We start from the raw sequence: 288,358 nt of genomic DNA on the forward strand, positions 1-288,358 counted from the left end.
GGGAACCTCTTTTTAGGAGTCTGAATTACATTCTCAAAATGGTATCTGAAGTAAGTCATTTTGCTATGACATGGCATCCACAGACACTCAGGGAAACATGAGAGTCACAGGGTGTGCAGTGATGTTTGATCATGGAACAATCCCAGTTGTCAGCAAAGCCATCATCATCCTCTAGGAGGACAGCAGCAGAAATGTGAAAACTGAAGATTCAGGCCCCAAGCTACTGGTATACCTAACCATTTTCAGCAGACTCGGTTTTCCAGTGTTTGTGACACTGCCTGGCATATAGAAAGTGCTCAACAGATATCTGCTGCATGGATGCCTTTGTGAACGGCTAGCTGGGGCAGAGCCAGGGAGGATTCTGTACATCGGGGGCTGTGATACTGCTGCCTGTGACAGCAGACACCCCAGCAACTGTCAAAACAGATGCTGCTCCAACAGAAAGTGAGAGTAGCTAGATGTAGGGAAGAAGGGCTTTGTGGTTACAATGACCTAACTTTTGAATAAGGACTTTCAGAGCTTTGGCTTACTATAAAATGGGATACAAAGTCATGCAAGACCAAAGGAAGTACTAAATAGGGTCACTATAATTGTGAAAGCATCTAGTATACTGCTTAATACTGCCCTGTGGATGTTCCATATACAATTTTGGACACTTGGACAAAGATCAATGTATCTTCATCATTTGGTGGTGAAAGATTCCAAGGAAAGAAAATAAACATTTACTGAGTACTTAATATGTATGTTAGGAGAGTCAAATGTTATCTCATCTTCTGTTTATAGGAACTGTGAGATAATAGTCGGTGACATATAGATTAGTTGAGCCTTAAAATACTTAAATAACATATCCAGCTAGGAAATGATGAAGCTGTGATTTAAATCTATGTCTGTCTGATTCCCCAGTTTATACTCTGTTCTCTGCATGATGCTGCCTCCCTATGGTTAGTGCAAATTGGGTGAAGAGAGTTCAGAACTGTTGAGTTTTTCTACTTTTAGCATTCAGTTGATGTAACATAATTCTCTGCTTATTTTCAAGAACCTCATATGTAAAAAGGGATTGGGTGAGCCTTGTACCTAATGTCTAGTAGACTACACAAATTAATTTAAAATCAATTCTTGTCTTCAAGAAGTTAAGTAACCACTAACATTTATAATTCACTAACACAATTTTTCTCTGGTTTTAGTAAATTTCTACTTTAGCATTTCTTTGAAGTATTGATGCAATTGAATTTCATTTTCTTCTTTTTTGCACTATTTTAAGTTTTCAGGTCTCTCTTTTTCCAGAGGCAGCCCCTCTTCATGTTTTAGGAATGAATGTACCATCTATGAATAAGTACACTATAATACACACATACATGTTATGTGTGCATATATGGAGGTTAAGGAGCTTATTTATATGACTCTCTTCTTCTTGTAGATGAAATGATGAAGTGTATGTGTTTATATGTATGATATACATATATATTTATGTATTAGGGTTCTTCAAAGAAACAGAACCAGTAGGATATAAACACACACACACACACACACACACACACACACACACACATGGAAAGAGAAAGAGAGAGACAGAGAGAATAAGAAATTGGCTCACTCACATGATTATGAAGGCCAAGAAGTCCCACAATCTTCCATTTGAAGCTGGAGAACCAGGAAAGGCAGAGGCATTTCAGTCTGAGTTCAAATAAAATCAGGGATACTGATGATGCGACTTCTAGTACTAGTCTGAGTGCCTGAAAACCAGAAGCTCTGATGGTCAAGGGCAGGAGAAGACAGATGTCCCAGCTCAGACAGGGTAAGTGAGTTCTCCCTTCCTCTCCCTTTTTGTCCTATTCAAGTCCTCAATGGATTGGAGGTTGCCCACCCACACTGGTGAGGGCAGATAGTCTTCATTCAGTCTACCAATTCAAATACTTACCCTTCTAGAAGCACCCTCAAAGACACACATTATTTCAAAGAAATAATGGAGTTTTTTTGCTTTTATTATATTTTTAGATTGAGACATAATAGCTGTACATATTTATGGGGGTACATGTGATATTTTGATACATGTATAAAATGTGTAATGATCAAATCAGGATAATTAGCATATCTATCACCTCAAACACATCATTTCTTTGTGTTGGGAACATTACAGATCTGCTCAGAAGAGGTATTTGAAAATATACAATAAATTGATATTGGTCAATGTTACCCTACAGTGCCATGGAACACTAGAACTTACTCCTCCTATCTTTCTATAGTGTTGTATCCGTTAACCAACCTGTGGCTATCCCCGCTCATCCACCTTTCTCAGCCTCCAGTAACCACTATTCTACTCTCTGCTGCTATGAGATCAACTTTTTTAGATTCCACATATGAGTGAGAACACATGGTGTATTTGCCTTTCCGTGCCTGGCTTATTTCATTTAACATAATGTCCTCTAGAGTCATCCATGATACCACAATGATAGGATTTCATTCTTTTTATGGCTGAATAGTATTCTGTTGTGCATATATACCATATTTTCTGTGTACATTCACCTGCTGATGGGCATTTAAGTTGATTACATATATTGTCTATTGTGAATAATGTTGCAATAAACATGGGAATACAGATCTCTTTGAAACAATGATTTCCTTTACTTTGGATATATAACCAGTAGTGAGATTGCTATTTTATATAGTAGTTCTGTTTTTAGTTTTTTGAGGAACTTCCATATTGTTTTGTATAATAGCTGTGCTGATTTATCTTCCTACCAACAGTGTGTAAGAATTCCTCTTTCTCTGCATCCTCACCAGCATTTGTTATTTTTTGTCTTTTTGATAATAGCCATTTTGACTGATATGAAGTGATTATCTCATTGTGGTTTTAATTTGCATTTCCTTGATGATTAGTGATGCTGAGTATTTTTTTTTCATATACCTGTTGACTATTTGTATGTCTTCTCTTGAGAAATGTCTATTCATGTCCTTTACCCATTTTAATGGAATTCTTCTTCTTCTTCTTTATTTGCCATTGAGTTGTTTGAGTTCCTTATTAATCCCTTGTTGGATGAATAGTTTGCAAATATTTTCTAACATTCTGCTCATTGTCTCTTCACTGTGTTGCTTGTTTCCTTTGCTGTGCAGAAGCTTTGTAGTTTGATATAATCCCATTTGGCTATTTTTGCTTATGTTGCCTATGCTTTTGAGGTCTTCTTCATAAAAATCTTGGCACAACACAATGTCCTGAAATGTTTCCTCTATATTTTCTTCTAGTAGCTTCATAGATTCAGATCTTACATTTAAGTATGTAACCCATTTTGAGCTGATTTTTGTGTATGGTGAGAGACAGGCATCTAGTTCCATTCTTCTGCATATGATCTCCAGTTCTCCCAGCACCATTTATTAAAGAGATTTTCTTTTCCCCAAGGAATGTTTGTGGCAGATATCTTTGTCAAAAATCAGTTGGCTATAAATATATGGATTTCTGGGTTCCCAGAAATAATGTTTTACCAGCTTTCTGAGCATCTCTTAGCCCAGTTGAGATGACACATAAAATTAACCATCACAGTGTATATGTGCCCATATAATATGTATATATGTCAAGTATATGTATATATACATATATCATGTATATGATATATACGTAGATTATTTTCATATGTCATACATATGCACATTCTATATGCATTGTGAACAGGATCAATGTGAAGCAAAGCATCATTTTTAAAACTTTGATTTGCCTCCTGAAGTTTCCACCACTCTTGTAACTACCCAACATAGTGTTTTTCTTTTCATTCTCTTTCAAAATGTACACCAGTGTTACTCAGAACAAATATTCATGAATACTTCCTGAGAAATTGCTTTTAAGTATCAACTGTCATCTCAAAACATGGGTCATCTAGGCTTAAACCTCAGAAAAATTCCTATATGTTGTTACCTTTAAAGACCTAGGAAAATATCCTCCTTAACTCTAGATATTTATAGTGTACAAATCTTTATCTTTTAAAATAACATGGGTTCATCCATTTGTTAACACCACATCTTTCTCCAGGCAATATGCAGGCAAATTGCCCAGCCAGTGTTCCTGGTTGCAGGTCTCTTGGGTGACTCTTTGCATCCTGCGTCAGTGACCCTTGATTTCAGAGGCAGGGCAGTCTCTGCTAAACAAGTTGAGGAAGAGAACTGCAAGTTCCGATCTGTTTGGGTGCAACTCCTCAATCTGAAATGAAGAACACATGTGGGTAGAGATTGGCATAAAATGGCTAAGCTGAGGTAACTTCTCTGTGCCCACTCACCCACTGTTCCTTATACCTGTGGCCTCCATAGCAAACAATGCCACTTGTCCAGAGCTTCAGTGTGAGGGAGGGAGGTGACAAGCGTGACATGCCAGCAGTGTCATCTTTTGGGTTTGACTGTTCAGTGGGGTCCTTCTATTCTCTGTCAAGGGCTCTAGAGACTGCCACAGGGCCATGATCACCACCGCTAACATGTGACTGCACTGAATGGTACCGCTGTTTTTCCTCACTGGCCTTCATTCACTGTCATCTCTAGAAAGATTTTGACAACTGATTTTCCCATTGGATCATTAAGCCTGAGCTTTGACACTACATCAGCCTCAAGCTTATATGAACATTATTTCTTAACACATTGTATATTTTTCTAAATTGTTTTATCTGATTATTCATGAGTCAAAATAAATCTAATTGTCTACTTATGGCAGGGTTTTTTTTTTTTCAGTTGCTTCTGCTAGAAATAGAGCAAGTTGGGATGGTTTGGGGGCACATGGAACAGTAGGGAGTGGACTGAGGCTCCTCTGTCCAGATGAGTCTGTGGGTCTCAGTGTGAAGTCCAGACATCGTCACCATCATCATCAAACACAATTTGTCAGCACTGTTTGCATATGGATGGGAATGAATAGCCATAAGGCCCAGCTCAGTGCTTCTGAGAGCTATTTAGGCCATGGGGGTTGGCATGCATCTTGCCTTAGGTCCAGCACTATGCAAGGTCAAGGATAGATTGGTCAGGAGTATTAATAAGCTTATAGTACACAGTGAGGCTTCCTAAACTTTTTCAAGTCATGCAAACTTAGAAAATAATATCTTAGAGCATTTGGATAAATGGATAAGATGCTGTCAGCATGAGGCCCCTGGCCCAGGAACGACTGCAACTCCGCGTCCCACATGACTGCCAGAAGGGCTGAAGAAAACACATCTATGGCACACTCATGGCACAGCATTGCACCGTTGCCTGCCAGTTGAGAAACACTAATCCAAATTCCTTACATTGATGAACTATTAATACAAATATACCTGCTGAAAAACTCTTATGTCTATACAATGTTTGTAACAGTCCCTAAATTAATGAGTGATTTAAATATTCAACAAATGCTAAATTCCATTGCTTATTCCTCTGTGAGTTCTAGCAGCTCAGCTGAACTTAAAGACACATAGACACTACAGGGAAGTGGGGAATCTGTCACAGAACATGTCGACGTTTTTTGAGTACCAGATGTTTCAAAACCATGGACCTACTTTTTTCAGAGTAACCAGAAATTTGGTAAGACTAGTTCTACTTACTTACTTCCAATGAGGTAAATCCTAGGTAAAATCAAAAAGGAAATCAAATGGTCCACTGGACATGGTTAGGATACAAGCGTGGTTGGGTTCTGCTGAGGGCCCCCTTTTGGGTTGTAGAGTGCCAAATTCTCACTGTGTCCTCACATGGCAGAAGGGGTCAAGTAAGTTCTCTTGGGCCTTGTTTCTAAGAGCACTAATCCCATTCATAAGGGCTCTGCCCTTGGGACCTAATTATCTCCCAAAGACCCCACCTCTTGATACCATCATCTTGAGGAGGGGTAAAATATCAACCTAGGGATTTTTGGAGGACATAAACATTCACACCATATCACCTAACATACTTGTCCTTTAAGATACAAATCTGGAGCCATTTTCTCCCCCAATTTTTCTATTATGCTTCCCCAAGATCCCCCTTTGCAAGGAAATGTCTTGCTCTTCCTTTTATCTCAGCCCTTCATTCATCAGATGGCAATTGCTTTCTTAGAATATGCACTCCTCAAGAGCTGCTGTCATGGAACACTAGGCATTTGTCCATGAGGCTGAATCAGAAAGAACAAGGACAAGTGGTTTGGGGAGGAGGAAACAGAAGTTTTATTACTTTGCTGGCAAAGGGGAAAAAATGGTAGACTTTCTCCTCTCAAAATTCAAATTTCCTGAACATAGGCAGAAATATAGAGCTTTTAAAGGGAGGGTCCCTCAGTTCTAGGCTATTATGGTTAACTATCCTAATTGTCCCATCTTTGCCAAAGATAAAGCCTGTGAACTCCACCAGCCACCCATCTTGGGGGCTGGCACCTCCTGGGGTCTTTCAACAAAGGACTTAACCTGCCTCAGGGATGCAGGCCAGGTTGCAGTTCCCCAAAAGAGTGGGTGAAGTTTTAAAGAGACAGAAAATATAAATAATAGTTCATATTTTTTTCTCAGGCCCTTTCCTCTGTTATACTAGGACCATGTCTTATGCACTTCTGAATCCACAGCATCTCACAAGTACTCAATAAACTCATCAAGTATAATAAACAAGTGATAGATCATGTTGAATGTGAAATTTAGGGAATGTCTCTGCTTGATTATCTGTATCTTATTCACTGCAGGTAATAAGCCAGTATGTTACAGACTAGATATAGGCTGTCCCAAATTTATAAACAATGCTTCCCCAAAGTTTATTTTATTAAGTCACTTGAAGAAAACTTGGAAAGGGTTTCTTGGAGAAACATTCTTATATATGGTCAGTAGGTTCCCACCCAAGCTATAAAAGTCAGTGTAACTGAGAATGCCACCAAATCATAAGACTCACATAACAAGCCTAAAATCCAGACCTGGGGAGTCAGAGTCTCAGAATGCAGAAATAAGGCAAAGGATCTGGTTGCTCCCACTGTCTGGGGTTGGCCCTTGGAGGTATCTTGGCAAAAGGAGTATTTGAAACTCTTCCATTTATCTTAGAACATTATTTTGCCTCATCCTATATCCGTCCCATTTCCTAAATGCTGGGCTTTAAAAAAAAATATCCCCTGTAACCTCAATCATAAGACAGATTTTCTTACTGAACAAGATCTAAAGTATGCACAAGACAAGCTGATCAAAACGAATCCCACAAAAGTGATGACTTATTCATGAGATGCTTGCTTTAAGTGGCGATTGAGGTTAATCCTCTAAACTGGTCTTCATTTCCACAGATTTTGCCTGGCTTTGAGTGCCTGCAGACTCTCTCCATGTTCTGTTATTTCATTCTGACTTTCCTGGAAACAGAAACACGAGTGCTGCCTTCAGCCTGGCAGGAGGGACCCTCTGTGTCACTCCTGGATCATTTATTTATACATTGGGAATGGGCTAGTCTGGTACTGCCTGTGCTCCGGAAGGCTGACTAACGTTCCCTGCCCCCAAGGCAGCACTGGAATGTAGATTCTCTAAACCTCCAGAAAAAAGCAGCTCCTGCCACGCCTGTGAACAGCCCTGGGGACCTGGGAGCCGCCCTGGGGTTTGGAGGCTTGAGTTAATGACACACAACCGCCTGGCTGCAGTTACTGGCTGCTTTGCCAAGGTTGTACAGCTGGTTGCCTGTGTGTTGGAAGATGCTGATGTCTCCTGCTGTACCCCGGGTTGCCAGGGGGAGCAGTTCCAATGGGTTTTAAAAAAGAGCACAATTTATCTTTTCTCTGAGACACCCTTGTTGCTTTGCTTCTGGCAGGTCCTGCTCAGCTCAGGTTGTGGTTATGTATTACATACTGAGCCGTCTGTCCTCCCGAGGGGCAGGGCTGATTTATAAGGGAGGCTATAGAAAGCGGTTGGCCCAGTCATACATAGCTCGGATTTTGCTTTAGACTTGAACCTCCAGAATATTCTGGACTGTGTTTACTTCCTTGCATGGGGCAAGCATTCCGTGTGTTTCTTTTTTTCTTTCCTTATTCCCTGGAGTGTTTGTTTACCATAGAGTTGTGTAGTACCATAGGCATTTCCTTAACTCTCTTAATCTCCTCAAATTAAGATTGTTTTTGCCTTCTATTCAGCTTTTCTCTCTACAGCTGCCAGAAGTTCTTCAAATTTATGCTTTTATTAAATATTTAAGCATGTATTTTCAGGGATGGAACATATTCGCTACTCAGAGCTGTGCCAGCAGATGCATCTCTTCCACCAGTGGGGAGCTGAGTTTATGACAGGCTTGCGCAGCGACCTCACATTGTCGCAGGAGAGAGATGCGCAAGGCTTTATTTTATGTGAAGCTTCAGACCAGCCCGCATTGCTGGAAGACACTTGGTATGCAGCAGCGTTGCAGGGTTATGAAATGCCAGGGTCAGCACCGCAGAATTAAAGTGAAATGAATAATGCATGGTGATTTAAAGTAAAATGTGTACCTCCTGAAAGAAAATGGGAACATTTAAATTCTTGCAACCCAGGCAAAAATCTTTTATTCAGTGAACAGGCTCCTTCAAGTAGAGTTTGCAAATGAGAACACCTTTAACATTTGTGTGGAATGGTCTGACCCCTCCTAAGTGTTGGTGAACACCTGTTATATGCTCAGCCTGGTAGGGGGTGCAGGGGTTCTGGTGGTTTCAGAAATAGCATGGAGAATGGCCTCTGTGATTTGGCCAGAACATTGAGTGCTGAATCCAAGCCTGTTAGGGCATTGTTGCTTTTCTTCTGAACCCTGCCCCTTCTCCATCCACAACTTCCAGAGTAAGTGGTGCTATCTTTTAAAAAGGAAAGTACAGCGCAGAAGGTGTATTTGTCAGGGTTTTCCAGAGAAATAGAATCAAAAGGAGATCATACACAGAGCACACACACACACACACACACACACACACACACACACACACACACACAAAAGAGTTGACTCTTGAATAACATGGGTTTGAACTGAATGGGTCTGTTTATATGTGAATTTTTTTCAATAAATATATTGGAGATTTTTTTGGACATTTGTGACAATTTGAAAAAACTTGCAGATATACTGTGTAGCCTCAAAATGCCCAAAAAATTAAGAAAAAGTTAGGTATGTCATGAATGCATAAAATACCTGTTTGTGCTAGTCTGTTTATGTGCTAATAGACTGTGTATGTTATCAGTCAGCCTTTCAGTCCACAGTAGGTTGTTAGTACTTCAGTTTTGGAGGAGTCAAAAGTTATAAGCACTACAAAGCTTCTGCACAGCCAAAGAAATAGTCATGAAAGTAAACAGACAACCTACAGAATGGGAGAAAATTTTTGCATCCTATGCATCCGATAAGGGACTGATAACTAGAATATACTTAGAACTCACGAAAATTAGGAAGAAAAAAACAAATAACCCCATTAAAAAGTGGGCAAAGGACTTGAACAGAAATTTTTCTAAAGAAGACAGAAGAATGGCCAACAAACATATGAAAAAATGCTCAACATCTCTAATCATCAGGGAAATGCAAATCAAAACCACAATGAGATATCACTTAACCCCAGTGAGAATGGCCTTTATCAAAAAATCTCCAAACAATAAATGCTGGCATGGTTGCGGAGAGAGAGGAACACTCCTACACTGCTGGTGGGACTGCAAACTAGTTCAACCTCTGTGGAAAGCAATATGGAGATACCTTAAAGCGATACAAGTGAATCTACCATTTGATCCAGCAATCCCATTGCTGGGCATCTACCCAAATGATCCAGTGACACTCTACAAAAAAGACACCTGCACTCGAATGTTTATAGCAGCACAATTCATAATTGCAAGGCTGTGGAAACAGCCCAAGTGCCCATCAATCCAAGAATGGATTAATAAAATGTGGTATATGTATACCATGGAGTACTATTCAGCTCTAAGAAACAATGGTGATATAGCACATCTTATATTTTCCTGGTTAGAGCTGGAACCCATACTACTAAGTGAAGTATCCCAAGAATGGAAAAACAAGCACCAGATATATTCTCCAGCAAACTGGTATTAACTGAGTAGCACCTAAGTGGACACATAGGTGCTACAGTAATAGGGTATTGGGCAGGTGGGAGGGGAGAGGGGGGCGAGTATATACATACATAATGAGTGAGATGTGCACCATCTGGGGGATGGTCATGATGGAGACTCAGACTTTTGGGGGGAGGGGAGGAAATGGGCATTTATTGAAACCTTAAAATCTGTACCCCCATAATATGCCAAAATAAAAAAAATTAAAAAATTAAAATAAATAAATAAATAAATAAAAGTGGTCGTGGAAAGTAAAAAAAAAAAAGTTATAAGCAGATTTTCAACTGTGCAGGGGATTGGCATCCCTAACTCATGGGTCATTCAAGGATCAACTGCATGTGTGTGTTTATTAAGGTATTTATCATATATTGAGCCATCTCACGATCAAGTATTAGCTCGCATGATTATGGAGGCTGAAAAGTCCCATGATCTTCTACCTCCAAGCAGGAGACCCAGAAAAGCTGGTGATGTAGTTGGAAGGCCTGGGAACCACAGCCAGATGGTGTAGGTTCCAACCCAAGTCTGAAGTCCTCAGGACCAGGAGTGGTGAGGGCAGGAGAAGATCTATGCCCCAACTCAACTGGCAGGCTGAAAGCAAACTCACCCCGCCTCTTTTTGTTCTACTCAGGCCTTCCACAGACTGGATGATGCCCACCCACATTGGGGACACCACCTGCTTTATTCCATCCACCAATCCACATGCTAACCTCTTCTGGAAAGATCCTCACAGGTACACACAGGATTAATGTTTAACCAGCTATCTGGGCATCCTGTGGTCCAGTTGAATTTGACACATAAAATTACCCAGCACAGAAGGAAAGATAGATGCTTTGCTGCCAAATGAGTAAGAACCCCTGAGGAAATGCCAGGTTACACATAGCAAGAAAAAGAGATATTAAATATGATTTACTTAATCAATCTTAAATGTGTTGTGCATTAATACTATCTAAAGGTAAATCAAAAGAGGTGGTCATGCTAATTGTCTTTGTAGCCTTCCTGCCCCTGTGCTGGTCTACTTTCTCATCACCTGAAGGTTTCCCCTTCTTGGTCTGAGCATCATAAGGGCCTTTAGCTAATCATTTAGTCTTCCAGTTATAGCTCCAAGCCTGACCTTGTGCTCCAAAAAAGAGTAAGCAGACACCTGCCTTGATCCTTATATCCAATTTCTCTGAAACCAGCCTGCTGCATGCCCCTTCCAGACCCTTGAAAGAATGAGTCTTGCCTCTTAGCTCCCCTCCCGTAAATAGGTACCTGGGACTTGCCCCCACTCCTTCCTCAAGTTGCCTCTCAGCCAACCCATCTGCCACCTCCACCAGTCATTGCACTTCTTGGTACCTCTCTGCCTCCCTGACTTTATTGTCTCCTATTTTCCACCACTGGATTTTCATCCTCAGGCCTCTCACCAGCCCCCCACACCCCGACAAACCAAGCTGGGCCTGCCATATATTGTCTGTCTTTAAGCTATGCGATAACTTACCTTTGACCTAATTCCCTCTTTGACCCTGACTATTATGTTATCTTTCTAGTTTTTCAGTCTTCTATTCTAAATGATTAAAATCTCTGTGAAAATTACAAATTAATATTGCTTAGAATCCAAACACCTTCTAACTCACTGTTTTGCCTGTTTTTCATGTTTCAAAGCAGTCAGTTGCCTCTCCTTCGAAGAATCTAAAAAAATCTTTCTAGACCAAAACTGCTACTCTCAAGCTATGGTTTCTCCTCCTGGAGCAGCCTCCCGTGCTGTAAGCTTCTTGCTCTTGCATGTGGCCACCCCCTCCAAAATTCTGAGAGAGTTTTATGTACCCCATGCCTGTGCTGACGACCAGCTTCTTATGAGTTCAGGCTTACGGATCTTCAGGTTTGTTACTATGTGAATGATTTAATCACTTAGCATCTTTCTAAAAGAGCAGAATTAGTTTTATACACAACATATGTTGAAACAAATTTAATCTCACACGTAGCTATATATATTAAAAAAAAAAAAAAACAACCTTTCCTCAAAGTCCCTGATGACAGTCTACTTGAGGAGACAAGACTAGCACATGTATATTCATTCTGGAACAATATAAGGGTGCTAAGCTATGTGCTAATTCACATGGTATTGTCAGTAAGAAACCAAGGACTTCAGGGAAATATTAGAGGAATAAAAGAGATTGGTTGAAGCCATCGGAAGCTGATCCGCTTAGGCATGGGGCACGTAAGACTACCCTAGAATTTTCTAAGTCCTTTGGGGGGCTGTGAAGGGATGATCTTTGAGGACTAGAAGCATTTAATTAGGAGAAGGAAAGAATAGATGGCAGGTGGGGAGAGAGAACAACCAAATAGAGGCAAAACCCAGAAAGCAGGGATGTGCCTTGTTTAGGGGGAGAGGGACATGTAGGAGATTGGCAGGAAGTGATGGAAAATAGGTTTGAATAAGCAGGGTGAGTTCCGGTTATGAAGGGCCTTAACAACCGCACAGCAGGACATGAACTTTAGATGCTAGGGCATAGGCAATGTGTGCTGAAATTGTTTATGAAAAACTGAGTCTGAAGAACCTTAATTCAGGAGTTGGGACAGCTGGGAGGTTATTTTAATTGCAGATATACAAGACAATGAGGTTCTTTTCCAATGACTTATTTTTCTTTAATAAAAGATTTTACAATATTTTTTTACTCCTATAATTCCTCTTGATTGATATTAAATGTAGGGTATAGATACAATTGGAATAAGCTTTTTTTTAAAAAAAAGAGACCAATAAGGGGTCATTTTGCATAGGCACAAAGGAATCATGTTTAACTCTATCCTCTGCAATTATTCAAGTACGCCAGAGGCAGGGTGGTTAGGGTAATGACAGGTTAGAGTTGCCATTTAGCTATCTAGAACCACAAAGCGATGAATATTAAAATTCTGCTTCCTCTGCTTGTTCCTTCTTCCTACATTTCCCCAGTAGTATGGACCATAGAGTGAGCTGACCTCACAAAAAAGCTGAAAGAAGTGAAATGAAGTTGTAGAATGGCTTAAGAGAAATCATTGTCAAACATAACAATTCTTTAGAATATGTAAGGAGATATAAAACCTTAATAAATATTCATTTGAAATTATTTTATTTTATCAATATGTCACATGCATATATTATTATTCTGGCAGCTGGTATTTATTTTGAAAAGCTTCTGGAATGCTGTTCTTGACAGTTTTCAGAGTGGCATTCTACCTCACTGCTGCTTAAAAAATGGCAGTCTTCTCGTAACTTTTGTTAGCAATAATATGGTAGATATTTTGAAGAATGTTTCATAATTAGAATATAAGAACCGGTAAATTATTAGATATATAGATGAAAGGCAAGAATATGAAAGAGGCAACACATCTTGGATGATGACAACAATGAAGATTTCTATGAGAATAAGGAAATTGGGGAGAGAAATGGTATTGTGAATAATGGATTTGGTCTTGGTTCCACAGAGTCAGCAACAATGTCAGGAAACCCAACCAAGTATTCAAGAGGCATGCTCAGGACCCTAGAGAGACCAATTTTGATTTGTACCCTGCTATTCCTGTGTGCGAAAGGGTCTTTCTTTCCATGCTGGATTGTTCTTATGAAGTAAGTTGTGAACTCTATTTACTTGAGTGATAAATGTCATGAGATATTTGGACTAGCCATTAGCACATATATCTATATTTGTTTATTTATTTGTTTGTAAAGGAATATACTCATATTAAAAATAACTGGCAAACGTACTAGCTCTACTGTGTATATTTGTCAATAGTAAATATATGTACAATCAACACATTCAGTACTACTTCAGTGAGCCAGCAACAGTTTTCTATTATCTTTTTTCTTTTTTTTTTAAGTTTTCTACTATCTTATCTACAAATCTTGATTCAGTGGGAATGGAACTACTATCAAGTAGAAAATTTCATTCCTGGAATCCTTCATGGAGCATGTAGGTAATGTCAAGGAGAAGGCCAGTAAGCAGTGACAGGCTGCCAGAGTCTCCTCCTGCCCTCAAGGCTCCCCAGTTGGATTTAACTGTCATTAATGAAGGAAACCAATGACCAGGTCATTGCAGAGGTTATTGCACAGAATATTGGAGCTTCTGAGAATTTTATCGGAGTGCAATGTGGAAATGCAGAAGGAATCAAGGATAAGAAGTTTGGGGATCCATATTTTCAAGCAGTAAGGGGAATGAGTAATGAGGAGGGGTTAGGTTTAACCTTCACTAATAGAGTCCCTTTCATTGTATCTGTGTAGGGAGAAGTGAATACCAAAAATGTGAAGATTGAAGGACACTTGATCTGGTGGAAAGGATCAAGTGTTTAATATTAGATTAAATCCCAAAATGGGAAGATTGGGGTTTAGGCATCTTTAAAATAAGAAATGCTGAATTTATATTTAGAGCTATATTTAGGTGGATTTGGGGCTTATAATGTGGAGGCAATTCCTGTCCATTCAAGAAATAATGTAAAGAATAAGAATTTAGCCTATCTATTCTAGAAAAATAAGCACAAGTTTATTATCTATTTAAAAATTTTAAATTATAGGGATCAAAACATGTGTTTTAGTAGCTATGAGGTAAAGTAGGGAACCCAATGATTAGGAAACTAGTCTTTGAATGAAGGGAAGTAAGTGAATTTTTAGCAGAATATAGGACAACAGCATTATATCATAGAAACCTACCTTCTAATCTCCTCTCTCTAAAACTAATTTGCTCAAAGTGGCATAGCTATTAAGAATGGAACCTAAACCCAAATTTTCTGATTCTGATCAGATTCAATATTAATTTTGGGGCTCTTGCTTGCACTTTGCTTCCATCTGTAGATCACATTGAAACAATCTGCTTCTGAACTATTCTATCATTGCTTGATCATCTTTCAAAGCAGAACTTGAAGTGTTTAATATTCCCTGCATGTGTCTGTTTACGTCATTCAGAACAGCTATACTTGCTCAAATGTGTAACTTCAAATTCAGTGATGTGTACCTGCCTTAAATTAATAATTATCTTTTTAATCTTCTTATAAGGGATGCTAATGCAGACAGACAAATAAATAAGCTTTATTCTCAGTGCCTAGGCTAAGAGAAAATGAGGAAATAGCATTATAGGAAGTGCAGCAGCTAGCCTGGGGGACCTCAGGCAGGTTAAATGAAATGCCATATGGTTGGCCCCACCGTTTTCTTACACCTGAGTGGGTTCCTAACATGTTCCGTATTTATTAAATGACTAATGAATTAAGTTTCCAGTGAGTGGTTTATCCTCCATTCTAGATTCTGGGAAGGTATATGTAAAGAATCCAGGCCTTAGATTATGCTAATGTCCCAGATGGGCACAGATAGTTCATTCAAAGAGGGAATTAAAGTGAGTTTCGTAAAGGAATTGGCAGGATTAATGAAAAACAAAACGGTGTGAAGCATGCTGACATGATCTCACCAACTCTAGGCCTAAGGGGCAAAGGGCTTAGGAGAATAGCTCACTAAAGAAGATGCGATACTTGTAACTGAGGTTTGCCTGGCAGGAGCTGCAGCCTTCAGTAAACAAACAAATGGAAAAAAGAAAAGAAAAAAACTCAAGCAACACGAGTGATGGCCCAGTAGTGACAGATCCAGGAAAACATATTCTGAACTTACTCTCCTTCCTTTCTCTAATCTCCTGCCAGCGCCTCCTGTAGCTGAACCCAACCAGAAGCCGGGTGACAAAGGAGCCTTTGATGTAGACATGGAGGGGGTCAGACTCTCAGGGAACCTGGGGCAGTCGAGGAAAGTGGGTCTGAGAGGCAAACAGAAGGGGCCCGGAGCAGAGGATGATTGCGAGTGGGTTAAGACAAAGTAATCTTTTTGTGGACCAAGGCTGGTTATATATCTGATTGACAAATATTTGATAAGTATTCCCTAAAGTGAAGGTTCTTGGGAGGAGAGATCTGCTGTAAATAACACACTCAAAACCTGAACAGTAAACATCAACACCTTGAATCTGGAGTTCCAGTTGGGACCTTTCTCATCATGGCTTACACACAAAGCCCTGGGCCCAAACTGGTAGGGCACTCAGAGGGGAGACCAACAGGGGGTCCATAGATTTTGCTTTCCTAGAGAAATAACCGAGGAGGGTGAAATAGATGAAATCATCCAAGAATGAGAGGTTCTTTCGCTTTCACATTCAAGCTTCTTCTGGGGTATTGGAAACAAGAGTGAGCTCAAGAGTTCCTTTGGTCTTTTTTTTTTGCAAATGAACTGGCAAAGTTTCTTTAAAGCCAATTAAACATACCTCAGATTGAAAGTGATTGTGAACAGTGGTTTTCTCATTTCAAATCAGTGGTTTAAGGTTCATTTGTGAGAAATCAATGTAACCACATTTATCCTTGGCCTAGTATTGAAAAAAATATAGTTACAGTAAAATGATTTTAGCCTTTTGAAACTGTGGGTAACATGAGTGATTCTGACAGAATGGAAATTTCAGGCTAAGTGTATGAAATTGCAATTCAATAATGATGTGGAATTTTTTTTTTTGGAAGGTGTGTTTTAATCTAAGGACATGTAGGTAATTTATGTGCAAAAAAAATGCAAATGTATTCCAGTAAATGATGTGACCCTGAAATTTTCATGGGGTGGGCTTGATCACGTTCTCACAACCCAGCACATTTTCAGCGCTAGTTAAATCCACACAGAGGGCTAAGTACCGTGCTGTTGACAGCAAGCCCTGCAGAAACAAGCCCCGGCCCAGCATTCCCCTTCTGTTTTCCTCCTTTCGAGAAAGGGTGTCAAGTGTTCATTTGAAATTTGTCTCTTAATCTGTTTTCCATTGATGGCAGCAACTGAGAAAAGTTTTCAGCCGGGAAAAGTCAAGTTAAGTCAAACCAGTTTTGTGTGCAACAAGCATACAAATTGGCTATTTTTTAAAAATCAGAACTTAAACATATGCTTTGAATTTAGAAGTGGGATCACGTACTAAAAGGCTACATTATCCTTAAGTCACCCTGTGAGAGTGTGTGTGTGTGTGTGTGTGTGTGTGTGTGTGTGTGTGTGTAGGACTGTTCTGTCAGCACCCTGCCTCGCGGATGACCCTCAAACAGGGACAGTGTGACAATTACCACATACTCCTCTACAAATTTCCCACAGATACTGTCTCTTAAGGACACACGAACAGGCTCACTCTAATTATGCTCCGAGAGACGTCCTATAAAGCACATTGACTTCAATAAAGCATCCTTAATAAGTAGCACTTTAATAAATATGTTCTTTTAAAATAAAAATATGAGGTTAGAATAGTATATCTTGAAGCTTAATAGATTCACCATCAACTACTGACTGTGTTTGAGAAAAATGCTCTACAGACTAGAAATGAATGCAAGAAAAAGAATAAAGGGAAGTCTCCCCAGACACTCTCAACCTGGTGGTAAGAATGGCTGAATTCAAAATAGCTCTAGAGGTGACTGTTTGGCAATCTCAACCCCAGGAAGACTTATACACAAGCTGAAGTTTTACTTCTCCCCACCCGCCCTTTAGCAGTGTGTGTGTATGGTGATACATGGCACCAGCCCCGGTGTCCTTCCTGGAGGTAGAGCCCAGAAGCGTATGGCTGGCCTTTACACCCTGGTGAGCCCTGACTCCAGCAAGAAGCAAGCATGTTGCTGCCCCTTCCGTGTACTTTTTCCACATGCCAGAAGAGACGCAGATAGAGGACACACCCACTGGGATGTTGAAGGTGCCAGTCAACCTGTGATGTTACCCTATTGTGTAACCTGGACCTCGGTGAGGAAAAGTGGCATGCCATCTGACACCCCTTCCCCAATTCTACCTTGTTTTATGGAGGCCACTTACTTCTCAGTGCTCACAGGCCCTGGGAACCATCACATATTATCCTTAAAAGGCAATTATGCCCTTTGCTCCATTTTGTACCCGTGTTATAGGTAAGTGAATTACCTCCAACTTGTCCTGAACCTGTTGTTTAACCATGAGGCAACAACATGTGCACCAAAGTTTCTGGTTTGGGTTTGCCTTTCCTGTCTGTGGGGTCTCAGCTGGCATTGCTGTCTGAAGGCTTAGAGAATGACTGATCCATCAACATGGCATCTCACAGAACATTCCAGCAACCCAAGTGACCCACTTTATAGGAACGGAGGTGCAAGAGTGGACAAGTGAACTTATGCTCCCCTGGTCTTGTCACATACTGCACCATCCAGAAGCTGCCACACAAGCAGAGTGATGGAAAGGCCTGTTGAAGGCACAGAGCTGAGGGTTCAGCTTAGTGACATTACTTTGCAAGGATGGAACGCCACCCTCCTAGATGTAATATACACACTAAATAAACAACCATTATATGATGCTGCATTCTCAAGACGTAAAAGATAGGGTATCTAAGTGGTGGAAGCAGTAATAGCCTTGCTTACCATCAACACTGTTGACCCACTTGAGGAATTCGTGCCCAGGCTCTGTGGGTTTAGAGGTGCTGGTGCCCAAAGGAGATGTGCTTCCACCAGGGAATACAACACGCATCCAGTTAAATAGGAGGCTAAAGCTGCCATCTGGAAGCATCGGGCTCCTCATGCCAAGAGACCAGCAGGCAAGAAAGGGAATCTCCATCCCATGAGGGGTAATCAACCCTGATCGTCAGAAGGAGCGGGGACTGCTCTACCACACTGGCAGTAAAGAGGAATAGGTTTGGCACCCAGCTAATGTGCTTAGAATTCCCTTGCCCAATTTTGATGATGAATGGACAAGTTCAACAGCCTCTGCCTAATAAAGTCATGATGATGAGAGGCTTAGACTCCTCACAAGTGAGAATCTACATCACCCCATCAACCCACTAGACCAGCAGAAGTGCCAAGAAGGATAAGGGAATTCTAGAGCATAAAGGGAAGGTGGAAGATGATAAGTAACAGTTGTGACCCTAAGACCAGCTGAGTTGGAGGCGTATACCCACTGGCTTTCTTCTTAAAAGTTTTTCCTGGGCAGAAAGGACAACAGGAACCCTGGAGAAGCTGCTCCCTAACTTACAGGAAGACGTGGATCCCAGCAGCACCAGAGGGAGGCTGTCGTGGAAGCTGCACTCACTGCCCACACGCCTCGTCAGGACCACAGGACCCAGTTCCCAGTCCCCATGGGCTGAAGACAGTTGCCTCCCCCAATTTCACCCTCTCTTCCTGGAGCATCCTGCATCCAACAACTTGTCTGCATAGGGGATAAAGGCCTCACCCCCTTGCCTCAACAAGGCGGCTCTGAAGGTGCAGCCCAGTTTCAGAGCTCCCAGGCAATTCAGGTTGATGCAGCCTCTTCCTCTGCCCTATCTTGCTTCCTTCCCTTGCTTCCCTGCAGGCTTTGACCCCAAGAGCACTCCCTGATGAACTTCTTGCCCACCTATCTCCATGCTGGAGTCTGCTTCCTGGGATCCTAGCGTGGGACAGGTCAATTTACAAAGACAGAGGAAACGTTTAGGACAGCAAAAGGGTTTCTGTTACCACTTCTAGGCTTGAAGGGACAAGGAGAGGAACTTGGAACAAGAGCTATATAGGGAAAACATCCCCAAAATTTATAGGAATTCTGGAAGAAGCACAAGGCCAAGCCCTGGCAAGCCTCACATTGTATCATTTCTACACTTTTCTTAAAAATTTAATTAATTTTCATTTATTTGTTTCAGTATATTACAGGGTTAAAAATGTTTTGGTTACATAAATTGCTTTTGTACCATTTGAATCAAAGTTATAAGTGTGCCCATCTACCAGATAGTGTGCATTGTACCCATCAGGTGTGAATTTACTCATCCCTTCCCCCCACCTGCTTGATTTCCGATGAATGTTATTTCCATATGTGCACATAAGTGTTAACTGTTTAGTTCCAATTTAACGATGAGTACATGTGCTGCTTGTTTTTCCATTCTTATGATACTTCACTTAGAAGAATGGTCTCCAATTCCACCAAGGTTAACACAAAAAGTATTAGTTCACGAATTGTTTTTTATGGCTGAGTAGAATTCCATGGTATACATATACCACATTTTATTAATCCACTCATGAATTGATGGGCACTTGGGTTGTTTCCACATCTTTGCAATTGTGAGTTGTGCTGCTACAAACATTTGATCACAGATGTCTTTTTCATAAAATGTCTTTTTTTCCTTTGGCAGGATACCCAGAAGTGGGATTGCTGGATCAAATGGTAGTTCTACTTGTAGCTCTCTGAGGTATCTCCATATTACTTTCCCTAAGGGTTGTACTAGTTTGTAGTCTCACCAGCAATGTATGAGTGTTCCTGTCTTTCCGCATCCACGCCAACATTTGTTGTTTAGGGACTTTTTGATAAAAGCCATTCTCACTGGAGTTAGATGATATCTCATTGTGGTTTGGATTTGTATTTCCCTGATGATTAGAGATGCTGAGCATTTTTTCATATGTTTGTTGGCCATTAGTCTATCTTTAGAAAATTTTCTGTTCATGTCTTTTGCCCACTTTTTCATGTGGTTATTTGATTTTTTTTTCCCTCTACCCTTTGATCTCCCATCAGTGCCTCCCATGGGTGGAACCAAACTGGAATCCAGAGGTCAGTGGGTTCCTCTACTCATTCCGTAAGGCCCTCCACCCCAAGGTGGAGAGCATGATAGAATGTGGATTTGGAGGGGCAAATAAAAGTTAGCTATGTAGAGCTATGTAGACAATTTCTTGTTTCCTTTCTAGGAAACAAATTAAAGTATAATTCTTCCTTAGAGATAGGGTGCAATTTCTTTTTTTTTTATTTTTTGAGACAGAGTATTGCTCTGTCTCCCAGGCTGGCAGGATCATAGCTCACTGCAGCCTCGAACTCCTGGCCTCAAGTGATGCTCCTGTCTCTTCCTCCCAAAGTGCTGGGATTATAGACATCCGCCATCACACCTGGAAGACAGTGTGACCTCTGATGTAAGTTATCAGTGTCATTTAATTAATATACAAATATAATGAGATAAAAGGAAATAATTATTTGAATGCAAAGAACAAATACTTAAATCTTAGAACTCTAAAGATTTTAAGCATTTGCATTTATAAGGAAAAGCAATATAAGAAATTGCTGTCCAAGAATGGGCAATGGTGCTCCTATTGAACTCCTGGAAGGGAGCTGGTATCTGCTACTACAGCATTTCCAGGCTCCTCCCAGTGCATATTCCAAATGGCCTTGCCATGGCTCTTCTCTTCTGAAGACTTGATCTTTCTCCAGGCAAGGACTGATCCACATGTAAGACATTTAAACAGCCCAGGTGCCACATTTAGTAGAGTTTAGGATTAAATTACATTCCAGAACCTAGGATCGGAAGGGTCCAGTGTTGACCCCCAGGATTCTGAACTCATCCCAGGGTCTCCTTGTGAAGCAAGCAGAATGTGTATTCAACAGCTGTATGACCCCAAGTCACAGCTCTCCCTGGCCCTTAGTGATCCAGTTCCCTTTGTCATTAAGGGTTGTCTTATTTCCCAGGGGGTGGGATCCTCCCTCACAACCCATTCCTATCACAGAAGCTCTGTGTCCACAAGGCAGATCTCTGAGTCCTGCTGTGCCATTGTTGCTGAGCTTGGAACCCCATTGTGAAGGGTAGCCTATATCACAATTGTTCTTCTTGCCAGAATCCTCGACTACTGCTGAACACAACTTGGTCCTGATCCTCTCCAGGTGGTGTGTCTCTGTGCCATTTTTTAAGTTCTTCTATCCTATTTTCTTGCTTTGAGTTTTCATGGACAGGGTAGTTAGGAAAAAGAAAGGGAAAAGGAAATATATAGAAAAAATGCATTAAGAAATGATAGTTGCATGATTAAATTTTGTATTTCATTGTATACTTGAGAGGTTAGTATATAATAGGTAGAGAGATATAACCTTTATTTTAACAACTATTTATTAAGCATTTCTATGGCTTGGGCTACTATTAAGATGTGCTAGCACTGGGTAATGGGATAAAGAGATAAATAAGATAATATCCTTAGTTTCACAAAAATTTACTCTCTTAAAAGATGCTGATCTAGAAGAAGGTAAGCTAAGAGTTATAGGTGCTAAGAAAAAGCTCTGAATACATAGAATGACAAAATTTATCATCTGAAATTTAATACATTTATCATTATCTTAAGTGAAATAAGCTAGGCACGAAAGGACAAATATCACATGTTCTCACTCATATGTGGGAGCTAAAAATTTGAACACATGGAGGTAGAGAGTGGAAAAATAGGTAATAGAGACTAGAAGGGTGAGCAGGGGCAGGGAGAGGCTAAAGAGAAGTGCGTTGAGGGGTACAAGCATACAGTAAGACAAAATAAATAAATTCAATGTTTGGTAGCAGAGTGGGATGACTATACTTAGCAAAAATATATTGTACTTGGGTGATGAATATCCTGAATATCCTGACTTGATCACTATGCATCAAATACATGTAACAAATTTTCTCACATACCCCATGAATTTGAACAAATAAAAGTCAATCGGTAAATAAAAATGTAACACCATTGACAATGAAAGGGGGAGCTAAGTGGTAGGGGGTATTGAGACAACAACATGAAACAGGACTATCGAAGAAGACCAGGACGTAGGTTCACTCTATGAATAAGGCACATGCAGTGCCCAGAGAAAAGAACAGTCAGTTTTATAGGCTGATGCCATGAATGACTTTACTGAAGATATTTGAGCTGTAACATAATAGATGGGTGGGTATTGCAGGTAGACAGTGAAGAAACCATGAAAGGCAAGTGGAGAAAAACATCAAAGGTATGGAAGTGAAACAAATAGCAAGTGAGTGGCTCTGCCTGGCTGAAGCAGAGGCTCTGAAGAGAGGAGGGAGGGAATGGCCTTGGAGAGTAAGGCAGGGATAAGACCATGGAGGAAGGAACTTGGATGCCACACTCAGAGACTGGCCTTCCTCCAGCAGGAACATAGGGCCACAGAAGGAATGTAAGCAGGAGAATAACATGATTACTTTTGAATTTTAGATGGCTTGGAGTGGGGTGAAACAGAAGGCTATAACTATATTTCAGATTTACGGATTGATTTTGGGAGCCATTTCAGGTGGATATCATACAAAGGTGATATTTGTTAGCTATCTGCCATGTTCCAGATTTTTAATGGCTATCTTTTCATTCATTTTGAGAGCAAGTTTTGGAGGTAAGTATAAACCATCATGGGTTGAATTGTGCTCCTCCAAAATTCATATGTTGAAGTCCTAACTCCCAGTATTTCTGAATGTGAACCTTTTTTTAAAAAAAAAAAAATAGGGTAGCTGCAGATATAATTAGTTAAGATGGGCTCAAACTAGAATAGGGCAAACTCCTAATTCAATCTGACTCGTACCCCTATAAAAAGGGGAAATATGGACAAAGACATGTGAGATAACCATGTGAAGATGAAGGCAGAGATCAGGGTGATGTAGCAGAAGCCAAGGAATGCCAAAGATTACCATCAAATCCCCCAGAAGCTCTGAGACAGGTGTGGAACATATCTTTCCTCACGGTTCCCAGAAGGAATCAAACCTACCAACACCTTGAACTTGGACTTCTAGCCTCCAGAACTGTGAGACAATAAATTCCTGTTGTTTAAAGCCACCGTGTTTGTGGTACTTCTTTATGGCAGCCCTAGCAAACTAATACAATTACTTTCTCCACCTTATAGATGAAGAAATTTAAGTTCAGACAGATTAAGTAACATGCTCATCAGATAGTAAGCAGAATCAAGATTTGAACTTACATCAATCTTATCCACAGCCAAGGTTCTTTCCACCAACCACACATCATTAATTCTTCACTGTTGCACCACTGGATAACGTATTTGCATCTCAGGCAAGTCCTTGCTTCTTGGAATGTTGTCTTTGGAGCTCAAATAGGAACTCTGGGCTATGGATTCTGATTTCCTATTAAGCAGCTGCAGTGTTGTTAGGATATACTTTTTTCTCTTTAGTATAGAAAATAATTCTGTATTTCTCAGGGGAGTATTTGTAACATGAGAGTTTATTCCAGCCAAGGAAGTAAAGAAAATCCCTTATTTTGGTTGATATGTCAGCATCAGAATATATACAAGCTGTAAAGACAAACAGATGTTGCTGCAAACACAAGATTGGCATCAAAATATCTCATCCAATTTTCCAAAGGAATGGCCTTTCTGGCTGTAAATTTGAAAATGCCCAGAAATTCTTCAACCCTTTGACCCAGAAGAGAGGTTGTAAATTGAAAGCTATAGACATTGCAGACGGGTCTTTCTTGGTCTTTATGGTGTCTTCTAAAATATTTTTACTTATTTGACAGCTTTTAAAAATCATGGCTTTGGGATGCAAATTGGGCTCTACACTTTGCCTTAGTCCTTACCATTCCCCAGTGATTTACACTGGCCTTGCAACACTCATTCAAGATTTGTAGACATTTGATTTTATGACTCCTGGTCTACATCTTTCCTATAATAATTTCTTACAATATTCTGAGTTTCATGATTTCATAGCTCGAGTGCTTAATGTCCAAATGATTCCAAAGCAAAAGCCCTTTCATTTTCTTCTCCTATTTAAAAACATTAACTCAAATGGGTCAATAATATTGCAGATGTAGAATATATCTGGAAAAAAAATAGTTTTGTGATTAACTAGAATGCAAATTTTACCTAGTAAAAGGTTTTAGATATTTGTCCTCAGAGAACACCTACTTCTCTGCCTTGAGTGGTGCTATATGCCATTCAAACGGAAGGAAGTAGATGTGAGGATAATATTTAATTTATTCTTCTCATTTCCATGTCTTTGGGGCTTTTGTGCTAACACTTAGCTGTGATGCCAACAAACACCAACTTTGAAGATTCCAAAGGTTTTTTTTTTTTTTCTCTCTCTCTTTCTCTCTTCAAAACATCCCTCTTCCTTTTGCACATTTAAAAAGTAAACCTGAAGCTAGCACTTCAAACTTCCTTTAGCAAGAGCTCTGTTTCTTTTCTAATAATGTGGCTTGTTTTAACTAAGCCTCCAGAGCTTGCCAGCTGTCTTCCTTCACTGGATTTGAGGTGGGAGGGAAGGGGATTCAGCAAGTCGGTAATTGATGCGATCTTATGGGGATGGCAGAAAATATTTCCAATTTTAATTTATTAGGTTCATATTGACAAAGAAACCATAACCTCTTAAAGGCTTACTTCATTCACATATTTTTTTGGCCAATAAAAAGTTTCACTGTTGCCAAGTAAAAATGCTTCCTTTATTTCTCTCACTTCTGCTGACATATGAATTTTTTTGGAAAGACTTAATTAGAATCAGCAAGCAGCTGATGCAGCCAGAGCTGTTGATGGAGACAAGGTGTTTGGTAGCTGGATCTTGCTTATTATTATTATTGTTATTATTTTCCCTGGTTTTGCTATAGATAGGAGTGAGGAGGCATAGTCTTTGGCACCAAAGAGCTCCCCTCACACTGGAGTCTTTCACTATTGGGGAAAAAGGAAAACTAGAGCTGTATGTGCTGTTCCTGCCAATATGGATATTGCTGACCTTGGAGGTTTCAAAAGAATAAATCTTGTTTTATGATTTCTGGAATAGCTGCTGCAATGAAAAAAAGATTTGAATTACTGATTAATCCTTTAGAAAAATGATTTTTGCAATCTGCTCAGCTCTGTATTTGTATCCAGAAGTGAAATAGTTAAAGATGCTGAGGAAATAAATACCTCCTATAATCATGAGTTTGGGGAAGAAGTGGGTCTATCTATTTGACGCTTGCCAACTCTTGCCTTTCTGTTTACTTCCTTCTTGTGTAATCGTTGTTCATGATGCTCTTGTTGATGTTAACATTTAATGAGTGCCAAAAATATGCTAAGCCCTCCATGGTACACAGAATGAGCAAGCCCCTTTCTCTGAGGACTCACATTAAAACACAAAAGGGGTAGAAAAACAATAGATTAAAATAGAATACCTAACAACAGAGTTATAAACTGAATTCCACCAACCATTATCAACACAAATACCAGCCTTCCCCAAATATAAAACAAAACACCACCCTTAATGAGGCTTATTAATTGACATTCAGACCACATACACTTAAAGATATAGAAAATGTATTTTTAAGGGCTATATATTCATTAATTTATTCCTTTATCCCTTCACTTAACAAATAATTAGGCTTTATTGTTAAGTCCTAGGATAGGCCTTGTGTGGGATGTTTTCATAATGTTACTGATCTCAAGGAATTTCTGATACAGTAAGGAAAATAAAGACAAAAATATACACAAGATGTCTGTTGACTAGATAGCCCTCCCAAACTCAGCAGTAGGATCTCAGTGACTCCTCCTACCCAGGTGCATCTATTTCTCTTCATCCCCAAACCTTAGTCTGGTTTCATGTCCTTATCATGTCCTTTATCATGTCCTTACTGGTCTTCAGCTTTCAGTCTTGCTTTCTCTCACTCATTGTTTATTTAGTCACTGGTGGGGCTTTTCTCATCCAGATAAGATATGAAGAACATGTAGGACTTAGATGCCAGAAAGGAACTAGGAATGTTCTGGAAATTCACACATGAAGCAAGAAAGTGAAGGAAATAACAGTATATTTGAGGGAAGGAAACATGTTTCTGGGCCTGGATGATGGGTTATGAAAAGGAGGGAGTGGAGAGAGGTGGGAGGGGAAGTAGGCAGGGACTTATAGGTTACGTGAAAGAGCTTCTGTTTTCTCTAATATAAAAATAATTGAAGGCATGGAAGAGTTTGGAGAGGTACAGGGCACATTTCCACAATTCCTACTTTCCACATTTCTCTGCCTTTTTGTGCCCATTGCACTCTCTCTTCATAGCAGGCTATTGTGATTTCCTTTCTGTGGCTGTAAATGAGATTTCAGGGTCTAGAAATATGGCAGATAGAATCAAGGCAGACATCTTTCCTCTTAGATACCCTGGTCTGTGTTGGATAAAATATTTAAAAAAAAATTACAAATTATACTGTAAAAAGTCAGCCTTAGGGAAAAAGGAAGCCCTCAAGGACTGAGAATAAACCGGGATTTCAAAATCAAAGCGGTGAGTGTCTAAACCAATGCCAAGGGCTATCTAACCCAGATAAAAGCTCTAAAGGCTAACAAATGAAATTTTAATGTCCTTACAGGAAATCCCAAGCCAGGACTTTCTTAGTTTCCTGGGGTGTCATAACAAAGCACCACAAACTGAGTAGCTTAAAACAACGGAAATTTATTCTGTCATAGTTCTGGAGGCCAAAAGTCTGAAATCAAAGTGTTGGCAGGATTTGTTTCTTCTGGAGGCTCTGAGGGAAAAGTCTCTCTCCTGGCTTCTGGTGGTGGTGGGCGATCCTTGGTGTTCCTTGGCTTGTAGCTGCATCACTCCGATCCCCACCTCCATTGTCACAGGCCTTCTTCAGTCTGTCTCTCTGTATCTCCTTATTAAAATCTCCCTCTCCTTCCTCTTGTAAAGATACCAGCCACTGGAATGAGAACCGCCACAATCTTACATAACCTTATTTTAACTTCATTTTATCTGTGAAGACCCTATTTCCAAATAAGGTCACATTCACAAGTGCTAGGAGTTATGAATTGAACATACCATTTTGGAGGACACAATTCAACCCACAACAAGGACATGAATATAAAATTTGGTCCCAGAGTAGTAAAATACCTAAATTGTCACATAAAATTTCTCACTAGAAAAATCTTCACCAATCAAGGCACATGGAACTTCAACAAAAATATACATACAAACACACACACAGCCCTAAAGACAAGCTCACAGTAAAAATTTACAGAGCATATGGGGAAATGATCTATCATGAGAAAGAAGTAACAAGTTTAACAATAAGGAACAATAATTTGGAATAATACAAAATATCCCAAGGGTAGCCCTATAATATAGTAATTAAAGTGTTTAAGACATAAAAGAAGAAACAGAAAATAAAATGAAATATGAGAGAAGAAGAATGTGGACTTGGAAAAGAGAAAATAGATATTCTATAAATTAAGAATGTAGTTATTAAAGCTGACACACTTAGTAAATTGGTTAAGCAATAGATTAGACACAGTTAAAGAACAGAATCAGTATGTTGGAAGATGAATCTTGTGCAAGTACTCACAAAGCAGCATAAATCAATAAAGAGATAAAAAATATGTAAAAGACATCATAAGGGGCATGGAAGATGGAAGAAGAAAATCCAATATATATCCAAAATAATTTCAGAGAACAAGAAGATAATTAATCTAAGCAAGGAAATATTTCAAAAGATAATGGCTAATTTTCTAAAATTAAGAAATATCATGATTCTCAAGTTGGTCCCTGTCCATCCCAGATGCATTATAAGGAGACTACAGAACATCAAAGACAAAGAAGAAATCTTAAAAAACAGCAACTTGAGAAAAGGAACAGATTACCTATAAAGGAATAACAATTAGACTAGTAGCAAAATTTCTCACCAGTAAAAGTAAAGGCCAGAAGGCAATAGTACTTTAAAATGTTGAAGTCTTAGTAGGGGAAATAAAGTCAACTTGAAGTACACATAGGGGATTCATCATTCAATAGTGAGAGTGAAAGACAAATTTCAACAAAGGTAAGAGAATGAGTCACTAGCAATAGAAAAGCCATAATTTAGGAAGTAAAGTGAAACCCAGAAAAAAAGAGAATAGGAATGCAAAGCAGTAAAAATTATAGAAAGGAAAAATCACTAGCAATGTCATCTGATGAACATAAATACTAAAAAATGAATTAAACATTAGCACACCAAATTTAGTAATGTACCTTAAAAATATATATGACGAAGGAGGGTTTATCTGAGAACTATTAAGGATTGCTTAGAATTAGAAAAGGTAGTAATTTGACACATTTACAAATTAAAAGGGAAATGCAAAGTACTGTATTTGAATATCTCAGTTGATATAGAAACAGTACTGGATCAAATTCAACATCCAGATGTGCTTACCCCACCTCCCCCAACACACACATAGACATACACACACACACACTTAGCCAACTATGAATAAAATGGGAACCCCTTAAACAGGTGAAGCATATCCACCTAAGACTTAGAGCAAAAACATACTCTATGAGCGAAATGTTAAGAGTACTTCTGCAAAATCTCAAATAACAAAAGGATGCCAATTTACAAACTTATATTTTTAACTGTTTATGTTCAGCCCATTTTAAACTTACAGAAAAGTTGAAAAAATAGCACATAAAGTTTTTTATATCCTTTCCCCAGATGTTAACATCTTATGGCCAACTATGATCATCAAAGTCAGGATATTAACATCTGTACAATATTATCAACTAAAGACCTTATTAGATTTTCTCCAGTTTTTCCCCTGATGTCCTTTTCCTGTTCTAGTTTCCTACAGAAAATTATATATCATATTTTGTTGTTTAGACATAACTGTCTCCAGTGGTTTGTGAACATTCCCCAGTTTTCTTGTTTCTCATGATAGTGACACTTCTGTAAGTGTCGATCAGTTATTTTGTTGAATGTCCCTCAGTTTGGGTTTGTTTGATGTCTTCTTATGAGTGTATTGATGATATGCATTTTTAGTGAGACTAACTCAGAAATAAGGTTATGTGCTTGTCAGTGCTTCACACCTTGGGGTTCAGTATGTGAATATGTACAAGCTATATTATTAATATTTAGCCTCTAAGGTATTCCTACCTGATATAGAAAAGGTAGTCTTCTACATTTTTTTCTGAAAATTCTGCAATTTTGATATTTTTAGCTTTAGACCTTTAATCCATCTCAGATTGATACTTTTGTTATGGTGTGAGGTAGGGATTAACGGGAATCCTCAATTATCTTTTGAGTGGTCCATTCTTTCCACTGGGCTTTTAATGCCATCTCTGTCCTATATCAAGACCCCAAAATATGTGAGTTTGTTTCTGGGAATTCCGTTTTATCCAGTTGATCTATTTTTTTTTTATCCCTGAATCAACATCAATAGTAGTGTTATTTACTAAAATTATATTTTAAAAATATGCTATGAAACTGTGTTGGTTTATCTTGACAACCTATTTTCTCATAGTTTTTAAGAATCAGCTTGTCTAATTCCATGAATTTGATTGAAATTACATTGAATTTATAGATCAATTTAGGGAGAATGTCATATTTTAACCATTTATTCTTTCAAGTCATGAATGTAGTATATCTACTTATGTATTTAGTTTTAATTTATCCATAAGTCTTATGTGTCTTTGTTAGATTTCCCACTAGGTACTTTGGATGTTTTTTCTTTTCTTTTTTTTTTTTTTTTTTTTTTTGAGACAGAGTCTTGCTTTGTTGCCCAGGCTAGAGTGAGTGCTGTGGCATCAAGATAGCTCACAGCACCTCAATCTCCTGGGCTCAAGCCATCCTACTGCCTCAGCCTCCTGAGTAGCTGGGACTACAGTCACACGCCACCATGCCTGGCTAATTTTTGTATATATATCAGTTGGCCAATTAATTTCTTTCTATTTATAGTAGAGATGGGGTCTCGCTTTTGCTCAGGCTGATTTCGAACTCCTGACCTTGAGCAATCCGCCTCAGCCTCCCAGAGAGCTAGGCTTATAGGTGTGAGCTACCGCGCCCAGCTGTTTTTTCATTTTTTAATGATATTTTATTATTATTACACTTCAAATTGATTCAGGTAAATAAAAATATTATGGATCTTTATATTTTGTCCAGCAAACTTGCTGAATTATATTATTGGTTTAATAATTGACCTGTGTATTATCTTGAATTTTCTATATAGACAAGCATTACCTGTGAAAAAAAGACAATTAACTGAATTCACTTTCATTCTTAAACCTTAATTTTTGGCTTACAGTTGTTTTGTTTGTCTGACTAGGCCTCTATAACAAATACACATTTTTATATTTTAATATCTCTAAAATGGATATATATATATTACTATCAAAAGAGAGCAATTTGGCAATACATAATGAAGTTGTAGATGTTTAGACCCTCTGACTCAGCAATTCTTTTTCCAGATATATACATTAAGTCAGTGTTTTTCAAACTCTAGGTCCTGACTCATTGTTGGGTTGTGGAATAAACTTAGTATGTCACTCCTAGAATTTAAAAAAGAGTAGAAGAGAAGATAATAGACAGAAAATAAAATAGAATAGAGACTAGAGAATAAAATAGAATAAATATGAGAATGTGTCTAGTGTTTGCTTCAGTTAAATGAGCATGTGTTTATATGTGTTTGCACCCGGGCTTGTGATAGTGCTATAAATTCTAACTATATTCTAACTATAGATCCTTGTCAAAACAAAGTGACAAAACACTGCCCTAGAGAAATTCTCATATACTTGAGCAAGGAGAGATACACAAGAATGTTCATTGCAGAACAATATTTAATAGCAAAAAATTAAAAATATGTACACATATTCATCAAAATCTGAAAACATAAGTTATGGCAAACTCATATAACAGAACAGCATCCAACTGGTAGACTTGTTTGAACTAGTTCTACATGTATTGACTTGGATAAATGATGAAAACATTATTTTGAGTGAAACATACAACACACACGAAGATGTATCAAGTATGATACCATTTTGGTATATTTAAAAAAACCCAAATGATACTTTTTATGAATACATGACCACTAGGTAACTGGGCTACTAGTTACCTTTGGGAAAGAACAGAGGGAAGGAGAGAGAGGAGGAGAGGAGGAGAGAGGGAGAAAGAGAAATTCAAAGGTTGACAGAGAGGTATTCAACTCTGTTGATAACATTTTCTTTTTTACCAATGTGAGGTCTTCCAAAACTTAGCAAAATATTGATATTTATAGCTCCCTAGTGTTATATCAATTGCTGTACTTTTTGACTATGTAAATTATTTTATAATGAAACATTTTAACATGAATTTCTTGAGAGCAAAACAAAGTGATGTGAGTTTTATGTCTGCTCTTAGCATCTAGGATATGTTTGGGTATAGTAGATGTTTAAGTCAGTGGTTAGACAATCAAGGGACTTGGGGACATTTGATACCATTAGAGAACATGCTGGAATCAGATCTCATGCATAAAACGACCTGGTAGAGAGTTCAGGCAAATAGGGAGTAAGGGGGTGGGCAGGGTTAGCAGGTGACAGGCTTACCACCAGCAGCTCAATTCATTCCAAGGTGCCCTACAGGAAAGCAACAGGACAGTTCAGACATCCCAGACAATGTATTCCTGATGATGATGACAAGTGGAGAAAAAAATGATGCCACCTTTCCTTAAGAATGAGAGGTCAGAACTAGAAAGGCATTCAGTTGCCAGAAACTTTTCATCATTGTCAAGAATTTCCAGAAGATTATCTTGATCCCAAGAATCTAGGGGAGAGGAGAGCCTTAGGGCCTCAGGGACACCACCCAGGGTGCCTCAGACTGCTATGGAGCTGAGATTCAGAGAAAGGGAGCTGTGGGGTGGTAATAGGGAGGCAAAAAGGGTCTTTGGGGCTCAGGGAAATAGCTAAATCCCTTCCCTGACCAAAAATGGCTTTATAAATTCCTCTGCTTTTCTCCTGGTGCTAGCAGAGGAGGCAGCTGTTTGTACTCAGGACACTTCCCTCTCTAGGCTGCAGCTGTGATGGATTCTTGCTTTGGGGGATAGGACAGAAATAGGTTCAGGAAGGCATACAATTCCCTGATTTAGAGAGAGAGAGAGAGAGTTGACAGGGAGAGGAAAGATTGTCAACACCCATTCCTCCCTGTCTGAGATGCTGGATTGGAGAATATGCAGGTCTAAGAAGCTCGAGGTTGATCAGAAGTGAAAATGCCTGTAGCAGCTGATAATGGCTGTGAAATCAATTTGCTCCAAATTATTTTTTAGAGCATGTTGCTAAAAAATGGCCATTGTGACTGATTAGGGGAGGTAGAGGAGTAGAGGGCAGTTTACTAGGTATAATTTTATAATCTTCCTGGGTTGTCATCTTTTAAGAGAGAAATCTAATTTATTTTGACAAGGAAGAAGAGGAATTTTCCATTCTCCTCTCCCTAGCAGATTTGTGGGGTTGGAGGGTGGAGAGAGGGGCTCATTTGGAGAAGGAAGATCATGGTGGTCTAGATAAGGTGCAGGCTGGATAGAGCAAGTCAAGTGCTGAACAGGAGGTGCTGGAGGAGAAAGGACTTAAGGAAGAGGGACAGAAAACACAATAATGCCTAAGAATAATTTAGAGTTTACTATAGATCAATCACTGTTTGCAGCATCCTATACATATTAGTTCATTTAACCCTCTAACAACCCTAAGAGATGAGTGCAGTAGAATCGTTACAAATGAGGAAAATGAGGTAGTGGACGTGAAATCACTTGCCTGTGGTCTGACAGTTCCCCTGCTTCTGAGCACATTGTAGGACAGCAAGCCCCAGCTTCCTGTAGTTAGGTGTCGCCAACTGACTTGCTTTGTCTAATAAAATATGAGAGGAGGTGATATACGCCACTTCTGGACAGAAGCTTTAGGAAACAGTGCTTGTTCTGTCTTTGTTCCCTTCCCCTTGCCATGGCAAACCAGAGACATTCCAGGTGGTGGAGTTGCCAACAGCCTGGATCCTAAGGTGAGGAGATATGCCACACTTCTGCATTGATCAAAAAGCCCAGTCTAGAACCTACTAACAATTTGTAAGCAGCTCATTCAGTGAATTCAATCTCTTTTTTCTTAAAACACCTGCAGTGGTTTCTGTTTCCTTCCCTAATAGACATACTTCAGTAAGGACTCCAGAGAATCTGATACTGAACCTCTTCCTCCTTCTTGACCCTCTCCCATTGCCTTTGATGGCACCATTCTTTTATAAGTTCTCTTGTTCCTTCCCAGTGCCCTTTACAGGTTCAGCACCCTCTGCTCATCCCTAAAATATTGGTGTGGTTCAGATTTGATATTTGGCAGTCTTCTCATATTGCACATTTTGCTTATGAAGTCATAAACACATATTTTTTTCATTGATTACCTATATTGATGCCTCTCATATCGATGGTTATCTTCAGACTAGACTTCTCTTTTGAGCTCTGGATCTATATTTCAACTTATTCACCAAACATCTCTATCCAAGCATTACAAAGTACTTAAAACAGGACATATCCTCCTCACCAGACAAACCTGCTTCTCCTCTGGTGTTTCACATCTGCGTTCATGGCATCACAATTCATTTCATAGCCTCTACTAGAAAACAACCTTCAACTTCTTCCTTTAACTATCCGTCAACCCCTTATCTCACAAATGTCAACTGTACTTCTTAATAGTTCCTTTTGTCCTCCTCTCAGTCACCTTTTCATTTGTTCAGAAAATATTTATTAAACCCCTAAATGTATCAGGCACATCATGCCAGATGATGGTGACCAAGCTGTGGTCCTCACTCTCAAAGAGTTTTAGTTCATACTGTCATTATTTGTCATCCAGCCTATTGCAATAGCCTCCTAACTGGTGCATTTCTTCAACACATCACGTTTTTGCCAGAGTGATTTTTCAGGATTCAACACTGAGTTTAGGGTATGTCTTCTGTACTAAGAGAGATCTGGTTTTGAATGTATAATCTACTGCTTATTAATTATGAACCCTGGAAAAATAAATTTAAAAAAATTCTGTGTTAAAGTCCTTCTCTGTGGAATAGGCAGAGAGTAGCTCAACAAATGTTAGTAAGCAGTATTATAATTTGATCAGTTACAATCTAGCTTATATTTCTTTTGTGAATATTTATTGGGAACAAGGTAAAGTTTAGTCTCTCTGACATAAGGTATAAGAATCTTAATGACCCAGGTTTAAATTTTGCTTTATTTCCCTTTATCCTCTCACACACACCCTGTGTTACTACTACACTAGATGACTTGAACTGAATGTACATGTTATATTCTTTCTAGATTCTGTGTTCTTACACATTCTGTTTCTTATACCTAGAATATACTTCTCTTGGCTCCTAATAGACTCCTGCCTATCTCTTAAGAGTCAATTCATTCAGCAACATTTATCCATCATTTACAATTTTCAAGACACTGCTTTAGGTGCTCAAGACTCAGTATTTTAAAAGATCGCATTTGTTCATGAAATCCTTGTAGTTTAACAAAAGACCAGTCGGTAAGTCATCACTATAGAAAGTCATGAGAACCATGAATGCACAGAGTAAGAGGAAGAGGAAGACAGGGGAAGGAATCTACCTTAGACTCTGAGAGTCCTAGAAAATTCCTGGGTTGAGGAGATGTCTGAGCTGAGTTTTAAAAGTTGAGATGAGGAGAGGAATTAGAAAATATAGTCAATGCCTTTGAAGAATTTTGCTGTATAGGAGAACAGAAAAATAGGGTGTGAGCTCTTGGGTCAAGAGAAGGTTTTTATCTTTAAGATAGGACACAAAAAAATATGTTTGTACACCAGTAGAAATGACCCAATAGAGAAGTAGTCACTGATGGTGAAGTGAGAGAGAATTACTAACGTGTTATCCGACTATAGACTGTACTATCATGTGCAAACCTAAAACACAAAACATGTTGTCCAAAGGAAAGAATAACTGAATTAAAAATTATTTTTGGAATAAGGTGAAAACCACTTTTATGCATAGGATTGCTTTTAATATTTGGTATCTTTTGCAATTCCATATAAATGTTAGGATTGTTTTTTCTATACCTGTGAAAAATGTCCTTGAAATTTTGATAGGGATTGCATTGAACCTGTAGAATGCTTGGGTAGTATGGACTTTTTAACATTGATTTTTCTAATCCTTTCCATTAATTTGTGTTTTCTTTAATTTCTTTCAGCAATGATTTGTAGTTTTTGGTATACAGATCTTTCAGCTTCTGGGCTAAATTTATTCCTAAGTATTTATTATTATTTTTTTGTAGACAACAAAGCTGACGGCATCATACTACCTGATTTCAAAATATACAACAAAGCTATAGTAATCAAAACAACATGGTACTGACATATAAACATATACAGACTGATAGAACAGAATAAAGAGCCAAGAAATAAACCCACACATTTATGGTCCATTGATTTTTGACAAAAATGCCAAGAACCCACGAGGGGGGGAGGACAATATCTTCAATAAATGGTGCTGGAAATACTGGACATTTGCATGGAGAAGAAAGAAATTAGACCCTTATCTCACACTATATATGAAAATCAAAATAGATTAAAAAATCAAAACACATTCAAGACTTAATTATAAGGCCTGAAACAGGGTACTAGAAGAAAACATAAGAGAAAAGCTCCATGACATTGGTATGGGCAATGATTTTTTGGATGACTCCAAAAGCACAGGCAACATAAGCGAAAATAGACAAATGGAAAACTAAAAAGTTTCTGCACTGCAAAGGAAACAATAGCAGAGGGAAGAGATAACCCACAGAATGGGAGAAAAGATTACAAACCATATAACTGGTAAGTGGTTATTATCTAAGATATTTGAGGATCTCAATTCAATAGCAAGAAAACCAAACAAACCCAATTAAAAAAATGAGCAAAGAGTTGAACAGACATTTCTGGAAAAAAAAAGAGAGAGAAGACATACAAATGGCCAACAAGTATATGAAAAAATAATTGACATCACTAATCATCATGGAAATACAAATTAAAGCCACAGTGAAAAATCACCTCATGCCTTTTAGAATGGCTATTATCAAAAAGACAAAAAATATCAACAGTTGGTGAGGATGTGGGAAAAAGAGAACCCTTGTAGACTGTTGGTGGGGATGTAATTAGTACAGCCATTTTGGAAAAAGACTAGGGAGGTTCCTTAAAAAATTAAAAATGGAAGTACCATATGACCCAGCAGTCCCACTACTGGATACATATCAAATTAAAGGAAATTAGTATGTCAAAGAGATGTCTGCATTCCCATGTTTATTGCAGCACTATTCACAATAGCCAAAATAATGGAATCAACCTAAGTATCCATCAGTGGATGAATGGATAAAGTAAATATGGTATATATATAATACAATATGATACAATCTGCCTTTTTTAAAAAAAGGAAAGCCTGTTATCTGCAACAACATGGATTAAATACAAGGACATTATGTTAAGTGAAATAAGCCAGGCACAGAAAGACCATACTTATCATGTGATGTCACTATATGTAGAATCTAAAAGAGTTAAATTTACAGAAGCAGAGAGTAGAATGGTGGTTACCAGGGCCCGGTGGGGCTCAGGGAAGAAGGAAGAGATGTTGGCCAAAGGATACAAGTTTTAGTTAGGAGGAATAAGTTTAAGAGATCTATTGTATAACATAGTGATTATAGATAACAAAGACATATTGTATACTTGAAAATTGCTAAGGGAGTAAATTTTATGTGTTGTTACCAAAAAATAAAAAGGTACATATATGAAGTAATGCATATGTTACTTTGCTTGATTTAGCCATTCCACAATGTATACATACTTCAAATCATGTTGTATACCATAGATACATACAATTTTTGTCAATTAAAAACTTTTTTAAAAAAGAAATTACCTGAACTGAAAAGAAAGAAAACTTTCTTTACATTTCTTTCTTGCAAACAGTTAAAGATTTAAATAATTTTGTCACTTTTGGTGGAGAGGATTGCAAATGATGTTTGTAGAATTATCCACTTCAAACAGATAATTTCACATTAGATAGAAAAGCCCTCAAACTTTGATGTTTTGAACCTTTTTTATGAAAAAGTCCATTAAAAATATTTTTTAAATAAAAAGATTAAATTATATTATTGTTCATCACAGCACTGTGAATAAACTAGAAACAAAATAACCTATAAGAATAAATTAGATTTTAAGATTTTTTTTTTTTTTTTTTTTTTTTGAGACAGAGTCTCGCTTTGTTGCCCAGGCTAGAGTGAGTGCCGTGGCGTCAGCCTAGCTCACAGCAACCTCAAACTCCTGGGCTTGAGCGATCCTTCTGCCTCAGCCTCCCGAGTAGCTGGGACTACAGGCATGCGCCACCATGCCCGGCTAATTTTTTATATATATATCAGTTGGCCAATTAATTTCTTTCTATTTATAGTAGAGACGGGGTCTCGCTCTTGCTCAGGCTGGTTTTGAACTCCTGACCTTGAGCAATCCGCCCGCCTCGGCCTCCCAAGAGCTAGGATTACAGACGTGAGCCACAGCGCCCGGCCAAGATATTTTTTAAATATTAAATATTTATTAAATATCCATTGAAATTAATGAGTAAAAGTATATGCATATTTACTTATATGTTGTATATTCGTGACATATATTTAAGTTAAAGAAGTTGTTTACCAATTACACGTTCAATATTTATTTTAGGAAAAATATAAATTTATGCATTGAAAAAATTCCTGGAAGGATATATATCAAAGTATCACATAGTTTTTTTCTACATGTTGGAATCATGGGTGGTTTCTAGTTTGTTATTTTTTTTTCTTTTCGTTTTTTGCTTATGTAAATTTTCTAGTTTTCTGCAACAAAAATGTTACTTTTGACTTTAAAATTGTTATTTTTAATTGATTTGATGTGTATTCCAAAAATTCCTACAGCAAACATTCTATCTATATGGCTCACATTGGCTTCCACCTCTCATGGACAAAAAGCAGTTAACTACAGTGTTAAATCTCTTCTAAAGTAAAACACTGTTCATATAGTGTTAGCAGTCATGTGGAAGGAGTGGAATAGTGCGGCAAACATTTTTTTATGTTCCATCCCAGAGCAGGAAATTTACAGGTGGTCTGGGCATGTCAAGAGTAAAGATGCATGATCAATGGATGTCCTGCCCATCCTGAAAAATACTCTGGCAGCGTGGCTTGTTTCTTCAGGTGGTAAATTATTGTTCATTTATCATCTCAGAAAATTTCATTTTCTCCAAAGCAAGCATGATGTTTAAAATGTAGGCTTCAGTTTCTCAATCAAGGGAAGGAAAAGTTTAAAATGGTGAGTGCAATGTGTGTTTAATACAGAATCTACAGCATCTTCAAAAGGCCCTTGAAGAATTATTACATAACCGCTGTTAGTATTTCCCAGTGTGGCCACTGATCAATAAGAGTGACATTTTCAATTTTGTGTCCTTAATGCCCTCCATCTTAGTTATTCCTAATTTCCACTGTAATCTTCTCCTAAATTAGCCACCAATAGAACACAAGCTTCCTCTCCAAATATAGCCTCCACCAGCACCAAAATAGCTAGCTTTTTTTTTTCTTTTCCTATTTCTTCTTGGTTACAATCAGAGAAGGAGAGAATTCAGTAAAATTCTTCCCCGTGAGGAGCATGTTAAGCATAATTTGAATCTTTTTGGGAAAATAACAACTCATGCTAGATGTGTAGCAGACAGAGGGTTGAATTACTAATAATTTTATATGGCCAGAGTTCCTTCAGCCCTAGAATGGATTTTGGTCAAGGTGTGTGGATGTCTGTACAGGCCAGGTGACGGGAAGGAGGCCACCAGTCCGTTTCATGCTATATGTTTTGATCGGTATTGGTGCTGAGGAGAATGCCAATGTTTGTGAAATAAACATGCAATCAGGAAAAAATCAGCAGAAAAATTAGCTTTAAAAATAGAACAAGAGAATGAGGAGGATCTGTACATCATTGGGGGGGGGGGTGGCACAGAATTATAAATATTTGTATGTGCCAGAGAGAAAAAGATGCAGTAGAATAAGATTACTAGATTAATGCAGGTGTTGAATGCCCACCTAACGCAGAAACATCATCCCTGCTGAAACGGAGGTAGATGCAAACTAAAGATTTACAGAACTTCTTCAACATAAACAATTGAAAATAGCGCAGCAGAGCTGTGAGACCTCATGCATAATAAATGTTCAGATGTGGCGCCTTTTTCCATATCGAAGGGAGGACTTTAGATCGGAGGCAGCAGAGAACATAAGCCAGAGGAAATGCAGTTTATTGAAGGGAACAAGGCTTTAAAGGAAGAAAGATTTGAGAGTTGCTTCCTAATTGCGCCATTTGGGGTAAGAAATCTACCATCCCTCACCCTGAATCTTTGTTTTCTTTTATTTAAAATGGGCATATTAGCCCCTATCTCTTCGGAGTTTGATTATCCCTGAAGGTAGGTAGTATGAGGCCTGACATATATGATTGACGTGCAACAAATAACACTTATAATTATTTTAGAGAATGTTCGAAGCTTTAAATACAGCTTCCTTTGAAATGCTTGGTTACTATAACTTTGGGATATAACATCATGATGTCTGTACATGTTTGACTATTGTAGCCGATCTTCCTCACTTTTTTAATTTCAGAATCTTATGGGGATACAGATGCTTTGGTTACACATATTGCCTTTGCACCACCTGAGTCACAGCTACAGCATGCCCATACCCCAAACAGAGCACATCGTGCCAGTTAGGTGTGAATTTACCCATCCCTTCCTCACCCCTCCCACCTGCCTGATACCTGATGAATGTTACTTCCATATGTGCACGTAAGTGTTGATCGATTAGTTCCAATTTAATGGTGAGAACACGTGGTGTTTGTTTTTCCATTCTTGTGATACTTCACTTGGAAGAATGGGCTCCAGCTCTATCCAGATAATACAATAGGTAGTTCATCATTTTTTATGGCTGAGTAGTACTCCATGGTATACATATACCACATTTTATTAATCCATTCATGTATTCATGGGCACTTGGGTTGTTACCACATCTTTACAATTGTGAATTGTGCTGCTATAAACATTCTAGTGCAGGTGTCTTTTTTATAGAATGTCTGTTTTTCAGTAGTGGGATTGCCGGATCAAATGTCAGGTCTACTTTCAGGTCTTTGAGGTATTTCCATATTACTTTCCACAGAGGTTGTACTAATTTCCTCATTCTTTATAGGAATACATCAGTGTAACGCAGAAGTTGATTGGTAAATAATATATGTTCTCACCAAGCATTATGATTTGATATTCAATATTTTAAATATATAAGTACATTGTAAATGCTTTGCTTTTGTTATACAAATTTAGGCACTTGACAGAGACCAGAATGGAGAAATGAACAAGTGTCAACAATGGACGGCAGATAAACACAGTCACTGTCTGAGGCTCTCCTGTCAAACAGACCTAGTTAGGAAGACTGGCTTTTCCCATTTTAGGCTCTGTGACTCTGAGTGACATATTTAAATTCTATGAGCATCAGTTTCTTCAACTATGTAAATGAACATAGTAAATATTAATTGTTAGTAGTAGTCATTAAGGCATTAATCAGTGACTGAGAGTGGAAGGTACTGGGCCCAAGTCCTTGCCTTGGCTGGTGCAGAGTTGCAGGCTCATAAGAACTCCAAGGGTCCAAAATGGGACCTAAAAGCAGGCATTATATTTATAGGCATTAACTTGCTTTTCTTTGACTCTTGATGAGGTATTGGGAGTTCATTTAACATTAAATACATATCTTTGAGACTTACTTTTTTTTGAGACAGAGTCTCACTTTGTTGCCTGGGCTAGAGTGAGTGCCGTGGCATCAGCCTAGCTCACAGCAACCTCAAACTCCTGGGCTCAAGCAATCCTCCTGCCTCAGCCTCCCGAGTGGCTGGGACTACAGGCATGCACCACCATGCCCAGCTAATTATATATATATATTAGTTGGCCAATTACTTTCTTTCTATTTATAGTAGAGACGGGATCTTACTCTTGCTCAGACTGGTTTCGAACTCCTGACCTTGAGCAATCCACCCGCCTCGCCTCTGAGAGTGCTGGGATTACAGGCATGAGCCACCCCGCCCGGCCAAGACTTATTTTTTAAGTTACTATCAGGCAAGGTGGGGTGATGAATAGAGCCTCATGTTGCCTCCATAAAGCACAGATCAGCACAGGGATCTATTCAGGGACATGTGTCCCTGATATTGATACGAGTGAGACAGTGACAGTGCTACAATAGAGTCATAGATAAAATGTTATGGGAGTTTGGCCGGGCGCTGTGGCTCACGCCTGTAATCCTAGCTCTTGGGAGGCCGAGGCGGGCGGATTGCTCAAGGTCAGGAGTTCAAAACCAGCCTGAGCAAGAGCGAGACCCCGTCTCTACTATAAATAGAAAGAAATTAATTGGCCAACTGATATATAGAGAAAAAATTAGCCGGGCATGGTGGCACATGCCTGTAGTCCCAGCTACTCGGGAGGCTGAGGCAGAAGGATCACTCAAGCCCAGGAGTTTGAGGTTGCTGTGAGCTAGGCTGACGCCACGGCACTCACTCTAGCCTGGACAACAAAGCGAGACTCTGTCTCAAAAAAAAAAAAAAAAAAAAAAAATGTTATGGGAGTTTAGAAGAAGATCATTTCCAATTGGAAGGAATGGAAATGTGATTGTTAAAAAAAACATTCTCTGCATCTTTTTTTTTTTTTTTGAACAAAAGCTATATTTATAGATGAGGACTCTAAAACACAAAGAAGCTCTATGTTCCAATTCAATTAAGGCACATTTGGGTATAAATTGGAACAGAGTCATAGCACCATAAACCAATACCTGGTTTCTTTTCAACTTAAGGTGAAAGGTTAATTTGTACCACTAAGTGGAAGTTCCTATATGTAATGAAATGTACTGATGGAACAGGTCGATCAGAAATTTTGGTTCTATTTCAGTTATCGCATGATAATTAGTCTTAAAGAAGAATGACCTAATGGTACCAGAACTTCCAGAATGTGATAAGGACTATAAACTAACAATCATTACAGCGAAGTGTTCATCAGGCATTTCTGTTTGTCTATATTCATCTGCCTAGAAAGTAAGTTGCCCCAAAGAGTCAAAAACCACTTTCCTATATCATATGGCATATAGTCTGAGGAAGAAAAGTATAACCTTAATTGTAAATGAGGTTACTAGTCTCAGAGAAAGTATTTATTATTTTGAATGGAGATCAAAATAGCAAGTTTTCTTCTACTTGGCAAAACTAACAAAACAATGATAGGAAGCCTTTTTCACAGATTCTGTATTGTTTGTGACCTACAGATTCTGTAACAGACTAATTTTACATATCTGTCATCTCTATGATACCTTAGGATTTCATAAAATACATAAAATTTTGTTTTGACTATTTGTAGTCTCCTTTTTTATATAATAGATTAATCGTTTTTAAACTTTAGTGATGGAAATAATCAGCTTATTACAGATTCCCTATCCCCTTTTCCAGATATTTAGATTCAGTGAGTCTTGGGTGAGATCCAGGAGTCAGTTTATATAAATATTAGAACCTTCCCCAAGTCTAATGCAAGTGGTCCATAGATTACACTTGAGAAACTCTGCTATAGATTTACTAAGCTTGATTTAGTCAAAGGTCCAATAAGCATTTTCTTCCTTCAGTTTCTAGAATACATTCTGCTTCCATTTTCACTCTAAGAAAATATCACTCATATGTGGGCCAAATCTAGGCCATGCTGTGAGGGAGAGAAAATATTCTATCACGAATATCTTTCTAAATGCTCAAAGCTAGTGGTCTTTCAAGCAGTGTGTGCCCCTGAAGAGTTACGCAAGGTGATCCACTAGGGTGTGGAAAAAATACTAGGTTTTCTATCTATTTATAAGAGCTTTTACATAAAAAGAAAAATTAAACTTTCTAATTTTACTGTATTGAGATGATAGCATATGTGCATTGTTTCTAAGCAAATACATATATTTAGGCATGTATACTCAAATACTTTTTACTGGTAGAATAAGTAATGAAGAGGTTGGAAAACAACTGCCCTAATCCATAAAGCCCTCATTTTCCTCAACCCAGCAGCATTTATTATTGCCTTGTGTCACTACTTACATTTAAGGTACTTTTGCTTCCTTTTAGTAATTAGAATGTAAACGGGATGGCAGGAACTGTTTAGGGGGGGCCCTCTTCCCACGCTCAGCACTTAGCCCAGAGTTATTCAATTAGTGGCCATTAAATAACTGTTTTAAGATTATCTGACTTGTTTCATGTCTCTCAGCCTATGAATTCTCTAATGTCAAAGTGATTGGCAGGACCATGGGCTTTCCTTCCTCTCCTCTTTGTTTCACAAGTTCTATCAGCCAGAACTACTCTTTATTCACCTTCTCTTCTGATAAATATTGGAGCTCAACTCCAATGTTACCCACTCTGTTATGACTTTCTGTTTCCTCAGCCTCTGTCAGTTGCAGCTGTATTCTGGCATTACAGAGTAACTCATACGTGGTATTTGCTATGCTATGTATAAGCCTGAGCTCTCTTCTGGATTCTGAGTTTGACAAGGGCAAGATGTATGGTAGGAGACACTCGATAAATTGGTTGAATGATTGAATAATGAACAAAGGAGCCCAAAAAGCTGCCTTTATCCTTTGTCTATGGAGGTGTACAAAATTTTAGAAATACGTTTACAAGTCTAGAAGGGTAGTTAGCATCATCTAATTAACTTTTAAAGGAGTATTTCACAGCATCTTTTCATTTCAATGTGATAATACAAAATTGCTCTGCTGGAGCTAAAAATTTTAGGCAATGCATTAGTTCAGTTTCCTTTCAAAGGTAACAATTTATAAACAAGTACAAATAAGGAATTCTCTCAAGAATGGACAAGCATCCCAGAGCGCTGGTGAGGTTATCTGGTAATTTTTAGCAAATAAATGAATGAAATCTATTATAAATGAAAGAATAAGGAATAATCTTAAAGAGCTTCTTTTTTGGAACAAATATTTTAAGTGGCCCTCCCTCTACTTTATTTAAATGAACATGTGAACACAGGTTTGGGAAATTTTCTAAAAACTTTATAAATATGTTAAAAATTCTATAAATTTTCTAGTTATTAAATTCAAATATATTTTTAAACCTCATATTTCCTACCTGCTGAGAATAGGCCCATCACATTAAGTGAATATTTCCAAAAAGATTCCAACTTAGATGTTTCCTAATGTACTCAGGTTGCTATTCCACATTGTGTGCCTAAATCTCTGAAGATATTATCAGAGAACTTTTGGGCCTGGAAGTAATTAGAAAACCTGATTTTATCCTAAAAAGAGGGACAAAGTTAGTTTTCTGGTCTTTAAATTCCATTTTTACACTCATGTTTATACTCATTATGGGGAAAATACTTTCTGTTTTGGCAAATCTATTAATAATAATTGAGGTAATTAATGGGGCTGTAAAAACTAACTGCTATTCAAAACTATTTGTAATGAAATTGGCACTGGATAAGAAAATGACCCTCTTATTTCCATGGCTGAGTGCCCATTTCCTATGGCACAGAATAATGAAAAGTAGGTCTAGGCCATTTATCTTACTCAGGAACATTTAGAAGAGCAAAAATTGCATGGAAATATAAATTTGGTCACATCTACAGCTTTGATGTCTTGCTTCATGCTTTAAACATAAGGCATCTAAATCTAAATCAGTACACTTCAGTACTGGTGCCCATCCTCATTTCATATTTGAAGTTAAAATGGCAACACAGTGCAGGAGGAGGAGAAATACGAAGTCACACTATTTTTTTTCTCCATCCCAGATGCTGGAAACTTAGTAGTTAATAAAACAGAAGATTCCCTGTCCCCAGGGAATTTCTTATCCAGGAAAATAGGAAATTAACAAGTAAACAAATGAATAAACACACTCATTTCAAACATGAGAAATGCCAGGAAAAAAACTGGTTGAAGAAGGTAACTGTTGGGCTTGGGGGTGGGACAAGAAGGTACTTGTCCCACTTTGGGACATAGCTTTGGTACTATGGGCGGTATATATAGATCTGAGAGAACATTCAGGTGGAGACCTGAAGGAGCCAGCCCTACTGGAGCTAGGTGGAGAGAAGATCCTTTTACCAAAGGTCTATGGCTGGAAGGAGCTAGGTAGGGTTGGATAGGAGGGGAAGTCAGATAACGTGGGGTCACTATATGTATGTTTACAGTGATGTCATATTCTGCCAACAACATACAACCTGAATCAAATAATATGGAAAGAAATAATACCAAATTCCACAAAACAACTAGATGTGTAATCTTTAAAAATGTCAATGTTATAAAAAACAAAGAAAGACTGAAGAACTGTTTCAGAGTAAAAGAGATTAAGAGACTAAGACAAAAAACAACTAAATGCAATGTATGATTCCAAGATTGGATGCTGCTTTGAGGGAGTTGAGATTGCTATGAAGGACATTTTTGGGAAAATTGACAAATTTAAAATACAGACTATTAAATAATATTAGTATATCAATGCTATCAAAAGTCTCCAATATAAGGGAATATCATTGGTTTTGGGAAACTAACACTGGAGTACTTAAAGAGACATGAGGGAAAGTCAATGTGGTAAATATTAGCAATTAATAAATTGGACTAAATTTAAATGAGAGCTTATTGACCTATTGCAACTCTTCCCTAGGTTTGGAATTAGTTCAAAATAAAAAGTTTAAAAAAATGTACCACTCTGTCAGCTATGTAGAGAATCCATTTAAGACAAAAGTGGGCAGGGGGAGAGAGATGAGAAATGACCTAATGGGTGCTACATACACTAATTGTGTGATGGTGACACAAAAAGCCCAGATTTCACCACTACACAATATATCCATGTAATAAAATTGCACGTGTACCCCCTCAATCTATAAAAATAATGTTATAAAAAGAAGACAAAAGTGGAAGCAGCGAGGCAGCTATGGGGTTGCCGTAGCCCTCCACAGGAAAGGTAGCAGAGGCTTCGGCTAGGGTGAACGCAGCAGGAATGAAGAGAAGAGGGCAGATCTAAGATGTATTTTAGAGGTAGAACCAACAAAACTTGCTGCTGAATAAGATGTGCAGGACACAGGAAAGGGGAAAGTGTTTTTTAAATGTCTTGAGTTAGTAATGGTACCGTTTACTACTGCAAGAAGACAGCTGAGCATGACTGTAACGAATGCGATTGATCTCAGAGAGCACACGTTGACAACACTGGAAAGAAGGGATAATTATAGTGGCCAAGTTCTCAGGGAGGGAGAGAAAATGGGATTGAGGATATATGTGGAGGGATTGTCCCTCTATGGGGGCGAGGGCTCTCCTTCTGCTGTGTTAGGGGCTGAATCATGTCCCCAAAAACTCATATGTTGAAGTCCTCACTCCCAGCACTCAGAATGTGACTGTATTTGGAGACAGTTTCTTTTAAGAGTTGATTAAGATAAAGTGAAGTCAGATGGGAAGGCCCCGATGTGGTATGACGGGGGATGAGGACGCAGACACACACAGATGGAGGGACGACGACATGAGGACACAGTGGGAAGGCACCATCTGCAAGCCGAGCAGAGAGGCTTCCAAAGAAATCACACCTGCCGACGCCTTGACCTTGGACTTCTAGACTCCAGAACTGCAAGAAAATTAATTTGTGTGGTTTAAGCCACCGAGGCTGTGGTATTTTGTTACGGCAGCCCTAGCAGACTAATACGCGCTGTCACAGAGAATATGGGTGCAGAGCTGGGCTGGCCGGTGGGATTTAGTTCCTGCCTCATTGCTTCTATTTTTTAATGAAGTATGAGGTCAGGTCATCGGGTGAGAATAAGGAAGGAAAGAGGTTGTAGAAAGTTTAAGGATGTTCTAATGAGGTGAGATGTAACTGTCCATCTCTGAAAAAGTGAATGAACAGATGAGTTAGACACAATATATGTACCACATTTGTGAACATTTGCCCCCTTTTTGTCTGTATGCATAATAAAAGTGTACCTTTGGACTCAGAACAAACCTAGGTTCAACCTTGGCCTAACCACTTTCCAGCTGTGTGATTCTGATCTGAAATTCTAAAACAGAAGAATGGGAAAAACCTACATGATAGTGTTGTCTTGTAAGGAATGCACAAGTTAATATATGTAAAATGCTTACCACTCTTTCCTTTATTTAGCAAATGACTCATGCATGGTAGTTTAAAAATGAGCACCCGATATTTGAGAGCAAGTTGAATGGCACACAGAGATTGTGAAATTATGAGAAATCCAATACCATTAAGAGAAACAGATCTGATCATTTGTCCTGCAGTCTTTCTCTCAACAATTTATTTCATTTATTTTAATTGAGATGTAATAATCCTAAAGATATTTGTGGGCACATACATACTTCTGATTTGTGGACCATTTCCTAGCACTGTGATTTTTTTTCATAGAACTCGTAATGTGATCATTTTACATTTATGTCATTGTTTTGCTAACTTCAATCTTGTCCTGAAGACTTAATGCCACACTCACAGAGTCTATTTTTGTTTTCTCACTATCATAATCTCGCACTGAGCATGGGGCTTTGAACATAACAGATGATTCTCATTATATAGAATGGATGGATACACAAATAAAAATTGGTGACAATGTCAGAATAGATAAATTCAGGGTTAAAAGTCATAATAGTTTTGTGTCCACTGAAATTCTACCATTATACAACATCTCTTCTTTATAATAATCTTATAATTGCCTATTATTGTCAAGGGAACAAAATGTTTTCCAATATTTTCATTCTGCTATTGTGTATGGCTTAATAGTCCTCATATGCACTCAAACCAACTAATAAGGACTTGAATGTGAGTCATCATTAAAATTATGTAAACTTTCACTGTATTCATTCCTTGTTTCTTTTATATCTGGTAGCTGAAGCCAGTGCTTGTTTATATAATTACATTTATTCCAAGAATTTATTTGTCTAATTTTTTTTTTTTTTTTTTGAGACAGGGTCTGGCTCTGTCACCCAGACTGGAGGGCAGTGGTATGATCACAGCTCACTGCAACCTCCAACTCCCAGGCTCAGGTGATCCTGGCCTCAGCCTCTCGAGTAGCTGGGACTATAGGCACGTGCCACCACACCCAGCTAATTTTTTTAAATGTAGAGATAGGGTCTTGCTATGCTGCCCAGACTGGTCTTGAATTCCTGGCTTCAAGCGATCCTCCAAATTCTCCATGAAATGTTCTATTACCAGTATTTGATTAACAAATATTTCAAAAATGCTAACTTAAATTTTACATGATCCAGTTAACAAGGTGTTTTCATAAACATGATCTCATTTGATCCTTACAACAATCAATTCCTTAAATAAGACAAAGAGTTTTTGTCATGTAGTTTATATGAGAAAATAAAGGCAATAAGAAGTAGAATGTTGCCTAAATATACACAGTTGGGCAGTGGCAGAACTGGACTTACCCTGGTCTTCTCATTTCTTAGTGAGTGCTCTTGATACTGTTCTTTTACATGTATTAAAGAGTGATGAGTACAGGTAAATTAATTATAAGGTCTCTCCCTTATATTGTATGTATCAGGCAGAGGAGAAATTAGAAACCTATATCTGATAAGACTGCCATAATGTCAACACAGCAGACAAATACAAAATAAAACAGAATAATGAAGCAGAGTATGCAATGCCTCTCCTTTCAGTGGAATGGGTACATGGATTCATGAAAGAGGTGAAGGATACATCAGGCAAGAAGAGAATAATATGTGTAAATACACAAAGGTAGCCAAGCAGAATTTTAGAGTGATGAATTGATTACTTTGGCTGTAGATGGAATTTCTCTTGTTAGGAAGTAGTTGAGAAATAAGGTGGTAAAATTATGTTGGGGTCAGAATATGGATATCTTTGAAGAGAAAGGTTAATCTTGTGACTATTTTCCAATAGTCTGTGGGGATTCATGAAGGATTACAGAACTCTTGGATTCATAATACCAGTCATCCATATGTGTTAAGTGTTTTATGGTCCATAGATTCTTCGCACACACATGATTTTTATGTGATTCTCACAAAAACTCTAGGAGGTAGGAAGAATAGAGGATGTTGTTATCAATTGGTAGATAAGAAAGGATCAGATTAGTACAACCTCTGTGGAAAATAATTTGGAGATAGCCCAAAGAGCTAACAATAGAAATACCATTTGATCCAGTAATGGCACTACTAGGCATCTACCCAAAGGAACAAAAGACATTCTATAATAAAGACATCTGCACTTAAATATTTATGGAAGCATGATTCACTATTGCAAGGATGTGGAAATAACCCAAGTGCCCATGAATCTATGAGTGAATTAATAAAATATGATATATGTATACAATGGAATACTACTCAATTATAAAAAAAACAATGGTGAGGTAACACCTCTTATATTATCCTGGATAGAGCTTGAGCCCATCCAGCAAAGTAAGGTATCACAGAATGGAAGAATAAGCACCACATGTACTCGCCATCAAATTAATACTAACTGATCAACACTAAGGTGCTGTCATGGTAGTAATATTCATTGGGGGTTGGGAGAATGGGGATGGGTAAACTCACAACTAATGAATGTGGTGAGCATTGTATGGGGGAAGGGCACGCCTTTAATCCTGGCTTGAGTGAGGCAAAGTCATGTAACCAAAATGTTTGTACCCCCCATAATATCCTGAAATAAATAAATAAATAAATAAAAACTATGATCTTAGGAAAAAAAATTTAAGAATTCACACATTGATTATAAATAAATTGCTGGGTTGATTTTGCAACTAGAGGTTTTATAACATCTCTATCTTTCTGATTGAGATCTTCACAAATAAAATGAAAATTGTAAAACCCACCTTTTTCTGACTACACATGGTTTTCAATAAAATTATTGTGCCACTTAAAAAAATAAAATAAAAGCAAGACATTGAAGGGTCAAACTGTTTCTGAGTAACTTATCTGGATCCCAGAATAGACCTCCAGAATATTTATAAGAATATAAAATATTCAGCACCCAACAAGGTAAAATTTGCAATATCTGTCATTCAACCAAAGATACCAGGCATGCACAAAAGTAGAAAAGTAAGGGCTCATGTTGAAGAGAAAAATCCATCAAAACTGACCTAGAATTGATACAGAGCTCAGAATTATCAGATTAGGACATGAAAACAGTCACTATAACTGTTTTCATCAAGATGTAAAATTTTTGCCCTTTCAAAAATGCAGTTAAGAGACTAAAAAGAGATTAAAGAAAATTTTGAAAGATATGTATAATAAAGGACTTGTGTCTTAGGTATCCCTGTAGCTCTCTCTCCCCCACTCCCCCACCAATCTATTCCTTGAAACTCAATAATAAAAAAAAAAAAACAACTTTTTAATAATGGCCAAAATATTTGACCAGACATTTCACCAAAAAAGACATAGGGGTGGTAAATAAACATATGAAAGATGCTCAGCATCTTTTGTCATTAGAGAAATGCAAATTGAACAATAATTAGATATCTTTGGATACCTATATGAATGGCTAAAATTAAAAAGACTGACTGTATCAAGCACTGGTGAGGATATGGAAAGATGGGAACTCACAATCCCTATTGGTGGGAATGTAAAAAGGCATGACCATTTTGGAAAATTATGTTAGTTTCTTAAAAAGTTAAACGTACACCTTCTGTATGATCCAGCCATACCCTCTTTTACCCATGAGAGAAGAAAGCATTTGCCCTGAGAATGAGTTATACACAAATATTCACAGCAGCCCTATTTGTAATAGCTAAAATCTAGAAATGACCCAAATGTATATCTACAGATAAATGAATAAATACACTGTGATTTATCCCTAAAATACAAAATTACTCAGCAATAAAAATAAATGAACTACTGACACATTCAATGACATTGATGAATCACAAAATAATTATGCTATAAAAGAAGTAAGACTATAAATGTTAGACTATAAAAGAATACATACTGTTGATGCCATTTACAGAAAATTCTAGAAAGTGCAAACCTATAGTGACAGAAAGCAAATCAGTGGCTGCTTGGGGATGGATGTAGAGCATGGAGTTCAAGGAGAAAGTACAAAAGAAAAATTCGAAGACTTTTGGAGATGAGGGACATGTTCACTGTCTTGTCTGTGATGATAATTTCATGGTTGTATACATATGTCAAGACTTTTGAATTGTGTGCAATGTTACAAAATTTTACAAACAGTTTGAATATGTGGAACTGATGGCATGTTGATTTTACCTCAAATTATGAGGTAGGTACACCTGTTAGAGAATATTAAAAACTATACTCAAGCATTTTAGAGTTCTTAAACACAGAAATGACTACAAAAATTTGTCTTATAATTGTCTTCATTTCATTTTTCTTAAAAATGAATAAGACAAAAAAGTATATTCTCAAAAGAAAATTCCAAGAGGAGCCGGTCATCTAACTCATTCTTAGGTAGGTGTTTTACTTTCTGGGGCAGTTGGATACAGGCATATACCTCCACAGTTTGTTCAAAGTTAACTGCCTCTAGACTAATTTCTCATATACACCTACCTATTGTTAAATGCTTTATTGTTTCTTCACCTCTGATTCTTGTTAAGATTTTTTTGCTTTCTACAACTATGATCAGAGAGAAGTTCAGCCAAGTGACATGAAGTCATGCTATGTGTCAGCCACTGTTTCAGTAAAAGTCCTCCCTTTGTTACTAATGGTCCAAAGATATCCCTTTAAATTTAACTGTAGCTTCTTTGTGGTTGGATCATCTTTAATCATTCATGAGATAGAAACTACAGAGGAAAGTCAAATCCCTTTAGCCTCAGCATTGTATCAAAATGAAAAATGGCACATAAAATGTACTTAGCAAATTGCCAAGCATCATGCAACCAGTGGTTTTTATAGTTATCTCTTTGTGTGTCCCAGTGAGTTCCCATCCGTCTGTCTGTCTATAAACAGCACTCTCCTTGATGTATGTTCCCAGGTGATGTTTGCACTATAATTCCTGTCAGTCTAGGAGCTTCGCAAGCCCATGGACTATATTTAATTAGTATTATTTTTTCACCCAGTGATATAAAATAACAACATTGCCAGACATAACGATAATATGTGTTGAATCTTTTATGTGCCAGACCCTAAGCTAAGCACTTTATACATATTACCTCCTTTAATTCTCACAACAGCCACAAGAGAATATATTATTATTGACCCTGTTTTACAGATGATGAACTGAGGCAGAGAGAACAAACTAACCTGCTCAACAAAAGGTTTCCCCTGCAAAAAAGAAACATTCAAGTCCAATCACCCAAGAAATGAAATGAAAACAAGTTACCACTGCCTACCCAGTAGAATGAACAAAATCAAAGAGGATGAAAATGTCCAGTGTTAACAAGGATGTGGACAATCAGAGCTCTTACAGTTTGCTAAAGGCTAACTGTATGCTAGTTTCTAGTAAATTTAAACATATGCCTATGCTTTATGACCCAGCCATTCCAGCCTTAGGTACATACCCAAGAGAAATGAGTGCCAATATTGACAGAAACTCTTCTATTCATTATGTCAGCAGTTTCCAACCTTTTTGGCACCAGGAACTGGTTTCATAGAAGACAATTTTTCCATGGACCAGGGTGGAGGTGGGGATGTTTGGGGGATGATTCGAGCACGTTATATTTATTGTGCAGTCAAACCTCTCCGCTAATGACTATCTGTATTTGCAGCTACTCCCCCAGCACTAGCATCACCACCTCAGCTCCACCTCCCATCGTCAGGCGTTAGATTCTCATAAGGAGCATGAAACCTGGATCCCTGGCATGCGCAGTTTACAACAGGGCTTGTGCTCCTATGAGAATCTAATGCCACCATGATCTGACAGGAGGCGGAGCTTATGTGGTGATGTGACCAATGGGGAGTGGCTATAAATACAGATGAAACTTCACTCCCTCAGGGGCCACTTACTCACTTCCTGCTATGCAGCTGGGTTCTTAACAGGCCAGGGACCAGTACTGGAACATGTATAAACAATATATTTATACAATGGAAAGCTACAAAGTAACAACATTAAAAACAACAAATACATGGCAGCATAGGTGAACCTCAGAAAAATTATGAAGGACAAAATCCAGATACTAAAAAAGAAGACATAGAATCATTCCATTTATATAAAGTTCAAGAATAGGCAAAACTGACCCATATTGGCAGAAAGTAGACTTGCATTTATTTATTTTTAGAATAGTATTTTCTTCTGATAGGGATGGGATTGGAAAGTATTGATTGGGAAGGAACACAAGGGAACTCTCTGAGATGATGCAAATGTTATATATATTGATCTGGTATATAATCAGGTAAAATATCATTGAGCTTGCTTAATAAATGACATGTAAGTTATATCTCAAAAGGAAGGAAGGAAAGAAGGAAAGAAAAAGAAAGAAGGAAGGACAGGGTGGGGGTAGGAAGAGAAAGAGAGAGAAACTATCAAACTTCCTCATGGTAAAACAAAGAAACTAGTAAGTGATGGAGCTGGTTTTCAAACTCTCTCTACTTGACACCAAAGTCTGTGCTTGTCACCCTTCTGGTGTACTGCCACCCACAAATGCCAACCAATATGCTTGACAAGTGTCAATAAATATTTTTAGAATTGAATAGAATTGTAGCTAGTATTAGCAGGAGGGGACGGTTGCATTCTGATACTTTTCTGTGTGTGATAATGTGACCATGAACGTTGCTTCCTTAGAAAAGGGCAAAGAAGCTTGATTACTCTGCAGTTTCCTGAACAATTTCCCACTGCATTTGACTGTGCATCCTCCCATTGCCAAAAAGCCAGATGCTCTTTCTTTAACCTATATTTTCTCAATAGTTGTATTGTACATGCTATTAATTAGACAATTGGGACCCATAATATTTATTCCTTCATGATCCAAACAATACTAACTTTATTGGGGGCAAGGAGCAGTTGACACATATTTTGGCCTGAAGACCTTATTCTGTAAAACATCAGCTTGTGCTTCTGTTTGTACTTCGAAAACATTACAAGTCAAAATTCCTATCTCTTTTTCTCATTTGCATTGCATTCTGCCGACCCACTGCTATCCAAGAGAAACCATGAAAAAATTCAAAAAGTAAACATTCTTATATTTTACATAATAATAGCTTGTGAGTGGTAAATGCATGCTGTGTGATTTGTGCTTGTTATAAAAATATTATTTAGTTCATATAAAAGCATATTGATTTTAAAAGATCCAATTCTCCAAAAATATTTTTGGAAAAAACAGCCAAGATAAAATGAGTGCCTATCTTTGTGAGGTCCTCTGTTAGGGTTTTACATAGTATGGGTACTACTCTGAGAAATGATAAGAAAGTTAAAGTTCAGAGAAATTAAGAAATTTGTCACATTGTAAATGGCACAATCTGGGTCATTCCGTTTTAACTGTCCCTGTTTTAATATTCCACATTAGAGTTATAGGGGTTTAAAACAATTCCTATCCTGGGAAAACTGCTGCTTTCTGGTAGTCCTAACACCCCTCCTGTCGTCAAGCCTTCTGCTCTCCTCAGAGTTAGGAGAGCTCAAAGATAGTTTTAAACTATCAAATTTGATTCTGATGCCATGTCGACCCTAACAAGGAAGCAGAGTCTGCTACTTTCTTCCGTTCTTTTTGGAGTAGACCAAGGTGCAGGTACCTTGGGAGGGCCCCTCACAAGCTCCCTGGGGGTTATATATAACTTGGTGGCCAAATGGAGAGGTAAAAAGGTAGCCAGTAGAGAAGAGACTCATTAAAAATAGAACGTGTTATAGTAATTTAAAAAAATAGCAAAATGCAGTGAACACAAGTTTTCGAAGTCAATGGTGTGTTTCACTAACTTCTCAGGGCTTCCATTGGAATCTGGATTAGTTTGCTCTATAAAGGATGGTTACAGCCTAAGTCAGTGGTAGTGTTCTCCTTGCAGAATACATCATAAAACTTGTTCCCCCACCATAGCTGATGCATCTTCATTTTATAGCAAGGTAGCAAAAGTGACACAGTAAATGTTTTAAGAAGATGCTTATGAAATCAAATTAATAGAACAACACGAGGGAAATGCGATAGATGAGTTTACGTACTTGTCTATTCTATTTCCGGTTTCTGGATAAGAAAATTTAGACAACATAACCAAGTGATTTGGCCAAAGCCTTATGTAGGTTTGTGGTGGACACACAGGTTTCTCAACCCCATTCATGTCAGTTACTGGTTGGACTTGGTATGTTTCCCTCCCTGCCAGGAAATGCCATGTGGTTTACTGTGGTTTCTAGTGCTTTGCTGCTCTGGAGTCAAATTTTGTCATTGTTTTGAATTATCACCATCATCAAAAAGTAAGCAATCCCTAAGAGGAACAGTGAGGAAAGGAAAGAAAAGAAAGGAAGAGAGTATTTCCAAATAGTCTCTGAATATTTAAGAATTAGATGACTTTGAAGGAGGAACTAAATGTCCTCAATTGTTTTCTTTGCTAGAAAAGAATTTTTACATTGAGAGTTCCATGTCTGTCCCATTGGAAAGGGGGGAAATATATTATTTTTACTGTTCAGGTCATTTATTAATAAATGAGAAATAGACTTTTGGATGAACCTACCTGACCCATAACGCTTGCTCGAGTCTCTCAGAAGATGTGCTGATTACAACGATTTTGAATTTAAATGAACAGAAATTGGTGTGAGCAGACTGCCCCAGGGTCTGGCGATGTCATATTGCCTAGTGGACATATTGAAAGAGGACCTGACACCTTGAGCAAGAGAAGATTTTTTTTCCCCTCTAAATTCCTCATTTCTTGAATTTCAAAACTACAAACGAATGTTAATTATTCCAGCTTTCCCTCCCTAAGAGAAGAGAAAATATTTTAATCATTATAGAATATGATTTAACAATCCCTCAGATCCAGGTAACTTTTACTCGTTTGCCTTTTGAAACCTAGATGAAATGTTTCTATAGTGATCAATTTTTTAACCTGACCCAGTTTCTTGAGCTGAAGTAGAACAGTTTGTCAAGCCCCTGAGAGATGTGTGTGTGAAGTGGTTTGCACTGGAGTCGGATGGAGTTGGATTCAGTCTCCATCTCTGCCCTATACTGACTTGTGCACACTGGACAACTATGCACTTCCTCCAGGCACAATTCCTGATCAGTGAAATTGATGTAATCATGGGAAATAGGCCATATTTATTTTTCCTTAAGATTATCTGATATAATGCCTGGAAGTTTGCAGCAAATGGTACACTCACTATACGTGTTAGCTATTATTACGACTGTTGCTTATGTTGGGAGAAGTGATAAGGTTGCTAAACCAGTCTTCTAAGGATGGATGGAAAGAACCATCCACCTGTAAAGAGCTATAATGTGTCTTGACTAATGTAATAGGAACTGGATTGGACAAAGGTATAAGAAAGGTCAAGATAACAGCTGGAAGGATTTGGGAGTAAGCCAGCCAAACCAGGGGTTGGATATGTGAACTAGGCAGGTTACCTGGTTACCAGGAGCAAGTGCCAGAAAAGACTGGTGGATATAGCCCATGGAGTTGATGGAGACAGACTTGGGAGCAGGCGGAGACATGGGCAGTCTAGGTGGGAGGATCCAAAATCACTCCCCAGAACTCCCTGGTGATGCCACCAAGCACTGGGCACAAGACATGACTAGGAAGAATCCCTGCCTCTCCTGACCCTTGGAAATGTCTGGTGTTGTTGCTGCTGCTCCAGGATTGGATAAATTCTCACTCTGCCTTTTTTGCTTCACCATCTCCAAATGCAGAAGTCTGGAAGGTGGGTCTGATTGGTAAAGAGCCCAAGCACACCTCTTCACTTTCTAAATGGGAGTCAGTTCCTCCCACCATGACATGTTGGCTGGAAGACTCCTAAATGTAGGAAGGATAATAGGATGCTGACCAGCCAAAAGCTTTGATTACTGTCTGGCCCCTGTAAGAGAATTAGACTGATGTGAGATATATAAGGTACCAAAGGTAGCTGTGTGGGTCATTCTACCATATGATTCATTTTTATGACATGGAATGGGAAGGGCCATTGTTAGACCAAATGAGTTATCTAGTGCCTGGGCCCCCTACTGGTCATTTTGATCTAGGAGGCAACTGGCCTGTCCCCATGGCAGTCCCTCAGCTAACTCTGTGTGCTCTCAGATTGCTTATGTAAAGGGTTAAAGGTTTGACTTGTTTGGGAATTAAAGCTGTTTCCTTGATCTTAACAGTCCCTACAATGCTTCCCAGGCTTGAATAGGAGAAAATAGTACAGAGTGTTGAAATTTGAAAAAAAGTTTGCCTATAAGCATAGATATTACTACTCTTGGGCTACCACCTCCAGCCTCAGCCCAGGCCCTTGAGTTCTCATGTTTGGGGGAAGTATTTGAATCTCTTCCTTAAAGATGAAACAGTGTACCCAGATTTAGTCCAAATATAGAACATAAAAATAATTCTACCAATTACTGATGATTTTAAAAAAACAAACATATGATTTTATACACAATAATATACTTTTATAATGGAATTTGTAAAATAGAGAAAAGGAAAAAAAAAATTCATTATGCCACCATTCTAACAAAACCACTTTGGGCCTTTTGGTGTATTTTCTGCCATAGATCCTTTGTTGTTCAAAACCCTCTGGTTACTCCCTTAGAATCTTCTTTGTAAGATAGAATTTGAGGATCAACTCTAGGTGTATGGATATGTACTTTGGGGGTTGGGAAAAGTGGAAAGGGAGTGAGTGCTGGGTGTTAGTAACAGGGACATGAATCCCAACTCTAAATCCCTGGCATTGTGACCTCAGCTATCAGTTGACCTTTGTGAGTCTCCCTGTCAACTAATAAACAATATAAACCACACATGAATGGTGGATACACACACATGTACACATACATGCACACACAGAGAAAGAAGATGAATAACAAAGATCTCCACTTATTTTCATTATCCTCCATGACATAGGTAATCCATGAGATATAGCCACATTCTAATGGGGTTAGAGATAGTGGCTTTTACCTAACCAATATTTAAATATAGAGCTTTTTATGTGCCAGACACCGTTCTGAATGTTTTACAAATTTTAACTCATTTATCCTTTTAACAGCCTATGGGGTAGCATTATTTTGAATATAAGGCCATTAAGTACAGAAAGTTTACATCTCACATACACACCTCAGGTTGCTAGCTGGTAAGTGTCAGGGCCAGAATACAGCAGCTTAGTCCCCAAATTCATGCCCGTAACCCTCATGCCATGTTGCTATTCACTCAGTTTTTGAATATTGAAAATGGACAGCAATTGTCCTATTCCTGCCTAGCGCTCTTTGGAGTTGGCATAGTCACCCTTCCTAGGCGGTAGCGTGGGCTGCTGTTTTCCTGAAGTCACCTGAAAACCAATTCTAAACTTGGCGTCTTCCCTAAGGGCTTAACAAAGGCAGGTGTCACAGTGCTGCTTTGCATTTTCCGTATATCCTGAAGCACGCACTGTCCTCAGAATTGTTCATTCCCTGCAGCCATTTCCTAGACCCCAGCTAAAAGCAGATGGGCAATGAAATAATCTAAACATTTCCCAATGAGGAAGATGAGATTAAAGAGTAAAATTTCACCAGTCAAAACAAAATTTCAGTGGTAACAAACTACCACAAGTTCCTTTGAGTAAAATTTTAAAAATCTAACAGCAAAGGAATAAGTATGGAGTTGAATCAGGCTCAATGCAGGAAGTGCTTCTTATCACGACTTGGGTGAGGGGTTCTGGTGGGTAGAATTCTTGGTTGGAATTTCTCTGTGTGTGATGGTTAATCTTATATGTCAACTCGACTGGATTAAGGTATGCCTAGATAGCTGGTAAAACACTATATCTGGTTGTGTTTGTAAGGGTTTCCAGAAGAGATTAGCATTTGAATTGGTGGACTGAATAGAAAAGATTGCCTTCACCAATTCAGGTGAACATCATCTAACTTGTTGAGGGTCTGAATAGAACAAAAAGTCTAAGGGCAAATTTGTTCTCTCTGAATAAATTGGGATGTCCATCTTCTCCTGCTTTCAGAAATCAGCACTCCTGGTTTTGGGTCCTTTGGACTCAGATCAGGACTTTGGGTTTGGACTGGGACCACACCACCAGCTCTCCTGGACCTCCAGCTTGTAGATGGCAGATCATGGGACTCCTTGGCCTCCATAACTGCATGAGTCAATCCATCATAATGCATCTCTTTCTGTTCATCTCTATAGGACCTATCAGTTTTGTTTCTCTGCAGAGCCACTGCAGGAGAAATGTAAACCTGAGAAACGAGTGCCTTCAGGTGAAATGTGCACAGTTTCCACTGGGGATGGGGAGAGAAGGGTACTAGTCATTTAGCCCATAGAAACAATATGCTCTTTTTCTTGAGTAGGCACCCAGGAATGGCTACTTCCAAACACCATCCTTAGACAAAGGATGCTTTCATTTTGTGGATTTAAAAAAATTAAGATCTTGAGAGGCTATGTCTAAATTTCCACCGGGAACAGAACTCATGTCTCCAGAATCCTAATAGGCTAGTCTATAAATCTCTCCCTCCCCTCCCCTTCCCCTTCCCTCCCTTCCTTCCTTCCTTCCTTCCTTCCTTCCTTCCTTCCTTCCTTCCTTCCTTCCTTCCTTCCTTCCTTCCTTCCTTCCTTCCTTCCTTCCTTCCTTCCTTTTTAAATCTTTCAACATTTTCTCTCAACCCTTTTTGTCAATTGGATTGGAGAAATTTTTAATTCTCTTCTCAGAAATTATCAAAGGGTAGGTCACGTTCTCATGTAATAATAATCATAATAATTACCCTTGTAAAGCATCTAGTTTGTACAAGATACTCGATGTGCACTGTTTCTAATCCTAATAAAAATAGTCTAACAAGTAGTTGGTATTCATCCTATTTCACACAGTGAGAGTGAGACTCTCCAGGGTAAGGAACTTGCTCAGGCTCACACAGTGACCGTCTATCGGAGCTGGGATTGGAAGTGAGGTGCACAGGGAGGCACAATCCATGCTCTTGCCCCAACACCATGCAGCCTTCCCTGGAAACTTAGAAGACATTCAGGCTTGGTGCAAATTTGGTGTTTAAACGGGGTGCACTTAGATAGGACTATTTAACTCAAGACCACATGGTTATTTCCCCTAATGCATTTGGCTTAACTGAATCTAAGAAGGAGTTGCACACTGAATGATCTATCTGTGAGCCTTGATGTGATAAATAATTTTTATAATCCGTGTGTTCCTGAAGCCATAGCTCCAAATGGCCAATGAATGAATGAGTGAAATGCAGTTTGAAGGAAAGTAGAAACAGAAAGCAGGATGACCTCTCAGTGATGATGTAATCCCCCCTCCAGTCTATTATAAACATCTTCAGAGCAGGTGTCTTACAGAATGGCAAGACTTGGAGAGCTCTGCACTTAATGAGTCGAGACATTTCTCAACCATACATTATGAAGATCCCTTTAGAACAGAGTTATTCCCCTTTACTAAATAATTAAACCATGTGACATTCCCACTGCCACCCTCACACATGGTTTTGTTAATGGGAACATGAGGCACTGTAATTTTCTAAGCAGCCCCAGGTGTGGGGTGTAAATCTATAGGCTTTGGAGACAAGGTGTGGAGGAAAGAACCTCTCTATGTGCTTTTGAGTAACTCTTTCAAGAAGAGGGAAGTCAAATAGCTAACGGACAAAAGGCTTTATTTTAGCTTGTCATCGGTGCTACTGAATAGAGAAAATGCCCCTAGAAAAGGAAATTGTGCAGTTTATGGTACTTGGTACCCTTCCAGAGTTTTAACACGTGGCTAAATCATTACAGGAGTTCGCACAAATTCGTTTGTCACTTGTGCAGCATTATGCCAATATTAATTCTGCACACAGATTTCATTGTCTTGTGCTCCAGTTGAGAGTGGCATCATTCTGTCCTTGTGTGTTGGTCTTCCTGCTTCATGCCTCCGGAGTTGAGGTTATCTCTTTGTGATGGCATGAACAGAATTAGAGTCTACCCACTGGGCTAGGTCCCAGTGATCTCCAAATTGTCAAGCCTGGAGTGTTGAACAGCTGTATTCCCTTTGAGGCAGGCAGATAGTGATAGGCCTTGAGGTAACACTTTGTAAACAGCAGCTGACATTATGTAACCTTAGGAACTTCCCCATCCAGTTATCTTCAATGGCTCACAGACACCATGGATTGTGTTAGGGTCAGTGTCTCTCTCTCTCTCTCTCTCTCTCTCTCTCTCTCTCTCTCTCTCTCTCTCTCTCTCTCTCTCTCTCTCTCTCTCCCCCTCCCTCCCTCCCTTTTTCCCTTCCCTTTCTTTCCCTCTTTCTTTTCTAGGACTGTGAAAAAAAAAAAGAAATCTAGGGATTCAATAATAAAAATAGTAACCACTCATTATAGAAACTTAGAAAGGTGGAAACGTTTAAAGAAGAAAATTCATGACACCAGGAACTATATAGCTTAGAGATAAGTACTGTTAATATGTTTCTATAGAGACTTCCAGGTCTTTTCTACTATATGTATGTGGGGGTGGGGTACAGAACTTTAAAGCCTTTCTAAGAATTTATTGTGCTTCATTCTGCAAAGTAGATATAATTTACTATATAATAATATTGATGTGTGAGCACAGAATTATGGTATTTTCTACTGGTCACTCCAAAACCTATGTTCTTCATGTTTTGGCATATTTGATAATAATTTTGGTTTTATAGACAAGTTGCAAAACTAGAATAAAGTACTTCAGTACACCCTGAATCCAGATTCCCAAATGTCAACATCTTATCACAGTTTTTTGTCATTTAGCTTGTCTTCCTTTCTTCTCTACAGATGACAGATAGATAAAAATGGAGATTAAAAGGTAAAGCATGTTTTCCTCTATGCTCACAACACTTGTGACACCAAATGTGTGGATTTTCCACACCAAACAATTCTCCAGTTCCCTGTGGACACCAGCTGAGTGACCTACAAATCAATTCGATTCTGATACCATCTACCTGGAGTTAGTGTAAGATCCCACAAGTTAAAGGTCTCAGTCCCACAAGACTGCTGCCACTTCAGACGCCGATTGCAAGTCCCAGGTTTCCACCTGTACTTCTGATCCTCCGGGGAATTTCGTGACCCACTCCTCACGTTCAACAATTTGCTACAACAGCTCACAGAACCCAAGGAAACACTTTATGTTTATTGGTTTCTTGTAAGTGATACAAATGAACATACATGAAGAGGTGCGTGGGGCAGGGTGTAGGGCGATGAGCACGGAGCTTCCATGCCCAGCACCTGCATGTGTTCAGCAACTCAGAAGTTCTCCAAACCCCTTCATTTGGGATTTTTACGGAGATTCCACTACATAGGCAATGATTCATTAAATCATGGCCAATGGTGATTGCACTCACTCCCCAGCCTCTCTCTCCTCCCCAGAGGTTGGGGTGGGTGTGGAGCTGAAAGTTCTAATCCTCTAATCACATAGTTGGTTCCGCTGGTGACCAGCCCCTTTCCTGAAGCTATTTAGGGGCTTTTAGACACCAGTCAGATTATTCATATAGAAAAATACATTCTTATCATTCCAGAGATTCCAAGGTCTTAGAAGCTTTTATGTTAGGAACCAACCAGGGACTAAGACCAGATATAGTGTGTCCCAAAAGTCGTCATACATAAGGAAATTGTAGCTAAATGTACCTTTGCTTACAATTTCCCATTTTCCCTATGTATGGCAACTTTGGGGTCACCTGGTATTATAACAAAAAATGCTGCTAGCATCCCTTGTAGTACCTGAGCCAGGAACCTGGGATGAAGACAAAATATATATTTCTGGTTATGAACAATATCACAGAGATAGAATTTTTTTTTTCGAAATCATTTGAGAGTAAGTTGTAAGTTGCAGACATCATGCCCATTTATTCATGAATACTTTAGTGTACTTTAATTTCCTAAATGCAAGGGAATTCTTTTACGTAACTGCAATATAATAATAAAAATCAGGAAATTAACAGACAGAAATATTATCCAATCCACAGACCTTATTCAAATATGGCCAACTGTGTCACTAATATCCTTTATAACAAAAATAAATTTTTTATATGTGTGTGTATATATGTATATGTTTGTTTGTATATATTTCATGTTTCTGGCCTGGAGTCCAACCCAGGATTATACTTTGCATTTAATTGTCATGATTTTTTTACTTTAATATGGAAAGCTCCACGGTCTTACATTTTTGGCCATGACAGTTTTGAAGAGCACAGGCCATTTATTTTGTAAAATGTCCTTCAATTTAGGTTAGTCGGATGCTTCCTTATAATTAGATTCAGGCTTTACATTTTTGGCAGGAATAAGACAATATTTCATCCTCAGTACATTGAGTTAGGAGGCACATGATAACTTTTTATCCCGTTACTGGTGATATTAACCATAAATACTTGATGAAGGTAGTGTCTTCCAGATTTCTTCATTGTAAAGCTACTATTTTAACCTTTGTAATTAATTAACTTTGTAATTAGGTTCCTTGTGGGGATATATATATATATATATATACACATATATGTATATGTGTATATGTATATATGTATTATGTATACACATATACATAATTAGGTTCCTTGTAGAGATATATATAAGTGTGTGTGTATATATTTATATTTATATGTACACACACACTTATATATATCCCAACAAAATTAAATATATACTATATGTACAATTTTATTTTTTATACTTATTATATTATCATAATCATGGTAGAGACAATCAATATTCTTGATTCTAGGATTTTAATATTTGCATATTTCTTCACATGAATGGATCTAAATTTATTAAAAATACTCTCCTACTATTGTTCATCTAGGTTGTCTTTATTATTTGATATTCTAAATAATAGTGTAGTGTCTTGGTGGGAATGTAAATTAGTATGGTCATTATGGCAAATAGTATGAAAGTTCCTCAAAAAGTTAAAAATAGAACTACCATGTGATCCAACAATCCTACCATTGGGTATATATCCAAAAGAAATGAAATCAGTATATGGAAGAGATATCTGCACTGTACTCTCATGTTCATTGCAACATTATTTATAATAAATCAAGCTGTCTCCATCAACAGAGGAATGGATTAAAAAAATGTGGTACATATACACAACAAAATACTATTCAGTCTTAAAAAATAAGGAAATCCTATCATTTGAGACGATATAAACAAACCCGGAGATCACTAGGTTACGTCAAATAAGCCAGGCACAGAAAGACAAATACTCCTTTTCATCTCTGTCTATTTGAGAGTAGGGTAAGAACAACAACAACAACAGCAGCATTGTAGAATGTGGATTTCTGAGTTCTGCTTTTGTTTAGAAAACTGCATTAGAAGGTCACTCTCACTCTAATAAGGAGGAGAACCAGATAATCTATAAATGTATAACTTTTCTTGATTCTATCAGAGAGCTGAGGTTGTAAGCCAAACAACAAACAAACACAGAGATTTCAAAGGGAGACAGGACCCTTTGAGGAGAGATGGGGCACCTTTAATAAAACATGGCCAGACAGGGGCTGCCATAAAAGAAGGTAAAAGAAAGTCAGCTAAAACTTTAAAAACATATTAAAAGCTGAGTGTGTGCCAGCATATCAAGTTAGAATAACACAAGCCCATGCAAGTGAGCTCACACTCATGTGCAAGAAAAAGCTTGTTTCCACAGGTCTCCACTGGAGGCAACAGAAACATACTGTTCAGGATTTTGAAGACTGTAGTGCACAGAAGGTTATAATGGCAACATAAAACACCAAACTCAGCACAGCCACTGGGTACACTGACTCAACCAACTATACTATTGCCAAGACAGAAATGTGGTAATTGTTGTTACCACAGTAACAACTGGTAATGAGTAACTTGTGCCCATTACCAGGTGTAAATACTGTTTACCTCAGTTTTCATCATTTTACACACAATGTTAGACAACAAAATAATTATGAGATATATAAAATTAAAATTAGGGGAAAATGACCCATAATCAAGAGATAAATCAACTATAGAACAAGACTTAGAGATGATTCAGATGTTGGAACTGTAAGACAGAATCTTTAAAATAACCAGGATTGGCTTTGGGGTATAATGGAGTAAAATCCCATAGGATGGCCTGCCCTGGAGATAACAACTATAAAACTTAGGCATAATTTTAAAAAACAAATATCTGAGGATTACTGGAAAATGAATAGAAGCAAAGAGACTCTGGTGGGAGTGCATGTTTGTTTGAAGTAAAGGATATGAAAACTTTCACAAGGGAATTCATTTTATCTTGGGCTTGGTGACATTCAAACTATGAACCCAGTGAAGACTGGGAAGCATGTGGAAAAACCTGAGGTCTTTCAGGCATGGACAACCAGAAACATGAAGCCAGGACAGCATGAATGCTAAAAAGAGTAATGGAGGTTTAGAAGAAAGGGAGTCAGAAATGGCACCCATATCTCTGACTGACCCCTGAACAGCACATGTGGGAATAAACTCAATACAACTGAGTAAGAGCAAAAGATTTGGATTGAAACCAGAGCAGCTGCCCAAATTTGCAATTCAAACCCAGCCACAAATTTCACCTTTTTCATGAGACATCAGTTTTGTAGATTTTTTATAGACCAAGGCAGGAAATTGTATCATCACTGAGAGAGCATATTGCTTTCTCAGTTTCCATTTTCCTTCAACTTATATTTCATTCATTGATTCATTGGCCATTTGGAACCATGTCTTCAAGAATGTGTGCATCACGAAACTTGTTTTTCCCCCCATTCTGCACAGATGGACAAAAAAAAAAAGCCAGTATGTAACTCTTCCTTTTTCTTTTCTCTTGAGAATGTACTTTGTTTTCTTGGTCCTTTTGGAAGGATATCCTAGACATGATAAATTATGGAGATCCTGGATTCTATTCTTTTTTCCAATAAGTATTATGCTCTTCAAACAAAGCAATTCATAATATCAACAGGTTTATAAATGTTTCCAAGCACTGACTAGGAGCTAAGGATATAACATAGAATAGGACATAATGGTTTTTAGCCCATGGAGAGAAATAGAGGAGATGGTGAACAACTAAACAAACAGGTGAGACATTAGCAATGTAATTAATATTATGAAGAGCATAAAATCATAATATGCTAGATACACCAAGAGTTAGTAAACTTTTTCTACAGAGAACCTAATAGTAACTATTTTAGGCTTTACAACTATACAATTTAGTCATTGTAGTGCCAGAGCAGTCATAGATAATATGTAAATGAGTAAGTATTGGTTGCATTCTAATAAAACTTTACATTAAAAAAGACATAAAAAAGAATGGAATCATGTCATTTGCAGCAACATGGATGGAATTAGAGGTCATTATGTCAAGTGAAATAAGCCAGGCAGAGAAAGATAAATACCGCACATTTTCATTCACATGTGGGAGATGAAAAACTTGATCTCATGGACATAGAGACTATCAGATACCAGACACTGGGAAAGGAGGGAGAGGTGGGAATGAAGAGAGGTTGGGTATGGGTACAAATATAGTTAGATAGAAGAAATAAGTTTGGTAGCAGATTAGAGTGACTATACCTAGCAACAATATTACATATATTGCAAAGTAACTATTAATAGAAGAAAGGACTTGAAATGATACCAACACATAAAAATTATAAACACTCAAGGTGATGAACATACCCAATACCCTGACTTGATCATTACACATTCAATGCGTGTAACAAATATTCACATATACCCCATAAATATATAAAATATTATGTATCGATAAGAGGTAAATAAAAGACATGGAGGACCTAGTCAGCCCATGGGTCAAAATTTTCCAACCCCTGTGCTACAGTAAAATAAGGCACAACTTTCTTGTTGACACTGGAGATAGGGTGGTCAGAGAAGACCTGTTGGAGGAGGAATATTTTAGCTGAAACTTTAGGAGATGCCAGTGTGTTCTGGGAAAGGAGAAAGAGTAAGCACAAGAGTTCTAAAGACTGGAAAAGCCTCGGGCTATTCCAGGAACTCCCGGAGGCCAGTGTGGCTGGAGTGTGGTCAGTAAGTGGCAATTAAGGTCAGAGAGTTGACAAGGAAGACCATGGAGGACCTGGAGGTTGGCTCGAGGAATTTGGGTTTTCTTTTAAGTGCAAGAGAGAGCCATTGAAGGGTTTTAAAGCGGAGTGACCTGATGTGACAGACGTTTTAAAGGTCACCCAGTCTGTGTGTGGAGGATGGATGGGAAGGTGAAGGAGGTGCGGTGAGGAGCCCAACCTGCAGGAATTCACGGGAATCCTGTAAAAGACGACTAAGACTTTTACGTGGTGTTCATACACTACCATTCTTTGCCCTATGAAATCTCATCATTCCTATGAAGTAGTTACTGTTATTTTCCACAATTAAAATGTAAAAACCAAAATAACTTGTCCAAGGTGATGGAGGTGGGATGTAAACCCAGGAAAACTAATTCTAAAGTCAGTCTTAGCACTCTCCAATAGCCCTTTGACCTTAAGTCGCCCTTGCCGCCACTGCCTATGGCTCCGTGGTTGAATGCTTTCCAGAGCTCTTTGGCCCAGTACGCATGGTTCAGCAGTAAGCCATACCACCGTCGGCTTTTGGCACGTATTGCAGCCAAAAGCCTGTGTCTGATGCCTAAATGCAGGGGAGCCAGTGTTCTCCACAGGCAACCTTCTCGTCTCTGAGAGCATGTGCCAGAGGGTGTTCACAGCAGAAACCTGGCTCAGGTGTTTAAGGGCCCTGTAAAGCATAAAGGTGATGTCATTATTCAAAAGGCATTATGTTGAAAATATTGAAAATGTTTTAAATGCCCATGCCTGTTTCTCTTTGTTCTTAATGACTAACCGTGCTTGTTTGTTAGGATTTAGGTTGTTTTTTTTTTTTTTTTTTTTAACCAAGCAGCAAGCACTTTTTGAGGTTATTACTATCTCCAGCTTCATTCAATGCATTTGAGGAATAAGGAATATGTAGAATTGGAAGGTGTCTGCAAGATCACCAGTCTGGTAGTTTTCAAACTGTTCTCTGAGGAAGCCTAAGATTCTAGTCTCCTTCCACTAATGCATTTTCCTTTATTTTATGTGCAAAACTTCTGAATACAATTTTTTTTAAAGAGGGAAAAAAATTCCGTTGGTAAATGCTTGAACTTAGTCCAGTGCCTTAATTTTTACAAAAAAGTAATTTAAGGACTAGAGAGATTAAATGATTTGCTTAAGATTCCATAAAGAATCTATGACAGGGTAAGGACTAGAACTCTTAATCCTTGAAATTGTCACCTTGACAATCAGTGTGGTACCATGGATAGAGAAAATGTCGGGTCAACACGCTTGGATCTAACCATTACTAGTTGTGTATTTGGGCAAATCATTTGCCATTCTTAAGTCTCCTCATTTATAAAAGGATTTTAGTTGTATTTTGTTTTCCTTTCTTCTTTTTTGCTACAACATATTCTCTCAGAATTGTGACTTTCAATGAGTGAGGAAGAGTGGAGATGAAATTTAAAGAAGACAAGATTGGGACAATTCTCTCTTCTTGATTGCTCATGTTACTTTACTAGGAATACTCTCCACCAGAGCAGAGTTTTTGTCTGTTTTATTAACTAATGAAACCCAGAAGAACCTTGCACTTAGTAGCAGATCCATAAACATTTGTTTAGTATCTATCTACCAAGCTCCAAGGAATTGGATAACCCACTTCGCTCTAATGGATGCTGCGCTATTATTTATGGTGCGATGCCATCTGCTGGTAATATGAATAATTACAGTTGATATGTGAAAATGAAATCCTTGAAGAACTTGTTCCTCTTTGTTTTTATACTGCTTTTACAGTATTGAGAGAAGAAATTGGGGAGCTATTTTATTGTTTTTATAATAAAATTAAAAAGCATATATGTTTATAGCAGAAGACTTTTCATTTTCCCCGCAAAACGACAGTAAATATACTCTCACCCGAGAAAGCCAAGCGAGCCAGGGAGAAGAAAGGTGGAAATCTGAACAGAGGCCAGGGAAAGGCACAATGTTGCGGGCACCACCCCGTGGACACTCAGTGCCTCAGCTAGCGTGAAGGTTCAGCTCCAGCGGTGAGGTGGAGACTCTTTCTTAAAGAATTTAAAATGAACTGAGATTCCTGAATCCCTAGAAAACTCCCAAGTCTCATTAGTTATCAGCTCTGGATACAAACAAGATCTGACTCAGCATGTCTACATTCTGCCAACTATATTTAAAAATAAACCTTTGTGGTCCTATGTTTTTTCTTAGTAGAAGCCAAGATAGGTTGCTGCAAAGTGAGGTTTCTCTGGGCCACAATTTTGTTCTATGAAATACGGATTGTTCCAGAGAAACTCTAAGGTAATTACAGCTCTGAAAACTATTAAATCTGATAAGCATTTCAGCTTTCTTCTTTAAAAAGTGTCCTCCCCAGCCCTCTCCTATCCAAGTACCTATGGAGACGAGACCTTGTATAACAAAAGGAATTTTCCAGATGTGATGCAAGTAAGGCTATTGAGATGGGGGGGGGGTTATACTGGATTATCCAGGAGGGACCAATTTAACCGCAAGGATCCTTAGAAGACGAGGGCAGGAAGACTGAAGCCAAAGGCAGCAGTATGACAATGGAAGCAGAGACTGGAGTGATGCAGCCACCAGTCAAGGGATGTTGGCAGCCTGGCAGAGGCAAAGAATGGATTTATAACCAGAGCCTCCAGAAAGAACCAGAAATGCTGATGTCTTGATTTTAGACCTGTAATACTCATTTCAGACTTCTGATCTCCAGAAATTAAAGAGAACAATTTTGTGTCGTTTTAAGTCACTAGGCTTGTGATAATTAGTTACAGCAGTAATAGGGAACTAACACAGTATGTATCTTTAATCAATAAGGATTTTTTTTACATAATCACCATGTTATTATCACATATCACAAAATTAATAATTCTTTAATGCCATTGAATACCATATGCAAATTTCCTTGATTTTGTAGTCCTAAACACCTTGTATTGTCATCACGTGTTTGACACACCTGCTTTCCCTGCTGGATCATGAGCTTATGTGAGGAGTCGATTCTATTCAGCTGTGAATCCCTTTTTTAATAAAAGCAGACTAAATCAAAATGAATCACATCAATAATAGCTTTGGTGTAAAATTTCTGAAAATGCAATTTCACTGTTATGACTTTGTATATTAAGTCAGAAACACATCACAATATAATGACAAAATCATAAAGTCATAAAGCTTTTCCCTTATTTTTATAATTTGTATCTTATGTTTTAATTCTTTAATTCATTTTGAGTTAACATTTATGTGCAGTGTAAGATAGGGGTCCAAATTCATTCTTTTGCATGTGGATATCAAGTTTTCCCAATACTATTCGCCAAAGAGACTATCATTTCCCCACTGTGTATTTTTGGCACCCTTGTGAAGATCAGTTGACTATATGTGCTCAGTTTAATTCTGGGTTCCATTGGGCTATATGTTTGTTTTTATGTCAGTATGGTCTACCTGTCTGTTTTGATTACCATAGATTTGTAATATATTTTGAAATCAGGAAGTGTGATGCCTCCAATTTTGTTATTTCTTAAGATCAATTTGGCTATTCATAGTGGTTTGTGGCTCCATATGAATTTCAAAATTGTATTTTCTATTTCTGTAAAAAATCTCATTTGGACCTTAATAGGGATTTATTTCACTGAATCTGCAGACTGCTTTGGGTAGTATGGGCATTTTAACAATTTAACAATATTAACTCTTTCAATTCATGAATACAAGATGTCTTTCATTTGATTGTGTATTTAATTTCCTTTATCAATGTTTTTTATTCCTTTCAATATTCCTTTCAAGTATTTCACCTTCTTAATTAAGCTTTTTCCTAGGTATTTTATTCTGTTTGATGCTATTGCAAATGGGATTGTTTTCATAACTTCCTTTTCAGTTAGTTCCTTGTTAATATGCATAGAAAAATGATTTTGTATTCCGCAACTTACTGAAATCATTTATTAGTTTAATACTTCAAAGTATTCTATATATAGGATCATGTCTTCTGCAAACTGAGACACTTTTAATTATTCCTTTCTGATTTCTGTTTTTTTCCCCCTTGTCTAACTTCTCTGGCTAGGACTTTCATCTTCGCAATGATTTCCTGGATATGACACCAAAAGCACAGGCAACAAAAACAAAAATAAACAAGTAAGACTACATTAAACTAAAAAGCTCTGCCCAGCAAAGGAAACAATCAACAGAGTGAAACGGCAACCTACAAAATGGGAGGAAATATTTGTAAACCATGTATCTGATAAGGGGTTATTCTCCAAAATATTTAATATATAAGGAATCTCTACAACTCCATAGTGAAAAAAACCTAAAAACCCAATTAAAAATGAGCTGAAGATTTACATGGATATTTCTCCAAAGAGGACCTACAAATGGCCAAAAAGTATATAAAGAAATGCTCGGCATCTCTAATCATCAGGGGGATGCCAATCAAAACTACAATGAGATACCACCTCACACCTCACACATATTTGGAGGCTAATATAAAAAAAAAAGGCAAGTGTTGGTGAGAATGTGGAAACATTGAAACGCTTGCACACTGTTGGTGGGAATGTAAAATGGTACAGCTGTTATGGGAAAAAGTATGATCATTCCTCAAAAAATTGAAAATAGAACTCCCATATATATGATCCAGCAATACCACTTCTGGGTATTTAGCCAAAATAATCGAAATTAGGATCTTGAAAAGATATTTTCACTCCCATATTCATTGCAACATTATTCACAATAGCTAAGATATGGAAACATTGTCAATGTTCATTGGCAGATAAATGCATAAAAAATGAGCTGTATAAACACAATGGAATAGTATTCAGCCTTAACAAAGAAGGAAATTCTGCAACATGAGACCACATGGATGAGCCCTGATGACATTATGCTAAGCGATATAAGCCAGTCACAGAAAGACAAATATTGTATGATTCCACTTATCCAAAGTATCTAAAATAGTCAAATTCAAAGAATTAAATGGTGGTTGTCATGGTGTATGGGGAGAGATAAATGGAGAGTTACTGAAGTTTCAGTCAGTGAGATGAAGGAGCTCTGGAATTCTTCTATACGGCCTGGTACCTATAGTCAATGACAATGTATTGTACACTTAAAAATTTGTTGAGGTCAGATCTCATGTTAAGAGTTCTTACTACAATTAAATATATATATTTATATTGTATAAATATATATAAATCTATGCATACACACAAAGTCACTATTTATTGATTGGCCACTCAGTGACTATTCTTTTTTTTTTATTTCAGCATATTATGAGGTTACATGTGACTATTCTTTTTATGTGAAATAAGTATTATTTTATCATGTATTTTGCCAGTGAAATTTAGAGGTCAGTAACTTGATAAATTTCACCCAACAGGGGATTAGCAGAGACAAGATTTAACCCCTGGGAACATTTATGGTGAACCACCTTACATCCTTGAGAAATAGCTGCTGCTGAGATTGCTGAAGTGTGACACAACGTACAGGATGGGGAGAAGGCAATGAATGCTTAGGCAAGAGGACTGCTAACTAGAATTCACGTGCAGAACTGCAGGTGGCGGGAGTAACAGACTGGCAGACGTACAACCTGGGAGCCAGGCAAATTAGAATGTGATGATTAATATTTAATGTAAAATGTCATTTAGTTTCTGAGTTGACATGGAGTAAGAGTGCATGGCATTCCCATACACTAAAATATCACTTGCAGTAAGAGCAAATTACTACCCTTAAAAGGCCATGGTGTGATATGGCTGCTGACAGTTGACTGGCTTTGTCACTCTGACTTGCTCGCGGTGGCAGGCTCAATTATGCCTCCCAAAGATTTCCAGAATATCACCTTGTATGGCAAAAGGAACTTTGCAGATGCGATTTAATTAACGATCTTGAAACAGGGAGATTATCCTGGATTAGCTTTGTGGGCTCTAAACATAATCACAAATGTCTTTATAAGAGGGAGGAAGAGAAAGAGACCCACATGGAGGAGAAGGCGATGTGACTGAGGCAGAGAGAGATTTGAAGATGGTACATTGTTGGCTTTAGAGATGCGGAAAGGTTTCATGAGGCAAGGACTGCAAGAGTGTAGCTTAGAAATTAGACAAGGCAAGGACATGCATTCTTCCCTACAGCCACCAGAGGGAGCACCTCCAGTGAAAATCCCAACAGGCTTGTGTGTGTATATATCTGAAATATACACATATTTCATGCATAGATATGCATGTGTTTGTGTATATATATATGAAAAGAACCTACTGATATAAGCAACAAGCTACTGATACAAGCAATGGATGAATTTCAAAAACATGCTGAGCAAAATAAGCATGTATGTAGTAAATATGTAATAAGTGCTGTGTGATTACATTTGTATTAAATTTTAACACAGACAAAACAAATCTGTAGTGATGGAAATGTGGTTTCCTGTGGCTGATGGGAGAGGCTGATTGCCAAGGGCATGAGTCACCTTTTAGGATGATGGCAATGTTCTATATCTTGATTGTGATGATGGTTACACAGGTTTGCACTTTTGTTAAATCTCATTGAACTATGCACTGAAAATGGGCACAGCCAATAAAGTTGATTCTGGAAAAAAAATCAATAAAGTTGATTAAGGAAAAGAGAAAAATTGATACAAGGAGCACAGGCATATGACACCAAAAATGGAAATGTTGCTTTGAGGAGTGTTAATTCTTCATCAAAGGTTTCCCCACTATGACTCCAGCTTACCATCATACTGGATAGCAGGTTTTTGATCATTTTATTGGGATTCAGCAATCACTAATTGGATTATTTTTCATCAGAACTAGGTTTCAGAAGGATTCTCTTGGGATATGGGTACTAAGTTTCAATGTTTTTGTCCGCCTGAAAGTTGCGTATTGAAATCCTAACCCCCAAGGCGATGGTGTTAGGAGGTGGGGCCTTTTGGGAGGTGTTTCTGTCATGAGTGGCATTCCGAATAGGATTGAAGCCCTCATAAAATAGGCCTAAGGGAGCTGGTTGGCCCCTTCCACCACGTGAGGACAGCGAGAAGGTGCCACGTATGAACTAGTAAGAGGGCCTTCACCAGACACCCTATCTGCTGGCGAGCCTTGATCTTGGACTTCTCAGCTTTCAGAACTGTGGGAAATAAATTTCTGTTGTTTATAAGCCACCCAGTTCATGGTATTTTGTTATAGCAGCCCGAATAGACAAAGACAATGGGTCTTTTTAGAAATCAGCCAGCATTACCATTTTGCTTAGCAAGGTCTACCCTTGCTGCTGTCTTCCTAAAACAGGAAGCCTATCTTCATTTGGAACAAGCTCAGATGATCCAGACTTCCTCAACTCCATTCATTCTAACAGCATGAAGCAAACCACATGACATTAAGACACAAAAACACATAGTTGCTTCTCTTGAGATCCAGGAGGTTCTTTGGAAAATAACTCCATTGTATTCAAGTTCTACCCAGAATGTTCCAGGACACTAAATACAAGGCACTGGGCTGTAACTCGCATTATGCACGGCTAAAGTGGTAGTGGGATGAGTTCATTCTTTCTTAATTTAGGAAGGGAATCACCAAATCCTATGAGAAGCAGATAAAATTTATAAACTCCCTCTCCTGACAAATGACCAAATGAAAACATTTGGAAGTAGGTTTGTGGAATTACCAGTCCCCTTAGAACCCATACATGGAAAACAATTTTTAAACAGTATCTTAGAGGGTCCTATCTATCCAACAGGATAGTTTGTGATTTTGCAGTTAGTGGCTTTTGGATCCAGGCAGTTTATAATGGGACAAAAGAAGGAGACCAAAAACACATGATTCATGTGTTCCTTTCCATGGAAAATGTTCATTAATGGTTGGATGAGTTTCAAAAGTCGTATAAAGTGTGTCCTTATTAATGTATCATATATTTTATACCATTATTTAGTAAAATTTTATTGTAGTATTTAGTTTTTGCAGGATAAAGATTACTTTTATAAGAGATGTTGGCAAATACTGGCCAAAAAAGTGCTCTAATTGCTTTCAGGTGAATGAAATAGTATTATTTTTTCTTAAACATGTCTACTTTCATTTTCTGTGTAACAGAAAACATCATGGAAACTATCATTAATTATCCCAGATGGTGAATAATTGTCCAGACATGACCAAGCTGCAACATTTACCTAAATTTTACTTTGAACAGCTTATGGTAAGTATTTCAAATTCTGCTTAGCCAAATAGAAAGATGTCTCTTGGAGGAAGAATGAAGGCTATTCCTTCTTTTGATTACTTGTGACATTTTCAAGGAAAGGGACATTAAGTTAAATGTGGTCGGGTCATCTTATTGTTTTGTGTCAAGAAAGTTAACTGTATGTTCAGTCTCCATAATCTACAGTTTTGAGTTAGTTTCATTAGGTTGGTGCAAAAGTAATTGCGGTTTTGGACTGTGAATTTTAAATCATTATATTAATAAAATTGGTTTTCTAGTAAAGTATTCTTACATAGTGAATCTTAGCTGTATTTTCTCTGCTATGGTTTCCATTGCTTCTGTCAGTTTAAATCTGGCAGGGTTGGAATTTGAGGTGTCTGTCCAGATGCAGGAACTAACCCTTCTGAATATCCAGTTCTGTGCAAGTTGAGACCCCCACCCATCCTTCCACTTGTTTTTTTTTTTTTCAATGCTGCCACTCATGTCTTGAGGTTTCTCTTATGATTTAAATCATTAGTAAAAATATCATTATCATATTCAATGTAAGTGTAGAGATGTCATCAAAACTGCATTTGATATTATAGTATGCATTTTCTCTTCTGTCTCTTCCACTCTTTAGAAAAGACATATGTATGTAAGAACATAATAATAAAAGAACATTTTTGTTGTCTCCTTCGTGCCAGGCACTGTGCTAGGCACTGGGGATACGTGATTGCCGAGACAAGGGCCCTGTCCTGAGGAGACACACAATCAAAAGGGAATGTGAGACTACAAAATCAATCATAACATGGAAACAGGCAAAATTAGTGTACATCCTGCATTTGGTTTGAGCAAGATTTGCTTCTGCCCTTGTTTGGCAGATTAGGAAATTCTAAAAAAACGGCAAATCTTACAGGACCTATGAAATATAACACAGTGAGTGCATACAGGTAAATGAAAAATCGTAGCTATTTTAGGAACTGTGTGCATGTGTGGGGAAAGTGAAGGCTCCAGTGGAAGATGCAGTAGGATACAAGGCTACAAATGCAGGCAGAAGTGAGGTGAACCTACTGATCACTAGTGTGACTGATCAGGTTTCTGTTTTAGAAAACAAAAATCATTCCAGTATTATAGAAATGAGATTGCAAAGAGGATAGAGAGAGAAATCAGTCAGAAGGCTAATGTAGAAATCGAGGGCAAAAATAATAAAGGCCACCATGGCATCTAGAAAGTTCCTCATGGAGGCCTGAATCTCATGTTGCTTAGTTTCACGTTTTCATTTATCCATTTTTATAGGAAAATAGAATATTGATAATTTTTATGACCATTTTCCATGTAATTTCTGTCAATAATCAGTAGATGCTTTTTTTTTTTTTTTGTAAAATGGTTACTTACTTGCCTAATAAAGGATGAAAATGACATTGCAAGTTCTTCTACCTGAAGTTTTGTTGTTATTGTTGCTTAGGGACTCTGCTGGCTTACTCTGCAGACCCCTGATCTATTTAGAAGAATTTGTTCCTTTGTTTGAAGACTAGACAATGCCTGGACAAGGACCTTTACTCAGCAATGAATAATGGTATTAGAATCTAGACATTTGAGTACATTTCATCTGCCTTCATAGACCCAGGAAAATGCCAAATGGGGGAAGGAGGATCAGAGCTTCCTTCAGCTGCTACAGCACGTTCCGTGGAGTAGCAGCGACACCTGTCCTGCTGTCTGCCTCCAACAGGAACAGCTGACGCCAGCTCAGGTCCCCGGATCCAATTGGCCATAGGTTGTTTCCCACCTTTGGGAGGCCAACTGAGAGCAGAGCAAATAATATCTAAGCATAGTTTGCTCTTTGCACTCTTTTAATAGGAATTAAAGGTGCCTGGGATCTGGCTGTATTTTGTCTCTAGTGTTTGTACACTCATTTGTTCTCATTTGTTCAAATGATTCAAGGGACAACATAGTCTGGCACAAAAATGATAGACCCTAAACCGGGTTAGCTTTTTTTTATCCATGATTTTAATAAATCCATTTCTCTTAAGAAATTGTAGCTTACTGGTTTTACTTTTTCCCCATCAGATCATGCTATAATCTTTGAAAAATCTATTTTGTTGGTTTTAAGGATTAGCAACTAAATGTGGTAACACTTGCTGACATAATTGAAATCAGGAAAAGAAGCAGCTGTGAATATATTTAACTTTGCTTTTATTTTAGCGTATAAAGAGGAAAGATTGCCAGGAAACATTAATATTTCCCAAAGTAACAGACAATTTATTAGTATAACTCTGGAAGATTTGTGGAGATAAATGGAGGGACTTAGTATAAAAATGTCTGTATACATTTGCAATAACTGTGTTCAATCTACCTTCACAAGGGAGAGAGCTTACCTCTCTTATAAAGCATCAATAAGAAAATCCTAGATAGCAAAGAGATAGGAAGGAGAATTAGGCCATATATGTAGACATGAGTGGTTATTTTAAGATAATTTGCTAACTAAATCCCCATAATTGTATGAGATATTATAAAATATAGATGAGGAAAACAAAATCCCCTAATTATATAATCGTTTATAAGGAATAGAAGGTGAAAACAATAAAACAAAAACATTTTTCCTCAGACTCCTCAGAACATGTACGGCTCCCAGAAAATTCTGGAGCACTTGGATGCTGAAAGAGGCCTGACTCCTTCTGCCCTTTGAGCCGTGAGCCAGTATTTCTGAGGAAGGATATGAAAAGTGAGAGAAGAGCGCAGCTTTCTGCTCTCAAGGGGAATCTCTGGAATCTGAACGTAAAGATGTTTCAGTGTTTGTATCTATTCATAAAATTCACAAAACTAGTGGATTGGTTTTTAAAAAAGTTTGGAGAGAGATTAGTTTGGGATTATTAAAAAAAAAAAAAAAGCTAAAACCAAACTCCTTACCATTATAAAAGTGATAAACCAATAAAAATTAATGAAAGCATTTGACACACATTTATTACAGACCAACTCTGTGTAAGGAATCACGTTAGTTGCTGATTGGGATGCAGAGATACACAGTAGTAATGATACTCTAGGCCCTAGAACCTGCACCCTAATTAACTCTTTGGTTTAATGTTCTTCTCTCTACCCTGTCAATCAGCCATACCGAATTCACTGAAGCGCCCCAATGACCTTGAAGCTTAATTTCGTTATGTCCTTGTTGGTGAACTTCCCTCCGCTTAACAGATTCTGTTTCTGAAGGTGACATTTCAAGACCCATTTCAAAGAATAAAGTTCTACCTGAAGCCCTTCCTGACAGTCCCCAACCCAGGGCTGATCTTCCCTTTTCTGCTGCCACTGCTGCTTCCATGCAGCGGATTTGTACCACAGAATCTTTTCACTCCCAGTGAAGTGTTACTCAGCTGCACATTGACCCTGCATTATTTCCTTTTTATCCCTACCAGAAAAAAAATAAATAAATCTACTCATACATATTAAGGTCATGGAGCCTTTTTACTAAAATAGAATTGTGTAAACCTTGAATGTACAAGGACACTAGGGAATTTTAAAAGTATTTTCAGGTCCCCTGCACTCATCCCTTAAGAAATACCATATACTCCTGAAATGTGTGTTCAATGGTTAAGACACAGTTTCTGCCTTAGAGAAGCTTACAGACTAGTAAAGCTCACAAATTACTATTTATAGGGGGAAATAAACAAATTTTAAAATCCTATGTTTTATGAATGGAGAAATGGCATTTATTAATATTTAGTGACAGAAGAGACTTCACAGGATAGGAGGCCTTTAATAAAAATAGAGATCATTTGAAAAAGTGATAGCACAAGAGAGAACATTTCAAGGCAGAGAAAATAGGGCCAGACTATTTGGGGAAACAGCTCAGTTGGATCATGGCATCTATGCATTATGGAGAACCTTGAATTCTAGGGAAAGGACTCTAGACTGAATTTAGCAGGCAATGGCATGGGGAGGGTGTGATATAGCCAGAACTTAGATTTAGGAAAATTAATCAAATTGCTATGTCTATGATGATTTGAGGCACATACCATATGGTGTACTCAATAAAAGTTGGTTGAGTAAATTGTAGAAAATATGGCTTTACAAATTCAGAAGTGAAAAACAAAGAAAAAAAGGAATGCAAAATAGTTTTTCATTCAAGTTCATATGACAGTAACATTAAGTTTCAAAAATTCTTAGGACTTGTTATGCTATGTGGTATTTATGCTTGCTATGGGGACTAAAGAGAATGTGAGTGATTTTACAAACTCATAGAAATGTATGTGCAGGGTAAATAACTTCCCTATAATTTTGATTACCTTAGTAATCTAGCTGATTAATATTTTGAGAAGTGGTGAGGATAGAATAGGGCAATGAATATTATGCAAGTATGAAATGGCCACTGATAGCAATAAAATTGAAACGTCTCTTATAGACCAGTAATGAGTGAAAACGATACCTCCTCATAGAGATGGAGAACTTTAGCCTAGCTAGAAAAGTGCTGTGAAAAGAAAAAATACTATAAGCTTTGGAGATATTGTGCACTTAGGGTTTTTCCCAGTAACACTTTGGCAACATGTACAGCACACTGTTAAGGTTTTATGTTTCCTTCGGGATTTGAGAACCTTTCAGGGCACAAGATTGTCACTGGCATCACAGACATCTGTTTCACCAAGAGCAACAAAGACTAATGAAGCTACCCACTTCTGCTTTTAGTCTCATCCAGATAAGACAGAAGGGACATCTAATAATTTTCTGAGAGGGTTGCAACAAACGCAGACAGGACTGGTTTTACTGCAGGAGTAAAACATTGCCTGAAGTTGACAGATTCTCCAATATGGAATTCAGCATATGCCAGGAGGGAGACAATGTGTTTACTGGGGCCACAGATGCACTAAGCTGAAGCCCCACTACCAAGGTTAAGTTGTTAGTAATCTCACGCAGATATGAGAGAGAGGCTTTCTTTAGTAACCACAATTTCCACAGTCATGGTAAGATAGTTGGGACCTTGAGTGGGGCCTAAGATTCTATAACTGAGAAAATTTAGCTTAATAAAAAATGGTAATAATACTCAAGGCATAATGCTTTATCATTTATCAAAGATTGCCACACATTTTCTCTCAACTGATTTTTGTAATCAAATAAGTTAGCTAACAACATTATCGTCATCATTCCCATTTTACAGATGAGAAAACTGAGGCTTTGAAAGGTTAAGCTATCTCCTAGTAAGTGACCATTGGAAGTCCAAAACATACTTCTCAATAGCAAATCCTTTGTTGTTTCTACATCATACCATCATCTTCTGATTTAAGGAAATGCACTAGGGGACAGAAAGAGCCATCAATATTATTTTTATTTGAAATTAATGACATTTTGATATGATTTTCCTAGAATTTTGGAGAATACTTGTGGTTAAAATGATGAGAAAGAGATTAGAAAGAAGAAATAGAGCCCAGAGAAGTTGGGAGTTGATAGCACAGCTATAGGACCTCCTTCCATTTCCCTTAGGCTAGACTTCTTAGAGATGGTTTCCAGACATGTGAGCGAGCACTGCCTCTTTTAAACCTCAGAAAGCACTAAAGTGTTTGCTTTCCAAAGTGTCCTTTCTTTACACAGGGCCAAGAATGGGAAGAGATAGATGAAGTGGTTAATATCACTCCATCCTATGAAAAGTGTCTTCTACATAGTGTCTATTAATATGATATGTAATTGTGGTGGTGGATTTTACATGCCTACTTGGCTGTGTTGTGTTGCCCAGGTATTTAGTCAAATATTATTCTGGATGTTTCCATGAAGGTTTTTCAGATGAGATTAACATTTCTATCTGTTGCTTCTGGGCAAAGCAGATCACCCTCCATCATGTGGGCAGGCCTTATCCAGTCAGTTGAAGGCCTGAATAGAAGACTGACTGACCTCCCAGAGCCAGAGGGAACTCTGTCAGCAGACTGACTATCCCAGCCCTGGCCAGGACACCCTCACACTCACACTCACTCATGCTGGGTATGTAGACACACCAGCGAACCTCATGAGCACACCTTTAAGATGTGGGAGGAGACCAGGGCCCAGAGAGAACCCACGCAGATGTGGGAAAATGTGCAAAGGCCACACAAGCAGAGGCCCTGGGTCCCTGCCCACAACCACCCTAGACTTACAGAGGTTCGTTCGTGTAACAAGAATCTCAAAGGAGAGAGGAATTAGGGAACAGCGGGTTTGTCCTGCCATTTTGTGGTGACTGTGAGAAAACAAGGTTTTGTATATCATAATTCTTCCAGGAAGCACTCAGTGGGGCCAGGAGTCACTATCATACTGATTGGATCGGTGGATGTAAAAGAGGTGACCAAAAACAAGAAGAGGCTATGACATACATGTTTCTTAAATTGAGTCCAGGCCACTTTCATCCCAATACATGCCAAGGGAGATAGGGGGAAAATGCATCTCAACGATTAGAGAAGAGAATGCTTTTTAAACGTCAAGTGCTTATATTGAGTAAATACTGACTACAGAAAAATAGCAGAGCAAATGTTAGAAAAAAGATATTTTGGAAGAATAAAGTATCCAAGCGAATTGAAAATTATTTGAAAGAATGAAAGCCACAACTATGTGAGCAATGCCTTATAGCTTTTGTGGATAAGGAAAAAAGAAAAGCCCAACAATTCATAACTACAAACTGATTTTTATTGTGGCAACGGTCTAGTGAAAAAAGGTCTGTTATTGTGGCAAAGGTCTAGTGAAAAAATGTCTAGCTTTTATGTGTGGAGTACTTATTTGAAATTATTTCCAAGAAGAAAATATTCTTTTTAAAATTCTGAGTACTTTATTAAAGAACAGTCTGAGTGTTTGCATATATACACACACACAATATCCCTTTTACAATTCTGAGTACTTTATTAAAAAACAGTCTGAGTCTGTGTGCCTATATGCACATATACATATGGTAACAAAAACTCTGAGGAAATCTGTCTTTATTACCTTTAGGTTAAAATTTTACCTAGAAATGGACTAAGCAAGGTAGCGGCAATTTCTTTTCACAAGAAATATATTTTTCATTTTTAAAAAATATTAAGCTACTAACCTAGCAGCTGCACCGAGTTCTGAGTCATTCGAGCATTGCTCATGTTCCCTTCCTCATATTTTCACTGCCACAGATGATGAGCTTCCATTGCCACGATATCCATAAAACTCATGTTTGATACAACTTACGAGGAGATTCTCAGGGCCCTTGAATGGCAATCACATGCAATATCACCTCTTTAAAGTGCTTCTTGGATCTTTGGCAATGAGCTCCATGTTAAGAACTGCCCCCTGTAACTTACATGCACACGGCTTCCTCTAATTTGAATGCAAACCTGCTCAAGGCACCCAGGGGCAAAGGCCAAGGCAGGCCTCTCTGTTGCGGTGGGGCATGCCCACATGGGTTTACTAAATGCAGCCTACTGGCTTTGTCTTTCTCACTCACCCAGTAGGAGATCCTGTATTGCACATCTGAGGACACTTCTTGGCAATTGTCAAGTCTGTTTTGTTTACTGTCTTCTTATTTCCTGATGATCTGTTTTCTTCTTTTCCCCTGTGGACTTTGCACAGTATCACACAGTTGGGATTTTTGGGATTTGGGAAATGGGATTTTTGTACCCATGTTGGGAAGATCATAAATTTGACAGAGTTGCTAATAGTAGATTGAGGTTTTAGCTCTGCTTTTCACAGTGAATATTGCCTTACTGCTGGTCCATCTTCTCTTTTGTATTTGAGAGTGAATCTTGCTACTAATTTTATCCCTAGAAGACTTAATCAAGGCTCTGAAAACACTAAATTGTTTAGTGTGTAGGGAAACACTAAATTGTTTGTGTGTAGGGAAAAGGCACTTACTTTGGAAATAAAATGATAGAATACATGTGTTCCCTTGAAAAATTCAGACTGAATAAAAGTCTATCTTAACATTTAGCTTTTGATCTTTTGATTTTGCATTTAAATGGAAATTATTAGCATTTTAATATTTAAAGAAGTTAAAGGGAATTATAGAATTCTAGTGCTGAAAATACTTTACTATTCAGCCTCCTTTATTTTACAGAGAAATAAACTGAGGCTCAGAGAACTTAAGTGACATAGTAAATTCACATAAGACAGACCATCATTAGCCAAATAAATATTTCCTAAAAATTAAGCCCATGAACTTTCTTCTACATTATATGATTCCCTAAGAGTGAAGAAAATTTGACTTTAGCAAAATGGGATCAATCCACCATTCTAAATCTTAAACAACAGCAATTCCATATGACTGCTTTTCCTAGTTATTTTTTATCCTAATTAGTTAACAGTATCATAGCTTAACAGCCATACCATGGGCTATACCATAGTTTTCTCAGGTTGAAACTGTTAGACAGATAGCATTAGAACCCAGGCTAAGTAGCTGGTTAAAACCCCAGACTTTTCTTTAACTGCAACAAGTTAACCAGAACAAAAACAGATTTAATAGCAGTGCACACAAAGCAATTCTAACAAATATTGGATTTTTGTTAGCCAAATTACAATTATTCTCTCAACGACCTAAAAACCATTCAAGGAAAACTGATGAATTTACCAAAAGGAGATGAAAAGAAATAATTTTCAAATGTTTTCCTCAAGGTCATGTCAATTGCTAAACTCACCATTGTTTCCAAAACATCTCTCCATTTTACACAGTATAATTGATAGAGAAAAATGGAAATCATTAAAGTTCATATTTAATATCTAAACTTTATTTTTATTTTTAAAACTCTTTTTCTTTGTAAACCTCTGGCTGAAGATATTACTCACTAGTATTGTTTTCCATACCTGTATCCAGAAGCACTTGGAAGGTGCCCGGTAGAAATCCACCAGGGTGATCACAGCCAGCCACCAGGTCAATCTTAGTATTGCTCCTGGTTACTCAGCCTTCAAACCAGAATCTAGCCATCCTGGGTTTTTGTGAATACAGCAGGGTGGCCAAAAGGGCATGCCACTGGGTCTTTCAGAGTGAAAGTGCTACAACAAGTAAAGTCAGCCTACAGCTTCCAGATGCAGTCCTTTGGGATCTGCTGCAGGCTTAGAGCTGAAGATATCCTATTCCCACGCAGCCTCCAGTCAATAACTGAGCACAAGGGGAGTATCAGGCCATTTCCACCCAACATGGGACTCCTGGATGAGAAATCTTCATGCTGGAGCTCCCCGCCGGGCTGGCCAACACTTTCTCAGAGATATACTGCAGTCTGAGGCTCTTCCTGCCCCATATTCCTTCTTCCTACTCTCCTTCCACAGCCTTTCCTTGTCCACTCCTGTTTCTGCTCTCCTTTACCTTTCACAGGTGTTATCCATAATGAACAACTGGAGTTTCTAATCTGTCTTGGCATCCACTTGCTGGGTGACTCAAACTGACACAATGAATTAACTAACATCCTTTAATAAATCACTTTTTTTTTTTTTGCACAATCTGATTGTTGTTGAATACACTTGAAGCATCCTGTCTGAATTGGCAACTTTGTCCCTTCTCTGTTCAGTGGTTGAGTCAGCCATATTCATGCTACTGTTCTTGGACCAGGGGTAGACACTTGGTAAAAGCTGAGCTAATCTGGGGATCTTTCTCAAAAATTTAACCTAAGAGATACCAGAACAATGACTATATGGTATTGAGAACCAGAGCTGTAAGTGCATGTTTAGGGTGGAGACCAGGATTGGCACCATGGTAACTTCAAACCTCATATGAAATGTAGCTATGACGGCCTTTCTAAAGGCCTTAGAAAGGAAGATAGTCTGCTGTAGATACAGAAAAAAGCAAAGATGAAAATGACAGCATCACCACATTGGAAGGCAGTTTGTCAGTTTATTAAAAACAATAAACATAGTCTTATCATATGAGACACCAATTACATTCCTTGGTATTTACCCAAAGGAGCTAAAAACTTACGTCTACACAAAACCTGCACAGCAATGCCCATAGTAGCTTTATTCATAATTATCAAAACTTGGAAGCGACTGATATGTCCTTCAGTAGATGAGTGGAAACTAAACCATAGTACATCCAGACAACAGAATATTATTCAACACTAAAAAGAAATGAGTTACAAAGCCATGAAAAGACATGGAGGAAACCTAAATAAATGCATATTACTAAGTGAAAGAAGCTAATCTGCAAAGGCTACATATTGTATGATTCCAACCATAAGACATTCTGAAAAACTAGGAAGATAGTAAAAAGATCAGTGATTGATGGGGGGATGGAGAAAGAAATGAATGAATAGGCAGAGCACAGAGGACTTTCAGGGCAGTGAAAATACTCTGTGTAATATTAATACTATGATGGTTGATACATGTTATTATGTATTTATCTAAACTCATAAAAATGTACACCACCAAGAGTGAACTTTAATGTAAACTATGGGCTTTAGGTCACATGATGTGACAATGCAGGTTCATTAATTGGAACAAATGTTCCACAAAGGTGGCTATGGCTGTGTGGGGGCGGGGCAGTATATGGGGAATCTCTGTACCTTCCTCTCAATTTTGCTGTGAACCTAAAACTGCTTCAAAAAACTAAAGTCTCTTAAACAACAACAACAACAAAACCCATAGCCACATATAGGAGACGCTGCTTGATGACCAAGACCATCATCCCCCAGTCCCGGATCCCCAAAGTCAGGCTGCACACCTGGCTGCTGGGTTCCATGGGGACCTTCCCTGCTCTTACCTTAAACCCTAATAGTGAAGCCAACTTGACCATAAAACAGCTCCCAGGACAATTGCTCTAAAGCAGGTTTTTCTACTTATTCATCTCAGACTTGAGTTGAGCCTAGTTCCTTTTCTAATACCATTAAAAGAATTACAGTTACTATCAAACTGATGTCTTTTTGTTCTTATCCTATTTGCATGCATCATATAAAATGACCTACAGCAATTGGGGTAAAGGGTCTTGAATGACATAATGCTAATTCAGTTTCTTTTTTTCTTTGCTTTGTTATTTCTAGTCCATGTTTTTGGAAACCCATTAAAATCCAAGGTACTTTGATACCTACTTTTCTAAAATGTAAGTGGAACAGGTAAACCACCAATTTCAATTGAATTTAATAAGCATTAACCAGGCACTTGTTGCGTGGCTAAGCAGTATGCTATTGCTTAAGGAAGAGACGACTACAAACAAAACCCAATGCCTTAATAAGCCTTAATACAATCACATCATTTAGTAGAAAAGTCACACACACATGAAATAAGAAATCAAAACAATGTAAGGTGTCGAATTTAAGTTTCTTAGACATTTCAGGTACTTAATAGATTTTTTTTGCAGTATGTGTTATTAGCTCTAATTGGACATCATTGATTACATTTCAGATCTTTATAAATAAGCCAATTATTCTTTGAGTTTAAATAGTTTAGAATGTGTCACATCAGCTCTGCTGGCCAGTAAACTCCTGTTTTATTTTGCAACCCCCAAAATTAACGTAGGGTTGGAGGCACTTAGTATACCTGATCGAGTATTAGGCCAAGGAAGCTGAACACTCCAGTGTTCCAGAGACCTTTCTTTTGCTCCTAGAGTATTTAAGCTCTTTATTTTTTTGCTATTTTCTCATACAGTGTGAACCAGACAGTACTAATACCAATATGAAAATGTATTTATGAGACTATCAAATATTTTATTCTAACTGACATCTGAATTTATAAAAAGCATTTTAATTGAGTCAGAAAGAAAATAAGCCAAACCAAACAGAACATGCAATTTTTAAAAGATTCAAAAGATCTTACATCTAAAATTATTCATCATTCTTTTATATACAAGTATTTAAAATACATCCCTGACCAGTCAAATTTGAGACTTGAGAATATTCATATATGTATGAATTATATATATTCATATATATATATATAACTGTTTAGTTATAACCTTGAAACAAACTAGCTTTTCAAAACACAGCACATAAAAATACTTTAATGATATGATTTGGCATTATGCTTACAAAAGCCGCTCTGAGGGCAAACATTATTTATTTAATCTAGTTTAGCCAAGGATTTGCATTCCTTGTAAAACAACCTTATAAGGTCGTTTCAAATCTTTTAAATTTTATTCAAGTCCCCATCTTAATAACACCTTCCCAGCAGGTGAAATGAGCCTGTAATTATTTTACCAATAAAAATAAGAAAACTCAACAAGCTTTCCCTAATATCTGCTCTTTTATGTCTCCTACAGTCTATTTGGCATCTTAGAGGAGAGAGCCCTCTTCTCCTTGCCAGGGCTGATGCTTCTACCTGTTTATCTCATCTCTTCTCCCCTCACTTTCAGGACCCAGCTATATATCAACCACCCACTCTCTTCTGGGGCCTTCCGTTTTGCCTTCAAATATAGTACTCCACCCATGAAACAAATGAACAAACGAAACTTCATGAGACTTTACCTTTATACTCCTTTAAACAACTTGCCCCTCTCTTTTTCCCCTTCTCATCACATTTCTTAACATAGCAGCTTCTTTTTCTCTCGAAGGCGTACTTGCTTTCACAGGTCCTTCTAACCCTATGGCACCTGGAAACCACCAGGCACCCCTTGCTGTTCTGAACTTGGTGAGCATGCTCCTACTGACCTGTGGGCTCACTGCTGCTTTGAAAGCCTTGTGGCAATGCCACCACTTCTCTGAGAACTGTGACCCCCAGGCACAGATCCCCAAATTGGCTCGATGTTCTACCTCTCCAAGGGGCTCCTCACTGTTCTCTCTAAGTCCAGTCTCTCTTCTTCCTAATTATCTCCCCACAGTCGCTTTCCTAAAGCCCAACTAGGACTGGGTCCCTTCACTGCGCAGAAGACATTTTGCCTCTCCTGTGCCTGCTGATAAGGTAAAACTTCTCCAGCCAGACCCTCGGGCTCCTCATAAGATGGCCCCATCCCTCCACTGCCCCTCTCTGCACACTGCAATCAAATCAACCTCAACTATTTTCCATTCACTGCCCTGGACTTTCCAACCTCCATGTCTGGAATAACTTTCCTTGCCCCCTGGAGAGGCCAATGAGAATATTCTAGAACTTCAAAGACCAAATCATCACTACTGCTTTGCTAGTCTAGAGCCTTTGTCTGACTCTCACAGGACTTAGTCCTTGTACTGTCTTCCTTTAAAGACTGTAGGTTCCTTGAAGGAGGCAGCCAGGAAAGCTGATGCAGAAGAATGAACACAGAGTCAGCCAGATGGACTTAAATTTGAATCCTGCTCTTGCTGCCTCTGTGGCCACAGGCAGATTACTTACTGTCTTTAACCACCTGTTTCTCCAAATGGAAGATTAGAGTAACAACACTTCATAGAACTGTGGCAAAAATTATATGAAATAGCAAATCAGCATCTGGCACACAAACATTTTTATGGATGTTTTGTTTTTTTTCCCTGTCAGGTTCAGATTATTTAGGTTGAAGCTACCTGTGGTAACAAAGCATCTTTTTTTTTTTTCCTTTTGGATTGGCCATAGAATATAAATGCAAATGTTTGAAAATTTTTCACATTTATTCTTATTTTTCTGTAGGGAAGCAAAAAAGAAAGAAAACTGTTACACTAATTATTCTTCCTTGAAATGAAGAGGAAGGGAAGGAAGGAAAAAGGAAGAGAGAAAAGGAAAGAGGGACAAGGAGAAAGGTGGGAGAGGAGGAGAGAGAGAGAGAGAGAGGGATTTCATGTTTTTACATGAGAGAAGTAGAATGTTATTCAACTGAAAACACAGCAGTGCTTCCAAAACACTATTTCTAAAGCTCAATTCCTTCAGATTTCAAAAATGCTACAAACACAGGTCAGCCTGCAAATCACATAATTGTTCCACATCTCCTCCCCACAACCCCTCCCCAGGCTCTCTGAACTCACCTGCCCATATATGACTGCAGGTGAGCCTAAGGCAACTGTTGGTCTGTTTTCTTAACGTGGTTTAGCTGGGAAGACCAGCTCAGAAGACCAGCTTTAGCGGCGACTTGTCAAAGTGCCTCACAACTCTGGGGATGCACTTTACTGAGTAGGGCTGTGAGCCACATTGGGCCTTTGCTTTCTGCAGAAAAGACTTCTAATAACCACGGTCAAAGGATGTGGGGAGGTTCTGTTTCATCATGCAAGTGAAGTTGGCTAAAATGTGTCATTTGCTACGCCTTCCACAATGAAAAAAGCAACTATACATTGAGAAAAACATCCCAATTCTAAATTCTAAAACATCCCAGTTCTAAATTCTACCTGTTACTGAATTAATTCCCTTTGAGGGTGCTGAAGACATCCCCCAAATGAAACCTGCATTATTTTTAATCTGCCACAGAGCTTGGCTTTGCACCAGTCATCTTAAGAAATTCTAAGAACTTCAAAATGCACTAATCCCCAGTGAACTGGATCTCCGGAATATATTCATTCCAAGTGTTTTGGCAAAGTTGCCCTATGTCACTAGCTTAATTGGTGGCAGGTTATTTTCCAGTTGTCAAATAATCTTTTCCTATTTAAGAGTCAGAAATAAAAATATTCACTCATAAAGAAATTGAATAATTTGGGACATGAACAACGTAAGTATTTATTTGAAGAACATTTTCCATTTAAGTAAAATGGCAAATCAGCTATAGTAGCTTCTTACTACTAATTCTAATTTGCACTCACAGTTGCTTTTATTCATCATATTCAAAGGTATTGCTACAGAAAACTATTTCACAAAGTATTTAGAAAAAAATATATACAGTCTCTCTAATAGAAAGTTAATTAAAACAAAGGTAGGCAATATGAAGCTAAGATACGAAACACATTGACATTTATAAACTCAAATAAATAAATATATACAAAAGACACTATGCGAACAATAGACAAAGGAAATCTTTACAATGCAAATAAATGGTGACAAGAATAGAAAATATCTCAGGATCCTAGACTACAATTCTAATGCAATGTAGTGTAAAAAGAGGAAAGGAAAAGGGAAAAAATAAAATGAAAACAGAAATAGAGTCTGAATTGACATTCTCAATGACAGGCTAACCAAACTTTTGGCTCCCCACTAAATTCCTGCCCCTATGCCCAGAGGGGCCTAACTGAAGGTGAGAACTGCATGCTCAGAGCTGAAGGGAGAATTTGGCTCAGTCTTTTAATTCCATTTGCAAATGTTTCTATTCAGCAGTTTCTTCATTCTTCCTCACCTTTTATTAAATATTTCTAAAATGGAGCTGACACTGTTGTCAAACATAGGGAAAAAAGGTTTTTCTAGATCTGGATGAATATGAGTAGAAATTAAAAGCAAAGCCATTTTTAAAGCTCTATCTTAATTACTATTAACTAAAATAACCACTTTGGGCAGAAATCTCATAGTAGAACGCTAATTAAAATCTACCATGAATATCTAAGGTTTGGGGGAGAAAGTATATGAATATTCAGTGACTATTTAAGATTAACTTTCATCTATATGTAACCTCTGTCAAAATAAGCAGCCTGTTAATATATATGCCTGTTGAAAATGATTTTGGCTCTACGTAGTGAATCTCAGTGACCTTAAGATTCACTATTCCTTTCTACTAAATACAACCCTCCCCTGTGAAAGGCAGGTTGGGCAGTGTTCATGTCTCCCAGGATGGTGTTCCAAGCTGCTGCAAAATGGAATGGTAATAAAAATCCACTACCTCATTATCTCATCATCTGCTCCAACCAGGCAAATAGCTTCATGATTGAAGCTCAGCAAAAGGTGAGAGGCCCCTTGGGTGGCTGCATAGCCTGAAATCCCTCCCATGTCAAGTCTCATAGCCTGAGAACTACCTACATTTTATGCAGAGGGAAAGGCCTCCAGGTGCTAGCTTCTGGCCTCTGCCAATTTTCTTTTCACTTACACTGCCTACCAGAACCTGATACTTCCCAGATAACCCAGAGCAAATTGTAAAAGCATAGCATGCGGTGAGACCAGTTTCTAAAAAAATCCATTGGACTCCATCATCTAAGGACAATTAAAGCATAGTCTTCTACACATTCACAAGCAAGCAGGCATTACTCAGGACAGTCTGAGAGTTAGGTAAGCTGCTTAATTTTATGCATGGCTTGTATACAGCAGCCTAATCCATAAATAATACACCATCTACCTTGCCAGATCTCTGCAAGCTCTTATATACTATAATCAGAGGACTTACAAATAATTTTTAGACTAGCAATTGTTAACCCACACGTTTATAAATTGTATTGATTATTATGAATCATTCATATGCCTCACTTTATAGTCTTTGGATAATGGGAAGTAAGAAGCTTTCCTTTGAGTGATTGGAAATGTCTTGAAGTCTCTAGAGCAAGGACAGGACCATGTTGTCTTAATAGTGCATCTCCTAAAAGGGAACTTGTACTGCTCACAGCTTGCCTAATGGAAATTCTCCTTCCTGCCCTGAGCCTGTGGCCTCAGTATTCATAAGCAAACAGATTAATTCCTAAACAACTGCTAGGAGGCCCACACTGAAGGTACATCTACACTAACTTGACTCAAATGTATGGGATTAAATTATACTAATGATGCTGCTTTAGCCTTGTGATTTGAATACAGTAAGTAAAATATTAGAAATTGACATAGCCTCACATTAACCAGGTCAAAATTTGGGAAAACTTTCTTTCATAAGCATGTTATGGTTCTGAAGGTTAAACATTTTGATATAAAAGAAATAAAAAACCTTTTTTAAACTTTGGATCAAACATTAAACATTCTATCTATGGTTGAAATTTCATCAAAAATGAGAAAGTGCTACTGCACTCATAGAAAATAGCCCTGGGATGAGACTTGGGGGCATCCAAAATAGTTATAAATATTAGCAGGCTTTTTATTGTTAAGAAAGATGATGTAGAAAATGGGCACATCCAGAACTATTAGGTGGCGTCTAAATGGGCTCTAAACTAAGGTTTGTCCTTAGCTTTGCACCCCGCCCCTGTTAATTTTGATGTCTCCCCCCGAGTTCTGATTAGTCTGATTTAATTATATATTTAAAAAATCATGTCTCCTGTGGCCACTGAGTCATACTGCTCTCAGCACTGAAGTTTTGGTGATGATGGAAACTCCCCCAGGGAAGAAATATACTGAAAAGATAAATTCTGAATTTCACAAAAGCCTTCTTAACAAAATACATTCCTCATATATATGCAGTTACCTAGGTAATAGCACATTTACATCTGCTAGTTGTAGTTTTCACAGCTTGCTGATCTTCATGTTTCTGTAGACTGATTCCTTTTTCTTACATTAAAGACATTAAAACTTTGTGCTGTGGCTGAAGGTGTCTGACATAATAATATTTTTATAGAAGTTATCGGAATGAGCGTTGCAGTAACCCTTAACCTTATCAATGACCTGATGGACAGGGATGATTGATGTTTGTTCTCCATCAGCATGGGTCAGTTTTGACAAGGACTTGTCCATAGAAGTGCTGCCTGCAAGAAACGATACAAGAAATTAGGCTGCAAGATGAGCTGGAGACATGCCCAAGGACCACCCCACTGTACACTCTGTTTTGCCTATTAACCAAGTACACAAAGGACATGGAGCTTGCTCTAGCTCTTTCTTAGATTGGGTAATAGGCAGCACTAAAATTTCATGTTTATATATATATAGTCACTGAATGTCAATTTGCCTTCTAGCAATTTGTATTATGTTTTTTTTAAATAAGAAATATTCTTGTAAGTGGCGTTTTTCAAAAAGCCAATGAATAAAATAATCAGAAAACCACTTTAAAATATATGTGCACCAAATGCTCAGAAGAAGTACCAGATTATGTAATAAAGGAATTGAAATGTGCTGCAATATTTAGGGAAGAACTGATATTTGAGATATGTTTTCCAAATAATGTAGGGAGGGGAAAATGGGTTGGGGCACATGATTGGCTATTAGTTGGGTAGAGGGGATTCATTACAGTATCCTCTCTACTTTTCATATATGTTTGACATTTTTGATAATGAAATTTTTTATAAAACTAAAGGATTTTAGAGAATTAAATTAAATGAAAATAAACATAAAAGGTACTTTGAACACAATTTTCCTGTGGGTTTTAGCTTGTTAAATGATTAGAATACAGCATAAAGGCATCCTTTATGATTTTTTCTTTTAATTATAGAAATCAAAATTCTCTTTATAAGCAATATCTTAATAGAAAATTATTTGTTTTTATTAATTATGCTAGAGTTTCAGAATGATGTTATTGCTGATAGCAGTAATATCAGAGCAATTAACAGTAATAAAGGACTGCTAAACAAATTTCTGTTCTGAATTTTTCAATATCATATATTTAAATATTATTTTCCTAGACCTAAAAACTTTCTAAAATTGGATCAGATAGTGCTTAAGCTCTATTATCTATAAACACATATGGTGGTCTTCATGTATCTATGAATACCTTGTAAGTACCTCCCTTTCCCAATAGACTTTGGATAAAAATGCTACCCTCAAATTAACAAAATGATAGAGATTTTATACTAAGAAGGAAGAAAATATGAACAACAAAGTATTCAGTTCCCTACAGTAGTATTTTCTCTATGCACTATGGAAGAGGCAAAAACTCTATCCTGAAAAACTGCTTTTAGAAATCATGGCTCTGAAATTGGAATGTTCACTTCAGGCTTTCTGTGTTTGAATAGGGTGGACCCAGCACGTGACATAAGATACAAAATCCATCGATAATCGGTAAAAGCCATCATCATGCTGTTGTCTTTAGAAACTGTTCAAATTACTCAACTGTTGTATTATGTTGGAGCAGACACTAAATAAAATGAATGCTGAAATAGAAATGGCACTCTCATCCCACACTAAAGGACACGGGAAAGAAGAATGGGTGGCTCATGGAGAGAATGGGCAGACTGAAGCATGGTAGAACGACCCCCACCCCATAACCCCACCCCATATGGCTCTTAGCAAGCTGACCGATTCTCTGCTTCCTTTTAGTCCATATATTCACTAGCCATTGGTTTTCTGGTGGGGATTTTTCTATTGACATAAATATCAATAGCAAATAAGTTGTACTTTATATTTTTAGAAGACCACACATTCTCAGAGAAATGTCAAGGATATATATTCACCCTGCTTCTCTGGTAATTCCCAGGGGCATGAACTTTCAGAGATTTCAATCAGCTCTATTCCAAAGATGTGATCTAATCTGATGGGTCTTCACAGTGTAATAAAGTAAAATTCTGAACGAGGGTTGTATTTTAATATATATTGCCATTCCCAGTCTTCTCATTAGATATTACGTTATGGGTAATATAGATTTTGATTATAGCTGCAAGTCTGAAAACCAGGGGCTAGGGAAATGAACTATTTATTATCTGACCTATGCTGAAATTTCAAGCAGATAGAAATCTTCACAAAGCAGGCTTGGAATTGACAACTTCACTTATATGACTTCTATGAATGTACCATGACATATCCAGTAATCCATAAGAGTAGTGGGAAAGTAAAGAATTTCATGTCCCCTCTATAATAAATCTCTCTCGAGTACTGCTTTTTGTCATTACTTTACATGATATGTGACCCACTCACTCCAGACCATGGTACATTTCCTAGAAGGAGCAGCTTGCAGACACCCCATGCAGAGAAGAAACAGCACAGCACACTATCATTCCGAATTTCAGAAATTTCAGCTCAATGCAAGAATGTCATTGTGCTAGTGGAAAAGTATTGCAAAGAGCAAGCCATTTTGCTGGTGCAGCAAGAATCTTAGCTTAATCCATGCACATATTCTCTTATTACCTTGCAAAAAAAAAGTCATGCATTCAAAAAAGCAATAAAAGTTTACCTGAATGATCCACTTTTGTTGAAGGAATGCTCTTAGGAGACATTATCTATACCATAAACATATGAATGTCTAGATCAATTCCAAGAAATAAACCAACTAGATATTCATGATGATATACAGTGACTTTCTGCATACTCTGAGTGATCCCCTGTATATCAGTTGTCCCACTGAGAACTCACTGAGTAGACAAAGGCTATTTGAAGTCAGTTGATTAGAAACCAGAATTTATTATGCCATAGAAGTAATGCCATACAACTAAATTCTCTTGTTAGTTGACAAGAACTCATTTAGTTCCAAGGGGTTTTTTTGTTGTTGTTGTTAAGGGAAACAAAAATAGTAATGCATGCCTTAAAAAACAAAAAACAAAACAAAAAACACACAACATTTTAAAATAGTAAAGTCTGCCTTTGGTACCTCCATTTCTGTACAGTCTCTTTTATCTCTCAGTTCCCCCCAGGATCCTACAGCCCTTTATTTCCTTAATACTTCCCAAGTGCTCCACACATCCTAATTTATCTACCTTGTTTTCTTCTTTCCCCATTTAAGAGTGGCATTTCTTCAGGTTAGCTATTCTCAGCTGTGTTGAGAGGAAAGTAATTCAATTGGTCCAATACCTATTCATTCACAACTGACTGATAATGCATTAATTATTTGCATTTAAGAAGGGAAGGTAAAGTGAGTAATTTTAAGTTTGGCTAAATAAAGTGAAAAAATAATTCATTATCAGTAAAAGATATTTTGTGCCAGGGAACTACCAATTAGGTAGAATAATCTAAGACTATACGACGTCATCAATTTCCTTACACAGGAATTCTCCAGCTGGGGTGCACAGATCATTTAATTTTAGGCAAAATTGTGTAGATGACTCAAAGTCTGCACCTCATTCTGAATAGCATCCACAGCTTTCATTCAATTCCCCCTGAAAATATCCTTGAGTCCAAGAAGCTTTAAGAACTGCTGTCCTAAATTGCTCTGAATTCTTAGATCTCTTTAATTAATTTTAGAATTAACAAACTCTCTAAACACTCTAACTTTTTTCCACAGTACTGTCATGAATCCCAGGCAGTGGCCACTCCAGTGGGGCAAGCAGGGACGTGTGTAAGGATTGAAATGTACACAAGAGTCATTTGTAATTCAAGTGTTTGCAATATGAACAATTACAGACACATCACACACCTTACTGCCTATTTGCAAAAAGCTAAGTATTAATCTCCTGTCATTCACCTCTGCTCATGTTTAATAGCTAAAAAAAGTAAAAAATTATTTCCATTATCCTTTTAGAATCATCTTTAATTAGGAAAGTGCTGTGTGCTAAGTGTGAAAGCTGTCTGCCAAGGGTTTAATTAGTATTTAAAAGTAGCAATTCTATTATTTCCCTTTGAAATTATCAAAAGGTTACACCTTTTTCACATCACTCCCTGATTATCAAGTACTGCAAAAAATATATATATTTTTGAGACAAGTTCTTCGCTATGTTGCTTAAGCTGGAGTGTCGTGGCTATTACATGATCATATCTCACTCAGCCTTCAACTCCTGGCCTCAAGGGTTTCTCCCACCTCGGCCTCCCAGGTAGCTGGAACTACAGGCACACACCACTGCTTAAAATATTCTTTATTTCCATGTTGTCATCAGGATTGTTCATATACATGCTCAGTGACAGAATGTGTAGTCATTGTAAATATCATGAAAATACAGGATATGACCAAAGCCCTGTATTGCTTTCCAAATATTATGTTTTATATTCTTTCATATTTAATCAGTGATTTAAATCTTTCATATTTACAGAACAGGTGCCAATAACACTTCCAATAGTTAAAGAATTAAGTTTCAAATAAAATATACATCCTAGATGATATTTCTTCTTGTTCCCATGACAACTTGTCAAGTAAATTTCATACTATACTAAAATAATCTGCAATTCAATTTTCATATTTTTAAAATAAAAAGATATAGCTATTTAAACAAAATACCATAATTTTTAAATAAAACTAAATTTTGAATCACTTCACTGACATTCAGAGTTAGTGATATTACAGTTATGTAGATATAGTTTGGGTTGTATGATTTTAAAAAGGACAAAGTATTTATAAAGTGTTGGATAAGGTCTTCAAACAGATTTTTATTTTCATAAATCTAAAATAAGCACTCTATCAGGCACTGTGTTCTGTCACTCTTCATGATAGGGAAATTTTTGCAATGAAAATGCAATGAGAACTCTACTTGAGGACATCTTTATCATGACCAGAGTGACTCACCAGTGTGGCTATTCCTTTTGAAATAGGTGGTAGAGCTGGATTTAGATTTGGATGTAAGATAGGTTGAGTTGGAACCAATGGAGCTTGAAGACAAAGATTTTCCTAGATTATCAGAACTTTTCTTGATGATATTGGTAGCTGTTTTACTCCAATCTGAAAGAAATGACATCATTCTATCAATCTGCTTTATGGGAAATATGTTGTGCCCTGAAAAATCATCCTTGCATTATTTCATTGATCTGGGGCATTTGATTTTCTGATATGCCCAGAGAAGAGGCAGACATGTAAACAATAATAAACTGAAGACAAAGAAAACTTTCTTACTTTGACTTTGTATTAATATATATACTGCTTAAAATCCCACTTCAGTATCCTAAGGGTGAGAAGTAACCACTGATGATAAGAAAGAAATAAAAGAAAAAGTAATATTTCTCTTTGGATATTTTTTACAGTTAGAAAAATCTCTTTGCATCATAACGTAATTAAGGATCTCAAAAACATAGAAAGATGAGTCTGGAATAGTGGAACCTCTGGATATCCATGTCGTTAAGTTAGATACTAAATTTTGGGCAACTCATTTAATCTGCTTGAATTCATCACTTTTCCTCTGCAGAATAGAAGGGATGGGTCCAAAGTTCTCAGATCTCTTCTAGGCCTAATATTCTAAGATTTCAACTAAGGTTCTCTTCATATGCTTCACTTTTATAACTTGCTACAATTAGGGTTTGGTTGCTCTCAAAATAGAAGACTGAATGACAAACATTTCCAACTACTTTTAGACATAAAGCCCCATCAACAACATGCCCCTTTACCTGAGTTGTCTGCTAACCGGAATCTACCACAGCAGAGATGCCGCCTCCATTGTTTCTGAACATTCTCCTTCATAGCACAGTGGAAAATAAATATAAATAAGCCTGTGATAAAAGAAAATATAAATATTTAAGCCAGTTGATGCATTTTTAAAGATACATCTTACAAAATACATGAATTCATTTTAATTTAAAATGTTTTACATCTAAGTCACTTGAGCTTTGGAAGAGACAAAGATCTTAAGGAAAGGAATCTTGCAGTATGTAGTCAGAATTTTAATCTGTTAGAACACAAAGCCTTAGATAAAGCTAGAATAACTACATGGATCGGATCCTGTCTTTGCTTGCTCTTTTCAGCATTCATTATGACTTAACCTAAAAACCAAGCTGAAAAAAGCAACATTCATTCAAGAGGTATTTAATATTTCCCTTATTTGTCTTAAAATTATACTTAAAAATTTCCATAAATTTAGAAAAAGAGAGAATTGGAAACACCCATAAGTTCATCATGCTTCAATTTGTGTATGCTGAGCTATTTTACATATGTATGTTATACTTATATTCCCAGTATATTAGGCTGGGTCATAGAAAAGTGGTATTTTTGCAGGTTAAACATGGCCTCAAGTCAGCAAAGTCACCTGGCTTACTTAAGTTTCTCAACATTTTAACACAGAAATGTTACCATAATGGGAAATAGTCTTCATATTTATAGCCACTCCTTGTGCCTATCAAAAACTGTGTCACTTGTGCTTTGGAAGCCAATTACTTTTAATTTTTTAGGGAATTTGCTCCTGCATTTTAACCCCCTCCTCATGGCCTCATCCTGTATCTTCTGCTTCTCTATCTCCATTATTCACATTACCTTATAAGCATATTCTAATAACTCTTTAAAAAACAAAAATTCCTTCCTTAACCTCCAATCTTCTTCCAGTTTCAACTTCTTCATTTCCTTTCACAATAAAAACACTTTGAAATGGTTAACTTTAGCTGTCTCCACTTTTTCTCATATTTTCCCTTCTCAGCCCACTCCAAATTAGGCTGCTATCCACAACCATGACTCACCGTGACTGCTCCTGTGAGAATCACAGTGACTCCCATATGGCTGGGTTGTCACTGCTATTTTATTAGACCTCTCAGCAACATTCTACACAATCAACATTTCCTCATTCCTGATGCCATTTTTCCCCAATTCTAATTTCCTAGGGATTCCTTCTTGGCTTCTTGATCTCCTAAGTAGATTCTTCCGTATACTTTTTTTTTTTTTTTTTTTTTTTTTTTTTTTTTAGAGACAGGGCCTCACTCTGTCACCTAAGCTAGAATGCGGTGGCATGATAATAGCTCTGTGCAACCTCGAACTCCTAAGCCCAAATGATCCTCCCACCTTGGTCTCCCCCAAAGTGCTGGGATGTGAGCCACCACACCTGGCCTGCTTCTTTAAAGGTTGACATATCTGTCACTCAGTCCCAGGTTTCCATCTCTTTTATGGCTACACTGTCCCAGTAGGTAATATTACTCCTGAAATATAAGTCTCATATACTGATATTTTGTGTTTGGTCTTGTTCCCTCCTCTCCCCAACACCACCAGGATTCCAACCCATATTGCCTACAGGACACCTTCACTTGGCTGTATCTCCACATAGCAGCATCTCACACCCCAGATGTTCTGAACACAGGTCCTCCTCATCAGGACCCTCAAGCCACACTCACCTTTCTTCTGTTTCACAATATATCAAGCTCACTGCTACCCAATACCATGCTGAACGCTCTTCTTCTACATCTTCTCATAACAGGTTCCTACCTATCGCTCAGGTCTCAGACCAACTGTTAACTCCTCAGAGAGGCCATATTCAACCCTTAAGTTGTTGTTTTGTTTTTTTTTTTTAAATTTTAGCCTCTACTCACTCCCTTTCACATATTTTTTTCATAGCACTCATCAGTGCCTGATATTCTTGTATTACTGATTTATTTGCCTGAGTGTCTCTTCCTAGCACATAAGATCCAAGAGAACAGGTATATTTGTCTATTCAGTGCTACATTGGTCATCCCAGAAACGATGCTAGAAGTTACATAGGAATTTTTTGATGAACGTTTATTGACTGAATGAATGGTAACCATGATCAATCTCCTATTAATTGAATGCTTGTATGTACACTCTAATGTGATCAATATGTTTGAGATAGGAGGTTAAAAACAGGTGTGAGTGGTACATAAATTAATGGACGAAAGGAATACAATGAAAATACATTTAAGGTGAAAGTTTCTGAAAAGCATGCAGATAAGTTAGGAACTTCTCTAGTAATATACTATCCTAAGGAGTATATCCACTTAAGAGAGGGCGTTTTAGGGGATCTAGGGCTTGCATAATTGAGTAAGTTTAATAAGCAAATCCACTTTATACCACCAGTAATGTGAATAAGCAAAAGTATATAAATAACTTGAATTGGTTACTAGATCTTTTTAAGTTTTGAGGAGGTGGTAGCAGTTATACAGAAGAGTGGAGGGAAGGAAGCCTGAGGTGAGGTCGCTAGATGTTATGGATGAAGGGACGACAGTTCCAGAGGAGGAAGCCCATTGCTTTAGGTTTACTCAATTTTCCTTTAACAAGTCAGAATTTCTAGAATTTGTTCTGGGAGGTATTTTTATCACACAGCTAAAAATATAGGTAACTGTGTATTCTTAAGCAATTTTTTTTAACAGAATCATGTATTAGACCTGGAAAAGATTATAAACCTCAATTAAGGACTTTTGTTCTTGGGCAATAATCCAGGTATTACTCACTATAGGGCCTCACATTGAGCAAATGATTTTCTTTTAGTTGAGGGTAGAAGGAAAATTTGCTAGATGTTGCTTTCCTTAATACTCTATTATTCTTCTGTAACACCCAGTAGTTTTTATACATGTCATATACACTGGAAGAAAAATTTCAAAGGTTGTGTCCGGTGTTTCAAGGACATTGGAAGAGAGCTAGGTCACAGATTCACTTTTTCAGCCTTCTTGGGTGCTAAAATATGAATTATTTTGAGGATCAGCTGCTGACCACAGAGAGGATGAGGTTAAAGATAAAACTGACTTAATAAAACAATTTTTTAGATTGTATAGTGCTACCCTGAATTATTATCTAACATTAGATGATACTGCCTATTTTAAGCAACCACATTTACCTATAAATATATAAGGACCTAATAAGTTTAAGAGACACTGGTACATACGTAAATTGGATTTAAAATCTGATACATCTCCTCTAAAATTAAGTGATAGAGTAAAAGTCATGTAAATGCTCCATCTTCTACTATGAACTGTGATACTATGGGGACAAAAATCAGATAATAAGCTTAAGAACTTAGAATTCTTAGAAATGAATATGTTTTAAATTCTCAGGTATTATATTTATAATAGAAATGTGGTAAATTTAGCTTTGAGCTACATTTCCATTTTGAATCAGAACAGGATTCTCATAATAGGTTCTTTTATTATACTATTTGTAATAACTTGCCCTTTTCCCGTGAATTTAAGTCAGTCTGGCAATAAACATTATACCCAAATTCCTTCAGGACAAAATATCTCTTTTAAAAAGAGTTCAGCCGTGGGAAATGAGGTAGACATCTCCATTTGGACGGCACGCATAAGGAGTATGGAAAGAAATTCTAAACACTTCAGGAAGGAGTAGTAGAAAATGTAGCAAAAGAGCCAAGGGCACTTGGAGGCTAACATGGGAAGACAGAGGGCTACTCCCTCCTCAATTTTGAGGGCAGCCTCCCCCCCCCCAGCCATCTTCTTACAGATCTTGGTGCTAGAAGCATAACTGAAATCATAAAACTTTAATAGAATTCTACGTTAACATCCAAGGAAGTAAGTTTGATTTCCCATAACAGTCTCTGCTTTCTTTCTGCCAGGTTTTTTCCTTTTGCAAATCTTCATACCACCAGGGAGGAATATACTCTTGTAGCTTTTTGGAAAAAGAGGTAAGCTGTGACCTGACCTCAGACCATGACAATCAGGCTCTACTCTTTAAGAGTCTAGCTTTAGTTAACCAAGGAGTTGGCAACATTGCCTGTAAAAGGTGGACGCTAAAATGGTCCAAAAGACTGAATTCAGAGGTAAAGCTTTTACTTCATCCCGACAGGCTAGTGCTAGTTTCCTGAAATCTTTCTATCTCACAAAAGAGAGTTCACGATAGTCCTTTCCCTGGAAAACTACCACTCCGATGAATACAAACCAGAATTCCTTAGCAACAGTTTCTTCAGCTTGATAACTGCCTGGATTCTTTATTTTAACCTATGTGAATCCATTTCATGCCAGGACAGCAACAAAAACAAAAAACTTACCACACTCTAGACGAGCAGATTCCTAACCAGCCACCCACCCTCTCCTCAGCCAGACCGCCCTTCACAGCCATCTTTCACTGGCCAGAAGTATACGCTCATGTTTTTAAAAATTTACATGTGAATTCAAGAGGTTCTCATTCTCAGTAAATTTTACAATTTTCTCATTCAAAATAAATGACATTTTTAATGGTGATGAAGGAAGAATGTTGCAAGTATGTGGAAAAGTGGGCCTGCCTACAGGTGTTGTTAGGGTGGAATGTAATGAACTTCACCTTGACAAATTCTCCTCGAGAAAGACTCTGGGCCAACACTCATTCAGCAAACACAGTAAAGAAAGATGGTAGAGAGATAGCTTAGAAGATGCCCTAAAATGGAGTGAGAAGCATTTTGAAAAATCTCATCAAGTAGTGGAATCAATGTTTGATAGCTAATCCTTTCATCTACCTCAGAACACATTCAAGTAGCATGTCTGGAAAAAAAAATAATTAAACCTACTTCTAAGAATTTTCATTATATTCACTGTGGATTGTGAATGTATCTTGATCTTTGTAAGAGCTATTTAACTATTTAGGAAAAAAAAAAAGATATACTTAGATATTTTGGCTAGAAATTTGGTCCCCACATGGAACTCATTCCTTTGGCTTGAGTCATGCAGTGATATGTAGCTTTCCAGAGCAAATGTAAAATGAGTAGCCAAAGGGATGTTCTTAGATCTTTAGCCTGATTATCGAAAGTTAAAAAAAAATTTCAGCTGGGCCTGGTGGCTCACACCTGTAATTCTAGCACTGTGTGAGACCTAGGCAGGAGGATTGCTTGAGCTCAGGAGTTTGAGACCAGCCTCAGACCGAGCGACACCCTGTCTCTACCAAAATTAGAAAAATTAGCAAGGCACGGTGGTGTGTGCCTATACTCCCAGCTGAGGCAGGAGGATCACTTGAGGAGTTTGAGGTTGCAGTGAGCTACAATGATGCCACTGCACTCTAGCCAGGGCAACAGAGCAAGAGTCTATCTCAAAGAAAAAAAAATTCTAGAAACAGTTTCCTTAGATACTACTATATAGTAACATTCAGGGCAGTACACATTGTCATTCACTAACTGCTCTAAAAGGTCACATTGAAGAATTCAGGTAGAGGAGAAAGGAACAACAACCTTGGGTCCTCATCTTCTTGAGTTATTTAACAACTAAAGGCCACTGACACTTTCAGCAGAATCATCATCAATAATTTCAAACAAATAGCCTAAGTTTACTTTTTCTTCCCTTGGATAATAAAGTTCCAGAAATACCGTTAAGGGCAAGACGCAGACATGGATAACTTCAGGGATGGGAAATGGAATCAGAGTGGGTAGTAATGAATGATTTGTGTCATAATTGGGTCATGAGCATAAAGCAGTTCTGGAGTTTTGAAGGGAAAATCGGTCAAGAATTAAACCAGGTCTTTGGGCAGAAGAGACCATGTACTCTAGGTAATTGATTTTTGACACAAATGGTCTAGATGACCTCTGAGCTCCACAGTAAGCCTGAGTCCAAATCTTCAAACAACTCCCGTGTTCTGTTGTCACATAGACACAGCCAGCTGGCTGATGGGCTGGAGATCTTTAGGGGTTTATACCTCTCTTTGGAAACTTCTTAAATCCTCCTTTCATACTACCAAGGTGCCCTTTAGAAACTTAGTTCTCTGTGGCACAAAATGCCCTGCCAAAAGATGAGTAATTTATTTCCTTGCAGTGTGTAATGTCTCAACCAACATGATGTCGTTTCAGATGTTAGGGGTTGAAATGTGGGTCATCTCTTTACCTTGGCACCAATTCAATATGTGCATTGTACATGTGATTATGTAACAGCTCAACTTGCATGAGGTGCCTAACTTCAACCTCCAGCGCCAAGGGAGACTTAGTTGACATTGGGCATATTCTGCCTCATAAATTGACTTAATTTTCTTAGTTTACCAAGAGAATAATAATGATGATGCATTTCCCTAAGCGATTTTTTTGCTGAATAAGGGTAAGAGATTAAATTCTCATTTACTCACTAAATGTATATTTACTAACAGTGTTTTGATTTTTAATGGAAGTAGATATTCACTTCCTAAAAACTTTGAAATAAAAAAGTGAAAGGCCAGTAATTTAAGTTTCTTGTTTATGCTTTTCCTCCTAATAACGTGCTCTTCTATTTTCATATATTGCTATATTGTAAATATTACATTCACATTGGTCTTGGGAAAGGTATTAACTTTTCTTACTCTCAGTGTCTTTAACTCTAAATGGAGAAAATACTCTTTTTTAGGTACCTACTTTTCAGACTTGCTGTAAGAATGACAACAGATCACAGATGCTATGTGAAAGTGCTTGGTAAACAATAATGCACTATATAAATATGTAATTTTTGTTTCTCTGGGTATCTTAATGCTTTCAAAGTAAGTAATGGGAAACATCATCTCTGAGTAGACTGATGATACCTTTCTGTGTTCCCCATAGCAACTTCTATTTGCAGAACCATATGTTGCCTCTTATTACACTGTCATATATCCTTACAAAAGATGGGCTGATTATACCTAAGACTCTTAATCTATAGTGTTTCTCATGCTTGGAAAAGTAATATTAAAGACCAAGCTGTTGTTACGGAGCTAGATTTTAGTTCCTGATGAACTTGTCAGGAGAGTTAAACTTCCCTATATACTGGAGAAGCACAATCTAATTGATAGTATCAAATATTGTTGTACAGTTAATGAACAAAATGTACAGTCTGAGATACTGTTGTTCATCACTTGTATAACAAGCAGCTATGTGCACATGCTGTATCTCAGAGCAATAATTCAATTCTGCAAGTACATCAGTGATACCGTCAAGGGACAGATGTCCAAAAGTTCTCTCTCCAAGATGTCATTAACCAGGAAATTGCCTTTTATTTCTTTAGGATGAATTGTTGAAGTATAATGTACTCAGGCATGCAAATTATGATGTACTTTTGTCAAACATTTGTTCTCTGTTGCATAGCAATTTGTACAAGAGAATTTTCTGCAGTTGCATTCTTTAGAAAAAATTAAAAATTTTAATACAATTATCTGCCAGTTTCATTTTGGAAAAGTAGCAAAAATAGCAAAAGCAGATAGATATGTAGTTTCACCATATTAAGAGAATATATAGGCAGGGCGCAGTGGCTCCCGCCTATAATCCTAGCACTCTGGGAGGCCGAGGTGGGCGGATTGCTCAATGCTAAGAGTTCGAAACCAGCCAGAGCAAGAGCGAGACCCGTCTCTACTATAAATAGAAAGAAATTAATTGGCTAACTAATATATATTAAAAAAATGAGCCGGGCATGGTGGTGCATGCCTGTAGTCTCAGCTACTTGGGAGGCTGAGGCAGTAGGATTGCTTGAGCCCAGGAGTTTGAGGTTGCTGTGAGCTAGGCTGACACCATGGTACTCACTCTAGCCTGGGCAACTAAGTGAGACTTTGTCTCAAAAAAAAAAAGAGAGAATATGTATCTTTTAATCTTAGCAGGGAAAAAAAAATCAATGAAATGATTACCATATAACTTAACCAAGTGAAGTAGATAAAATAAGAACAAAGCAACATACATGGAAAATTAGAAAATAATAAACTTAGTTTCAGCCTTGATTCAATTCAAGTATGTAAAATTTAAATTATAACCACACAGATGATAATAATTTTCTGATATCCATTTAACATAATTTTTGGTAATTAAATTATACAGTTAGAAGTAAACAAAAATATTAATAAAAATATACATAATTGAAAAGTAAAAATATATACTAAAATAAAACATGCAAATAAAAAATATAAAAATAAAACAAAATTTTAATATATAGACTATTCAAATTTATGTATCTATATAATTATACACATAAATGTGCTCATACACACACTCCCCCAACATATATTTCCAAGAATCCTGAAAGATAAAATGGATTTTTTAACATGGTCGAACCAAGTTTTTGAAGAAATGAAAAAATGTGAAAAGAAACCTATCAAAACCCTTTCCTCAGATATATATGCTCTGACACCACAGTACACCCAACTTGAACACTTGCTGCTCCCACAGGTCCCATGTCCCTAACACTACATAGTGACCGTGCTGACTTTTAGATACTCAAGTACAAGCTAAATCTCAGAGAGATTAAAATTTGTTTAGTGTAGTTTTAGTTTTTTCACTATTGTGTTGCATTCTAAATCTTTAGCCATTGTTAAATCTCATAACAATAGTCATCCATTAACAATACTATTATATTAACAAGAAGACCCCCCCCCCCGCCCTGATTGCTCTAGAAAGATAAGAATTTTAAGATAAGAGTATTAAGAAAGATAAGAGTATTAAATCACAGCATACTTCCTAAATTTCCCCTGGCTCTGGGCACATCTTTCCAGCTCCCCTCCATCACAGTCCAACATACTGGATCACCTTATCCCGAACCACTGCAAGAGCCTCCTACCTGCTCTCCCTACAGACACTATCAGGTGGCTCTAATCCACTCTCCACATGAGGTCTAGCTTTCTCTTTACAAAGTGCATAACTAATCATGTCACTCCACCTGCCTAAAATCTTTCAAAGACTTCCTATTGTTTTTATGAAATGCTTTCTACCTGAAATATTCTTTTAACTACGCCTAACCTTCCACTTTTCACCTAGTTAATTCCTGTTGATCCTTCAGATTTTGGCTAAGACATCACATCTTCTGTAATATGTTCTCAATCTGTGAGGTACTTTTTCAATAGCAATGTATTAGAGTAACATCACTCTTCCCTATTAGAATATAAGCACTGTGAGGCAAAGGGGCCACATCAAGTTTTATGCTGGAATGAAGCATATCAAAAAGAAAAAAAAACAGATAGAATGTATCTTGTTTACATAGTAGCTGAGTTCATTTTGCATTCATTGAATTGTTTCTTCAAACTGTCTAAATTCTACGCCCGTCTTTTAATAAAGCACATACTTCTAACAACAGAGCCTCTCTTGGAAGGTTCAGAAAATGACCCACCAATAAAAATCCATCATGTGACTTATCCATAGCATCCTGAGAAGTTTTGTACAAACCTGGCTGGTAAGCAATTGTTGGTAGACTCATGTACCAGATAACATGTAAAAGGCATGTTATCAATGCCTTTTAACTTAAATTTTATTTTTAGGAGGTTTTTAATATCATTAAATGTGTAGAAATCTGTTCTGGATTTATATAATGTAGAATCAGTCTTAAAAATCAGTGTTTTATGAAGAACACTGACTTGATGATGGTTTACAACATTTTTCCCTCCTGACAGGAGACTCATGCTGGGAAAAATAAAACATCCCCATCCTCATTAATGGAAACCGAGCTAAACAGACAACTGTAGCTGTTGAAGGTTACTGAAACTGCCAGGAAATTCTAAAAGCAAAACCAAGGTTGGGCTGGCAGATCAGTGAGCTTTTCATGTACAATCCTGCAATATAAAATCATGCAATTTCTAACATTAATGGACACTTTTGTGAATATTTATTTAGGCACTTCTACATTGTATAGTATAGAAGAGACTAAATAGAGGAATACTTGCTTTACAGAGCTAGATCCCAGTGAAGACATATTGATATGCTACATACTCAGTTTCCGATTTTTGCAGTTGTACTTGAGGTTTATTATTCTATTAACTAAAGAAAATGAGCCTGCATATTTCCTCTGTTATGGGAGTGTGAACCTAAAGACAATTTGCTGAACTAATTAATATACATTTATGCCAGAAGAGCCTAAGATTGGATTTAGGCCATCCCAAGGGCTTCTTTCTTCATTCAGCAATCCATTCATGTAACAAATAGTCATTGAATACCTACTATGTGACAGATTTTTTTGCAGTTCACAAGCTCAGGGAGGACCTCAGGGGATTAGCAGTAAGCAACACTCTCCTGCAGGTAAGTACAGACTTTCCTTAGAGCACACCTGAAGGGAGCACTCATCTGGGGAGCAGTGCCAACCTGCTTTCTCCTCCAGTTCAAGTTTATTCAGCTGCAGTCAGCTCTTCTCCCCCACACACCTACAACTGCACGGCCAATAACTCAGGTAAGCCATACGTACTGCTCTGCTCGAAAACATTCCAAACTTTGTCACCTAACTTCTTATACAGTGCTGGCCTCATGATGCTTCTGAACATTAAGGAGTTTTAACAACACAGGGTATATTCAATATCTTAAAAGATATCATTTAATTTTCAAAAAATAATTTATATTCACTTAAGCTTAAAAGTTAAATCCATTACAAAGCACACTAAAGGTATGTATTATGGAATAAGAAGTATGACTGACTATAAGCTCCTTGAAGGAGGCCTTATGTTTTTGTATGAAGCAGGCTATTGGCAAATGTCTGTTAAATTGTTGAATTAACTGTGAAAAGTTCAATATAACTCATGAAAAGACAAAAATTTCTGCACTAGAGTGCTGGTGTTCATTTTGATATTCAAGAAGCCAAGGAATCAAGGTGAGCTGCTTTTGTTCCTGCATAAAATCTAAAAATTCTTCTGGCCGTGAATGGTAAATCTACATGAGACAAGGTGAAGAGGATAAAAGTTGTCTGAGCATCCCTATAAACTTCCCTTTGGCCTCTCTGCTAAGTACCTCCCACTCCTCCATATTCACTCATGCAAGAACCTATTAAGCACCTACTATCTGCCGGGTACACTGATGTATACTTGGAATACATCAATGGGGGAAAAAAAAAAGTAAAACTGACATTCTACTTCATTTACTCATCCAAGACTATTTAAAAAAGTGACCACCTGTGGAACTATGCTCAGCACTTGGAATGGTGACGTAGAAACTTAATGTGGCATCTGTCCAAAAGTGAAGCTACTTGCAAATATGACAAAATTAGAAAGCAAAAATTGCCCAGGTATGACTTATCTTACCTTGTAATGAATTGAAGATGGCAAAGAGGTACGTGAAAGGGATATTTAAGGGTCCCCAGGAGAAGAATGAAAAGCCCCATGTCATGCCCAGCAGAAACGTGAGGCTAACCACGCTGCGCAGGTTGCGTAAAACCTCTTCTCTCAGGGTCCGGTTGCTTCTCTTGCCGTTCCTCCCACAGATCTGCACCATTACCACGATGAACATGGCAACGTTCAGAAAAAACATGACTCCAAAATATCCAGCACAGGTCACATAAAATATGACTGGATCCTGAATCCAACAGCTTAAAAAAGAAGAAGAAGAAGAAATGAGAAAGAGAGATTTATTACCATGTCCTGTTTACCTCATACTTTTCTTGACTTAGTTTGGACTATTGCAGTTTTCCCTCTGAAATGCCTTTAGAAAGTTCCTTGTACCTCAGTTTCTTCTTTGAGTAATTTTTTTTATGGCCATCGCCTTAATATCTAGTTATTTAAGTCAATGTTAAAAAGAAAACAAGGTACCTTCTTGAATTTTGAGTTGTATGAAAATACTCTTGGTTGGCTTACCCCAAACCATGTTTAACTTCCTTTTCTCTTGCATGCCTATACATGAAGAATGGGAAATTTAAGTATTCAGTTTAGGTTTTTGTATTTAAGGGATGGCAGTGTGACAAAATGATAAGGAAGCAGAAGTCTGTTTAGGGATTTTGGGGAGACCTATTCTTGACAGACTCAACTAGCAAGGCCTGCCCTTACTGCTCCTTCTTGCCTCCAACACAAAACTGAGTCCCGGAGCTGCAGAAGTCATCATTGACTCTGTGAGACAGAGGACAAGCAAGCTGCAGAATTGTTGGCTCTGACATTTTTAGCCATAAAATCAATGCCAGTAGTTGCTACTTCCACGTTTTTTGTCATTTGTGAAGAGTACTCTCCTACTTATTTAAGCCACACCTAGTTGTGGGTTTGTTACTGTAGGCATAATAATTCCTATTAATATCATTGGTCTATAATAAGGCAAGACCTTATTATAGAACTGTGAGATTCTTATACGGACACTTCTCATGCATAAGTACAATGCTTACATTGATTACAAAACATCCTTATGAGATGGAGAAGGCTATACTTGGTATTTAGAATGATGTATAGATCAGATAATTGATGAAAGAAATTTTAAAACTGTAGTATGTGTAAAGTATAATAGGAGAAAAGTTGACAAATAGTGCAATTTGCAGGTGTCCTAGTGTGTAATCAATGCTATGGAAATGATCAGGTACCTCCAAACTTGGATGAATGATTTCAGGCAATTAAATTTTTGTTAAAATTTTACTGTAAATGGTCATCATTATGGGTTACATCTTCCACACTGGAATATTACCTCCACAAAGGCAAAAGAAGTCTTGAACGTCTTTGAATCCTAGAATTTAACATGACTCCCAGCGTACAGTACATTCTAACTAAATGAAAGTTATCGCACAGCTATTTATTAAATAGTAATTTAAAAGTCCTGTGAGAGTTGACTAACATACTTCTTAAATTCCCGTAACATACTTTTTAAATTTCCTTTTTAACTCCCAATAAGAACTTATTGATTTCTACTTTTAATAAATATTATTCTAAAGGCCCCCACAATAGTACTGCTTGTCCCTAGAGCTAACTCTTCTTTACAAATGGAAGATATCCTGAAATCCTGGAAATCCCTGACCTAGCTCCATTATTTTACCCTAGTTCTTGAGGAGCCTTTTGAGTGCTACTTTAGAAATATAAGAGAAAGGAAGACCATGAGGTGGAGCACGGAGACCGGATGACCAACTGGATATAAAAGTGTTATCCATCCATGAAATGTGCAGAGATATGTGGCAGTACAGGTCTCATCTCAGGAATAAGCTCTTTATTCAGTAACTCTTTCCATCAGCAGATATTTATCAATCACTCACGATGTGATTGATAAAATATGTCAGAACTGCCCAAACTGAGCAATATAAAAACTTTGATCTCAATGATGTCATAGTCTGAAGGGAACTTTTCAAATTATTTAAGAACTCACAGACTTCTCTATTCTCTGCATTTCTGCATAACACTCACATTGGCATGGAATCATTCACTGTCGGATATTGCTATTTAACTCTCTTGAAGCTGTGTGTGGGTTTCAGGAGGTGGGAGTATTATGAAATCTCCTCAAATAGCATGGGCCTTCTGAGGCTAGAAGATAGTATCTCAGGCACCTCCTGAATTCCCCCAGATGGCAGAGCAGAGTACAATGTTAGTACAGGAAAAGTGGCTCGAACATTTCAGGGCATTCAATGGAATTAATCTGTGGTATAGCAGAGATTTTGGCAAAGACATATGAATTAACTTCAACCTTTTAAAATGAGAGCCTCATTACTGGCATGGAAACTTTATACTTTACTTCAGGAAACAAAGGACATATACCCACCACAAATATATCCCCCAAAAGTTTATTACTTACAATTCATCGCCTTTTTCTTTGCCATAGCTCTCCTTTCCATAGACTTCATTTTGGTTTCTGCTCACCAGAACAACTGATACCACTAAGGCAGGCAAACCTGTTATAAAAAGACCAAAACAAAAGCAAGTCTTTCGAAGCATCTGGGACTGCTTTATAAGACTGATAATGGCAAGGAAAGAAGCAGAGGCAATTAGGCACACGCATGTGCATGCACACACACACTCTGTAACACAGAGTCAAACTTCTTAGAACTGTCAACTTTGTTAAAAACAACAAAATCCCCACTTTGGTGTGGAATATGTCCAACTCCTATTGACAACAATCAGAACCTACTCTTACATGGCCTATATTTAAATATTCTGTTTGCTTAGTGAGACCCCACTAAAGAACTAGAACCCGATTTGAACTGAATCCAGCACCAGTGAAATGTGGATTCATTAATGATGCCTTGTTAGATTGCCAGAGTTCAGGCAGACAATGTCATTGCAGCCTATTTTGTCCCTTTCTGTATAAAGAAAAATCTTTAGAAAAAAGTATTGGAAGACATCGGGGTATCAAGTCTTTGTAGTTTGCTCTCTCAAGAGAATCAAGTAAGTGTTCCCATGTATATTTCAGTGGGGAAATGCTATGCCAACCTATTTCTCTGCAAGATGTTTTCATTGCCTCCTGAGGTAGTGTTGAACATCTTGGAAATGTCTCTCGCTTCGATGTTTCCATCTGAAGGAGATTTGTGAGAAAACTCTAAAATGCCTGGCCCCATGTGAAACCCAGATAAAGAAAGTCACTCAATGAGAAGATCCCAAACAGTCTATTAATACACCATCCATATCTGACTGAGGACTCATGTTAAAAAGTTCAAGGCAGGAATTCTGTTAGTATTCTGGTTGCACACACAAAAATAACATTCTTTCTCTCATTTCCAAGAAACAGGCATGTGTCTAGGGATGAGTATACTAGGAGTCTGAGCTGGCCTTTATATTTTAAAGCATAATGGAAAAGCACCACTGTCTGCCAGTTGCTTCTTTAGACTTGGGTGGGCTGGCTCTGGGCTCAGGAAATAAGTTTGTGGTGACTCAGGAGTGAGGGCTTTTCCTTTACTCCTGAATTTAATGAGTGCTGCTGAAGAGTTTTGAAACACACAATTCTGAAGATGCCTCCCCCCAACCCCTGCTCCTTAGGGTAAGTATGATCTAATCCACATCATTCACAATCTTAAAGTTTCTCTTAACAGTACTAGTCTTTAAAAATAAGATTTTCCTATGAAAATATGGCAATTTTCATGTCAGAAAGGCAAAGCCAAAACGTTTTAGGAGAAAGGATGATGAGAAAGTGGTGAGTGTGTACAATGCATGTTATTCGGGTGGCCACTTTTCTAAATGCCCCGGCTTGGCCATTGCGCTATCTATGCATGTAACAAAAAATGTACCCCATAAATTTTTACAAATAAGTAAAAAAAAAATGTAGGAGTCTTACCCCAGCCAACGATGCAAAATTTTAATATATATCTGCGAATGTAAGTGTTAAATACTTTAACTAGAGCAATGTACATGTGAATTGCTTCTAGCCCCATCCAGGTAAATGTTGCCAGAAGGAAGAAATGTAACAGGGCAGCCACAGCAGTGCAAAGTCCATCCACACCAAAGGAGGTGATCCAGCTGTCCAGGAGGAAGAGGAGATTCAGGAACAACAGGGCTGTACTGAGGTTCATCAAGATTTTGGAGGGATAATCCCTTCGCAATTTCCTAAAGAAGGAAAAATGAAATATATATGGTAACTAATATTGTAAATAAACATTTTAAGAGCAGGTAGTAAATTCATATCTTATACAGCTCTGTAATAATTTAGGTAGCACCATCTTTCTGACATGGTTCCACTAGCAGGAGGGATAAAGATATTTATGAGTATTTGGCAAGTTATGAAGAGCTTTTAAATATTAATTTTACTTCAAAACTGTTTCCAATTGTTTATAAAATTCCCAATTGGTTTCAAGACAATATTTTTAATTCAGGACAAATTCTAGAGTTATAAGAACATTTTTATTAAAAAATAATTTCTCTACATGATCTGAAGTTTCTTGATTTTTAATGAGTTAAGGGATCTTTTTAAAAAATTTCCTGTTTCAGGACTAATTTTATAAGATTTATAAAGCAAATGTTTTCATCTTTTACAATGTAGAAAGCATCTTATACAATTTTTACTTACTTAGATATTAATCATTTCTAACAGATTTGAACGCATTTTAAAAAATATAGTAATTATAAATTAAGATTCTATAGCTGGAAAATTCATGTTGTATGATCTATCTTTTGAGAAACCTGAACATTAAAAGTGAACCACCCTACATGATTCACAAAGTGTGTAAATGTTTTTAAAAGCCAAGGCAATTTTCTTATTCACATTTGGAATAGTTAGCACTGGGCTTGGCAGATAGAAAAATACTTACTCAAAAGCAACATATGTCAGGAGAGTTGCTGCTGAAAAAATAGCAGATATCCCACACCCAATATAGCTGATGAAAGTGAGGACTTTAGTGTTTCTTGCATCTATCTGTGAGGCACTTCTTGGAAGGTCCTACAGAAAACACCAGAAGCAGCTGTAAGAATCTCTCTTTTCATGAGAACAGTTGGTTCACTAGAAAAGTTCATTGCTAACATTAGAGCAGCTTAATCTCAGGGGCTAAAAACAACAGTGTAAGTCAATACTGAAATTTCCATTTATTGTATTCTTTTGGATCAATACATGAAAAAACTGCAGCATTATTTCAGGAAGGAGTTGCACACTGCTTTTTATCATTATCTTCCCTCCCAAGCTCTTTGCACATGAATATAACTTGAAGAACAAAACTACCAAGTTCCCCAACAAAGGTCTTAAATTATGAAAAAAGTTTGTTTCATGATTTTTCCTTCTACATTGATTTTTACCAAAATGTCAATAAAATGTGTTACACACACAGCCCTTGAGTAAGTGGTGTGTGTGTGTGTGTGTGAAATGAAGAAATGTGAGTCAGTTCCAGGTGTGACTGACGCAGTAAGGAACAGACACAGCACTGCTGCGACATCAGGAAATGCTCAAAGTTATGGAATTCAACAGAAACAGGGGCTCAGAGTCAGAAAGGACTTCCCCTGTCTTCTTACCCCAGGAATTCCTCAAAATACTGGGAGGACGTGAGACATCCAGGACGCATGGGATGGGGTTTGAGCCAGCGCCACTTGACTCACAGATAGGCTACCACAATCAACATTTCAGTCACTCCAGAATTTCATTAGGCCAGAGAAATTAGTCACGGACTTGGGGGAATCTCCTAGTGATGTGTCACTACCTCTTGAAAAACCTATGGCTCCTATCTGGGTAAGACAGTCGACTTGCAAACTGCAATTAAATCCAGAATTTGAAATAAAAACTAAATGATCCTGTTTACTAATACATATTTACACACAATTCTCATGTTTTATACTTTTTAGAGAATTAAAATATGAAAATATTTATCCTTTTGAACTAGCCAATATGAAAATGTACTCATGTTAAAAATATAAAAATCAGTTTTACTACAAAGAAATGTAGCAGAGATGATTTTGTAGATTAGGAGATATAATTATAGGTATAGGATACATTTTTTTAAACTTCTCAAATGGTAAATGTGTCACGGGACAGTGTAGACTCTGGGAATATCTTATACAAGTGAATAAAGGGTTTGTAAATCAAGAAAACCTCTTAACAAAGTCTGGGTGATCTGGAAAAGTGCAAAGGATATACATACATCACCATAAAGGATAAATTCTGGAAAGTTTTTATACCAGCAGTTGATAATACTACAAAAGCAGCCAAGGTGGAAAACAGAATCTAAAAATGCATATCTCCACAAATGCATAAAATTAACTGTTTATCAGATGGCAACAGAAAAAGTAATATAATTACAAATTCATAATAAAATTTAAACAATGTTTGAAGGAACTAACCATTCAAAGTATTGGGCAGCCAACCGCTGGTTGTATATAAATCATCTCTGAACAGTAGCATTTTTTTTAAAGATAGGGTCTCACTCTATCACTCAGGCTGGAGTGCAGTGGTGTCATCATAGCTCACTGCAGTCTCAAACTCCTGGGCTCAAGCAATTTCCCTGCTTCAGCCTCCCAAGGAGCTGGGACTACAAGCACGCTCCACCAAGCCTGCTAAGTTTTCTATTTTTTGTAGAGATGGGGTCTCACTCTTGGTCAGGCTGGTCTTGAACTCCTGAGGTCCTCCCACCTCAGCCTCCCAAAGTGTTAGAATTACAGAAGTGAATCACTGCACCTGGCCTGAATTTTGTTACTATTATCTATTTAATATTCAGCTTACAACACACCCATCATGCTCGTTCACACCTGAAATATTTAAATGAATTACGTTAAAGCTTATTTACCTGAATGAGTAAACATATTAAATAAGTATTTTCTGAAAGAATGCCTGCTGTCACTTTTGGAGAAAAGAGAACATGGAAGGAAACTGAATTTTCCTTTTCAATTACTTAGGGAAAACATGCTATCGTTTAATTGTTCATTTTAATGCTCTAAGAGTGAAGAAAAATATTTATACTTAAGAAAGTTAAACAGTTATTTTCTATGACTTGTCAGCTTTTAAAATGATTTGTTCTTACCCGTCAGAGCATTTATGCACTTGACTGTCAGGAAAATTACAACGTGCAGCGCTGCCACACGACAATGGTCATTTACATAGATGCTGGAGCCAAATGCTACATCCCACGTCTCCCGGCTGCTTCCTCCCGGTCCCCGCAGGAGGAAGGGTGTAAGATTTAAAGGAGGTGATAAACACAACCTGATGTCTGTGATTCTAATTTGAAAAGCTTTATTGCCTCAGCTCACAGTACTCCCATCTCCCATTAAAAAACAAATGTGGTTTGGTCCCTTTGTGGGGACTAAACAGAAACAATGCCTACAGTACAATCCGGAGGGTGCCCTGGACCCCAGCAAGGTGTGTGCAAAGTCACACGTTTACCGGGTCAAAGGTAAAGATGTAAGTCTATGGATGAATTCAAACAAGTCATTGGATATGGGGTAGATCTTGAAAATTTGGTAGGATGAAAAAAACACACAGATGCGATCTAATTTTTATTTAAAACTGTTGGGCAGGCTGGCTAATGAGATAAATAAAACAGGGCCATGGGAAGGGAAGGAGGATGAAAAAAAGTAAAGAGTGATATGGAGGCCTAAGAGTGAGAGACTCATCACACCCACCATCTCTCCTGCAGGACTGAAGCCTCTACCCCAATCCTAGCCACCAGTCAGTCTGTCCCAACAAGCTGCCACCTCCAGGAGGGAGATCACCTGGCACAGTACCTGGTATGACGTGACATTCAAACACACTGAATGATAACATAAGGAAAAAATTTGACCTCACTTTTCCCAGTTCCCGTCCATGTAAATATCACCTGACATTTTCTTCTTTAACTTCCCCTCCATTCCCACCCCTCTGTCTCCCTGTCTGTCTCCTTGACTGTTTCTCTCTTAACCCAAGGGTTTCACAGGGATTTTCTTGTTTCTAGCATTATTTATATTATCATGGTTAATGCTATAAGAAGGGGGGAAAAAGGGGGGTAGAGTTCTTTTCTATAATGACTTTCACATATTTCTAATATATGATCTCTGCTAATTAGATTCTTCATTAAAAATCAAGATTCCAATGAAAAGGATCAGGAAACAATTCAAGAAACACATAAGCTAAAAAGATGGACTCATAAAAAGGAAGTGTGCTTTCCAAAATTATATCAGGTCCAGACGAGCTTAGAACCCCCCCCCCTTACCATCAGAACTCCAAAGTGTGTGAAGTGGTTACACAGGCAGACCGTCTCGTTTGGGTCTGGACCTCTGTGTGTGACACATCCTGACGTGTTCCACGCTCCAACACTTGCTGTTGAAGGAATCAACAAACAGTGTGAGAATCACAGCAGGTCAGTGTCTTATCAATAATGGGTGAGGCCTTTAGGGAAATCGGCCTCAGTCTCTTCTACCCTACAGAGTTTATCTGTAAAACAGACACTACTATTAAGGATTCCTGGAATCACTGCGTGTTAGCGCTGGCTGGGCAGGTAGAGATTATTTGGTCAGTGGTTTCAAACTGTGTACCACTGAGGGCCTCGGGAGTTCCAAAAACATTTGATTCAAGTTTAATTTTTTTAACATATCTTAAAATAAATTTCTATGAAAAGAATACTCCTTTTCAAATAGGTTACATGCTAATGAACTCTCTGGAGACCAACACATTTTTTTGGACAGTCAGTCTACATTTTTGTGAAGACATAACAAAGAAGGCCTGCTTTCTTAGAATGTGCTATTATGTACATGGCAGTCATGGATGCTGACAGCTTATTTATAAATGGCTTGGACACATCTTTCATGGTATAAAATGGAGTAAGAGCAATTCATATAGTGCTGAAGTTTTTGATCTATTTGTTTGAATAACATTTTAAGATACAAGGTGATATTTTTACTATGTATATGAATAAATCAGGATCTTTTCAAAACTATGCAACTCAAAACCAAATAATTAATTTAAAAAAAAGCTGTCCAACTGTGATGAGGACTATCAGAAAGAGAAGGTTTAGCCACTTTTAGGCTATATTTTTTATCAGGGGAGCAAGCCTGCATTGACACCGGAATGAATTTGGCCACAATCATCCCAATGAGGGACTCTGAGGGCAGGTGACCCCAGGGGACAGGTAATGGGGGTTTTATTCCTAGTCCTTCCCCTCAGAGAGATTTCCACATTTTATGCCTAATTATTTGTTTATCCCTTAATTTTGCCTTCCTCTCTTTACTGTTGAATATTATTTTGGAGGCTGTTAATTTATTTCAAGGGATACCTGTTCATTATAACCATTCCTATATTTACATTCCCTTAGTCTACTTGTTCATCCCCTTATAATTTGAGGTCTGGAATCTGGACCTCAAATTATATGCCTTGTGTCTATCAAATAATCTCCTCAGATGTCTCCTAGAAGAATGAGATTAAATGTATGCTTATGTTCATGTAAAAGTGGCAATAAAAATGCATACTGTATTTTACAAATAACTGAAATCAAAGAGGTTGTTCCAATATTAATAAAAAAGAAAACAGGGTCAAGTCTGCCTATTTCTTCTTGCAATGACTAAAAAGTTACAGAAATTGGAACCGGCATCCCAAGCTACCTAAACTAACTTTTGCAGCTCAGTTGCCATTTTACACTTACATTGTGACTCACTCTGGTTTAGGGTGGAATGAAAGGAAACGGGGGTGTCTAACAATGTTTAAAATTCAGTTGTTATCTATATTAAGACAACCAATATTTTAAAACTTACTGTTTTTGTTCATATCCCAGAAGGCACAGATGGGCTGATGCACTTCCTATATTAACATAAGAATAAACATGTGAAAGTGTGTTTAAAATGCCATGATTTAAATATGGCAAAAGAGTTAAAATGCCAAGGGTTTCACAAAGAAATAGATAGGCATGAGCTATGCCAATATAACCTGAAAATGTCAGGCAATGTAGAATCTAGGGGGATCTCTCTCAAAGAGACAAGTGAAAATCACCTATAACTTCATGAGGAATCATATTATCACTGATCTGTAGGTTACCATATATGTCCACATCATTAAATACTGACTCCACTACCATTCTTGGCACAGCTCTTTACATTACAATTCCACATCACCTTCAAAATTCTTCTTTATATGGGTGTTTACATTAAAAAGTCAAAAACAGAGACTCAAAGAGATATTTGTAGATCCATGCTCACAGCAGCATTATTCACGATAGTTAAAACCCAAGTGTCTATTGATGGGTGAATGGAAAAACAAAATCTGGTATATATGTACACTGGAATATTATCCAGACTTTAAAAAGGAAGGAAATTCTGACAAGCTACAACATGGATGAATCTTAAAGACATTATGTTAAGTGAAATAAAGACAGTCACAAAAGGAGAAATACTGTATGTTTCCACTAACATAAGATACTCAGAGTAGTCAAATTAATAGTCATGGAAAGTAGAATGGTGGTTACTATGGGCTGGGGAAAGGGAGAATAGGGAATTAGTATTTAATGGGAACAGAGTTTCAGCTAGGAAAGATGGAAACAGTTCTGGAGGTGAATGGTGGTGATGGCTGCACAACAAGAATAGAACTGTACAGATGATTAAAATGTTAAATTTTATATTTTGTATGTTTCACCATGACAAAAAAGATCCTCCTTTATAGATGAAGGGGCTGAAACAAATGAAACCAAAGTGTAGCACAAAGAGGTCTCAGGTGGTTGGTGACAAAGGAGGCTAGCTATTAGATGACTTAATTTCCAGTCCTCACTCCCTGCCTTCCTACAGAATGAATGGAGAATCATGACAAGGACCTGCAACAAAGATGACAAAAACCTCTTCCTAGGCCCTCTGGGACAATAAGAACCCCCAAATAATTTTATCAAATAAACAGATGAGAGCAATGGTAATGAAGCAACAAGAAAAGCAGTATTTGCCAAGATTTTAAACAAGCTAACCTCTCAAAAAATAAGTCGACCTTCCATGTTTCCTTAGGCTTGCTGTATTTGAAGTAATGTATGTTGTTTCTTAAACACAGTAAGTAGCCCTGTTCCTTCTGAATATTAAGTCCCAGATAAGACATATTCCCCCAGCTATTGCCCTTTACTGTGCCTTCAGCACACAGCCTGAGCAGCTGTTCTCCATCTCTGCCCCCTCCCAAAAAGGGCCAGTTACTTTTTATCATGGAGGGAAAAAAGGCCTGACCATTCTCTGAAATAATCTGCCTCTGTTGAATTGTTACAGGGAGCATCTTCTTACCTGAGTTCCTGTATGTTTGATTTTAATTTGAACAGGAATTGTCAGATCCTGGATGGTAATGTTTCCAATACTGCACGCCATCACATAACTCACTAAGGTTTTTCTTTGGGGTCCTACATCCTTTTAAAGAAAAACAAAATCGCGTGTGTTACAAGGACACACTTTTGTTTTCCTTTGGTGCTCCAAAGTAAGCAAACGGTCAGCATTTTTTACACTTAAGATCTTCAATTCTAGAACATCCTGTTTATAACATCCAATTGCTGGCTTTCCTGAAGGAGCTTTGCTATTTCCCTTATTATAATAAATACATCGAGGGGACGTTACGAGCCAATATTGTAAGGCGATGTTCATAAAACTCCATTCTTGATTGCGGTGACTGATGTCAGCCACTTAACATCTGAAACAATGCAAGCTAATAAATAATATAAACTCATAAAAAGCTGTGAAACAATTAGATCATTTCCCTACTCTAGAAAATAGATGAAGTTGTTTTCCTTTACAGAAGTATGAAGGAAGTATGGTGTGGAAAATAAAAAGCAATCCATCTTTCACATCCATGCCAATAGGCTGACGTGTTTACCAACTTGCACCTAAATGTAATTCTCCTGTAATTAAAGTCCCATGCAGAACTTCTAACTTCTTCTATGACTGGATACTTGCCAGGTATCTGCAGATTCTACTTCAGCGATAAGGCTGTCAGGAAATGGAATCTGTGCCACACAATGATTTGGACCAATGGGCTTTCTCTCCAGCAAGATTCACCTCTATTTTTTTTCTTCCCCTTGTGTTTCTTGTCAAACCTCCTGAATTTCTCTCTACATCTCAGCTTATGAATCAGTTGTTTTGGAAAAATTGCAGGATTTCTTGACTTCCAAACAAAACTCAGCATCCAAATATAGTTTTTTTTTTTCTTTTTTTATTTCAGCATATTATAAGGGTACAAATGTTAAGGTTACGTATATTGCTCTTGTAACTCCTCCCCCCTCAAGTCAGAGCTTCAAGTGTGATTTTATGTGGTGGTCACTATCAGTAAAGTCATCTATTAGTTGGTGATACCCAGGCTTTTATCAAAAAGTACTCATCTTACCCACCATGTTAGGGGACTACCATAGAAGCCTTAATGTTTTTTCACTTTGCTATAAATTTACTTTAAAAACCAAATGCACATGTTTCCTACTATCAACTTTGATTGGGAGATACCTAAGGAGGAGGAGAAAATGATGTAGAAAAAAACTAAAAATAAAATAATGACAGATCCTTACAACTCTTGAGAGTTGTCTCAAACTCTTCCCACAGGGCTAAACCTGGCCTCTGAACTAGACCTCCTTTCTGTACCATTCACCTTTTGGGACACCTATTGGGACATCTTTTTTTATATTGTTTTTAAAGGTGACATTGTTGTAAGCGTTGAATTACAGTAATTTTAACAAATGCAGTTGTATGTGGTCATAGCTGTAAAATCTAATAAATTATGTGTTTTTATATAAAATATATAAATTATAAAATTTTTATATAGCTTGTTCCAAAATCATTTGTTAATAACATTTTTAAATTTTGGAATTAATTACTGTCAATGATTCCATGGTATTCTTTTTCCTTACCTACAACCCACTTCCATTCCTCTACACATGACATATATATAGGGCAGATCTATTAAAAACAATTCTACTTGGCCTGAGACTTGCTATTTTCTTTTATATAGGTCACATTGTTTGCTATACATTAGTATCTTGAACTTAATAGATAACTTTTATTTTTTAAATAGGGCTCCGCAAAACTGCTCTAGATTGGGTTGTATTTACAAAGGCAACCAGAGGTTACCAGTGTTTGCTGGCAATGGACCTTCTAGTATCTAGAAATGATGCCAATAAAAATGATAATATGTGCTCAGCACAATGCCACCCAACTCTGCGGATGTGTGAAAGCCAAAGGTCGCTTGAAATACTAATGGGAAAACTGATTAAAGCCAAGAATGCTGTTCATTATGTAAACAGAGCTTCCTGCTAAATTAAAAAAAAAATCCTTTCCTTTGCTGTACAATTTCTTTAAAGGTCTAAATGACTAGAGAACATAAAATATTTAACAAAAAGAATAACAAATAGTAACTTCTTCACTAATTCAGTTTCAAATTGTATCATGCAAATCCTAGCCTAATATTTGATTTATTTTAAAAACTGGAATATTCTATTAAGCATATTATTATGTGAAATAAAATATCTGTATTAAAATTTTTCATTTCTAAGAATACAAATTTTTCTAAACCCCTGATACATATCAAAAGAATCGCAAGTTTAACCTTTGAGCAAAGAAACTTCATTTGCAATTGAAAAATAATTCAGTGAATGCTTACCTGGAAAAGTCCAGTTCTGTTGAAAAAAATAAACTGTGCTCTTCTAACTAATACAGAATCTTCCTGACTTAAATTCTCAAGTAAGTTTGGAGGCAAAATTACAGAAGCCAGTGGATCCATTTGTCTGTTCCCAAAATCCATCTATCACACATAGAGAGATATACTAGTCAATTAATCACAACTACATGGTAATGATAACTTAATCCACATGCTAAGTTAAGAGAAAAATTTCCAAGTATCAAGTTAGCTGGGACTGGGGCTTCCCTTGATCTCTACAGCAGTCATTGCAACTGCTGGATAAATCTATTACAAAGCCATAGATCTCATTTGGGTTTTTCATGTGTAGAAAAGGAGAAAATGTGTTGGTTTTAACTAAGGCAAACTGAGAAATTTATAAATCAGTCAACATTTCCAGATATAAAAATTACATTTACTATTATCAGATTTTGAGGTTTTCTCAAAACAGTGAAAAATAATAACTACCAGAGAAAAAGAAAAGAGACTGAAATTAATTTGCTGATTGCAAAGACTGAGTTATCTCTGCAAACAGGCAACAACTGAAGTTTTACGAATACTCCTGGATCAATTTTCCTGAAACCGTAGCTCAGGCCAAAGAGAGCTTTCTTGAAAATGCTCTTGTAATGAGACTGGGGTTGATCAAGTTTCCACTTAAAATATGAAACAGAATTACCCAAAAGAGCTCTTAGTCTACAGGAGAAAAAAGGTCTTCTCTATCTTCTGATTGCAGACTTTTTATATTTTCAGTTTGGTCTATCTCTACAGCTAAAGAAGTATTGTGCTCCACATACTCTGCCAGGTCAAGGACAATGCCCCATTCATTTTGTTTGCCCTGGTGGCTAAAGTTGACACCCAGTAGAAACTTGAAAATTATTGGCTGAAGCATCACTTGAACCTGTCAAAGGGACTCTCTATTAAACTTGCCCCAGCTTACTTTTCTAGCCTTGCTGCCACCTGCAATTCCCAGACTTCTACATCATTCCTTCTCCAAGTGTGATCCTCAAACCAGCAGCCTTAGCAACACATGGGGACTTGCTAAAAGCTCAAATTTGGGGCACCTACCCAGGACTGATTAAATTAGAAACTCTGGGGTTAAGGTCCAGCAATTGATCTTAACAGGTCCTCCAAGGAGATTCTAATGCTCGTTTTGAGAATCACTAGCAAAGAGAATGCTCCCTGCTTCTTTTTACCTTCGTGCCCTTAATAAAGTTATTTCTTGTAATTGAACCGACCCTCACCCTTACCCGCAAGACGGTGGCCCTTACTCATGCTTTAATACCTAGCTGTGATATCACCTCTTGTAGAAGCTTAGCTGACCACCTCTGCCATCCAGATTATGAAAATGTACCTCCTGTGTGCTTTCACAAGACCTTGTGGCTACTGCTATAGTTAAACTTAACCGATGTTCAGACTTGATTGGCACTTCATGGACCAACATCTCTTTAAGCAGCTACTGCTAAGTGATTGGCAAGTTTATATACTTTAGCCAATTAAATAAAATTAAAGAAAATACTGGTTCATTACCTGGTAATATGATTCATTATTGCTTGGAAGGCCAATGCTAAAATTTGAAATTGCATTTGTTCCTGGGGACAGGGATGATACTCCAAGAGCCAAATTCCGAGTTGTAATATTCACTTGTGGTGTGCTACTCAGGTCTATCTTGAAGGCCAATTCATCGATTGTTTTTAAAGCTCTAAAGAAATGACAACAATATCCTGTTAAGTAATACAATGTTTTAGGTACTAAACATACATGCTTTGCTGCATGGCGAAATACAAACCAAATAAAATTGTATTTAAATTTTCTGATTTTTTTTTTTTTTTTTGAGACAGAGTCTCACTTTGTTGCCCAGGCTAGAGTGAGTGCCGTGGCGTCAGCCTAGCTCACAGCAACTTCAAACTCCTGGGCTCAAGCAATCCTCCTGCCTCAGCCTCCCAAGTAGCTGGGACTACAGGCATGCACCACCATGCCCGGTTAATTTTTTTGATATATATAATTAGTTGGCCAATTAATTTCTTTCTATTTTTTTATAGTAGAGACAGAGTCTCGCTCAGGCTGGTTTTGAACTCCTGACCTTGAGCAATCCACCCGCCTCGGCCTCCCAGAGTGCTAGGATTACAGGCGTGAGCCACCGCGCCCGGCCCTAAATTTTCTGATCTTAACATAAATATTCACAAAATTACCCCCCCCAAACACAATAATATATGGATGGGTCCTCAAGAGAAATACCTGCCTTGAGGAAAATCAACAACTAAATTATTCTGAACAAATACTGTTTTTCTGGCCTGCTGTGGTGGTTCACACCTATGCTCCCAGCACTTGGGAGACTGAGGGAGGATGACTTAAGACCAGGAGTTCAAAACCAGCCTGGGAAATATAGCAAGACCCCATTTCTACAAAACACTAAAATAAAAATAATTAGCTAAGCATGGTGGCATGTTTCTATAGTCCCTGCTACTCTGGAGGCTAAGGCAGGAGGATCGCTTGAGCCCAGAAGTTGGAGGTTGCAGTGAGCTGTGATTGTGCCACAGCACTCTGGCCTGGGTGACAGAGCAAGACCCTGCACTGCCTCTAAAAAATAAAAAATGAAAAAAAAATATTGTTTTTCTTTCATCTGAGTCTCTTTTCCTTCACAAAATGCCCTCCCTATTTTATAACTTAGTGAGAATCAAAGGAAATAATGGAGTGCTTTGTGAACTGCAAAACACTGTAAAAATGTTTACAATTATTATTTTATAGAAAAAGTGAGAGAATACATCTTAAGAAATAAAAATTTTTCATCAAAGAAATGTGGTTAAAGGGAAGGAATAAACAAAAAGTTAAACACCTTCATATTAATACACTAAATGAAGTAACTGTATGCACATTGAATTGTATAACCTTGGTTAACTAAACTTTTAGAATTTTTCAAATAAAAAATGAAATACTGATTATGCTTTTCTGGGACTATTTATATATCTTGCCAGATGACAACTAAAATTATTTTGCAAATTTCATTTCTCAAAAAATAAAAATAGAGAAATTTTAAATTCATGTTGTAAATGACCTCGGGAATGCATGTTATAGAGATTTGAATTATAAAGTCTGGGCACAAAGTATTCAGATACATGAGAAATTATATATAATAATATATTTATCCAATAAATATGAATATTACTCTCAAGAAAAAGAAATACTTACTCAGATGAAGACTCAAGCAAGTCACTGTCTGAACTGCTTAAGATATTAGAAAATATATTCATTAGAGTTGAGCCAAGTGTTATATCAATGTTTTCTTCACTATTCACAATCCTTTTGACCTGTTCCACAATGCTGGTGATATTGGCTGAGGTTAAGTTCTGCCCATCAGCAGTCATATTTAAAATCTGATTGGCATCATTTGCTTCGTCTAAAAAAAAAAAAAAGTAGAAAACATAACGTATAAAGTTTTACCTATGTATTTTGTGCATTTCTAAGAATCCATAGTATGGTGTGATATTCCACTTTATAGTTGAAGCAGGAAAGTGGGGTTCCTGTGTGTATTCCCTTTTCATTATCTTCATATTTCATTTTTTTTTATTTCAAAACATCAAGGGGGTACAAATGTTTATGGTTACATGGATCACTTTTGTAATGTTTGAGTCACAGCTATAAGTGTGTCCATCACCCAAATGGTGTTCACTGTACCTGTTAGGTAGATTTTCACCCATCCTCTCCTCCCAGGTCCCCCCTGCTTGATTTCCACTGAGTTTTACTTCCTTCTGTGCACATGTGTGCCTCTTGGTTAGTTCCAATGTAATAGCAAGTATGTGTGGTATTTGTTTTTCTATTCTTTAGGTACTTCACTTAAGATAATGGTCTCCAGTTCCATCCAAATTGTTGCAAAAGGCATTAATTCAGAGAGTACTCCATTTCTTTATACACAGAGACTAACTTCTCTCTTTAGTAAGATACAAATAACTTGGAGGGACCAATGATCACCTATTATTCTAAGAGAAATGTCCCTAGAATCACTGAATATGTATATTTTGCAATTTAAAAACAATACAAAACTATAAAACACTGATGCAAATATCAATTTATATATTTGCTTTAAGTCTTCTCTCAGACTTCCTTACTATTTCCAATCTCTTTCAGAATGAACAGAACAGAAAGTTTGAATAAGGAAAAAATGTATTTTCTACCTTAAGTGAAACAATCATTTGCCTGACTTTTAATATTAAAATAGTATTACACAGCAGAACAGGTCTGAAGACAATGAAAACAATAAAGCATGAAGTCATTTCGTTTTGTTCTTGAGAACTGAAGAAAAACTGCTCACTTACTTGAACAGTTGGAAAGATCAAGGGGCCCCCAGTAGGCTAAAGATGAGTTTGTAGCACTCTGATAACTATGAAATAAAAAAGATATTTCAAATATTTCATATGAATGACATCATAACTAACAAAATATGTTAATATGTTTTAGAATTTGCCTTGATAGCTAGGTGAGTTTAATTTGTAAATATAACTGTAATATGCTGAAATAAATCTGATACTATTTATTTTTAATGGGGAAAAATCTGTAGCAGACATCATGGAAACAAAATATTAGCAATATTCTATATCCTAACCTAGGATGCACTGGTCAAGTACTGCTTTAAGAGTTTCATAGGTAAAATCTGATTTTTCTTACACATAACTGTAAAGGAGATTATAATCCACATTTTATAGAAGAGGTAATGGATTTAGGTAAGTCAAAGAACCTTCAAAGTCACACACCAGGAAGAGGTAGAGTCACATTTCAAACTCAAATCCATAAATCTCCAAAGCCCCCTTCTTTCCTCCCTACCAAGTATCAAACACAGCAGTAAATGCAAAGTATTTACACTTAGGCAGTTTCCATTTCTGAATTTCTTCCAAGAAAACTCTAATTGGAAGTGGGTGAAGAATTGGATTTGACTTGCTGTTCTGCAAATCCCTGCAACCATCTCGTCTCTGAGGTTCCCATTCAACATTTAGGGAAAACACCCTAACATTTTCTGTCGGAAGATTACCCCAACTTGGACCTTATCTTTATTCCCTCTTTGCCTCTTCTCCCACCTCCAAAAATAATCACTCCAAATAATTAAAAAGTTTTGGAATTTCTGGTATATGTTCCAAGGCTTTAAACTGGCTAGGTTCACCTATATACAAGGTGCTTTGCTCTGATGCTACCCTCTGGGTTTCAAAATTCTTCAATCCTTCTTTGGAGGGCTCAATTAGCATATTGCTGGGAGGAAACCATTGCCTTCTGGGTAACCTACCTAGTCTATTTACAATTTAGACATACACAGAGATTCCTGCCCTTCTTTTCAACGAATACAATGCATGAGAACTACCATGCACCACATGTGACTCTGGAAAGGTAAATAACGTGGAGCTTTGCTGGCAAGAGTCGATGAAAGTATTACCATATCCGTGAAACAGAAAAGCCAGGCTTGTCTGGACAAGGAAGCGTGTATTGAGCAGGTGTGATGGCTGGCCAATAATAGCCTTTGGGTTCCTCCACGTCAGGACATATACCTACATGAAAATAAGAACATGAGAAATATTCATCTATTCTTTGAAGTTAGAGGTTAGAGTTGCAGGATGAAAGCAAAACGACAATCCTTGTAATCAGGTATTTATTTCATGTAATAGTAAAATACTAGTGTTTTATGTTCACAATTTGTAAAAAAATTAGAAATTAGGAAAAATATACATTTAATACATTTCAGATATGAAAATTATATTTTTCAAAACCATTAAATTAAAAAAAGTTATGCAAGTATACACATGAAACATACATATCATTCTAATGCAAATAATTTGCACATAATATTAGTAAAATAAATTTTATTCAAAAATTAAACACTATGGAAAATGAAAATAATCCTGAAAAATTCAAAATGTAATTTGATCTTTTCAAAGCCTATAAAATAGTGCATCAATAGCGTTATCATTGAGTTGTGGTCATATTTTATGGAAATGTTCCAGCTGTCTGAGATCATCTACTGCCTGGAAGTTACTGAGGAAATGGCAAGAAGACAACTGTGGGCAAACTCCACGTCTTTCCCTCATGTCTTCATCCCCAAATCATCCCACTTTTTGCTTGAAACTCTCTGGGAAAGTGTCATGACATAAAGGACTCAGATTTTACATTTTAAAAACATCATAGTAACAGCAATATATCAGCAACAACAATAAGACTTCATATTTCAGTGATGAAAAAGAGCAAGTTATGCTGGACTACTGGGAACCACAAGTGCAGTCAACAATCAAAAAAAGCTTTAAAATTGTCAGGTTTTAGCCTTTTATTTTTAGATTAGTAGAAGCTTCTCTCCATAGACCCACTTGCAGGAAAACAATAAAGTGCAGAATTTAATTTAAATGGTATAAGTTAAACATCTAGCTATGCAGAGCGAGTTGTCCTGGGATCCTCCAGCCACTGAAGACAGAGAGGGGCTGGTCCTCCCAGGGTATCTCAGTCACATACGAGCTACCATTCCTCAGGCTCTTTCTCTGCAGACTCCTGTGTGGAAAAGGGTAGCAGGTTGTGCTTCCCCTACCCCCAAAAAGCACTGTTTGTTAGGAAGCAAATATTATCACGCAGATGCTCAGAAACTGTATATTATTATCATTATTATTACTATTATTAAACATTTGCATTTGTCCATCTCTATGAGTTCTCTGTAACCACGTACATGGACACAGTGGAGGCGACTGGTTCCTCACAGAAGAGGAAACGCCTGGTTCTTTACTACACCGTGATTCTGACCTCAGTCACAGTCACCTTCTTCAAGGCCAAGGAATACCTGCTTCCCCTACCTCAACCTCCTGAGTGTGAAGTGTTTTATTCTTTTGATCTCTACTGATGTATCTAATCATAATCATATAACACCAGAACAATTACTTTTTGGTTTGTCCATATTTTTGAACATTTTGCCTTCCTAAACTATTCCCATCAGCACTCATTCGTTCATTTACTCAGTATTCAAGTCCCAGGGAGTGTGCTGAGATCTGGGGGCAGGTGGGAAGAAAAAGTTTAACTAAAACATGATTTTAAGCCAGAGATTATCATTTAAAGAAAGTATACCTAAGAACATAAATACATCCACTCAAATACTATGGTCTTCTATGTGTGTAATGCTCTAGGTATCTGGACAGTATGAGGAGGAGGCTCAAAGACAGTGATGCCTATTTACCCATGATGATGTTAGAAAAGGCTTCACAGAAAAGGTGGCTTGAAAGCTGTCTTTAAAACTAGGTAGGTGATAATCAGGTGGACAAGGGGAGTGGAGAAAAGCAGTGTAGGCAAAGACTGAGAAAGGATGTGGAAAAGAGCATGGCATGCTTGGGGAAGTGCAGGCAGTGCACATGTGTGGCTGGAGATTGGGATGTGGATGGTGTCCAGGGGAGAATGGATTCTACATCCAAGAGAACTCCCAGATTCCTGGCCTATTCCTGCAAAGACAGTGGTATTGTTAGATAGGGAACATCAGAAAAGGAGATTTTTTTTATAAAAGGAAAGTGCCTTCTATAACATCTACCACATTGGAGTTCCTATATGAACATGTATACACTCTCTTCATCCCTAAAGATGAAGCCAGTGATGGTCAAGGTTATTCTGGCATTTTGCTTGTATGTATATGTTCTTAATATTTTCAAAATATGTCCCTAAAATAAAGTACAAACTCTCTTCTGCTTCCTCCATTCCCTTGGATTCCTAAGTACTGGACTGATTCCTTTTTTATTTTGGGGGGGGGGGTATGTCACTTATTTATTATAATGTCACCACTATGATGAACTTCATCAGATGGAAATATTTTTACATAATCAAATAGCACATAAAGGAAGAATATGTCTTTTTTTTCCAACTAAACCCACATATATAGACATATAAAATGCATATTATAAAAAAATTAAAGTCACTTACCCATTTGTCTCACATTCACCGTATCTAGCCGCAAACCCTCATCCAGGGACTCATTATTTTTTAAGAGCTTCTGCTGGATGGTTTTTTCTTCTAAGTTGCTGTTGTTGGTAGCATTGTAAACTAGAAGGGCCCAAAGCACCAACCTAGGAAAACATTTCAGATTAGGATTGTTGCTGGGGTTGTTGATTGGTTGGTTGGTTGTTACTTGGTGGGAAAAACAACATTTGGACATGAAGGGCTGACCAGGGAGTGTTGAGACTGAAGAGATGAACCAGGGTGCTCACAGGGTTTCGCTGTTGTGGTATAATGTGCATGTTATACCGTCAAATATACTTCAATATGAATAGATTCCATAGGATACTGCATGTGTAATGCTATATTACCCCATTTATTTTCAGAAATATTTTAATACTAATATAAATATATTATATTCAGTTAATATTTTATAGGATACACACAAGAAGGGACATACTTGTGGTTAATTCTACATTGTTCCTTTGTAACCAAAAATAAAGTTTTTAAAGAAAAATTAAAATTTCAACTGATCATTTAAATTTTGAAATTATTATGAGCGTTATTCTTTACAAATGTAGTAAAATGTCTCCATGATAGTAACAAATGATTTTCCATCTCTGTGAAGCATTTGCAAGTATTTTGTATGGTGAAAAGTTACAAAATTAGTAGTCAAAATATATTCTGTGATTGTCCAACCTATTACTGAAGAAAGTTATAAAATGTCTGATCGTAAAGCTCTTTAAAAAGAAAATATTACTATGGGAAGCAAAGAGATGTATCCTAGAGGCCCTATCAAAACTTTTGGTTCTACAATTAAAGTAATATAATTTTCTGCTCAACTATAATCACCGTTATAGTCAATAGCAGAAATCAAAACTTAATTTAAATACTAAGGTAAAATTAAATGACATTATTTTGTCAGGTAGAGGAGAAATTTTTCTCTTACATGTGAAAGCTCTGGGTTTGCAACAAAACTTTTATCTTTTCCTTATTCTGAGGAGAAATGAACAACATGACATAAAATAGGCTTTGTATTATCAAGATCGGTTACTATCCACCTGCCAAAGACAAAGTGGCAGCATTTTGTTTTTAAAATAACCATAGAATACTCAGCAGAGAGGCAGTGGCATATTTTGGTTATGAAATTTTGTGAATATGAATAAATATTAAATAGAGTAGTAATATATTTGTGGTGCTAAAAACATAAAAAAGATTAAGTGAAATATTTGCCATTTAAGGTTAGGTGAAATTAAATAATAACTCAATTTTCCCCTCCTAAATATCTGTGCTAATTTCAAGGACAAAGTACTCTACTGTTCCCACAACTAACTCCAAAAAGCTACTTATCTTTACGATGATTTACTGTTTAACATTCATACATAAGCCATATTTCAGGATGAAGCAAACAGAGATGTGAATATAATAGTGAATTGTGATATCTTAATTTTTTTTAAATGGCCTACAGAAAAGTTATCTCTTGATTAAATTATTATTTGAAGATAAGCTTTGCCACTCCAATTACTGAGAACTTGGAGTTGGGAATGTGACCTTTTACTTGTCTAGAATATTGAGAACATAATTAGTACAATGTATTGTGGATGACATTGAATACCTAAACTCAACAATTCAAGAATAACCATGTATTTTCACAGGTCTTATCTGTACTATTTTCCTCTCTCATCCTGAAAACTGAAACTATTTTATGGTTCCACAAAGTCAAGTTCTATCTGTTGTTACCATCAGCCATTCTTTATTTGAATAAACCAGTCTCTGCGGCTTTGGTTTCCTGTCTGTCTAGGTGATAGAGTATGATAGCATTATCTGAAGCTATGGTCTGTGTTACGTGATACAATCGAATTGAAAGGAAAAGTATGAAAAAAAGAACATGTGTAAAACTGGTAGATTGTGGTTTTGAGAAAAACTATGAGAGACTACAGAGGTTTATCAATGAGCATAAGAGCAGTAGAGAATAGAAAAAAGGAGAAAGAGGAAAGGCTATAAAACATTTAAAATGACAAGAGTTCATACCAAAAAATAAAAATTAAAAATAAACTATATGTGTAGATTTTTTTCCACATGCACTGTCCTAGTTTATTCTCCCTATAATTTTCTGTGAAATTATTCATTGACATGACAGACTAGGAAACTAAGATTCCATGAATGATTAAATGTCTTTCAGGCAAGAGTTTCTGATGTGCTGACATATACTAATGATGGCTGATTTTCATATTACCAGGTAGTAGAAGAACCACAGTAAATAAACTAAAAAGAGAATGCTGACTTCCTGAAGAGGGGACACCATTGCTGATACCCCAAACTGGGGTTGTCCCAATTGCTAGGCGAAGTATCTAGTAAGGGGATCCAGATTGCTGCTGTGACCATTATTGAAGGCTCAATATGATCTAGCAGAAGGGGTAGAAGAGAAATTATTTGGCTAAGTAGAGGATAAAAGTCCTATCACTTTCAAGAATACAGTGCTGAAATACAGTACTCTGTTTTCAGATCATCAAGGAAAAGGAACAATGTCAGAAATAAAAACACCATGCCCTAATCAGATGGCTCAATCCAGTCTGTTGGCTATATATACAAAAATAACATGGTTCAATATAACTTTAAAAGAAAAAAAATAAGAATAAAGCTCTCTGGTCAACTCTCATATGAAATTTTATTTTTCTCTTCTCATAGTAAGAATAGATCACCTGAAAAGAAGCATACTCTATCATCAAGGTTGAATTCATATATCTATAACATCAATTCAACCAACTGAAACCCAGCAAGACTTATGGGAAATTTTGCTTTTCAACAGAGTTTTAAAAAAATTCTATGCAGATGCAATATGCTACCTGAATGCAACTAAATTTATTCCATTTAGGAATTTAGATTGTTATTCATTTTATGGTAGTCTGAACATCTGGTTCTTACATGCCAATTGGTTAGATATGCTGGACATATCCATTAAATCAGGGGTCCCCAACCTATGGTGAGTAGTATGATTATTTCATTATATATTACAACATAATAATAATAGAAATAAAGTGCGCAATAAATGTAGTGCACTTGAACCATCCCAAAGCCATCTTCCCCACCCCTCAACCCCCACCCCCAGTCTGTGAAAAAATTATCTTCCAGTGGTTGGGGACCACTGCTAAATTACCTGTGTGGTTAAGTCATGATCCTGATACAAATCTTAAAATGGAGACTTCAGAAAATTACCTGATGGCTTTAAATGCTGAAAATACTTTAGCACCTAATTTGATTACATGCTATTATATATAAACACTTTACTTAAAGCCATTTTCTTTGGAGGTCTCTTTACAATTTCAAATAAGAGGTGATACGTTATCATAAACTGAAAATACTAAAAATAATAATCTATCCATTTTAAATGCTCTTCTTCTGAATTATTTTTCATCAGATGTACAATACTATTCAGTCTGTTATATTATGGTTTTAAGCATAAAAAAAGTGTCCATTAATTCCAAAGAAATCATTCAAATGTGCTATGTGATTACAATCTTCTCTCCTATTTCATTGTTTTCATTTCTCTACCAGATAGTCAAAGCAATGAGAAAGAGGAAAAAATGTTTTATTTTTTGCAAGACTTTGTCAGTGTTACCTTTGATCATTCGCAATGCTTCTCTTGACTTTAATCTTGTCCTCTCCTGTGCTCTGGTGAAAACTATAACAGATACATATATTGATTAGTAAACCTCATCCACAGCATCATCAACAACAAAATTTGGGGAGCTAAAAGAAAGAGGCAGACAGGACATTCTAAGCCACTATTTCCAAACACGTGCTCTGAAGTTCTAGTTTCTTCCATAAAGCTGGGCAACTGTGCGCCCTTGCTGTTTTAAAGATTCACAATGCTCGTGAGTATATCAAGGAACCTGAGATGTTCTGATAAAGAAACCTGCTTCAGTTTTTTGAATAATATACTTTCTGAACTTATCTGACAGTGTGACCCCTTTTCTGTGTTATTATATCTCTTAGGTTTACAGAATATATGTTTCAGAGTCATAAAATAGACTTTAGAAAATTAGTTTACGTATAAAACTGTAAAAACAAGGTACACAGGAAGATATGGAGTACCAATTGCTGAAGATTTAGTGGAGAATTTAAATAGAGAAGCAGTGCAAGGTTAATCTTGAAAAGCCAGGTTGCAATCAGACTGTAGATGTACAAGATCAGATCTTGCAGAAAAGTGGTCTCGAAGCTGAAGAACACACAATCCAAAGGGTGCTCTGCTGCCTCAGGGCCACATGTGGCCCTCCAGATCCCCAAGCACAATCCCTCAACTGACTCCAAACTTTCACAGAACAAATCCTTTTATTAAAAAGGTATTCCTGTAAAATTTGGATTCAGTCAAAAGGCTGCACTCAAGAATTCAGAAGGCCACATGTGGCCCCAAGCCGCAGGTTCCCCACTCCTGTGGGGTATGAGAAGTAACTGACAGCTTCTATTTATGTTATCCAATTTTAATTTTTGACACATTATAACATATATTGATTCAATTGGGCACAACACACACACTACATAAATACACTACATATACACAGTGTATTTAAAACAAATGCATATTTTGGAGAGTACATGCTAAAATTTTTCAAATGACTGGAATGAATACTCAAAAAATTTTAAAAATCATTGCTGCTGCAATAAGGCTTTTTGTCCAAATAATATATAGTTGTTTTAGAAAGATTATGAATATGGTACATGTGCATTTTGTGTGTGTGGTGCAGTCAGAGAGAGAGAAAGACAGCATGCTCAGCATCAATTAGATATAACTTTTAGTTTCTCAAATAATTCATTCTGTCATTTACCTGATATTAACCACAAAAACAGTGTAGTTCCAATTCTGAAAGGTTGAATTGAGCTGAAAAACACGATGGAAAAAGCTGAGTTGTGGTAATACTTTTTTTTTTTGTTTAATCTGGATCAAGATTCTTCCCTCCCCAAAGACAAATTATTATTAGAATAAGACCCCGGGAAAATGTTGGACAGAGGAGTAAAAAGTAAAGTAACAGTCATTAGATCATTGCATGCCAAGAATTGACAAATGCTACTTCTTTCAATCCTCACAACCAATGAGATAAGTATTAGCCTACCCCTAACCCCCACACAGCCTTATATATAATATAAAGAAACTGAGCTTCACAGAGAGGAAACAGTTTGCCTAAAATCACCCACACGGGAAGTAGCAGATCCCAGACTGGAATCCAAGTCTGTCTGTCTGGAAACACTATCATTTTCTCTCCAGCCCATATTAGAAGATGATTTTCACCATAAATACCTTCCGATTCTTCATTTAACAAACACTGAAGGGCACTAAAATATGTTTTCTAGTAATTTACATCTAAGTATATTAGGATCAAGAAAAATTATAAGTCAATAATATAAAGCCTAAAAAAACAAATAAGTCCAACATTTTTGGAACTGATAATTATTGTGCGGTTATTTAGCAGTCTTAATGGGTCTCAGCACCAGACTCTTTAATGAAGCAATGGATTCCTTTCAATATAAACAACAAGCTTCCAGGCTACAGTGTCTGAAACCAGTGCAAAACAGAATTTCTTCAGTGACATGAGATCCTCCTATTTATAAATCACCTCTGAAGGGTTCTTTAGGTCTTGTTTCTTACACACATTTAGCCTTTCTTATAAGCATTTCTAAAATTGAATGTAAATTTTAGGAAATGCTGGAAAAATAAGTGTTAAATTATTTTTAATTATAAATAGTAATCATATGAATCAGGCACACCACTTATGTTTTCTCTGTTATCAAGTATCTGTTTTGATATCTTGCATCTTAAATAAAACGTGTCTGGAAAAGTTTAGCTTCAGATGAGAATGATACTGTGTTACCTCTCAATAACTTTCTTTGGCTACCAAGGACACATTCATCAGACACCTATTACATAAGAAAATCCATTTTTCTTACTTTAGAATGTATATGCTAATGACTTATTCACAAAAAAACAATTCTGAACTATAATAGTTTTATATATAAAAAGAAGTATGGTCTCACAGTATGCTATAGGTAGGAAATGAAATAATTTAGAAAGCTATGAAAAATAACATTTTTGAGATTACTATTGAGAAGAAAATTTAAAAATTCATAGGTTGTATTTGTAGGAAAATGAGGAAAATAAAAGATTAATATTTTTTAAAATTGGAAATTACTTAAGGACTGGTTTTAACCAATAGGATTTTGGTTAAATAAATTATAAATTAAACAACCATCAACAGAAGATCTGTTAAATATATGACAAGAAAGCTACATAATGAAATATTATGCACTTAAAAAAAAAAAAGAAAAAAGAAAAAAACCAGGAAGTTCTCCATGTACTAATCTTGCAAATCTGGCAACAACAAAAATAAATACAGTGTAGAATGGTGTGTAAAATATACTAATTTCAGTGTAAAAGGGAAATAATACTCTATAGTTTTCTTTTATGTATACAAAGAAATCTGGAAAAACCCAAGAAAAACTAACAGTGATGTCCAATTCACTGTTGGTGACGGGGATGGTTCCAGGCAGATAAGCAGCAAAGATAACTGGATGACTTTTATGATATGTCTTTTTATACTTTGGGGGTTTGGTCAAACATTCAAACAAATAAAAAAATCTATTTTTAAAACTATAGGTGAAAATGTATGGATCTAAGAGTATATAAAGATACCTGCACCTACCCAAACCTATTTCCTTTTGTGTAGTACTTTTCTTATTTAAGGCACTGAAATAGTCTATTAGTTTCTTATCCTTTATTCAAATGCACCTCTTTCTATACATAAGCACAACAACTTGTTTACTACTAATATATATCTTATGTTTATAATGAACAGTATCTGTGTTTCAGGATGATCTGTGGATTCAGTTAGTTACCCAGGGCCTTTTCCAGATTTCTAGAAGTTAAAGATTTGAAACAGAAAGAGAAATTTGCCAAGTTCACTTACCCATTCTGCCACCTTGCTCTGTACTTTTACCTCAGGGTGACGAAGGATGTTTTGAATCACTACTGATATTCTATAGATAATTCCATCTGCCCATTGGAAATAGGATTAGTCCATTAATTACATTTGACAGTCAGAATTATCCAACATTTTAAACTTGCAATCACATAAATTTTTATATCATCACATAATTTTATTCATAATTACATAATTTATAACACAAAAGAAACACCTTTTACAAAGGCACAGAAAATTTCTGATAGTTTGATGTTAAGCTTATTGACCTTTGCAACTTCTCAGAAATAGTTATCAATTAGTTTACTCTTACAAGTAGTTCATTGCTCCTAAATTATCACTTACATATGCTTTTCCATAGTTTTTAGTTCTACAGATTTCTCATATCTTCTGTCCATAAAGTAAGGATTGTCATCACAGACAATTTGAGTTCTTATAACAAGAAGTTATGCTTGTTTGTGCATTATAAAGAATGATAAAGAGTTGGGGATATGAGAAAACTTGAGTGAGATGATGTGTAGGAGTTTACTTGAAGAGGGAGTATAGGCACACACACATTTACTGCTCTGGACCTCCTTCTCTTCCCTCTCTTTCTGGTCCCCAGTAAAACATTTCCTTTTACTGAACCACTGGGTAGGGTTCCACCAGATTTTTTCATCAAAATTTCTTAAGAATAGTCATTCATACCAAAGTAGAGGGAAAAAAGAAAGAATATTTACAGGTAGAATTTTACACAGACTAATTCACTTAAAAAAAAAATTATGAAGAAGGTTCTGCTTTGGGAGAAGAGGGACAATCTGAAATTTGTTTAAAAATGAAAATCAAACTCACCAACAAGGGTTTGCTAAATCTCTCTAGGAGTGTGCTAAAGGGAACTTTACTCAAAGTAGCTAATGAGAAAAATAGTCTCTTAAAATATGGCAGGTTACAGAGATAAGGAAAATTTTTTTAATCTCAATTATTGTCAATCATCTTTCTTCATTCTTATGGTTAGTTAAGTCTTCAGTAAAATATGTCTAGAAAATGTAGAAATATATAATTAAAGCAATTTTGAGGAAAATATTTGATGAAAATTGTTAGGAGACAACAGAAAAAAAATTCAAAAGTATGCCTCTGGGAACTCCCAAATCTACCAAAATGCCAATTCCAGTCCCACTAGCAAAGGAATGTCTTCCCAGTAAAGGCGTCAGAGTCTCACGCTAAATAATGAAAGTTGCTACCCCTGATGTAATAATATAAGACTGGTATAAGTCCAAGCACAGGTGAGCTTAACTTATGCAGACTAGATTATTTCAACTTCTAAAACTCTTTGGGTCTTTTACTGATCTTGATTTTAAATGCCTTTAAAAATACTCTGAATGAAAAAATATTTAGAGGAGCATATAAAACAAAGGATAATAACGCTGATTAAAAAACTCTGACACTGTAGATATCACCATATAAAATCATGGAATTAACAACTTTATGATGGTGTGAAAACAACAGACACTCAGTAGAAACTGTACTTTGAGGACTTATACAACCATTTCATTCTTCACTTTCAGTACACTATTCAACAATTACATGAGATAGTAAACACTTTATTACAAAATAGGCTTTGCATTAGAAGATTTTGCCCAACCGTAGGCTAACATAAGTTTTCTGAGCACTTTTAAGGTGTATTAAATGCATTTTTGTCTTACGATATTTTTCGTTATGTTCGAATTGCGAAGAGTTTATGGGAACGTAACCCCATGAGTTGAGGAGCATCTGTGCACCGATGTTAGTAGAGTATCAAAAACTGCCACTAGATGGAGACCTAAAGCATGCTTTTGTTATAAGAGCAGTATTCGTTCCCTCTCTTAGGAAACACTGCAAAACACTAAAAATCAGTAGTTTTAATCACTGACATTTTTTAAGTTTTATGGAGGTATCCAAATATTTAAAACATTTTCTTTAAATTTTAAATGTTTCCTGCCCCACTTTTTCAGCTAGTTCACTGTTGTTATAAATGGGAATGATATCCAATAGCAGAGACAGCCTACAGAGAATACTCTCCCTAGAATTATATTGCTCATAGCAAATAAATATGTTAATATACCAAATAACCTAGCATCTTTTGTTACAGATTCTCTCATGCTATGACTAATTTTCACGTAGTTTTTCTTTAGATGCTTCAGAGAGAGATATTTTGTAAAATTTTCCAAAAACTACTCAAAGGAGCCTTGTTATACTTACTTAAATTGTTTGAAAAGGGTAGTCAACAAGTAATCATGAGAAATAGCCAAGAGTAAACTGTCAAAACAAGATTTAAAAAACTGTCCCTGGAGGGCTAGTGAGAAGGGTTTTGGATTGTGGCAAAATAATTGGCTTAAACATTGCCATTGGAGGAAAAGCACAATTAAGACACACTGATGCAGGATTTTCCATGTTATTATAGCAGTCAAGTCATCTTCTCCTATAAATGTAACAACTCTCAATATAAAAGCTATTCATAAATCTTCATGTGTTCCAGAGACTTCAAAAGATGTATGCATTGTCCTAATAATGATATCCAGGCCAGAAGAACCCATGACAGATGCTTCTTGAAAAAAGACATATTTAAGAATACATTCATTTTCCATTTAGATACCCCTTCAGCCATGTAGAACTTCAAAGCAGAAATCACAGACTGCATTTACAGACATGGTATAAAAACACTATTCCTTTCTGTAGGTCTCTCTCCAATTAACCTTTCCTTTTCTTTAAATCGACTTCTTAACATTCTTTTCAGAGTTTCTTAAAAATTATAGAAATGACACTACTCTATATTCAAGGATTTAAAATCTAGTTTTGAAATAATAGGTTCAAAATATATTTTAAAAGATAGATGTTAAAAGATAAACCAAATATTAATAAGATTTGTGATTATTTCTTAGAACTGGTGATGAGGCAATTATGGTCTGGCAGTGGCATTCACAACAGGACTGGCATCCTGCAGACCCTACACACACAATTTCCTTAAGCTCTTTGGTATGTACAGCTAGAGGGATTGTTGGATCCAAACAAATGTTCTACAAGGGAATTTATTATTTGAATAACTAAACATACGTGAGAAACTAGAAGCAGTGTTACAACCTGTACTTACTTGTAAGTTAGATTTTTAGAACAATAAGGACTAATGGAGTTAATTCCTTACTCAGGTTGCTTGTGCTAACCTCACGGAAGTTTACAATTCAGTACTGGTAGAGTGATATTTCAAGCATAGAGGATATGATTTGGAATGAAAATAATTAGTCCAAGAGCTTTACTTGGGAATATAATGGAAAAAGTGCAAAGGCTCATTATTTGTGGGAATACCTAAATTATCCATGAAATATGTTTCTGAAAAGTAGCTTAAAAGATAAGACTGTCTTAGTATGTACAGCAAGTCTTCGAATAGTATTGCTTCATTCAAAGTTACTTTGTTGCAATATCAGTGAGAAAAAAAAAATCATTTCCTGGCCAGGGTCCCTGTCTGTGTGGAATTGGCATGTTCTCCCTATGTCTGTGTTTTTCTGTGGGTACTCCGGCATCCTCCCACATCCCAAAGATCCCAGTGTGAGTGAGTATGGTGTATATGAGTGTGCCCTGCGATGGGATGGTTTCCTGGCCAGGGCTAGTTCCTGCCTGGCACCCTGAGCTGCTGGGAGAGGTTCCGGCCACACTCGACCTTGACTAGCATAAGTGGGGTGGAAAATGAAGAAATGAATGAATACAAAATATTATCAAATAAAAGTTCATGAAGTCTATGATAATCATACAAATGCACAAGGATAGAAGATGCAGTAGGAAAGTGCTTAGTGAGCTGCCACATTTGTGATTGATTTTAAACTGGGTGGTGGGAGGAGGAGCTCCTCACAGTTTTCACTTTGCAAACATTTATTCTGTAATTTAACCCACCCCATGAGGGAGTGACAGACTCCCTGATTCACAAAAACTGGGTAAATAATTCTCTTATTCTCATTAATCTTTCTTAAATGTATGTGTAGCACACATTTATTTCAATGTTTAATATTAGAAGTGTTTAGGTCTTTATTTAGAAGTTTGGTGATGTTTTTGCGACCAGGAATATGCTGATGGAACTTAATTCTTATTTATATCAGTTAGCCTATGGTAAAATCAGTTTCGTGACATCATTTCACTTGAAGTTGCAGTTTCCAAGAACCTACAGATGAATTTAAGTGAGGATTTGGAGTAAAGAATCAGACTGAAGTCCTACTGAAAATAACAAAAAGAATTTGACACAGGAAACTAGGAACATTTCAAAAAATCCAGGAAAACAAATTTTATTGATATACTAAGAAAGTATATCTGATTATTAAACAATCTCAATCCCTCTCCTCTCCCAACACGGGCATATCATTACCGATGAACTCAGTAAAACTTTGACAGACCAGAGTTAAAAGGACAGGATATGGTAGACAGCGGAGTTGAGAGTTGTACTTGTCTTTCTTATAGTAAACAATATGGGCTTCTCTAATATTTCAGATTATAAACCTAAGAATATTTACTGTATCTGTTTCCCAAAGAATAAGAAATTATTGATAGCATATGAATGATATTAGTACGGGACATGACATAAAATAGCATTTATTCATAAGGTGAAAAAATAATCTTTTCAATTATTTCAAATTTGATTGCATCAAAGAAAAAAAGTCTTAATTGTAGTCTATCCCTAATATTTTGTTACTCTTCCTTTTTAAAAAGATAATGAAGGCTTCAGGCTTTGAGATGTGAGGAGATAATAGAAAATAGGGAGAATTCAAAAACACTGTTTATATTACATTTATTTTCACTTTTCACTTCTGTTTCATCACAAGTAGTACTGGTTTCAGTTTCTAATAGTAAAATTGATTTTCCCATATAAATACAGAGGTTTAAGCAAAAAAAGGAAGTCAATTTAGAAAAAAAAATCCATTAAGTAAATGGTATAGGTGGCTCAAGTATATGGTAAAAATGTTAAGATAGCGTGTACAAATTTGAGTACACAATTTTGAGACTATTTCTACCACATAATGATTTTTGAATGTTTCTAAATGTTGAGATTACATTTTGGTCAAGAATCATCTGAATTCAATTTTTTCCCCATTAATGTGGTCAAGATAAACCATTTTAACTGATTCTAACATTTGCTTGCTTTGTTGAAACGCCAATGAAGGTTATGACGCAGAGAGAGATGGATTGAACAAGGCTTTCTTCAAAAATGTCAGAAATGACATGATTGAGTGAATACAGCTTCACTCCACCAAGTGGAGGACTCTGAAGCATCATATAAATGTTCTTGGGCAGTGGATGATGTGCCAGTTCTAGAGGGAGAATGCCACAGAGGCTCTTTGTATGTTCATACAAAGAGTGAAATACTTAGTTGGAATTATAATATTCCCATCTACTGGCTGGAGTCCATGTGAAATATGCACTGGAAACTTCAGCTGCTGTTGCTTTCTTGGGGGTTGCTGAAATTTTTGCTCCATCATAAATCTCCTTGGTGTAACTACCAGAATAACTATAAACACTTCCCTGAATCAATGTCTTTATAACTCTAATGAGATTTATATCTGCGTTTTATGTAAAATATTCCATACTCGAATTTAAATGTCCTTACAGAGGAAGTTGATGTAACCTCTGAAGCCAAAAGGAAAAATGAACTATGTGGGTTTCTTTTCTCTGGTTTTGGGTCTCTGGTGATACATTACAGATGTCTTGGCCTCACAAGCTAAACGAGTGGGGTTTACAAAATTCCTTTGTTTCTAGCATCTCATATTTGAGTATATTATTGTCAAAGCAATGGTGTTATCACCTGATTGGAATTTATCTTTATTAGAAGAGACTGAAATCACTAACTCTGAATTACCAAAAGGCTATATAGGTGGTCCATATAGGTAGAAAAGTAAATAATAACTCAATTCACCTGGCTTTTCCTCTGTTCATTTCTTACCTTTTATAACTGCTGTATTTGCAAATTACAAATAATATAAATGGAAAAGTATATATGGATAAAAAAGTTAAGAATTATTGGTAGTGACCTTAATTTTTGTCATTAAAATTGATTTATGATTTAATGTATAATCACATTCTAACCTTTATTCTTTGACAAATAAAAACAGAAAGTAAAGGAAATTGATTTACATGTTATAAATGTTTGACCAGAAAGTTCACTTCAGTGAGAAATTAAATTACTAAAATTACTTAGTTTTTTTGGAATTTATAAAATCCTTTAAACACTAGTTTCCTGAAGAGAATAATCTGACAAAATTTTTTTCTTAGATCTCTATTATAATGCAAGTAAATTCCTTTTAATTGAATATTTCTCTCCTAAAACTTCCTTTGAAAGAAAGTTTAGCTAAAATTGCAGAAAAGGAGCACTGGAAATGGACTCACTTCGCTGGTTGTAAGAATGAGAAACTCAAGAAAAGTGATATTTATTTGTTTTACTAGTCTTGCAAATATACAAATGCACTGATTGACTCCAACAAGCTTTGTTGAAACATTACATATTTCCACCCTTAGAACACAACTTTTTATGTTAGACATACTAAAAATATAAAAGGTAATAATTTCTTACCATTCCTTTGTTTATCGAGTCTATTAGTAACAGGCATGTTAGTGGTGACAGTGGGTGGTGTAGTACTAGGAGAGTTTACAGTAGCTGGTAATAAAGACGAGAAAGATGTAATTTTGCAAGGAGCACATGACAGTTAATATGGATAAGCAATCTATAATTAATGCATGAAAATACATGGAGGAGGAATGGAAACCATCTCTTGCTACTATATACAACAGACTCCAAAGTTATAATGCGTAAAATGAAGCAATACTTTCTATGACACATTAAGAATCAGTTCACATGGCCTTTGGTGCCATATAGCACAAAGATCTGGAGCTGGCACAAAGGGACTGGAGAAATGACATTTAGATGCTAGATTCTAGACCTAGGTCTGCCATTAACAGGTTGGCAATCACACAACAAATTACTAAACCTTTCCTAAACTCAGTTTCTTGAGTCTGTAAAAAGTTATAGAAGGCAGTTTGTATAAACCTATGGCTTGAAAGCTATCTAAACTATGTCAGTCTGCCTAATGCACTGAGACTGGTGAGATAAAATCTCAGAAGAAAATGTCTCTCTTCTTGAGAAGTAAAAATAAAAACAAAAATAATGAAATATATAGACTAAATAAGTCATCCAAAGATCCCAATAACTTTACTAAACATTGATGTTTATACCTCATAGGGCAACACTTATAGCCTTATGTCATAGCTATGCTTCTGATACTATTAAAACTCTCAAAGACTAAATCCTTATGCAATGCTTTGATAACATTTTTCAAAGGAATTCTCGTGGAGCTATATAAAAAATAAACTACACACATAATTTTCCTTTAATTTACCTTACATGTACATTTGTTTTAGATGTACATTCATATATACAATGACCATTTGTTATATATCTCTCCTAAGTTTAAAAAAAGCTACCTAAATTTAAAACATTTAAGTATTTAAATGACAAAGAATTATCTTCTAAAGGCTCTGTAAAAAAATACTGAATTCCTTGATTCAAACATGCATTAAGATAATTTTTCATTCTAAAGTAATATATAATATATAAGAATAAAAATTCTTTTTGAAGTCTTTATTTTTTTATTATGATCAAATTATGTTTATCAGAATGCAAGGTATATCATGAAAATGCTTTTTAGTCACTTAGGACAATGGGAGAAAAACAAAACAAAACAAATCTGGGAATCTGGTCCTTTGACTCAAAGAATAAGTACTACAGATTAAACAAATAAAAAATTTTAATTTTTAAAACAAAGCTTCAGATCTTGAACAAAACGAAATTAAGTATTTTTGGTCTACTTCATGTAACTACACTGAGGTTAGGTGCAGTGGTCCACTCCTGTAATCTAAGCACTTTAGAAGGCCTAGTGAGAGGATTGCTTGAGGCTAAGAGTTCAAGACAAACCTGGAGAACATAGTGAGACCCTGTCTCTACAAAAAAGAAAAAAAAAAATTAACTAAGCATGGTGGCACACGCCTGTAGCCCTAGCTACTTGCGGGTCTGAGGCAGGAGGACTGTTTGTGCCCAGGAGTTCTAGCCTGCAGCAAGCTATGATCACCTCACTGCATTCCAGTCTGGGCAACAGAATGAGCCATCTCTAAAAACAAACAAACAAACAAACAAAAAGTCTACACTGAGCTCATGTAAAGAAACTACTTAATAACTTAATTTTCATAGGGTATTGATCAATAATAATATCAGAGAAATAATGTCTCTAAAAGGAAAAGAAAGATAATAATGAGTTACCCATCCCACCCCACCGGCCTTCCTCCCACACTGGAACCACAGAAGAGAGCTTAGGTTGCTACTTGTTTAGTCCCACTTCTAACCCTGTCACCTTTGTGCTATGATCATCTTAATAAGTGATCCAGCTTTTACAAAAGGCATGGACATGATTCTTAATGTAGTACATAGAACATGCTACTTCATAAAGAAGTATTTAATAGGATAAATGGATGAAAAGGGTCATGAGTAATTAGAAGGCACAATGATAAAATTAAAGCAAAATATTTATACTATTATTTTAAGACTTGTATAACTTTATATATTATTTAGCATGCAACTATTTAGAACATAATGTATAACTGCAATACTGACCAAGCTTTAGTCATTAAGCATAATAATTAATATACTTACATTGACATCAGTTTAGTATAACCATTTTTATCCTAAGATTTAAGTTATATTACACATCATAAATTGCCTTGTCTTAAACTTAACTAAATGTTCCACTTACTTTTTCCCCTTGAATTATACACATGAATACTTTTTCAAAATATTGTACCACTGTATTTATACTAGACTTTTGCAATAATCTTGAGAAGAAATGGGGGGAAAAATGAAATCAACCCTTGTTTAGTAGCATATAATCCATTCACATTCTTAAAAATGCAGTGCTTTATGGAAATGTGGTCATCCGGGGTGTGAATGCATTCCTTCTCCACACTGTATGTACTGTGCACCCACACAACTAAAACACATCCAGAAATTCTTCTGTTTGCTGGGTTTTTGGCTTTGCAAGTGAAAATTAAGATAAAAATCAAAACAATGACAACTACATTCCCCCAAAACAGCATGTAGGAAGCAGAGAGTCTCCAGAGGATGACGCTGGCTCCCTACCTTGACAGAGGGTCCCCAGATCTGCACAGCTGGCTAGTTCTGCAGCCGGGAGTGGGATCAGGTAGGAACCTTGATCAACACAGAGAGAATACACACGTTTGATTTATGATTTACTGATATTATGCAGAAAAAAATCATAATCATATGATTGATGTAATAGGATTAGCCCTAGAAGAGTCCACCAGTAAATCTCCAATATCAAGTAAGTCACTTAAGGTCACTGTGCCTTAATTTTCTGAAATGGAAAATCAAGGTATTGCAATTATTCTCAAAATCTTTAACTCAATTATCAGCCATCCACACATGAAATGAAATGAAAAGAAGTGTTATTGCCCCTTAAAGATTCTGCAAAAAGTTCGGTGCCTTTTTGTAAAAGAACTTATAAGGCTGTGGTAGAAATTCACAAAAATGAATAATATAAACATTAAGGATAAGTTTCAAAAGTGAACTTGAATATTATGAATTACTCATAAAATGCATATTTTGGGTTCATAAGCACTAGCATATGCTATTTGCAATTCCAGAAATATGTTTCTGTGACTTCAATTCAGTCTCTGTGTCTTTTTATTTCAAGCTTTTACTGACTCATCCTCAGCAGGAAACAGGTTTTGAGCTGATTTTCTAGTAGAAGTAGTGGATTTTTTCTGTGGCACTAAATCTCCCTTTGACAAATAACAGACTTTTACCAACAGATTGAGGCTAGGGAAGATGGACTAAACTTATCATAAAGTATATTGCACCATGAATAAAAACATAAAAATAAGTATATACAATAAATGTGTATGTGTATATACATAAATACAAATACATAAACATACATACATAATACATACATACATATTTAATTTTAGGAAATATTTATATAATAGTAATTTTATTCTAATACTTAAACATTTCACAAACTTTCCCATAGGAATAATATTTGAAGGCACAGCAGGTGCTTGAGCTGACAAAAGATACCTAAGTAAGTAATGATGTGCATAGGTAGAAAAAATCCCAACAGTTCAACAGCATCTCAAGAGGCATGGTTTCTCCTTTCTTCATTGCATTAGGCACCTGGCCCAAGGAAGGAATTGGGATACACCAAAAAGCCCCATTCCTACAGACAGGTCTATGACATGACATTGACTGGCAAGAAGCTTTCACCACAGACCTTTACATGTTCATTCAACAAACATTTACTCATTGCCTACAATATGTGAGGCACAGAGGCCAAAATGATGCTCTAAGCAATGTCACTGCTCTAAGAGAGGCATGAATGGGACACGGCTTCACAGTTCTAAGTGCCATGGGGAAATGCTTAGAAGGTGGTAGTAGTCCACAGGACATGACAGCAGCGTAGTGAGAAGAATGAACAGGAAATCCATTGCAAGGAAGAGGACCCAGGAGGCATATGAGGTTGGAAGAGAGCTGGGGGTAATAGAACAGAGATGAATATTGCTGGCAGACAGAATGCCTGAAACATATACCAAGGAGGCCCTGCAAGGGTCCGGGAACCCAAGTACTGGCAGTACTGGAGTAGGGTAACTGTAAAAAACTGGTAGGGGCCTAGCACAGTGGCTCATGGCTATAATTCTAGCATTCCAGGAGGTCGAGGCAGTAGGATCCCTTGAGGTCAGGAGTTTGAGACCAGCCTGAGGAAGAACAAGAATCCATTTCTACTAGAAATAGAAAAAAAGTTATCTGAGCAACTAAAAATAGAAAAAAATTAGCCAGGAGTGGTGGTGGCATGCCTTTAGTCCCAGCTACTTGGGAAGCTGAGGCGGGAGGATCTCTTGAGTCCAGGAGTTTGAGGTTGATATGAGCTATGATACCAGGGCATTCTAGCCCAGGTGACAGGGTAAGACTCTGCCTCAAAAAAAAAAAAAAAAAAAAAAACCAACCTGGTAGGGATGATCAGATACATAAGTAATGGGTAGCTTGTGAAGGGCCTTGTAGAATACAAATACCATGAGCCCCAGAACCCTGTGTCTTTCTTCTAGTGGTGAGTCGCACACATAGTAGGTGGGTGTCCAACTTTACTGAATAAATCACTAAACATTATGAATGACTACTAAAATTTGGAACTCTTTCCAAAAGGCAATGGGAAAATAATAATGGGAGGCCTGGTGAGAAAATTAGATTTACATTTGAAAACAACTATCTTTGAGGTCCTACAACTAAAAGGAAAATATAAGAAGCAGGAATACTACTAATAATTCAAGCTTTATATCATGAGAACAATGAGGATGGACAGAAAGAGATGTATACAAGAAATTGAAAGATAAAATGTACTGGATTTAGTGACTAATTGGAGACAGGAAAAGGAAGAATAGAGCACATTTTGCTGGTTTCCAACTTGAGACATTGGTACACAATAATCCTATAATCCAGTATAGGAAATATTGGAATAGAGCAAACTTAGGTGAGGTAAACACTAAGTCCAGTAATAAAAACTGAGGTGTCCATATGACATCCGGACACATGGGAAGTTGTACATTTTTGTAAGAGGTATGACCAAAGAATACTCCACAGAAGCTATAGATGTGTCTGGGACCAGAGCTAGATTGTAGATTTGAGAAGAGCAAAAGGTGGATGCACACATACTCCTATATTTAAGCATCAGATATAAGAAAAAGAGCTACAGACTCTGAGAAGGTATAAACAGCTTTTGTATTATAGAAGGTGGTTTTACAGAATTCAAGAAGGTTTAATGGAGGGTGTGGCAATATCAAGTACACCAGAAAAGCCAAGAATAATACATTCTGAGAAGACCTTTAACATTGCATTGGGATTTTTATAGTAGCTCTGGAGAAGTTAGTTTCAGTTGTGTGGGAACGAGAAACTCTGGACCACCGAGGTTTGAGGAGTGAATGCAAGAAGAGGAAGCTTGGCTGTGAAAGGAAGCAGAAAAGAGGGACGTTTTAAAGATTGAAAATTTAAGCAAGTGTCCTATGGAAAAAGAGCATTTGAGAAGGCAGAAGGTGAGGTAGGACTGAGCTGGAATTTTATCTCGAATGCTTTCTGCTCATTATTCCTTCCCATCACACAATGCACGCCCACTTTTTGCAGGACCTCACTTCTGTAGGTACTTATATTTTAATAAGGGACTTCTGGAAACTAAAAAGGCCTTTAAAGCTCAAAGTGACTGATGAAATCTCAGCCACAGTAACATGCAACAGAGGAGAGCACTGGACGGAGTTCCTCTGGATCTCAAATTACACAAATGTTGGCAGCAGCAAAGGCTCTTGAGGCCACTTCTGGCACTGATACAATATCTCTGGAAGACAAAGGGAGATAAGCACACAGTTGTGGGAAAGAGGTCTTTAGACAAACTACATTCCCACTATAGTATGTTAAAAGCTAGTATGAAAATAAGGAAACAAAATCAGACGAGCTATGATTTAGAGTAAGATACTTAACAATTTTCTTGAACATTTTCATCAGTTTCATCATGTGGTAAAAGTGTGAATTTCAATATGTGGCATCCTTTCATGGCAAATTGTAACATTTACCTCTCAATGTTTTAATTAGTTGTTCCTTCTGGGGAATTTCCAGTTTAGCAAATTGACATTGCTTTATAAGTACTCAATAAACACTATTTTATAATGATCTAATACAGCAATAGAAATGACATGAGAAGATTTTTCTTAAATGAGAAATGGTATAAATACAAGTAACAAAATTATAGGGAATTAAATTGATAAATGAAATCCTACATTACAAATATGCCAGTTTTCATAAATACACAAAATATAAAAACTATACACAAACTTTTTATTTCTGCCTAGTTCCATTTTTCAGCATATCTGCATAAAAAAGTCATCATAATTTTCCTAGGCTGACAGATTTACAGACTGGAGGATTGTTAAGGAAGAAGGGACAATCCCTCTGCTGGATAATGATATATTTACCTTCAAAAAATTGCTTTTAAAATGTGATCTCTTTGTGTTCACTGATTTTTGAGGCTAGCACAAAGGTGTTTGAAGGTATTTACTTAGTATTAATGGCAAAATTTAGAGCCAAGTTGTTTTTCTTTTAATGTAATCACTGAAAATGGGCAATTGATGAAAAGCTATAAAGCTGTTAAGCTTTCTTCTCTATTGTTGTTCTTCCAAAAGCATGCTCCTGAAAGGAGTCACTATATATTTATACAAGTTGTGCTTAAAAAGACTGATGTGTAGCCAACTGTTCACATCACACCTACTTAGTGATAATACAAACAACGGTAGAGTAAACCCTCACAGTAAACTGCAATAACAGAAGAATTCCTTTCAATTTTCTCTGCAGTTGTTACTAAGATGAACTGTATAACTTTTCATAAGTAAATATACTTAAAATAAAATTATTTCTGGAAATCATCTATGCTCATAAAGAGTTTGGCCATCCTCAAGTAATAAAGTCCTTTGTAAAGATAAAGTGATTTTATCTTAATTTTATTATTTAAAAATGAGTTCGTAATCTAAAAATGTTAAACTCAATAAATTGTTAGGAATGGAAAGAAGGAACCAATAATGAATTAGAGTTTCACAGCTGTGAAGGACAGAACTAACAATGGTGAAAGGTTAAGAATACAACAGTTAATGAAGCCTTAGCAAACTAGATGCAAAATTCTGGAGATGAAAGCAAAAGTACAAATTCAGAAACTTCTAGAAAAGAACAACAACGAAGTTGAGTACTTCTGAATTGTGTCTTATCTCTATATCCACAGTAGCTAATAGATGGAAGTGCTTAATAAATGCTTGTTAAATAATGTTATTTGTTTGAACTTAGACTATTCATTGAGTTATACTGTACCACTCCTCAGGAAAGAGCAGTAATCAGTAAAATAAATAAAACTGGTAGAGAACACACTGTCTGTTCTTTGTGAAAATTGATGGACATTAGCCAGTCTAAGCTTGAATCATAACACAGGCTAATACTTGCACCTATAATTAAAAAGTCTACTAAAAAAAGTATCTATTGATAGAGGTAATAAAACTGAATATACTTAATAAATCTTAAATTGTTCTAAGAAAAATAAAGATGCTATAAAATGAAAAATAATTATTTCTAAATAAAGCGTATCTTCCTGGAAAGGACTGACAGGATTAATTAACCATGTTTAAAAAAAATCCGCTGAAAATTTCATTGAAGTACTTTCTCCCAATATGCTTAGAAAAGTGCAGGAAAATAAAAATGTCCAATTTTAAAACTGTTGAAACATTTGTTAATAATACATTGATTTTATTAAGGCTAGGATGTTTAATATGTAAAACAAATGATAAGATTTTAATGTTGACTGAAATCAATTCTATTTAATCTTACTTTCATATTAAAATTTCTTTAGCAATACACCTTTGGAAAATCTATTCATTTTTTCATCACAAGTTGATCCTGGAATAAAAGTTCATATTCAATGTCGTCAGTCCAATGGAATGCTAGGAATGAAATTCTGTTTTCCCATTGGTTACTGTACTGGTCAGTAGTTTGTTGGAAATTATGATAACCATAAACAGCAAGCCACATTCATTTTCCAGGAAAAAAATGAAAGGTTAAAATGTTAATAGACCATAATTTTTTTTCACTTACTGAAGTTTTGCTTAGCTGACAAGCCTAGATATAATCTCTCTAACAGGTATTTCCTGTCAGTTAATGAGTGACTTGGGTTCTTCAACTCCCAGAGCTGATGATTAAGCAGCAGGAAATTCCCTCTCCCATCATTACTCCTGAAACACAGTCCAGGACATCTGAATGTCCGGAATGAGAGTGTTGAACGTCATCAAGGAATGTCAAGAAGACTGCTATAGAAGTTGAAGGGAGTCAAATATGTTGACTCTGTAAGCTTGCGCTACTCCTTTGATGAAATCATTTTGAAAACTTATAGATGACTAGAGTAAATGAGCACGTCTGTGATGCGCTCCGGTAATCTCAAGGCCTGGGAAAGGAGTCTCGAAGACAGTGTTTAAGAAAACATGAAGAATGCATGATCTCACTTACATGTGGAATCTAAAAAAGTCAAACTCAAAAAAGCAGAAAGTAGAATAGTGGTTACCAGGAGCTGGAGGGGTAAAGGGTGGATAAGGGTTGAGAAGGCATGGGTCAAAGGATATAAAATTTGAGTTAGGAGGAATATGTTCAGGATATCTATTGTGCAACACAGTGACTATAGTTAATAACAATAACTGTATACTCAGAAATTACTAAGAGGGTGGATTTAAAAAGTTCTCCCCACAAACAAATGGTAAATATTAATACATGAAATCATGAATGTTAATTAGTTCAAATTAGTCATTCCACAATGTATACATATATCAAAACATCCGGTTTTATGCCATAAATACATACAATTTTTATTTGTCCATTAAAATAATTTAATAATTTTTTAAAAAAATGTGGAGACTACTAGATATAAACCCTAAGCAAGTAGACAGGAGATGTGTTTTAGTGCACAAACTGCCTGAGATACATTTTTTCTAAGCAGTTTCCTGCCCTATATAAAGGGAAGGGAACGGCCTAAATCAGTACCCAAACTCAGGTGCCTACAGGGCCAGGAGGCAATCTAAAACAAAAACGGGGCTGGACTGGGGACCATATGAGGGTGTTATGGGCTGAAGTGAACTGGGAAGGCCCTTCAAAAGCAGCAGCCACCATTTAGCTCTAGTTGTGTTGACCATGAAGAAATACTAGCCTGGTGATAGTATTTTGTTTGCCAGAAGAATCTAAAAAGTCATTTTTATTTGGAATCTAATTTTTTTAATGTTGGAAATAATTCATCATTTAAAAGCATTGTGTGGAACAAATGTAAATGAGCAAGAACAGATAAATGCTACCACTAGCACACCTGTCTAAGGGCTAAACTAGCGTCGGGTGATTGGTTTATTCCCTCTGGCCAAGGAGATCTAGCAGGTCTTCTCTAGTATTGTCCAAAGTATGTGCTTCAGCAAAGTGGACCTTTAAGATTCTGTACTAGTTTCAGGGATTGGCAAAAGTTCTCTTAAAGAACTAGACAGTAAATACTTTAGGCCATGCTGTGTCTCACATTAAGTCAACTCAGCCGCTGAAGCACAGAGGCAGCCATAGACAGCACATAAACTAATGGGTATGGCTGTGTTCCAATGAACCTTTATTTACAAAACAAGTGAGCCAGGCCTGCGGGTACATGCCTGTAGTCCAAGTGACTCAAGAGTCTGATGCAAGAGAACTGCTTGAGCCCTGAAGCTCTAGTCCAGCCTGGGCAACATCTCAAGACCCCATCTCTTAAAAAAATAAAGAGTATTAAAAAAACAAGTGGCCTGTCACAGTCCCTCCCAGTTTTCCAACCTCTGGTCTAGAGAATTTCTTAGAGAAGTTTAGGAATCCCTTTAATAATATATCCCTCATATCATATGAAGGTATCCAAGAAGCATTTCAGGAAATAAACCTTATTACATTTGTTTAAAACAAATACTATGTTACTCTCTAAAGCTACTCTTTTCCCACAGAATGCACAGCTGGCCAGAAGAGATGGCTCTTAGATCTTCTTACTCCTCCTTGTGCAAGAATTTGCTCGCCTACCCTTGTACTAATTCACATCTTCTAGTCCTGCCTATGCTGAAGGACAGCCTAATTTTTACCAGTTAGGAGAGCAGCTCTAAAACCAAACTTTCCAGGTTCGAATCCCAGCTTGGCCACTTACTAACTCAAGTGACATTGGGTAAGTTATTTAATCTCCTTGTGCTTCAGATTCCTCATCTGCAAAATAAGGTCAATAATAGCATGCACATCATGAGATCTACAATGTGGGAAATGAGTCAATATATGTAAAGTGGTATCTAGTACACAATATGTATTCAATTTACATGTAATTTAAGTATTAGCAATTATTAATATAACTAGCAAAATTTGTTTTGGCTGCTGTAGTCCTCAAAATACTGTCCCATAAAAAGGCAAACATTAGAATGGTCTATATTGCGAGTTTTTAATAACAGCCAAGTATATGGCGAAAAGAGGCCCTGGACTAAAGACAATCACGTGGCACGTAGGAAGTGTACCACTCACTCTCCGCACTCTTCCCATCCCACACCAAACACACACACACTTGACCTCAATTTCTTCTCTGCGTGAAAGACTTCTCAGGAGTCCCTGAAGGTCCTCTCTAACCTCAGACTGAGAAAGGATCTTAGAGAACACCATTAGCTCTAATAAAGTCCCTCAGTCTCCTTCTGGAACAGGGATGTGGTTTACCCTCTTTCCAACATCCCACAAGGAAATCTCTCTCAATGACATCACCCGGTAGCCTTCCCACCATCTGCGGGAATGCCAGGGACCACATGGAGAGGTGGGTGATCCACTCGGAGGGGTAGGTGACAGGGGTTTCCCAGGCCGGAAAGGCAGGCACAGGTCTTATAAACTAGGGAGGTGGCCTCAGGTCTTCATAATGGGCCCCACTTTGTTCAAAGTATGGGAACAAATTCCTGGTAAACTTCCCTCAAAGTCACATACAAATCATCTTCAGAGACCAGGTCCCTTCTTCCCTCCTCTACTGAGTTACCTCTGTGACTAAAAAGAATATATATTATCAACATCTTAGATTTAGTCACATGACATTTATATTTGATAATGAAACTTTCACTTTTTGAGTTCGAATCAGTCTTATAGTAAAATAAGGACTTCTAGAATTAACTTATATACATAAAATAAACTTGATGGAAGTTTAACACACTTTTGGTTACAAAGAATTATTATCCCCCAAATTTTGCATTTAGCTTCCAATACTAGCATATTTACAGTCTCTTGAAGAGAAATCAGAAAGAGAAGAATATTTGAAAAACACTACAAATACTCATTTTTAAACAAATAGAGAAAAAAGTTCAAAGAGAAAATTGATAATTCCTGAATATCAAGATTTTCCATAAAATGGGCATTTTTGATATGTAATACCAGTTGATTAAATACGATTCTCTTAGGTGGTGGCTGTTTATTTAAGTAATCTAATTGAAATTTTATTCCAGGATGATAAAGAGCAGCTTATTTCTGTATCACCTGGTGACTAAAAACAATAACTTATTAATTTCTTTTGTGGCAAACCTAGTGTTAACATTTGTATTTGAGACGCAATAATTACAACTGTCGATACGTTAGTAATAAACTGTGTGATATTTTCTGACATAGGGAAAACTAAACAATGGTAAGACCAAGCATTTTGATTGAAATCTGCATGGCTTGTAATCAAATGTCTGCTATGAACAGCTGAGCATATAATGTTTTAAAAATTAAAAGAACTCTTTAATGGTAATTATATATATGTATATATGTGTATATGTATATACACATGCCTGTATGTATAAATTCTTACAAACACATTCATCAAACAATGCTTAAAAAAAAAAAAAAAAAGAGTATGCCACAGACTCACCACAGCTTAGGTTACTTTCCGCTTTCAGAGCTACGGTCGGGACATTCCAAAAGTCATTTTGCCAGTCGACCACATTCCCTTTCACATTACAGCTGAGGTTGGAGAGGATTTTGGAATTCATGGTAAAATTCCAAAGTCGAAAGTTGTAAACGTCCCCTTTTAGAGAGGAGATCTCATTTTGATTGGAACCCAACGACAATTTCCCATTCCCAGGAATAACTTTACTAACAGTAGAATCACATAGAACTGTTTCATAGTTTCTTTTGAAGTTGACACCAACAGAGCCCAAAGAATTATTCCACACCATGCAGAGCTGCTCGAAGCTTTCTGAGAAAATGTCTTCTTTTTCCGTGATAGGGAAGGCGCTGTTCAGCAAGCATTTGGAGCCAGAAATAGATAGAAAGTAGCCACTCTCGCCCTTTCCAAAACTGAGCAAGTGTGTGAAGGTCGCATCTGAGTAAGAGAAAGCTGTCCAGTCACTGTCGTCACTGCCAACTTGGGTGGCTTCAAAACAGAGTGTGAAAGCGCTGAGCTCTGGAATGGAGACACTTTTTGCAACAGATACCTGGTAAGCATCTGGCGTCTGGGGTAAAATGACCTTTTGATTCCTTAAGGACACGGCAACTAGGGCAAAAATGTAGAGATAAAACATGTTAACTCCAGAACCCTGAGGAATGAGATGCAAAACATCGGACAGATTCAAGTCCCCCATCCCTCCTACTAATTAATTTTTTTACCTACCATTTGCCCCATTCCTCACCTTTTTCTGGTCCATCCTGTCACCCACCAGCAATCAATTGTCTCACATCAATAACAACAACAATGAGAAACTCTACCCATTTTAACTCTACTGATGATTGGATCTCACACCTAAACCTTTGAGTTATAGCCAGCCAACTTGAAAACTATTTTTTTTTCTTTTTTTCTCTTTTTACTGACCAAAGTGGTGGTATTGAAAACTATTTTTTAACCACTAAAATTTTTTTAAAATCCAACTACCTAATTAAGGAAAGAGCTGGTTTCAGAAAGGCTCTGTTTGTACATTAAAATTCTAACAAATATGTTATTTTTTCAAATAATTCCTAAACATAACTAACAGTTTTATTTTTCATTAAGAATTGCCTTTTACTCTTCCCAAACATTCCAACACTACCCTCTCCCCTTCGGACACTGCATATCCTTCTGCCTCCCCCCCCCCACCACCATCAAGCTATTTTAGGAACAAATGCAAAAAGAATTTTATTGAGAAGGGATCCAATGAAACAAAAATGGAAATTGAAGTTATAGTTGCTTTACATCTGGGCATGTGAGCTAGTGTTTGAAGGATACTAAGGAGCAGCAGTTAAAAGGGCAGACTACAGAGCTTCCCACCCCAGCTCTTCCATGTTGTAGCCCATGACCTTGGGTATGTCACTTCACCTCTCTCTACCTCAATCTCCTCATCTGTAAAATGAAGGGCTATGGCACCTATTGCATAGATGGTCAACGAAAATAAGTTAATATGTATAAAGCATACAGCCGTGCTTACATATAGAAAGAAATAGCAAGAGACTACTATTATTATATGCATAATAAATTCAAAATAAAAATGCATTCACCTAACACTTCTGTGATATACGTGAAATTAATAATATAATGAATTTAGTCCTGTGCTAATATACATTGTGAAAGTGATCTGAGAGAGAAGTAGCTCATCTCGAAAATACTATTTAACAGTATTCATATGAAAATACTATTCATATGAAATGCCATTTCATATGCATGATAGTTTGAATATATTTTAATATACCATACACCAAGAGTAATTCTACAATAAAACATCATTTTAATATAAATATTCTAGTAAAAATCCATGATAGAATTTAAAAGAATTATGAATTTCATAATTAAGGCATATAAAGCAGTTCATAGGTCTATTTATGCAAAAAGATACTTATATAATATGAACCTAGTGTTCTATATGCATTTTTAAAAAGCTCAGAAGGAAATATACCCATAAATATTTTATTAGTGGTTATAGCTGGGTGGTGGGCATACAGATAATTCTAATTTGCTTCTTTTTTATTTCCAAATGTCCTATATTTTCTGATTTTTAAAACATTATTTTGAAAAATTAAAGCATGTGTGTTTTAAACAGTTATGTACCTAATATCAATAAACAATAAATAACTCCACAATCAAAAACATAATTTATAGTAATGAGAGCCATTTTCATAGTTGTGCCTTTCTTTTTGTTTGTGTGTTTTTATTGCATATGACATCTTCTTAGGAAGCTCAGAAGAAAAAAAAAATAAAAATAAATCTCTCTTAAACTAAGGTGTTAAAGAGAATGAGATTACTTAAATATTATGCTGTGCCAGAATATTGGAAAAATATTTGATAAAAATGTGCTTTATTTCCTTCAGTTATCCATTTTCAGGGGATTTTCTCAGATTAAGTTATTTATTACTTTACATTACTAATGGATTTCTAAAAATTTATATGCTAATTTTCTATATTTGTCCCTAGCCTAGTTCCTTAAAAGGGCAACATCTTAAAAGCCCAAATAAAATGATTTCTAAATAGCGATGTTTTAAATTATCATTGGAGAGATATTAGAATTACAGATTTTAATTATTAGCAGTGTAATATCTACAGTATCTTCTAAGCAGCCTTTAAATGTTCTACATGTGAACAATATAAAAGAATTCAGCAGTACTGTAACCAGATTTTGGATCTGGTGATTATATTTTGCTAATGAGAATACTCAGAATATTAACAGATTCTTGCCCTTAAAGCCTAATCCTAATCATTGACATCCACATAAAAGAGCATAACTCTGTCTACTGGTCCTTGTGTTTATTGTAGAACATGTTAAATGAAAGCAGAAGGTTGGCGTCGCCTTTGGTTTACATACCTCTGATGTAGCTGGCATTGAAACCTTTCTTCTGGATGCTAAAGTCACTTGAAAAGGACACATGCATCTCATTCGCACTTGAGTTAAACGATAGGCCTTTGGCAGTTGCTCCACAAAATTTAGGCTGGCTCTCTCCATTATCAAGGGATAATGAGTCATAAATGCAATTGGGAGCTTCTTCAATGTCGAAGTCATTAAATGTTATCTGAATGATGTAGCCGGTGGGGGCTCGGAGGGTCCACATGCAAGCCTGGCTGTTAGGGTAGTCATTAGGGTAGCACGGAGAAGTAAAGGTCCCAGAAGGGCTGGATAGGACAACCCTGCAGTTGGCACATCCCCACACTGTTGGCCAGACAAAAAAGAGACAGAAAAAAGGGCTGAGATCAGATGCATACAATAAACCAAGAATACCACACACCAGGGATAAGCAGACAGTAAACATTTAAAAACACCAAAATACAATCATGAAAATTAAAAGGAAAACGAAACCATCTTGAAGAGAAAAAGAAATGCCAATAGAGCAACAAAAAAGGTAAAAGATAAATAAAAAATTTTTAAAGCAATGATTTTTAAACTTGGGGGGGTCATATACTCTGAGAATCTAAAGATAGTTATGAAAACTCTCTCCAGTAAAATACACAGGAGCCACTACACATTGCACACAATTTCCAGGAATACGTGAGGCCTCAAGAGCCAACAGTGGATTTCACAAAGGTTCATCAACCCAGGTAAAGAAGCTCTACTCTCGAGAGCAACTGAACTGGGGAGAAGGAGGTTTTAGAACCATAAAGACAGAGCACAATATTACAAACCACGGATACAAAGGAAGAGCAACTCTTAGGGAATAAATGTTTAAATAGAAAACTACCAATATAAAAAATAAACAGGTTTTCTTCTGGCAGATTGCATTTTTTCCTAAAATTCAAATAAACATCATCTCCTTGCATGTAGGGAATATTTATAGTTTTGAAAGTACTCTCACTCATCCCATTTGTTTATCATAGTTGGTAATTACGTGCCTCTGTCATCATCTCAGTTACTCATTCATTCAGTAAATATTTATTGAGTGCCTGTAATATGCCAAGCACTATTCTAAACAGTGTATATCAAAGAGCAGGAGACAAAGTCTCTGTGTAAAGGATTCTTATACTTAAGTCTTAGACCTAATGATAATAATATAATGCAATGACAGTTGGTGATAAAACGTGGGGAAAATGGTAAAGCAAGGGACAGAGGGAGAGTGACCTGAATGGGTGGAGACAGTGGGTAGTTCTCCAAAGAGGTGACATTTGAGCAGAGACCCAACTGAAGTGAGGAGGCATGTGGTGTGCACACGAGGGAACAGCTAGCTGTGCAGGCCAAGGGAAGAGCAAAAATAAAGACCCATGGTACATGCACATTGGTCTCTCCCATTGAACTGTAAGTTCCATGAGGTCTAAGATCATGTCTCCTTTGCTTACCACTATATTCCCAAAATACAGTGGTGGGTTCACAATAAATATTAATTGAATGAATGCATGTGAAAAAAAATATCTTCCCAAGTCAACAGGAAAAATGCTATTATCCCATATTCACTAAGGTAAACAGAATCTTCTCAATTATTATTTATCCAGGGCCTGGCCATCAGTTCGAATCAGAAACCAGGGTCTTACTATCTTCCCATCTAGAAATGTTTTTGCAATTAATATTCTTGTTGCCTTTAAGCACAGTATAAATGACAGCAATAATCCTATTTATCCAATACTCTGGATAAATTGCCATAAAACTGACACATAAACTTTCAAACAAAAAATACTTTAACCATGTTAATGGAAATCATTCTAAATTTATTATGTTGCTCCTTCTTTTGCTGAGTTGACTAGAATGAATATGCAATAACTTTTCTTGAAAAAAATTGTAGTTATTACAAATATCGCTATTCTTCTTATACGATGAAGTGATATATTCAGGGATTTATTTATTAAATGAGCTACACTGCTCAAGTTAGGTTTTTCTTCCTTCTTTTCCCTGCGGCCATCTTGTGTTATGCAACGTTTTGCCCTGCCAACTCTGCTCCTCTCCAGTCTTTCCAGTCTGCCCTCTCTGTGTTCTTCCTCTCTAAGTTTTGACATCTTACACAAGGCCAAAGACAGACAATAGAAAACAAATTATGACCACCCGGTATCTGCCAAATGCCTCGTCTTATCCATCCCTGGAGCACCATGTTCCTGTCCTTTGTAGCACTAGTCAGAGCAGTTGTGTTTTCTATTTGTAAGATGTTTTTCTTTTTAGTCTGTCATTTCCCACTAGTTTATAAACTCAACGAGAGCGGAGGGTATGTACCTGTCATATTCACCATCCTAACTCTCCAACACCCCACAGCATCCCTGGCACATGGGACATCTTCAATAAAATGCATTAAATTTATAAACAAGTAAGTGAGTAGCTTAAATGAATAGCAACATGCCTAAAGAATGACTATGTGCATTGTAACCAAGTCAAACAAATTCGAAATCTGAAAAAAAAAAAAGAGTGCATGAGCTCTGGAACACTTCTTTGGGTGGGGCTTTGGGGCTTTTTTTTACCAGTTATTCTCACTCATAAGCACAGAACTGAGACGACTGAGTCTTTCTGACAAGTTCTCCTTCCTGTTAGTATACTTTGGGTTCAGGTGAGAGTAGTCCTAGTAAATTAACAATAATTCATCCAGTAATAAGCACTAGAGGTTTCTTTAAAAAGTAAATAGGCAACAATCTTGAATAATTCCAACATGCAGACAGGCAGCATCATTTTTCCAAGATGAGATGCCATCCTTTATATCCAAGACCCAAGTAATTGCTCATGACTTCCTTTATCCTGATATATGATTCCTTAAGAGCTGAAGGAAGGATATAAGAAAGTTAAATGTGACTGGTAACACTGAATATGTAATTTTAAACAAGTTCATTTCTCTGTGCCTCAGTTTTACCACCTTTACACTGGTGGGAATAACAGCACCCACTTCCCAGGGTTACTGGAGGGATTGTGCAGGTTAACGCTAAAAATCCCAGGAGTTGTACCTGGCACACTGTTAGCACTATTTAAGTGTTGGTTATTACTAGACATTACTATAACACAAAATCTGTAAATTGACAATTAGGGAGAGGTAAAAGAGCACCCACCTTAGCAGAATCTCCTTTTCCCTTACGCACTCATAGGGATACAAAAGAGAGAGAAGATACTCAGAACATGCATCTAAAAGAACATTCAACGCATTATTCTGTACAATTCTTATCTTCAGGGGCCAGACAGCATTTAAAAATCGTGCTACTAAATAGTAAGTATCTTAATTGGATGAAATGCCAATTAAACTAGGTATAGTACCATCAGGCTCATTACATTCACAGATCGCTTCACAGTAATGGGTTTTCACAAATATTATCTCATTTAACATCATAACAATGCTGAAAATTATTACCACCTCTACCTTTAGATAAAACAAATGAAGCTAATATAGATGTAACTTGCTCAAAATTACACATCTAACTGATAGGGAGACCAAGATTCAAGCCAGCTCTTCTGAATATAATTCTAGTGTCTTTCTAGGAAATAAAGTTGCCACAATTAAACAAAAGACACAGAGAAAAGCGGTAAGCTCAAGCACTGCTATAAAAGGTAGCATTTTATAATGGGAAATTTCTTAAATATAGTGTCATCATCCTAAAATTAATATCTTTTAAGAAACTAATTTAGAAATATTTAAGTAAAGAATGTTAGAGAGTGTGGGATACAGTGCTTTGGATCTGCCATTTGCAATAATCAAAATATCACTAGCTAATTGATTCCTACATTATAAGCTAGTCCATTAAGTAATAAATTCGTTCTCTCTTAGAGGCAGAGCCACTTAAAAAGATGGCTACTGAAGAGGTCACTGAATGAGGCCTTGGTAAAACCAGGATTAACATATCTTCTAAAACTTACCCAACTTAAAGCACCTGGCTCAAGGTGTTCCCAAAGACAGAAATAATAAAATATTCTCATTTATAATTTATAAAAGCAAAGTCTCCAAGTAGTCCAAACAGCAAACCAAATTCCACCCTTGGTTTTGCCCACACTTACAAATGTTCAGCAGTAATTTACTTGTGCATATTTTCACAAAAGTTTATTCTTCGATGAAACTCAAATCTATCATGGAAAACCTTCCAGTTATGCCAAAGCCTGATAAGTACAATTCAATATAGGTTTAATAACCATTATCTTAATGGGTTTTTTATCTCAGAGATTTGGATTCTTACTCCACCCTTGCTATTTAAGTATGTCTTTGTAAAATCCAAATACCATGTTTTAAAAAATCTCTTTAAAACAGGAATTTCAGATCCTAAGAGATAAATCAAAATTGAGCTAAATTTTAGCTGCTTTCAACAAGATCTGTGGATGGTATTGAATAACCATTTTTTCCAAACTGTCTTAAATGGTGAATATGAATGCATTAAAATTAAATCTTGTTCTTTATTTGAATGTGTGTCAAACTGTAGCTAATGAATTTGCTGGAAAACCTGGCCACTGAAAATCATCTCCAGAAAATTTAGCTTGAGCTGCCTGCTCAGTTTGCATCTATTCAAAGTCATTGTTTGAATTATCCATGTGAATATAATATGCTCTAATGAATGAAAATCTGATTTGTTGCATTAAAAAGTTTAAAATATTTAAGTAGCCTTGGTGGTTTCTAAAGATTAAACCAAAGGGCTAGCAACCAAGAATTTTCTAGAACCAGTTCTAATAACCTAAATCCTTAAAGAGCCATGATAACCACATCACATTTCTCCAGATCCAAGTAAATTACTGTCAGATGTGACATTGTTGAAATGTAAAATATCAATAATAACATTTTAGAGGCTGGCTTGTAGTAAATGATAATATACAGAACTGGATGACTTTACCAAAGTAAGTATTTAAATTTAAGTGATTTCAGACCACTGTGTAGAGATTTTAGGATGGCAGGGAAGCCAACGGCAATCTGGCTGTGCCATCTGTGATTCTGTTAATGTGACAGACTTGGCAAGCATCCCACAGGCCTCGCCACATCTCAAGCTCTGCCTTGGAAGACGGCATTTCCATCCTGGGGAGGGTTGCTCTTAAACCGAGGTTACACTGATCATTCCGGATCTCCTCCTGGAACTTCCAGCAGCCACACCAGGATATCAGTTCATTCCCACATTCCTCCTAAAACACTGGTTTCCCCAGAGTTAACCAGATAATTATTTCATTTCCCTCTGTGATGGTTCAACCCCAAAATGTTCTTTGGAAGCACCATGAATATGAGGCTACCGCAATGGCTTAAGCATGAGTTCAAAAGGGTACTTACTGCTTTACTTGAATCAGTTCAATTAAGTTTGACATAGCTAGAAAACTAACAAGATGTTGAGCTGAAGTTTCTTTGATGAAGTACCTTTAAACTTGACAATCTTTTTAACTCCCAAAATATTCACAGGCACCGCACCCTCAGACACGTCTCCAACTTCTGTAATATTGTTAATGTCTACATTTTTAGCCCTGTCTTTCCATAATCACTTTGGCAAGAAAGCATTCCATATTTAATGGCAAAAACTAATACTTTCTGAAGATCCAAACAAGTGAACTGTTATAAATCCTTCTAGAGTCAGCTTGTTATGCAGATATACACTCCTGGCAAGAGGATTAGATATGCCAGCACATGTGCATGCATATGCACACACATTGATACACATTTTCATGGGAAATTGTTCTCTCTTAAGCAGTGGTTGAGTCTTTTCCAGCTCTTAAAAAAAAAACAATATAAAGGCAATAAATAATCTAAAACAACCTACACTGCGCTGTCTATAGCTTAATCTACCTCCTAGTTAATATATTCATTCAAGTTCCTTATTCTGTTCCCCATTCCTGCCCTGCAAACCCCCAACTCTGGATTTATCTAGCTGTGGACCTTCTTGCTGTCTGATCCATAGACTTCTGAGCACTGCTGAAAAGGATTTACAAAACTATGCAGATTGTTCATACTACAGAGGCTTCCATTTTCATTTCACTCACACGCTACAACATTTGATGCTGCTAAACATGCCCTGTTCCTTGACAGTCTCACCCACAGTTCCTGCATTTTCCCTGTTCCCTTCCTGTCCTCTCAGCCCTCTGGGCTTTCCCTCTGCTCTGCCTGCCCTGACAATCCTTGGCGTTTGATGTGTGGACCTCAGATCAGCAGCATCAGCTTTACCTGCAAGCCTGTTAGACATAATCACCCACACCTATAACAAAATCTGCATTTTTAAACAAGATTTTCAGACAGTTCATAGGCATGTTAAGCTCTGAGAAACACTGCCTTATATAACAACATACTGTGGAAGCTATTAATATTATACACCTTCTCCCGAGAGGACTGATCCCCTCTCACAACTCTTACAGTCATATTTTTACTACTTGACCCAAGGGTTGGACCCCTGACCTGAAGTCAACCAAATCACGAGCTTCACTAATCAATCAAATTCTCTTTTCCTCGGAGAATTTGAAGTTAGAGACACACATAATTTTCCCAAAGAATGATGAACAACAGCATGATGAAGTTATATAAACTCAAAGGTAGCAGCTTGCTTTGGCCACTTGCAAACAAGGGAAGCTGATGGGCTGACAAAGAAAAGGGTAAGAGAGAAAATGTAAAGAACAGAGATATGAGACCTTTGAGAAACAGAGAAGCTTTAATTCCAGACATTCCATGTAAAGAATGGGAGGAGCTGTTCTTATAGCTTGTCCTTGAATTCTATGTCGAGAATTCTTATGCCTCCTGCCCCACTACTTCACTTGATCCATTTTTAGGGGGTTTCTATTCCTTGCAACCAAGTATTCCTCAAGCCAGTACTCTACAGAGCTCTCCTCTTGCTTCAGCTCTTCTCTCTCCACACTCCTCCTCTCTGGGTAATCTCATCTGAACAAAGGCCTTCACTATATCCAAATGCTGATGACGTGAATGTGCTACTGAGCACCATACCCTAGTTTGCAAGTGTCTACTCAACATCTCCACTTGGGTTGGGCACGGTGGCTCACACATGTAATCCTAGCACTCTGAGAAGCCAAGGCAGGAGGATCGCTTGAGGTCAGGAGTTCGAGACCAGCTTGAGCAAGAGTGAGACCCCCATCTCTACTAAAAATATAAAAAATTAGCCAGGTGTGATGGCATTGCCTGTAGTACCAGCTACTTGAGAGGCTGAGGCAGGAGGATCGCTTGAGCCCAGGAGTTTGAGGTTGCTGTGAGCTAAGCTAATGCCACAGAACTCTAGCTCAGGTGACAGAGTAAGACTCTGTCCCAAAAAAAAAAAATCATCTCCATTTAAATATCCCATAGATCTATCAAGCCAAACACCATTCTTCAAATAAATTGTTTTTATCTTCTTTATTATTTTTAATAGCATGAGAGTCACCCAAGCTAGGACTCTGAACATCACTTCTCTCTTCCTTTTCCTTATCATTTTAGATAGTCAAAGCCTATGACATTTATTTTATTAATAGTTATTAAATCTGTCTCTTCATCTCATTCCTATGGCCATGTAGTTTAAGCTTCTCATCTTTTCTTGGACAAAAGCTCAGTATCTAGTCTCCTTGCCTATAATCTTGTTACCTCCAACTCATTCTCCATATTAAGACCAGAAAGATCTATCAAAATGCAAATGCAAATATGAATGCATGTTTTCTCTAGCTCCAAGTCTTCTCTGGGATCCAATAAGACAAGCCCCTCTGAATGACACACACAGCACACCATATTTTCCCTGTTCACACTTCTTAACTCATCTCTTACTATCCTTCCACATCCACTCACTCAATAAATACTCAGCATCTATGTGTGTGGCACTGTGCCAGGTTCTGAGAATACAGTCATGTACAAAATATAATCCCTGATTTTATGGAATTTATAGATTATTGGAAATACAGATAAATAAATAGATAATAATATGATGTGATAACTGCTTTGATAGATAGGTAAATGAGTACAATAGCCTATGTTTAGACTTCATAGAAATAGTGTCATTTCTAAGAAATGAAAAAGACACTGAGACTTAAATATACAGCTTGGGAGTGGGCCAAGTAATGGAAGAAGGCAGAGGAGAAAACCAAGAGTGTTCTGGGCAGTGAGGTCAGCAGGTACAAAGGCCTGCAGGTAAGAGAGAGTGTGGGCTGTTCTAGCAGCTTATGATTTAGTTCAGCTAGAGCATGGTATGCAAAGTAGGGAGAAATAAGAGATAAAGATGACAAAGTAGGCAAAGATTAGATTATGCAGGATTTTGCAAGCCATGCTTAATAAAATAAAAAATTATACTAAGAGCAAAAGGGAAAATAAAAAGGTTTTAATTTTGGGAAAGTAAATAATCAGATTTATGTTTAGCACAGATATTTTTTAAAGATTCATCCTTTTATATATAAACAACACAAAAGTACCAGTAAACAAAGATCCTTATAAAAATCACTGCAGTCTAATTCCAAGGACCTGACAGATGACAAGAAGAAAGGCGAAAGACAGCAGGCCACCCTGGCAGTTTGTTTGTGGAAAGAGCACAGCCATCACAGTGGCGGGGCAGATTGATTCTATGAAGACTGAGCTCATGAAGCAAAGCCCAACTGTTGACTAGTAAGACATAAAAGAAAAAAAATGACCAATCTAGTGTGCATCAAAGATCTGTCCTATTTTGGCCTTATGTGTTTTACTACCTCTAAAGAAAAACCAATGAAAAGATTTGTTTTTTTTTTTAAAAAAAAAACATTCACCTAATGTTCATTTCACTTAAGAATGTTACAAAAAAAATCTTTCCATATGGATTATCTAGGTAGCATTGCAGGATAAAACTAGTTTATGTTGGCATTAACTGGAAAAATATTACTAAATAGTTCCAACATAAGTAAAGAATATCTTAGCCTCATAGAAGCTAATTATAGTTCTAATACCCACGAAGGCAATGATGTCATTATTGGCTAAACAGTACATAACTATCTTCTTGAGCACACAAATGTAGCTAATTAGATATCTATATAAAGTGTGAGGACCATACTTGGCTCACAGTAATATGCTCAAATAATATGAGTTTTTAGCACTGTGCTTGTGGTTGTCATTTAATAGCAAAGCATATTAGTCATATTTCAGTTTGTTCATTTACTCATATAATTTTCTGGGCTCCTACTTGCATTAATTTTCAGTTTTCTTTTAGATGTTTTTACATACAGTTCCCAAAGGATGGTCAAAAGGAGAGGTAGGAGTAAAACAAATTTTAGGAGGCAGGGAAGGTTATTGCTTCTAATTTATTCCATGTTATGTGGTACAGGTGAAGAACCTGAAATTAATAGGTAGAGAAAATTTTGGGTTTACAATCTTACCTTCCCAATAAGTTCGGAGTATATATTGGGAAGAAGATGGTAGTAATAGGATAAGTGTACATGCTAGCTCAAGTTTTCCAAATAAGCCTTTAATTTGAGGGCATAAAAAAAAAAAAAAAAACACCCGCTCAGGTTTGTGCACATAAATGGAAGCAGTTTAAATAGTCAAGGTTTGGGGCAAAGCAAATTATAGATGCAACTGGCATCATTTTGTCCCTTTATGGAATATCTTTTTATATAAACATCTTAGTAATAAGAAAGAGCTGATGTAAAAATTTCATAATATAGATTTTTTAAAATAATGTCAGTAAAACTTTCCATTTTATACATGAACAGCTTGTTTAAGTAACTATCTTCCTTAATTCACCACTGGCATTCATTTTCAAAATATTTATATAACATTAACTTTTCATATAGGTCTCAAGTATAAGGTATTAGGGGAGTGTGCATGTGTGTGTGTGAGAGAGAGAAAAGGAAAGAGAGATTATCTTAAGTTTTTTCCCAGCAAACTCTGAACTGAAATTGCACTTTGTTTTTTTGCTTTGTTTTGTTTTTTTTAGACAGAGTCTCACTCTGTTGCCTGGGCTAGAGTGAGTGCAGTGGCGTCAGCCTAGCTCACAGAAATCTCAAACTCCTGGGCTCAAGTGGTTCTCCCGCCTCAGCCTCCAAAGTAGCTAGGACTCCCGGCACACACCACCATGCCCAGCTAATTTTTTCTATATATACTTTTAGTTGTCCAACTAATTTCTTTCTGTTTTTTTAGTAGAGACGGGGTCTTCTCTTGCTCAGGCTGTAACTTCTGAACTCAAACTATCCGCCCGCCTCAGCCTCCAAGAGCGCTAGGATTACAGGCATGAGCCACCACGCCCGACCTGAAACTGAACTTTGAAAAGTTTTCTTCTATTCAAACTATCTTCTGACTAAAACACAAGATCTAGCTGATAAGAAAAACTTTTTATTATTTTGGAAAAAAATCATTGTGGGAAGGACAATATAATATGCTTATGAAGCTGAACTAGAAGCTCTCTTGAGATCCTCTCCAGATCTAAAATTATACACGTCAAAGTATTTTCTTTAACATTTGAATACAAGCCACGTAAACCTGTAAAATATGTTATCATAAAACAACAATACGTGGAGAGACAGAGAAAAAAAATAAAAATAACAACTAGCATTTAGTGAGTGATTACTTTGTGCCAGCTGAGAGAATACAAACTAAACCACCTTCCTCTTAAAGTAATTCATGTTTATGTGAATATTTGGCTGTATTACAAGTGGGATCACAGTGGCTTCTAGCCTTGGCTCTTCCATCAACTAACCATATGACTTCAAGCTAGTCACTAGCCCTGGAGGCCTCAGTTTCCCCATCAGTCTCTTTTGGTTCTAAAAGTCTAGTATAGGTGGTAGATTCAGGTCTCCACACACCATAGAGCTTCAGTTGTTCCCCTTAACTAGAAAGAAGTTTCCAGGAGAGTTATGAAGACATCTGATGCTTCCCTAAGGAAAGGAGTGCCTTGACGTACAGCTCACAAGGTTATGAGGCAAAAGTGTCTTCATGAGTGCTCATGACACTGTTCCTGGTCATTTGTCCACTTTGGAGCCATAAGTCTGAGTCCCTAAGGGACAGCCAAAAAAGGCTGAATGTAAGTAGAGCTAATGGTCAGTAAACATCCTGCCTTCTGGGGTACATTCCTACTGCTCAAGAAAATTTCCACATCTTGCTAACAGTACTTATTGTGCTATTTTGAATATTACCAGCTTAGAATTATAGAGCAAGCTGTGACAGATTGTGAAGATTTAGAGTGTGGTTACCTCAGGAAAAAAAAAATTACCTTCTACTTAATATAGCTGCTTTAGTGTGCTCTTGATGCCTAACAGCTTACTTTACAAAAAAAAAAAACAGTTTATTACTTTTATAAAGTTAATAGAACTATTGAGAAGCGAGGCTGAATTTTGGTTTGCCACACCACTGCCAAAATGTTTATCTAATTTCAAATTGCACTGGGCTAAGGAGGAGGGGATGTAGGCGCTAACCTTGCATAGCCTCCGGCAGGTTATGTACACAGAGGCAACCCACGCAACTTCCTACCTTTCAGCTGTTTTACCTGTGCCCCAGGGATCCTCCACATCAATCACAAAGTCTGCAGCAAAAACATGCTTGAAAAAGTTCACAAAGTTCACCAAACTTTATAATTATAAGTTTCCAGGATAGTATAAAAATCAACTTGCTTACTGCCTTCTTTTAGCCAGCCATATTTTTAAACTTCAGAAAAACGGCAGTGACTTGTTCTGGGTGGATGAGTAAGGTCACACCTGCATGCAAGCCATAGAGGAGGCCAAACCACCAAAAGTGGGTGTGCTGGGTGGTCTACACAGCAAACAGTGCAGCGTGTTTCCAACAGGAGGCACAGGCCTAAAAACAGAAGTTTGTCAATGTCTGAGAGGTCTGAACTGTGGCAAACCTCACCCACTCACTGTTACTAGAGAGTATGAGAATGCCCAGCTGGGTGCATCTGTCCCACTTACTGTTGGGGGAGCCGAATGATCATTCAAAATTTCTGCAAAATTGTTTCTATGTTCTGGATTACTATTTAGCTTTGTAGTGGTATCTGAGAGAAAGACATATCATTTTAATATGTAGATTCCTTTTATGATTCCACTTAGAACATCAAGTAGGGAAGGTCTGTAGGGTATAACCTCAGAAAGGTATTTTGAAATAATAACAGGCAGACTATCATTCTGCTTCAGTACAAACCATAGCACAGTTTAGTCTCCCCACCTCTCCATGAAAATAATGCTGATAACTAGGCAGACTGGGCCCCAGTGATTACTGAAATTACACAGGGAGGTCCATCACACTGAAAGGGAAATTTCAAACAATGGCAATTTGGAATTCCAATATAAATACAAAGCCTTACATATATGTGTATTGTTCTTCTAAGAAAGGGTATCTAATGGGATGACTATGTGCCATTTTGCCATCAAATCTTAACCTCCAAAAGATGAGAAACCATAGGTTTATGGATTCTTTAATAATAGATGAAAAGTAAATAGGAGATGTTTAACAGATCTTTCTGAAAGTTATTAGCTAAGATAATTTAAATTGAATCTATTCTCGAATAAATCAAAATGATTTTCTTCTCCCTCTAGTACAATTATCTGACTTTCAGCTTTTAGAACAAGCAAGGCATCAGGCATTTTTGTAAAGAACCATTCAGCCAATATGGTATATTAATAGTTTCTAAATGAAGGAACTGTTAGCTCCACTATGCAAAATGGGCCAAGAATAAAGTTAATCAAAATTTTAGCAAAATTTAACATCTGCTTGAAGTTTACATATACATAATTCTGCCTGAAAGGAACAGTTTTTAAACTGTCAAAAATATTTTTTCTCTAATAATTCCCTCTCATGGATATTATTTTATGATGCTTTGCAAATTTCTTTTTTTATAAAACTAAGTCATAATTCAAATGCAAACAATGCAGATGAAGTTTTCTTGGTTACTATTGGTTTTATGCAAATACAATTAATAGGAACTATATGTAGCACAGTGAATTTAAAATTCAGCAAAACTCTTGGCAAAATCACAAAAGAAAATGTTAGAAGTGATTACATATGACATGTAATGTATAACTATCAAACTGAGGATTATATTCGGTCATTAACATCTCAGACACAGCAAAGTCCTTTCTAAAAGCAAAATCTTAAAAAGGGTAGCCTACCTTGTCATTTCTGTTTACATTTAAATATTTGCTCACAGGAGAAATGAAAATTCAACATCTATAGCACATATAAGCTATTTTGGACACAAGTGTAAGTTTCTATTTGAGCTGGCTGCTAAGTTCCCTCCACCCCAACATCTTTACAGCTGTTGCTCTCGGCATGTAAAGTCTCCATATACTTGACTGGAAATAGCACGTTGCCTGGGTGGAACTTACTGCACAGCGTTGCAGTGAAAGACACTACTGTCCTCTAAAGCACATTATTCAACAATTAGATTTGGGCTGTTCAAGCAAAGGACAAAGGCAGTACTATATCCTGTCTAGTTCTACCAATTTGCTTCATGACATCATTTTTAGGTACAGTTTTTCAATTCCAAGTTTGATATATATTTTTTTACTGCTTCTAGTGATATACATACTCCTCCTGGGGCACACTCTTTTCATAAATATAAAAAATAAGGGCTTAAAATAAGGGTTTAAAAAATCTCGTTAGTTCAGCTTTCTCAACACAACCATTAATAATGGCAAATTTTAATGTTAATGAAATTTTAATTTAAAAAGCACATCAAATTCTACTCCACTTGGTATAAAAGCCAAATAATACTAATATGGTGATCCTTTAGCTATCTTTGGTGGATTAAAAAAACAAAAAGAAATTAAAAAGAAAAGATAAAGTCAAGGCTCAATTGATTTGATGCAGGATTTTAGGGGAAGGCTGGGAAGAACATTCTACACTAAGAACGTTTGACATAGCTTATGATTAAATCATTGCAAGATGAGTGGCATGTTCCTTTAATATAATTGAAATAACATTATGGTACATTCAAATATCACATTTTCCTCTTGACCTCCTTCGGTAATTGATGGGGAGGAACACAGAGAAGTAAAATAAAACTTATTTTGGACATAGCTTGGGTGGGAGCTTTTAGCTGTCTGGCTTCCTCTTTGATTCTTTGGGGTTTATCCAATAAAAATGGAAGTAGAGAGAAAAGAAAAAACAGCAAGTGGCTATCTCTAAGATGACCCACTAATCTTGAGTTCACACTGTGACACTGTGTAATGCCAGTACACAAAGTTACACATTTCCTTCATCCCACATAGGAAAGGCTTGAGTTCTTTTGGGGGGGTGGGGAGAGAAGAGGGGGATGGAGAAGATGTGACTATCTTGTGATACAGCCTCTGAAATTTAAGTCTATTTTCCTTGGCACACTTCATCTAATTTTATTTGTTTGCTATGTCAGATATTTTTTTCTTTCTTTTTTTTTCCTCTTTCCTTTTTAATGCTTAGATGCAGGTATACTGTGGTTGTTTTACAAAAATTATATGCTAAGTCCACATTTTCAGATTGCCTAATTCTTTTTTATTTATTTTTATTTCAGCATATTATGGGGGTACAAATGTTTAGGTTACATACATTGCCTTTGCCCCACCCGAGTCAGAGCTTCAAGTGCGTCCATCCTCCAGACAGTGTGCACTGCACCCATTAGGTGTGAATATACCCATCCCCTCCTCCCTCCCATCTGCCTGACACACAGTGAATGTTACTACTAGAAAACTACAGACCAATATCCCTTATGAATACAGATGTAAAAAATTCTCAGCAAAATCCTAGCAAACCAAATTAAGGTGCTTACCAAAAAAATAATCTATCACAACCAAGTGGGTTTTATCCCAGAGATGCAGGAATGGTTCAACATAGGCACATCTATAAATGTAATTCACCACATAAACAGAAGCAAAAACAAAAACCATATGATCCTCTCAACAGACACAAAAAATGCATTCCACCAAATTCAGCACCCTCTTATCATAAGAATGCTTAACAAAATAGGCATAGATGAGGCTTACCTAAAAATGATAAAAGCCATATATGATGAAACCATAGCCAACATCATACTGAACAGGGAAAAACTGAAAGCATTCCCGCTTAGAACTGGAACCAGACAAAGTTGCCCTCTATCACTGCTTCTATTCAACATAGTGTTGGAAGTCCTGGCCAGAGCAATCAGACAAGAGAATGAAATCAAGGGCATCCAAATGGGGTAGAAGTCGTCAAACTGTCACTCTTTGCTGATGATATGATCTTATATCTAAAAAGCCCCAAAGATTCTGCCATAAACTGTTGGAATTGATAAATTCAGCAAAGTCTCAGGTCACGAAATCAATGTACAGAAATCAGTAGCATTCATACATAACAACAGTCAAACTGAGAACCAAATCAAAGACTCAATACCTTTTGCAATAGCAATAAAGAAAATAAAATACCTAGGAATATATTTCACTAAAGAGGTAAAAGACCTCTACAGAGAGAACTATGAAACACTGAGGACGGAAATAGCAGAGAATTTAAACAGGTGGAAAACAGGTGGTATCATGCTCATGGATCGACAGAATCAACATTGTTAAAATGTCTATACTACCCAAAGTGATATACAGTTTCAATGCAATGCCTATCAAAATACCAACATCATTTTTTGCAGAAAAAATAATTCTATACTTCATATGGAACAAGAGAAGACATCATATAGCAAAAATCAATCTTAAGCAAAAAGAACAAATTGGGAGGCATCAATTTACCAGATTTCAAGCTATACTACAAGGCTATAGTAACTAAAACAGCATATTATTGACACAAGAACAGAGACAGACTTAACGGAACAAAACTGAGAACTCAGATATAAAACCAACCCCATACAGCCGTCTAATTTTTGATATTTTTTCTTGATTAAGTACTACTCATTTATAAGATGAGTCAAGTTTTAAAAAAAAGGGATAACTAGCCGGGTGCGGTGGCTCACGCCTGTAATCCTAGCTCTCTGGGAGGCCGAGGCGGGCGGATTGCTCGAGGTCAGGAGTTCGAAACCAGCCTGAGCAAGAGCGAGACCCCGTCTCCACTATAAATAGAAAGAAATTAATTGGCCAACTAATATATACAAAAAATTAGCCAGGCATGGTGGTGAATGCCTGTAGTCCCAGCTACTTGGGAGGCTGAGGCAGGAGGATTGCTTGAGCCAGGAGTTTGAGGTTGCTGTGAGCTAGGCTGACGCCACGGCACTCACTCTAGCCTGGGCAACAAAGCCAGACTCTGTCTCAAAAAAAAAAAAAAAAAAAAGGGATAACTCTTACATGAAGATACACAATGTGTATCTTTTGGGGATGTGTATTTGATATACATGCACATGGTTTCCATGGGATCAGGAAGCATGTCTGCTCAACATGTGTATTTAAAAATATATACAATATCAACATATACACATATATATGTTTAAATATATAATATTCTAAGATGGGTTTTAGAAAATAATCAGGATATTTTCATGGTAGGAGAACTGATCAAGTTGCTTGCTCCTTCCTCCAATGGGTCATAATAAAAATTAAATTGAATTCCACTTGAGGATAAGATTTTATGTGATTTCATATAATAGACTTGCCTCACTCCAGTCAGTTTGTACTTATTCAGCACATAATATGTAAAAGGCACACATTATAAATTTTAAAACAGGAAGAGGATTTAGGGGAAGAGAGGAAGCCAGGGCAGAGGTGCTGTAAACTTCCTCACACAGGAGGGTTACTGTACCTAAGGCCAGTTGTTGGCTTTCTGTGTTGTTTCATTTTGAACCACCTTGATTTCTATCATCAACAGTATTTAGTTGGTTACTATTGCTGGTAGAAACCTTATAATTCAAATGCCACATAAAAAAAGAAACCTTATAAATCATTTACCTCATGTCCCTCATTTTTAAAATTTAAAAGCTAAGGCCCAGAAATACCAATGGACTTGCCTGAGAGGACCCTACTAATTAAAATCAAGATGAGAATCACTTTTGTTTCCCAACTATGATCAATGCAAATATTCTCTAATAATGCTTATACTAAATATAAACATAGATAATAAATTTTGGAAAATCTATCTCTAGTAGTGGTAGCATTGTGATCACAGTATTAGTAACAACAATTAACTTGATCTGCAAATTTTCTCCAGAATCAAAGGATTGTGAGGTGCCTCTGACCTTAGATAATCCACCCCACCATCTCTCTTACTTTAAGAAGCTTTATGAAAAGACCATAAGCTTTTGAGTCAGGCAGACTTGCCATTTGTATGTCATCTTGAGCAAGTTATTCAGCCTCCCTAAATCTGAGTTTCTTCTTAGAAAAGGGAAAGTGTCAAGACCTTTTTTGTTGTTGCCATACGGATTAGTGAATTATGCAACAGCTGACCCAGCATCATTATTTAATACTGGTGGTGCAGTGGATGCTGTGGAACACTGACCAGGTGCACCTTCAAGACTGTATTCATTCTCTCAGCTGCTGGGACAGCCACAAGTGTCCCTCAGAAGACTGCCGTCCACTGAAGAGAGACACCTCACACAAAGTCATGCCCCATACCTGGGCAGTTTCCATCCTGTGACTTATCAAAGTGGGAGTATAAGGCCCAGATCCTTTGTGCCAGTCTAGGCAACTATGAAGGGCATTCCAGCTACACAGGGTCTGTCATATCTGAGGCCATTGTCGTGACTGTGCCACAGTCCAACTTCTTCCTCTGCCCTATCCTTCCTTTACTTTCCACACAGGTGTTGGTCCAAGATTAGTCCCTGATAAATCTCCTGCATCCTAATCTCCAACTCGAGTCTGGCATTTCAGGAACCTGACCTGCAACATCTGGCTATTTCATTGTCTCATGTTTGAGCGAAACAATAGGCTCTATTGAGGATTCTCGGAAAATCTCTGTTTAAACTGCAGAGATGTCGTGGAAAAAGTACTGAAGTGAGAAATAGAACATATAAGTCCTGACTCTAGTCACTCCCTAAGTAGGTTGGGTCACTTATTTGGTACTTCAGCTTTCATGCTTTAAAATGTGATGTCCTCATAACTTGGACACAAAGTTTAGCATCCTTCATTTTGGAACCCGCTCTAGGCTCAACAGTGCTGGTAGTTCCATAAAGCCAAGGCTCAACAGTGCTGGTAGTTCCATAAAGCCAAGAAAAAAAAATTGCCTGTATTGAAAGAAATCAATAATTACATTTCTATCAAATCCCAATCAATTCACAGACCAAAGATGACTAACTTAATGATCATGATGTTTTCTTAACATATTTGGAATACAGAACTTTCCAGATAAATCTAACCAAGTAGAAATTCATTATTCATCATGGAATACTCATCAAAGTAGACTTCTGATAAAAGAAATTTCCTACATTCCCATTAAGATTTAAAATAAATTTTAGTAAGCCAGTTTTTTTCTATGAAGCCTAAATATCTCAAAAAAAAAAAAACTCTCATGTTCAAATGTTGATTTGCTCATGACCCATGAATATATTTGAAGCAATGGAAGAAGTGATTTAGTAACTGAAGTGGACTCTATATTCACACTGAAGAAGCTAATGTTTTGAAATGATGTTAGGAATGAATAGATGATGGGTATTTTTAAATAATGTAGGAAATTTTAAAATGTCATTTTGCTTTTATCCTATTTTTATCAATCTAAATATACACATTGTTCCCTCTAGATAATTGGCCTATCTCATGTCTGTATCTAAATTTTGCTTTTCCATCTGATCTTTTAATATTTGATACCGAGTTCCATTATAAGAAGGCTCAAAGTTGATCAAAGTTAGATTTTCATATTTCCTTTGATGTATTCCCTAGAGGGCTTAACAAACACTATTTTAAAAATATACTGTACTAGAACATAAACCTATCACTCATGTTTGTTTTTTATTGAATTTCTGGTAAGCGGGTGGTGTGATGATTCTCAAAACCTTAATTCCACCACTCCATTACCATGTAGCTAATGGGTTCAGAAAAATCCAACCACAAAAACATAATCACAGTAGCTCTCTGTAAAGAGGTACCTGAAACCTCATTGATTACGACACTTAAAATGTTCCCTGCGAAGGTCAAATTCAAAACATATTTATGAAAAATAAACCTTTATGTTTAGATTTTAAATCTGTTGGCCAGAAAAAACATGGTAGTTTGGTCCAGAATATAAAAAACACTAACATAGGAATCCAAAAGAATATTTAGCTACTTTATTCAAATAGAAACTCTTGTCAGTCCTTGGGAGCTATGATGAAGAGTTCCTTAGGAACACAGAAATCAGATAGTTCTTTAAAGTGTTAAATTTTAACTCTTTTGCATGGACACCAAAACACATGGTCATCTTCGAAAAAGAGAATCTTTCTGAAAAGAGTAAGACTTGACTGTTACCAGATCAAATGTAGAGAAGTACATTGGCTATAGTAAAAGAAAAGTCCAAGAAGAGCTCAATAGTAATATCCATCCAAGCACTACTGGGCCAGCTAGAAAACCCCAGCAAATGACCCAGCGTTTTTGGGCCACTGATAAAATCAACTGTGAGGTCCTTGAGCACAGGGATTATGTAAGTCTCATTTGCTAGTGTATCTTCAAACCCTACTATAGTGCCTGTCCCTGGTCCCCCAAATTCATAAATAAATGAATACATACATACATATGTAAACAAATTAAATAAATAAAGTATATTAGTTTAGATGAATCTATCTTTAAGAGATGAACCCCCTGACACAGTGGGTTCAAAATCAAGCTACTGAGCCTCCAAAGCTGATGGTTCAACCATTCACAAATGGTGAGGAACAGCCTTCAGTAAGGTCTTTGGGATGGAGTTTTATTAGCCTTCCTTTTTCTTTTACTTTTTTTTTTTTTTTTTTGAGACAGAGTCTGGCTTTGTTGCCCAGGCTAGAGTGAGTGCCGTGGCGTCAGCCTAGCTCACAGCAACCTCAAACTCCTGGGCTCAAGCAATCCTTCTGCCTCAGCCTCCCAAGTAACTGGGACTACAGGCATGCGCCACCATGCCCGGCCAATTTTTTCTATATATATTAGTTGGCCAATTAATTTCTATTTATAGTAGAGATGGGGTCTCGCTCTTGCTCAGGCTGGTTTCAAACTCCTGACCTCGAGCAATCCGCATGCCTCAGCCTCCCAGAGTGCTAGGATTACAGACATGAGTCACCATGCCAGGCCTATCAGCCTTCTTAAGGCAGCCCAATATCCTGACCCAGCCTCAAGACACAATTGGGATTTCACTCCATAGGACCTAAAATGAGATTACCAAGATTACCAAGAAATAGACCTGGAACAAACCCTAAGAATTCAAGCCCCAAAATCAAAGCCATCTACTGATGTTTTTTCTTAAAAATAACTTTACATTCTTTGAGTACTTAACACAAATCTAAGATATAACAACTAATTTAATATAAGCCAATTTTGCCACACATTAAAGTCTGGCTTGTAGTTACAGGTTTAATTATTGTAACAGTTAACTTTACTCATGTAATAATAACATAAAACTTTCCTTTTTGATTTGTTATGCTTTAGCCCCAGACTATGAGCTATGCTGCCACTGGGAAAATGTATTTTCAGTTGATGAAATTATTTGATCATAAATTTACATGATCCATAAAACAAAACATCTTAGAGGGTATACTCATAACAAGCTTCTGGGTGAAAGGAGAACCTAATATTTATGATATTCTGTTCCCTTCCATTTTGCATGTCAGAAACACCCACTAAAAATTCATGCATTTCACTGATATGTAAACCAGAAAGACTATTTTTGAATTCAAACATAGTTGATCATGATGTGAAAAGAACTTCCAAACAAAAAAGCTAGAGGCTTAATATAGTGTTTAATTTTATATTTACAAAGCAAACTTTAGTTTTGTATTTTCATTATGTATACAATGTTTATAGTGATCAGCCAACACATATGAACAGCCTTCACTATGACTGCCAAAGATACGAAGATATTTTTTCTAGTTACTTATATTTTTCCCCTAGGCTATTTCCTAATTGAAAACTCAAAAAAGACTAGAGAAAATTACATGTTCATATCAAAAATTTTATCAATTCCTCAAGAAATCTATAGCACATATTTCTTTACTTCTTTGCTCCTCTGTAGGAAACTTTTTAGTCATATAAAGCTTTAAAATATGAAATGAACATTCCTCAAGTCTCTTTTGACTTTCACAATCAATGATAGTCTACAATTCAATTACTGAATGACCCACAATTCTCACCTTTATTGGGTTGGTTGGAATCTTAGTTCTCCTAATCCCCCATCCCACTCTTCCTATGTTCTAGCCCTGGGTATTGGAATTATCTGTATTTAAAGTAAGAGTAGAATCAGTTCATTTCCTAATATTCTCAATATCTAAAAAGATATTCAAATATCCCTGTGTATATCCATCTATTTTCTCACAAAGACAACTTGATAGCCACAATTCTAGACTCATGTTGAATACCACTATGTTATAAACGGTAAAAGGTGTGTGTATGTATCTCCTCTACGAATCCTTTCCATAAACTCTTACTTACCTATTATTGACTCAAATAGAATGGAAGCAAAAGTTTTCCCTTACAGCTTCAAGGCATCCAACTACTTTAACAAAAATTTTTGGAGGAGGAAGTACATGTTAACATACTGCATGATATCAAATGTTCAAAAAAATCATTTAACTGGTTAATTGCAAAAGTTATATTACCTAGAATCAGAATTTTCCATCCCTTCAATTCTAGCAATCAGAATCCTTTAAGTATAAGAATACACCGTTTTCTGCACTGTTTTCGTTAAGATATGTTTGTAAGAAAATGTCAAGTTAATTTTAAACGTATTCAAGAAATCCATCATGTCACACTTTTTCTTTTAAGGTTGGATATTTTGTTACAAACATTTAAAATACAGTAGATATGAATAGCTCTGTGCGATGTGCCAAAATTCATGTAAAATATTCACATTGTTTTAACAAAGCATTTCAAATATCCTTTTACTACAAAATTATATCATAAAAAAACTTATACTAATCATCACATTGTTAGACAGTGTTTTCTCAAGTATTTATTACTTCTTTTACAATTTTGAGCTCACGTAATATTTTTCTTATCACTAATACTTTGGAAACAAAACAATCAGTGACACCATCTAGGGAAGGATTTTTTTTTCACATTTCACAGAGTAATAAATCCAGAATAATAAATCATTATTAGCATGTGAGCTGAATCTTTCTGACTTCTCTCTGAGCACCCTTTCAATCTTCCAACCAAAAGAAAACCCAGTAGGAACTATAACTATTGTTCAACAGAAAGATCTTTCATGCATTTCATTTAGCATTCAGATAAGCTTTAGAAAAAGGAATCCATTGCTGCAAACTTTAAGTATTTGTTAAGTATCTCAAATTAAATAACATAGAGTATTATGAATCTTACTGTTTTAATCCAGGAGAATACAAATTGAGAAATTTCCACTTTTGAATTTTGTTTTCTTTTGCCAGATAATTCACACACACACACATACAGAAAGTCTTGATTTTTTTTGTACTATATAAAAATAAATAAGGCTATAGTTATGGACTTGGTTGATCTAAAAATTATGGATGAATTAATACTTGAAAACTAAATGTATTTTTACTTTGTATATAAAGTAAAAAAATATAAAGTAAAGTAAATTATATATAAAGTAAATTATATACTTGAAAACTAAATGTATTTTTCAATTTCATTGACTCCTACTTTCCTTTTCAATGGTAACTAAAATATTAATACTACTTTTATATTGTTCTAATTTTAAAATATGTAATTTAGGATCTAAAATTTATAGTTTCATAATCTCAACAAGAACTTGAACTTATATATAATCAAAATATGTATCCCAAATACCATTTATCTTTTTATTTTTCTTAGAACAATTTCACTAAATGAGATGAAAAAAATATAATTTAAAATAAAGAGTAAATATAGGTCTTTAGTCAAAGATGTTGCTACCCCTGCTAATTATTATTAAAAAATAAATATAATTTGTTTTGCTGAATGTTATTATAAAAAGTATAATTTATTATTTATTTGTTTAAATATGATTTACCATCTCTGGCTATTGAATTTTTACAAGATATCATTTTCTTCCCTCCAAATGTTCTCTTTAGCTCAAGTAACTAAGCAAATTTTAAGTTCTTCATGAATATGAAAAATGATAGGCACTTATTTAGGTAACATGAAAATTACTGAGTTAAAAAAATAATCTAGTTCAATATCAAAAATCCATTCATATATATCTGGGAATCATGTTACAAAAGTAATAGTAACATGAGTAAACTAGAAGTCAGAATTTCATCTATATTTTCACAGAAATTTTACTAATTCAAATATATTTAAAAATAAATAAAATCTTTCCCATTATTTTTCCTCATTTAAATAAATACATATCTATTGTAGGGCAATAATAATTTATGCCAGAGGATTATGAAAAAACCAATTTCATTCATTTTTCAACTGTGTGATTGCTTTGTTGTATATTTTTGATAATTTTAAAAAATTTCTTAGAAGGTTAGCAAGCTTTTAAAAAGCTCATAAGGGAGCCATGGAACACTACTGCCACCCCTGTGGCTTACTAATTTTGATCTGGATAAAACACGATGAAACAGCTAGTCAATCATGAAAACTTCTACATTCTTTATTTAGGTGGTAAAGCATTCATAAGAATGCCAAGGAAATTAGGGGCTTCATAATAATTTTCTTTGAGGTTAGTGGCAGGTATCCTAACTCCTAAAATTCTTCTTAAAAGAATATACTGTCTTGCATGGAACAATAAAAACCATTTAACTTTTACTTGATTATTCAGGATATTATAATTCTCATTTTGAATAGTAATCATCACTGCATCACAGTGTAAGTATGGATTAGAAAGCATTGTGGAAATCTATCTCCTCTGGAGTTAGATTTTGGAATAAGTCCCCAAGATAAACTTAGTTTCCTATGTTTTTTCTTTCAACAATTTTCTCCAGCCTCTGGAGAATTTTTTTCCACTCCATTGTATTGTGCCTATCTCCACTTGCTATGTCTCTCCCACCACCCTACTTGCCTTCCACTCTATTTCATTCCCTTTGTGCACACAGATCCCTGTATTAACCAGCTGAGTTCCCAAATGCTGAAACTATGGGTACCTTAAAAGGAGAACTGCACCAAAAACCTGTTTTCTAGATTAACCCTAAATAGCAAGGCTTCTTGGCACAAGGACTGACTCTAGGTTCCACTTTTTACACTCACAAAACAAAACAATTTGTGGGGCATTTCAATTAGTCAAGTTTCAAATTGATCAAATTTTTTTTTAATTTGGTATTCATTGGCAAAATATGCATAGAGTTACAGAATTCTAATTGGAACAGAATTAGAGAGAATACAAGCCATAATTTCATTTTATAATTTAGAAGGGGGTGTCCAAGGCTGTGTGGTTACTCAATGGCACAACTATGGTCAGAATTGTGCTCTCCAATGGTGTCTCCATTCATGAAAACATATTATTAAGTGCTTACAATATAACAGGCAACCCAATGAGGCAGAAGTTACTAATAACCCAGCCGAACAGTTAATAAAGCCAAGGCTTAAACAGAACTAAGTACTTGCCCAAAGGCATAAACCTTGGAAGTAGTAGAACCAGAATTCAAACTCAAGGAGTCCAGCTCCAGAGCCTTCTTTCTTAAATTACTTCATTAACTGCTCCCTGTCACACCTAGAAACATCATTATTAATTACTTTGAAATACAGAAGTCAATTCTGGGCTAGTAATTTTCCATTCTGAAGAGCTCTTTCATTTGCAATATCTGCTAATAAGAGGCTCTCTTATCACATTCCTTTTAAATGTTTTTAATTTTTAAGATATCTGTCCATATGGCTTCCTGAACCAATTCCTACCTCTGCATTTAATGAGATTACTATTTTCTGTACATATTAAAAATGCTACAATCTAAGCAATTCTGCAACACTTTGAAGTCCAAGAAGACCAGAGAAAATGATGTAAGCAAGGCAGTACTCTACTCACTTAACCATGAGAGTATCCTTAGAGACCTTAATAACAACAGAAACATAGACTACACAGATTTCCAATAAATTTTCTAAGCTTGTAAATTTTCTAAGCTACTCACTTGGAGGCTCAGCAACTTCACTGGTTAAGAGTTAAAGATTTCTCTGATTCCTCTGGAATGGGGCAGGGGAACCAGGATGTTTCTCTCTCTAGGAAAAATATACTATTAATAAAAGGGCCTCAGAGTACCCAGAGAATGGAAATCTCTTTATTCCTTCATTTTATTCTTAACTAAAGAGTAAGGATATATTCCTTTGAACTTTTTCTTAGCACATCCAAGTTTTTGTTATGTGGATTTACATAATACATATATGCATACTTATGATTACATGCTTTATAACCTTATATACCAATAGATAATACAAGTGTGTCTCAATTCTTACAAATGAGCTCATTACCATAACAACCTCAAATAGTGAGTTGAATTCACACATTGGGAATTAAATAAGGTTACTCATGATCAGGTAGATGTGTACATAGTAGATAATCAATAAATATTTGGCAATGTACAAATTGCTTTAGATGGGCATTTATTCTTGGGAATACATCTGCATTCCACATTGTCTTCTTTGCAAGATAACCTGTACGTCAGCAGAACAAGACTTGTTAGGCTAACTCCTACTTCTAATGTTCCTCTTACGGGAGAGACAGCCTGGTTTCATTGTGTACATAAGTTTCTGTTAATATGCAATATTTATCATTAATAAAACAAAAAGAGAAGTTAACAAAGATGGCTTAGCACTAACTCACCCTGCATCTAATATTTGAAAGCTTTTTTGTCTGTGGATCAGGAGCCAAAATTTCCAGTGCCAACTACACACCTGCAAACACATGTATAACAATGGAACACAAAAGGGAATACTTATCCTATTGTGTTGAAGAGCAATACACTAGAATAAAAGGAAAAGAAAACCCACCTCGTTTCTAAAGTTTCTGTGATGCAAAGCAATCCAAAAACAATTATCTAGCACTAAATATAAAGAGTTGCAATGAAAAGATTAAACAGGTAATCTCATAGCAGTATTTATTCAGTACTTCTAGTAAGGCACGTAGTAGTTTTTAAAGTCCAAAGATCCTAGGAGCACGCACAGTCTAGAGGATGGCCTGTTTATCAATGCCAAGAGTGACAGAGTACTACATGAACCTAGCCCTTGAGACCACAAAAGGATCATGCTTTTAAACATAAGACAATGTTAGCAACAACACAGAATGTCAAATCTGGAGACTCAAGCGAAGCAGAAATAGAGAAAAAGAAATGGCCAAAGTCTGCATTAGTACCCATTCTTGACGCTGGGAGGGTTAGGAGGGGTTCTGATTTTAGTGTGGTTTTTAGAAAGCTGTCATCAGCCCTGGCAGAAGCATGCTTAGTAGTTCCTAAATCAAATCTTTAATTTCAGTGTCTCATGTCAACTTCTACTGTCTGTTGATCTCCAGGTTCTCTAGAGGCATTCATATTACTGTTATGCCTCCTAAAGCCAATGGACAGGTGATAGGATAGAAGGGATTTTCCAGCAAGCTGGTGCTTGGAACTGCTTTAAGCAGTTTATTGACCTATGGAAAGTGCTTGCACATACCTAACATCAGATTCCCAACAGGGCCTCTTAGAACACTATTTATGTATACAAATGTTTATATTAATATCTGAGATTTGTCCAACAGCTGGCTAAGACAGGTTAAAAATGAGTAACTATCCTGGATGTAAAGATTTAAGAAAATAAAGATTTAAAAATTCTTACACTAATTTAGAGATTAATACAGTGCCAATCACATCCAGTGAGATGTGGAATGTGTCTGGAGAAAGGGGGAGAATTGGACAAATTTTGTAACCATTAATTAGCTATTGAAAGAAAAGTCAATTTATATTTTGGTTGTTTCCAAGTTTGGAGAGGAAGGGTAAGAGGTCAGTGGTGGTAAATGGATGCATAGAATATAGATAGGCATTACTATTTGAATTAGAAAAAAATAATTAAAATGGTTCAGACACATGTCAGATGAAATTAAGGGATTACATTTCTTTTAGATTATCACAGGATGATAAAATTATAAACCTAATGATGTTAATTAACCACAATATAACTATTTATGAAATCACAATAGCCCTAGTAAAATTTTTGCTGAAAACTCTTTGTATTAAAATGTCAAATTTTGACATATTTAGCACCTTACGTCTAAAATGAATTTAGTGATATATCACTTAGATATTAGTATCATTAAACACCAAATATTTGTTTTATATTGCTAAAATTTATGGAATATAATACTCACATTTAAAACATTCATTAAAAAAGAAATCATTTAGCCAAAACCAAGGAAAATGAGATATTCTCAACATATTTTAAGAAACTTTAATATTATTAAATTCAAAGATTTATGCTTCTTAATTTCAATATTGTATATCATAGATACAGGGCATAAAAAAGATATTGTCAGGACATTTGTTCATTTTCAACACAAGAAGTATGTTTTTTTAAAAAAAAAGTATATTTAAATTCAGTGTCAGATATAAAATGATCAGATACTAACTAGTCACTAATAATATTTGTTTTACAGACATCTATAGGGGTCCCTGTGGCAGCCCATCTTCTTCCCTATCAAGATCATGATAGAGAAATAAAATCAAAAAGTAAATATACAGGTTAAAATATCATTATCATTCCTGACAGAGCTAGACTAAACTCTACACCTTGACTGAAACCAACATTTGCAAATCCACCCCTCTACTTTTTGGAACAAACCTAGGGAAATGCACTAAAGCCCATAGTATGCCTCCTCCTTCACTTAAGCAATTGCCCCCATTAAGAAGGAGTTAGGGGATGCATGCCCCATAGTGCTTGCCACAAATTACCATTCTTTCTTTCTTTTTTTTTTTTTTTTTGAAACAGGATCTCACCCTGTCACCCCAGCTAGAATGCAGTGGCATCATCACAGCTCACTACAACCTCAAACTCCTGGGCCCAAGTGATCCTGCTGCCTCAGCCTCCTATGTAGCCAGGACTACAGTCATGTACCACCATGCCTGGCTATTTTTTTTTCTATTTTTAGGAGAGATGAGGTCTTTTTCTTGCTCAGGCTGGTCTTGAACCCCTGACTTCAAGCAATCCTCCTATCTCGGCCTCCTGAAGTGCTGGCATTTCAGGCATGAGCCACCACACCTTGCCACCAATCAATTTAAGTCTCTCCAGGAATACAGTGAGCCTGGAGCTCCCTTCACCAGAAGGAAGCATTAAAAAAAAAAAGACACATTTCCCCCAATATGCACCCATTGCCATTTTCCTGGTTTGTTTTAGTTTAGTGGCTTGAGTCACATTGCAACATTCACTAAAACAGTCCATATAAGATTAATATTGAAATACAATCTACTTTAACTATTACTTCAAAAAGATAGAATACAAAACTCTAATGCCATTTGGTCACTTCCAATAAGTGGAAACTCCTTTCCACCCTAAGAGTGGCAGGCTTTTTTTGGTAATGCACAACTCCAAACTCACAAAGAATATCAGATTACATGAAATTCTTGATGATGCAGAATATTGTAATAAAATGCCAGCTATTATCCTAAAGAATGCTAATGGCTAGAGATTTCAAAGATAAAAATGGGATACAGTGTTCCCTGAAATTTATTCAAAAAGAGAAAAAAAAATGCACCTGGCAAAGTACCTCGTATTCGAAGAGGTGTGCTGGCACGTGCAGACCTGATGCCAACCGGCCTCACTGGTGCTGAACCCTCTAGGTCTAGGCTCTAGCTCTTTCTCTTACACTTCGATACTGAAGTCCTCTGGGAAACTTAACACCTCCATGTTCTAGAAATCCCAGCATTACACAGGGATGGAGGATATCAGATAAAACAGACCGCCCCAGGGCCATTTCTCAGCTCAGTTCTCAAACCCTTCTGAGCTTGGGCACTTACAAGATCTCACAAACTCAGTTTGTTCATCTGAATAGTGACAATAACACCACCCCTCTGAGGAGGCTGTCATAAAAGAACATAATAGATATATGTGTTATATGAATGCACATATGTATCTATATCTATATATCTGTGTATATATAATGCCTAGCAAAGTACATAGAATATGCCTCAATATATATTTGGTGGCTGTTATATTTGTATTAGAATTACTGTATTTGATTACCAGTGGCATATACTATAGCTGCTACCATGTAATAGATGAACTATTTGAACCAAGGACTGTAGTTCTTTCTTTTCATAATCCCAGACAGCAAACCAAAAAAAAAAATGAAAACCTGTAAGTATTCCCCAATATGGTCTTATCTATATGTATGATGAAATTATTTGTGACGAGGGGACTTTCCATTTCTGAATTACTAGTTAGACCAAAGTCAGTCTTAGAACAAGGCTACTGCACACATGACAGTATTTCAGAGATAACTAAAGCTCCATGCTAGGATGCCCTGATTGTCTACTTAGAAACAGCACTATCATCCAGTAGAGCTTCATACAAAATTACAAATTTAGTCCCACTTCAAGTCTTTATCCCTGAGAGAAGTCTGAGCTGCTGTGCAGGGAAGAATACCACCCACCTGGGCACAGAGAGACACTGTTGTCACCCAGAAGGGAAAAAGATCATAAAAAGTCCCTCTGAGTAACAAAGAAAACTTTCATTTCATTAATTCCTCATTTTACTGTTTGTTCTTTCACATTTACAAAATTATACAGCCGCCCAGTTCCAAACCACTTGAAGGGTAGTTAGCATCCCCTCTGTTGTCTCAGATTCCAAGAAAAACCAACTTTTGGGTTTTCTTCTTCTTAAGTATTCTTTTATTACCACCTTCTCTGATTATTTTTTTCTTTTTTTCCCCCTAAATTCTGCTTTTTCCCACAGTTCAGCTCAGAGGTCTCTTTGCTTTCTCCCCCCCTAGTCTTTCCCTTTGGAATTCTATCAGATTTCATAATTTCAGTTCCATCGTCTATATAAACAGCTCCCAAATCTGTGTCTCAACTCCTGACCTCTGTCTCAAGCTGCAATTCTGCAGCTTGGGCTACCAGTGGACAAGATAACCCACTTTCCCATGGATATCCTCCAAAACCTTTCTCCCCACATGTTTCCATTTCAATGAAAAGTAACTCTACCGTCCTGGGGTTGAATTCTCACTATTTCTAGCCTTAAAAGGCTTTCTTGTGCTCACCTGTTATCCACCTTAATTCCCAGTACTTATATTCTGACCTGCAATTTTTCTCACCTAACTTTTTACACTTCTCTTCCAATCCTTTACTTTTTAAAACCTTCATCCCCACCATTACCAAATTAATAATTACATAAGAAAATGTATATCATGTCCATCTCTATTTTAAAAGCAAACAAAAAAAAATCAAAAGAAATCAAGTATCTACCAAAGTCCAAATATCTAAACCTGAAATTCAGGCTCCTCCATTACTTGACCCTGCTTGACTGCACTCTTCTCAAGACTATCCTCCAACCAACTATACTGAAGGAGAATATTTGCCTGAAATTCTTTATACATGTCTTTTGCTTTCTTACTACTGCACTCTATGTAAGCTCTTTCCTCTGCCAGAATAATACTAAATGCAATGAATAAACTTTTTTCTAGATGTATTTGTGTCCACTACCAATCACCTTTATTCGCTCTATGGAGATTTACAATCACTCCCACGGGTTTTAAACAATATGGCTTTCAAAAGAATGTTTGGTGGTGGTGGTGGTGGTTGTTTTTGAGACAGAGTCTTGTTCTGTTACCCAAGCTAGAGTGCAGTGGCGTCATCAGAGCTCACTGCAACCTCAAACTTCTGGGGCTCAAGTGAGCCTCCAGCCCCAGCCTCCCAAGTAGTTGGGACTACAAGCACACACCGCCATGCCCCACTATTTTTTTTTTTTTTTTTTTGTAGAGATAGGGCCTCATTCTTTCTGGTCTTGAACTCCTGGCCTCTAGGGATCCTCCTGCCTTGGCCTCCCAAAGTGCTTAGGATTACAGGCATGAGCCACCGCACCCAGCCCCACAAATCTCGTATTTTGTTATTTTCCCCCTAACATGTTATTTTGAATTTCATTTGATTAATTTTTTAAAGGACTGTCACAGCTAATCCTATTTCATAAGCCTAAGCCCTATCCTCTGTATATGAAAGGATATTTATGAAAAACAGTGAAACTTTGAGTATGAAAGAAAAATAAGGTGTAACCAAAATAGTCACAGAACATCACAGAATCTCGGCAAGGGGCTTTCAGGTTCATCTTCTTCAAACTCTGACCTCATGCTGCAACCCTTTTTAGCACCCTTGCCAGCCAATTTTCTAGCTGCTACCTGACTCTCCAGTGAGAGGAAGCTCATTACTTTGGGGAATAGGACATTCCATTGTTGGCAGCTCTTATTGTTAGAAAGTTCTTCCTTATCCTTGGCCAAGACATACTTCCTGGTAACTTTTCCTCATTGCTCCAAGTTTCACCTCTACAAACAGTTGGGCTTCTGTTATTTCTGAAGAGCTAGGTAATAGGACTCCTATAATCTGTTGAGGTTTACAAATCTACTTTATTGTTTTATGGGGTATATGATGGCATAGATAGTCTGCATCCCCTAGCTACTAATGAGTATAATGTATCTGGCAGTGTGGAGTAGTTCTGTTTTTCCTTCTCTAGTCTTTATCACTTTTTTCCTTTAGCTAAACTCACTGTTTTGATTCCCTGCTTTTTATATGAAATGCTATTCTTTCTAGCTTCCTGAGTTATTTCTTCCATCTTTTGTCTAGGAATTTTGTATTTTCTTTAATGACCAAATTTCTAGAATTTCAAGTAGGACTGTCATACTTTGGGGCTCACCATGGAAACACCTTGAAACTACCACAGAACACACTGCCATACTCATTCCCCAGAAGTCACTGGAAAACCCACTTTCCTCTCCCAGTCAATAATCTGATATCATTAATTAGTGTAACCGATACCAGCCCTCCTTGAGCAAACACCGCATACCAGCCCTTGTATTTAATAAAAGATTTCATTCACCAAAATCCATTTGAATGAAGAACAATGACAGTATGGGCAGAATATAGGACTAAAGACAGAAGGCCTGGACTGAAATCTTGCAATTAAATACTGATGCAATGATGGGCAAATCAATGAACTTCCCTGTGACTCAATTTCATCTTCATCTCTCTATAATAATGAACTACAATGTACCCAAGACATCTATCGTATTGCTTCAGCCTCACCACAATGGGACACAGGTATAACTGATCCCATCTTCCAAAAATGAGAACATCAAGAAATGTTTCCAAATTCCCAGAGCTCAGTCTGCCTAATTCTAACACCCAGTCTTCAGAACACCACACTCACATTCTAAAGTGAGGAAGACGGACTAGCCGATAGTCCAGGTCTGTCCTACTTTATGATTCTAACATTAAATGCAAACACTTAGGGAAATAGTGAAATGGTTCAGACAGGATATAACCCTGACAGACCAACAATGTACCTGGTGATGAATTAAAACAAATGAATCAACATACAGCACTCTTTTTCTGACCATTTGGGTCTTCCATTCTGTCCAAAGTTGTTTCCTGGGTAGGTTTCATCACTGAGATGCTGATTAATTGACAAATTCAAGCAAAAAATAATAATTTAATGTCTCAATCAAGTCTTGTATATTCCCTTTGCTCTCAAATTTAAGGCACATGACAGGATCATGCTTTTCCATCGTTATCAGCATTTGCATAGTGGCAACCAGTGACCATCTCTTCTATAGCTTTTGAAACAGTCCAAAGACCTCTCAGTCAGTAAGGTGAGTGCCAGGCTATTTTTATGTGCAGTAAATCTCCTAGTGTAGCAAAGATAGGATGATATCTAGAGAGCACACTGGCACCTCCATATGCTCAACTTTCCAGGCATCTGGACAGAAGCTCTTCCTTGGAAGGTTCAAGAACTACTGGCTGGATCTTTCTGCCATGATCTTTCAGACGATATTATCGTCCTTTACTTGTTTCTCTGGGAGAGTAGAGGCTCAAGGGTATTCCCAACTAATTTAAAGCCCAAAGATAAACAAAATAGATATATATAAAATAAATACAATCTACTATCTTTTATCTCTCTTGCAAAAGCTATCATTCTTGTCTTGGTAAATAATGTTTTATGTCCACATGACATCCATGCCCCACAATAAGATTTGTGAGAAAAGGAAATCATTTCCTAGATAAACTGCCTTGGAATGAGGTGGTTCATTATCTAAGCCAGCAGAATGTCAACTCTGCTTAACCCAGACTTCCTTCACAAAAGCAGCAAAAAACACCCCAGTTAAAAACATTCTAGTTTAGTAGAGAATAGGCAGCCAATTAAGGTCATCAAGCCAATAATTTACAAAATTTACTTTTATTAAAAGTAAAAAATGTTCAACATCTAGGTAAATACATCTAATAATTAAATACATTTAAGTTTGTGAATTAAATTAGAGGAGATATCATTAATATTCCACCTACTCATCACTGTGTGACCACTGTGTTGGTCACTGTGTGAACTTTTCTGCTACAAAAGTTCAGTCCCCAAATCTTTCATAAGCATGGAAACCTATTTATATACTATAATGATATAGTTATTTATAAGTAATCAACAACAGGTGACCGTCCATATTGTGGTATGAAATTCTGTTCCATCTACTTTAAGAATTGAGTGCCATATCTGCATTTATATATGCTTTCCCTTTTTCTGAAATACTTATGACATATAATTCAGATTTGACAGTATTTTACTCTAAAGAGCTAAAGATCTTTAATTGTTCCTTTATAAAGCTCTTATTACCACCAGGTACCATACAGTACTAACTTATAAAAATGCAATTAACTTTTTTGACATAACATTTCTTCACATCTCATTAAAAGATGGCCTAACAACTAGACAAAAAAGCTAACATGAAAAAATGCCAAATTCCACAAGCTGTGAATGAAGATGATTAGTTAATAGGGGGAAGGGGTTGGAGAGCAGTGACACATATTTTCCTACTTAGTCACAAGTACACTAAAGAAAAAAAAGCAATTTATAAAAACAAAAACAAAAAAGAGGAGAGGGCAATAGTTTTTAACTAACCCTGCCAATAGTAATCAATATATTTGCTTATAAAAAATTTAAAAATATAAGCATCTAGATCCACAATCTGTAAATAACACTGCATCTCAGGACTGGTTTCATCAAGGAAACCAAAATGAGATCAAGTTAAGAACATTTCTAAAAAGTTTTTTTTAGCATGCTTTCAGAGGGTCATGTCATTGCTGGATTCCCGTTGCATTTTCGTCATACAGCGTGATGATTATACCGGCAAACACAGAACAGAAGAATCTCTTTTCATCTCTGACTCTGCAAGATGAGATCACACAGAAACTCACACAAAGCCCATGGGCTGCAGGACATGTCTCACTGGGCCTAAAAAGACACAGCTCTTTTCACTGTGGTGTTCCTTTGAACTATACACTTTAAAGGAGCCATAAGTTTGGGGGGCAGGAAGTGAAAGGAGGCAAGGGCAGTGAAGAAAAAGAAGAAGCAGGATATTTTCTCAGACCTACTGGCATATCTTGGTGGGAAAACAGTAAAAAGTCCCGGACAACTGAAAACCACTAGTTTGTTAGTTATTTTTTTACTCTTCCATTAAAAACCATGCTGTATTTTATAGATTATTCATGTCACTTACAGCCATTTCTGACCTCAACTCCAAAGGAGCCTCAGCTTTCCTGGCCCCCATTGGTGATTTTTGAGCTCCCACAGACAAAACTATGGATCAAGCCCAGTTATATAAATGAAGCTTTAAACCGCTTCTTTGAAAACAAATCTGAATTAATTTACGTGGGCGAGAATTTTATACTTTAAAAATTCTAAGGTATAGTTCCTCTAATGTATAACAAATTAGAAATAGATTTTTCATGCTAGAAAGAGCATGTTTTTATACTCTGGTACTGAAAATGGAAAAGAGTAATAAGCTTTAAATTCCTCCTCCTCAAATCCCAAATTAATGACCATCAGGGGAAAAGGCATATAAAATATTTTCAACTTTCAGCCTACTGAATGCATTCAATACTACAAGGTTATTGTAAATCAAATCTGTCTTCTTCTCAAGAATATTTTTATTTCTTTTCCTGGATGGAAAGGCAAGATGTCAAAATTCTAACACATCATCTGTTTCTTGATTCTGAACAGGGAACAGCAATTTCTGAATCCAAAAATGGATCTGGTGACCTAGCACATTACATTGAGGGTTTGGGGAAGCCCTTTTCTTAATATGGTTTTCATGATTAATGAATGAAATTACCATGTTTACTCCCACATCCTTCCGGCTTGCATGAACACCTTTTGCTGAGAATAACATCAGGAAAAAATGTTTTCACCACCTAATTCTTAACCTCCCCCTACCCTGTTTTTCTCCTTTTAAAAATATGGCGGTGGCAAATAAAAAAATTTCTTCCAGCAGAACATGTTTTTGTCCTTGCCAGAGCCTATTAGAAACTAAAATAAAGGAGCACACAGCTGCAGGCTATGTATGGGCTGCAGTGAAGAGTGAAGTTCATGGGCAGCACTCACAAATCTAACCTTTACACAGCTGCCTTTCCCTGGCTGCCTTCTTTTCTACCCCCTTCCTAAGATAGGTGGCAGATACAGAGCTATTGTCATTGCATTGCACTTAAGGCAAACTTAGAGAGGACCAAGAAATCTTAAGAAGTGGAAATGCCTTAGCTAATGAAGTATTTGAGCACCAATATTTAAACGAAAAAGAAATTCTTCAAGCACAGAAACACCTATTCACCACTTACAAGTCCATTTACCTTTTGTGTAGATCACGAAGGAGCAATGACTCAATGATGAGAGCTTTTTCTACAAATAATGATTACTCATCAAAGCAAGGAGGAAATGCTAAGAGTTTGTCTTAAATTCACTTTGTGAGAATGTTATTCTTTTTAGTAAGGATCTAGATAATCTCATAGTTAACAAAAGTAGACAAAGGTTGCAGAACATGGATGATGCTTATACAATTATCTTCTCTTTTAAAAACAAAAATATTAGAGAAAAAAATGAGGAAGGTCACCTTCAAATTTTTTTGCATAAATGTTCTCTTTATGGCTATTTTTAGTTATTCACAAATTAATTAAGATGAAATTGCAAACATCATTTAGAAAGAAAAAAACTGGCAGATGAGCCCTGAACATTACACACTATCCCTGGAAAGTATTTTAAATCAGCTGTTTCCCCAACAGTTCATTTTTAAGGTCCTTGGTTGAAACTGAAAATATTGCTTTCCAAAACAATATTTATTTCATTATTCACTGTGCAAATCACTGTGCTGAATAATGATAACAATTATAGCTAACATTTCACCTATTTCATTATCGCAAAAACCCTGGAAGGTAGGAAGTATCATGACCTCATCTCACACAGAAGTAACTTTTCCTGAGCCTAAGTAACTCATAAGTAATAAAACCAGTAACCCAGCTCACAGTTTGCCTTCAGGGCCCACATACTGAACCATTACACTCTACCATCTCAGGCAGCCAGTGTGGTGATGCAGACATAATAAGAAAAGTTTTATAAATGCTATATAGGCATTTTAGGTAGCTCAGGAAAAAAATTAAACTATTATTAACCTGAATTTCGATTGTGGCGATTAAGAATTTAAAACAGTGATTCTCCAATTTTAGCTTGCATCCAAATCACTTGGAGAGCCTTTGAAAACATGGGCTCCCACCCCAGACATTCTGACCTAGTATGTCTGGGACAGCACCCAGGAATCTGCATTTCTACTAAGTTTCCAGGTATCACCATACTGTGGATCCCAAGACCAGGCAGACTGCACTTTAAAATCACTGGTATAAAACATCACTCTGGCAATACTCATTACTGAAACATAGTAGAAGAAATTTTGCTAAGTACAATTGCTGAACTAAAATTAGGTTTAAAAAACATACTCCTACTCCTGGTTATCAAGATGAAATAAACTTAATCAGAAGAGCATAAGCAGATAGAAGTATGTGAATCTTCAAAGTCCTTGGACATAGAAGTATGTGAATCTTCAAAGTCTTTGGGTATTTACCTCTAACATCATGGAAAACATGATGACTTGGGACCAGGAGTCTGAACTGTGTTCTTGTTCTTATTCTCTACAGCTGTCATTTAACCATTCCTAAATTCAATCCCCTCATCTGTAATATGAGAAAAATGATTCCTTTCCCTTCTGGGAGTTGGAGGGAGAAGGTTTTATAGGATTTGATTAGATTAGAAAATAACAATATTTTATATACCAAGAAATAATATACAAAATAAAGTAGCATGACTGTGATTCCAATTAAGTTTGACTTTATCTCAAAATGTAGGACTTTTGTTTTCTTTCACAAAAATTAAGTTTTAACACATTTATGATTATTAATCATTATAATGAGTCATGATTAGAGATATATTTTATTTAACTCAAAATTTCCTAATGTGTTAGAGAAGGAAATGGAAGGGAATTCAGTGGGAAAATTGGTAAAGAGTTTAATTTACCCTTTATATAAACTGACTTCTGAATAATAAGATGAATAGAGATTGGTTACATAATCTTCTTGCAAAGAAAGAGAAATAGAAGGAAAGATCAAGGGTAAGTTCTTAGAATTTATCACCAGGATGCAGGTAAAAGAGTGTTGTGTTACACAATTATGGAAAAGATAATATATATTTCCTACAAATATCTAGTAGCTTATCTTCAAACTAAATTATGTAACAGTTCTCAGCCCTGGAAGTTTACTCTATGTCTATATTAATTAAAATCTGTTTCTTACTAGAGCTGATTCTGTATTGAGAAACAATGTTTCTAATATAAAAGGCAGACTAGACTCTCCATTTGTTAAGTTTGAATAAGGAAATTTTCCATTTTACACAGAAAGTTGCTGTTATGGTACTTCCAGTTCCTCCTAGTCCTCAAAGACTTATTTAAAAAGAAAAAAGAAAAAAACTAAACTAAATTCCCCTTTTTCTCTTTTTGTTTATTATTAAGTTGAAGTTATGGTTCATCCGCCACATCCTTTATGAGGCTTTAAAAATTAAAACAGTTTTGGAAAAGTCATAACATCCCATTGGCAATTGCAATACATCTGAAAACAATTTAATTAATAAAGTATAAATACCCTTAAAAAGTATTAGAGCAAGATGGAATTAATATTCCATAATCAGATCAGGATGATAAATTATACTTTCACAATACCCATGATTTGATACTGAATCACTAACTAATGCACTAAGATTTTTCTGGATGCTATCAGTTTCTGAAAGAATGATCTATGTCAATTAATATAAAAAGGATTCTGAAAGTGAAAAGATTTTTAAATAAAAAGCAAATGTATACAAATATTAATACAAATCCCATAAGTCTACCAAAAGTGTCCATAGCCAACTAACCACTCACACACACACCCTTAACTCTCACTCAACATGACTGCACGGCCCTTTCCGCAGATACTTCTGTGATCACTTCAGCCATGAGGTCTCTGTCTCCACCTAATAATGGAGTTTTGATAACAGATGATCTCAGTCTCATAGAATGAGTTTGTTCTTGCACCATTAATTTAAAAGAACAGTGAACAGTCAAGGGGTACATAAGAACAAAACAACTCTGTTCTGTGAAAGGAGTCAGCATTCAGCATGACACCCATCTTGAACCATATTCAAGGCCAAAAAAAAAAAAAAAAGAAAGAAAAAAGAAAAAGAAAAATCCAAGAATTTGAAAAATCCTGATCACATTGTATACTGTAAATAATTAGGTCCGATAAGATATGCCAATTATCTTTGTAAATTTCTAGTTAATTTTTAATTTCCCTTTCTTTTTGTATGGGAGTTTTGAAAATTCGCAATTTTGAAGAGATGACCAGAAAAGGGAACACAACAACTGGAAATCACTTAGTAAGAATAATCTTTTTTGTTAGGAAGGAGTGCAGAGAAATAAAAACTAAAGCTTTGAATTTGTCTTGATGCAAAATGCTTGAAATCTGCCTGCATATTGTTCCAGAAGCAACGTCTTTAAAATCAAGTATAATTATTTTACAGACACATTTTGAAAAATAAAGTTATTATTCTTAATTCTCTCATCCTTATTTTCATATTTGCATACTACCTTCCAGTCATCTATACGCATGCATATTTTGCAAACATAGTATGCCTAATAGTTAGTATTGATATTTTGTTTATATTAAACTTATGTGTATTTTTACATTGTAACTATAGTCATTTTGGCATAATTCATAAGATTATTCTGCATTAAGGAAATTTCAGGTGTTCTTCAATATTTTTCCCCCTTACATAGTATTAAATAAACATTTTTACATATGAAACATTTGCTTCTATTAAATTATTTTCTTAGGTAAATCTTCCAGTAATTAGTCAAAAGTATAACATCACTCTTCAGGATGAATCGAGCATGGACTATGTTTAAAAATCAAACATCTACATTTTAGTATAATAAATCAACTCATAATAAGAGACATGACTCCTTTTAAAAAATCTACAACTACTTATTTAAATGGGAAACATCAGATAAATCAATAAAAGTGTGAAACACTACATTACGTTCCTAAATAATTCATCTAATACAGCTATGGATACAGGTATTTCAATTTTAAAGAACAGGACATAGATGCAATGAATTTAGAAATATTTAGTCTTTAAAGAGTCAAAAATCACAAGTCTAAAATGTACAATTTCATTATGTTGCAAAAAATAAGTTCCAAGTTGGTTGCATAGATTTTAGAGTTCTTTTTCCCATGGAAATAACATTATAAAATTCAGTTAAAATCCCAGGCCAACTCATAACATAGCTAAAATAAAATTAATAGCAGCCCCGAATCCCAAATCCACTTAATACCTTGGAGCCTCAACCCAAGATTCTGCTAAGCTATGAGCCTCACGGGATATGTAAAGAATAGGAAGGTGGAGCTGAGTGGAAGCAGTGTCTCTTACTTTCCTATGGGAAGGGGAGGGAGGTGGGTTACAGTGGAGGGATATGCTGAGCATAAACCTACCACAGGGATAGTTCAGTCAAGAAAAGAAAGGAAGGGGGGGGTGCCTCACATCTGTTATCCTAGTACTCTGGGAGTTTAGGAGTTTAAGACCAGTCTGAGCAAGAGCAAGACTCTGTCTCTACTAACAACAACAACAAAAAAATAGAATAAATTAGCCAGGAGTGTAGTCCCAGCTAGCTACTAGGGAGGTTGAAAAAAGAGGATCACTTGAGACCAGGAGTTTGACATTGCTGTGAGCTAGGCTGACACCATGGTACTCTAGCCCGACTCTATCTCAGTCAATCAATAAGTGAAAAGAAAATGCAAGATAGGAAGAAGTAAATTCCATGGCCTTTTAGACATGTTGTCTATAAGCACAGGGTTCTTACATTATCAACTGCTTGGGAAGATTTTATTAGGTCCTATCTAATTTTAGGTATACAGCAACAGAGACAAAATGACTGAAATGTATAATGAGCCACTAGGGTTTACAGCACTCTGAATCATTCAAGTAAATATGTTCCCAATATGATAGCTAAAATGCATGGTTGTGCCTTGTTCTGTTTGTTTACAACACAGCTGCTCTGTCCTTCATATCAAACCTGCACAGTGAATGGGTTAACCTAAATACAAATGTCTCCCTTTAAATAACATGCTTTAATTCATTTTTATTGTAGTACCTTTACTCTATTAGTTTTATGCCAAATTTAAAATTAAAGATAATATATTCCTTACCTTTAGGCACTAATAATCAGTAAGAGAGAAAAGGCAAACATATTGATTATAAAACAAAATATGGCAACAAAATATAAAGTAAGCACAAATTGTTATGGAATTTCAAAGGAGGCAGAAAAATTGGAGATTTAGAAAATACTTAGCTGCTCCATTTCTACCTTTAAAATACTATCCAAAAGATAGTTACGTGGATATACACATACATGGAAATTAAGAAGAAAAAAAATACTTATCTTCCTAGCCTTATTTTAAATGTTCCGTACATGATGAAGCAATTGAGATAGGTCTTGAGATGGGTGAGCACTTTATTAGGTAGCAAAGAAAGGAAAACGAGTTTTAGGCTGAAGAAATGATGTGGAGGCAGAGAAGTTCATGAAATGTCAAAGGGAAAAAATGTTTTTCAATTTATTTCTTAGATTAAGTATAAGGAAGTAGTGGAAATAGCTTGGAAAGTACTGGGTGAGGATATATGATGAAGGACCCTGAATGTCAATCAATAAAGGCTGTGCTTACTTCAGCAACTGAAAGCTCTTCAAAGTTCCCGAGTAAATCACACTTCAAGAAATGTTTATATGAGACTGACGCGTGGGGGGTGGGAGGGAATGGGCATTTATTGAAACCTTAAAATCTGTACCCCCATAATATGCCAAAAAAAAGCATAAAAAAAAGAGAAATGTTTATATGAAAGTAGTTTATTGCTTGATTGCAGAAGACTGGAGGCAACAACATCAGTTTTTCTGTTATTACAAAAGCTGAGGCAAGATGCAATGATGGTCTGCATTAAAATGAAGGACACTAAAAAAATATAGGTATACAAGAAATGCCCCCATATTTAGCAATAGATTAGACTTCAGAGAGGTGTGGAGGAAGGGAAAATAGTGATATGAATATACTAAAAGCAGGTTAGACTGAAGAAGAGCTTAGTTTGCTACATAGAGGGCCATGAGAAGCTCTCCTAACCAGCCTGCGGTACAAATACAGTGTAACACTGTGGACCCCAAACCTCCGGCCATGGCCTGGTACTGGTCCGTGGCCTATTAGTACCCCATCTGTGCATCACTGCCTGAGCTCCACCTACTCTCTACCACCGCTATCCCCCACCCCCGTGGAAAATTTGTCTTCCGTGAAACTTAGGAACTGGGCGCACAGCAGGCGGTGAGGTAAGCAAGCACCGCCTGAGCTCTTCCCCCTCCCACCTCCCTGTACCTTCCCCCCACACCCCAGTGGAAAAATTGTCTTCCATGAAACTAGTCCCTGGTGCCAAAAAAGTTGGGGACTGCTGGTATAAAAGATAAAAATGATATACCTGTATAGGGCTGCCCCATTATACAGTCATATGCCCCATAATGATGTTTCCATCTATGGACCATAATTATATATATATTTAGAGTATTTATATTATAGTATAATACCATATTTTTACTATACCTTTTCTATGTTTAAACACACAAATACTTGCCATTGTGTTACAACTGCCAACAGTATTCAGTACAGTAACCTACTGTACAGGTTTGTAGCCTAGGAGCAATAGGCCATAACACCTAGCCTAGGTGTATAGTGGGCTATGTCATCTGGGCTTGTGTCAGTACACTCTGACGATGCATGTCTCAACGTATATTTGTCATTAAGTGATGTGTGACTGTAAGCTTATGGAACCACACTTGTATATGTGGTCCGGCACTAACCAAAATGTTACATGGTGGTGCATGACTATATAACTATTAATGCAGGACCTGCATAGTGAACCATTTGCTAAATCAGCTTAATTTTAAATTTGTATGAAACTCAGGAATGAGCTCCACAGCTTTAAGATATAAAAGTTGAGCCTCAGCTTCTTGTAATACTTAATGAATCTCAAAATTATACCACTTTTCATGCTTTGGATTTATATACAGTACTTCCTCAAATTATCCAGGATTTTTTTGTATAACCTATGAATCATTTGGAATCTTAATATTAACAGTTGATGATTTGGGGTCCTATTATTTTGCTTCCATCAATAGCGCCATTCTCATTATACTCTTCAAAGGCAAATAAAAAGCAACATTTGTCCAGGGGCAGTTATGGCAGGTGCATCTTCAGAAATGAAACTGTCTTGACTGAAGCTTTCAACTCACTACTTACCCACGTAAGCTCTCAAGTCACTAAAGAGGGCAGAACAAATAATACCCCAGCAGCCACTCACCAGGTGTTCAGTCTACTCTAGGCCAGAATTGCCAAGTGTTTGATTAAAATTTACTTTCTGATTCATGCTTTATATTTGCTGAGCAATCAAATTTGCAAAGAGATTTGTGGAGTTTTTCAAAAAGACCATGAGTTTGTGAAAGGAGGACAAATCACTTTATAGTAAATAAATGATAAACTACTCTTAAAGTAAAATAAGTAAACAAAAAGACAAATACACACAGAATAATGGCAACAAATGGAGTGAGGTTTCCTGAGCCACCCATTACTTAATCTTTAATTTTTATTAATGGTCATGAGCCAAAAATATCAATATGTCTCCCATAAGGTCCTAGTTAAAAACTGAAATCCAATATATGCATGAAAAATATAACTAGTAGAAAAATGATATGCTGATTGCTGCATTCATGTTTAGTAAATGTAGGACAGAAGCTCTCAAGGAAAAGAGCTGCCAGGCAAAAGTATAACATAATAACCCGAATTTTGAATGTGTGTAGAAGCTAAAGAAAGGCGAGGTGGAAGCTTACACTTGAGCTAGGCAAAGTTTATATCTTTGTAGAAATAGGTTCTCCCCTGACCCTCAAAAAAATGCTTAGCTACTGAAAATATCTGAGTAAATGCAACTAATACAAGTAGAGTAAAATTAAAAATTCCTTTCCTGTTAGTCAAAAATATATTAGCAAATATAACAAAGAAGTTGTGTTTTAGAAAACTATTAATTAAGTCTTGATTTAGCCAGTAAAATCTTTATAGTTCTGGGGACATTGGAATTCTGTTTATTGTGTCTTAAAACAATTACCAGTATTTTGAATTAGATGAGATTGCGTTAAAGTTCCAGTTGTCTGGAACTTTCACCAACACTAGTAATTTTTAGTCTTTTTAATTTTAGCCAACCTTGTTCAGAAACAGTGGTATTTCCAATTTTTAGGACAAGATTATCACTATTCAAATCAGTTTTTTATGCAAAAATATTGACCACTAGTAATAGACTTTATACACATATATAATCTATGAGCATTGTATATATACATTCTGTGTAGGTATATACATATAAAATCAAAGAGTATTATAATCCTATCCATATCCAAGTTATAAAAACAATTAGTATGCATTGATTTTTATATTATTATGAAACTAATGCATGCTTATTGTTAGAAACAAAGTATGAGAAAAAGTAAATAGCTAAATCTTAAGAGCATGGAGATTACTATGTTGCTTTATTTCATTGTATTATTGTTTAACTCAGTATTTAGAACCATACTACTCATAATTTTATGTCCTACTTTTTTCAATTACATTTTAATCTTTATCCCATTTCACTAAACAGTTGAAAAAACAAAGTTAGGGATATGTGTACCTTTCATAATGTAAATATAATTATCAAATCCCCTCCCATTGGATAGATTGTCTTTAATATTTAATTACCATAACTATTTCTGTAATAAAAATCAATATGTGTTGTTACCCAAAGGCACATACGGGTCAAAAAGTTTGAGAAAGCTTGATAGATATTTTAAGATTTATAAGACTTTTGAATTTATAAGATTTTTGAAAATGTCTTACTATTCTAATATATATTTATTTACAGAAAAAGATGATATAAAATAGCAAATCAATTCATAAGATCCCTTCTCAATTTACTGGAGCATTTCAAATAGAGCTGTATCTCATTCATCTAAATAAGAATTGAAGCTAATTCTTGATCAGGTGACAACTGGGCTATGCCACCAGAAAAACAGAAATCAACCATCCGCTATCATCACTTCTAATCACTCTCAGCCTGATTTTGCTAGAATCCAAGGTGAAAGAATTTTAAGAGAGTAATCACTGTTTTCTATCTTCAACAAAAATAGATATAAAAAAGAATGTATATCTTAACAGTGATGAGATTAGCACAAACTCAAAAAAAGTGTTGCCATGAAAATCTCAGTTCTTGGAGGAAGAAAGATTTTTTTTTAAACATTATTTTAAAAAACTATTCTGTCTATTGTACTCATTTAAAGTGACCACTTTCTCCTTTTTGGCACAAATAATTATGGTAAAGTTCTATGAAATTTCCTCTTTCAAATAGCTAGTCCTCCACAAAGACAGAAGGGTTGACTCTCTTGTTTTTAAAAATCAACATTGTACTTAAGCTAAGCACAGATTTCTTCTCTTAAATAATTAAAGATCTATGGCAATCCTATTTTTGCTAAGAAAAACAATATAAATTCTTTAATTTCTACCATCATTAAATTTTTAATTGATACCCTACTGTTTGGCAGGGATTTGATAGGCCATTACAAAGGTAGTGACCCTGGTAAGTAAGTTAAAGATATGAACTCCATGCTGCGGGCAATGAGAATCCACTAGGAAACCGATTTGGGCTGTGACATGATTCCAACTGTGGTTTATCAGAAACACTGGAAGCAGGGAGATTAAGTTGGAGCTCTTACAATGTACCCTGCGGAGATGACAGCCTCTCAGGCAATAGTTACAAAAGACAAAGGAGACAATTTCTGATCTAGTTTCAGCAACTTTTGGTCAGAACTAAACACAGGTCTGAGCAATAAAGGGAAGGTATCAAGGGTGCCTAAAGTGCAATTACTATCTCCAACTTTTCGATATATGTATCTCAATGCTGTTCACCAATGAGGAAACTGAACCTTCCATTTCTGAAACACAAAAGTATGACAGAAAGAAAGCATGAAGCTGCAGATTCAATAAACAAAAACTGATCTGTCACTGAGTAATCTAACCACAGCCTTAGGGAAGTTCTTAGCCTCTGTGCCCTTCGGCATTCATCTCTGAGTGTACTTATCTTAATGAATTATAGCCAGCAGTAACACGTTTATCTCCCAGGCTGGGCTGGAAGTCCTCATTCAGAATGACATCCTCTAGTCTGGCCTACCACTTACCTGTCTAGCCTCATTCTGTACCCTTTAGTCTAGTAACAAGAAGTACATATGCTCCATCAAAGTCTTTCTCAGTGCATCTCAGCATCTGTCCTTGCCCTTGCCCCTTTCTCTGCCTTCTCCATTCCCATACCCATTCACCATCTTCTTGTTTTCTGGTACCATCCAGGCCCAACCACTACTCCAATGGCTACATCAGTTTTACAACTAATCATTCAATCTTACAGCAGGGAAATTTGTTCAAATAGTAAAAGACAAAGCCATACCAGTTTTTACATATTTTATTCATCACCCTTCTAGAAGATGCAATTTTATCTACTCCATAAGATCTTCTGAAATCTCTTCTGTTATCACTTAATATCATATTTGCAGTTCTACTAAATGACATATTACACTGCATCCTACATTTTTCTTGTGTCAGTCTCTCCATCCAAAACGTCGTAACATTAATGAACACGATTTATAATAGCTTTTCATAACCAGGATTTTGAAACAAGCCTGAGATACATGGATACACATACACACACATACGCACACATACATGCACACACACGATGCTCATATATTATGATGTTATGACATAGCCCTTAGCTTTTAAATAAGTCTAAGAACAAAGTATTAACTTTATGTTCTCTGTAACTCCTTTAAGGACTATAATACGCTCATAAATGTTGAAAATACTTTAATAATAATGAGGAGACAGGGAGGCTCTGATTAAGAATGCTTAACTCTCTCATCAGCTAGACTCATCCTGCTCCGGGAAATGCAAAGTCTCCGTAAGATAGCTTAGAAAGCAATTTATTATAATTCTTTCACTGTAGTGTACATTTCCTGAACACATTTTCTGTGGTGGCAAAATCAGTAGTATCATGTTTGCAAATGAACATCACCTTAAATATAAGAAATGGCTTAAAGTTCAGAGAGAACTTTCTTCTGAAATGTTTAATAAAACAAACAGTCCTCTCTAATGCATGTGTGTGGAAGGAAAACATGTAAGCAAGTCAGATGACGAGAAGGAGAGTCCTAACCAAACCAACTTAAGCATCAGGGCTTACTGAACTGGAAGGAAAAAGCCCTATGTCAATTTAGCAAAGGCTCTGAGAGAAAAACCACAGACCCTATTGTTTAGTGAAATATTAGGTCTTCAGCAGTATTGAAACAAATTTTGTGGTCATGAGCTGAGTAGTCCAAATAAAAGATGAGATTAGTAGTCCAAACAAAATACTAATATTGACCTCCTAAGAGCCAGCCAGGACACAATTGATCATCACTGTCTGATTAAGAGAATTTAGAAAAGGGGAATGGGGGCATATTTCCATAATCTTAGTGTACATATTTGGAGTTCACCTTCTCTAAAACAAAAAATCCCCAACACCAAGGAAAATTATTTATAAAGGTCTAGCCTCCAAAGCACCATTATTGCAGCTACTGAAATCAGTCATCAGGAACTCTCATTCTCTGTCTTAAAATTCTGTTCAATAAAGCCAGTAATCCCTCAAAACTATCACTTACACTCAATATTGGCCAGTATCAGCTCCACATAATACCTTATTTCTGGATATATATTTAAGGCATAGAATACAAAAAGGAAGAAGAAAAGAATCGTGAATGTGTATAAAAACAGTAATTAATATTCCCAGAGTGTTTTCTTCTTCCAGATATGTATTTTAGTTCAATAAAAGTCTTTAATCTAAACTTTTGACCAAGTAAAAAATCTTCTAAAAAGATTGTTCTGTTGGGGGGTCTGCAAAAATTATGAGCATCACTCATTCTTATAGCTTTCCCTAAACTAATAGTGTGATTAGTGTAATTTTATAATTAATGAGAAGAAAGAGCCTGATTTGTAAAAGGGTGGATGCAATCCATCTTCCGGGCCCTAGTGCAAACACTTTCTCTCTTTTATCTAAATTGGCAGGGCCAAACTTGGAGGAGAATGTATTAAAGGGAGGCATATTTTTTGATTCCTAACAGTTGATTTATTACAGAAATTTTGTAATATTTTAAAAAGCATATCATTTATAAACCACAAGTTTAAGGCGAAGCTGGTTTAGGAATGACTATAAACCAAGATATTTTGATATGAAATTTATCAAAATTCAAACTATTTTTCTGAGAATCTCATTCTGAAGATTGTTTGCAAATATTTTTAACTTTTTTTTAAAAAACACCAAGATAAATTAGTCTTAATCATAAAAAAATGGTAATAACATAGCCCCCATTGGGCTCCCTTATTCCTGAGAGTATTTTCTTGGTAGAAGGTTGAGAAGGTTAACTGAACTGGTGACGGCTACCACCCATGTGCTGGCAACTGACCTTGTTTTCTTTTCAGATGTTTAATCGTCTTAGTTCAATGGAGGGGAAAAGATATGTATGTGACTTCGTGTTCATTGTAGGATTAATATATTTTTCTCATCTAACCTCCAAACCTTCCTCCCCCTGCTGCCCCACCCTGTAAAATATATTTACTCATGAAGTCTGGAATATTTTTGGTTTTTTTCTCTCTGGTTCATCTCCATTTTGTTCTTTTCCACATTCTTTACTTACTGAACACTATGATATTGCAACTTTAACAAGAACAGTGCCAAAAAGCACATATTCTACTTGTTGAAAATAAAAAGAAATGTCTTTGCTAGGCGTGGTGGTTCCCAGCACTCCAGCACTTTGGGAGGTGGAAGCAGGAGGATCGCTTAAAGCCAGGAGTTCAAGACCAGCCTGAGCAACACAGCCAGACTCTGTCTCTACAAAAATTAAAAAAAAAAAAAATAGTTGGGCATGGTGGTGTACATCAGTAGTCTCAACTACTCAGGAGGCTGAGGCTGAAGAATGGCTGGAGCCCAAGAGTTTGAGCTGCAGTGAACTATGATGACACCACCGTACTCTAGCCTGGGCAACAGAGCGAGAACTTATCTCCAAAAAAAAAAAAAAAAAAGGAAAAGAAAAGGAACCCGTTAGAGAATTAGTCATTTAAAAGTGGTGGAAAATATTCTACCTGCTAAAGTCTCAGAACTGATATGACCTATTAAAGTCTAGAGTTCCCAGGTTTATCTTGTCCAAGAAAGTTACCTGCCTAAGCTCTAGTTCTAGTTCAGTATAAAAAATACTTGCTACAATTGGAAGGAAATGGGCACAGGTAAAACTTTTAAGGTAAAACAATTAAACTATGTGTATATTTAAAAAAAAAAAAAAACAGACTGTATAACACACACACATTCCACGATTAAAGCCTTCAAGGTTTCCAGTACGAACTCCTTTTAATACTGAGATTCCTTTGTATCCCGATTGCCAGTGATAGGGAATCTGAAGGAGAGCTGGTTTTATTTTTGGCAACCAATTACTAGCACAGTCATTTTGTACTTACAATGTCCACTCACTGGTCCCAGCTCTGCTCTTCGAGACATCTGGAATAAATCTCTTATCACTTTCAAATGTCCACTCTTTAAATATCTAAAGACCAGTTATCTTCCTACTGACTTCACTACTTTAAACTGAATGTGTCATTTCTCTAAATCAGCTTTGTTTTTTAATTCAGTGAAATTTTTACTTTTAAAAAATTGATACACAAAAGCAACATTGTTACGATGGACCCAAAGGAATGGAGCCCCCCACGCTGCAGCCCATACTCAGAGAGGTTACTTAGAGAGATTTCACATGCTCAGTGTAGACAGAGACTGCTCTGAAACAGCCCTCAGACTGCTTGAGACACGTTACCGCCCTGGTCTAGATATTCTCTGTCCATTGATTCTAAATTACGACAACCATTCGTGGAGACAAGTGTGATCTGACCAGTGAAAAGCAGACTCTATGTTGACATTCCCCCCTTCCTAGTATCATCTAAGTGGTGTCTGTTTTATTAGTGGCCCTATTTGTTAGTCATTTGAGATTGTCACTGTGGTGTCAAGGTAAGTCATTCCCATTCTACAGTCATGTAGTTAACTACATTGAATTCAGATCATCCAAAGGTACATGAGGAAATTACCAGGAAAAATTCCTCAGAGAAACATCTACATAAAACTTTCTAGGTTTATTTACTGAATCACACTGCCTCTTTTTAATCTCTGGTCTGGAATGGGAACACAACCTTTTAGCGGAAAGCTACAGACAATAATTTGTAACACTTTGACCTTAACTGGAACACACGCACATTTATTATTATATGCAAATAGTTTGCACAATTAGAGCCTGTTTAAATGTAAGATACATTTAGTAATTTTAAGCACACACTAATACTAAAACGTCTAAAAAAAATTTTGCAGATTTATGAAAGGATTATTTTTACAGACACTTAAAAGCCTTTTGATCAAATATAATGATATGTTAAATATGCCTATTTAACACTTAAATACAGGTTGCAATATAATTGATGCTAGCTAATAATTGCTCATTCTATGATCATGGGAAAAATACAAAAAAGTACAAGATTCTTTCTGCCCAATCACCTGCCTTACAGAATTATGATGTGCTGTAGGTTAGAAAGTACACAATTCAGGCCGGATTGTACTTTCAGAAACACTTCCTCTTTTAGCTGATGATGTCTCCTAGATATCAGAATAACACTCCACTTTGAAACAATCTGCTGATATCATTGATTTTTCAGGAGAAAAGGGAGGCTCCTCCCTCAATGCTTGTGACTAAGACTATGTGTGGAAACAGGCTTCTGGTTGCTTAGGAATTTATTGGCTCTTGGCTGTTTGTTTCCCACTCTACTCGAAGCCATAACCCTCTGTCTGCTTGAGATATCATTCATCTTCAGAGTCATGGAGTGTCATCTTCAGAGTCATGGAGTGTCGGGCCACATAAAAAGATGCTATTATTCAAAACACCTTTTAGAGATTCTTATCAAGAGAAGAAAGAGCCAGAGTAACAATTAAGTGACTATTAGAAAATTTAAATATTCATATACTTCAACAACTTCTCTGGTCACTTTTTAAATACGAAAAAAAGAAAAAAACCTTATAAAGTTCATCAGGTTTTTTGTTTTTTTTTTCAGATTACTAAAGTAATACACACTCATTGTAACAAGGCAAAAAATTCAGAGGTACACAGTTTCACTGTTGTCCCCCCTCTTTCTCCAAACCGTACCTCAAAGATAACCCATTTTAGAATTCTGGTGTGAATTATTCCATGTTCTATTAATATGTTTACAGAATCTTACACAATCATATTTACACAATTCATCCCACTTTTGTAATACTGCCTATTACAAACCTTCATTCTACCCATCCATGAGCAAGATATGTTTTTCCATTTATTTGTATCATCTGTGATTTCTTTCTTCACTGTTTCATAGTTCTCTTTAAAGAAATCTTTCACCTCCTTGGTTAAATATATTCCTAGGTATTTTATTTTCTTTGTAGCTATTAAATGGTATTCAGTCTCTGATTTACTCTTGGCTTGACTATTCCTGGTGTATCAGAATGCTACTGATTTATGTGCACTGATTTTGTACCCAGAGACATTGCTGAATTTATCAATTCCAGGAGTCTATTGGTGGAATCTTTGGGTTTTCTAGATATAAGATCACATCAGCAACAAAAAGCAATAGTGTGACCTCCTCTTTCCCAATTTAGATACTCTGAATTTCTTTCTCTTGTCTTATTGCTCTGGCTAGTACTTCTAGCACTATGTTGAATAGAAGTGGTGACAATGGGCATCCTTGTCTTTTTCCAGTTCTTAGTGTTTTCCCTTTTTCCCCATTCAGCATAATGTCGGTGGTGGATTTGTCATATACGGCTTTTATAATTTGAGATATGTTCCTTCTGATATTTGACAAAGCAGACAATAATATACACTGGGGGAAAGGATCCTATTCAATAAATGGTGCTGGGAAAATTGAATAGCCAAATGTAGAAGAATAAAATGTGCTCCATATCTCTCACCACTTACAAAAATTAATTCAAGATGGATAAAAGACTTAAATGTAAAGCATGAAACCATAAGAATACTAGAAGAAAAACTTTTCTAATTATCAGCCTAGGCAAAGAATTTATGAAGACAAACCCAATCGCAATCTCAGCAACAAAAATAAATGAATGGGACTTGATTAAATTAAAAAATTTTTGCACAGCCAAGGAAATAATCAACAGAGCAAACAGACATCCTATAGAATGGGAGAAAATATTCACAAGCTATACATCTAATAAAGGGATAATAACCAGAGTCTACAAAGAGCTCAAGCAAATCATAGGAAAAAAAATCAAATGACCCCATCAAACCGTGGGCAAAAGACATGAACAGAAGCTTTTCAAAAGATGACAGACAAATGGCCAATAAATATGTCAAAAAATACTCAACAGGACTAATCATCAGGGAAATGCAAATTAAAATCACAATGAGATATCACCTTACCCCTGTTAGAATGGCTTTTATTAAAAAGTCCAAGAATAACAGATGCTGGTGTGGGTGCAGACAGAAAGGAAAGCTTCTACATTGTTGGTGGGAACAGAAATTATTAACAGTACAACCTCCATGGAAAAAACAGTATGGAGATACCCAAAGAACTAAAAGTAGACCTACCATTTGATCTGGGAATCCCACTACAGGGTATTTACCCAAGGAAAAGAAGTCATTTTATCAAAAAAACCCTGCACTCAAATGTTTATTACAGCACAATTCACAATTGCAAAGATGCAGAATTGACCCAAGTGCCCATCAATTCATGAGTGGACTGACAAAATGTGTGGATATGTATACCATAGAATATATATTGTATTCTTCAGCCAGGAAGAAGAATGACTTAATGCCTTTTGCAACAATTTGGATGGAACTAGAGACCATTATCCACTTATCCAATGAAGAAACAAACATGACAGGTACTGTCTATTAAATTAGAACTAATTGATGAGCGCACATGTGCATAAAGGGAAGTAAAACTCACCAGAAATCAAGCAGGGGGATGAGGGCAGGAGGGGACAGGCAATAACCTACTTAACAGGTACAATGAACACTATCAGGGTGATGGGCATACTTATAACCATGACTCAAGCATTACAAAAGTGATCTATATAACCAAAAATATTTGTGCCCCTGTAATACTTTGAAATTTAAAAAAAGAAATAAATAAGAAAATTGTGTGTGGCAGGGTAACTTAAAAAATTTAGTAATAATACTTTGATTCCCATGAATCTGAGAATGAATGCCTCTTTAAATCTTGTACCCTAGGTACTCCTCTTACCTCAGCCTTGTCCCAACCCAGTTTATTCCCTTCAATTAGCCTTAAAATATGCCTTTCATTTCATTTACTCAGATGATTAAAATTCAGGAATGTGCACATATTAATTAAAATGTTGATATCTAAAATAAAAAGTCCAAATTTGAGGTGCTTTGAAGAAGAATTTTTGTATAAAAATATACAAATGCATGACCTAACAAAAATGAAAATAAATAGACCTCAACTAATTTTAATCTCATAATTTATCTTACATCATAAAATTGGTTCTGGGAAAACCATTTTTGAAAGTTACGAAATAGTTCAACACTGTCCATCATAAAATCCAATGTACATCTAATTTTCTGATCTCTTTAAAAGTTTGTTTCTTCTTTCTGGCATTGATTTAGTAATAGAAAGAATGATTTTATAATGAAAGTCTAACAAATACACACAAAAATTCATTCGAAGATCAGGTTTGTTTTGAAGCCAATAAACAAGTGCCAGGGATTTTCCAAGTAAGTAGCCGAAACCCTTAAAATACTTGGTGGCTTGGAAAAAAGTGTTTATATATTAAATACAAGTTGAATTTCTTGATCCATGAACAAGCAATTTCAGCAGATAATCTATTTCCATGATTCTTTAAATGTATTATTCATAATATTACATTATAAATATGAAATTTATAAATCTTGGTTAAATTCCAAGTAATAAATACTAAGACTTCAAGAATAATGATTTTCTTGACATTTTAGTTTTATACTAAAGGAAAATACACACCAGGAGAAAAAAAAAAGTAAAACAGAATGGACTTAAAAGAGTTTGTTCACTGACAAAAGCAGATAATGAAGAAATGGTTTACTTTTAAATATCATTTATATTCCCCAGCCTCTGATTGGCTTGTTCACATAATTAGCTGTTTCTAGAAAAATTTGTTTTCAAGAGCCAAAAAGGTCTTATTTCAAAGTTCAGGAAAAAATGGTATTTTAATTCCAAAAATACTGTAATTACAATTAAATTTTTTATATCAGGTAAACTAAATTAACTATATAATTGAAAAACTTGATTTCCAATTCCTATTTCATATTGCAACATGCTAATAAAATCAGGATGAATGAAAATAGCAGAGTTCGTACTTTCCATAAATAACTATATGAAAACTTGAAAGGAGAAGTGCTGTATATTTATTCAATAGTGTAGGAAACAGCTAGTGCTTTTTAAAAGCATTTATGCAGTTATCTCATCACTCAATATGAGCTACATAAATAAATAGAACTAAAAGGACGACAGCAAAGATTAAAGAAATAAATTCATTGGAAAATAAAACAATGATCAAAGTAAGAGCACTACTGCAGAATTCAAGGAGGATAGAAAGATGATAGGGAAAAGAAACCCTATAGGGACAGAAACAATAAAAAATGGCAACAAATAAAGGTCAGGTTACTTAAGTAAGTAGCATACTTACACTGCAGACAATGGAATCGTAATTAAATTTGGGGTTTGAAAGAGGAAGAGCCTTACCTGAGTGAGGAACACTTGTAATATATAAAGTAAATAAGAACAGAAGAGGACTTGGCTTCCATTTCCAATGGCAGCTCCACATTCGACCTGAATGAAACATCCTACAATGAAAGAAAGTAGCAATAAGGACACTCAACATTCTGTAAAGCAAATTATGGCAAATAATGGAAAAGTTTAAGTTTCCAGCATGGATTGGAAAATAGAAACCTTTCTCAGCCTTGCTTCCAAATAAAGGAACTTAAAAGATGATGATCTAATCACCTCCTTCAAGCTAATTAGCAAAAGAAAAAAAATCCACGTATTGTATTTGCCACTTGGGGGCACCTTCCTTATCAGAATATACATTTAATTTTATAGGTGATTTATGCTTGAAGATGGATAAATATTCAAACAATTTTTAAAAATCATTTATTAAAAAATAAAGAAATTTCAGCTTGAGTTTCACCTGACACATGGCCATCTGGGTAGCAGGAAGATGTTTATAGCAACCTTCCCTATAATCTCCCATAAATTTAGACTTTAAGGAAATGTTTTTCTTAACCTCTACTGTTTTACAAATGGAAATATTTAAAATAAAACCAAATTGCACAAGCTCTCTTCTTTCCCCTAAAATGAAGCATTGCAGCATTAACATTCTAAAAAGATTAAATTCTTTATATATAAAAGTAGCTATCAATGTTTTTAAATGGCTAGCAAACACCAAATATTACAGAAACTAGCAAATGACATTAGATGGGGGGTACTTCGAAAACTTTCATATAATCCTTTCTGCACAATTGTCTCACCTTTAAACTGAAATTTATATTTAATAATGATTTAGAAGACACATCCATATTATATTGGCTCAAAACAACAGTATGATAGATACATTGCATTGAGTCAGCACCATCAAGAGAAGCCAGCCAACAAAGGGAGAAGTAATTATAAAAGGCAATCACCAAAAGGAACCATAAATGGACTGGTGACCAGGAGAGTCATGAGGCAGGAAGGTAGAAAAATAACAAAAAGAAATCTCCAGGAGATCTTAAAATCCCCAAAGAGAGAATGACTTTGTCTATACATGGTGATTTGGAGTCATTTCTAAAAAAAAAAAAAAAAAAAAAAAAGGCAACTAATAAGATACTTTAGGGTCCCAGTAATACCTTCCTTAAAGCCTGAAGGTTGCTTACCTGGGTAAAATGTGTAATACTAAACAGAAAAGCAGGGAGAGAGAAAAATACTTGAATGAACAAAATCAGAAATCAAGTAATTCCTACACTGGCCTGAAGCCTGCATTTTGAATCTTTCTTTTACTGTAAGAGATCAAGTTGTAGCAAAGAGAACAGCATTAGAGTCAGACAGACCTTGTTTGCTACTCATGGGTTACTATGAAAAATATACCTCCTGATCACCTTGTGCCTCCTATTTCTCACCCATAAAATAAGGAACACCAATGTAACTAGTCCATAAAGTTGCTGAGATGAATAAGATTATGTCTTTTAAGAACAGCGTCTAACACTCAGCAAGTGCTCAATAAATATTAGCTATTATTATTGTTACTATCATCTTAGGCATTCTCATATAAGCATGGTTATTCTGTCCATAGTGAAATCAAAGGAAAAGGCTCAAACAAAAATGGATAATAGGAATAATCTCGTATGTTGACACTAATCAACTGACTTTACAGCCACTTTTGGGATCACCTGGGAACAGAAACGAAATTGGTTATTTCTGTCTTCCAAGAATATAGAAATTTTAAGTAGTGTCTGAAACTCATGCCGCATTTTTGTATTCACCAAATTAGAAGTTCTAGTATCATGCAGTTCTCCTGATAGAAATTTTAAACAAGGAAAAGGTAAGACGTGGAGTATTTGTTGTACGGAGGGTATGCTTTCAAATATATCCATCTGAAATATTTGATATGAAAAGAAGTTACTGATAATGAGAAGTACCTTTCAGTTAGTAAGTAATGTTAATGGACATGGACTCTAGAATGGCATTCATTTATATTCCGAATCTTCTATTAACTGTGTGGTTTGTGGGGCAAGTATTTAAACTCTGAGCCTACTTCCTCTTCTGTAAATAGGGTATTATCCACCAAAAAGAACTAGAGATAACAGTGCATGGCACTTAGTAGGGGCCTTTAAAATGGTAGGTAATAAACTGCCACATAGAAAATTTACTTATTTAGAAGAATGGGCCTATTTCCTATTGATACTGGATGAATGAGAATGCTTCTAAAACAAAAACACAATTCTACATTCCAAGAAGTCGTCTTATCTAACTTCCTCATTTCACAAAAGAGGAAACTGAGGTACAGAAAAATAAAGGGGCAGACCAATCAAACCTGGCTGCCAGCTTTACGGATATTAACAGAAACAAAGTATCAGCCCAACAGAACTCCCAGCTTCTTAATCTTTTTGGCATATGACAACTCTCGTTTATCAATATGTGAATAATGATCCTCTCTTAAATTCTTATCATCTCTACATAATAGTGATCCATGCTCATCCACTTGGTTACACTCAATACTGTTTTATTTTAATTTGCTCATGCAACTTCTCCTTTGCTATAAAAGGTTCCAACATTTAGGGATTTCATTCTCAATTCTAAGGTCGTTTTACCAAAGCTAGGTGCTGACCAACCATGGCCTGAAACATTCTAGGTCTCAAGACTCTATCACTTCAGATGGAAAAGGAATCCAGGACAAGACAAGCACTTATAACCAAACATGAACCATATGACATGCCAACTTTCGTCCACTTTACTGTTTACTGAAGAACAGAAACAAATAAAGTAAGAATAGAACAGAGGAAGGAAAGCACTGTGTGTCTTCTCAGGGGATCACTTAGCAAAGACACATCCCTGAGATTTAAACAACTTTCTCACAAGAATGGAAAATCCCAAACAGGGTTACTAGGGTTCTAAATAGGAACTACCAAAAAAACCAGTACAGTCTCGTACCATTTTGATTACAGCCTCAAAGTTCCCTTGATGAGAACAGGGACACATTTCTAAGTAAAAGAGAGTCACAGACTTCTATATCTGGAAGGAATCTAAAAATTATGCAGGAAAACCTATCATCTCCCAGGTGAAAAAACTAAGACACTAAACTACTTGCCCAAGATCACATAATCAGCAGTGGCAGAGCCAAAGACCTTTTTTCCAAACCAGCTGTCCTTCCTGAGGAACAAGCTGCCTCTTTGCAAACTTGTTCCTCTTTTCAATTTGTATAAGCTACAAAATAAAATTTGCTTGAGTCCTGTTTCAGGAAGCTTTAGAATGTAACCTTTTTATAGGAATTGTTTTAAATGTGATCCTTTATAGATGTGGTTTTTATCCAAATGTGTCACTGAAATAATCTTAAAAACCTGCCATTTTCCATCTCTCTATTCCTAGTGGTTTCCCCAAAAGTCACAATTTAGAGAAATTAGTGAAGACATTTTGAAATTAGTAGAGAAATTGATATAGCACTAATTCTATCAATACTACCAACAGAATTAACTTCCTTCCCTATATCCCAACTCTGTTTCTATGGCACATCTTTTCATAAAGGGATTTGGGGAGTGGCAGAGAAGAATAATTCTTTCACGTAAAAAGAATGGTAATTTGGTTTATTCAAGTCTGATCATAATGGCATTTATTTTTCTGGGTAAAGATCATGTTCCTGAATCAAAGCAATATACTAAAAAGAAAGTACTACTCTATTACTCAATTTAAATTATTTCATGAAGTTGGGTTCACCCTCACTTTAAAAAGGCTGATTTAGTCTTCAACTCTGCACAAACCTTAAACCTTATTTGATCAGTAACACTCTTAACTGGCTTGTACCACAGGTCAGATTAAAAGTTAACCTTGAGAATTACACATACACATATACAAAAATGAGTGCATGTAAAACTCGTAAAATCTGAAAAAGAGAGGTAGATCATATCAATATCCTTATTTTGATATTGTACTATAGTTTTGCAAAATATTACATTGGGAGAACCAGGCAAATGGTGTGCTGGATCTCTCTGTATTTGTTTTCAACTGTATTTCAATGAATATCTTTAAAATTTCAATTAAAAAATTAAATCCCAAAGTCCTCATTATTGTTCTCAGATGGTTCAGAGAAAAATTACCTTTGTGTGTATGTGTGTACGGCTGGGGGTGGTGGGGAGGGAGGAAAGAGAATAAGATAAATGGAGTCAATATTTACAATAGGATTCTGGGTAAAGGGTATACAGACATTCTTTGTTATTATTTTTATTCTCTCAAATTTCCAGTAGATTTAAAATTATTTCTAAAAAAGTTAAATGCACACACATTTACACTAAAGCGTATCAGTGTTTTTAGTTCATGACTCTCTTATCACTATTGAGTATCGTTACTTTAATCATTACCAGTTTGATAGAAGAAGTAGAGTCTCTTTTGGATTTCCATTATTTGGATTGACATATTTAAGTCATTTGTATAATTTTCTATTATAAGGTAAACATTTTCTCTTACTGATTTGTGATTTTTTTTAACCAATACTATATTAAATATGTTAAGCCCTTTTCATACTTGCTATGCTTTAAATAAATGGATCTTGACATTTTTTAAGGCATTCCAAAAAATTCCATTTTGAGTAATGCTTATAAAGGAAAATAAGATGATATTCAGCCACACTGAAGCTGTACGGGCATTTTTAGTTGTTATTGATATATCCTTTAAACAGTATAGCCCCACTCAACCAGCACGCACCACAATGTCATCCAACATAGATAATGTAATAACGTCATCCAATTAGAAATGAAAATGACAAGATATAGTTTCTGCCCATACATACCACACACATTGAACAAAGTCTTTTTCTATTTAGTCTAAATTCTGAATAGTCTGTAGAAACTTTTAATCATCCCATCAGAATTATAAACTCTGTAAGATATACGGGTAGTTAGAAAAATGGTCAGGTTTAAGGAAGCGTTTGTTAGTTTTTTTTTAATATATAAACTGATTCTCTTTCAAATCATTATTTCCAGAAATCAGAGTGACATATCCAGTTAGGCTGTAAAACTACAGGCTTCTAATATTTCCCATAAGCCAACAGACAATAGCCTCATTCACCATTCACATTGGAAAAGCACAATGTCATGTAATTTATATAAGCCATAAATGGAACAGTAGCTTCATGCAGTTTGAGACCAATGAATGCAAGTCTTACTAACTCTACTAAACTTCTTAGAGTATGAAAAATATGCAGTCACTACAATTCTCAAATATATTTATAAAGTCTATAATTTCAGAACAATATACAAATACTCTTTCTCCACAAGGAGTAGGCAAAAAACACACTTAGTTTGTGTATTTGAATCTTTTAAAATTTAAAAGGTAATATAGTTTATATTCCCCACTAACATTTTTCAACAAGATAGTAGGAATATTTATCTTGGAAATGTTGGTATTCTTTCCATACATCCTAACATACCAACATCTAAAAAGAATCAGAACATCTTAAACCATTCCATATTAACTGTAAACGGTCAAATGGAAAAAAAAATAGTTACAATCTGGTAAGAAATGAAAAAGCTTTCAGTTAAATAGCTTAATTTAAAAATCTCAAATCAAGGTACAAAACCCTATTTTCTATGTGATTTAATATTCATGCTTTACACTATAATGACATGATTTTTTAATCACAAGGAATTCAAATGGACTTTATAACTTAATTCCATAATCAGGATATTTTTACATTACCTCTTGATCAGTTTCATATCTTTTTATAAAACTGATATTCATATTTTTAGGTGCCATATGCTTTTTTCTTGTAAGATCTAAATACCTAGGAAACCTGAAAGGAAACTGGACAAATATCTGCTGTTTAAAAACCCTACAATATTTTCAAGAAAAACTGAAGTTGAAAACAAACTCATATTCATTAGAAATGTGTCGCCTATATATAAGAACAAGTCTTATATGAAATTGTTGGCTGTGTTCCAAAATAAATTCTTTCAAGTTTTACTTTGCAGATTCCACTGGCATAAATGAACCTTTAAAACTCGCAGGTGTGGAATTCTTTCATTATTTCCCGTTCAGTTTTAGTAAAAACAAGTGGTTCATTTCTAATTACACTGCACTGCATACTACAAGGAACAGATAGCTGCAGAGTGCTAGGCTTGGATGTACTAAGCTTTCTCTTATTCTAAAAATGTGTGTTGAGGAGTGGGGAAGGGAAAGATGGATAGGGAGAGACAGGGCCTAACCAAGGGGCAGGTCTTTTTCCAGGTATTAAACCGAAAGAAAATTCATGTGAAGACAAATAAGGATCCAGAAGTCGAGGAAGAGCAACTGATTATCAGTTTCTAGAAACTCTTGTACATTATTAGTCAGTGGAAGTGGGTAAAATGTCTGTCAGGGTGTCTGCCCAAGATTAAATAAAACACCAGAAGGAAAATTACATGTTACAAGAAAAAGTAACTTCTCAGTTGGCCACAAAAATAAGCTTGGCCCCTGTGAGTCCAGTCTTCCTTTTTTCCATTCTGGAAGGCCAGGCGGGGCTTGGCGGCCCTTCCCAGGGGTCCCTCTGAGGCACCTCACCATTGAGAAGACAATTCCATAGAAGCAAAAGCTTTTAGGTTTCTCTAACCGGTTCAGCACCCCTACCGCCCCCCCACACACACATATAATGCTATAGAAGTCCCCTCACAGATTCTAGAACGTAAAATGGCATATACCTTAATTACTTTTTAACCTACAAAGTACACTGAGAACATTTTCTGCGCACTTAAAAAAAAAATTCAAATATCCCAAAGATCCAAGAACAACTTCTATAGTCAATGGTGACAATGTGTAAAGCCAACATTTTCTCGGCATACCAGTACCTTCCAAGCCCCCAGGTGTCGATCCCGGAGAGCGCTTTCTTGGCAGGGCTAAGGCCCCTGGACGGAGGAGCGGTGCCGGTCACTCCTTGTTTAATTTGAATCGAAAACACGTTTTCCCCATTCTTGAAGCCCTGCCCTTTTTATTATGCTTTACACCGCCCAAATGTGAGGTTTACCTCGCTGGAGGAAAAAGAGGGAGGGAGAGAGAGAGAAAGAAGCCGCACACACATGTCACAGCTCAGTTTGGCAATATTCATTCTGTGCCTCGAGGGGCAAACTGAAGACAAACCGGTTTATTCCGTCAATGCGCTTGAGGTTCTTACAAAACCACTGAGTTGGGGTGGGGGAGGCGGGTACAGAGAGAGATGTGAAGGAATTCTGAGAGCAAAGGTGAGACTTACATGTTGGCATTACCGCGCTGAGGTCCCCCGAGGCCGCTCGGTCATGCTCCCACTCTCCCGGCTCCGCTGCTGCGCGCTCCTCCACGAGGACCCCTGGCGCCCGGGCGGAGCACCGCGCCCGCCCCGCTTCACGCCCTTTCTGCAGAAATCATCAGGGACTCCCGCCCGCGCTCAGGGCGGCGCAAGGTGGACCCCGGGCGCGGCTGGGTTCAAGTTCCGCTGCTGTGGGCGAGGGGGCGGGCGGCACGTTGCTCCTTCCAGAGAAGTTAAGAGGAGTCCGGGCGAAAGGCTGAGCACGCTGCCCGTCAGCTGGTGCTGGGGTGCTCGGGGTCGGGCCGGGCGGGGCTGTGGGTGGAGGGGTGCCACTCGCAGGTCCTCGCCCCCGCTGGCGCGAGGCGGGACTTGGTCCCCCCCCTGGGTGGCTCTGGTCCCACCCCTGCACCCCCGCGGGCTCAGGCTGCTCTCCCGGGGCCTGCGCGACCCGCCCGCGCTTCCGGCGCCGCGCCTGGGCCGCAGCTGGGGGCTCAGGTGCGGCCGCCCCGGCGGCGCGGGGCGTCGGGCCGGCTCCGCGCGGCCCTCGGGCTGCCCCGGGCCCTGCGCTCCACCGCGGAGGCCGTCCCGCAGGCGCAGCTGCCCCACCCAGGATCGTCAACCCGAGGGCTGAAAGGGAGAAGTCGCCCCGCGGGGCGGGACGGGAGCCCCCGGTGCGGGCAGCGAGGAGAAAGTGGCGGGGGCCCGCTCGGGCTGGGACACTGGCGCCCAGCCGGGCCAGGCTCCCGGGCGGAGAGGGCACGAGGCAGACCCGGAGGTCGCCGGAACGCCAGGAGCGCTGAACCCTGGAGACCCTCGGCAAAAGAAACGAGCAGCTCGGAATGCAGGCGCTCCTGTGGGCATCTCCTCCCTGCCCCGGCTGCCAGCCCACCCGAGTCCCCGCGCGGGGCCCCTCCGCCAGGCTCCCGGGGAATTGCTTTACTTCTCTTTAACTTTTTACTTTTCTGACTCTTTTCCTCTCTTTTTTGTCTCTCTGCTCGGGCGCTCGCTCAAAAAAAAAAAAAAATGAAGGAATATTAACAGGGGGGCTGGGAAGATGTTCACACATCATTTTATTGAGCGGGATCGATTTGCAAAGGCAAATCCAGCTACTCCCAGGGGAAAGTCCGCCGCGGGCTCTCCAGTGCTCCTGCAAAGTAGCTGCCTGGCAAAGATCTGGGCACACCTCCTCTTTCCAAGTGTGAGCCCTGCTTGAGAGAAGAAAGAAGGGCTCACACTTGGAAAGACGTTCCTTTCCCATTGTGTACTGCCAGAGTTAATCCACAGAACGCTAACGACAGACCTTCCAGTGTCAAAGCTGTGTGTATGTCGCTAGCCAAACAGCTCGCGCACGCGCACACAGACACATGCCCGGGCCACACAGAAGTGTCATAAAAATTACTTAATGCTGATTAGTTTATGATCGAGAACTGTTGGGTGGGGGTAGAAAAGGAGATAGAGCAGGACTTACTTACGCACAGTTACAGGCAGAAAGGAAGCTGGAATGTCGCCACCAAATCCGGAGGCCTGAATAGCCAGGGTGTGTTCTACTTATGACCTCTATCAATATTTATTTTGATGAATAAACAGTATGATTAACAAGGACACTGAATTGTAGCATTTAAGGGAAGTTAGAGGTCCCCTGCCCAACCCTCTCATATACAGGTAGGGATGCCATCCTGAGATGTGAGGTCTGCACAAACTAGCTAACGGTGACCAGGGGTTAGGACCAGGTCCCAGCCTCCCAGTTAAGCTCTATCACACCAGATTGTCCGGAGGAAATTGAAGTTCCACTCACTGAGGGGTTTTGTTTGTTTGTTTGTTTGTTTGTTTTTTAAGCAATAACATCTATCATTTAAGTTTTGTGGGTCAAGAATCTGGGTGCACTTTAGCTCAATGTTTCTCACCAGACTGTAGTCAAAGTGGTGGCTAAGGCTGTGTTATGATCTGAAGGCTTGACTGGGGAAAAGATCTACTTCCAAGATTATACGTGTAGAATTTTAAAGCTAGAAGAAACCAGGAAACATGGAAAAACAAAGAAATATAGATGAGTCCATTAGCCAGTGTTTTCCGCAGAAAAATAGAACCAATCTGATATGTGTATGTATGGAGATAGATTTTTTTATTTTTTTAAGGAATGGGCTCACACAATTGTGGAGGTACACGTCCAAAATCTTCAGGGTAGGCTGGCAGGCTGGAGACTCAGGGAAGAGTTGTAGTCTGAGTTCAAAGGCAGTCCACTTCTTGCTTGAGATAGGTCAGTCTTTGTTCTGTTAAGGCCTTCAACTGTTGGATGAGGCCCACCCATATTATGGAGGATAATCTACTTTATTCAAAATCAGCTGACTTTTTAAAATAGCTTTTATTAAATTTTTTTGAATTTTATTTTTATGTTTAATTGACAAATTATGATTATAGATATTTATGGGGCACAATGTGATGTTTTGAGATCATATATATAAAATGTGGAATGATTACATTAAACTAACATGTCCATCACCTGACATATTTATCCATATTGTAGTGGTAAGAACATTTGAAATTTACTCTCTTAGCAATTTTGTAACATCCAGTTCATTATTTTTAACTACAGTGACTGTGGTTTCAAAACTATTGCTGCTAACCAAAACTTTGGATCCTTTAACTCACGTCTCCCTATTCCTGCCTTTCTCCTCCACCACCTCTGGTAACTACACTCTACTATCTACTTCTTTGAGCTCACCTTTTCAGATTGCACATATAAGTGAGATCATGCAGTATTTGTCTTTCTGTCCATCAACACCTGAATAGATAAAGAAAATACAGTATATATGCACAATGAAATACTGTTCACCCTTGAAGAAGAAGGAAACTGTTATTTGTGACAACATGGATGACCCTGGAGGACATAATGCAAAGTCCATTGTTTAAAATGTGAATCTCATCCACAAAACACCTTTGCAGAAACAACCAGAATAATGTTTGACCAAATATCTGGGCACCATGGCCAAGACACACTGACACATAAAATTAACCATCACATTAACCAAAATAGATGGTCACACATCTAGAGCACAGAAAAGTAGTTATGTACATATGCTATTATACGTGAAAATGTTCATAATTTATGCATTGATATTTCTATATGTTAATAAAATGTGTGTATTTTGAAAGTTCTGCCCTAAAATTAAGGATTTGTTCTTTTTCTTTGAAAGAGCAAGTTAGGGAAATGGAGTGTACAATGGAAAGTACATGGTCTTTTAATGCAGTAGACCTGGGTTCTAGACTTGACCCTGCAATTTAGCAGCACTGCAAACTCTGGCAGTTTACTATGTGAGCCTGATTTATGAAATAATAATAATAATTATAATGTTTAATTCATAGAGCTGTTAGGCAGATTCAACGGGCCCATGACACAAAGAGCACTCAGCATATATCCTGGAATTTAGTAATATCAGTTGTCTTCACCTGCCCCACATATCATATTATCCTACCACATTCCTCAACATATAGGAATCTTCTCACAACATTCCAGACGAGATGAATATTGAACATCTGTTTCAATCCCTTAACATTGACAAACACTCAACTATGAGAAACTTCCTCTTTCTGTTGATTGAATCAAACATTCATGCCTTCAACTTCCATTCAGAACAAGGACATTCTATATTCCACAATAAGCCTTTCAAATATCTGAGGACAGCTATCATTTCTCTCTTCAGTCTTTCCTTATGCAGTTTTCACAGCCCTAGTTATTTTAACTATTCAGTGTCTGACTCCTTCCCTATCCACATGTGAGTCAACATCAGCCCTCTCTACGATGTACTCAAAGTGGATTTCAAACCTCAGCCCTGATAATGATGAGATCCCTACCATTCCTGAACTGTATCTTACTCTTCTATAAATAAAAGTTAATATTAACTTTTTCAGCAGCCACATAAAATATTTATAGTAGGAATAGTAGTTACAATAAATTGATCTTCTACTATGTGCCAGGGACTATATAAATTTTATTCCACAAAACGAGTTGTTTAAGAAATATATTTTAATTTGTAAATAATTTGACCAAATTGGAAATTTCTGATTTTGTCTCCCATTCTGCCTTAATCAATCCCAGTCCTTCCTTTTAACCAGGCTTATTGCCTTCGTCAGCAGGGAGGGTAGAATAAATGTGGTCCTTGACTTACTCATATCAGCAGATACCAAGCTGTCTGGTCCCTGGTCATTGGTCAACATAGGATGTCTGGTCAGTGAGGTTTTTCTAGGCTCTCTCTTGACTCCCTTGATGACCCATCACAGTCTTCATCAGCCTAATCTGCAAGCAGCTCCTCTCTCTGTCTCTGTCTCTCTGTCTCTCTCTGTCTCTGTCTCTGTCTCTCTCTCTCTCTCTCTCTCTCTGAGGCCTTGCTGTCCTTTCTGAGCCTCCATCTGAGGGGCGGGGTACAGGGCCTCTCTTAGAAACCACTCAGCTCCCCATCTCACAAACCACCCCTCCCCCACCACATCCTCACTTCCCTCCCTTTCTAACCTGAGAGAGGGGAAATAGCTTTCCTTTTTGTCTTTCTGAGAGAGTGCAAAGGGCCAGATTGTGTGCCTTGTGAACAGTAGAAGAGGGTTGGAATTTTATTGTAAGGTAAATTAGTGAAGGGGATCAGAACATGCCACAGTATGACACATTAGCATAATGATTATTTTGAGCTGAAGGTAATTAGCAAACAGCAAACACAGAAAGAGCTCTTTGTCCTCTTCCTATTTGCCTAAAAGCAGGACATAAGTCTCCTTTTGTGAAGGTGTTTCCTCTTCCTTCTCCTATACCAGGAAGAGGAAAACAACTGTTATCACTGGTGATGAAAATTCTGGGTTGGTTTTTCTTTTTCCTGTTAATGTCCTTTTAAAGTCTAATCCACAGATCTGAGCCACTGAACCTAAGATGGTAGAGAAAACACCCTAAAGAAGTCATTGGAAGTTGTCAAATAGACAAGAACACTATCTGAAATATGTGGAAAATAGAATCTAGGGAGTTCAAAAGTGGGAACAGGGAGAGTATTTAACAGGTTGTTGCATAATCCAGGTAAGAGAGAATGATGGATGGTATGAACTAGGGTGGTAGAAATGGAAGTGGTGAGAATTAGATTTGGAATATTTTGAAGGTGATTTGCTTATAATTGGGTACTGACAATGAGAGATAGCAGAGACAAGGAGTAGTCTGGAGTTTTTCACCTATGCAACTGGGTGAGTAGAGTTACTAATAACTGAGTTGGAGAAAAGTAGGGGAGAACCAGGTTTGGAAAGGAAAACCAAGAGTTCAGTTTTGGACATGGCAAATCAGAGTTATCTATTAGACATTTGAACCCATGCAATTACCACACTGCCTAGGACTTATTAGGTGTTTGATAAGTTATTAAATAATTAAGCAAACATCACATTCTAAGTTTTTGTCTAAGGTCAATGTCAAACTTCTAGATGATTACAAAGTTAACTTTCATGGTGAATTGGAATTTTAATTAAGTCTTAAAGAATAAGTTGGATTTACGGTGAAAATTTGAACCAGTGGAACTATTACAATAAAAATGCAGGAAAGAAATGAAAAATATTCGAGGGAAAATTAACAAATAGCCTGGTTGCAGGGGTAGATTCTAGAGGCTGATGGGGAGAGAAAGGCTGATTGATGGTAGATTGTTGAAGGTTTGGAGGGTCAGGCTAAGAAGTTTCTCTTGATACTATAGGACATGCAGAACCAATCAAGCCTATTCTTAAATATTTATCTTTTATTTCTGTTTAGCTTGTTGGCAAGGAAGCCACATAATTAAAGCAAAGGTGTAGACAATTAATCAGAATGGACTATAGCAGAGAAGAGTTCTGCAAGGAGAGAAGTTAGGAAGCTACTTCAACAGTCCACTGGGTGAGATAATAAATACTGTGGCACCATTGGAAACGTGAAGTCAAGGAGACATGTGAAGTGGACATTTGAAGTCAAGGAAACATGATTCTTATCTAGTTCAATCCTCCATAACAGATATCTAAGCTCTTTGATGCCTGACATCATGCAGACAAAATATGATTGGCTGCATTCTTGTTAGTTTATGCAATTATACATGATTTTTTTTTTTTTTTTTGCTCTTTCCACATGATATAGCTTTGAGAGTCATTAGGGCTATTTGCCAGTGGGGTGGTTCTCATTCTCAGCACATGTAGGATTGTTCTTCCCTTTCCTTTGAATGTTAGACATGGTAATGAGTTGCTTTGGCAAACAGGATCTATTTTATGTGGGAAACCTTGTCTTTTGGTTATTAAAAAGTATTGAATAACAGACACACCACTGATGTGATATTCATAAGTCTGGGGAGAAAGACAAGCGCAAACAGAAAGTAATATTTTTATTGTGTATTTGCTTTATTCTATACAAGTTTTCTGTGATCTGTTTTTGAGAAAATCAAAGTGAAATAGTTTTCTAAGGGATTTGGCAGAAAATGGAAATTGTGTTTGTGTGTGTGCGTGCACCTGACAGAGGACAAAATCAAATACCCCACGGGAGGATGACAAAACTGAGGTAAAAGTAAGCACTTTGTGAAGCCGGTAAAAATATCCTCAATATGAGGGCTCTTTGTACAGAATTTAATATCAAAGATTTTTCTTACAACTGGAGGAAAAGCTGATTAATTTAAAAGTATAGACTGGGTGTGGTTGGTTATGCCTATAATCCCAGCACTTTGAGAGGCCAAGGTGGAAGGATCGCTTGAGACCAGGAGTTTGAGACCAGCCTGGGCAACATAGCAAGATCCCATTTCTAAAAAAAAAAAATTTTTTTTAATTAGCTGGGCATGGTGGACTACACCTGTAATCCCAGCTACTTGGGAGGCTGAGGCAAGAGGATTGCTTGAACCCAGGCATTCAAGGTTGCAATGAGCTATGAGCATACTCTTTTAATACAAAGTACTTCATGCTATTTTATTTAGAACTATGCAGCCAACAATGTATTTATAGAGGTGAACAAGCAACCAATTTTAGATTTTAGACATATTAGAGCACATTTCAATTATTTCTTGAAAAGGAAATGCAATGGGAACCCATAGAGGTATTATCTAGACTAAACTAAGCAACCAGTATTTAAAATAATGAGAAAATAATTCTGGCAGTAGAATATGCTAATTTAGATTGAGTACCCATCGAAAGCATGTGACACTTAAGATGTCATCTGATTAACAAAATGGAGCCAGCTATCCCTAAATTTAGGGGAAGAACATTCAAGGGTATACTTACTATAAAAATCTGAGACAGGAAAACATTTAACATATTTGAGAGGGGAAAAGAAGGCAAGTATGGCTAGAACATAGTGGGCAAAGGGGAGAGAATAGGAAAGGAAAACAGAGATATAAGCCAGGTCAGATAATGTGGAGTCTTGTAAGTCAGGGTACAGAGTGGAATTTTATTTCAAGTGCTATGTATGCTAATAAGGAATTTAAAGGGACTTGACAATTGGATGGGAGGGTGAGGATTGGTTAGAGAGGTGCAATAATGAAAGCACGATGTGATGGTTACTTTTGTGTGTCAACTTAGCAGGGCCACAGGGTGCCCAGATATTTGGTCTAAAATTATTCTGGATATTTTTGTGAAGGTGTTTTTTGGATGAGATTAACACTGAAATCAGTGGACTTTGAGTAAAACAGATTGCCCTCTCTAATGTGGGTGAGCCTCATCTTTCAGGTGGAGGCCTGAACAGAACAAACAGACTGGCCTTCCCTGAACAAGAGAGAAATCTCCAGCAGACTATCTTTGGACTTCATCTACAACCAACATCAGTTCTTCCTACTTCTATAGTAAACAGCCTTCAGAAATGAACTGAAGGGTCTCCAGCACACCTCCCCACTTAATAAATTTCGGGATTTCCAGCTTTCATGTTCATTCACATGAGCCAATTCCTTATAATCTCTCTATCTATCATCCATCTATCTATCTATCTATCTATCTATCTATCTATCTATCTATCTATCTATCTATCTGTATATACACCCCCCACACACACATATCCTATTGGTTCTGCTTCTCTGGAGAACCCTGACTAACACACACAGTGACCTGGTGACCACCTGGATGGGTACTACAGTAGTCTAGGGAGAGATAATGGTGACTTGAATTAGGGTATTGGTAGATAAGATGGAGAGACAAGTAGATTTGGGAGAATTGGAAATTGAGGAAATGGGACTTGTAATGGTTTAGATGTGGGAGACTGAGGGGAGGAGAGAGATCAGGAGGACACCCAGGTTCTAGGCTTGAGCAGCATCTGGATAGTGATGGATAAAAATTAACACAGAAGAAGGGGTAGTTCTGAAGGAAAGGGATATGTTAAATATGAGATGCCCATAGATGCCTAAGTAGAGACATCACACAATTAATCAGCACATATATCTGGAGTGTAAGAGCAGATTTGGGAATCATCAGCAAATAGGTGATATTTAATTCTCTGAGAAAGAGTCAAAATGAGTCACTTTTCAAAATTTCTGAAAGAATAGATCCTAAGTCTTTTCACTACAAAAAAACAACAAGTACATGAGGTGGTGGATATGTTAGTTTGATAGAGTAATTTCACAATGTACACATATATCAACACATCACATTAATATAAGTATAACACAACAGATTAATATAAGTATAAAAAATTATTCTGTCATCAAAGAATAAAATTTAAATCTAAAAAATCTAAAAAGAAGATGAGCACTTGGTTATATTCAGCTTTTTCAAGAAATTTAGCTCTGAAGAATGGAACAATGAAGCACAATGTTTTTCAAAAGCAGTGTAGTACAGATATTTCTTCCTTCAAATGGAGGTCCAAAGTATGTTTGTAGGTTGACAGAAATGATTCAAGAAAGAAGAAGAAGCTGATGACAGTGGGGTGGAGGGGAATTTCAGGAGTGATGTTCTAGAGAAGTGAGAGGGAATGGTGGGGGAAAACAACATGCACATGGAGGACTTGGTCTCTAAGAGATCCCACCACACTTTCCTAGAATAGTGTCTGCAAGATTGTGATTATACTGACAGATCTCCAGTATATTCCCAACCTTGAAATAGTTTGTAGCCAGCATTCCTTGAAACTGTGGTGTACTAGATTTTGCCATTTCAAATTTTCATGGTTTGGCTGACCCACAATGGAATAAGGACACAGATCTGGCTCTGTGAAGGTGTGGTGTGAGCTCTAAAGAGAGGATCCACTTTTGATAGCTTGTGTTTCCATATTTACAGTGCAAACATACAGGCCAGGAAAATTGGATATTTAATGTACCTGAATCAAAACCCTCAAAGCACAATAATCTTGCAAGCAGTACCATCATCAGAAACTAGCTTTTCTGAATTATATATAAACCAGCCCTGATTTTGATTAACAAAAAATTATGACTCTTGTTCTTATGACTTCTCTAAAGTACTGTTTGTGTATATTTGCCATCTGTGTTACAAATAACTTTTTGGCAACTTCCTATTTATTTTATTGAAACATTCCAAAATGTCTTTTCAAATTACAGTTAAAATGATTTATTGAAGCGTTATTAATTTTTTTATTGTAGTAAAATATAGATAATATAAATTTACCATCTTAACCATTTTTAAGTGTGCAGTTCAGTGGCATTAAGTATAATAATTTATATTGTTGTTGACCATCACCACTATCCATATCCCTAAACTGAAACTCTATACCCATTAAATAACTTCCCCCTTTCCCCTCTGTAAGACCCTGGAACCTCTATTCTACTTCCTGTCTCTCTGTGAATTTGTCTATTATAGGTACTTCGTATAAGTGGAATTATATAATATTTGTCCTTTTGTGTCTGGTTTATTTTGCTTAGCATAATGGCTTCAAGGTTCATCCATGTTGTAGCATGTATCAGAACTTTACGCCTTTTTAAGGTTGTGTTACATATATTTTTTAAAGTTTCATTCTCAGAGTTCAGAGGATATCCTGCTAGAATCACACACAATTTAAAACAAGGCCAATAAGCCCATGGCTTTTATAGTAGAGTGAAAGCAGGCAGAGGCCATGCTTATATTCAACACAGGTTTATGACTGTTGTGCTTATCTAGTGCCAATTCTCCTACCAGGACAGAGAATTATGGATGTGGATAATAATTTCACTATTTCAGAACTTAAGTTATAGCAGTGAAATCTTGCTAAATCTTTTTTTGAGAGCCAAAAAAATACCCTCTGAAGGAAAATAGAACAAATTCAATCTCCCCTCCCCCACCTTTTCTCATATTTCCTTCAGCCAACATTAAATATTTGCACAAAAACAAAAAAAGGATTGGAATGATGACAATGCTTACCTGGTAAATGAGAGAGAGAAAAGTGGAATTCTGCAGAGTTAACAGCAAGCAAAATCTTACTTTTAATGAAAACTTTTGCTTTGCAGACTATTTTAATATGCCACAGAATGAATAATTATGTTTGAAAAGTGGCAATAAAATTAAAGGAGACAAGAAGGAGGTGCCTGCCATGAAAGCCAGAATTGAAAACTTCTTTTGAAGTTATAAAATATCATTAATCTTTGAGTGAAGGAAAAACAATCCTCCCTCTATTCTCACATAGGCAGCTGCTAATAGTTAGGTAGTTTCAGGAAAAAAAATATTTTGACATGGAAAATGCTAGTGCATTAGGACATGGGCAACTATGTCTAAAATCCAAACTGATTCAACCAATAAAATATTTTTAAAAACAAATGTCATTAAAAATATTTTTATCAATGTATTAAATAAACAGTACCCACAATAATTTTTTCTTCATTATTTCTATACCATGTAAATAAATTTTATAATCTGTTTCTCATCACTCATTCTAAAAATTATGACTGTCATCACAGAAATCATCACCATTCATGCCACAAATGGATTTTTTATTTTACTTTATCAGCATCAACATACGAGTATGTTCAGTTTAATATAGCTAATTTTTAAAGGCTAAATGCCACTTATGATCTATGAAGTTGCACTTTGGCTTATATGTTTCTATTTTATATATATATAATTGATTTAACCAAAATTAATAAGGTTCAAGTCTGTGAGCACATGATCATTTTTATGGTTTCCCCAAGTGAACATGAATTGCACATCTCACACTTTTCCATATTAGCTAGACTCAATAAAACTTTATTCTTGTAATCAAGGCATAGGCCACTGCTTTGGGTAATGACTGATTCCAGTGCAGCTCAAGAGGACTATTATTCTATTCCTGGTGGACATTGTTTGGTCTTCAGTCTTTTCATCACACTAACACAGTTAACACAATACAAAGTCATATTCCATAATGACTAGATTTATTCTTCAAACATGCTTGATATGGCTACTGTCTCTTAAAGGGTATATTTCCCTTTCAGGAAATTATTGTAAAATTGGCAAGGAAATATAAAATTATTTGCTGCACATCTTTGTTTTTAAATCTCAGAGCTAGATTCATAAAGAAATCAGAAATTTCTTTAATTATTAGGAAATCAATGTTTGCTGAGTTCTAAGATGTATAAAGCTCAATAAGATGTATTATACAATATTTCATAGAAAGAATGATAATCCCTGAATAAAAGGCCAGTTTTTGTTGCATGTGCTCATATTTAAAACTGATATTCAAATTTATTTAAATTCAAATTTATTTCAAATTTATCAGCTTTTGGACATGTAATAAGGTTTCCTTTTTAGATCTAACTGAAAGAGATAATATACATAAAACACCTACTAATTATGTAGGCTAGCACAGAGTATGTATAAAATGAATTACAATCATTATTACTGTTAACACAAACATTACAATTAATCTTTGTCATGTTATTTTGTCTTCAAAATAGTCTTCAGTGCCTGTCATTAAAATAAAGAATTCACTATGATGTTTCCCTAAATTTCCTATTCATTCTTTTATGCATCTAAATTTCTTCCTAACAAGGTAAGCATCCATCCTTCAAACCAAACTTAATCCTGAATTTCTCCCTAACATTATGGATAACTTATTAATATAGTCACAACATATTTGTGTTTCCTGTTTGGCCATATTTCACTTTGTCTATATTATGAAGCTCATAATTATTACATTATATATTTGTCTTATTGTTCATATGCCAAGTAATGGCATAATAAAATTACTATTTTTGCTTAAAGTGCTGAATTTATGTTACATAAATGTGAATTATGAACTATAATTGTATATAAATGTGTTTGGTTTGAATTTAATCTAAATTTAAAGTGTTAGAATATATTTTCACAGTTTAACTTTCAGATTGAATTCTTTATTGTATTTCTAAAACTAACATTTTAAAATAATCTGTATTAGTCCTACAATATTAGAGCTGTGGAAGCTTAGTATAAATGAAAGAAACATTGATTCTGGAGTCAAAATGAATATGGACACCTGCCATAGTTCCAGAGAAGCTAAATTGGGTGGAATGTGGCCTGTTCCTTGGGGACATTAAAGCACGATCGTTTCATTCATCATCATAACTGCTGTCTAAGAGACTTTGAACAGCTAGCTTCATTTCAGTAAAATTGGAATTACAGCAACACCTATCCCACATACTGTGTGGATCACCTTAAATAATAGAGGGGACAATGCCTTAAAAAGTGCAAAATGTTGGGCAGATGTTTGTTATTATTTGAATCTCTTCCATGTGATTTAAACTGTTTTGAGATTTCTGATTTTAAGATATCAGGGGTAAAACTCTCTATCTTAGATGACAGTGGCAAACATTTATAATGTTGAACCATGATATGTAAAGGGTCCACAAGTATGATAAAATCCTAGCCACTATAAGAGAGAACACAAAGAGAAGCCCTTGGGTCAGACTTGGCAGAACACAGAGTTCAAATTAAAAGCCTCCAAAGTGAAAATCAATAAAGTATTGCCTGGAACAATGAGATTGGGGTAGATTGCATGATCTCTGAGGCACCTGAACTCAATTGGCATCATGTTCTGGAATGTGAGCCAACACTGAATGAGGAACTATAAAAACACAGTATCTTTGCCAGAAACAACCCATTGGCTTGGCGGTGTGATGGAGAAACTCTCAGTGCACAACAGTCCTACAACTGTCAATTTTCATCCAGCAAAATCAAGACATGTGCACATGCACACACACACACATACATATACATACACACATAACTTTTGTCATATGAATTTTTTCTCATGAGCTATGGAGACCTCCAAGATGCCAGCTAAAGTAAAACTCTAGCAACTAAAAGCCAAAAAAACTGAGCGACACATTAATAACCATGTACTACATGGAAACAAGTTTCCCAGTCTGAATCCAAGCAAGTTACAGACCATTAAACAAAAAAACCCCAACAATCTTTAGAAGAATAAAACAGATTCCAGGGTGGCTATAGTGTCCGTTGTTCAACCAAAATTTATAGAAAAAAATCCAGTTATACAAAAAATCAGGGATCAAAGCTGTCACTAGAAACTAATTTGAAGTGGGCCCAGGTGTTAGATATAATAGGCAAAAACTTCAAAATAGTGTTATAAATATTTCAAAAAACTACAGAAAATTTATTTAAATAACTGAAGAAAAAACACATTAACAAATAAATATATAGTGATACCAATAGGGTAATAGAAATTATAAAAACACAGATAATTCTAGATCTTAAAGTAGAATAGCTGAAATAAAAACCTGCTGACAAATTCAAAATGGTACACAAAAAATTATTGTACTTGAAGATCAATTAATAAAAATTATTCTATCTGATAAGCAGAAAGAAAAAATTGAAGAAAATAAAAATTTCTGCTATAATATCATGTGATGCAGCACAAATGTAATTAGAGTTCCAGAAAGAGAGGACTGAAATAAATGTGAGGAAAAAAAGGTTTAAAGAAATAATGGCATAAAATTTCCTAAATTTGTTGAAAAATATAAACTTACATATCTGAGAAACTCTGTGAAACCCAAGTAGAAGAAAAACAGACATCAGATTCAAACTAATAAAAACCAAAAATAATCAGACAATTAGAAAGTATCAAGGGAAAAATGACAAATTACATAGAAAGGGATAAAAATATGATTAAGATTTGACTTTTCATCAGAAATAATGGAAGCTGGAAGATATTGGGATGACATGTTCAAATGATGAAAGGGAAAAAAACTATTATTCAAGATATCTACAGTCAGAGAAATTATGTTTTTAAACTAAAGCTAAAATACAATTTTATGTTAAAATAATTGAAATATTTATGTCTTCTTCTTTTTTTTTTTTTTTGATACAGGGTCTTGCTCTGTCACCTGGGCTAGAGTGTAGTGGTATTGTCATAGCTCATTACTACCTCAAACTCCTGGGCTCAAGAGATCCTCTTGCCTCAGCCTCTCCACTAGCTAGAACTATACACTTTCCATAGCTAGGCACACACCACCACGCCTGGCTAATTTTTCTTTTTTGTAGATATGGGGTCTCTCTCTTGTTCAGGCTGGTCTCAAACCTCTGGCCCCTCACCTCAGCTTCCCAAAGTGCTAGAATTTCAGGCATGAGCCACCATGCCTGGCAAAAATAATTGAGATAGTTAATGCTAGCAGAATTGCACTATTTAAAGTACTATAGAAAGTCCTTCAGATTAAGGAAAATTGCATCAGATGGTAATTCAAATATACAGGAAAGAATAAAGAATACCAAAATGGATAAATATGTGATATGTGAGTTATTATAAATATATATATACTTTTTATTGATTTCTTTAAAAATTATATGCATATTTAAAGCAAAATTTATACTACTATATTCTTGGGATTATAATTTATATAGATAAAAACAATCCAAAGAATGGAAAATAAACAGAACTATACTGTTGAAAAACTCCTATATTCAGCTAGAAGCAATTCAATACTAATTAAGTGGATTTTGATAAGTTAAAGTTGCATGTTATAATTCTTAGAGCAACTACTAATAAGTTGAAAAGACATGTGTTAAAATGTCAATACTGTATTTATAATGATATACTGCAAAATATTTACTTAACACAAAAGAAAGCAGGAAAAGATGGGTGGAGGAATAAAATAAAAATTAAACAATTTGTTTAAAATAGCAAAATGGTAGACTTAAAACCTATAGTATAAATAATTTTATCACATGTGAACTGACTCAACACACAATATAAAAGGCAGAGAATGTGAAAGTGGAATTAAAAGCAGAACTCTACACTGCCTGATAGAGACATGCATTAAATACAAAAGCACAAATAAGTTGAAAGAAAAACAATCAAAAATCAGTGTAAATTCAGACAGTAAGCATAAGAAAGCTAGAGTTGTAACATTAATATAAGACAAAATAAACTTCTAGCCAAGGGATATTCCAACAGAAAACATAAAACATTTTATAAAGTTAAAAGGATCAACACAATAAGAAGATACAAGAATTATAAGTGTATATTCACCTAATGACAAATCTCCTAAAATCAGTAGAACTAAAAAGAGAATTAGATAAATTTGAAACCGTTGTAGAAGATGTCAATACATCTTTCTCAGTATTTGATAGAAAAAGTAGACAGAAAATCATGAAGACTAGAGAAGATTCGGGCAACACTATCAACTAACTAATTGACATATATAGAAGACCACATACAACAACATGATACACAATCTTTTCAAGCCTACATGGAATATTTAGCAACATAGACTATAAGCCATACAACAGTTCTTAATAAATTTCAAAGGATTGAAATCAAAGTATGTTAACAACAACAAAATTAAACTTGAATTCATAAAAGAGACATATCTATAAATTTGCTCAAATAATCAGAAATTAAACAACATATTTTTAATAACCCAATGGCCAGAAAAGAAATCAACAGGAGAATTAGAAAATATTTTGAGGTGAATAATAAAAAATACATGATATATCAAAATTTGTAAAATAAAACTAAGGCAGTGCTTAAAGGGAAATGTATAGCATTCAATGCTTATATTAATAAATAAGAAAGTTCTATTGATAGAAGCAATTATATAAGCATTCAATTTAAGAATTTAAAAAGGAGCTAAAATTAAACACTATCTAAACAGAACAAATGAAACAAAAAAGAGTGGAAATCAATAAAATAGAAAACAGTGGAGCAATAGAGAAAATAAGTGAAACAAGAAGGTGGCTTTTTGCATTTGACAAAATTCAGCACCCTTTTATGATAAGAATGTGTAACAAAATAGGCACAGAGGGGACTTATCTAAAAATGATAAAAGCCATATATGACAAACCCACAGCCATCATCATACTGCATGGGAAAAATTGAAAGCATTCCTGCTTAGAACTAGAACCAAACAAGGTTGCCCTCTATCACCGCTTCTATTCAACATAGTGCTGGAAGCCCTAGCCAGAGCAACCAGACAAGAGAAGGAAATCAGGAGCATACAAAGGGGGACAGAAGAGGTCAAACTATCACTCCTTGCTGATGACATGATCTTATATCTAGAAAGCCCCAAAGATTCTGCCATCAGACTACTGGAATTGATAAATTCAGCAAAGTCTCAGGTTACAAAATCAATGTACAGATATCAGTAGTATTCCTACATGCCAACAACAATCAAAGTGAGAACCAAATCAAAGATTCAATACCCTTCACAATAGCAACAAAGAAAATAAAATACCTAGGAATATATTTCACTAAGGAGGTAAAAGACCTCTACAGGGAAAACTATGAAACACTGAGGAAGGAAATAGCAGAGGATTTAAACAGATGGAAAACCATACCATGCTCATGGGTTGGCAGAATCAACATTGTTAAAATGTCTATACTACCCAAACTGATCTACAGATTCAATGCAATCCCTATTAAAATACCAACATCATTTTTCACAGACATAGAAAAAATAATTCTACACTTTGTATGGAACCAGAAAAGACTCCGTATAGCAAAAGCAATCTTAAGCAAAAAGAACAAATTAGGAGGCATCAATTTACCAGACTTGAAGCTATACTACAAGGTTATAGTAACCAAAACAGCATGTCATTGGCGTAAGAACAGAGACCAATGAAACAGAACTGAGAACTCAGGTATAAAACCATCTTCATATAGCCATCTAATCTTTGACCTAGCAGACAAAAACATACACTGAGGAAAAGAATCTTTATTCAATAAATGGTGCTGGGAAAATTGGATAGCCACATGTAGAAGACTGAAATAGGATCCATACCTTACACCTCTCAGAAAAATTAACTCACAGTGAATAACAGACTTAAACCTAAGGCATGAAACTATAATAATTCTAGAAGAACATGTTGGAAAAAATCTTACGGACATTGGCCTAGTCAAAGAATTTATGAAGAAGACCACCAGTGCAATCACAGCAACAATAAAAATAAATAAATGGGAACTGATCAAATTAAAAAGCTTCTGTACAGCCAAGGAAACTATCATGAGAGCAAACAGACAAGCTACAGAACAGGAAAAAATATTCTCATGCTACACGTGTGTTAAAGGGCTGATAACTAGAATCTATATAGAACTCAGGAAAAGCAGCAAGAAAAAAATCAAACAACCCTATCAAAAAGTGGGCAAAGGACATGAACAGAAATTTTTCAAAGGAATACAGACTTATGGCCAATAAATATATGAAAAAATGCTAATATCTCTAATCATCATGGAAATGCAAATCTAAACCACAATGAAATATCACTTAACTCCAATGAGAATATCCTTTATAAAAAGTCCCAAAACAATAAATGTTGGTGGGAATGCAGAGAGATAACTACACTCAGTTTGCAGTCCCACACTGCTGGTGGGACTGCAAACTAGTACAACCTCTGTGGAAAGTAATATGGAGATACCTCAAAGAGCTACAGGTAGAACTACAAGTAGCTACAAGTAGAATGGGGATACATCAATCCCATTACTGGGCATCTACTCAAAGGAACAAAAGACATTTTATAAAAAAGACATTTGCACTTGAACGTTTATAGCAGCACAATTCACAATTGCAAAGATGTGGAAACAACCCAAGTGTCCATCAATACATGTGGATTAATAAAATGTGTTATGTGTATACCATGGAGTTATTCTACTTGGCCACAAGAAACAATGGTGATCTCGCACGTCTTATATTATCCTAGATATCACCCATGCTACCAAGTGAAGTATCACAAGAATGGGAAAACAAGGACCACATGTACTCACCATCAAAGTGGTATTAACTGATCAACACTTATGTGCACATATAGTAGTAACATTCATCAGGTGTCGGGGCAGGTGGGAAGGAGGAGGAGAGAATAAGTATATTCACACCTAATGGGGGTGGTGCGCACCGTCTGGGGGATGGACACGCTTGAAGCTCTGACTCGTGTGGGGCAAAGGCAATACATGTAACCTAAACATTTATATCCCCGTAATATGCTGAAATAAAAAATAAATTAAAAAAAGAAACTAATCGATCAACATTTATGTGCACATATGGAAGTAAAATTCAAGGGAAATTAAGTAGATGGGAGGCGGGAGGAGGGGATGGGTAAATTCACACCTAATGGGCACATTGCACACTGGCTGGCTGAAGGGCACACTTGTAACTTTGACTCAAACCGTACAAAAGCAAATTATGTAACCAAAACATATGTTCACCCATAAAATTCTGAAATAAAATAATATATACATTTTAAGAGCATGAGCTCTTAAAATGAAGGTGGCTTTTTGAAAGTTTCAAAAAAATGATAAAAATCTAAGTACTCTGATCAATAAAATAAGAGAAAAACACAAATTGCCAATATCAGGAATGAAAGAGGGTTCTATAGATATTAAAAGTATGAAAAGGGAATATTATGAAAAAATAGGCCAATAAATATAATTATTAAATTAATTGGACAAGTTTCTCAAGAAAAAAACTACTAAAATCTGATTCAAGAAGAAACTGAAAATCTGCATAGCCCTATGCCAATCGAAGGATTGAATTCATAATTGGAATGCTTTCTACAAAGAAAATTTAGGGCCCAGATGGCTCAATTGCTAAGTTCTATCAAATATTAAAGGAGAAATAACATCAATCCTGCACAAATTCTATCAGAAAATAGAAGCCGGCCGGGCGCGGTGACTCACGCCTGTAATCCTAGCACTTTGGGAGGCCGAGGCAGGCGGATTGCTCAAGGTCAGGAGTTCGAAATCAGCCTGAGCGAGACCCTGTCTCTACCAAAAATAGAGAGAAATTAATTGACCAACTAAAAATATATATACAAAAAAAAAATTAGCCGGGCATGGTGGCGCATGCCTGTAGTCCTAGCTACTCGGGAGGCTGAGGCAGGAGGATCGCTTGAGCCCAGGAGATTGAGGTTGCTGTTAGCGAGGCTGACGCCATGGCACTCACTCTAGCCTGGGCAACAAAGTGAGACTCTGTCTCAAAAAAAAAAAAAAAAAAAAAAAAGAAAATAGAAGCCAAGGGTACACTTCCAACCCATTTTATGAGGCCAATATAATCCTGATACAAAAATAAAAATTAAAAAATCCTACAAATAGAATGAGGTAAGAAAACTACAGACAAATATTTATCACAAGCATAGTTGCAAAAATCCTTTATGATACATTAGCAAATTAAATGCAATACATCAGAAAGAATATAAAAGGAACAAAATATTTGCATTAGAGATGGAATATGAAAGTTGGGAAGATGTTTAATGAGGAAGAAAGATGAAGAGTGCTGCTTCAAAGTCAGATGGATGTGGGTTCATATTCTTCTTCCACTTGCTTTCTAACTCCTGAAGGTTACTACGCCTCTGTGTACTAACTATAAAATGGGAAGAATAATGTTCATCTCATGGAGTCATTATGAGGAATAAGTGAGATAACGTATACACTTTGCCTAAGACAGAATCTGCGGCATTGAACAAACTTAATATATTTTTGATATTGATACTATACTGAGAAAAGAGTAAGTGAAACCACAAGCATGTTTTGGGAAAGACTAAAATTTTTCTTCTCCTGTATGACTGGGTGGGAAGTGAGGGAATCAACTATGAAGATGGAAAATAAGAAGTCCATATTTTGAAGGTCATGCTAAATAGAATATGGATTTCATCCTATATGCATCAATGGATAGTTTAAATCAGGTAATGAAATATTCAAATCTTTGTTTTAAGAATAGTACTCTCACACTGTAGAAAATGTTCGGATATTTAAAATATTTGTTTGTTATTGCAATAGTCTAGGCAGGGAACCTAGCATTACGGTATTTCCAGTGAAAATGAATGTTTTGAACATTCTTAAAGCAGAATTGAGGGAGCTTGGATTCTGGAGATGAAGGAGGAGATAAAATGATTCTGGGGTTTGTATCTGAATGAACAGAAGGATAGTAATCCCAAAATGAGGTAGGGAAGAAAGCGTAGGCATTCTTGTCTAGAATAGGTTCAGTAAGGCATTTATGATATTAAAGCATAATGATTCCACTCTTGCTTTTTGGATATAGCATTCTCAGCACCCACTGAAACTTTATGTTCTTTAGAGAAGTCATTTAAGGCCTCTTAGCTTTAGATGATTCATTTCTTTTTGAGGCAGAAAAGTGTGTGTGTGTGTGTGTGTGTGTGTGTGTGTGTGTGTGTGTGTGTGAGAAAGAGAGAAATTAACAAAAGTCTAACCTGACATCATCACAAGAATTGCTATATTGCAGTCAGGATAAAGATCAAACCTATGCAAACATGAATACTACTGTTATTATTCAAATAACACATACTCTATTTACACAGATTATTTGCTTAAGCTATGCTGCTGTCTGGTTTTAGAGCATGTTTTTTCCTATAGCCAAAGGCAGCCTGTATGTATCTACAGAATGCTTTTGGGTCACAGTGCAGGGGAGCATATTTGTTCTCTTAAAAGAAAACAATCCTTGTTCTCCATTCTCACCTCTCACTTGAGAATTTACTAAAAAATGACTTGCCCTAGGTGTAGGTAAATCTGTTTATGGATAAATAGGAAAAAAAGAAAATCAGAGAAATTTATAAAAGAAATGTACACAAAACAGGAGATTAAACATTTATAAAAACTACTATGATGCAAGGCAGCATTTAGGGATATCCTGATATTTGTGCTGAATCCTCCTAGGGTTGATAGGAGAGAGGCAACATTCTTGCTTCCTAGCGGGGCACACAGGGAAGACTTCAGGGAGAAAGTGACATTAAGTTGGTGCTTAAAAATGTGACTCTTCATGCCTAACCTTTAAAGTTACAGCCCCCCCCTTTTTTTGTCTTTTTTCTTCTCTTACAGCATCTCCACTGTTCCTTCAGGTACTAACTCTCTCATGGTTTTTCTTTCTCTCTAACCCCTATCAAAATGTGCTGCCAACTAGAAAGTTAAGAAAGCTATAAATAGGAGTAACAACTAGAAGTGCTACAGCTACCTTCTCCCCAGGGTATTTGTAGTTTAAGATGTAGGGAACAAAATTAATAAATACCCAGTGGTAGAATTTCAGGAATTCTCAATAGTAGTAAAGGCAATTTCTAGGAGACTGCCCTTGTCAGCAGCTGGGAAATCAGCTCCGCCTATTGATTTTAAGTGACCCATAATCTACAGCTACATCCAAAATATATGAGTCAGAAAAATATCAGAATGGCAACTGAAATATTATCTTCTTCTTTTTTTTTTTTTGGTCATCTTTAAAAAGATCAAAAAGAGAAATACCTTATTATCGGGCAACTTACCAATGTCAGGACTGAATCCAAAGAAATTTTAAAAGGATGTGGAAAAAAAAAATCCCAAGAGAGGGCTTTCCTTGGATTGCATCTGAAAGGAACACTAGTCAAAAAAAATATCATTTATGTACCTCTTAGGTGTGCAGAAATGTAAGTCATGGACCCTGGATATTTGGACTGTTGAGAACCTGAATATTCAATTGGAAGCCCCATAACACACATGCCCTTGCCAAGTCATTATTAAATTCCTCCTCAAAATATCATTTTGGTTTAGTGAGGAGAAGATTTTGGTAAGTACTCGGAATTCCTCTAGAAATGTTTGTGCTGTCTCTGTGTTTGAGACTAAGAAAGATATCCCCTCTGACAGCTCCCTAAGTAGGGTTTTTCTGCAATATCATTGTGATTCATTTTATTTTGTTTACAGGAAATTTTATTCTTGGAGCACCTGGATTTCATTGCAGCACTTGTTTCTCTGTATGCATCTAAATGACTATGCCTAGTGGTCAGTTAATAAATCAAAAAGAATAGCTAATTTCCTCCTGTTGAGGTAGGAATTTCTACCAGAAATGTTAGCTGAAACATGTGGTTGTAAAGTTTATTATGCAGGAAAAACAAGGAACTGGTGGGTGGTCAGTACAATGCAGTGGTCACAATGGAAACCAGAGCACTTGAAAAGATCCTTGTGGAAAACACTATGTGTATGTTTAGAGATAAAAATATGTAAAGACTCCTATTGGGCAGTAAGCGTCTACATCAAAAATAAATTTAATACAGCCCCAGAACAGAGTTTTTAGTCGTTTGGCTTCAAATGTAAGCAACAGCAACAAAAGCTGATAGAAGAAAGCATAAAATGTCATTGAACTAAATTTGTAAGTCAGGGAAGTGAACGAATGACGAAAGTAGAATAATGTTCTTGTTTTTAAAAATAAGAAGGATGAGCTGGGTAGAGATCATTCTCCAAGTGTAGTTCTACTCAAAGGCAAAGACATGAAACCCACAGTCTCTGTTCACGTTTGTTTTTCTGGAATCGATTATCTTGTGTTCACTGCTGAGTTAAAGTAAGAAGTCTGAGCTCTGACTGCACTGACCCCTGAAGCTCCTAACTGAAAGCAGTGAAAAGTGTGAATTCTCCCAGAGTTACTAAAGATACAGCTCTCATCAGAGAGGCTGATGACATATTGGGATGTTATACTGGTAGCTCAGGAAGGTCCCCCAGTTTCTGAAGCGGGACATAAATGATAAGTAATGACCACCTCTGTGGCTACTCTGAGCTCTGTTCCATGAACACTCTGACTAAAATTGGTGGAGACATATTCAAGTTCGATTTGCTTTAGAAAAGAAAAAGCTCAGAACAGTATTGAGTTCTTGAACTCCTTAAATATAATTCTTTCTCAATTTCCTTCTTTTTCTCTCTCAAATGTAATTGAATTATTGAGGTTCTAGTAATGTGCTTAGCACAGGCCACGTTCTGTGGAAGGATAGAAAGAAATAAAAGCTGTGGTTCACGTGTGTGCTGTCTTCCTAGGGTCACCCTTCTGATTGGAAAGCCCTTCCTGCTTGTTGGGTCCTTCCCCAGTTCTCACCATTATTTCTTGATGAGGAAGGGAGTTATCAAATACTAACTTCTCCATGCAGCAGACTGAATGTTTGTGTCCCTCCCCCAAATTCATGTGTTAAAATCCTAACTGCCAGTGTGATGGTATTAGGAGGTGGGGTCTTTGGGAGATAATCAGATTGTTAAGGGTACAGCCTTAGTGAATTGGATTAGTGGCCTTATAAAAGAGACCCCAAGAGCTCCCTCACCCTCTTTCAGCCATGTGAGGATACAATGAGAAGATGGCCAAGTGCAACCCAGAACCCAGCCATGCCGGCACCCGGATCTTGGACTTCCAACCTCCAGGTCTATGATAAATGAATGTCTGTTATTTATAAGCCACCTAGTCAATGGCACTTTGCTAGAGCAGCCCTAACGAAGACATCCGCAAAACCTTCTCTTCTTTAGACTGTACTGATCCTTGTCTTCATATCTGACTGCAAATTTCTTGAGGGCAGGGCCAGTGTTACTCATTCCTGAAATTTCTGTGCCTTGTGCATACTAAATACTGGCTGAATTTTACTGCCGATTCCCAGATAAATAAGGCAACACGTAAAATTAACATTACCAAGTAATGGATGAGTAGGTCCTAAAATGAATGATCCATGCAAAGAAAAATGCAGGAATTCTCAGAAAAAGGAAACCCATTTCCAGGGCTGATGAAAGCATAATAGAGAAGAAGAGGGATGAGCTGGGCATTAATGGAAAGTAGAAAAGGGATAAATAGGAAATGGGAAGAAGAAAACATATATTTACAGGCTATAATTTAAAAATATTTTTTAGCAGGAATAATTAGGAATCATGAGAAAATTTCCTGGCGTGAGTGGCGAATCCAACCTAAGGAGACTAGGAAATAATGATGATATCTGATTTTATAGAGCATTTTAAAACAGGAAGAAGTTATTGATCTACTCTGAGAAGTCTTTTCCAGTGCCTTAGAAAGTGAAAAAATTTATTTTACCTGTCTCCTTTGACCTGTGTAACAAATCTATTCAACACAGCTATTACAGCACAACTAACATTTTCACTTTTCCAGGCACTGTTCTAAGCTGTTTTTCACTCATTGGGCACCAGTCATTGATTATTTACATTTAATAGTTTAGGAATCTGAGACTCAAAGAAGTCAAAGGATTTTTCTAGATTTCCACACCTAGTAGAGAATGAAGATTCAAATCTAGGCTCCCTGACACTAACACCAGCTCTTTCTAACATTGGCTTTTTCTTGCTAACCATAATTGTTCTCTAGAGCTTCATAGAATGTGTCAGGGGTTACTAATAGCCAAAGAATAAACACGGTAAGTATTCCTAGAACATCAATTTTAGCACCAAAAACAATCTGAAAAAAAAATCACAGATATATTAAAAATAATGTTAATTTTAAAAATAAATTAAAAATTCACCAAAACTCAGCCTTTAAGAAGACTTGAAGATGGTTGATTAAAGGAAAATTCAGGCTTTCTTTCAATAAACGACTAGCTGTAGTGGGTGGGTGTTTGTTGGTGTTAACTACTCAGCACCCACACTCTTTCTTTTGGAGTATTTAACCACTTCGGGAAAAGTGTCGACTATAGTTGACAGCCACAGACGAACACGCTCAGTGACTTTAGCCGACAGCTGTGATACGAAGGCGCACAGCGAGCGAGGACTTTGGCCAACAGCTGTGACATGACTTTTCTAATTTTTCATTTATCAAAATAAAATTGTGAACATTTAAAAATAAAGTAATGAAAACATGTATGTATATGTTATCTATTCTGATTTACATTACAAGTAAAGCTGCCTATAAAGTAAAACAAGCTTTCAGTGCATTAAAGCTTTCCTCATCACACAAGAGCAAAATGGATTCGTTGTCAATGCACAGCACAAACTATCATGTGGACTATGAGTGCCAGCTGTCGGCAAGGTTTTGCGGCCAGTGAAAGCCATACCAAAGTGGTTAATTTACATCTTCCAGCTTCCTTCCTGCTCCCATGGTGTGCAATCTTGGAGTACCAAAACACTAGGAATCTTCCCTCTACAGGCCAAGAGGTAAACATAAAGCCAAAGCTAAGCTAATCAGATTTTCTCTTCCAGGATGTTGAATCTTGATCCAAAAGTCAGAAAAGATGGTTGTAAATCATACCTTCTAGTTCTGAAAGCTCACTCATGAAGGCAACAGGATTTTTGTTGCCACTGAAACCCCTGGAGCTAAACTGCTCCCTGAACTTTCATATTCTTATGCTTTCCCTTAAACTATGGGATCTCACTCAGCAACTTAAAATAAGCTCCCTTTTCATTTACATTACCCAGAATCTCTTTACATGGCTTGCAATCGAAGAATCCTTATAAATGCATCAGTCCCAGTGCATCTAGAGTTAATATAAAAAAAAACTCTTTAAACACATCTTGCATGTGATGTACCATTGTACATCACCAGTGTGTTTGTATGTGAGATATTTATATATATAGATTAAAATGATAACAAATAGCAGTTCAGATTGGAGAGAAGTTATCAGTCTCATCTGGGAGGTCTTGAACTTTCTCCAGTGCTGTAAAACATAAAATATATAAAATCAATGACTATATCTAAGCATTCCTATCTTAACTTTGTTGGCCCTCTGTCAGAGCATTAACACATTTGTAGGATAGTCAGAGATCCATGCTGGATGTGCATCTAGTTTCCTCTGTAGAAAGTAAGCCCTTATTCACAAGATCCATGGCTTATTCACTCTTCCACACCAGCAGATACAGTGCACAGTGTTTAGTGGACACTTAGCTCCTGAAGACAGTTTTTTGCCTTGATTTTTGTAATCTCCCCTTAGATTATAGAAACCTATTTCTGAAAGAGACTTACAGATTATTTAATCCCGGCTTTATCAACAAAGAAATCAAAGGCTAGAATAAATAAAGTGAATTAGATGGCCTGCAAAGTTAGAGACAAACGAGGACTAAAAGTCCAGGTCCCCTGACTTGAAATCCAAGTGAATGAATCTCCCATTCATTTCTCATAGATACACTTCATCATCCAAGAGTCTAAATGCCTTTGGTTTTATAGTAAGCGCTGTCAGTTTTTCTCGATGAATAATCCTTATAAACCCAGCACATGGATAAATCACTCCAATTCAGTTCAACTGGAGTATAAACCATTAAGGCATATTCAATGGTTCTCTTTCTTTCTAGTCTCCAGCTCACCAAACAGCCTGCTGGGAGCAGGTGGGCAGCAAATAAAAGATCTGTTCAACATGCACATTATGGACTTAGACCTGCCACCTAAAGAGATGAGAAAAGATATGCCCTTTGAAATACAGCATACAGGCTCAGAAGCTTCTTAAAGGAGAGCACCCTGGCTTTCTAGAGCCAAAGAGTTTGCAGGCAACCTTTTGGCCTATTTTCCTCCCACATCATCTGAACATCTGGCAGCCACCTTCTCACTTCCTCACATCTCCTTATGTCACTGGAAATACTGATGTCTGGTCTCAGTTCCCACCCAAGAAAAGCATCTTTGGGGTTGAACTTTGAAATTTGTAATCAAAAATCTCTGAATTAGGTGAAATTATATACAAATCCAGTCAAGCTTACCAAAATATTCAGAAAAAATGAGGATGTGGCTGGTTAAAAATGTCACCCAAAGCACTTTCCTGATTAAAAATTGAGTTCTTCCCATGCCTTGACATTTGGGATGGAGCCATGTTTTTTTTTCCCCCCAGAGAAATGTACTTTTTAAAAATGTCTGACACATATTTGATCAACACCTATAGCTAAGAGCTTTTATGTTTCTGGTGGCCTGGCTAAAGAAGAAAAGAATAAAATAAAATCACCATAAAAAATTGATATGGAGAGTTGTCAAAACTGTCTACAAAGATGCCTTTTTCATACAGCTAAGATTAAAACAGCACTCCTGAGTCCTTGCAGGACTGTTATTTATGAGGAAATTATCGTTTCCAGGAGAGACAGAACCATCCACAGGGAAATTATGACCTTTTAAACTCAGAGAGGAGTAGGAAAGAGCTTTTTTATAAAAATAAGAATGAGTGCCCTTAGCAGGGAAAGTTAAATAACTGTGGTGCCTTGACGTATGCACAGGCTGTTCCAAGTAGACTCACTCACTCACAGTGTGTTACTACCTAACACACTGTGCCATGATTTTAGATACATTGTTTCTTTAATCCTCGAGTTACCTAGACATTGTTATTATCCCCCTTGTTCAGATGAGAAAATTTAAGCAAAAGTGACATGAATGGAAGATGATGGAACCAGCTTTTGAACCCAGATCTGTTTAATTTCAAAAGGCATTATATTGATCCATATACTTCACTACCACATCCAACAGAAACAATGGCAGGCTCTGGAAAAGATACACAGTGCCAAATACATAGTCTCAGGCCTTGGATAGATTGAGGTCTGGATTCTGTTTTCACCATTTTTTAGCAAGTGTGACAGTACAATCCACTTAACTTTTCTGAGCCTCTATTTGCTCATCTGTAAACTAATGCTAATAAAAATAATAACATGCAGTTGTATTGTTAGGATTGAATGAGAAAAATAAAACTTCTGGCATATGGCACTTGCTCCATGACTTTGCTCTCCTCTCTTGAGTATTTCTTTTTTTAAAACAGTAGCCTACAATTTCATTCTAATAATATGAAAGCAGCATAAAGTAGAGGCACATGCTGACAATCCAAAGGGCAAGAAAAAGATAAAGTCACAGTCCTTGGAGAGGCACAGCTCTGCTGTTTCCCCTCCCTCCCCATGGGCATGGTGAAAGGGCATGGCCTGCTACTCCGATATCCATGACAATGCTGTTGCCATTTTATAATGAAGTATGGCAGGCAATGATAGCACAGGAGGTGTGTGGGAAAAGAGGCATGTTTAGAGTCTGTTGCCATAGCAACAACAGCAGCAGAAATAATAATAATAATAATTTGTGAAACTCCCTCACCATACCCTTAGTGGCTGGCAGGAGAGGAAGAAAATCTTATTTTTGGAGGCCAGAACGTGGTGCCATTTGTGTGGACATCACAGTGTCCTTGCCTTTCTCTGACTCCATTCCCTTTTCTTTCTGTGTCCCAGTGATGTACTTCCTCCTTCTCCAAGTTTCAGCTAATGACTGAGCAGTTCCAACAGGCTTTCCTTTTGATGAAGAAATGGATGGAGGAGTGGACTATAGGTGCTTCAGGTCCTGTGGGAACCCAGAAAGAGTGACAGCAACTGGTTTTCTTCCTGGAATCTTCTGCACTAAACAACTTCAAGACAAACTTTTCTACTTGCACATTACAGCTTCTCTGATCTTTCATTGTGCCAACAAGACCATCAGCTCTATTATTCCACTCACTAAAGGGTGATAAGACAGCCCTCTTATCCTTGCTTAACCCACCACCTTGGTCAGGGCCTCAGGAGAAGGGCAGGGAAACTCCATGAAGTATGAGGAGTGGGGAATAAAGTTTGTCCTGCCTCATTTGTATATAATTTTATAGTTTATGAAGGAATTCCCATATTGGTGTCAGTGGACAATCTGAAAATGAATTCCCTGAAAACACAGACTTCACAAAATTCCTTTTGAAAATAGAGACCCAAGGGTGGAGCAAAATGGCCAAATAGAAACCTCCAGCAATTGTCCCTCCATATGAATACCAAATTCAACAACTATCCAAGCAAGGAAGCATCTTCAGAAGAACCAAAAATCAGGTGAGCTATCATACTGCCTGGTTTTAACATTATATCAAGGAAAGAGGCACTGAAGAGGACAGAAAAAGACAGTCTTGTATTGCCTGTGCCACCGGGCAGTGCTGCGGCAATGCACCAAGTAGAGAGAGAATCTGTGTGCCTGGGGAGGGGGAGGGAGAGTGAGTGATTCTGGGACTTTGTACTGGAACTCAGAGCCACGCTGGCACAGTGAAACATAGCACAGGGCAGAATTCTGCCAGTGCCCACAGAGAGAGAATTTAGACCACCCTGGACAGAAGGAAATTCTCTGCCCTGAAACCTAGCTAGCCCCACCACTGGCCTACAAAAAGCCACCTGCATATTGGACTACATTTGTAAGGCAGTTGGGCCACAAAGGCTGCACTCCTTGGGCAAATCCTGTGGCTGTGCTGGCACAGAGCCAGTGGACTTGGAGTACATGTGACCCAGTGAGACACCAATGGTGGCAGCCAAGCCAGTGCTTCTGTCACTCCTCCCCCAACTATAGGCAGTGCAGCTCAGGTACAGTCTTCTTCCACTTCAGGAAAGAAAATAGAGGAGTTCAGAGGACTTTGTTTTGCAAATTGGATACCAGCTGAACCATAGTAAAATAAAGTACCAAGGAGATTACTAAAGCACCTAAATCAGGGCCTTAGCTCTTGGATGGCATTTCTGGATCCATCCTGGGCCACAAGGAAATAATGCCACCTTGAAGTAAAGGACCCAATCCTGGCAGGATTCAGGATTGACTAAAGAGCCCTTGGGTTTTGAATAAACATCAGAGGCAGCCAGGCAACAGTCATCACAGACTTTGGGTGAGACCAAAGAGTTTGGTCCTGGATTCGTCACCACGGACTTTGGGCTGGATTCAGGTATGACCTGGTGCTGGTGGCCACAAGGGAGTGCCCATGTCACTCCTCCCCCAATTTCAGCAGCCCAGCACGGAGAGTAAGGGAAGACAGTGAGAGACTTTGCCTGGTAATCCAGGGAATTCTTCCATATCTTTCCCAAGTCCATCAAGGTGGTACTCCCAGGAGTCTGCAAGAGTAACAGCATTGCTGGGCTTGGGGCACCCCCAGTGCTGATACAACTGCACTGACCAAATACTTAGATAACAATGCTCAATTCCCTTTGAATATCTGAAAAGCCTTCTCAAGAAGGATAACTTCGAACAAGCCCAGACTGTGAAGATTGAAATAAATACCTAACTCTTCAATGCCCAGTCTTCAATGAACATCCACAAGCATCAAGAACATCCAGGAGAACATGACCTCACCAAACAAACGAAATAAGTTACCAGTGACCAATCCTGGAGTGATGGAGCTATGTGACTTTTCAGACAAATAATTGAAGATAGCTGTCCTGAAGAAGTTCAGCGAACTTCAAGACAACATACAGAAGAGATTCAGAAGCCTATCAGAGAAATTTAACACAGAGATTGAAATAATTTTAAAAAAATCAGGCAGAAATTCTGAAGCTTAAGAATTCAATTGGAAAACTAAAAAAAGCATCAGAATCTTTCAACAGCAGATTGACCAAGCAGAAGAGAGAAATAGTGAGCCTGAAGATAGGCTGCTTGAAAATACAGTCAGAAGAGAAAAAAAAAAAAAAAAAAAAAGGAATCAGTAAGAATAAAGCATGCCTACAAGATCTAGAAAATAGCCTCAAATGGGAAACTCTAAGAGTTATTGACCTTAAAGTGGAGGTAGAGAAAGAGATTGGGATAGAATGTTTATTCAAAGAAATAATAAAAGGGAACTTTCCAAACCTAGAGAAAGATATCAACATTCAGGTACAAGAAGGTCACAGAACATCCAGTAGATTAAACCCAAAGAAGACTACCTCAAGATATTTAATAATCAAGCTCCTAAAGGTCATGGGTAAAGAAAAGGTCCTAAGGGAAGCAAAAAAAAAAAAAAAAAAAAAAAGACAATATGTAAAGGAAATCCAATACATCTTGTTGCTGCAGACTTCTCAGTGGAAACCTTACAGGCCAGGAGAGAGTGGCATGACTTGTACAAAGTACTGGAGAAAAATGCCTTTACCCTAGAATAATATATCCTACAAAAATATCTTTTAAACATGAAGGAGAAATAAAGACTTTCCCAGACAAACAAATGCTTAGGGATTTCATCAACACCAGACATGTCCTACATGCTGAAATGAGTTCTTCAAACTGAAAGAAGAGAATGTTAATGAACAACAAGAAACCATCTGAAGGAATGCTACTCATTGGTAACAGTAAGAACACAAATACAGAACTCTCTATTGCTGTAACTGGTGCATAAACCACCTATATTTTGAGTAGGAAGACTGAAAGACAACTTCCCCAAAATTCTCTCAGAATTTTCTGAGAGATAGATAATATAAAATGATATGGATGGAAACCACAAAGTGTTAAAAAATGGGAATGGGATGGAGTTATAGTAGAAAATTTCTGTTAGATATCTCTTGCTTTGTTTCCTTATTTGTTAGCAGAGTTGTCATATGTTTAAAATAATTGGTTATAAAATGTTTTTTGCAAGCCTCATGGTACCCTCAAATAAAAAAAAAAACCTACAACAGATACACAAAAAATTAAAAAGCAAAAAATTAAAACACACTACCAGAGAAAATCACTTCTAACAAAGGAAGGAATTAAGAAAGAGAGGATCTTGAAACAACCAAAAATCAAATAATAACATGGATGAGTCCTTACGTATCAATAATAACATTGAATATGAATGGACTAAACTCTCCAATCCAAAGACATAGAGCGGCTGAGTGGATAAAAGTATAAGAGCCAGCTATATGTTGTTTGTAAGAAACTCACTTCACCTATAAAGAGACACATAGACTGAAAATAAAGGGATAGAAAAAATATATATCTTCCATGCAAATAGAAGCCAACAAAGAGCAGGACTTGCTATACTTCTATCAGATAAAATAGATTTCCAGACAAAAATTACAAAAAGTGACAAAGAAAGTCATTATATAATGATAAAGTGGTCAATTCAGCAAATAAAAGCCAGACTGAGGTATCATCTCGCCCCAATTAAAATGGCTTTTATCAATGTTGGCGGGGATGTGAAGAAAAGGAACCTTTGCACTCTGTTCTTGGGAATGTAAATTAGTGAAACCACTGTGAAGAACATTATGGAAGTTCCTCAGAAAACTAAAAATAGAACTGCCATATGACCCAGCAATCTCACTGCTAGGCATATATCCAAAGGAGGGGAATTCAGTACATCAAAGAAATCTCTGCACTCCCATGTTTATTGCAGCACTATTCACAATAGCCAAGATTTGGAATCAACCTAAGTGTCCACCAACAGATGAATGAACGTGGTATATATACACAATGCAATTACTACTGAGCCTTAAAAAAGAAAAATTCTGTCATTTGCAATGACAGCGATGAACCTGGATGACATTATGCTAAGTAAAATAAGCCAGACACAGAAAAACAAATACTGCATGATCTCACTTATAAGTGGAATCTGAAATCTACTCTCAAATCCAAGAATTTGAGAGTAGAATGGCAGTTACCAGAGGCTGAAGTGGTGGGCGGGTGAGGGGAGGGGGGAGGAGAGAAGTGAGGGAAGTTGGTCAAAGGGGTCAGTTTCAGTTAGACAGGAGGAATAAATTGTTGGGATTTATTGCACAGCATAGAGGATATAGTTAATAATAATGTACTATACACTTGAAAATTGCTAAGAGAATAGATTCTAAATGTTCATATCACAAAAATATAGTAAGTATGTGAGGTAATGGATATATTAATTAGTTTGATTTAATAATTTCACAGTGTATACCTATATCAAAACATCACATTGTACCTCATAAATAAATACAATTATTAAATATCGATTAAAAGTAAGATTTTTAAAAAAAACTTGAATGTACCTCTTTCCCCTCAAGACACACTACTACTGATAGGGACGTTTCCTGAATATATTATAAGATGATTCTTCACTTAGGTTTCGCAGTTGCACAGAATCTGGTAGAATGTAAATTGTGAATGGCAGGGGTTTGACCTGGTTTTGTTTGCTGTTGTAGCCAGCTACCAGTACGGTGGGCACTCAATAATTTTTTGTGGAATTAAGAAATAATTTATAAGTTGGTACTTCTCTGCTATAACAATATGTATCTCTAACTTCCTATCTGTATTTATTTCTCTATCCTTGTGACCCAATCCTTTCCCTCTGCACCCTCCTCTCTGCCTTTACTTTCCCTCTCCTGCCCTCATTCCCTCACTTGATTAGACCCCTCCTGCCACATACATACCCGCTCTTAACATTATTCTTTTCATCTGTCTAAACACAAAATAAATTTTAGTCATGCTGTCCTTAATCATTTGACAGAATTTTGATGCATATAAGCCAACTGATTTCAATGTCCATGTAAGTGATGACTTGATAGGATACCTTCCTCAAAGATTATAACGTCATAACATGAAAGAGACAAACTCAAATTTGGTGAGATGGTGTTCCCTGTTCCTCCTTCATAATTTTCATACTTTTCTGATGTAGCTGTAGTGAATTGGATGTTAGGCAAGGCCATGATGAGATTTGTAGTCCGAGGGTGCCAGTCAGGATAGTAATAATCACTTAGGTATAGTTGGTTGATATTGTGAGAAATAATTCAGGAAATATAGCTCTTAGGCACACTTCCTTTCTACCCAAAAACTCTCTTTTCCACTCAAATATGTAAGATAAAATCTACAATAGGGTTGCTTCTCAATTTGCTTTTAAATTTCATAGACATTCCATTTAAAAACAATTCTTTGAAACCTTTTTTTTTTATGTCCTCCACCATAGAGTAGTAAGGAAAGGATTTAGAAATGGCATTTCCTCTCAGCTATATTTAATTTATAGTTCATAGTACATGATAGCAATGAAATAATAAACTTTAGTTATTTTAAATTGTTACCAATAAGTGGGAGATGAGAAATAGAAGGCACAGGGATAGGAGCTACATTTCTTTGACTATATTTTCTACTTGCAGATTTGCTATTTAGACCATATATGTATTTAACATAATTATGTAACAAAATTTAAATTTAAAAAATTTCTAAATATCAAAAATTTTTTAAATGAACCTATTTTGTCCCAGTTGATGGCACAACTACACCAGTGGAATTATTTCAAATGACTTTAAAGCACAGGGACTCATATAGTTTTAGTGCGATATACAGAGACAAAAGAACTGATAAATGTTTAGTTCTTTCAGTAATTGTACTGTCAGTGTAATGTTATTCTAGTGTAATGGTCCCCAACCTTTTTGGCACCAGGGCCTGGTTTCATGGAGGACAATTTTTTCACGGAAACAGGTAGAGCTCAGGCGGTGATGCTCTGCCCTGTTTTCCTAACAGGCCAGCCTGGGGTTTGGAGACCACAGTTCTAGAGTGTTCTGTGAGTCAAGTGTACTAAATCAAATGAACAATTATGTGATATTTAAATTTTAGCTTCACCATTGTCCTTGAAAATCAGGATTCTTGGCATTGGAAAAAAGAAAAAGAAAAAAGTTTTGTAATTATAAGATAGCTGAGCATATGTAAAAACAATACAGGAAAAGAATTTGCATTGAATATATCAAAACTAATCTATATTTTATAGTCCTGTCCACTGAAAAGGCCTAGAAATGATCAGCAGTAACAGTAATAACCCTACAGCATGGATTGTGGCTCCTAAATGATATTTCCTACTAAAAGGAGCATATTGTAGAGATATGTATAGTTACAATATGTGGGGTAGAAAGTGTATGAGATAAGCTTGGACCATGTTATCATACCAGATGCAACGAACTTATGAAATACTAGAATGGTGTCAAAAGGACACAGGATCCAACCTAAAGTGGTCCTGCCAACCAAAGATGGGACATCTATGAATATAATAATTACAATGGATGAAAACACATCATATATGCTCATATAGGAGTTCTAGTAATTCTGAGAAAGATTTTTAAAAACACAATCTAATGCTTCCCTTAAAAGGATGTTGTGGAACTAACTTACTATTCTGAGAACTGGTAAATAAAGGAAAAGAATCAAATATGTTTTCTGCTTTTCCTGCAAAACTGCGCCTCTGTGCAACCACATCAAAAGTAAGAGAATTTCCCCCTATAGATGTGCTCCAGTTAAGCAACAAAATAAAGACTCATATTGAAACCTGTAATGAATTAATGGACCTGGGTCTAGAGCATCAATAGCTGTTAACATCACAAAAAAGAAAGAGAAGTACTGATTTACTAAAAGGTATTTTAAAAAATGTGTAAACATCCCCACATGTGATTCTAATGTATAGCCAGAGGTGACAATCACTACATAGAGAAACTCCTTCTGTAAAATAACTGATGGGTTAGATCACAACTTCCCTACAGTGTGCTTCAAATGCGTTAAGAGAGCTCCAGTACTGAATCCGATTCTACCAGTCCTCCGGGCTGCTGGAGCCTCTGAGCCTCTGCCTATGAGCCACTAAGTCTGTGTCCCACAATGTGCTGGGGACATACTATCATGTCTTATGTGTACCAAAAAGCCTGGGAAGTGCAAAGGTAAACAAGAGCAGAGCTTTGTTTCCAGAGAGCAGTAGAAAATGCCCATTTGTTACCAGGGCAGGGAGGGAAGCACGAAAAAAGCACTTCTAAATTCTTTTCCTGTGATGGTCATAAGAATGCACCCCCCAGACCCTGCTGTGGGAGGGGACAGCATCTGACTGGCGGTGCCAGCTGCTGCTACCCACCCACCCCATGCATCCCAATGTACCCCTCAAGGGTGCTCCCAGCCAACAGCTGAGCACTGCAGCGGGATCAGAACCAGATCATTCCTACCTGACTTGGGTCTCCTCTAAGGCTACCTGTGTCTCAGGGACTCCCTACTGGCCTGGCTGAAGTCTGCTGAGAGCTGTACTGGCCTGAGCCTCTTCCCACCAGTCCTCCTTCTCCCCCTCTCCTCCTCAGGCGTCAGACCTGCACTGCAGACGGAAGGCTTTGCCCTCCCTCTCCCTACCTATTTCCTTCTCTTTCCCCTTCGTAAGCATTTCCCCTCAACATCTCTTATGCACTTCTAATCCCATTTCAGCTTCTGTTTCTAAGAGGTCTGTAACTAATATACTCTCATCAGCCGATTAGTAAGAATCAGTACATCAGACATAGTAACTGTTTCCTTGAGAGATAGAAAAAGTCTGGCTTTGAGAGATAGGATAAAACAAATAAATTGCTGGAGAAGCTAAAGGAAGTCATCTTTCAATGGGTTCAGGAAAGAGATCTTCAACTCTGGATAAGAACAGAGCTTCAGGAGCTGTCCAGCTCTCAATATAAGGAATGAGTTTGAAAACAAAGAATTAGAGTTACAAGCTCCAGAGAACAGTATTCTAGGTGAGTTCCTGGCAGGATTTGGGCTTAAGGTGGAGGAGCATACATTTATTCAGTAATTAATTTAGCAAATATTTGAATGTCTACTATATACTGGATACTTTTAGATATATTGCTGAAAAAAAAATTTTTGAAAATCAATGTTCCTCCCAGGTGGAGTTTCAGTCTTATGATAGACACCAGAAATAAACTTTTTACCTCTCAATGTGGTGTGGGACCAGTCCTAAATTTTACTTTTCTGACTGCCTGCAATCGAGATACTTTACTTTCTACTACACTACAAGGCAATAGTTCTTTCTCCTTATCTTCCTCTGTCCTTTTAACCCAGAGCCAACCTTGAACTAAGCCTATTATATTACAGTTTGTTTGTATATCTGCTTTTCCAACTAGACTTTGAACTTCACTAGATCTTCAGCCTCCACCATAGTATGAGGTATGCAGCAGGAACCCAATCAATAAATATATCCTGAATAAAAACAAGACAGGGCATTGAAAGACAGCTTTCACAGGCAGAAGCATTCTGTAATGTATGTTCTTGGAAACATTCCTCCAGTAAGAGAGTCAGAATAAAATGGGGGAGTCACACAGTCCTGTACAGTAAATCCCTCTCTTGAAGAATCATGAATCAGAATAACAAAATAAAGGCTTTGAGAACTCCTGTAATTGAGAACATTTAAATTTGTTTAGTCTGAAAGCTTGCAAAGTTTACCATATTACAATTTACTTGGAATTATGAATTTATAAAGAGGCAGTGATTGGTGATCTTTTTTTTTGCTATGGCAATTTTCAGGTATTAAATGGTCCTTATACTGACAATAGTGCTATTAATCTTCAGCTATCAATGATCCTCTGGCTGCTCTGTCATACTTTACTGATCATAATTTTTTAAAATCTAAATTTATCTCTATTAACTATTCTCATTGATAGATATGCTTCATGAAAGAACAGGACACTCTTTGCAAGATTGAATTTATACCTGAAGAATATCAAGATGGGTAATGAGTCTTCTCAGTCAACTGAACAAGAGAGGCTATAACCATCACTTAAAGTCATATGAGGAAGTGTTTTCTATCTAGCAGTTACAATAATTCTTTTTTAAAAATTCATTACATTTTTGTTAGTATTCAAGAAGGGAGATTAACTTAAGAACTTCACATACACACACAAAATATCTTCAGCACAAATTTTTTATAATATACTTGGCTCTTTGAATATACTCATCCTTCCTATTTAACAGCAAAATCTCAGATAGAATTGAGGCTGTACAGATACATTTGTATCAAGACTTTGGACAAGAACAAACAATCACTATAAATTGGTCAATGGGAACAAAGATAATCACCCACTTTCAGAAATTATAATGTATCTTTCTAATGATTTTCTCATTTAATCATTTTCTGTGTTAAAGGTATGGAAATTAAGACAGTATGGCTTAGTATTTAATAGTAAGAGTTAGAAACAAGATAAACCTGGATTCAAATACCAATTTTACCTTTTCTTACTTGTAACTCAAGTACTCTAGTTAGTCATGTGAATAGTTAGTTAACAGAATAAAAATTGCTACCTCATATTTTTGCTAAAACTATAGATTCTATTTGTCAAATATATTTATAGATGAAAATGTAAGTATAGATATGAACCATTTTGCTAATATGTGGCAATAATTGTTTCATTTATTTTTATTCATGGTCTGGTATTTTAAAGTACAAAATTTTATCCTCAATATTTTCTATGGCAATGATCAGTTTTGTACATAAACTTTAAATATGGGAATATTTAGATACATTAAGGTACTTTTTACTACATGTAGTACAGTATAGTTAGAATAATATGCTACTTTAAAATAATAAATATGAATAATTTCAATATTAATAAATAAATACGAATAATTTAAATAATAAATATGAATAATTTAATTATTCATAAATATGAAATGATAAATGTTGAATAATTTGAATAAATATGAATAATTTTATTACAACATAATGTTTAATTTCTTTAATTAACTATAAAAGCTTCTAAAGGAATCTACCTGTAATAATGTGATCTATAATCCTATCAATTAATTATTCATCTACCTTATCAATTATTAAAAGAGGTGGACCAAAATGTCCTACTCTGATAGAATACAGTATTTATAAATTTCATATGTATTTAATTATATATTTTGGTTTTTGCATTTGGGGGCTATGTTTTTAAGCATGAGTAAGGTTAGCTTTGTTATATTTTCCTATGAATTTTTCCTGTGAGCAATATATAAATAATCCTTCTGCTTATTATTACGCTGTTTGCATGTATATTTCATCAATAAGGCTAACAATAGCTTTGCTTGGTAGTAGTTTACAAGTCTGCCTTTTTCTATCTCTTCATTTACATATATTTATTACATTTTGGTGTGTTTAAAATGTTTAAAATAAACATTTTAAAGATTTGTTAAAACTCCTATTAAACAGGGATGACTTTAACTTCTACCCTTATCAAACACAGGGCTAAAAAGTGGATCAAAATATATGAGGCAACTATTTTCAGACATTGGACTTTGGACATTGGTGGTGCAAGCCTGTAATTCCTAAGAGAAGAGAATCTCATGAGATGAGCTCGATTTTATCCTGGCTCTGTATATGGAGAAAATTTTCTGAATGGAGCACAGAAGTGGAATGCAAACAGAAAGAAAACTGTAGCCCCACTGAGCCAAAGAGGCAGAGATCAGAGTTTTAGGCCACTAAAGAGGCTGGAATCAGATGGAAGAAGTAGGAAAGATGTCGTTAAGGACTCTAGATGCTTGGCTTAGAGCTGAGCCTCACACATGCACAGTGGGGCTGGTGAGACTAATCAGAGGAGGACTGCCACGCAGTCCACAGCAGAGGAATGTGCTAGTGGTCAAGCCACCACGCCAGATGTGTTAACAACTCTTTATGGTGAATTGTGAAGGATATAGCCAGATATACTCTTTGGTGTTGCAATTGGTTACACTTTCATTTCTGCCCCAGTCTTATTGTTACTTTTAACTTTCCCTCTGTTTTCATTTTGCTTGTGTTTTTGTCCTGAACCTTTTTCACTCCCCTATCAAAATACATGCCAGGGCTCTCTGGGACCATTATCTGAATAAAACATAGAAATTTTTTCTTTGCCTATTTTTTTTAAAGGAATTGATCTATAGTATCAATGAAAATATAAAACTGATTTGAGGGTAGACTTTAGACCTAAATGTCCTTAACTAGGCATTTAACTAGGAATTATTTCATCAGATAAACCCATTTTCAATGCATACTGTCAAATGAAAACAACTTTATTGTTCAGAAACTGATGCAGCCAACTCCCTGGTTCTGGAATAAGGGAAGGGATGGAGGCAAAAGAACAGTCCTGAGATGTTAATAGCACAGGTATCCATCTACAGAGTGCGGCTGGCTGGCCTGCCATCAGTCCTGCCAGGGGACCAATGTTTATGCTTATACATTCCCTCCAGTTCTGATATCTTTAGACATCGTGTCCTTTATGTCTTTGGAAGTTCTTTATGAAATACTTCTGGAAGGAGTAATATTTATGTGGGATCAGGTCTTTCCACAGGAATAATCAATAATATTTCAAAGTTTCTCTTAGCGTCCAATCTATAGTTCTTTCTCTGGGCTTACAATATCAGGTATGTTGAATGATCTCAAGTAGATATTCATGTCTTACCACTTGTGCTTTACAAATGAAACAACAGTGACTCAGAGATAGCAGGTGACTTTTTTTTTTAAGTACCACAGCTGGGAATGCAAAGCCAGGTTGCCTGATTCCAGGTGCCTCATTCTTCCCACTACCCTTCCACTTCTGCTGCCATCCTAGTAACAGTTCCCCGCACCCAGGGCTTCTGTGAGCTTCACTATTTGCTCAGACACTGGTCTGTAGAAGAGGTGTGGGTCAGATCACAGACTGAGAACTCGCCAACTGAGAAATTCCTCTTCAGATTATTTTGGAGTGGTGCCGAGAATGACAGGCATTCCCAAAGTCACACTTTGCCATAACATCTCCCGTTCTTCCTATGGCAGTTTTCACAGTGAGCCCCAACCTCCCCGTTTCCTCCCTTCTTCCCATTGCCAGCTTCTCTCCCTCTCCTCTTTCAGGTATGCAGCACCCTCCTGTCCTGTCACTCTCCTCATCAGCCATTCACACAAGAACTGCACTGACAAATGGTAGCCACTAGTTTCCTGCAACAATTTAAATTTAAGTTAGTTAAAACAAAATTAAAAATTCAGTTGTTTTAGCCACATTTCAAGTGCTCAATAGACATATGAGGCTAATGGGCTAAGAAATTAGGTAATGCAAATATAGAACATTTCCATCATCGCCAAAACTTCTATTTATTTGGCAGAGCTGCACTAAAGTGTAAGTGACTAATGGCAGCTTAAGATAATTTTTCCTTCTGCGAGATCTATATTTACCTGGATTCTTTTACTAAATGGATCCAGCTCTGACATGAGCCTTTAAGAGGAAGCTTCTGAGTTTCCAGCCTCTGGGCTGCCCCAGAAGGCACAGCAGCTAGACCAGTGGTAGGCAGACCTCATTGCACTATAGGATCACCTGGAAACATAATTAATACTATCAGAAGGGGGCAGGACACTGTCAGTTCTAAAAGTTCTCCAGGTGACTCTAATAGTCTATTGGCATTGAGAGTCACAGCCCTAAGTGGGTGCTTGGCATGACCTGCTCTGTGATCTTGCTAATTTTGCTGTCATTGTGGCTGCCTCCCTTCAGGTCCCTCATGGGCGTGGCCCCTGCCAAGCCTCCAGCCCATGTACCCAGCCTTAGGATTTAAAGTGGTTCATCAACCCAGCTTCTTCCTTCTCAGAGCTACATCTACTTCTGCATCCCTGTCTTCGCTTGGGCTCCTTTGGCCCTAGCCGCCTGCTTCCTTTTACTTTACCTCACAGTCATCGATTTTGCTAGTGTGTCAGTCTAATTGACCTATATGCTTCATAGCACTGATAAAGACACTTCAGTGATGCAAGTAATAGGGTTAGACGCAAATTGAAGCAGTAAAACAGGGTTATGTGCTTATTGGTTATTTCCTTTCTGCTGTTCAAAAGACACATTCATTTCCTATTGGCCAAACTAAGAATAAGTGTAGAATAAGAATAAAGTGGAGAGAGAGAATATATTTCATGCAGTTGTCAGAGAACCACAGAGCTCAAAGCTGCAGAAGGGTCACTGGAGACCATTTAGCCACAGGCCCTGCTGGAGTAAAAAGGCCCTAGAGATGCAGGGGTGCACCCAGCTGTCAGGAGGCAGGGCCACACCACCACACAGCGTGGGTCATCCCAGTAGAGCTCCTCGTATGTGCCGAGGAAAGCATTCATTTAACTATAACAGCTCGAAATCCATATAACAAAGGCAGTGCCTTCATCCAAATACTGCCAGGATAGCTATTTTTTAAAAAAAGGTTGGGAAATACAAGACAAATCCAGTCTTTTGAGTCCTAAATCCTATACAATTTGTAGGACACTCACTAAGGAAAAGAAGACATTAGATATGAAATAAACATTTATTAAAGGTTAGAAAAGAAAGAACATTACAGTTTTAAAAGACTGATACTGCAAACCAAAAAAAAAAAAAAATCAGGAAAAAATACTTTGTTGATTAACTGTTAGCAGGCACAGTGAAGTGCTCCTGTAATCCCAGATACTCAGGAGGCCAAGGCAGGAGGACCTCTGAAGCCCAGGAGTTTGGGACCAGCCTGGGAAAAATAGATAGATCCTGTCTCTTAAAAAAATAAAATAATTTTTAAAAAGTAAGTGCTGATATTCCTTACTTTTTTACCATATATTTTGCTGCATTTGACAACTTTTATATCACTGTCTTGGCATGAATAGAATGAAAATTTAGTCTTTTCTCCATCATGATCAATTATTAGTCAATAATTATAATTACTGATAGTTTAGAAAACTTGTAGCCTCAAACCCCATTATTGGTAATGCCATATATATTTTATATATATGCCATATACGTTTTCAGGATTCTTGTCAAATCTAGGAAACGCTAGTTTCTTTTTTCTATGTAAGCTGTAGAATTTTTGGCATTTCAAGTTTTCTCGTCTAGTGACTTATTTTAAATTCTTGCTGAATTGCCAACACCCATTATTAACCAATTGGTCACTGATGTCATTTAGTGGTGAGTTAGGAGTGTTTATTACCTTTGCTAATGTCATATTTTTGTCAAGTTAGCAAGAAATTAATAAAAGTCTTACTAAGAGCAAAACGCATGGTCCCGCAAAGGAAGGCGTGTTCTTGGGATCGAGTGTGGTATACGGGGAGATGTGGATGGGGACATACACTAGAAAGGTGCACTAAAGCCAGGTAGGACATGAGAAATAGTGTCAAATGCTGTTTGGTGGCTGAGAATAGACTATCATGCCTTAAAGCAAAGAATTAAAGAACTGTGTGCAGATTTCTAAACACATGAAAGAAAATGTAGGGTCAGGAGACTATTCAAGAGTCAGACAAATCTCTGGATTCTGCTCCTACCCCCACTGGCCTGTGAAACCTCCCTAGCAATAGGTAAGCCAGATATGGGAGAGGCTGCATGCTATACAAATAGACCTCACTAAACCCAAACTAAATGTATCATCAACTCAACTCGCCTCGAGCTGTATTTCAAAAATGATATGTTTACTCCAGCTCTACCTGGCAAGGGGAAAACATGATGGATCTGAAGTTGGAATGAAAATAGAGAGTATTCTGAACTAATAGGCTAAAATGTCTTACTTTTGCAAATTTTGCAAGAACATATGGCCGTGTGACGGTATTACTGGGCGCTCAGCCAGAGCCTTGGTGTGGTCCATGCAAATGAGAAGTCTCAAAGTTTGAGCATCATTAGCTTCTCTCTGGAGCCGGATGCCTGCGTTTGAATCCTAGTTGTGTAACCATACACAAGTTACCTAATATCTTTGGGTCTCAGTTTCCTCGTTTGTGTAGTAGGAATAATAATAGCATCTACCTCATAGGGATGTTGAGAGATCTGATTTATATATGTAAATGACTAATAACAGGGCTTAGCACATATTAAAGCCCTTTTGTTTTAGAAGTATCATATTAATAATAGATCACATCTGTATGGTGTTCTTCATTATAATATGATTCATCTGATCTTTTCAATATTTCCGTGGTATGGTTATTCTTGTTTCCATTTTTGTGGTGAGAAAAATCCAAGTCCCTGGCGTTTAAGCAATTTGCCTCCTAGTGTGTTTTAGATGTCTTTCCTTAGAGCTTTTTTGCATGCCTCTCTTACTGAACAGATTATATGGTAGCCTATGTATTTGTCTGTGTCTGCCACTTGAGCAGAATCATTGATGGAAAGGCCAATGTCTTGTTTTCCTCCAAATCCCCAGGGCCCGTTAGAGGGCAATCAAAGCAAGTGTGCACCTTATATCCCTACATTTCTCAAAGGACAAGTACTTATTGCCACCATCTGGCTTCATTTGTAAACTCTGTACATGTGTTCTTCAAGATACAGAAATATGATCCTCTCTAGACATGGTAAGAGTAATAATTGCTTGCAATTCCTATTCTTAAAGAATGAGGCCCCCTTTTACATTGTGTAGGAAACACGTACATTTTCTGACTACATTAAAGCATGGGAACTAGTTGAAATGGGGAAGTTAAAAAATAGTTCTTCTAACTGAAACCAGTGGAGAGAAACGGAGGCCTGCATGTTGGAACTAAGGCCCCCTCCACCTTCTTTGTTGGCCTTTTTTCTAACAATCGGAATTTCCTTTGGAAATCATTTATTGTAGGTAGTTTCCCTCTTTCCAATTTACTATTCTTAGAACATACTTATTGGTTATAATTTCTTGCCAGCTTGAGAGTTATTTGTAATGTTTTCCACCATCAAGAATGCCTGTTGTGGTTTATTTTGAATGGACTTATTGCCTATTTCCACTGGAAAACTTTTATGATGGAATTTATAGCTACTCAATTACTTTTTTTCATGTGTTTTGTATGTTTAAGACCCATGGGGATTAGTGTACAGAGGACATGGGGATTTGGTCTGGTCTCTGATGTTTACTCATTTCCCTGGCAGGATTCCTTCAGCCTACGCAGTGGCCAGCCTCACCTCTACCTTCTCTCAGGCTGATCAATCAGGAATTGGAATAAAAACAAACACTGGAAAGTTCTTCTTTCCAATCAACGACTTTCTCAGTTCACCTCAATATTATTCCCACTGCAGCTCTGCAGCATCTCAGCCATGTGGGGGAAAAAAACAAACAACAGAAAACCAAATTGAACTGGAACTCTTTTAAGACCTGAGTAGGCTAGAATTTAAAAGTATAGATTTTCTTTGTCTTTTTTAAAATAAAAAACCATACTTTCGTCCTATTGAGAAAACCATTCCAGATTTACAAACTGGATGATAATAAAAATATGCGGCTGCTTTTCAAACTAACAAAACTTGGTTTGTGAAAAATCCAGGTAATTAGAGTTGTTCTAGGATGGAGACATCCCCAAAAGGTGTTTGATAGCTCTACAAGGAGCAAATCTCTTCCCCTCTTTCTTTATTATTTTATTTCTGCCTCCACCTAAATTTAAAGAGTTTTATTGTTTGTCTGATATTTAACAGTGAACATTGACAGAAATTAAGACTTCTGAGCAGGTTAAAGCCACTGACTTGGAATGGAAAGTTAATAGGTGGCATAGAAGTTAGCAGGGTAATAGCAATCACAAAAATGATGTAAATAATCATAGTTTCAGCACTGTTTACATCTTTAGACTGTTTGAACCCTTCACAGTCTTCGCTGATCCACATCATCTCCTAGAGGGGCCTAGAAATAAATGAAAGGACTCTACTCACACTCTTTCCGCCCCAATAAGGGGAATGAGAGAAGAAAAGGAAAGAAAAATACACTAGATAATTAGTAACAAATGACTTGGTCTTTTAAAGAGAAGATGTGTTTTAAGGCCCCATTTCCTAGAAAATTTTAGAAAAGGAAACTTTCTTCACTATTAATGGAAAGTTACAGCCACTTAAGGGACTTAAAGTTTTGAATGTATCATTTGGGAGAACTTTAATAAGTAGGAATGTCTTACTCATTCTTCCGTGAGCTCACTATTAATAACTGTAATTCAAGTGTGCCATAAAGGTTTAAAGAATGCTCATCCACTGGGAGTTAGGTCCTATTTTTCTTGTACACTGAAATGGATAATTTAAAAGCCCAGAGGACATGGGGTAAAAGGTAAAGGATATTATTTCAAGTTTTTATTTTTTATTAAACCACCTATCCTAGCCTTCTTAGCTTTTTGCCTTTTCCTCAATTTTCATTAGTAATTCTGAACTCTTTGTAGAACATCTGATGCTCTCTTAAGAAGGAACTTACAGGAAGAAAAATGGAGCTAATAGGATGATATTTTGAATATTATCCTTCTGAGACAACACAGTAGCCCAGATACTGGCCCATTCTGTGCAGATTCTGATAACCTAGGTAGAAGGAAACAACTGGAACCTTGAGGTCATTTAAATCATGATAAATCAATTCTCTGTACACTGAAGGGCCAGTAAAAAAAAAGTCCACAAAACTGTCCTCAGGCCGGGCGCGGTGGCTCACGCCTGTAATCCTAGCACTTTGGGAGGCCGAGGCGGGCGGATTGCTCAAGGCCAGGAGTTCGAAACCAGCCTGAGCAAGACCCCGTCTCTAAAAAAAAAAAAAAAAAACTGTCCTCAGTCAGAATGTGATGCTGTATAAAACTTGCCTCAACTAGTTCTGCAGGCCAGTTGTCACTTAGCCCAGGGAGGACAAGAAAGAGCTCCTTCCAAAGCTTGGTGAAGAGACAGCCCAATGCCACGGCCAGAGTTCATATTCTCCAACTCTCAGGTATTCAGTTTAGTTTGGGTCAATACGTTTACTGAAGGCCAAATATGTGTCAGTAACAGGAGCTGTTACAACAAATCAGGTGTGGTTTCTTCCCGTGAGAGCTTGGCAATTGGTCACCTGAAGACCTGACTCATGGATGCTTCCCAACATGACTGTCAACATAGCCATGCTCACTTGGAGCCCTTCCTTGTGAAAATAAAACAGATTCAGTTTCTTACTTGCCTAATTGGATGTCTTATTCCTTTGTTTGGGTTATTTGTTGTATAAGGTTCAGTTACTGAATGTTTATTCTAAGTATATAAGTTCATTTATTGTCCTTTTGCATAAGCAACTTTTCCTTCCATAACCCTCATCCTCAAGACTTTATCCTTGGCTTTGTCCAAATCTTATTCTGTTGGTAATTCTTCCTCCCTTTCTCTTGGGTCTTGACATGTTCTCTCTTTCTTTTTGTTAAGAGTAAACATATTTGAAGGCAAAAGGAACCTAACTGCAAAGCTAAAACTAATGTTAAAAAATTTAAAATATTTAACAGACATTACATGAATTTGGTTAACAGGAGGTGGGAAGATTATGATACTTAACTTTTTTTAAAAATTGAAGCAAATATTTAGAAAGTGTAAGCATGTTTAACAGGCAGAGCCGGGTTTTTCTGTTATCTTTTGAACTTTCCGTTCACAACTGCATGCATTCACACTGCACACACATAAAGTTGTTGTAAGTACAAAGCAAAAACATCTTCAATGCCTATGAAATAAAATACAGATTCTTAGCCCCAGAAGTTGTGGTCATTCTTGAACTTTTGTAACCCTCTTCTCCAACATTTCTCTCCCTTCCTCCTGGACAGCATCTGCCCACATTTAATGGCTTACGTACTGCTCCATGCTTCCTGCCTCCATACCCGTCCGTGATCTTTCCCCACTGTGACACTTTTCTGAAGCCTACCCTGCCTTCAGTGTTGATCTTATCCATAGGTTGCATGAAACATTTTAGACTTTTGAGTGCAACAATAATAATGAAAGAAACTGTTTGCATTGCTCTGCATCAGTTAGATACTATGGTAAGCACTCCATATATTATCCTATCTTGTTCCCAGGATAGCCTTACAAAGTTGAGGAAACAGAGATTTCAAAACTTGCTCAAATTCACATGCTAGTAAATGTTGACATAGAATTGGAACTCAGATTTACAGCATCACAAGGTTCACGTTCCCAGCCTAAGGAGAGAATATTGGAAAGAAACTGAGGTGGAGGGACTTCCAGGTGAGAAGTGAGGGGTGAATTAACAGGAATTGGGAGGAGGGGGATGTGGTAGAAATAGCACAATGACAAAATTGCCAACACTTGGTATTTGACTAAACACAAAAGCAGAGAACGAAGTTACAGAAAATGCCATTGTTACAAGCCTTGGTGACAAGGGCAAGTGGGAGTTCCATCCAGAGCCAAGATTCTGAGTTGCTAGAATCTGAGCCAAGCAGAGTGAAGACATTTATTTTGAGATAATATCTTAAGTGTAACCTGTTCTATTTTTTTCTCTCAGTAACTGAGTCCCTGGCAGCCCTTTACCATGAACACTGACCTAAGCCTGATCTTATTGACAAGGGCAGCAGACAGCAGACACTGCCTAGACCAAAGAAATCAAAAGAAATCAATGTTTTGCTTGAATTTAAAAATAGAGATTTTTGAAGTACCTGGTGAGTTGATGGTCTGAGAAGAAGGCTTTTTATTTGTAAGAGGCTTGCTTAATGGAAGCTGAAAGGATTTTTCTAGGATTTTCAAATCTAGGCTTTGAATACTTAGTCATGAAGATTTTTCCCCCCAGCATATTATGGGGGTACAAATGTTTAGGTTATGTGTGTTGCCTTCCCCCCCTTCCTCTCTGGAGTCAGAGCTTCAAGCGTGTCCATCCCCCAGATGGTGTCCATCACACTCATTATATATGTATATACCCATCCCCTCCTCCCGCCTCCCATCTGCCTGACACCTGATAAATGTTATTCCTATATGCCCACTTAGGTGTTGATCAGTTAATCCCAATTTGGTGGTGAGTACATGTGGTGCTTGTTTTTCCATTCTTGGGATACTTCACTTAGTAGAATGAGTTCAAGCTCTATCAAGGAAAATACAAGAGGTGCTATATCACCATTGTTTCTTATAGCTGAACAGTACTCCATGGTATACATATACCACATTTTATTAATCCACTCATGCATTGATGGGCACTTGGGTTGTTTCCATATCTTTGCAATTGTAAATTGTGATGCTATAAACATTCGAGTGCAGATATCTTTTTTTATAGTGTCTTTTGTTCTTTTGGGTAGATGCCCAGTAATGGGATTGCTGGATCAAATGATAGATCCACTTGCGTCTCTTTAAGGTATCTCCATACTGCTTTCTACAGAGGTTGCACTAGTTTGCAGTCCCACTAGCAGTGTAGCAGTGTTCCCATCTCTCCATATCCATGTCAACATTTATTGTTTTGGGACTTTTTGATAAAGGCTATTCTCACTGGAGATAAGTGGTATCTTATTGTAGTTTTGGTTTGCATTTCCCTGATGATTAGAGATGTTGAGCATTTTTTCATATGTTTTTTGGCCATTATTCTGTCTTCTTTTGAAAAGTTTCTGTTTATATCCTTTGTCCACTTTTTGATAGGGTTGTTTGATTTTTTCTTGCTGATTTTCCTGAGTTCTAAATAAATTCTAGTTATCAGCCCTTTATCGGATGTGTAGCTTGCAAAAATTTTCTCCCATTTGTAGATTGTTTGTTTGCTCTTGTGACAGTTTCTTTGGCTGTATAGGAGCTTTTAAATTTGATCAGATCCCATTTATCTATTTTTGTTGTTTCTATGATTGCCTTTGGGGTCTTATTCATAAATTCTTTGCCTAGGCCAATATCTAGAAAGTATTTCCAATGTTTTCCTCTAGAATTCTAATAGTTTCACACCTTAGGTTTAAGTGTGTTACCCAGCTTGACTTGATTTTTGTGAGAGGTGAAAGGTGTGAATCCTGTTTCAGTCTTCTACATGTGGCTATTCAGTTTTCCCAGCACCATTTATTGAATAGGATTCTTTTCCCCCATGTATGTTTTTGTCTGCTTTGTCAAAGATTAGATGGCTATATGAGGATGGTTTTATATCTGGATTCTCTGTTCTGTTCCACTGGTCAATGTCCCTGTTACTGTACCAATACCAAGCTGTTTTAATTACCATAGCCTTGTAGTGTAGTTTGAAGTCTGGTAAATTGATACCTCCCATTCTGTTTGTATTGCCTAGGATTGCTTTTGCTATACAGGATCTTTTCTGCTTCCATACGAAGTGTAAAATTATTTTTTCTATATCTGTGAAAATTGATAATGCAATTTTAATAGGGATTGAATTGATTCTGTAGATTAGATCACTTTGGGCAGTATAGACATTTTATTTTTTTTTATTTTATTTTTTTTCTCTCTTTTTTTTTTAAGAAACTCCTGGAATTGATAAGTATAGACATTTTAACAATGTTGATTCTGCCAAGCCACAAGCATGGTATGGTTTTCCACCTGTTTACATCCTCTGCTATTTTCTTCATCTGTAGCATGAAGTTTTAATATGACTACAGAGTAAGGAAGGATATGACTGTTACATGAGGGCAGTTCTTATGAGGTAGGTGAAGGAAATAAAAGTCATCCTTTCTCTGCCTTTCTTCACAACAATGAAGTTTGCTGCATCCATTGACCTTGCCTTTCATGAAAGATTTCTCTGCAGCATGTGATGCTGTTTGATTCCATTTGACGTACAGTAGAACTTCTTTGAGAATTCAAGTCAATCCTCTCAAACCCTGCAGCTGCTTTCAACAAAGTTTATGTTATATTCTAAATCACTTTGTTTTCATTTCAGCAATGTTCACAGCATCTTTACCAGGAGTAGATGCCATCTCAAGAAAGAAATTACTTTCTTTGTTTATTCATAAGAAGCAGCTCTTTATCTGTTCAAGTTTTATCATGAGATTGTAGCAATTCAGTCACATCTTTAGGCTCCACTTCTAATGCTAGTTCTCTTGCTGTTATCACCATTTCTATAGTTACTGCTTCCACTGAAGTCTTGAACGCCTCAAAGTCACCCATGAGGGTAGGAATCAACTTCTTTCAGACTCTTGTGAATGTTGCTATTTTGACCTCCTCCCATGAATCATGAATGTTATTAATGGCATCTAGAATGGTGGGTCCTTTCCAGAAGGTTTTCACTTTACTTTGCCCAGATACATCAGAGGAATCACTATGTATGGCAGCTATAGCCTTACAAAATATATAGTTGACCCTTGAACAACACAGAAGTTAGGGGTAATGACCCCTACACAGTCAAATTTCTGAGTATAACTTTTGATTTCCCCATTTCCCCAAAACTTTATTACTCATAGCCTGCTTTGACTGAAAGCCTAACATATAACAGAAACAGTTGACTAACACACATTTTGTAGGTTATAAGTATAATACATTATATTCTTATAATAGAGTAAGCTACAGAAAAGAAAATGCTCTTAAGAAAATCATAGGGAAGAGAAAATATATTTATGATTTATTAAGTGGGAGTGAATCATTATAAAGTTCTTCACCCTTGTCATCTTCATGTTAAGTAGGCTGAGAAGGGAGAGGAGGGAGAGGAGAGGTTGGTCTTGCTGTCTCAAGGGTGCAAGAGGCAAAAGAAAATCCACATATAAGTGAATCTGTGCAGTTCAAACCCGTATTTTTCAAGGCTCATACCCATAAGGTTCAAGGGTCAACTGTATTTCTTAAATAATAAGAACAGAAAGTCGAAAATTACTCCTTGATCCATGGGCTTCAGAATGGATGTTATATTAGCAGCATGTGAAAAACATTAATCTCCTGCAACTCCATCAGAGCTCTTAAGTGACCAGGCACATTGTCAATGAGCAATGATCTTTTGAAAGGAATTGTTTTTTTCCCGAGCAGTAGATTTCAACAGTGGACTTGAAATATTCACTAAACCATGCCGTAAACAGATGTGCTGTCATCCAGGCTTTGTTGTTCCTTTGATAGAGCACAGGCAAAGTAGATTTAGCATTACTTTTAAGGGCCTTAGGATTTGGGGGATGGTAGATGAACACTGGCTTCAATTTAGTCACCAGTTTCATTAGTCCCTAATGAGAAAGTCAGTCTGTCCTTTGAAGTTTTGAACCAGGCATTGACTTCTCCTCAACAGCTATGGAAGTCTTATATGACATCTTCTCTCAATACAGTATAAAGCTGTTTTATTTACTTTGAAAATCTGTTGTTTAGTATAGCCACCTCCACCAGTGCTCTTACCTAGATCTTCTGGATAACTTGCTGTAACTGCTACATTAGTACCTGCGACTTCACTTTTCACTTTTATGGGATGGAGAACAGCTTCTTTCCTTATTAAATCTTATGAACCAACCTATTCCAACTTCCAACTTTTCTTCTGCAGCTTCTTCACCTCTCTCAGCTTTTATAGAATCAAAGAGATTTAGGGTCTTGCTCTGAATTAGGCTTTGGTTAAGGGAAATGTGGCTGATGTGATCTATCTAGCCCACTAAAATTGTCTCCATGTTAGCGATTAGGCTGTTTTACTTTCTTATCATTTGTATGTTCACTGGAGTGGCACTTTTAATTTCCCTCAAGAACTTTTTCTTGGCATTCACAACTTGGCTAAATGTTTGGCACAAGAGGCCTAGCTGTTGACTTAACTCAGCTTTCAACGTGCCTTCCTTACTTATCTTAATCATTTCTAGTTTTTGATTTAAAGTAAGAGGCATGTGACTCTTTCTTTCACTTGAGCCCTTAGAGGCCATTGTAGGGTCATTAATTGGCCTAATTTCAACCTTGTGTCTCAGGGAACAGAGAGGCCTGAGGAGAGGCAGAGACAGGGAACAGCCAGTTGGTGGAGTGGTCGGAACACAAACGTTTATTCAGTTTGTTGTGTTACATGGGCAGGGTTTGTGTAGTCCTCAAAACAATTACATTAGTAACGTCAAAGATCACTGCTCACAGATCACTATAAAAGATATAATAATAAGGAGAAACTTTGAAATATTGCAAGAATTACTTAAATGTGACACAAAGACATGAAGTGAGCATGCGCTGTAGGAACAATGGTGCAGATAGACTTGTTTGACTCAGGGTTGCCACAAACCATCAATTTGTAAAAAAATGCAATATTTGTGACACGCAATAAAGTGTAATAAAACAAGGTATGATTAGGCCAGGTGCAGTGGCTCATGCCTATAATCTTAGCACCGTGGGTGGGTGTGGCAGGAGGATCGCTTGAAACCAGGAGTTTGAGACCAGCCTGGGCAACATGGTAAGACACACCTCTGCATCTCCACAAAAAAAATAGAAAAATTAGCCAGGTGTAGTGGCATGCACCTGTAATCCCAGCTACTTGGGAGGCTGAGGTAGGAGGATCTGTTGAACCCAGGAGTTTGTGGTTGCAGTGAGCCATGATTATGCCACTTCCCTCCAGCCTGGGTGACAGAATGAGACCTTGTCTCAAAAACAAACAGACAAAAAGAAAACAAAACAAACAAAAATGTACACATGTATTCACAGTGTCATGGAACCGAAGAGAGGAGGGACAAAAGACAAACTGGTGCAGACAAGAGGAATTTTACTAGAGAAAAGCAGGTTAGACCAACAGGTTTTGTCACCTTGTTTCTACTCAGAAATAGCATAAAAATGTAACAGACATCCTCAGCAATCTCTCTCCTTACACAGAGGGATCTAAATTAGGTGCAAGGATTGGATGAGGTGGGAACTATTATTATTTCCTAGGGAACAGAGCTTTTCTTTGCAAACTCTCATAGTTGGCAGCAGCCACATGCTGCCTCCCTGTCCCCAAGCACCTCCCCTGTCCTTTGAGGACTGCGGTCTTGCTGCAGTCCCCTTTTACCTCCAAGTCTGAAAAGAGTGGACAGTGATGTCACCAGGGAATTTCTCAGAGTAGTGGGATTAGAGGTGATCCTTATTTTTATATACATTTTTCTACATTTTCTTAATTTTCTAAAATGAAAAAAATATATTTTTGTAATCAGAAAAAAACTTTAAAAATTCACCCAAGGTACATCACACACACACATTAAAATACAAAATAGTTAAGCAGCAGCAATTTTTCCGAGAAATTTCAATCTTATGATCTTACCTCTTAGAAGAACCAGAGTTGTTCCTGAGACTGATGACCATGCCATGCCCTCATTGCCCAGGAAATATTGATGGCACCAAGTGACAAGGACACTGAGTGGCATAACGGTGAAGCTCAGGCTTTCAAGTCACAGAGATATGGTTTAAACCTTACATCACGTCCTTGCTAGCTGTATAGATTTGGCAAGTTACTCAGCCTCTTTGGTTTTGATGTTCTTTGATGAAAATAGAAACCAACATACACCATATAGAGCTGTGAGATTACGAGAGAGAGAGAGCATCATGCGTTTTGTGGAGATCCTGTCACATAGCAAAGGCTTACTATGTACTAGATATGGTGGAAATTGCCATTGTTTTCCTATAGCTCTTTGATCCAGGATTCTTTGTACTGACCATTGAAAAGAGGGAGAGAAGAAGATTTATTTCACAAATATGTAATAAGAAAAGCAGGAGATCTAACTAGATCTTGTGGGCCCCCCAAAACAGAAACACCAGGAGCTAATGTCATGTGGCTCATGGTGGCAGAGCCTGGATTAGGAAGCACAGTGCTCTTTACACCATGGCATTGTGGCAAGGTGACACCTTGTTTTTATTTAGTATATTCAGAGAAGTAATGTTCCCTTAATTCTTTGAGTTGTTTTAGCTGTTAATTTAAAGTCCAGAATAGTCAATTAAAATTAGTAAAATTATGTCATTATGGATATTTGATTAGAAGATGGCCTTTTAAAAATATGTTTTTTAAAAAAGTTTCCTCATTGCTTAGTTTGATTTTAATTATATCTCATAATTTAAAAAGAGGACAGCATCTACCTGAGAATATAAGTTAATGGGAGATGCCTAATTTAACCATTTTGCATAGATCAAATTTACCCATGTTTTATATACATAATACAGTATGGATGATAGGTTCATTATTAACATCATTCTTTTTTTTAATTTTTTTTATCTCAAATTCTGTGGGTACAAATATTGTTGGGGTTACATATCTTGCCTCTGCCCCCCTCCCCACCCTGCTCTGCCAGAGCTTCAAGCGTGTCCAGTCTCCAAGTGGTGTGCCCTGCACCCACTGTGAAAGTGGGTACCCTTCCCCTTCTCCCCCCTTCCACCTGTCCACCATTAACAATTTTTTTTTTTTTAGACATTTTGGTTACATTGTGTTTATTCGCCTCTCCCTAAAAAGGGATAGAGGTAATCCTTTCCCCCTACAATGCTCATCACATCCTTAAGATTTGGTCCCCCCCCCATATCCCTGTTGAACACTACAATTTTTTGAACACCATAGTTTTAGTCTGTCAGTACCAATTTGATGGCGAGTAGATGTGTAGCCCATTTTCCAGTTCTTGTGTCGTCTCGCTTTGTATTGCAGGCTTAAGCTTAATCCAAGATAGCATAAACGGTGCTACTTCACTATCGTTTCTTAGGATTGAATAGTATTCCATTGTGAGTATATACCACATTTTAGTTATCCATTCATGAATTGACAGGCACTTGGGTAGTTTCCATGACCATGCAATAGTGAATTGTGCTGCCATAAACATTTGGGCGCAGATGTCTTTATAATAGAGTGACTTATGTTCTTTTGGATAGATGCCTAACAATGCTATTGCTGGGTCAAATGGTATTTCTATTTCTAGTTGTTTGAGATATCTCCAAATTCTTTTTCAGAAAGGTTGCATTAATTTGCAGTCCCACCAGCAGTGTAAGAGTGTTCCTGTCTCTCCGCATCCTTGCCAGCATTTGTTGTTTTGGGATTTTTTGATACAGGCCATTCTCACTGGGGTTAGGTGGTATCTCATTGTGGCTTTGATTTGCATTTCTCTAATGATTAGAGATGTTGAACATTTTTTTTTATCTGTTTGCAGGCCATTATTCTGTCTTCTTTGGAGAAGTTTCTGTTCATTTCCATTGCCCATTTCTTGATGGGGTTGTTTGATTTTTTTCTTGTTTATTCTTTTAAGTTCTAGATAGATTCTTGTTATTAGACCTTTATCGGAAGTGTAGAGAGCGAATATTTTCTCCCATTCTGTGGGTTATCTATTTGCTCTAATGATCATTTCCTTGGCAGTGCAGAAACTTTTTAATTTGATCAGATCCCATTTGTTTATTTTTGCTATGGCGGTGATTGCCTTGGGGGGTCTTCCTCATAAATTCTTTGCCTAGACCAATATCTGATAGGGTTTTCCCAACATCTTCTTCTAGGATTCTTAAAGTTTCATGTCTTAGGTTTAGGTCACTCCATCTTGAGTGAATTTTTGTGAGGGTTGAGAGGTTGGGGTCCTGATTTGCTCTTCTGCATATTGCTAACCAGTTTTCCCAGCACCATTTATTGAAGAGAGAATCTTTTCCCCATAGTATATTTTTGTCTGCTTTATCAAAGATTAGATTACTGTATACAGATGGTTTGATCTCTGGAATCTCAGATCTATTCCAGATATCTATGTTTCTGTTCTTGTGCCAGTACCAGGCAGATTTTACTATTATTGCCTTATAGTACAGCTTGAAGTCAGGAAGACTGATCGCTCCCAGTTTGTTCTTTTTACTTAAGACTGCTTTGACTATGTGTGGTTTTCTCTGGTTTCATACAAAGCGAAGGATTATTTTTTCTATATTTGTAAAGAATGCTAGTGGTATTTTGATGGGAATTGCATTGATTCTGTAGATCACCTTAGGTAATATTGACATTTTAACAATATTGATTCTTCCAAGCCATGAGCATGGTAGATTTTTCCATCTGTTTAAATCATCTGCAATTTCTTTTTTTAGTGTTTCATAGTTCTTCTTGTATAAATCTTTCATATCTCTCATTAGATATACTCCTAGATATTTAATTTTCTTTGGAGCTATAGTAAAGGGTATTGCGTTTTTGATTTGAGTTTCTGCTTGATGGTTTTTGGCATATATGAATGCTTCTGATTTGTGTATATTGATTTTATACCCTGAAACTTTACCAAATTCATTTATCAGATCTAGAGTCTCTTGGATGAGTCCATGGGGTTTTCTAGATATAATATCATATCATCGGTGAAGAGTGAGAGTTTGATCTCATCTGACCCAACTTGGATGCCCTTAATACCTCTCTCATGCCTGATTGCTATAGCTAAGACTTCAAGCACTATGTTGAATAGAAGGGGAGAAAGTGGGCATCCTTGTCTAGTTCTGGTTCAAAGGGGGAATGATTTCAATTTTTCCCCATTTAGAATGATGTTAGCCACTGGTTTGTCATAGATGGATTTGATAAATCTATGCCTATTTTTTAAGGGTTTTTTTTTTTTATCATAAAGGTATGTTGGACTTTATCAAATGCTTTTTCTGCATCTATTGACAGAATCATATGGTCTTTGTTCTTGACTTTATTTATAAAGTGGATTGCATTTATAGACTTGCGTATGTTGAACCAGACTTGCATGCTAGAAATAAACCCCACTTGGTCATGGTGAATTATTTTTTTGATGTGCTGCTGAATTCTATTTGCTAAAATTTTGTTTAGGATTTTTGCATCTATATTCATGAGGGATATTAGTCTGTAATTTTCCTTTTTTTTGTTGCATCCTTTCCTGGCTTTGGTATCAAGGTGATATTGGCTTCGTAGAATGAGTTAGGAAGGATACCATCCTTCTCAATGGTGTGGAATAGTTTCTGTAGTACAGGTATGACTTCATCCTTGAATGTTTGGTAGAACTCTGGGGTGTAGCCATCTGGCCCAGGACTTTTCCATTTGGGGAGGTTTTTAATTATTGCTTCAATTTCTGAGCTTGTGATTGGTCTGTTCAGGAACTCATTTTCCTCCTGGGTGAACTTAGGGAGGTTGTGTGATTCCAGAAATCTGTCCATTTCATCTTCATTCTGTAGTTTTTGGGCATATGGATTTCTATAGTAGTCAAACATAATGTTTTGTATTTCTGTGGAGTCTGTTGTGATCTCTCCTTTTTCATTTCTTATTGAGGTTATTAGAGTCCTTTCCCTTTGAGTTCTTGTCAGCCTAGCCAGAGGGCTGTCAATTTTGTTGATCTTTTCAAAAAACCAGCTTCTGGTTTTGTTGACCTTACATATAATTCTCTTATTCTCCATTTCATTTAGTTGAGCTTCGATCTTAGGTATTTCTTTTCTTCTGCTAGGATTGGAATTGGTTTGCTCTTCTTTTTCCAATTCCTTGAGTCTATTCATTAGGTTGTAGGTGTCTAATCTTTCTGTTTTTTGGATGTGAACATTCATTGCTATTAGTTTTCCTTTCAGATATGCTTTTGCTGTATCCCAAAGGTTTTGGTAAGATGTGGCTCCGTTGTCGTTTTGATCGAAGAAATTCTTGATTTCCCTCTGAATTTCTTCCTTGACCCAATAGTCATTCAACAGTAGGTTGTTTAATTTCCATGACTTAGTGATGTGGTGTGTATTTCTGTTAGAGTTGAACTCTAATTTTATACCACTATGGTCAGAGAAGACACAAGGTATTATTTTTATTTTCTTGAATTTTTTGATATCTGCTTTGTGGCCTAGTATGTGATCAATTTTTGAGAAGGATCCATGGGCTGCTGAGAAGAATGTAAATTCAACTTTATTTGGGAAATGTTCTGTATAGACCTGTCAGACCTTTTTGTTCAATATCTTTGTTTAGGTTCCTTATTTCTTTACTTAATTTCTGTTTGGAGGATCTATCCAGTTCATTTAGGGGTGTATTGAAGTCCCCTGCTACTATGGCAGTATTGTTTAGGGTGGTATTTAGCTCCAACAAGGTTTGTTTTATGTAATTGGGTGCTCCTGCATTGGGAGCATAAATATTAAGAATTTTTAGGTCTCCTTGTTGGGTCTTCCCTTTCACCATTATGAAGTGGCCTTCTTTATCCTTTTTAACTTTTGTTAATTTAAAACTAATGTTGTCTGCGAATAATATAGCAACCCCTGCTTTCTTTTGACTTCCGTTTGCTTGGATGATAGTTTTCCATCCCTTGATCTTCAGCCGGGAGGCATCTTTATGGTTTAGGTGTGTTTCCTGTAGACAGCAAATACTAGGCTTGTGGAATGTTATCCACTTTGCCAGCCTATGTCTCTTCAGAGGACAGTTTAAACCATTTACGTTTATTGAGAGGATTGAAATTGGAGGAAGATTTCCATTCATATTGATGGGGGAAGTCCTGTTGCTTTGACTTAGAGCTTGAGTCATCATGAAGTTTGAGATCTAGACTTTAATTCATTGACGATTTCATTTTGAGGAGTGTCTATTGCCCTGTTCACTGTGGAAGGCAGGTCTGAGAATTTCCTATAGTGCTGGTCTGGTCTTTGCATATTCCTTCAGCAATTGCTTGTCTGAGAAGGATTTTATTTCACCCTCATAGATGAAACTTAATTTTGCTGGATAAAGAATTCTAGGTTGGGCTTTGTTCTGTTTTAGAAAATTAAGGATAGGCACCCACTCCCTCCTGGCTTGTAAGGTTTCAGATGAGAAGTCTGTGGTTAGTCTGATAGGCTTTCCTTTGTAGGTTATTTGTTGTTTATGCCTTGCTGTACGGAGGATTGTTTCTTTCACATTTACTTTGGTCAGCTTAATAACCACATGACGAGGTGATTGCCTATTCGCATTGTGTCTCCCAGGAGTTCTGTGCGCTTCTTGAATTTGGATATCCAGATTTCTAGCTAGGCCCGGCATATTTTCCTCCAGTATGCTGTAGAATCAGTTTTCTAACCCTTGTGAATGTTCCTCTTCCCCTTCTGGAATGCCAATCATTCTGAGGTTCGACTTTTTTACATAATCCCATACTTCCTGAAAGCTTTGATCTTGTCTCTTGTTTCTGTGCACCCTTTCTTCCTCTGATTTGTTTAGCGTGAAGTATAATCTTCAAGCTCTGAGATTCTTTCCTCAGCATGATCTATCCTGCTTTTGAGACGTTCCACTGTGTTATGGAGTTCCTTGAATGTTTCCTTCATTGCTAGAATTTCTGCTTGGTTTCTCTGAATTACTTCTATATCTTTGGAGAATTTTTCATTCATTTCCTGGATTGTTCTTGTGGTTTCTCTATGTTGGGATTCTATTTTCTCTTTGATTCCTTTGAGCTTTCTAAAAATCCATATTTGGAATTCTTCCTCTGTTAGTTTAATCATATCATGTAAATGAGTATTTTCTTTGGAGGTGAATTTTCTCTCTGATATTTCATGGTTCCTGATGTTTTTCACTGGTTCTGCCTCATCTGGGTACTTTGTTGAGGACCAGAGGTACTGGAAGTTGATTATAAGCTGTGTACTTGGGTTCCAAAGGAATGATCCTTGGAAGACCTGGGGAGGATGTGTTCTGGTCCTATATTGTCTCTCCCAAAGGTTCTTCGGGTCCTCAGGAATAGAAGCCTCCTTTGCTTCTCTGCCTTGCTAAGACAGGCTCTATTCTCTGGGCACAGAATGCTAACCACTGGGTGCAGCAAGATACTGCTCAGGTGCAAACTTGTGAGATAGCTGCCGAAAAAAGCACCACTCTCAACTTTCCACCCTTATAAATTCAGCTTTCAAGGCCACCTGCCCGGTTAGGGCAGAGGGGAAGACCGAGTTTACTACCAGTGCAGCCCTCCCCAGTGTTTTCATGCTAAGGAGTGGCTCGGTGGAGCTGGGAAGCAGCTGCTGGGTTCGGACCCTCTCCCACTTGCTTCTGCTTCAGCAGAGGGCTGGGAGCTCAACAAGTTGGCTTCTCTGGAGGCCCAAACAGCTCAGCCAGTTTAGGGTAGAAGAGGTGCCAGAGGAAAGCTTGAGCGGTGCCCCCCATAGCGTCTCCAAGCTACAGGGCAGTGTGGCAGTGCTAGGAAGTGGCTGCAGGGTTTGGACCTTTTCTTCTCCTGCTACTGGTTTAGTGGGGTTCTGACGGTTCAGAGAGGTGCCTTCTCCAGCCGCTTGAAGAGTTTGTCTGGTTTAGGGAAGTAGGGATGTCTGGCAAACTCCCCCAGCGCGGTCCTCCACAGCTTCTCCAAGCGCGGGGGTAGGGTAGCGGGGCGGGGGAGCGGGCACAGAGCTGGGCCCTTCTCCCTACCCACTACCACTTCAGTGGTGCTGTGGGCTCAATAGGCTGTCCTCTCCTGAAGCAGGAACAATTCAGCTGGTTTGGGACAGTGGGAAAGCATGGAGAACATCTCCCGCGTGGCTCTGCGTGGAATGTCCAAGCCGCGGGGGCTGGGTGGCAGGGCTAAGGAGTAGGTGCTGGGTTCAGATCCTTCCTGGACTCCCCACTGATTCAGTGGGGTGCTGTGTAGAATTCAAAATGCTGCCTGCTTCAGACTCCCCTCCAAACCGCTTGTCTACCCACATTGCCACCTCCCATCAACTTCAGGCAGTTCCCTGCCTGTGTGGGCGTGGGGACCAGTGGGGAAGGGATCGTCTCCCTGTGTGGGGGAGAAGGGGTGCCTCCTCCGGCCAGCCCGTGGGGCAGCTGGCGTGCGGCTGGCCTCCCTCCTCACTATACTTCCGACTCCCCAGGTTTTGTGAAAGAATTTTGGTTCACCTTTAATTGTTGTCCACGATTTCCATATCCCAGTGTCTCTTTGCAGTCCTGCAAATCTGCTCCAGAGTAGGTGCAGATGGTCCACGTGTGGTTGTCTGTCCTCTTCACCCATCACCCGAGAGCCGAGAGTCAAGAGGTCAGCCCCATTCTGCCATTTTCCCCCCAGCCAACATCATTATTATTAAACAAATGGCATTAGAATAATACAAAATATGTATTTTATTTTGTAAATGCTTGAACAGTTCAAAGAAAATAATAAGTTAAACTGGGTGTTCATCCTTATACAAACAACAGCATACTGAATGAACATTCCCAACCCTGCCGTGTTTCTGAAAGTCCAGTTTAATAAACTAGCCATCAGCCTTAATATTAATCTCTCTTCTCACAGAGGTTCATTGCTGAAGCAATGGGAAGAACGAACTCCGAGGTCTCTTACTTTAGGAAAGTAAGAGACCTTTGTTCTGTTTTTGGCGGTCAACTAAGTTTAAATATTAAGAAAATCAAATATAAAAATCTGTTGTAATAATATTTTTTATAAATCTCAGTTAGGGAAGGCTTTCTAGGGATGTCATAAACCTAGCAACAATAAAAGAAAAATAACAATCAAATTTGCCTCTTCTAAAATTTAAATTTCTTTCTTAATATGTACGTATAAGAATATAAAATACAAACTGGAGGCACATTTGCAGTATATATAACCTACAAAGAATTGATATCCCTATTGGTATAAGTTGGCAATGAACACTAACAGAGAATTCAGAAGACTTGAAAGACAAATGGCTCCAAAAGAACTAAAAAGAGCTTCACTAATAATAATAGAAATGCCAATTAAAAATGAGGTGTACTTCACCTGACATACTGCAAAGGTGAAAATAAAAATAATGCCAGTGATTCAGTGCCTGAGGCATTGGGAGAAGCTCTGTCATATGCCATTGGTAGGACTCTGACTTGATACAACCTTTCTGGGGAGCAGAGCCACCCTCTGACAAGATACACCCACCTTGGACTTTCATTTGAGTAAGAAACGTATATTGTGTTTGTGCTATTATGTATTTTGAAGTATATATGTTATAGTAGTATAATCTACCCTAGCTATTATAAACTCTTACTGGTTTTCTTTTGTGTATGAAATTGCATAATAGTCTCTACTAGATTAAAATTGATTTTTTAAAAAATAGATATGCTAAATGCTAACTGTTCTCATCACCAGTAAGTATGTTTTGCCTTTTGTTATGATTTACAACAATGCATAGCATTTATGAATTGTTTGGCTATATGGACCATATATTTAAAATTATAAAATTTGTAAATTCTTCAGCAATGACACCTATATAAATTTGTGCCAAAAAAATAATAACCACACAACTGCCAAAGGCTATATCTACAAATATGTTTATTGAAGAAATGTCAGTAATAACAGAAAGGGAAGAGATTAATTAAATTATGGCATATATAAAAAACTGAATACTACATTGCATAAAAATGGATGATACAGTTTTATAGTGTTGATATAAAAGAATGTATAATAGATATTTCTAAATGAGAAGAATCAGGACATAGAAATACGTGAGAGGCATAATTACCTGATATAAAATCTTACACAAATTAATATATAAACATGTACTATAGAAAGGGAGCATGCTTATCAAAATGTTTATAATGATTACTTCTGGGCTTGAGGGCATTTTCCACTTTTTTGGTATTCTTTCCTATAGTGTTAGGATTTTTTCCCCACTGAGAATGAATTATTTTTCTAAGATAAGAAGCTATGTATCTCACTCACATCCATGAAAATCAACCTAAAATAATTTGAATACTAACAATTACTCCATGCAGAGCTTGCTTAGAAAATCTGATTCCCCTTATTCCTGGGCACATGGCCGTGCTACCTTTCCCAACCCCCTTTGCAGGTAGGTAGGTGTAGCCATATGACTATTTCTTTCCAATGAAAGTTGAGTGGAAGCGATGAGTACGACTTCTGGGGAAAGGCTTTAAGAAGATGATATACCACCTCCAAGTTCTCTTTCCCATTCCTGCCACTGGATGTGGATGATAAAAAGGCTTAGGATGATGGTGGGCACGTGCCATGGGACAGAAGGAACTTGCTCCATGGTCACCACCTGCAGGACAGCCACCCTCTGACAAGATACACCCACCTTGGACTTTCATATGAGTAAGAAACATGTATTGTGTTTGTGCTATTATGTATTTTGGAGTACTTATGTTGTAGTAGTGTAATCCACCCTAGCTATTATAGACCCTTACTCGTTTTCTTTAGTAGCATGAAATTGTATAATAGTCTCTGCTAAATTAAAGTTAATTTAAAAAAATCAGATCTGCTAAGTGCTAACTGTTTGCATCACCAGTGAAAATTTTCTGTCTTTTGTTACCATTTACCACAATGCATAGCATTTATGAATTGTTTGGTTGTGTGAAATAAACCAATAATATGCTGGTCTCAGTTGAGAATTGCTGTTAGAGGTATGAGATGTTTTCAGGTGTGAGAATGTGCAATTGCTTTAGTGAAAACTATGATGCATAACCTAAACTTTTAGGATTTTTCAAGTGAATTTTAGCATTGCTTAACTTTTTTTTACATTTTAGAAAACTCTCTGTAAAACATTCTGAAAATCTCCCACGTAAGAACAGATGTCATTTGACACAACTTTATATACTTGAGGCCAGTGGAACTATGCATCCTAAGTAATGAGAAATATTAGTTTTGAATTCCTGAAAACACATTGAGGTTTGTGAAGTATGGAAAGCAGATTTATCAACTAAATTAGACCTTGCACAGTGGAAAGCTGGCAACATTCTAGTTTTGGCAGTGCGTTTTGTCCAAGGTCCAGATATCATACTTTATTATACACCGTATATTCTTGACCTGGATGAGAGACAGACGTCTCTAGAACATCTGTCTCTCATTACCCGAAGGAGCTAGTCCTGGGAAAGACTGATTATATTCCTTCATGCTTATTTTCAAACCAAATTGATCAATAATTTAGAATTTCATAATGTTTCCATTAGCAGTTTTTAATGTTTTTATTTTCTTATATTCCAAATGCACACTTTTAATGAAACTGCTTGTTACCAGAGGAGGTGGACGTTGTGCTGGTCTTATGCCTACTAGCAGACAGACCAAACTGCTGCTGACAAAGACAGACTCAAGTTTGGTTACTTCACAGTTGTGGCTGTTCCTAAGGAAAGAAACATCTCTTTTATAATAGAGTACAAAATATATATATTTTTGTTTTCCTGACAGGTTCCAAAATAACAGATAAGAATGCGCTTTTCAATTCTAAAAGGTGGCCAGGTGTGGTGTGGCTCATGCCTGTAATCCTAGCATTTTAGAAGGATGAGGCAGGAGGATTGCTTGAGGCCAGGAGTTTGAGATCAGCCTGGGCAACATGGCAACACCTCTTCTCTAAAAACACTTTAAAAATTAGCTGAGCATGATGGCTCATGCCTATATTCTCAGCTACTTGAGAGGCTGAGGTGGGAGGATCACTTGAGCTCAGGAATTCGAGGCTGCATTGAGCTATGATGGTGCCACTGCACTCCACCATGGGTGACAATGTGACCTGGATGAGATTTTTTTATCTCAAAAAAAAATCACATTAAGGCATTTTCCTAGAACTTTACAAAACTCAAATATCACTACCAATTTTAACTAATCAGATACTTCAAAAGTGCTATTTACATTTAATAGGTAGAAAAATGGAAACTATTTTAAAAATTATTTTGACATGAACATATTATAACAGGATGAGGAATTGATCTCAAGAATTCCAGTCAAGAAATTGCCAGAGACCCTATCACCATTGAGGTGATATGGGGAATATAGTTCATTTGGCATATGTCCTCTTTATTGGGTTTTCATTTTCCTACAAAAATTTCCCTAGCATATTTTAGTAGCTGCTGGGTTCATTTGAAAGCTCATAAATTAATAATAGATTAAAAGGATTAAAATCACTCTTCCCTTGGCTCTCATTCCTGCGTGAATGAATTGCCTATATGAATGTAATCCAAATTTGGAAATGGTGGAAGCCAGAAAAAATAAGAACCACTGGGAAAGAAAGTCAAGGGAAAAGCCAAGCTTGAGTGAGAATTATACTTGTGATTTTGCTACAAACATTTTTGCTGGAACATTTGGATAACTGTAGAAAAAAAAGTACATAGTTTTTTCTTTTGGGTCCCACTAGAGAGTGATTGATATCAATGTCAAACTACATAGGGTTTTCTTTATAACTGTAGCTGTAGACACTACCAGACAGGGATTTTTAAACCATTTTGTGCCTGAATACCTTTGTCTGGGGAAGTTTCTCAGAATAATGTTTTTAAATGCATAAAATAGAATAAATAGCATACTAGTTTCCTATTGCTGCTGTACCAAATTGCTACAAACTTAGTGAATTAGAAAATACAATTTTATTCATTACAATTAGTTCTGGAGGTCAGAAGTCTGATAGAGGTCTCACTGGGCTAAAATTAAGGTGTTGACAAGGCTGCATTCCTTTTTGGAAGATCTAAGAGAGAATGCCTTTCTTGGCTTTTTCCAGCTTCTAGAGGCCACCCACATTCCTTGGCTCAGGGTCCCCTTTTTCCATCTTCAAAGTCTGTAAAGGCAGATCGAGTCCTTTGCACAACCCCCTCCCTGACCACAGTTGGGAAAGGTTCTTTGCTTTTAAGAATGCATGGGATTAGACTGAGCCCACCTGAACAATGCGGGCCAATCCCCCCACTTCAGCTTCCTTAACCTTGATCACATTTGCAAAGCCCCTTTTGCCCTTTACAAGATACATTCACAGGTGCTGGGAACTAGGGTGTGGGCTTCTTTGGGAGCCATTATTCTACCTAATAGAACTGTGGATTAAATAATTATGTGGAAATCATTAATAAAAATATATTTTTAAGAATTGTGATATAGTAACATATGTTTGTCTTTATTAACACATTAAATAATAAAATCTAGAATGAGTCTAACAATGTCCATACATTTTAAATAGTTATGAGCATAAATGATTTTGCAATATATCAGTAACAACTGTGACAACTGTAATGAGGTATGAAAATATCTGTAATTAATTTTGATTGGTGACAGAGTCCCAGAAATTACAACTATTATTATAGTTTATTGTTTATATTTGTAATTGTAAGAAGTATTAAATTTTAGCTAGCAATCAGAAAAGTAGAGATCTATTTTTTTTCCCCCATTCAAGATCACAGAACCTTTTCCAGATTAAGAACCTCTGCTCTAGGCTGGGTGTGGTGGCTCACACCTGTAATCCTAGCACTCTGGGAGGCCGAGGAGGGAGGATCACTCAGGCTCAGGAGTTTGAAACCAGCCTGAGCAAGAGTGAGACCCCATCTCTACTAAAAATAGAAAGGAATTAATTGGCCAACTAAAAATATATAGAAAAATTTAGTGGGGCATGGTGGCGCATGCCTGTAGTCCAGCTACTCAGGAGGCTGAGGCAGAAGGATTGCTTGAGCCCAGGAGTTTGAGGTTGCTGTGAGCTAGGCTGATGCCATGGCACTCTAGCCCGGGCAACAGAGTGAGTCTCTGTCTCAAAAACAATAAAAAATAAAAAAATAAAAAAAATAACCTCGGCTCTAAGTGTCAGGGGTCAAATTGGGTAGTGGGTGTGGGCCAGGAGGGTGGTTTCTAGAGGTGGGAGAAGCAAGGACCAATCAGCGGAGGGACTGCAGGAAAAGGCAGAACACCTGATAAACATTTGGTAGTATCCCACACCTCCTGTGAACCCTCCCCAGGACCAGGCCAATTAAAGGAAACCACCTGGGCGTCCTCCACGTCTTTCTCCACTCATGGAGACTGACCCGTTCTTCTCTCTGAAATGTATTTTCACTTTGGATAGCTTCCTTCTTTACTTTTATTTTGTACAGTTTCTTTCTTTACCATAAAAAACTGTTTGTGTGGGATTGGTTTGTATTTGTGATCACCCGGTCCTCAGCTCAACTTGGTACCAGCACTCACTCTTGACACTGGGAAGCAGGGACCAGGGAACGTTAAGACAGACCTAACATTTGGTGCTGAAACCTGGGAAGGAAACGTCCTGCAAACTCTGGTAAGGTAAGATGAATGACGTGTGTCTGCTGGAGGCTGCTTTGTTGCACTGTCTTTATGGCATCTTGCTGCCCTGAGTTTGGTCCCCTGAGTTTTCGGAACCTCTGTTTCTCTTCCCTATCTCCACTGTTCGTTTGGTAAATTACAAGCTCCCTGTGTATTCCAGTTTCGCTTTGCTTATTCCTTTTCTGGTACTTCCCAGTCACCCTACCTCCTTACTGGGAAAAACTGTACTCTGTATGTTGCAACCTTTGTTTTGCTGCATTCTACCTTTTCTCCTCTAGCCTTTGTGCTTTTTCAGTTGCACCAACCTTGACTTTGCAAATTTTGGCCACTATTGCCTTGTTGACTTCATTACAGGAAAAGGGAAGGTGGAAACCTTGTGCTTACTAGTTCTCAGCCAGGCCTAGGGAAGCCTCCATGTCTAACAGAAAGCCTGTTCAGAAATGGGGGGAGGTTCCCTATATTCAAGCTTTCATGGCCCTTTATTAGGAGCCTGACTTGAGGGATGGGCGCAGGATGTGCCTAGCCTATGCAAGTTCCAGGCACCAGGAAAGTGTGCCAGACATCC

At 36.9% G+C, this 288,358-nt stretch overlaps 1 protein-coding gene across 4 annotated transcripts; it reads right to left on the reverse strand.

Moving 5' to 3' along the window:
- Nucleotides 1–89,914: 89,914 nt before the first annotated feature.
- Nucleotides 89,915–221,366, reverse strand: ADGRG6 (adhesion G protein-coupled receptor G6). 4 transcript variants are annotated; one of them, XM_076002920.1, is made up of 26 exons: nucleotides 221,020–221,365; nucleotides 213,795–213,895; nucleotides 159,397–159,738; nucleotides 156,501–157,124; nucleotides 147,146–147,214; nucleotides 144,533–144,616; nucleotides 137,959–138,044; nucleotides 135,826–135,878; nucleotides 134,619–134,681; nucleotides 130,988–131,130; nucleotides 128,484–128,595; nucleotides 127,378–127,442; nucleotides 126,254–126,461; nucleotides 124,595–124,766; nucleotides 123,053–123,193; nucleotides 120,703–120,822; nucleotides 119,209–119,254; nucleotides 117,675–117,781; nucleotides 114,321–114,448; nucleotides 113,351–113,619; nucleotides 111,878–111,974; nucleotides 109,429–109,712; nucleotides 98,220–98,321; nucleotides 97,408–97,560; nucleotides 95,152–95,197; nucleotides 92,699–92,797 (listed from the first exon to the last, which is right to left on the reverse strand). In XM_076002920.1, coding segments are annotated over exons 1-25 (3,585 nt in total). In that variant the 5' UTR covers nucleotides 221,022–221,365; the 3' UTR covers nucleotides 92,699–92,797; nucleotides 95,152–95,183. The 4 variants fall into 4 exon arrangements, with proteins under 4 accessions (XP_020142824.2, XP_075859034.1, XP_075859035.1 ...); XM_020287235.2 differs by lacking the exon at nucleotides 95,152–95,197 and having other exon boundaries at nucleotides 89,915–92,797; nucleotides 221,020–221,366; XM_020287234.2 differs by lacking the exon at nucleotides 144,533–144,616 and having other exon boundaries at nucleotides 221,020–221,364.
- Nucleotides 221,367–288,358: the final 66,992 nt, after the last annotated feature.

This window comes from Microcebus murinus, chromosome 5 (genome assembly GCF_040939455.1).
Source record: "Microcebus murinus isolate Inina chromosome 5, M.murinus_Inina_mat1.0, whole genome shotgun sequence".
NCBI lineage: Eukaryota > Metazoa > Chordata > Mammalia > Primates > Cheirogaleidae > Microcebus > Microcebus murinus.

Coding starts and splice junctions, on each gene's coding strand:
- ADGRG6 (XM_020287235.2), bottom strand. Junction 147,215..156,500: donor GGAAAGTAACCTAAGCTGTG/GTGAGTCTGTGG, acceptor GTGTTGATCAAG/GTTCCTACCTGATCCCACTC. Junction 131,131..134,618: donor AGCATTGCGAATGATCAAAG/GTAACACTGACA, acceptor ATGTTTTCCTAG/GTTGGTGCTTTGGGCCCTTC.